Genomic DNA, 249,200 nt, shown 5'->3' with positions numbered 1-249,200 from the left:
ATCACCATATATTACATCATTAGTTTTTGATGTAATATATGGTGATTAACATAACAATAAAAAAATTAAAAAAAAACTAATGATGTAATGTATGGTGATTAACATAACAATAAAAAATTATTAAAAAAATAAAAGATTTTAGAAGGTTTTTTCTTCTGTTCTAGAACAATGTAAGTTATACTGAAACTATCTATACTTTAAAAGTCTGATAGTATTTTCTGTTAGACCCATCTGATGATAACTTTGAACAGTAACTCTTCAACAATGCCACTTTTTTATTAAGTCAGTTTTTGCAGATATTTTCCTAGAAAATTATCCATTTTAAGTAGCTTTGTCTAGATTTAAGTAGCCATTTATTTTACTTTCTTGTCTATTAATGTATTCATGTATTTAAGACTTTAACTTTCCCTCTGATTACTGCCTATGCTGAATCCTGTAGACAGTTTGTGCAATGTTTTTGTGATCATGTGTTATACCTTCTTCACTGCAACATGTAATCAATAGTCAAAATTTCTTAAGTAACATATTTTACCTTTTTTGTGTACCATCTTTGAAATCAGGCATGTTTTATACCCACGGCACATTTTAATTTGGACTAGCCCTATTTCAAGTGCTTTATAGCCACACTGGGTAGCACCTGGCATTTTGGATGGCATAGGTCAGAACTTATTTTTTGTGTACTTGGTACTTGGTATATCATGAGCTGAAAAGGTAAAAATGACATTAATATATTTCTGTGTTTTTCTTGTTAAATCTCCTATACTTTTTGTTCTATAAATGTTGATGCTCTGTAATATGGTGAAAAAATATTTGTAATTATTATATTTTCATTGTGGGCTATATTCTTTAGCATTAAAATAGGTCTGTCTTGGTCTCTTTTTGTGTCTTTTGCCTTGAATTTAATTTTGTGTGATACTATGTTTATGAGTGATGTTTTATCTTTGTTTTCGCTTATCTGATATATCTTTGCCTGTTTTTTAACTTTTCAAGCATCTGAATCACTAATGACAAGTGTCTCATACATAGCTGAGAACTGGATTTTTCTTTACCAATCTGAGAATTTTTTACTAGTTGAGTTTAGCCCATTAACATTTATATGACAGGTATATTTGAACTTAGTTCTGTCTTTTTATTTTAGGATTGGTTTTCCATTTTTATGACTTTTAAAAGTTATAAGGTCTCTTTGCTTTGGTTTTTATATTCTGGTATTTAGAAAGATTTAAGAGTTTTGTTCAGGTGTTTACCTTCATAACTATGCAGAACTGCCTCCACCTTCTATTTCTCTAGAATTATTAAGAAAAGTCATTGGAAACCTAGAAATAAGGCCAAAGATGGCTTCACAACTTTTGGATCTCATTCTAAAGTAGAGTCTAACAAGCATAACTAAGGGCCATCTGACTTTCCAGAGCAGTGATTCTCAAATTCAGTATCCAACTAGCAGCATCAGCACCAACATTACCTAAGTACTTGTTGGAAATGCAAGTTCTCAGGCCCTACCGCAGACCAGCAAAATCAGAAACCTTAGATGGGGCCCAGCTGAGTGTTTGAGCAACACCTGCAGATAATTCTGATGCATGGGCCGTGTTTTTCAGACAAGAGCAATTTTGCTCCATAGAGAATATTTGGAAATGTCTGGAGACATTTTTGGTTGTCACAATTTAAGGGAGAAGAGGATGTGCTCCTGGTATCTAGAGGTGTACCCTGCAATGTACAGGACAGCCCCCACCCCTTCCCCCAAAAACTCATCTGCAAACAAATGTCATTCAAGCCGAGTTTGAGGAACTCTCTTCTAGGGAAACATAACGTTGTTTGTTATGCTATTTACTATGGATAAGGACCCAGACACTAACTTGAAGAAAACTTGATAAGATGCAAAAGATTTTTATCTGGTAGAGATTCAACTTATTTCTGCGCAGAAGATAATCTAAATCTTAGGGTTGAATTGCCCAGCAGGATATTGCCTTAGTTCTCTATTATTGTGTGACACAATACCCTAAAACTTAGTAGCTTAAAACAACACTAAGCATTTATTATTATCATGGTTTCTGTGGATCAGGAATTCATTAAGTGGCTTTGATGTGTGGAGAAACAATTTTCAGACGATCTGTAACAATGTGGCTTGTTTGTTTGTTTTCCGGTGACAGGTCTTCTGACATTTGTTTAACTATCCTTTTCCCCCCTCTATTATGCCCACGGGTTTTTGTTTTGTCTTAACTGTTTTTAATTTTGAGCTTTTATCCAAAACTTGTGGGAAGTTCATCTAGGAAAGGAGCCAGGATAACGTCCAGGCCAGGTGAAATTTGTCATGACCCTGGGTTCTGCATGTAAATCCAATTAGCAAAGGCTAATAGGCAGAGATTGGCAATTGTGGATTTTTTTTTTTTTCCATCACAAAAGACTGTAGCACTCTGCTGTGGTAGAGACAGATGGTTTTCTTGCAAATATTCCCTGTGTGCTCTGCTTCTTCTGCGAACCAAACTGGGTCCAGAAAGCTCCTGCCACTGGCTGGTCCATGCATTCTTTCTGTTGTGAACAAAGGATTGAGGATATGCTCTTTGAATGTGCCTCTTTGTGTTGAGAGGGGACTTGTAGCTGTTTGTGTTTGTTTGTAATCTCTCTACTACAGCAATTTCTCTCCAGGTCCTCCTGCAAGTCTGCCCAATCTCTGATACCCTGGGGGCCCATCTTTCCTGTTGGGCATAGGATTTCAGATTCCTCCTAGTTGCTCTGCAAATGGAACTTCTTGTTTTTATTCTCCTTGTGGTTTTTTTTAAATGATTTCCAGTAAGAGTAGAAGTAATGATTTCTTTTCCCCTACTTTTTCCTTTTTTAACGATTTTATTTATCTGCCAGAGAGAGAGAGAGAGAGCAAGAGCGCACACACAAGCGGGGGATTTGGAGGGGCGGGGGAGCAGCAGAGGGAGAGGGAGAAGCAGGCTCCCCACTGAGCAGGGAGCCCAATGTGGGGCTCGATCCCAGGACGCTGGGATCATGACCTGAGCCATAGGCAGACGTTTAAATGTCTGAGCCACCCAGGTGCCCCTTCCCTACTTTTTTTTTTAACTACAAAACTTCAGAAAAGCTTAAGAAATAGTACAATGAATATCCAGACCCTTTACATAGATTTAACTATAGTTAACATCTTGCCATATTCCCTTCCTCTCTCTACACAAAAACTTTTTCTTCACTGAACCATTTTAAAGTAAATACAGATAGGATACTTCATCTCTAACTACGTTAGCAGGCATCTCCTAAAATGAAGATGTTCTCTTATACAACCATGAAGCCATTATCACACTGAAGTGAACAAACTTTCATTCCATAAGTTATTTAACTTATACAGTACTCCCCCTCAGTGGGGATTATGTTCCAAGACCCCCCAGGGGATGCCTGAAACCGCGGATAGTACTGAAACCTATAGATATTACATTTTTTTCCTCTATGATAAAGTATAATGTATAAATTAGGCACAGTAAGAGATTAACAATAGTTAATAACAAAATAGAACATAACAAAATACTGTAATGAAAGTTATGTGAATGTGGTCTCTCAAAGTATCTTATGGTGCTGTACTCACTCTTCGCCATCTTGTGATGATGCAATTACAAACTGCCTGCCTGTTGAGAAGTGAGGTAAGTGACGCCCACGTTGTGACGTTGCATTAGGCTACTATTGACCTTTGACCTTCTGACAATGGGTCAGAAAGAGAAGCACCTGCTTCCAACGGGTGTTGACTGCAGGTAACTGGAACTGTGGAAATCAGCTGCAGAGAAGGGGGATGCTGTTGTCCGTATTTAAATTTCCCCAATTGCTGCCCCCAAAGTGTTTGCTTCATTTATTTTTTGATCCAAAATCCCATCAAGGTTTACAGCGCGGTATGTGGCTGTGTTTCATTTGGTTAATGCGTCTCATTTGATCCAGAACTGCTCCCTCTTTTTTTTTTTTTAAATGACATTTTATTTTTGAAGTTTCAGGTCAGCTGCCTTCGAGAATGCTCCCAAGCAATGCTTTCCTTAGGCTATTTTGTACAAACCACAAGCCACTTCGTTTCTGAACAGATATGCATTCCAATGTGCGTGTTATTAACATTTTAAAAAGAAAATAAAGTCGATACTTTTGTTTGAGGTCTGAGTACGCTCTAGACTTCAACAGGCAAGTTTTGGATGCAAGTTGGAGGAAGCGATTTCCTGATGAGCCTTAAATCCCAAGTAGTTTCCTACCATGACCACCTTCAGTAGGTGTAAAATATATTCTGGTTATCGAATGGTGTACTTTTTATTTTAAAAGTTGTTTTCCTCTTTTCTGTCTCTATTAAACTAAATTCCTCCAAGAGCCAACCTCTTAAGCCTAGCTATGCGTTAACCTATATTTCTCTAAACTCATTTACATTTTACCCATTTGGTTTCTTAATCTTGCCTACCCATTTTCAGAGAGAGAATAGCCAATGTTAGGAAACAGACCAGAATTAACCCTACACACACATAGTGCCAGGAATAAGAAAAACCCCTTTAAATATTTTTCATTTATACTTCTCCATTTAAATAATTCTTTTGGGGTACAGAATTTAGTTAAATGTTGGGTTTAGAGCCTCCAAAGTACACAGCCATATAAACACATAGTCTGGGATCTTATGACAATTTTAGAAAAGAACACTGCTTAACTGCAAAGTAATATTGACTTACTTATAAGGTCTTTACAAAGTACTTTTACCTATACTATTTGACCTGATCTTTACAACAGCTCTGTGAGGTAGTTGAGGAAGGTGGTGAAATCTTTCCTTTTCAAATGAGGAAACTGAGGCTCAAGCAGATGTACATGACTTGCCCAGGGTTTCATGACTACAATTGGCAGAGATGGGCTTTAAATCTGATTGCAGATTGCAAGCCAGAGGCATGCTGCAGTATCTCACTTGACTGAATCTACCTCCTCAAAAATCAATGTGTTTGTTTTAGGAATGCTAAGGTTCCTACCGTCAACAACAGTTTGGGAGTCCTGCCTTCATTGTTAAACAGCAAGCCCTTTGGACCTTTGGAGAGACTCTGTTACCATGGACATTTGAGGACATTACTGCTTTGGGAGGATGCCACTAACATAAAGTGTTCAATACCAATTAGGGCCACCCTGTGGTTAGGCAGATCTAAAAAAAGCATCAATCCGGGCCACCTGGCTGGCTCAGTTGTTAGGCATCTGCCTTTGGCTCAGGTCGTCGTCCTGGGGTCCTAGGATCGAGCCCCGCATTGGGCTCCCTGCTCAGTGGGGAGCCTGCTTCTCCCTCTCCCACTCCCCTTGCTTGTGTTCCCTCTCTTGCTGTGTCTCTGTCAAATAAATAAATAAAATCTTTAAAAATAAAAAAATTAAAAAGCATCAATCCAATTTGTACTTCCTTCAAAGACGACTCAGTTGCAGCATCTAATGTATTCTCTCCTGGTACCTGATAATAGTCACTGTTAAGAGTCTGGTTTTGCTTTTGCCTTTCACCTAAAAGGTGTTAATGATCATTAAACCTACAAAAATGAGGTCTGGAGGCACCAAATGTCATAGTTTTTTTTGCTTCACCATGGGTTTGCCTAATTTACTTATATTACTGATAATGGGAAACTGACAGATCGGAAACATTTTTGTCACCATTGGTTGTAAGTAAATAATATAACCAACATTATAAAGCAGCTTCATTGTGGACACAGATTCCTCTTTAGCAAAGTCATAATAGTGTGTGTGTGTGTGTGTGTGTATGTGTGTGTGTATACACATATACACACAAATATGTTTTCTTTGTTGTTTGTATTTATTTGCTTTTTAGTTGAGGTACATTTAATATCTTTGTCACAGGAAGGCTGATAATATAAAACTCTTCTTATATATGAAAACTCAAAAATAACCCAAAGTGACAAGTGATATAATTGCTTTGAGAGGAAAAATAATCCAAATTTTCTTCCTGAATTTTCTTAAAATTAAAAAAAAAACACGCAAGAATCTTCTTGTACTTAAATTGCCATTTTCTGTTTTTTAATTTTGTCAACATGTATTTCATTGCATTTATGAATAGGAATAGATCGTATATATACACAAAGCCAACACTCGGGGATGGCTGCTTGCTTTTTGAGGTGCTTTGCAAATGGTGAGTTCTCTTATTACATAGATTATTCAAAGCTCCCTCAACTAATAACTTCATTTAATTTGCAATATTCCTGCAAATTGATTTCTCAATCTGTTTGGCAAATTAAGTCCGTCTTAGCAAATCTGGAACTGTACTTTAAGGAACCAGCTCTCCTGAGGATAGAGATCAAATGTTGCTTGTCTTTGTGCATCTAGCACAGCACCTGCCCAGAGCAGGTGGTCAAGTGTTTGCTAAGTAGAACTGTCCTCAATTTTATCTAATGGAAAAAGAGAAGAAAGGCATTTCTTTACTGAAGAATTTACTATTTGACTGCCCCAAACAGAAATAAATTCAGTTTTATATGGTATACACATTTAAACTCCCAGTGAAAATGAGTGCACTTCTGTGGGTACAATTTCTCACGGGCCATGTGGCAGCAGGTCAATCCCCTCGTCCACTGGCTCAATCCAATCTCTCTATTTGAACACCTTTAAGTTTGCTCTCCTCTAATCATATAAAAAACAGACCCATGTCCAGTTATTTAGGTCAAAGGGAAACATTGAAAATACTGATACTTTAAAAGCTGAAACAAAATGTTAATCCAAGGTGGTTTCTGATGATTTGATTTCTATGACTATTCTTTTAAGTATGGGTGGCAATTTCTTAGGAAGAGGACAAAAGTTCTCTCTTATAACCAAAACTTTTCATTTTTAACAAAGTTCTTAAAACTATTTTGAGTTTTTAAAGAATTGCTGATTGTTTTTCATTTCACTAAGTGGTTTACTTGTTGGTTTATTTTTCACCTAACTTTTATCCCCTGAAACTTTGATTTTGTAGTCACCATCCAAATTTCTTTTACTGGCAGTCTTAACACGAGTCCTAAGGAAGATGGCTAAACCTAGTCACTAAGACAAGTATATTTAATTTTCCCCCATGGCAATTATCAATACCAGGAGAGTTTCCACAGCTGTGTCATAGCTTCCTTATGATGCAGAATTGGTAAGACTTATGTGAATATAAATGTATGACTTGTTACACATCGTAATAGCAACTGTAGGGTAAGAACAATGTAAACATCTCCTTGTATTAGAAGAACCACCTCATTCCAGGATCTGAAGAGCTTTCTTGTCCCTCAAGAAAACAAGTCCTGGTCCCATCCAAAAAGCACACACACACACAAAAAGACCTCTAAATTGACTCCTCCCCACCCAAAGTTTACAAAATACCGAAATAATATTCTCACAAAAAAGTAGAGTTTAGAGAATGAGTATCAAGTACATGCAGACAAGCTCTCACTTCACTCATATATAAATGGCTCTAGGGAAAGATAGAGAGAAATCTACCAACTACATCACCCAGACTTGGTGACACCTGACTAGGGCCTGGGGAGGAGGAAATAAATAGTTCATAGGGTAAATCCTCTGTCCCACAGTCCAATCAGGGAGACCCCATGGTGTCACCAGGCAGTAAAAGTCCAAGATATCTTTTCAGATAAGTTCCTGAGTTGGAGTGTTCTTCAGAATTTCTCATCTTGCTCCTTCCAAATGCCAACATTATTGCCTCCAGTGTCCTCAGCCTGAAGTCAGCCATCCTGCAATATGAATCAGAATCTGTTGTATAGCTGGGTTGCATTTAACCAAGCAAGAATATTCTTAGAAAGCAGTTTACCAGTGACATTCGAGGGAACATCCCAAATGATCAGTACTTTGTGCACTCAAGATTTAGAGGGAAAGATCGTGTAGTCTACACAGCTTATGAAATCTTAAATCCTACAGAGTCCAACAGGGTTGCTTACATTAATTCCCTAAAAGGTGCTCCACAAGACCCTGGTCTATGAAAAGCTTCTTGTTGAGGTTTCCCTCTTAGAAATCCACAATGTAAATTTGTATAAGGGAAAATTTGTAAGGGAAAACGATATATATATATATATATATATATACATATATATATATACACACACAGAGAGAGAGAGAGAGGGAGAGAGAGAGAGAGATAGGTATATAGAGAAATATGTAGGGAGAGATATACGTAAACATATCAAACTTTATTTACTCCAGCATTTCCTAGCCCCTCTATGATATTTGTTAATTAGATTTAATTTAGTAGAAGATAAGGGAAAACAAAGAAGCATTATAAAGAAAATATACATATTCTCACTGCCAAGAGAGTAATCATGACCTGCCATTGTCCCTGCCATCCAGGGGCTCAATGATCATTGCAGAAATGATATGCATAGTCCCAAAAAATGTTCACACATTTGCATTTTAAAATGAGTATAAATCCTGGAACTCCACCAAAGGAAATACATAGATTATAAACGTAACTGTCTTTTCTGTCGGTCTATCATTTTTACTCATAGGATTCATAGACATCGCCTGATTCTAAATAATACATCTGTAGATCATTTCTCTGAATGCCATCCATTGCCTTGCCTGGCAGAAAAAAATTCTTAAATATGAAAACCCCTTTGTCTACATAATCAACTCTGATGTAATTTTGTCACATTTTTTCCTTTTTACTTTCTTCCCTCAACAAGGGTAAATAGTCTTCATTTGTTACTGATTTGGATGAGGACAATGTATACCATATGCATGATATATACAAACATATTGTCTTCCTTAATTAGCACACATGAAATTGAATACTAGTCAGTGAACCATCTCTATGATTTATGACATGAGAAAATTGAAAGGGTAAGATAATACTTGAATATAAATATTCAATTTTCAAAGAAGAAAATTAAATTTAAAAAATCCAGATTTTTGTCTCTATGTCCTTATTGAAGATCAGGAAATCCTACTCATGTAAGTGATTGTCCTACATCTAACAGGCAGTGAATTTCTCCTAAGCCAGGAGCAAGGTTTAAGTACCCTAAACAGTGCTGGGCAAATAGAAGTGAGCTCATAGCTAGTTTCATGGTTTATTAAGCAAAAGCAAGTACTCCTCTGAATTCAGAGGTGGTCCACAAGGTGAGCACCATCATGAAAGCTCTAGGTAGGCATCCTACGACTCTACCCATAGAAGCTCTTGTTTTTCATGAGATTTTAATTATAGCCACATTGCTCATGGAAACAGCCTCCATAGGCTTAGGTGATAATGGGGTGACTAGCACAATTTCAAAGAATCTTGCACAGTGATTTCTCACTTTTTGGGAGTGTCATAGACCCCGTTGAGTATCTGTTCAATGCTGTGGACCCTTTCTCCAGAAATGAGCATATGTCCATATGTAATTTCACATGAAGTATAATACACTTTCATGAACTCCTTGAGGCCCTTCTTTAGACCCCAGGTGAAGATCCCTTCCCTAGGATATCTTCTTCTGTCATAATATCAGGAACGTTTTCCTTTTTACCTTTATATACCCCCAGCTTGAACTTGCCAGGCCAGTAGAAGAAATGGAAGGGTAGGACTGAAACATTTGTCAAGACAATCAATAAAGAAATGTTAAAAACAAAGTTGGCATGGCAAATCTATAGTAAATTAGCGGGGTTGCCTAGGGCTGGGATGAGGTAGGGGACGTGAGCTGTGACCGCTAACGGGTACATTTGGGAGTGACGTGAATGTTCTTTTTTTTTTTAAGATTTATTTACTTATTTTAGAGAGAGAGAGCACAAGTGGGTGGGGGGAGGAATAGAGAGAGAGAGAGACAAGCAGACTCCACGCTGAGTGTGGAGCCTGAGGTGAGGCTCAATCCCACCACCATGAGATCATGACCCGAGCTCAAATCAAGAGCCGGATGCTCAACTGACTGAGCGGTCCAGGCATCCCCAGGGGATGATGTAAATGTTCTATAACTAGATTGTAGTGATGGTTGTGTATCTACTAAATGTGACTACTAAAAATGTGTGACTACTAAAAACCACTGAATTATATATATACTTTATTTTTTTATTTTAAAGATTTTATTTATTTGTTTGACAGAGAGAGACACAAGCGAGAGAGGGAACACGAGCAGGGGGAGTGGGAGAGGGAGAAGCAGGCTCTCCGCAGAGCAGGGAGCCCGAAGTGGGGCTCGATCCCAGGACCCTGGGATCATGACCGGAGCCGAAGGCAGATGCCCAAGGACTGAGCCACCCAGGTGCCCTATATATACGTTAAATGAGTATGTTTTATAATACATAAATTAGGTCTCAATACAGCTGTTTTCAAAAGTTGGTGTTATAAGAAAGGAAAAAGAAGTGGCTCAGCAGGAGCTTATAATAAACTGCATGAGACTGAAGATAATTTGTGGCCTCCTTATTAATTGTCTTCAATGAGGAAGGAACTAGAGGAATTTTGGTTAAAGGTCATTGGAGTTTTTCTCATCATGGGAAACCAAGGAGACTGTGTGTTTAGGTCTCCTAAAGAGTGGAATGTGGAGGACCACCTAAGAATAAAGAGCACTGGCTTGATCCAATAGGATCTCTGCCTAACCCAATAATTCTGTTTATGAGAACGACTCCATAGAGAGGTGATGGCTGCCCTCCATGGCACAGCTTGAAAGGTTAGGAATACGACACCAATTGCCCCAAATCTTTCTTCTCAATACACTATGGACTGTTGACTAATAAATTTATCTAAGTCTATCTTGAATCAATTTATGTTTTCAGCTTAGTCCAACAAATTCCATATGCTTGGATGATGTGAATGTAATTTTTATGTGGAGCCAAACCCTGGTTTATAGAACCTTGAGGCTCTCATGTCTCTGATTCTCACCACCCGCTTCTCCATGATGCTGTCAAAAGCCACTCTTCTCTCTCTGCAAGTCTTTTGCTTCCACTGCCCATCACTTTCTCTCCCTCACCCCGAGTTTGGGCCCTGATTCTAGCTTGGAAAACTAAACTGACTGGTATAGGGTACCGGCCTATCGGGTACACCCAGTAAGTCATGGATCCTTGGGACATCATTTTAGTACACAGAAATGGCAGCCTCACTAAGCTTTAGAACCCATCTGGTTCCATTTTATACATGACGAAACTGAGGTGCAAAGCGAAGAAATAATTTGCCTGGGATCACATAACTAGCCAACAGCAAGATGAAAAGTAGTATGTATTAATGCCCAACCATTCAGCTCTCACAACTATGAGGCTGTCTCCTGGATTCACTATAATGTTCATCTTGGCCCTTTGAGCCTCCTTCTTGTGCTTTTACTTGTAGTTTGACCCAGAACTGACCTCACCGTCCTGTCTGGTCTCACCCACATCTGCTTCATCCTGGTCAGGCTCGAACTCGGTGCCCTGGTCAACCACATCCACGCCAGCCTGCACCCTGGGCTTCTCGTTTTCCCACTTGGCAAAACCCTTGTCCTTTGCTGCTTTGTCATGGAACTTGGATTTCATTTTGGGGAAGGTGTGGGACCCTGAGTCCCCCCAGCCAGCCTCTGACCATACAGGTTCGGTCTGGGTAGCCTGGCTGGTGGTAGCCCGCTGCAGCCTCACGGAGATCTTGCGAGAAGAGCCTGTAACCAGCGTGATGGCTCTGCTGTCCAGGTCTCGGTGTCCAGCAGTGACGCCAGGGAACTCGAACACCTCATCCTGCACTGGAAGGGGGGAGACTGTTGTGATTATTTGACATCTTGATTGCTTTATAGCAAACCATCAAAGTTGGTGCAAACAACAGGAGTCCAACAGGCAAGGACCTAGAGGGACAGACCAGAGGCAAACCGAAACAGGCTGCAGGTGAGCTGCATAGAAGTGAAACTTGAAAACAGAGAGAAGCAAGTGGGAGTCAAGGGTGTAGCCACAGCAACTCACCCTGAAGTAGGTCTTGGTATCAATGACTCTGAGCAGGTTCAGATCCAGAACCCAAAAGAAGTCCGAGTGTGGGAAGGCAAGCAGAAAGAAATCGAGGTAGAAAAAAAGCAGAGGCTATTACCTGGGGGCAACGAGGGACTTCCAGGCAGCGACCCATGACTACTGCCCAAGGAGGGCGCCCGAGCAAATCTCCTACAGGCCAGAACCAGGAGGTCTTTGCACTGTTTGTGACAATTGGCTCCACAGTCTGAAAAATCCCAAAGTATCACAGACGATTAGTGGGAACCAAGTGCATCTGGTGCTGACTGGGCTTCCAGGGTAGCACCTGAGCTGTCAGCTGTGCCCTCCCCATCCCCTTTCCCGTGTTGACTCAGAGTCTGGCTCAGGCCTGCAGGGTGTGGCCAGGGGCTGGAAAAGGGCCAGTGGGACTTGCTAGCCCTCCTGGGGTTCCTCTCACATTTGTTCAACTACTTCTGCACAATTCATCGAGGTGCTGGGGAGCAAACAAGCAGGGGACAGACCTAGTAAGGAGTTGTCTTTGCCCCAAACTGAATGCAAATTCCATGGGACTGGGATTTTCTCCCAGGCCAAGACAGATTCTCCATCAGTGAGCCAGAATGAGGGAAAGAAACCCCAGCTTCTAGTATCTCCCAGGACCAACAGCTGCCTCTCTTCATTTACAGCGAGGTGTCCCTTCATTCAGTATTCACTCACATTTTTTTAATTCTTCTTCATTCCTCCAAATCTTTTCCAGAACAAGTGATTTTATGTCCTGCTTTCTTTCTTTGCATAGAAACAGAAAACAAGGTGGGCTTATGCCCAGTATCATGTTCCAGATTTGACTTTATGGCTTTGAAACAGCAGTAGACTCTGTGAAATCCCCCATTAGAATGCTTTAGTTAAGAAAGCAGACTATTAATTGCTGCTTGGGGTAGAAACTTTGGCTGCTTTGGAAAAGAGCAACACAATTATTTCCCATAGAGGGTCCTACATTTCTTTTAGAATTACTGAACAGATAGGATCATTTTATTTTTAAAGATTTTATTTATTTGAAAGAGAGAGAGAGTGAGAGAGAGGGAGAACAAGAGCAGGGGGAGGGGGAGGAACAGATTCCTCTACTGAGCAGGGAGCCCAAAGCGGGGCTTGATCCTGACCTGAGCCAAAGGCAGTTGCTTAACCAACTGAGCCACCCAGGAGCCCCAGATAGGATCATTTTAAAGAGCATATTTCTCTCTCACTATCAAACAGGACCTTTCTAATTCTTTCAGATACTTGCTTTTCCCCCAAATGGTCTTATTTCAAATGCTCTTGTAATGACATCATGGAAAGACCAACTTAAAATGAAACGTTCAGTCTATTTTAATTAAGTTTTTCATTGCATTGCCTTTAAGAGAAAATACTGTATACACACAGATGATCCAAGGGCTTAATAGATTTTCATCTCCATAAAAGTGTGTTTATATGTGTGTGTGCATGTGGGTGTGTGTGTGTCTTTTTAGAGGATAAGGGTCAGAAGTGAGAATAGAACTATGGCTAGGTGGTAAGATATGGCGGTGTTTTTGCTGCTTGAAAGTAAAAATCCAATTTACACTCAGACAACTAATACCAGGAACTAAAGGGAAGGTTTTTGAGACTAAAAGGTGGCTCCCATCTAGCTTCAGGGAACTCTGTTCATACAACACGAGGCCCAAGCCTGAAAGATAGCTAGAGAAAAAAAAAAAAAAAGACACCATAAGGGAATAGTATTAATCTGAAGGCATTCTGTGGTGAAGAAGTTTCCTTCTGTAGTTATATCTTTTAAGAGCATTGTCGGATTCTTAAAACCATCAATACAAATAGTCTGCATAAACTATCCAGCAATTTCTTAAATGAAACACCAATGATATATAATGATCATATATGCATAAGTAAACAACACAGCCCTAAGTGCCTATTAATATGCATGTGTGTTGCATTTATCAAGTACATACTTATTTGTTTATAAATTTCAGTGAAATGGAGAACTATATGAAAAATTCATTGAAAGGAACAAAAATAAGTTTTAAGGCTTCTCTTTTTTTATCATCATCTCTGATTTAGTGGAGAAAGGAAAAGCTACCTGTGAGAGCGGAAAAGGCATATATTACGGGAATGTATTACGGGAATGAGTGTGTGTGCTTATTCACATGAAGGACAAGGTTCTTTCATATGGTATTTTAGTTAGGCCTGCCCGGCTCCAGAGTTCCCACCCTAATTGTGTGCTGATGATTCACAAGACATCCTAGAGATGGGGCCACATGTACGTGGCTTGATAAGGATGGTTTGCTTGCTCTCACAACAAACTATAAAATTCCAGTTGGGCCTCTCCAAAACTCTAGGGTTTTTTTTCCCTAGACACATTACCTCTTCAGTTGCCAGTGGCCCAAAGAGCCGAGTTCTCCATGATGCCAAGAGTTTTTGTGGTTTCATCAGAGAAATTTGATTGCTGCCCATGTCATTTTAAAATTTTACCAAATAACATTTATTTACCTTTGCATTTGTATCCTTGCTTGATTATGCCCCAGAGCTGAAACAAAAGACAGAAGGATGTCAGAGAACCTGAATTAAAATCTGGGAAAAAAAAGAAACAAGGCCAGAGAGAAGGAAGTCCTGGGAAGCATGATGGTTGGTGGAGCACAAACAGGATGTAGCTGATCCTGACACCCTTCCTGTCAGATAGAAGTTCACTGCAGCTGGGGTGATAACAGCTTTGCTTCCCTTTCTTTCTGAAAGCCAAATGGGAGCCGGAATGGGAAACTGACGTTGGTACATTTATTGGATTTGGTATAATGCGCTCTCAGCTCAATTTACCAGGGAGACTGTCACTGTTTTTGGAAGCCCCTAGCTCCCTCTGCCTTCTTTTTCATCACTCCAGATGCTCTTGGCGCCCTCTACAGGAAATTAAGCAACCTACAGGGTGCATATCCCACTAAAGCATTTGCATGGCGCTAGGTCCTTTTCTGAGTAGCATTTGTGCCTTGAAAGAATATAGAAAAGGAAAAGATCTATTTGTTCATGTATTCATTCTCTGATTGCTCAGTGTTTGACCTGTGCTAGGGCTCAGGGAGATGCAGAAAACACTCCGATTCTGCCAACCACAGAGGAAGGAGGATGTAGGAAGTGACGAGTGTCTCAGGAGAGATGTGAGGGCCTACAGTTTAAGGAGGGGGTGTTTGCCCAGGTGGCTCAGAGGATCATCCTGCGGGTAGTGTGTTCACCCTCCTGACACACTGTGTTCTTCCCCATGCCTCACACGGGTCCCAGGGACACAGAAACATACAATACTGATGAATTCAGTGGGCTTAGCTCAAGCTGGCAAAACCCCCATTTTTAACCTTTTAGTGGTTAGATTAGGTGACTGATATCTTTGTAATAAAATGATTTTGAGAGAAACAGGGCCGGTGGCCTACTGGGGCTGATGGGGGTGTCATTTACATGTATGATAGGGGAACAATGCCCTGAGTGTGGCATTGTTCATGACCCTCCCTACAAGAAGAATAAAAAGTTGCCAATGTGAAGTGACTTGAGGCATCAGGAAGACTGATCCTTACCCTCTTTCTGACAAGGAAATTCCACCAGTGGAAAGTCATTCCTTTGAGTCTTAAAAGTTAGCGGGTCCTCCAGAGTACACTATTAAGATGTAAATGTGTCCTGGGAAGGAAGGATTATGAAGACAACTAACTGGCTGCAAGGCCTCAGTTACCTAGGATGACCGGAAGAGATGAGGGGCAGTCTATACAGAAAAGGGAAGTGGGGTTGGGGTAATCCCATCATGTCAGAGATACAGGGACCTTCAAGATAACTGAGTTTGCTTTTCTCCCATAAAAGGTGAGTGGAATGATCCAAAGAATTAAATAATCTGCAAGGTCCCACATCTGGGAAACTTTGCAGTGATAAGAAATTGTTTCCTCACAGAGCCCTTGGTGATAGTAATACCCATAGTAATGATAGCTAACATTTATTAACTTTGGTTGTGTGAGAGGCACAGTTTTAAGCTTTTTATGTGTATTCACTCATCCAATGCTATGTATATACAGACTGGGCTCTCGAGAGGTGAAGTCACTTGGCAAGGTCTTGTTGCTAGTGAGCAGGGAAAGAAGGATGTGTCACATGAGGGAAGGACCGGAAGCCACTGTTCCTGGGTGTTTTGTGTGTCAGCAAAAGCCACTGATATAGGACAAGAAAGGATAAGATTTAAGAAGAAGCATTCTAATATCCAGATATGGCACATTATTAGCAAAGCTGCAGGAACTGCTAGAAAAGATAGAGTGAAGCCTGAGTCCTATCAGGAGGGAAACTCAGGGGACTGCCTGCTAATGCTCCTTAATAACTAGGAGATGACACAAGGCAGGAAGGGGCTCTGGGTCAGTGCGCCAGCCACAGACAGGAGACAGTGACATCATGGAGATGGGTGTATAGGAATATTTCCCACAGTCCTTTGATTTGAGACCTCAGGTTGCTTTAGGATTTGGAGGGTCTGTGGTGTAAGGAGCACTGGACTGGGAGTGCTAATTAACTCCCTTTTACAGATAGAAAAACAGAGACTCAAAGATGATCAATAATTTGCTCAGGGACATAGATTTAATAAGGGCAGAACTGAGATTCAAAGTCAGGGTTCCAGACTCAAGTCCAGAGCTTCGTACCTTATCACAGATGCATCAAGAACCTAGCACCAGCAAACCTGCTCTGAGGAGTCAGGAAGGGAAGTGTGGAAGCTCCTGAGAAAGACCACCTTGTTGCTTCTACAGAACCCGTGCCTCCATAGAAGGGAGAGATACCCAGAAGGACTAGAGAGCACAGATAAGACCCTGAGATTTGATAAGAGCCCGCCAACTCTCACACCATACCAAGGCGCAGATGTCTCAACCTGACTTTCGGTGGAGCTACGCCATGGCCTAACAGATTCACTGGGCCCCACTCTGCAGAAAGAGTTGCACATGGCCCTATCCTACTTCAGCATTTTTCAGGTGTAGATACAACCAAGATTTCCCATCAGAGGAAAGAAATATGAAAAAGGAGACATATATGTTGTATGATAAAAGTGGTCAGGTGATGAAATCCCACTGGGGATGAAGCTGACAGAAGAAGAATCTCTCCTTCTCTGGGGTGGGCTGGCCTTGCCCCTTGACCACATCTGCTGCAGTGACCACCTGGGGCCATCTTTGAAGTAACTACTGCCTCTTATTCACCCATTCTCAGGGGGGTAGGCGCTTGAAGACAAACGCCTGTCCTTGGGCCCCTCAAAGCCAGTCCTTCAAGCATGGGATGGGAAAACTGTTATTTTTGCAGTACTATATGATAGCAGCTGTGAGTTCAAATGGGTCGCCAGGGGAACACGATGGCTGAATGAAGCTAACACAACTGAGTTCTGGCCTCTGGACAAAGAAGTAGTGGTCATGTGGGCTGCCGGGCCAGCCTCACCTAGAGGACCACATTTTCATCTTCTACAACCTGGGTAACAAATAGACTTTCAGGGCGCAGGAGTCTTTGTTCAGTATCAGGGCCAACGCTGCCCTTAGTTGCCAGAGAATTATCAAATGTGGGGAACTGAAGTGTAAAATCTTCAGTTTATGCAGTCGTGTAGGTAGAGCATGGGATTTAGAGTCAGAACACCTGCGTTTGAGCCTTGGCTCTGGTAATTATGGGCTGTAGGGTCCCGGGAAACTTATATCCTCTGAACCTCTCTGTCCTGATAGGCAAATGGGGAGAATAAAACATTCGCCTCATGAGCTAGTTATGAGGATTAATTACATTAACGTGTATGGAAGTACTTCATTACTGTCAAGGGCCAAATAAATGTTATTTATTATTATAACTATCTTCCCTCCGAAAAGATTTTTCCTTTTGAGTTATGAATCACTGAGCCATGCCATGATGGATTTCTAGTGACTGACATCACATGAAGCAAGAACTGGGAGGAACTGGCGAAGATAAATAATCCCCTTAATTGCACCTGCTATGAGTATTCGTGATGAATGCCAAGGCTCCTTGGGCCGAACTTTCCTTGGCAGGGATTAACAGACAAAACGCTCTCTTGAGTTAACAAGCCTCACTATCCTTCCCTGTCACCAGTCCTACATTCCTCGAAAGAACATAGTAAAACCTGCAGAGTTTGCTTTTGCTTTTTAACTTAGTTTTTAATTTCAGGGAGTCGTCATATTTTACTTCTGACCTAAAGCAGACAATGGACTCCGTTGGTGTACCGTTTTCCTACCTTCTCAGAATGAGGCACAAATTACACACAAGAGAAAACAAGAGAAAACAGACTTACAAATCCTGCACAGTGTTCGCAGAAGGTTGGCTTGAGATAGGTCATCTCCTGAAAATTATGGACAAATCCCGGTCCCATTTTACAGTGTAACTGGGACTTAGCTCGCAGGAAGTAAGCCATCATTTCATCTTTACTAATAAGGCCATCCCTGTGAAGAGAATCAGAAAAGGGAGGGATCTTTGAAGACCATGTTGCTAAGTTGCTGACACACTGTGATCACCCAACTCCCCAAACCTTTGTGGCCAAAGGCAGGTGGGGAGTGTTTACTTCTCTGTTCTTTCTGAAAGGAGAGGACCTTGAAGGACAGCATTTAGTGCCAAAGGCTCTTAGTAAGGAGAAGATACGTATGTGTATCCTGTGCTCGGTAGCACAGAAAGTATCGTTCATTACCAAATGGTAGTTTCTAGAAGGAAATCTCCTTTCTGGCGCATCCCTAGCAATAGGGTGTGCAAGAATTAGGCTGCTGGAGAAAGGCAAAAAACTGTAATAACTGGGCCCGCCATTCTCAAATTCATTCAGCCTGATGTCATCCATGCTGCTGCCATTGGTAATCTTTCATTCATGTCTTACTGGCTTATAGACCATTTCCTAGAGCGATTCTTCCAGATCTTCTTCACACAGAGTCTCTGGTTGCACCCACCAGCACATATCCAGACTTCTTGTTTATCAAGAAGCTCAAATCTACATGAAGTAGGTGATCTTCATACTGCCTTCTCTCCACATTGGCCTGTGCTGGAGACCACACCCTTCTGTGCCAATTCAGAATTCCTTTGTATCTCATCTGTCCTCTCTTGGGTCCTCCTGTCTCTGAGGAAGTCATGCTCCCATCCCCCACTCTGTAGTCTCCAGGACACAGCTCCTTCCAGGTTCTGCTCAGTCTCTTCACCCGTTCCTTCCTCTGTGTAAAGATATGCTCGCAACTTCCCCGCCTGGAAAATGTCTGTCTTCAACCTTGCTTCCATCCCTGGCACCTGTCTTTTCTCTCTTCCTTTTCTTACTCCCAAAGTTTTCAAAAAGAATAATCATTAGAGGGTTTTTCCCCCCATTTCCTTCAATTACTCTTCCCTCCATATAAACAGGCTTCTAACCCTACCGTTCTGTTGAAACTGTCACAATGATGTCTTCAGTGGCCTTTTCTCACTTTTTTTTAAAGATTTTATTTATTTGACAGAAAAGAGAAAGAGAGAGAGAGAGAGAGAGAGAGAGCACAAGCAGGGGGAGAGGCAGAGGGAGAGGGAGAAGCAGGCTCCCCGTTGAGCAGGGAGCCTGACATGGGGAATGATCCCAGGACCCTGAGATCATGACCTGGGCTGAAGGCAGACATTTAACCGCCTGAGCCACCCAGGCACCCCCTTTGCTCACTACTTGATGTTGTCGACCTCCTGGCTGCATGTGACATGCAGACAGGGTTTTTCCTTTTTGACACTCTCTCTTCCACGTACCCCTGTGATTCCACACAGCCCTGTTTCTCTCCTGCCTCCCATGCTCCTCCTTCTCTGGCTTTCCTGCAGGATCCTTGTCTTCCTTTCATCTGCATGTGGGAGGAAGGGTCCCCAAGCTGCAGTCCTCAGGCCCTAAGCTCATGTTGCTCTCAACTTTCCCAACAGAATTTGCTCTCATGCCTGGGACTTCAGCTTGCACGGCTGGGCTGAAGACCTAGCAATCAATATCTCCAAAACTGTTCTCCTGAATCTTGGTACCGTATCTACAGCTTGCTAGAATCTCCTCCTGGATGTTTTACTCGCCTCTCAAAATCAACATATCTCAGCTTCTTTGACAAAAATCATGTAAGCTATGAATATTTCAAACCTTCATTTTTAGAAAAAAATGTATTTATATATCTTTTCTGGAACAGTGTCAGGTCCATCTAAAGAACCAGCAGGAAAAAGAAACGAAGAATAGGAAGGGATTTTAAGTTCATGTCCTACCTACATGTCACGGACAGAAACAAACTAAGGGAAGTGGGTAGGTAGCAGGTAACTTAAATTTTATTTTGTAAAAGAAGTTTATGTTTCTAATAATTTATTTTAAAAGTATTCTTTGTTCTAGATATACAATGAAGATGAATTAAGGTTTTAAGATGTTATGATAAAATATCAAGGCTTTCCTTGGTGTATTGAATTACTTACAGATTTAATTTTTTAAAAATTCTCACACGAACAAAAATATTAAAGAATTCTAAGGTGATATAATTTGGACATTTCACCAATATAAAATCTAACACCTCGTTACAGATGATTTTTAAACTAGGAACTAATCTCACAGAATTAAAAATTAAGCAGTCAGATTACTAATGCCAGTATTTCTCCACAACATGTATATATTTTATCATTGTTTTCTAATGAGCTGGATCTTAGCAGAAATATATTTTTACTTCATGTATCAAAACAACCTTTGAACTAGCAAAGAGAGAAACACAAAGCGAGGACACTTCTTGGCTCTCTGTAGATATCACCTGCTTTTCTGAAGACTATCAGTAACTTAAAATAATTTTACTTACTTGGTGAGTTTTAGTCTTGCCCTTAAGTCCACTGATGCTGAGGACTGTACCAGCCTAGGTGTAACTATCTTTCTCCCCTACTCTTTTTGATGGAGGCTTGGGGGATTGATGAAATAGCTAAGCAGAGGCAATGTGGGGAATGGAGACTCACGCTCATTTGCAAATGGGCACTCCCACTCAACACTGATGTTGTAGTCTGCCCTGTGATTTCATCCAACCAGTCATGTTTGTGGACACCAAGAAAAAAGTCAGCAGAACATTAGACTTGTCTCATTAACACGCTGGGATTAAAGCTGTCAGGATGTACATTAAGGGTATCCCTGTTCTCCTCTGACACTAATTTTCTGCTTCAGGACAGTTGCATTAAAATATAACAAAATTAAAACTTACTGATCTTTGTCCAGCACACAGAAGGAATCCAAAAAGGGAAAATTGGCAGCTATACTTTCAAAGTCCTCTTGGGAGATGTACCCATCATGGTCATGGTCATAGTTTCTAAACACAGACTGCAAAGGAAAGACAAATATTTATGGAATAAATATTTATGAGTCAGGCTCTGAACTTATTGCGGAAGCAGTGATAACTAGCATATTATTCTATCAAGGAGCTTAGAATCCAGTGGGAGATAATCAAATCAAGAAGCCTTTATGGTATAAGAAGTGCAATGCTGAGGATAAAAACAGGGTGCCATGAGGGGAGGGGAGACAGGAGGGAGATTTTAAAAGGTTTCCTGGAGAAAGTGAGGTCTAAACTGAGACTTCAGTTTTAGTAAGAGTTAAGCTTGGTGAATTCACAAATGCCAATACCACGCCGATAGAAAATGAAGCTTTAAAATGTTAAATTATCCAAAAATTTCAAGTATACTTTTAATATAATTCCAGTCAGAATTCCAGTGAGAATTTGTTTTAAATGAACAAATGGATTCTAAAGTTCAAATAGAAGTGAACATGTTGAGAATAGCCTAAAATTGTTTAAGATGAGAGGTAATGAGGGAGAACGTGTCCTATCAGAAATCAAATAATCTACAAAGCTACATTAATCAAAACAACATGGTACCATAACTTACTACAGGTAGCACAGTCTGGAAATAGATCTATGTATATACAGGATTTAGACTCTCAAAAAGTATGTCTTCAAATCCATAGGGAAATTAAAAATTATCCAATAATTACTGTTGAGGTAATGGCTAATAATCTTACAAAATCAGTTGCCCCTAAACTAAATTCTAGATGCATTAAATATTTTAATGTAAAGCATAAAGATACAGAAATATGAAAGGTAAATAGATAAAAATATTTTTTATGTTTTGTGATCTTTGAGTAGGAAAGGCCTTTCTTACCATGACATCAAAGTCAGCAGCTATAAACGAAAACATTTTATTACATAAAATGCAAAATATCTGAATCAAAAAAGCTCAGCTAACAAATTTAAAGATAAATGACAGAGAAGATTGCTTGCAATATACATGAGAGCAAAGACATAAAAGGAAAACAGGAGATCACCAAAGTAAAAATACAAATGGCCAATATATTCATGGAAAATGCTCAATTCTGCTAATAATTATAGAAATGCAAAGAAAACTTTTTTTAACCTCTCAGATAAGAAAACATTAAGATAATTGGTAATTTCCTAGGGTATGAGAAAATAGGCACTCTCATATTACTTGATGAAGTCAATAGCCATAGTCTTTCTGGAGAACAGTCTGCTTACTCTCTGACCCAGCAGTTCCACTTAGTGGAATCTGTTCTAGGAAAATAGTTGAACAATGTGACCCAGGGGCATACGTGGGTGTGAGTGTGTTTATGGGGGGGGGAATAAAGTCATACAAGATAATTTACAAATTATCAGTGTTTATCCCTAGAGAGCAGAATTCCCACGACCTAAAAGTAAAACTTGGATTCTCTACATTTTATGAAAAGTGTGCATATTTACAGTGATTCTGACTCTCTTTATAATCAGAGAAAAATAAAAGGAGGCTTCCACTGCCCTCTGCTAAATCGGGTTTTCAAAAAGGTTTATTAAGTTCTCCCCAGAAACACATGTATGCAAGAATATAACAAGTCTTTCTCCCTTTTCTGGATGGTTTCTGTCTATTCTATTTTATTCGTATTGCCCTATATAGCAAACTGCTTCAGGAGTGTTTTGGGAGATGACCAAGGTATAAATGAACAAATTACTTAATTAAAAATATGACTGTTTAGCACCCATTGTAAGTTTATCTACAGATAACTGAATTGTGCAAAATCATAAAGCATTACCTTTTTTTGCAAGTCCCATTATCAGTATTTATCTACAATCAAAATTGCTTAAAATTGACCATTGTAGAGTGCCTACTATTTATAGCCTAAAATCCATATTTATGTTGAAAGTACAATCTTTTTGTAGAATAAAATTCAGCATGCAAATTTCATAATAAAACCCAGCCTTTCATTTGACTGAGCCCAAAGTAGGCAATTTATCCAAACTGGGCCAACCTTCCCCCCATGAAATTGGAATTGGAGAGAAAATAAGAGAGATGGCATAAGGGAGGAGAGAGGGAGAGAGAATCATCGTCTTTCGTTTCCTGGTGCCAGACCTTCCTGAGCTGCAATTCTTTCCTGCCTGGATCCCATCCCCCTTCCTTGGCTCCGAGTTGGGTCTGTGACCACAACATCAACACATGGTCTCCACTGGACCTTATGCTTCTCAATGCCGTCCTTCATCCTTTCTGACCTTTCCTTGCTGCCTCACATGCTCCACAGAACGTTTCTTCCAGTGCACTATAGTTCCCTGGATGATCCAAGATGTAGAACATTCTTTCGTTTTCTTTAACCATCCATCCCTGGCAAAATGTTCATTTTATCCCAAAGACACGATCCTATTGCATCATACCCATCCATTAAAACAGATGTTTAATCAGGGGTCATAGTTTTTAGTACCAGGTATGTTTCCATTTTCTGCACATTGGCACTTCTACTCTTCTTTCTTTTTATTATTTTTAAAGATTTTTATTTATTTATTTTGAGAGAGAGAGCACATGATCGGGGTAGGGGGAGAGGTAGAGGAAAAGGGAGAAGCAGACTCCCTGCTGAGCAGGGAGCCCAACTGCAGGGTGGGGTGGAGGGGCTCCATCCCAGGACCCCGGAATCATGACCTGAGCCAAAGGCAGACGCTTAACCAACTGAGCTACCCAGGGGCCCCTCTACTCTTCTTTCTATGTGGAACACTCTGATAGAGACTTTCCCATCATTAAGTGATGTTTCTGACCCAAATGGCATTGTGCTACTGTGTCCCAGACCCCAATATATACAGCAAGAGAAACTGTGCACCTACAGGATCTTTTCCTACCCTCACATAATCAATTTAGTGGGCATTTCATTGTGACCCATGTAGGTTCTCATGAGTAGATTCTAGTCCCCAAACAGTCCCTCAAGTTGCAGGGGCAGTAGTGGAGGCATCAAATGCTACCGAAAGAGTGGGAAGTAGCTGAGGGTATTTGGGCAAATGAGAACAGAATGACAAGAAGGGAAAAGAGGGCCTTTCCGGGATACTCTCCCCCAGAGGCCAATGCCAAGTAGAGCTAAGTGTCTGCTAAATTGCTCCTACCTGCTACAGGGCTGTTTTCATTGACTTCAGCTGATTCTTGGGCAATGACAGAATATTCTGGAAAGAGAAAGGGGCCTTCTAGTGCTCAATTTCCACTCTCTCAACCACTTACCTCAACTAATTTTCTTATGTGCTTGTTGATGACTGTGGGGTCTGGCTTCGGCACCACTCCTGAAGCCCAGTCCAGGGGCACCACGGGCTTGGTGGGCGTCGTAGGGGAGGTAGGCTGCTGACAGAGAAAAGACATTTTTCAACTTTATCTGAGACCCTGAGCAATTAGGGGACACTAAGAAAGACATATACATTCTACATATTAATAGTACTAGTAAAAACTTACATATATGTAGCACTTAAATGTTCTGAAAACAAACATCTTTTGCGAATGGAATCTAATCTGTGACTAAATACACCTGTGGACAGTGCATTTTGCTTAGCAGTAGCCTAGATTCCATTATTTTAAATGGAAAAAAGATAGTGCTCTCCCAGCCCACCCAAAAATTCTATCCAAGTTCCCCAAATATTACTAAAACATCCTTAAACCTATATAATACTCCATACAGATTTTTGTATAATATAAAATATATAAAACACCAGTTGTCTAGGTCTTTAATACTTGGTGTTGGTGAAAAATTAGATGTGTGCAGTAAATGGGACCATGAGAATCATCAAGTTTATGTCCTCAAGCTGCCATCTCTCTCATTATCCTTAATCCCGGGACACCTGGGTGGCTCGGTCGTTAAGCGTCTGCCTTCGGCTCAGGTCATGATCCCGGGGCCCTGGGATTGAGCCCCGTGGGAAGCCTGCTTCTCCCTCTCCCACTCCCCCTGCTTGTGTTCCCTCTCTCACTGTCTCTCTCTCTCCGTCAAATAAATAAATAAAATAAAATAAAAACCTTAATCCCTTCTCACTGTTTGGCTAGTTAGGTCTTTCTAGCCTCTTCAGTGAATTTGCTTTCTCTATATGTTTTTCCATGTTTTTGCAAGACATTTTCACTAAATAATGTGGAGAAGATGGTGATGATAACACATAACATATTCACACAACACAAGGGAAAAACACAATCCTATCAGGAGACCAGCCAAGAGTGCTGTGCACTTTATTCCTCTCCCTGGGACCCTCAAATAATGTAAATATCTTTGCTGGTGCATGCATGCAAACTTGTATTGGCAGGTTTTATTTGATGCTAAATTGGGGATAAACATGTTTGCAAGAGGAACGGAGGAGTAACTGTACTGGATTTAAGCCCCTCACAATGTTGTGAGGTGGGTGAGACAGCAGGACCAAAAACTACCTGCTGCCTGGATATGATCACCAAAACATAGACTCACTCACACACACATCATACACATCATGGCTCTTTCTATCAAGCTTTTCATTTTGTTCATCTGATGAAGGATAAACCCATGATTCCCAAACTATATAACAGGGTGCCCCATCCGTAATACAGCAGTGGACTCATAGGGGTACCCAAAGATATTTCAAACTTCCAAGGGAAATACAGCAGTACTCCATATTTGTCAGACACCATGTGAACTACCAGCTTGAAGTAGTTCACAGTTCCCCCATTAGGTCCCACTACATTTCTTTCAATGCTATCGTCTTTCCAAAGCAAAAAATCAATGTGGAACAAGAAAAAAGGTGGCAGTATTCAATCTGATTCCAAGACTTCAAAAATTGTTCCATGCCCAACAGGCACACACATCCATTAGTAAGTAATTGTGGTTATTTAAGAATGAAATTAAAATATTATTTTTATTTCGACATGTATTATCTCTTCAAGTGGGTTCTACATCGTTAGAACATTAATATATATTAAAAGTTGTTTGGACCTAACTATCCGAAAAATGGAATTGTGAGGTATTTCTTTTGACCTAGAAGTAGTCTGAAAAAACCAAGGCACAAAGTAAAACACAAAGAATTAGTGAGACACAAAGGGTATGCTGTGCAAAGGTTCACGGTGGGATCATGTGAGGTCCACCAGCACCAACTGTAAGCACACTGAGTTACAGGCTCTCAGTACTAGCATCCTTTTTTTTTTTTAAATAAAGATTTTATTTATTTATTTGAGAGATAGAGAGCACGAGAGGGAAGAGGGTCAGAGGGAGAAGCAGACCCCCCTGCTGAGCAGGGAGCCCGATGTGGGACTCGATCCCGGGACTCCGGGATCATGACCTGAGCCGAAGGCAGTCGCTTAACCAACTGAGCCACCCAGGCACCCTTGGTACTAGCATCCTGATGGTACTTGTTCTCTAGCATCAGCATATGTCAAACCAAAGCACAAAACAGGACGACAGATGGAAAGGGATTGGGGAACTGCATTTTCATAGATTCAGAGGATTTTAGCCGTTGGAAGAGGCTTTGAAAGCTTCTGCTTCTATAAAAGATAAAAAAGACTACGTTGGATGGAAATGTCTCCAACGATTGGCAAAAATTTATCCTGAAAATAAACTAAAACAAATCTAAAGAGCACCAATCAGGCAAGTGTGCTAACACGGTCATTCCTACCATGTTCCTGATACAAGGGGTGGCGGGAAAATGAAGGGCAGTGTCCCGAGGGAGAAAAAGCACAGGCATTAAAGACAGACAGGCCTGACCCACCTCTCAGTTCTCCCACATACTGGCTGTGTGCTCCGCGTGAGACGCCTGTCCTCACCAGACTCCATTTCCTTAAGAGTTAATGAGATAATGATGCCCCACCAGATGCCCAACAACCAACCGGTAGCAACTAAGGTGCCTGGTTACTGGAAGAGGGAGGTGCAGGGTGGTGGAAATGCCATGTGTACACGGAACAGCTTGCCACCCTGCAATCAGCTTCTTCACACCAAAGCTAAGGGGTGAGAGAAGAGCTCATGAATTCCATTTTTTCTAATAACTTCGCTTTTGTCTCCAGCTCTTAGGCATGGTAACTTTGCAGAGTCTAGCCCTCATTTGGCCTGTATCTTCCCATATGGGTCTGTTCTTCAGTGTCCCCAGGAGATGGGCCTCTGGGGACTGGTGGTCGTGAACATGCTGATGGAAACACCATACTCGAGATCATAAGAACAGATGCTACCGGGTCAACCGACTCAGACTCAAGTGCGTACTCTCCCAGCACCGCACAGTCATTCTGCCTCTTTCGGGCTGATGCTTCAGAATCAGAATAGAGGGTCACACTTACGGTCCACGTCTCTGGCAACATGCCACAGAATTCAACTGGTAAGGAGGTAAGGCACGAGGTCTTTATCAGAACCCTGATCTCAGGATATGATTCTAAGAAGCCAACATAGACAGTTTTTCCTTCAACATGCAAACCACATCCTCACCGTAAATTTCAAATTTGCCCAGGTATTTTTTGACTAGCACAAAACATATCTAAGATACAGTCCACTCCCTAAAACTAATGACCAGTGTACTTTCAGTAATGCAGTTTCCTCAATCTCAGCACAGAATGTTTCTTTCCTAAGAGTCAGCCGTTAATTGAGACATGATCCAATGTGATACTGAAATTCTGAGCTGAGTCGATCATTAGCAGGGAAATTTGTGAATTATGATCAGGGTCTTCAAAATTTATTAAGCTTAATTTTATGCTAAATGGGATTTTATACTGAAGAGTCTAAATGCTCTTTAACATTAAGATGAGTTCTTCATTTGTTGGGAGGATGCCCTATAGGTACACAAGTTCTCAGATGGGACACAACACATAGATGATAAACAATAAAACAGAGTAATTGGGAATAACGTTCTTCTTTATTAGCCTCTGATATGAAGAAATAATCCTCAAACTGTCAGGGCTCAGCCGTTCCATGGGCAAAATGGAATAATACAGATTTTTAAAATTCTTCAATCTTCAGATCACAAAGCACCACTGTAACAGGCACGATAAATGACAAACAATGGTGTTTGGCACTGATCCTTAGAGAGAAAACATCACCTACCGATTTAGAATTTCTAGGCTCCAGCACCAGTGACAGTTTGTAAATATCGTCTTCTGTGTGGTAGAGGTCCAGAGAAAGCTACAACAAATTAGAAGGGATAAAAGATGATGTTGGATCACATTTACTTATTTATTTACATGGCTGAAATATTTTTCAAACTCAATGTGTTAGCTCAATGTCTAATAATTTGAGAGAATGAAGAGAATTAAAAAGATAATATGTAGAGGTAGAACGTGAACTTTTTAAAAGAAACAGGGAAACCTAGTATGGCCATCAGCATCCTATGAGTTACATCAGATGTATTTACATCAATAAAAGGCAACACTCTCAACGAGGTAGGGATTTTGTTCAGGGGTGGTGTATATAGCAGAGGGAGAGGTTCTGGAGTCCGAAGGGCCTGAGTTCAAGAGCTGAGCCTGCCACTGCTTAGCCCTGTCACCCTGAGCCAGTTACATCTTCTCTGACACTCAGTTTCCACATTGGTAAAGTGGAAATTATCATAAAAGTCCCTACTGAATTGCATTTTGATTAGGATCAAATGGAATACTTCATGTGAAGTGCTATACAGGGGCCCTGGTACACACTGAAATATCAAGAAAGGTTATTTGGTCTTGCAGCTGTTACTACTGATATTATTATGTGTGTGGGGGGGGTCACTGAAGACAGAAATGATCAAGACGGAATCAGAGAGGAATTTGTGAACTAGGTCCTAGCTGGGAGGACTTGGGCAAAGAAAGAAGGAAAGATCAGGAAGGACACCAACTTAGACCAAGATTGAAGAGTATGGATAAAATCAGTAAAACCTAAAATGCATGGTCCCATTCACTTAAAATAGAAGTCATGAGACTACAAATAAGCCTGGATGAGTCCCACCCACACTCTTCAATGTTAAAATACCTGATGAATCACATCATTTCATCAGAAGTGAATGTAACCAGGTGCCCTGTCCTTTCTTTGACCACTTAGGCATAAAACATTTAACATACTTGGTCTAAAAATAACGACTTAATGTGTATGGGTGTGGAGTGAGGGAGAAGAGCAAGAAGGAGGAAGTGGGAGAAAACTTAGAGGCAAAGGACATCTTCCAAGGATTTATCTTTTTGTTCTCATTTAAGAAAAAGTTGGTATTAAAAGATGTCATTTTTGAATTAATCATTCATCCATTCAGCAAAGATTTATTGGTCATCTAATATGTGCTGAGGACCATTCTAGTCACTATTCTATCTACTAAATACATTTAAATTAAGGATTTCATACATTGGGTCATATATTGCTTTACCTAGCCTTTGCCACCTAGAGATTTTTTTCTAAACATAATAAAATTGACTATTATAAAATTGCCCCAGCATCATTTCAGATCTTGAAAATCCTGCTCACAAAGAATGGACACTGTATCCACCTTCCCCTAAACAGCAGTCACTCCTACCTCCAGGGGCTCCACCTTTATGCAGGAGAGGAACCATCCCTATATCACAAACCAATGCCTCTAAGGGCCAGCCCATTATATAAAAGAATGAAATGGGATGCATGAAAGAAATCTTTTGATAGAAACATTGGTATAACAATGTCTTCTTTGCAAAAAACATCTTTGCAGATGTAATTACCTTGGGGCCCTGCTCTCTGAGCTCAACAATAAAAAAAATTTGTGATAAGTGGAATCTGACATGGATCTCTGGGTTAGGGAAGCAATAGGGAGAGTTGTGGTCCCTGGTGAATGGGAGACAACCACTGCTCAGCCAAGGCAATTTGTCGTCAGCCTGACAAGTGCCATATCTTCTCTTTTGTCAAAAGAAGCCGGAAATCTGGAGTTTTATATGAAATATCTCCATTATTAAATACTGGCAACTAATTAAAAAACTTTATGATTCCATGTGGGCCAAATAAAACCCATCTGCCATGGACAGTTGCCTGCCATTTTGTAAATTCCACAATGGAAAACTCTACGGGCTTCTAAGCCTCAAGAAAGCAGGCAGCGCATCCGTCTTTTCTGCCTCTGTAATCCCAGCCACAGCCTGCTGCCTTGCACTGTGAATGCTACATAAACAGGAAGAAAATCAAGTAACAATTCCTTGTTATCAGGAGTTATTCTAGATTTTGATGAGCATGTTCCTGTCCTCCTCATTAGGCCTCTAGTGACTGGCACTGGCATCTGCTGGAGAAGGGATGACAAGCATGCTAGAACATCTGACCAGAAATCCCAATAACCACATACTATGTAGGGAAGATGCTCTTTCAAAAGACACAGAACATCCTTGAGTATTTTCATATATCACATGGACAGATATCGGGTGCTATGACGGAAATATCTTCTCCAAATGTTTGCTCTCTGTTAGCGCTGTTGTGAACCTGGGCAAGTCATTAACCTTCTTGGGTCTCAGTCTCCCAGTCTATAAAATGGGGCATAAATAATAGGTCCCTCCTTGAACTGCTGTGAAGATTAAATGAGCTAATGTGTAACCAGCGGGGTTTGTTTAGTGGGCCATAGAGATGGGCACTACAGGATTTGGCTCCCAAATACCACTGCATGCATCAATGAAAGCAAAGCTGCCCCTGAGTTACTCCTGCCAGCTCTTTGCTTTCCCAGCCACAATCTTACCTAGGTGCACTCTCTCATCTCCTCTGGGTTTTATGGCCCTGCGTAGAGTAACCTGTTGTACTTCCTATACACCTCTATTTTATAATTATAGGCAGCTTGTCAATGGAATTTCAGGAATGCTTGCTTGTGTCTCACATATCTTGAATCTGACTGTTTTTGAAAAATGTCCTGAGTCACTGTTTCAGTTTGCTGCATTTACATCCAAGCCTATCAGCAAAGATGCTTGTAGATTTACTCTGTACATTCAGACCACATTGCCTTGACTGGAGAATTGTAAAATAAAACACACTTGGTCATCAAACTAACGCCATTCACCATTTTTGCAATTCTTCCTCTTCTTTTTTTTTTTTTGAAACTGTAAAAATACAAGGGGCTTTCCAGTTATTTGCATATACTCAGAATGGTAAAAGTAACTGATAGATCTGAAAATACTATGAAAAGAATCAGATGATTTCATATACCATGAAGCAAGAAGCATCAGCTTTTAAAACTTCTGGTTCCAGGACTGGGATGGATCACAAGGGAAAATGCCTTCTCTAGATCTTCCCTGAAAAGGGGAACAATCCAAATCCCAACAGTTTAGTGCTGGGGTCCTCCTTCCTTCACGTGCCCAGTGCTATTCAGGGGGTAAGTTTACAATGATAAAAATGACATCAGAGTCCCTGACTCATAGATTTGGTTCTATAATTAACTCCTTCTTTAGATACCCATGAAGAGGGATAGAGAGATTATTTAATTTTTACAGATGCAAAATAAAATAAATGTCAGCAATGTTCCTATATTATGGAGTAAATGTCCATCATTGGGGGAGGAGGGAGTGCCCCCACCCCTCCACAGTGGGATTCAGAAGTTGCCCATTTGCAAGCCTTTTGATCTTTAGAAATCTGTTTCTGCCTTTGTAAAACACAAAGGGGCAGGGGTGAATTTACAGGCTCTGGCCTGCAGAGGCTAGCTCTGGGAGTGTCTGTGAGAACCAAGTAAAAGTACAGGGAAGTGCTGTGAAAAGGCAACCAATTACTATGGAAAGTTCAAACACTGCTACGCAGCTCAGGGCATGGAGCAGACATTCAGTAGTTGTGGATTCATTTAAGAGTTCTTATTTTCTATCTCCCAGGGCTCTCAATTGTGAATTGGCTTCCTCACCTGGGGCCATGTTTAGAAGCAAACAATCACTTTGGGCAAAAACCTGACCTAGAGTCTTGAGGCAAAAGAATGGTCCCTTCGTATGCCTTCACATGCATTTGGGCAGCTTCTGTCAATCAAATGGTTCTAATCCCAGCACATATGTGCTTCATGAAATGCCCTCTGGGCTCTAGTGAACACTTGATGGGAATCTCCTCTATCTGCGTTGAAGAGATTCATCTGCCTGCGGCCAGGAAGAATGAACGTATATTCCCATGCCCTGAACCTTCTGCTTGGTTGTGGGGAGGAAGGGGGGATGTTGGCTGTAAACAGAAACTGGCTTGCGGATTGATGCTCATATGTGGGGCTGTGCTATCCTGAGGAGCCACTGGGCTGGAACCACAGAATCAGACTGACACGAACTTCCTTATTCTCAAGGTTCCACCAGTCCTTATATTTAGAATCACAGAAGTTTAGAGCTGGAAGAGATCTCACAAATGATCACAAAACCCTTTATGAAAAGTCCAGAGTCAAGTCCAGTTAGCAAGGAGACAAAACTAAGTAACTGCATACACTGAACTAAAAGCTAGATCTCCCACCTAGGATTCGGGCCACTGCAGTACACTAGGTAACATTGCTCTTCCTAAATATGGTGTTTGGTGGCTTCTACATTCTCCTTTAATATGAGAGAGAGAGAGAGAGAGAGACTGAGTTGGCATCCTCTTTTTTTCTTTCCTTCCCAGCAAAAACAAAAACAAAAAAAATTCTTAATCTTTATTTCTAGAGTTCAAATTTTCCATTGGCACCCAAAAAATTTCATTCAAAATCCTTTGATACCTTCTAAATACCTGTCATTACGGTGCTTGCTGCATTCATGACTCAAAATCCATTCCCCTCCTCCATCCCTATCTTTTGTGTGGATGAGAAAATGCCTGAGCGTGGGCACCTGCTCTGTGACGCTCTCCTCCACGTGGTACGGGCAGCCTGGACACAGACGTGGGGAACTCAGGCCGCTCTGCAGACATCACCTGGGCCTGTGGGTTTGCAGTCTGATGGGGGCTGCAACTCATCACTTATTCATGGAAACAGATTTACATGGCAAATGATTAATAAATGCAGGTGCCTGGTTTATTGTGAGGGGTTTTTTTTTTTTCCCCCTAATAAAGAATGTGTGTTTACTGTTTGTCATACAAACTCAGCCCCAAGAGATTCATGTTTCTGGGTGTTGGCCACTTCTGCTTTATACTAAGGTGCAGCTTCCATTACTACATACAGTTCAGGGGTTCTGTTCTTTGGTAAACAATTATGTGCTCTAGGAATAGTTTGTGAAAAGGTCTAGGAACCAACACTCTTACTCCAGCGTAGCAGTCCTAGGGGATTCAGGCTCCTAGAGCTTCAGAAGTGTTATTGTTTTCATTTTTCCATGGCCATTAAAGGAAAATAGTCAACTGAATATTGCAGCCAAGTGTCAGATGCTTCAGTGTTATAAACCCAAACTGGGAAGTTGCTTCTTCATTTGTTAAACAAGGGTGAGAGAATTTGATTATGCCTCTTCCCCCTGACAAAGCAGCTGCCAGTGGGGAAGGTTTTCTTCTCCACACCTGTTGTGTCTAAAAGCACTAGGACCTGGAGACCAGCTACAAATGACAAAAAAATATGAATGCTAGATGAATGTCTTCTGTCTGACCCACTTTGTTCAGAAATACAGTGTTCAATTCATCTGCTGAGCTCCTAAATACGCCAGGTACCATGAGAGGTGCTGGGGCTATGGGATGTGTAAGGTAAACAGGAAAAAAAAATCTATTACAAAGTGATACCTCCTATGGTTAAGAAAGTATAAAGAGCAAAAGCCACACATGTGACAGATGTGTTACGGCTCTGGAGAGGAACAGAGAATGCTCCAGAAAGACAGAGGCTTTTGAATGTGAGCTAGTCACAGGGGTGGGTAGGGGAAGGGATTTTCCAAGAAAGGGCAAAGGCCAGGAAGCAGAAGGCAACGGTTCACAGTGGAAAGTCCAACGTTCCTCAAAGGCAAGTGTGATGTGGGATCAGGTGATGACAGAACAGGCTAGACAGACAATGAATCTGGAAGGGCCTCGAATGCCAGGCGGCTTTGGGGAGGTTGGCCGTGGGGGCAGAAAGATGACAGAGGAGGTCCTGACACTACCCCAGGTTCCAGCTACAGTTGCACAGGGAAGGCAAAGGGAAGCAGACGAGAGAAGGCCATGTAGAGGGAGGTGATGAACTAGACAGGTGTAATGAGGGAGAGGGAGGGGCTGAGAGCAGGAGGGCCTCTCTAAGAGCTCTGGATGCGGAGCTATAGGGGTGCTGATTAGGCTCCTCCAGACAATGGGAAATTTCTTGGCCCCAAGATTATAGTCTCAATTCATGCTGCTTATAGGGCTGGGCTCCCCTCCCCTCACCCACCCTTGCAGATCTCTCCCGGTCTACTGGCCCTGCACACAACCTGGTGAATGACTGTCCCGGATGTTCCTGCACCCCCTGTGCAGGGAGGCATGCAAGGGCCCTTACCACAAACCCCGGTCCCTTTAACTTACCGTGAGTAGGTTGATCAGATCCATGTTGGGTTCTAAGTGGTGGGAGGCATTCTGCAGGGACACCAGTTCGCTCAGGGTCACAGAGAGCTGGTGCATTTTTACAATGTTCACTTTGTTGTCCTCTGTCCAGTCTGGGAAAATGACATGGACCGCTATCAAGTCTTTCAAGTGCACACCGAGGATGGGGATCTTGAAGCCCTCACAGTCGGCAAAGGCCCTGCGGTAGCAGCAGTAATTACCATTGGAGGAGACCAGCTCTGTCATTTCATGCCAGTTCTGGGAACAGATGGAAAAGCAGAGGTTTCAGTTTTCCCTTCCACCCACCCCCAGGCCCTGCCATGTGGGGCTAGGACATTCCTCAGCACTGAGAGAAGTATCGATTGCACCACCACTGATGCAGGGAAATATTAACCTGGAAAAAGAAAATTAGAAAAATGTACTGGGCCTGGCTACGAGTGGGGCAGCCTGTTCTATTCTCCTGCAGAGCAGAAACCGCCTGCACCTCTTCCTGCCTCCTAGTGCTCTCGGGGTGTAAAATAGCTTCAAATAGCTATAAGTATTTTGCAATTCATGGAAATATTACAGTCCACAAATATAAGCATGTATCTATTAAAATATAGTATGAAATATATTAGTGTCCTAGTTTTTTTAATTTTTAAAATTTTTTTATTTTGCCTTTTTAAAAATGTTATTGTTATGTTAATCACCACACATTACATTAGTGTCTGAGGTAGTGTTCCATGATTCGTTGTTTGCATGTAACACCCAGTGCTCCACGCAGAACATGCCCTCTTTAATACCCATCACCAGGCTAACCCATCCCCCACCCCAACCCTGTTTCTCCATAGTCTCTCCTAACCCATCCCCCACCTCCCCAGAACCCTGTTTCTCCATAGTCTCTCCTAACCCATCCCCCCCCAACCCTTTTTCTCCATAGTCTCTCCTAACCCATCCCCCACCCCCAACCCTGTTTGTTTCTCCATAGTCTCTCCTAACCCATCCACCACCCCCCCAAACCCTGTTTGTTTCTCCCTAGTCTGTCATGGTTCGTCTCCCCCTCCGATTCCCCCCTTCATTTTTCCCTTCCTACTATCTTTTTTTTTTTTAACATAGTGCCCTAGTTGTTCTAAGACAGTTGCCTTCATGGTATTACTTGAAGGTTATTCTGGGATGGGATGGGGTAGGAAAAGCCACACTGAGGTGTGAGATAGCTATGGTCTGGGACTCTGCTACTAACTAGAAGCATGACCTTGAGCAAGCAACTTCATTTTGAAGAGCCTCAGTTTCCTTTTCTGTAAGAAAGAGTTTAAATAATTTTCAAAGATACACTGGTGGTTCCAAGCCTCTAAGAGCCTCTACTGAATTCTTACTCTTCACAACATGTAAAATGTGTTTTGCTCGTTACTTGAAATTCAGTACAAAGCTAAAGGAAAATAAGACACTTAGATAACAAGCCCTGTTACACTTAGAATGAGTGTTTTAGGTCGGGCAGCTGTGCATCTTGGCTTGTATCCTTCTGTTTATTTTTAGTTGCCTAACAGCAACCAGACCTCAATTTCGATCACGCTATACTTTCTCCATGCACCCCATATAACTCAGATGAGGCTGCCTCCATTCCCAGGTCCAAGGATGGGTTCTGATTTACCATCATCATAATTCTGTCCCTTTACTTTGTGATTGGTTCAGGAACACAGACCTAAGCCAATCAGTACATTACATTCCTCTAGCAACTATTATTGGCCCAGTGGTGAGCATGTGACTTGAGGTGGGTGAATCTGCCTAAAAAAGAGGTCTTTCATTCCATGAGGGCAGGGCTGAAGAGATTTTTTCCCTATCTCCAATTTTCATGAGCAAGAGAGCATCATTTATGGGACGCCTGGGTAGCTCAGTCCCTTAAGCGTCTGCCTTCAGCTCAGGTCATGATCCCAGGGTCCTGGGATCGAGCCCGGCATCGGGCTCCTTGCTCAGCTGGGAGCCTGCTTCTCCCTCTGCCTGCCGCTCCCCCTGCTTGTGTTCTTTCTCTCTCTCTCTCTCTGACAAATAAATAAATAAAATCTTAAAGAAAAAAACAAAAACAAAACAAGAGAGCATCATTTTCCTGCTACTGCAGATGGTCCAATCAGGAAGGAAGCCAGTTTAATGAAACAAACAAAAACCTGATCCTCCAAGGAAGACAGAGCTACTGAGCCAAGAGCTCTGATCAGACCATGCTTGGATCTGGCCCTGCCTCTGGACTTCCAGGTATGTGAGATGGCTCATTCCCTTGCTCTTTCAGCAATTTCCAGATTTTTTTCAACTGAGAGCTGAAAAGTGTCCTTACTGATGCAGCAAACTCCATGCTTATAAGGAACTCTTTTCATAAGGATGAAATGTTCTTTTCTACTCAATAAGGAAAACTGTTATTATTGTGGTCTGGAAACAGATATGGCAGAAAAAGCTCAGTTTGGGAAATGATTGTTGTTTTTTAAAAAAAATATATTTTTGTTCCTGAAAACTTAGCTATAAATCTGAGGGATTTCTGGACAAGGTCTACATCTCCCTCTTCCTTTGTCTGTTTCATTGTGCCAAACAGTGCTTTGAAGAGAGCAGGTGTTCAATGACTTCCTTTGAGGAGGGCAGGGTAGGAATGATTTGTCTTGCGCCCCCTGTGTGTGTCACAGTGCCTATCACATAGCAAGGACCAAATGCAGACTTGTAGAGTACTCACACCTGCAATACATTAATGGTATTCAAGTCCTTCCTATTGGGACACTTGCCACCACTTCCAATCTGGTTTTCCAGGCAGTGTGCCTACTCCCTTCCCACTGAATTCTCCATGTGTAACCAGGCATTGCCTGAGAAGAACATTTTCCCCCTCTGAGTGACATCTGTTAGAAGCATCCTATCCCTAAACAATTTACAGATGATTTTTTCACTTGGGACTAGGATCTAATCCATTGTACCTTTGTGACTTCTGAAGAAAGATGAGAATGGGTCTCCTTGAGGCGTGAGATGGAGCTATGACTAAGGCCTCCCACCACTGCCATTAGAGTGTTAAAATTTTTGAGCTGGAGGAGCTTCTGCAATACAAAAATGTTAACATCAATACTTTGCAACAATTTTTCAATTATTCTGGTCTTTCTGGGATTACAGGTGAATGCATGCACAATTTCAATAAAAAGAATCTAAGAAAAACATTATCAATTTAAAATGAAGCACAAATGCAATCCACCAGAAAAACATACTAATCATTTTACCAAAAAAATAGTTATAATAAATGCTTCTAAGGATTGCCGATTAAAAGCAATCTTCTTGCATGACAGCAGTATGAGTTGTTCACTAGATATTATGAATACTTTAATTGTCCTTTATATTGTGAGCCCCAAATTTCTTCAACAACTTTTCTCTAGCATGAAGGACCGTCTAGATTCCTTTAAGAACCCTGTCTAAGGGACGCCTTGGTGGCTCAGTCGGTTAAGCATCTGCCTTCGGTTCAGGTCATGAATCCACGGTCCTGGGATCAAGTCCTGCTTAGCGGGGAGCCTGCTTCTCCCTCTTTCTGCAGCTGCCCCCTACTTGTGTTTCCCTCCCACCTCTCTCTGACAAATAAATAAAATCCTAAAAAAAAAAAAAAAGAACCCCCATCTAACTCCCAGACATACATACCTTGGCAACATTGATAAACTTTGTAATGACTTCTGCCCTTTGCTGGGGGGTTGGTTTGCTAAGAACCATCAACTGGACCCACTTAGAGATTCCATTAAATAGAGCAATAGATCTCTCCAAGGTTGGGTTATTCTCCAGGCAGCCATGGATGACATAGCTTTGGTAATCAGTGAACTAGTAAAGGAAGATTCAGAGACTGAATTAAAATGGAGTCTTTGCAAAATCAGAAATTGTAATGTTGCATGGAAGATGTGAAATACTGTTTCATAACAACATAATGATTTCTTTCATTTCACATTTATAATGGCATCTTACACATTTGAATATACAGGTTCCTTTAATATACTGTTTTGCTGTGTTTCACTCCCCCATACACAGACACATACATCACAGTGTCAGGGGTGGGGTGGGAAGGGACAAGATTCGAAGTCACATTCCAGTGAGTCCCAAATTTGCTGGATCATAAGATCCACCTGGGGCATTTGTGTTTTAACCTATTGGTTTCTGGGAACACTCGAGACCTAAAGGGTCAATCTCTCCAGAGGAAGAATCTAAGAATCTCCATTTTTCAGTCACTACTGGTGATTCCAATGGTCAGGCAAGTTTGAGATACAGTGGCATACATTAAAGAAGAGGAAATGAATATAAATATAATGATTTCAAGTCAGAATAATTTTGTAAAGTTTTTTCAAGAAAAAAAAAAAGAAACAGTAGTTGAAGTAAGGTAGCTCCTTAGCAAAACAGACACCTTTTCAGGAAGTCAGCATGGATTTCATCAAATACATATGAGCTTTCCATCATATAAACAGTGCAGGGGGTTCCTTTTCATGGCCTGCTGGTGGAGAACCATGAAGGTCCACTCCAATAGAATTATTTATTGAAAAGAATCTGTCTTTCAGAATCCATACTTCTAACTTCATGTTCATCTTTGCAAGTAATAATATATTTAATTCCCTGGCATCTTGGAAAAGAAGGAGGAAGAATGACTGCCCCAGAGCTTGGTAAGACAAAGGCTGATTATGAGCCATTGCAGAAATATTATCCTAACAAGTGAATAGTGAGTAGGTGGCTAGGAAGAGACACAAGACCATAGTCAGGAGCAAGAGAAAGGGGGTGGAGAAGAAACGCTATCAAGACAGAGTAGGAAAGAAAAGTTTAATTCAGGATCTCTGTTCCTGGGAAAGAAACAACCTAATGTGAGATTCTCATCAAAGCCTACAATTCTTATTTTCAACCTACACCCATAATTAAGCATTTATACAAATCCCAACCTAAATAAAGATTTTGTCCCTCAAATGAAGGACCTAGCAAAACATGTTCACTTGGGAGAAGTCAGTGGAGCTCCATAAACCTTGAATGGTTAAATCTCCACTGAGTATTTAGAAAATCATGCTTTAATCCTATGAAAGGAGGCATTGAAAACAGCGACAGATATATAGCTCCTAAGCCATAAAATAAAGACAGGATAATATTTATCTTTGGTTAAAAGGGATTGTTCCTGTGAATTCAGGGCACTTTTCCAGTAGAGCACAATGACAAAGGCTGCCAATACTTCAGAGTATGAAAACGCAGCTTTTGGGAAAGTTGGCATGGTGGTTGTTATCCTTGGAAGAATATACGTCAGTTTCTTACTGAGATCCTTCTAAAAGATTTATGCTCCAGAAAAGTGAGGTGCTCAGCCAATTCAATGGGCTCCAGATGGTCAAACAGCAGACAGGCTTTTCCCTTCTTGGATACTTTTTTCCTCTGTGTGACTCTTCTCATCCAGTCATAGGAAGGACTATAAAAGAAACAGTGAGTCTGGTCAATGCGCTGAAAGGCCATTTCATTCAATGGAAGTTATTAACCTACTGACTCTGTAACTCTTGGCCTGCTTCCAGAAGCTTGTGCAAAATACACGCCCTGTCCTTCATATTTGAAGAGAAAACCACTGACCCATTGCCAATAGAACAGAAACTGTGAGTTGTTTTTCCAGACAGGGTGGGTTTGCACTGATCCATCAAGAATCTCTTACTTGCTCTTTCTTAGGACCAGTAAGGTTGGGATCATAAGGGAGAGGTCAGGGTTAGGTCTATAAATTTGGCAGATTATCAATATATAGGATGGTGATTTAAGGCACATGAAAGCCACCCGAAGTTCGTTCTCACACTTCAGCAACATATAATCTGAAAAGCTCGTGATATAGACAGAGATCTGACCTCACTGCCAGAGATTCTAATTTATTCGGAATGAACCTGAATAATCTCTATTTTTAACAACATCCCTGATGATTCCTGGATCATGCACTGTTCATCAAGATTCTCAAAGAAGTATTCTAGGAAAAAGGACTAGAGTATGAATGACCAGGACACAAGAGCTTATCTTTGCAAGATGGGATAACCATTCTTAGGGTCATGAAATAGTTTTCTCTGTGCAAAGTTAACTGGTAGATATAAAACGCTAGTCTCATTAGTACTGAGTTCCTAATAACTGAGCTCACCAACAAGGCCATTACTACTCTCTCCCCCAAACAGTGGGCTCATCATGTTTGAAAGAAACGTGTGCCACTCTTACATGCTGGATATGTCGATGAGGCTGATGTGCTTTTCATACCCTAGTTGACTAGCTACTTCCCGGAACTCTTCAGTCATACGGATCAAACCAAGGTCCAAATTAAATTCTGCAGGAAACTTGAGAATCCAGTACCTGAGAGGCATCAAGTATTTTTGATGAAGAGACGATTTCAAGCTATACCTTTATGGAAACTATTGTATCATTTTACAGATTACGTTTAACAATGAACCCAGGGCCATGCCCCAAATTAGCAATCTCCTATTCCCCACCGATGACACGGGGTCTCGCTCTTCCCTCCTTCAATCAAGGACCCAAGTCTACCACTCCCACTCTGAGCCTCCCTTTCTGACCCTAAGTCCTGAGCATCTGGACTCGCATCTAAGTGCTGAACCACAGCTGAAATCAAACCCTTCCCCCAACTTACGGCAACTAGATGGGAAAACTTATGGTGGGTAAATAGAAAGATAAAATGAATTTACTCTTTCCAAGAGCTAGTTTTATTCCCTAATCACATTTGCTACTGCTTGATCTCTAAAAGAAAGATAAATTCTACCCCCAGGAACAGAGGAAGGCCAATTTAAATAAAATCAGGAAAGGGGGGAATCTGAGTCAATTCTATTGCCAGACTAGGTCTACTGTCTGGGCAGAAAGAAACTGTCAACAATTCCAGAACCATACACTACAAGACAATTACATGTATATTTACCTCATGAAGTAGCAGATCTTTAACCGAAATTCATCACAGCTTTCTCCACTGGCATCTCGATACGTACACTAGTTAAAGAAAAAATCCATGCACCTGGTTTCCTTTGCCCACACCTGCAGCTGTTTGACCAATTTAGATGAAGTCCTAATAAGAAGGCCATCCTGGGGACATTTGGGTTATGTGGACGTTCAGCTGGGAAGAGAAGGGGCTCTGACGATGTCAGCACTAATTGTCACCTACACACTACCCCTCAATATTGAGATCTGGGGATGAGGATCTTGCTCACTTTCAGGGACCTCTGTTCAGGTTGAATGTCCCCTTAACCCTTTCTGCATCCCCTTCGGCCCTGAGGTTGTAGGGAGGACAGAGGGAAGAAGGAGGAAGTGGAGCAAGCTTGCAATGAGCAGACGGACGCCCACATGGCCCTCATAATCATTTGACAGACCCTCTGCCTTTCAGGCTCCTCCTACCCTGTAGCGCTTCCCAGTCATCTGCAAGGTCCCCTGGGGTTGAAGCAGGCCGAGACTGTCGGAACCAATATTAGTGATTACATGATAAACATTAGATCTCCAGGAAAAAATCAGCCTTATAAATCTGAGACTGTTTTTTCATTTTGGGCCATTTGGCTTTACAACCACCTTTCAGGACTGCTGTGTGTTCAAAAGTGGTAGACTGCTAAAAGCCCTTATTATAAAATGGAGTTTCTAACTATTTTTTTTGCTTTTATATCAGAAGGAAATCTGAAATTAAGATCAACCAACAAATTGCAATAAACTTGCTAGAATGTTCTTTGTGTCTTGTAAGCAAGGGAAGATATGAAAACTCAGGTGGTGTTTGTGCCTGAGCCAGATCCTATTATTTTGGCTGGCATTTCCATGTGTCTAAACTGTATCCTCTACAGCCATCATTTTGCCATCCTAAAAGGAATGAATTAGGTCTGGAATCAGTGTTGACTATTCTTTCGTTGTACTAACAACAGAAATGTTTAAGTCAAGTTAGAAACATTCAGCCTATAGCTTCTGTTTCATTTTATATCTAGTGGTTATTTTTAAGTCGAGCCAAAACATCCAGATGGATAGTCAACTGTTTGGTCCATCATCCAGATGTCTTGTCTAGACATCTATATATATCCACAAAACAGCTGGATAACTGACTAAAGACTATTTATTCATCTTAATTTACTGGCTTTTGTTAGATGCTCTATCTAAATACAGAACTTGATTTATGATTGTAAAAATTACACAGTAGTTGAAAAGATATATGCAGAGAAGTTTTTCTGCCAATTCAGTGGAAGATAAATACCATCGGTGCATCAGTAGAACTATTCTTGGCAAATAACTATTATTCAGCTCTCCATTGTCATCTGTTAAAAAATAAAATAAAAGGGGTGAGGAGACAACAGTACTACTCTTCTCTTTTTCTAATAACAGTAGAGAAACATTAGTGTCAAAAATTTCTCGTATACCCAATTATTGTTTTCCTCCTCCTTCCACTGGTACCTTCTTACAAGTTAAGTGGATGTGGGGTTTCACCCTCCCTCTGGTGCTGGACTGCCAGATTTAGCAAACAGAAATACAGGACACTTAGTTAATCTGAATTAAGGTGAACCACAAATAATTTTTTAGTATAAGTATGACCCATGCATTATTTAAGACATGCTTACACTAAAAACAAACTTTATCTGAAATTCAAATTTAACTGATCATCCTGTATTTTATCTGGCCACCCTACTCTGGTCTAACTCTTCCTGTAATGATCAATTTAAAAAACAATTAAAACAACTCCATTTGTTTTGTACAAAGGTCACACCATCTGTACAAAGAATAATCTGAAATGCTGAGGTGGATATGTAAACAACATAAAAAAGCATATAGCTGTAAAGTCTGTAACCTAGTAGGAGATACAAGACATATACGCAAATTAGAATGCAGCAGACTGTGCTATCCACAATTATGTGAGCCAAAAGACCGAGAAATGATCATACCATATGGGAAAGTCACAAAGGGCAGTGGGAGGAAGCAATCAGCATTCCTGACAGCAGAGATTAGGTACGGTATAATGAACATCTGAAACAGTATCTGAGATGAGCCCTGAAGCAGAACTTCAATGAAGGCACAGAGGTAGAAAGATGCAGGGGATGTTCCAGAAACATTAAGGGGACAGTATGACTGGCATATTAGCTGTGGGCATTAAAGGGAAGGAAATGCACAGGGCAGTGTTACTAGAGAGATAGATTGGGGTCAATCAAAAAGGACTTAAATGCCAAAGAAGGAGAGCGAATTCTGTTCAGCAGCAACACTCGCATCTGAATAGGGAGAAGTGAGAGTATCAAGGTATATCAAAGGGAGAAAAGCCTCATACCAAACATCTCAATGCAAGTGCTCAACAGTTCATCTAATGTTGCTGCTTTTCCAAGTCCACTTGACCCCATGGTTATTTAGCCGTTGTCAAAAAACTAGATACATTTTCAGCATCAGGTAGACCATCTCCATAATCACACAACTTGGTACTGTCTGTGCTGGTACTGGTCTCTGTCCTTAGTCATACTTCAAGACTCTAAGGAAACAAGAAATGAAAGTTATCAGACTAGAGTTCAGACCTCATTAAGGCATTACTTTTCCACCTAAAAAGATAAGGACTTCCATTGACTGTATCTTTCCCCAAGAAAAGTCTCAGACTGACAGAGATTACGTCAACCACCATGATGGTAAAATGCCTGCTAAAGTGCTCTTTAGCATGTAAGGCGCTCCAGAACCACAGAAATGTTCTGTGAGATACCATTCCATTTTGCAGCTGACATTTTTTTCATACAATATCTTACCTTTTCTTCATATTCTTAAGTGATAAGAGAGACATTCAAGAATATTACAAATGTTACTTGGTTTAATATTATCACAAGTATATAGAAGGAGGTAAATTTTGAAGTGCAAATATATTGATGAGCATCATCCTCAATGATCATATAAACATTCAACAACTGATTTAAAAAATCTTACTTGCCTGATTTCTCTAATAGTAGTAGTCAAAGTATTAACAAAAACCTATTGAACAGTCACATTACGTACCAGGCACCATACCAAATGCTTTATATATTATCATGTACCAGGCACCATACCAAATGCTTTATATATTATCCAACTTGACCTTCATAATAATACCATTATGACCAACACAATGATGCTTCATAACAATGCTTCCAAACGATAGTAATTAGTACTCCCAGTTTACAGATGAGGTCATGGATTTGCAGAGATGCAGCAACTAGTCTAAAACCACACAATTAGTAAGGTCTAGAATCAGGACTCCAATGTAAAATAAAGCTTTTAGTTTCCTTTGCCCCCTTTCATTGCTCTCTCAAGTATGGATATCATAAACCATCATAATTTTGTCCCCTAATCTAGTCAGAAAGAGGACACAGCCCCAGATCTGTCGCCTAGGTAGAAGAAATATGTGGGTATAACAGAGGTCCCATGTTACAGCACTGTTATGGGAAAAATGGGGATTGAAAACAACCTCTTAGAGTTCCTCATACTGAACGTACTGCTGTTGGAAACACCATCACTTTGTTTTACAGAGTCCTTGTAGCAGTGCCATATAGGGCCTAAAGAAGGTGAGAGGTCATCATGATGTAAGACAGTTATTTACTTTGGGCAGTTTAATAGGTAAATGTGGCCACTGGGCATGAATCTCTTAAGCTGTTTGAAATCAATGTCTGTTTTACTTTCAGAATGTATTTATTCAACTGGTAAGCCCTGAGGACCTGACAAATGCCAGGCACTGGGCTAAGCACTGAGGCTGCTAAGATGAACAAATCATTGTCCCACCCCTGCCTTCCGCATGCTCAAAGTCAACTTCAGAAAGCAAACACGTGAATGAATAGGAAAAAAAAGCTAATGTTCCTGTGTGCAATCAGACCCCCAAAGAGTGACAGTTGAGTGGGTCTGTGCACTAGGCATATAACTTTAAGGAAAATTTTTTACCATGTATTATTTCTGTGTAAAAACCATATTCTTGTGCTGAAGGTGCCATGCTCAAGGCATAAAAAGTTAGATTATTTCCCATGTGCAGTAAAAATAACAGAAACACTGCATCAGGGCTCTCCCACTTCTGCTACTCAAATGATTTGTGAAAGGGAAATATTAAAGATGTCTGGAACCAACTCTTTTTACATCTCTTCACCAAGTTACCTTATCAGTAAGGCCTTTCCTGACCACCCTATTTAAAACAACAAGACCGGGGCACCTGGGTGGCTCAGTTGTTAAGCGTCTGCCTTCGGCTCAGGTCATAATCCCAGGGTCCTGGGATCAAGCCCCGCATCGGGTCCGCTGCTCAGCGGGAAGCCTGCTTCTGCCTCTCCCACTCCCCCTGCTTGTGTTCCCTCTCTTGCTCTCTCTCTCTCTCTCTGTCAATTAAATAAATAAATAAAATCTTAAAAAAAAAATAAAACAACAAGACCTCTCTCCCCACACTCACCTCCTATTTGGCATGCGCTATCTCACCTCCTGGATTTATTTTTCCTCATAACAGTTTTCCCCATATAACATACTACATATTTTACTTGTTTATTTGTTTTGAAATCTCTCTAGCACTATAAACATAAGCTGTATGAATGCAGAGATTTTTGTGTTTTCTTCTCTGGTGTACTCCCCAGCTCCAAAGATTTTGTCCCTCACAGAGAAGATACTAAGAAAAGCAATTGATGAATTAGTGAATTGATGAAGAAATGAATAAAATATAAAACTGTAAAGAGTTTGCCTTTGAATAACTATATATTTGTATGCACGTGTACTATAAATTTTTTAGTTTGTTTTAGCAATTTAAATCAGCATTTAGTAAACATCCTAGGACAGAAGGTCCTGCCAGCTTTCTAGACTTGATAGGATCTTTCTGCATTCGTAAAAAGAACTTGGTATCTCTTCCCAGACATTTTGGCAGCACTTCTCTTATTTCCCTAATGTAAATAATCCATTAAAAGTCAAGATTGGACAATTGACAAGTCTGATTCCCCTCCACGTCTATACAGACACTTTTTATCTTGTTAACACTTGTTACTGAAGAGTAAATATATTACTTAGAACCAAACAGACTAGATTAACTAAACTAGATTCTCAGGTCAAAACCAAAATTATTCAGCTGACCTACCTGAGGAAGGTATTACCCTTCCATAAGGGGTTGGAAATAACCTGGTACCAAAGACCTGTCACCATGTTTGGAGTTATATTTGTGATCCACAATGAAGCGAGCACCTGAAAGCCAGGTGGGCCAGACTATCCAGTTACAATCTGTTTCTGCAGTCAGGAGATGGGTCTATGCCCCTCCTTAGCATTCTGTCACCTGCACGTGTACCTGAGGTCTCATTTTTATGTGTGGCTATTATTGTGTCTACAACTGCTTTTTCAACAGTAAAGCTTCTTTATTATAAAAGCAATATAGGGTAATGGGTATTAAGGAGGGCACGTGGTATAATGGGCACGGGGTGTTATAAGTAACTAATGAATCACTGAACACTACATCAAAAACTAATGATGTACTATATAGTAGCTAACTGAACATAATAAAAAAATTAAAAAATAATTTAAAAAACAATATATATTCTCCATTTAAAATAAGACAGTAAGGAAAAAGGAAGGGAAAAAAAGTTACCCATCATCTCATCATCCAAAGACAACTCTTATTAATATCATAGCATGTTTCTTTTAGTTTTGTTAGGCATATTTATCTTGTCAAGATTTTTACATAATCTATAATAGTTTAAAGAAATACTTACCCACTGGTTTCACACTGAAAGGTCTCCAGGTCTGAAAGAATTTTAAAGGCAGTTATCATCATTGGAAAAGGCGCTGGGGATGCAGTCTGCAGACCTGATTTCTCCAATTTGAATAAGTACTTTGGAGAACCTGATAAAGGAATGTAAAGAAATCCCCAGAGTTAAAATAATAGAAACCCAAAAGAATGCAGATGGTGCTAAAGCATTTCCAAAACCCTTGAGTTATAGGTGGTTTTGAGATTTTTGTCTAAATTTCACCTACAAAGTCAATTAAAAAAAGAAAAATATTCAAAATAGTTATTTGGTAACATATTTTTCAAATCAAGTAGGTTTTTTTTTAATTCAACCTATTAAAATCCTGCAAATGTGGCAAAATCAAAATTTATACACATAGTGTAAAATACTATTTTGGTCCAAATATACTTCTATTATTGGAGTACTCATTAAGAATTTCCAAACACTGACCTTGGAGTGTTAGTAAATCTCTAGAAGAGTTTGTTGTGGTGATCATCAAACTCTGACTCTAAATCACTCCTGACTGTCTCAACATGAATGTCAATGTTATTTTAGTCCAGGTTGTTTAGTCTCCCAATGATTTGGGACTTGCTTTAGTGTTGACAGGTACTCTCTGGCTGCAATGAAAATTATTGCTCCCCAGCATACACATTTTTCTCACAAGTTTGAAAAGGACACAATAAGCCAAAATTTCCCCAGGGCTTGAATTACTTCTAAGAGAGAAGTTCTCACTTCAAAAGGGCAATAGAGTTCTGCTGGGTGTGATTTCCAAAGGCTATGATGTATTCATGCAGCAAAAAGGCTTTCATTAACATGAAAGCCTCTATCTTCAAAAAATCCTCCTGAGGTTGCTTAGGACAATAAGAACTATACTCCCAATTTTAGAAATAGTAAAAAGGAGCCAACTCCATGCAGCTGTCCATTAAGAGACATAAATTAGCACCCCAGTCTCTTGACTCAGAATCTTGGATTGTATTTCCACATTAGATAAGCTAATGGGGAAAGTTATAGTTACCTCTGAGTAAAATGCCATTAATGCTTCTTACTTTACTAGATTATTGAAGGAGTTTCAGAGGTAACGTAAAATCTACCCACTGTATGTCCTTTAAAACACTAGGTGTCCGGAAAGGTATCTCCCTTTGCCCACACCATCTCTTGCAGTATTTAAGGGTTTCTAAGTTGAGGACTTAGGTGAAGTAGAGGACATATGATTGAAGTGAGAGGAAAGAGATGTTAAGTTAGAGAAGGAAAAGGAAACAGGAGAAAAAATATTGTGACATTAGAGCTTCTAGGAGTAGGGCAGGTGGCCTCATCAGCAATGGAATCTCATTCTCGAAAGTTCTCAAGCCAAAGTAAAGTAATGACTGTCAGAGATGTTGTAGGCTTAATTCCCAGATGGTGTCTAGGAAGCATGCCAGAATGACAGCAAAGGTTGCTCCTGGCTCCAGGACTGCACGATTTATAAGGTGAAATATTGTCTCTAGTAAGTATTCAATAAATAGTTTTGAAATGATGTTGGCCACATTAGAACTTCCAAAGGTGGTCTTGTCTATAGCATTCTCTCTATTGCAATAAAAAACTAACAAAAACCCTTAAAGACTCTTCCCTCCTAATGACAGATATTCTCTTTACGTATAAATGACCACAAATATGTCTTTGCTTTTATATGACCTTCATATGGAGATAAGGGGGTTTCTCTAAATGCCTAAATCCTTAGTGAAAATGAGTGCTAATGACCACAAACCTTTAAGCCTTAAGGATTAACATAGCATTTGTTGTTCTGGCCACCTTCAAGCTTAATCTCCCTTTCTGACCACAGACATGAGATTTGAAAGGTGCTGTGATTATATTCTATGAGACTCCATTGGAGAATCAAGACTATTAATAGTTCAGTAAGAGAAATGAAGCAAAACCCTGAAAAACAATGAAGTTATTTGACAAATACTGAGGATCTGTTAGATACCAGATACTAAGCAAGATTGTAGAAGACACTAGGAGCAAACAGAGAGAAGGATAAATTGGTGAGCAAGAAAGTCATAATTCTTATACTCTAGCAAAGAATTAAACAAGTAATTACAATAAAGTATCCCAGGAAGGGGAGGAGCACTACATTAATTCGGAGCCAAAGGAGTTTTAGCGAGGCAAACAGTGAATGAGAAAATGGCAATTATGAAAAGCTGAAAGACATCTAGAATGATTGAAGTATTGACAAGTGGCAAGACATGAGGCTAAGAAGTCTGTACGAGTAGCTCATGAACAGTATTATAAGCTATATGAAGGAGTATGGGTTTTATCTGAAAGGCAATGGGAAACCATGATTTCAAAAATGAATAAGAGGGTGGCATGATCCTATCTAGATTTTTTAAAGATCTCTCCAGCTGCAGTATGGAAAAGAGATTAGTAGAGACATATACAGATGATGCTGAAACCAGTTAGTAGTCAATTATGACCATCTAGGCAGGAGATGATTGTTATCTAAACCAGTGTGTGGCAATAGAAATGAAGGGGACTGGTTGGTTACAGACTACAGTTTGGAAGATAGATCCAACAAGATTTGCTGATCAAATGGCTTTGGAGACTGAGCAGAAAGGAGGACTCAGGGATAATTTCCAGGTTTCTAGCTAGATATTTGGTTGGGTTATGAAGCCACTCCCCTGAGATTGAGAAATTGAGGGGAAGAGGAAGGAAGTTCATGTTGGACAAATGATGAGTTCATTTTTAGATGTGTTTAGAGATGTCTGAGACATCCAAAGGGAAATGTTGACTTAGCTTCTGGATACCTATTACAGTCTTCTGAATTGACACCTGACCATATTTAACCTCTAAGAATCAGTGGAAAGGAAATTTAAGGAACAGGAGGAAAAGAATTTAATATATATAACAAGGTCCCTGAGAGGACAGAAGTCATGGACCCATGCATAGGTGGAGGGATTTACCTTGGATAAGGTAGCAGGCCACCTTTTTCAATTTAACAGCAGGAAAGGGGGGAAATGGGTAGAGGTATAGGTAGATTTGTCCTTTTGATAGCGGAGAGTCAAGGAAGTTTCTGTCTAATGACTCATTTACTCTAAAAAGAAGGAGACAAGGTCATCTGCTGGAAGATCTGAGGTTTATCAAGAGAAAAAAATATACAACAGATGTTATAAAGCACAGAAGAAAGAAACCAGAATTACTGGGCTATTTCCCATTATTTCCATTGAAAAGGCTGATGTTTTTCTTCTGGAGTTTGTTTTGAGAGAAATTAATTTTGTGTTCCCTGTTCCCTGGGTGACATCATTCACTTGTGCCACGTTTCTGAAATTATTTAACTTTTTTGGAACAACTTATACAGCAAGTTCCTTCTTTATGGGGCAGGCGATTCTGAGTTAATGCCGTTATGGTCCAGTCACATGTGGTTTCCATAACCCAGAGCTAAAGCATGATGGCATTTGCTAGGTAGTTTCCTCACAAGGGCATGCGTCCCTCCCATTTCACCTATATCTTTGCTTCAAATGGTGAAGAAGACAGACACTATTGGAGAAATCATTTGTCTCCCACCCTTTGTCTTGATCCCGGATACTGCATGTGGGCATCTACCGCCTCAGCCTCAGCCACCATCCCCATGTCCTGCACTTCCCTTGCCAGGATTTCTGTATCTCTGCCCCACCCCCCACGCACACTCACCAATGCCCTCATTACCCGTTACCTCTAAAAAAGCTCATAAATCACAAGATACATTACTGTTCCTTCTCAGTTCACTCCTCATATCTGGAATTCTTTGCTGATTTCTGTATGGGTCTTGTTTTAACTTTAATTTTCCTTCTCACTTCTTTCCACATCGCCTCTCAGTTATTTCAATTTCTCTTTCTACCTTATTTCCTCCAATCAGTTACTCTTCTTATCATACTCTCACAGTGTCATGGTTGTCACTGTCAAAGCTGATTCTATCACAAACCAACCGGGATAGTACATACTGAGGAAATGAGCCCAATGCTTACAGCAAAGTTACAACATTTTAAGTGGGCCATCATGGTGACCCAGAGAATCAAGTATCCTGCATTTATAGAGAGTGGAGAAATATTCCCAAAGGTTATATAACAATGACATACGGAGTTGCTGTGGAAAATATTTTCTCAACTCTAGAGTAATTTTTTTCATTCTTGCCTTGGATGGATTTATTCAATGTGATAATGAGGTTTTCCTGGGTTTTAAAATTTTGTTGTTGTTTGTTTTTCATCTGCATAGAGCTTTTCCTAAATCAATAGGGCATTAATAAACAACACTGTTGTGGATTTTAGAAAACAAAGTAATAATATCTTCTTCAAGTAGTACTTTTTGGTGGCATGTAATGTGATACACATAATGTTGGGAAAATTACCTGTATTATGTTTAAATCTTATAATACCCCGAAAGCGAAATATTATTCTCCCCATTTCATAGATGAGGAAATTAAGGCCTACGGAGGTTAAGTTACTTGTCCTATCATGTTACTGGTTTAGTGGCAAAGCCAGCTCTATGAAAATTTATATTTTTTCTACTATCCACACAAATCTTAGCTGTTGTTAAGGCTTGCCTATTAGATCAATTTCTGGGCATTGTCTAGAACAATTGTGTACTATGCCCTCTGCTTAGCTTTTAAGCATTTTATCACTGGCTCTATTGTCTGAAGATGAATAACCATTATTATTAGAGCAAGCTTGGCATTTTAGGGACTCACTGGTACCAAATACTGAACGGAAGTCAATAACCAGCTCAGAGCTCATTTCACAAGGCCCCCTTGTAGTTTGGGCTAACAATTAAGTAACAAGGTTAAGCTGCATTGTATTTATTTTTTCTTGGTTACTGATATATACTATTGGCAACCAAATGAACATATTTACAGCTATCTGACATGAGTTGAATGAGAAATGAGAATATTGAAGAAGCTCTAGTAATAAATATGAAATTCCAAAGTCCATCTGAGGAGGTATTTTCCTAGCATTTGGCTGAAGCTAAACACAGAAGAGAACCAATATATACACATATTAGACATTTGCAATCAGATGGTTTCCAGATGGACACATTCAACTCCATGGAAATGTTATGACCTACTATGGCAACTCTAGTGTTCAAATGGTAAATAATATCCCAAAATAAGATTCAGAACTAGAAAATATTTAGCTTAGAAGTTAAAATTTTAAGCCTTGGGAAAACAGTTTTTGTTTTCTTCAGCATTATATTCATCAGAATCTTGTCTGTGGCACTAATGCTTGGGAAGGACCTGGTTCCAAATCGCTTGAAATGAAGTCACGTCCCCTTGTTCATTTACTCCAGAGTGAGCTTGATGATGATGATGCTGTTGGTGGAGGAGAAGAAGGAAGAGGTCATTGTTTTGAATGCTGTCTTGCGCCATCATCGTGCTGAGTGCTTTACCCATTTAACTCTGGGAAGCCAGTATTCTCCCCAGAAATCTAGCAACAAATAAAACACAGCTTAAGCTTGTTACTTAATTGTTACCAAAAAAGTGCAAGGAAGCCACATGGGATGAGCTCTGAGACGGTTATTGACTTCTGTTCCATACTTGGTACCAGCACTGACATGGTCGTGCCTATATGTGCCCACCAGGAGCAAGAAGACATTTTCAGTAACTGGCATGAGTAAATAAAACTCTTAAGGATCCACCCACTGGAGCCAGAGAACAATCTCAGGGGTTAGAATCTACACAAAGGAGGCTCTAAGAAAATGAAGATACTATACAGAAAGCCTCTAAGAAACAAAAGAATATGAACAGAAGGCACAGCCTGCAGTATAATCTCTCTCTAACCTACCATCCTTCTGTGCTGGGGGTGGAAGCTGCTATCTTTGAAAACACCAGGAAAGCATTTTAAAACCTGAGTTCTAAGTTGTTTCATAGGAATGCAGCAAGAAACACTAACATAAGGAAGAACTGACTTCAAAAGTATCACCATGCTCACAGAAAGGCATTTGTTTAGTTGAGAAAAAAAAAGAAAGGCCAATGATGATTGAATATCTACTAAATATTAAGTGCTATGATATGGGCTGGAGATGTAAAGAGCTCATTTAAGGAGCCTACATCCCATTGCAGTTTACAGATTATAAACTAATTATTATAAAACAACAAGCCCATTAAGTCCAATGCCAGAGAAACATGCCCTGGGTGTTATGGGGGCACAAAAGTGGGATAAAATTTAACCAAAGAGAGCTGGGAAGGCTTCCTGAAAAGGAGACATCTGAGAATATTAAGTTTTATGGGTCACAAAACTAGAACAGAAAATACCAGCTAAATTCAGTGGTGTCGGACAGCAAAGCAGCCAGAAATATCTGAGCTTGATTCTAGAATTGGGCAAGAGATTGATATCATAAACTGTTATCAAGAAACTTATCCCCATGGGAAAAAAGAACACATGTAAGACAATACTTAGAACAAGAGCTGATGACAGTAAAATGATTGGGATGCACTGAGTTCTGAACTGTCATTGGATTTTTAAAAAAGTGTAAGTAAATGGATACACTATGAAAAGCATGGAAACTGTACAATGCTGCTTTATTAGTATTAACTTTATTATCCAATTTTACTATTGACGGTGATAAGATTTTTTAGATTTTATTTATTTAAATTCAATTAATTAACATATAGTGTATTACTAGTTTCAGAGGTAGAGTTCAGTGATTCATCAGTCTCATATACTACCCAGTGCTCACTACATCACATACCCTCCCCAATGTCCATGACCCAGTTACCCCCTCCCTCCACCCCCATCCCCTCCAGCAACGCTCAGTTTGTTTCCTATGATTGCGTCCCTCATGGTTTTCTCCCTCTCTGATTTCATCTTGTTTTATTTTTCCCTCCCTTCCCCTCTGATCCTGTTTTGTTTCTTAAATTCCATGTATCAGTAAGATCATATGATAATTGTTTCTCTGATTGACTTATTTCGCTTAACATAATACCCTTTAGTTTCATCCATGTCATTGTAAATGGCAAGATTTCATTTTTTGATGGCTGAGCAATATTCCATTATACACACACACACACACATACACACACACACACACACACACACACACACACACCACATCTTCTTTATCTATTCATCTGCTGATGGACACCTGGGCTCTTTCCATAGTTTGGCTATTGTGGACATTGCTGCTATAAACATTGGGGTGCAGGTGCCCCTTCAGATCACTACATTTGTATCTTTGGGGTAAATACCCGCTAGTGCAATTGCTGGGTCTTAGGGTAGCTCTATTTTCAACTTTTTGAGAAACCTGCATACCGTTTTCCAGAGTGGCTTCACCAGTTTGCATTCCCACCAACAGTGTAGGAGGGTTCCCGTGTCTCTGCATCCTCACCAATACCTGTCGTGTTCCTGACTTGCTAATTTTAGCCATTCTGACTGGTGTGAGGTGGTATCTCATTGTGGTTTTGATTTGGATTTCCCTGATGCCGAGTGATGTGGAGCATTTTTTCATGTGTCTGTTGGCCATTTGGATGTCTTCTTTGCAGAAATGTCTGTTCACGTCTTCTGCTCATTTCTTGATTCGATTATTTGTTCTTTGGGTGTTGAGTTTGATAAATTCTTTATAGATTTTGGATACTAGCCTTTTATCCAATTATCTTCTCCCATTCTGTCGGATATATCTTGTTTTGTTGAGACAGTGATAAGCTTTAAAAGCTAAATTTCTTACACTATTCTGGTGCTAACTTTTGTATACATAAATAGGCCCACTTGGGAATGTAATATTCATTTCTCCTTTTTAAGTGAAACTGTGTGTGTTATCATCTAAATGAAAACTTTTGCTTCTATTTAGAAACCAGTATGTTCATGGTACTCTTTTGTGGGATGGTAAAGTCTCAGTTTTAAAACACGTCTCTATCAGGGATTTGGGGCTAGACCTTTTCTTGAAAACAATTAAAAGTAAAGCACAGGGACCAAAAAAATGTTTTTGAAATTATTTCCGTACTGTCAATTAAATGTATATAGCCTGAAGGTTATAATTAGAAGACTCCACTTAATGACTTTGTCCATTCTCTCTGATTTCACATGTTTTTCCTACAGCAAATGTTTCTTCCTTTCTCTAAAAGGAAAACAAATCTCAAGAGGTAGTGATATCTCTCTTCTTATTTAAGGCATTAACTAAATTCACCTTACTCCTGAAAAGAAATCCCTATATATACCAACAAAAGAGAAAATATTAGTGACTAATAAATGTCAGTAGTGTCTTAGGTCCCTATTTAACTTCTCTAAGGCTTGCTTTCATCATCCCTAACATGAGAGAAACAATATTACTCTGTCTTCTTCATCAGAACAAAAAAAGCTCTCTTAAAAAAGTTTTAAGAGCACAAAACCCAATGGAAAAAAAAAAGGAAGTCCTAAAATTACAAAATGTTTCCAACTATATTTGTAAAGTGGTTATTTGGAATTTAGAGTATATTTCCCCACTAGAACATTATACATGGATTAATAGCATATTACATACAGAGGATAAGGAGGTTGGTGGGCATCTATCAAAATGCTGAAAAGAATTTTTGGAATTCTCATGGAGTTTAGAGGTTGATGGTACTAATTTTTAATATGCCGAATTACCCTTCGGAAATTGTGTAACTGCTAGAAACATGAATCAGATGGGTTTATTAGAGGATCTAGAGAGACACAGGAAGAGGAAAAAAAAAGGGAGAGGGTGGTTCCTTCTCACAAAGTAACTATGAAAGAGTTGGAGGAGGCAAATGACTGAAAATAAGGGTTTTGTTGATACAGCTATAAAAAAGGGAGAATTAATGAATTGGAGTTAAATTGTTAGCAGTTTAAGTAAACAAGAGGTATCTTTCCTGGCCAAAACCAGAAACAAACAAAAAACACCAGTTCCCCATTGGCCAACTCTTTTCTCTCTCCCATCCTTGACGGCCAAGTAGAATTTGCTGGATTGGTTCCATCCCCTCTTCAGACCGCCCAAATCAAGCTCTGTCCAGTTCTCCCCTCACTCCCCACTCCCACACTTCACTAAAACTACTCTGGCAGCGTCACCACATTTGTGCTAAGGCTTGGCAGCCTTGTGTTACCTCTTGGCCACACTCCCTCTGACATTCTTCCCTTGGATGGTTTTCCTGGCAACTTCTCTTCCCTGGTTTTCCTCCTGTGCCTCTGGTCACACCTTCTCAGTCACACACAGACTCCTCTCCTGCTGCTGGGGGTCCACAAGTATCTGTGCCTGGACTTTTCTTCTCACCTCAGATTCTCCATGGTTAACTCATCCACAACCATGGCTTCAACTACTACTTCCATGTCAGTAACTCCAAATCAAACTGAGGCCAGCTGCATGGTGTACCATAGAGAGCCAAGAGTGGGGGCTGCCACTTAATACTGGGTGCCTTTGGGAAAGTTTTATTTTACTTGAGGGTAGGTTTTCATACCTTACCATCATACATTGCTAATGGAGATATGAAATGATGTGTCCACTTTGGAAAACAATTTGGAAGTTCCTCAAAAACTTAAACATAGAGTTACCATATGATTCAGCAAATTCACCCCTAGGTAGATAGATCCCTGAAAGAACTGAAAACTTATGTCCACACAAAAGCTTGTACACAACTGTTCAGCAGTATTATTCATAATAGCCCAAAAGTTGAGACAACCCAAATGTCCATGAACTGATAAATAGATGGATAAAATAAAGTATATCTATATGATGGAATTTCATTCAGCCATAAAAAGTAATACAGCACTGATACATCCTGCAACATGGGTACACCTTGAAAAACCTGACGCTAAGTGAGAAAAGCCAGACCCCCCCCTGCAAAAAAAGCCATTTTGTATAATTCCATTTAGATGAAATGTCCAGAAGAGGCAAAGACTATACTCATGACCTAGACTCTACTCACAGAGATAAAAAGTAAATTAGTGGCTTCCAAGGACTGAGGGGAGGGAGGCAAAGGAGTAACTACAATGAGTTGAGGGTTTCTTTTTGGGGTGATGAAAATGTTCTGAGGTTTGAGAGTGGCAGTTGTGGTACAACCTTGTGAGTAAACTAAAAATCACTAAGCTATACACTTTAAAGGGACATATTCCAATAGCCTGTGAATTATTATTTCCACTAAAATTTTTTTTTAAAGATTTTATTTATTTATTTGAGAGAGAGAGAGAATGAGAGATAGAGAGCATGAGAGGGAAGAGGGTCAGAGGGAGAAGCAGACTCCCTGCTGAGCAGGGAGCCCGACGTGGGACTCGATCCCGGGACTCCAGGATCATGACCTGAGCCGAAGGCAGTCGCTTAAGCAACTGAGCCACCCAGGCATCCCTCCACTAAAATTTTTTGATTACTTAAAAAAATATGTCCTCTTCACCCTCCTAAACTTTTGTTCCTGTATCTCCTTCCTTGATGCATGGCTCCGTCTACCTCCCCGTATTCCATGCCAGAAATGAGACCTCCCAGTGCCATTCCTCCATATCCAAGTCTGATCATCTACCTCGCAAATGCTTCTCAGATGGGTCCACCCCTCTTCCTTTCCACTGCCACTCCTGGGTATTTGGAGATGGGGCCTTTGGGAGATAATGAAGTCATGAAGGTACTTTGTTGCTAAAGCTGCCCAGTCTTTGGCATGCTTGTTACAGCAGCCTGAACTGACCAGGACATCATGCTTTGTACATTTTTTTTTTTTTTTAGCATGCTTTCCTTCCCCTCAATATGTCTGTTTGGCAATCACATACTCACTTCTTAAATGCCTACTTGAATTCTTCTCCTCCCTCCCAGGTCCTCCAGGCAGATTTCTGGCACTCAGTGTACTGACTTATGTGAGGCTTTCAGGATTTATGTTACCGAATGGTTCTGTCTCCTCGGTAGTTTCTTAAGAACCAGTGTCTTTTGTCTTTCTAGCTCTTAACCGAGAAGTACGTCTGATATCTGCATGTGGTTATCTTGCTCTGCCATCTTATTCTTCCCACATGATCTGCAGACTTTAAATTTGTTTCTCTTCCACTTTTTTCCTCCAATCTTATTTTTGTCTTGATTTTTTTTATTTTATTGAATGAATTTACTCCTCTTATATGAACATGCCCCTGATGGAATTTCAAGACATGCTTCCAGATTTTTATTACAGATTTATGTTATAGGGAATAAAATTACACTGAATACTTCTTCCAGTCATTTTATCATTTGTTTAATAAACAGTTATTTCTGTGCCAGACAATGTGATTAACACCATGGCAGAGGTACAAGATTATATCAGGCACAGATTGTGATCTCAGAGGCCTTAGAATCTAAAGGGGGGGGAGCACAAAATAAACAGAAATGATGATACAGGGCATTATGAAAGAGTCACGAGAGAAGTGAAAACTTCTGACTCATAGAGTCGAGCTGTGACCTTAAAGCATGAGCAGGATTGCACTGAGTAGAGAAAAAGAGAAACCATATGCAAAGGAAAGGACACTGAAAAAGGCAGAGAGCTGTGGAGAAGCAGGAATACTAACAGAATGGGGAGCTCTGAAAACTGGAATTAAAGAATCTATATGATCATTCTTTCATTCAACAAACATTGAGAGGGGAGACAGGGCTACCATGTTGTAAGGAGCAGAACTAAAAACCACTGTGAAGGTCCATGTGATTTAATCCAACACAGCCCTTTGCTGTGGGTTTGTGCAGGCTTGACACATTTTAGTCACTTAATGAGTTCTGAGCACAGCTTGACTGATGGATAAGAGTCTGGACTCTAGAGCCAGACCACTGGGACCAAATTGGACTCTTGTGCTTTCTAGTATGTGGCCTTGGGCACTTTATGTAGTCTTACTGTGTCTCTGTACCTATATACCTCGATAGTGATAGGATCTATGTTGTAGGGTTGTTACAAGAATTAAATAAGTTAGACGAAATCAGAGAAGGAGACAAACCGTAAGAGACTCAATCTCAGGAAACAAACTGAGGGTTGCTAGAGTGGAGGGGGGGTGGGAGGGATGGGGTGGCTGGGTGATGGACATTGGGGAGGGTATGTGCTATGGTGAGTGCTGTGAATTGTGTAAGACTGATGAATCATAGACCTGTACCCCTGAAATAAATAATACATTATATGTTAATAAAAAGTTTTTAAAAATTAATTTTAAAAAAACAAAACTTTGTTTTATAAATAAAACATCTATAAAATCTACAAATAAAATACTTCAAAGAAAAAAAGAATTAAATGAGTTAACAAAGGTTAAGGGCTTATTAACTGGAACATAGTACATTCTTGGTAAGTGTTAGCTACTATTATTTATTTTCTTCCTGGTAAATTACCAAAAAGTGTCTTCTACCTATGGAATAAAATGATTTGTATTTATATCATGTCTCTCAAAGTTATAAGCCCCATAAATTGACCTTCACTTTGCAGAAGAAAGAAATAAGAGAGAAAGAAACAAAGAAACCAGGAGGAAAGGCAGCATAGGCTGGAAATTTGAGTTATGAAGTGAGAACTAATTTAAATCCCATTTCTACTAACTGTGCTTTAGGCCCCCATTTCCTTAAATAAAGATTCCATAATTAGCTTCTTACTATGTAGTATTCACTATTTTGGGAGGACAAAGTAGCTGCCTCTAGACATATAACTCAACCTATTCATACTCACCTATTTATATATATACATATAATTAATACATATATACATATACATAAAGTATATATACTTTATATATAATAATATGTTAAAGATTTTATTATTTTTTTTATTTGCCAGAGAGAGAGAGGAAACATAAGCAGGGGAGTGGGAGAGGGAGAAGCAGGCTCCCCGCTGAGCAAGGAGCCCGAAGCGGGACTCGATCCCAGGACCCTGGGATCATGACCTGAGCCAAAGGCAGACACTTAATGACTGAGCCACTCAGGCGTCCCTCAACTATTCATATTTTTATCGATCGGTTACAATCTATTTTTTAAAGAAACATCTATCAAGCATATAAGTACTTAAGGGGATACACAGACAATACATGTCCCCAAAGAAGTTAAAGAGGAGGAGATTTTAGTAGATTCATATAGCAATCCCAGTAGTATTTCATGTGTACCAAAGAGTCATGAATAGGATCCAAGTCTTGAAACTGCAATCATTTTTCTCCAGCATGGGAATAAATGCATATTAGGTTATTAATATCCATAAAAACAATTCCTGAGAGTAGAAATCACACAAAAACATTTCCACCAAAAGTTCTGCTGATGAATCTACTAGTCACAATAAGGATGTTGAAGAGTTGAAATAGTAAGTGAAACTGAGCTGGGCACTAAAATTAGAATGAGAACCTCATCAACTTCTGTGGTAATTTGTGGGGATTTCATAAGTCCCCATGTTCACATAGTTTTAAACCCTCACCAATCTTTATCTCACCACAATATCTCATTTTCAGTAACTTTTTTTCAACACCTCTAATTTCTAGTCCAGGAACCAGGGCATGTATTTATTTATTTATTTATTTATTTAGCTCTCTTAGCATGCTTCAACTATTAATCACATAAAACCTGAAAGGATTTACCAAGCATGGTGGTAAAAAGATACTTCCTCACTACTAAATACAATGCTGATTATTTTTTGCCTTCTTAAAAGAGAAAAATACAAATGAAAATGTTTAAACCTCTCATTAACTTATTATTCTGCAGTAATATTTGGTTTGGGCAATAAAGGGGAAAAAAGCTACCATAAAACATCAATGACTGGGGAAAGAAAATACTGGAATATCTCAAACGGTGTCTATACTGAAAAATGAAGGAACACTCAAGACCCAAACTGTGTTACCTTCAGGAATCTAAAGCAATGTAAATGGAGCCCAAGTTTTATAAAATTGTTTTTGGTTCTCAGCCATTCTAGTTATTTTTTTTCCCCAAAATTTAGTTTTGCTTTTGGGTAAGAGAGTCTTGACTTTGGTAACGTGCTGTCTACACGATGCCAAACATCTCTTTTATAAAAGCTAGCAAATTGTTTATGTCATCTAGATGTCTCCAAATCTCCACATCTTTGTTGTAATATGGAGCAATCTGAATCACCCCAATGAGTTTTTATTGAGAACTATGTTCACAGCAAGATGACTCAACAGATGCCATATGCTTGACATCAGCAAGATCTCGCGTAGGTGTTCTTGTGGGTCCTAATACAAAATCATACCTTCCATAAAATCCAAGAAATTGGCTCTGATGCCATAGAAATTAAATGTAAAAGTACAGTGGCTGCTTAAACATTATATCGTTCTCAAATGCCCTTTTGACGTTTTTATCTGAGAATGCCTATTTAAAGACATACAAATACTGAACCACAAGTCTTTTTCTTTTTTTTTTTTTAAGATTTTATTTATTTGACAGAGACAGTGAGAGAGCATAAGCAGGGAGGAGGGGCAGAGGGAGAGGGAGAAGCAGGCTCCCTGTCGAGCAAGGAGCCCGATGTGGGGCTCGATCCCAGGACCCTGGGATTATGACCTGAGCCGAAGGCAGACGGTTAACCGACTGAGCCATCCAGGTGCCCCTGAACCAGAAGTCTTTAAGTTCTTTTCTCCAAATTGAAGATGGTGCAAAATAAGGTCTTCCTCACTCAGCATCCACAGATTATAAAACAGTGACCTCTTGGACAGAGATCTGCCCCATAGATGTATTTCTTTTTCTTTTTTTTGTTAGGCCCACACAGGTTTGGCTCTCACGAAGTTTCAAAAATTTTGCATTATTTGCAACATGTACAAATCCAGACTTTCACTTTTTACAATTCCAGTTTTCTAGATTCTTTTAAAGATTTATTTATTTGAGAGAGAGAGCATGAGCGGGGGGGCGGGGGGAAGCAGGACCCTGGGATCATGACCTGAGCTGAATGCAAATGCATAACTGACTGAGCCACCCAGGCACCCCAGTTTTCTAGATTCTTATGGAAAAATCAGATCTGCCCCATGAGGTAACATCTGGCTGGAGCTGAGTAGCAACTGTCTTCTAATTCCTCAAAGTTCCCACTACCCTCTATTGTTTCCCCAACTGAGGCCAAGGGTCATTGCCATTTATCACCCCACTATGGGCCTTTTCTTTTTAGTAGATTTAAGAGGAAAGTGAAATATCACTTGTTCTAGGTAGGGAGATAATTTCCTGCAGACATTTGCATTTGGGAGCCCCTACCTCAGACACATCAGACTGCCTACTGACATCACAGATGCTAAGCAAAAGCTAAGGAGGACTCTTCGTTGGGCAGATCTTAAGAATGTTACTATTCGTGGATTAAACAAAGAAGAATCACAACTACTATGCCTTCTGGCATATTTTCATTTACAAAGTAGGTTCGAATTACAAGACAAACTTCACCTCGTGCCCAAACAAGAAAGCAAGTTTAAGGATTTCTAGAGCATTTGTCAAGCTTGCTTTGGCTAATAAATTATTATTTATTTCCATTTACAATATGTTTAAAATGTCTATATTACCTCCAAGTTTTGCAATTCCCCCAGATTTCTGTGCTTTCTTTTGCAGAAAAGCTCTCATAATCAACAAAATAGACGTCCACTAATGATTCCCAAAGAGCATGGGACTTAGTGCAAACGCCCTCTCAACACTTTACTTTGTAGATTCTGGAAAGATTAAGGGAAAACAGAATGTATACTGGGATATTTATATAAAAATATGTAACTACTCATGCTGAGAGGCAAAGACATTTTTAGATTCCTCACGTTATAGTGAGTATCCAGTTTCACTCTCTCCCACTTCCTCTCTATGTTGCTTTGGATACGTTGACTACAACTATTAACAGCTTACTCCTCCATGTCAGATTTGAGTAATCCACAGGTACTCATCACTGTGGGTTTTTCAGGATAACTTCCTGTGAATAATTCCCAGCACTTAGATCATGAGTCACTTGGGTAACTAGCAATTATACAAGTTGAGCTGGTATTCTTCCTTTGTTGTTATCGCTCTAAAAGGAGAAACCAGAAACCAGGGAAGGGTTATTTACTGGTCAGTGCAGCTGCAAGGACTGGTCTCTGAACACCTGATCTCATCAGCTTGCTCATTCAAGTCTTCTGATAGTACTTTTTTTTTTTTTTGTTTACTCGGAGAAACTCTGTCGTTCTAATAGAGAAAGATTGTGGTAGAGGAGAGACAGCGAACATTTCTACTTTTCAAGGGGACCTTTTATTCTCTAGGTAAAACTACCTCACTTTATAAAGGAGAGCCCTGGGGCCAAAAAGATTACATAATTTACCCAAGTTTAAACAGAGAGTTTGTGGAAGAAAGGGAAATATACCACCATGGTGAGCGTCCAGAGAATCCAGCCTCATTGTGGGGTCCCTGGGACATAAAAAGTACATGTGTCAGAAAGCTGATTTTGAACTAACTTAGACTTGGAAAATGTAGAAGCTATCTGCTGTCTGCTCAGAATTTCTGCTCAGCAGTCTAATTTTAAGGGAATTTAGCTCCTTGACTTTGCAAATATGATTCCTATCCCATCATCTCCCTTTGTAAAAATATTTTTTTTTTTTTGCATTCTGGGGTCTAATATGATAATGAAGGTTTTAGCAAGAGGCTAAAATCCCTGGTTGGTGGGTACTGGGCATATGAAAGCAGTTCTGGGTACTTTTGAGCAGGACAAAGATGTATTTGTTGGTGACGGTGAGCTTGAGAAGGTGAAACCTTGGAACTCAAAATGGTCCTGACACAAAGAGCTGGCTCTCTGGCTCTGACGCTTGCATCCTAAACCCTGTCCTATCATTTATTCCTGTCACAGGTAACTCCACGTATTTTGCTGGTTAACTTTGGTCACTCAAACTTTGACTTCTCGTTTTAAGTCAATTAACTTTGCTCACTCAGACTTTGACTTCTCGTTTTAAGTCTTCCAGAAAAGACCTGCACATGCTCCCTGCCCCCAGTCTAAACTACAACATCACCAGGCTTTGAGACTCTGCCCTCTCTCTCCTAGGTCTGGGACCAAATAGTCCATAAATTACAGTTCCTATTATCCTCACCCACAACTTCTACCCACGTCAGGCAGTGGCAGCATTTTCAAGAGGGATAAGGCTGGATTTTTAAGGAGCAAATGGCTCCCACGTTCTCAGCAGTTTTTCTCTGGCTTGGGTAGCTCTAATCTTAATTGGAGAGAGACCTCTCTACTTTACAAAATGGGATTATTGTGTTCTGGAGGATACCTGCCTCTTATTAAATGCTTGAAAGAAATTCAAGGAGGCCCTGGATTCAGAGGGACAACCTTGCCAGTGAAATGAAGGAGAATCTACAAAAGAAGTCCACACCCAGCCTGAGAACACATCATCCTTCTGCATGACCTTCATACTTTGCTCGGTCAGTGGGGACTCATGAAGCCTGGGGCAGAAAGAGAGAGCCAGGCAGAGTGCTGCCAGCTGGTCCTTTCCCTGTTCTCCCAGGCTCCCATACACCACTGCCCCCTGCCCCAAGGTGGTTCTTCCACAGGCAGGGAAGTTGCTCACTGCGGAGTCCCCCTTCCCAATACCCACTCCTTCAAAGCACAGCTACTTTAGGGGACACGGCAGTTTTTAGAGTAGGCTGATATTAGTCTGCTCCAGTTGCTATACTAAGGTATCACAGACTGGGTGGCATAAATAACAGAAATTTCTCAGAGTTCTAGAAGCTAGGAAGCCCAAGATCAAGGTGCTGGCCAATTTCGTTCCTGGTGAGACTCTTCCTGGCTCACACTCTTCTTGCTGTGTTCTCACATGGTGGAGAGAGAGAGAGAGCGAGCTCTGGTGTCTTCTTCTCTTCTTATATGGGTTCCAGCCCTACTTGATGAGGGTCTTACCTTTATGACCTCATGTAAGCTTAATTACCTCTGTACAGGCCCTATGTCTCAATTCAGTTACATGGAGAGTTGGAGCTACGACTTAGGAATTTGGGGAGGGACACAATTCAGTGCACAGCAAGACTCTTAACCAAGAATCAGAGATTTGTAAGGCCCCGGCACCATATGCAGAATGGTGTGTGTTTGTGCCCATGAGCTTCTTTCTTTTTTTTTTTTTAAGATTTATTTAAATTTAAGATTTATTTGACAGAGAGAGAGAGAACACAAGCAGGGGGAGGAGAGGGAGAAGCAGGTTCCCCGCTGAGCAGGGAGCCCGATGCAGGGCTCGATCCTGCCCTGACCTGAGATCATGACCTGAACCGGAGGCAGATGCTTAACTGACCGAGCCAACCAGGTGCCCCCCAACGACCTTCTTTCTGGGGAGAGGGTCCATAGCCTTCCTCACAGTCTCAAAGGGGTCTGTGATCAATAAAAGTTTAGGAACCACTATTTAAACCTACAAAGACTGATTGCCTCAGAAGATTTCAGAAGACGACAAAGGAAAGTCAGTATTCCTTGAGGTTCTACCATCTAATGTCATTTTTTATATATTAAAACAAATCGACTTGCCCAATGCAAAAGGAGAGGAAAAAACAACATCATTCCCTGATTCCTACCAACAGCTTTTTAGGGTCACAAAAATTTGAGATACTGAAATGTTTCCCCCTCCCAAGAGTCTATGTGCAACCTTAGACTGAACATCCAATTTAAAAACAACTGAAGAACAATGTAAGCTTGCTTGCTTTCCTTCTTCCTTTTTTCTTTCTTTCCTTCCCCCCCCCCCCGCCCCGAGACATCTATGAAGCTGTCAGGGTCTAGAGATGCTAACCCCACTCCTCCCAGTGAAGTTGCTTTCTTCGCCACTTCATTCAGAACCTTGGCCAGACACCATCAGGTGAGGTGGGGTGGACCCTGTGCTGTGTGGCCCACCAGCTTGGATGGCACTTCCCACAGGGCAGAGCAGCCAAGAGGAAGGCTCCAAGGGTACAGAGACAATGATATAAGTCCAGCCACTTCATAAAAACATGCACTGTGTCATAAAAACACTGTCAAATGGTGTCCTTTCAAATAGGGCTTATAACAAAGAAGCCCAATGACATTTTGTTGACCCACAAACCACAAGAGTTCAGACATTAGTGCAATGCAGTTCTCAGACTAAGTAACTGATAATACATGTAATCTCTGCACCATCTCGAATGGGACTTTGTGCCTATCTAAAGTCTTTCTTCAAAAGACATTACAGAGCAATGATCTAACTTCACCCTACAAAACAATTCTGAAAAAAAGAGTTAATAGTATTATTTCTATATTATAAATAAATAGGAACACAAAGAAATTAAGTAAATTTTCAATTAGCTACTCAATCAACTTATCAATCAACAAGCATATTAAAAATTAACTTTACTCTTTTTGGGGGAGGTGAGGGGCAGAGGGAGAGGGAGAGACAGAATCTTAAATAGGCTCAACGCCCAGCATGAAGCCCAACGTTGGGCTCAATCTCACAACCCTGAGATCATGACGTGAGCTGAAATCAAGAGTCAGATGCTTAAACAACTGAGCCACCCAGGCGCCCCTTTTCTCTTTTCTAAATGATGTTTAACTATTATCTTTGAATCTACTTAAGAGTATGATTCATACAGCAAAAGGATCTGATTCTTATCTCATCAGGAAAAAGTGTCTGTTTAAGGCTCAGTATCCAAATAGTCCTTTATTGACTAAACAAATACTGAACACAATACCGCTACCTTCCAGACATTATGACAGGACCTGGGCACTCAGCAGTGAACCAAAGAGACCAGATCCCTGCCCAACGGAGTGAACAGTTTAGTGAGGGAAACCAACATCAGACAAGTAGACAAGCTGATATACAATTACAAGTCGTTATAAGAGCAATGAATGAAAACCCACACAGGATGCTAAGGTAGAGAATGACAAGAGGGATTATTTTAGGTGAGTAGCAGGGAAAGATCTCTTTGAAGTGTTGGAACTTGGAGATTAATGAGAGATGTGAGAGAATGAAAGGCCTGAAGAACTGTCAGGATTACAATCTCATTTACTGAGTTAGGGAAGATTGACAGGGCAGAGGGAAAGGTACACTGGGAGAAATCTATAGTTGTACCTAAGATGTGCTAAGGTTGAGTTGCCTGTGAACGCCCAGGTGCAGGTCTCAAGATGCAGTTAATTCATCCAAACGTGGAAAGATCAGAGATGGAATTTAATTTTGAGAATTATCCCTATGTAAATAGCATCTAAAGCTACAGAAACGAAATCGCTTGGAAAGAAAGCATAAAGAGAAAGGACAAGAGAGCCCACACTTTACGCCTTGGGCATTCCAACATCCAGCGGTCAGAGAAAGGAGGTGAAGCAGCAGAGTGTTATGAGGAGTAGCCAGAGAGGCAGAAGGAAAATGTAAAGCATGTTGTGCCATGAGGCCAAGAGAAGAACATGCTCATGGAAGCTGAAACTGTGTGTTGAATGCTACTAAGAGGGGTCAAACAAGAGAAGGATGGGAAGCTATCTGCTTTTTAAATTTTTGCTACAAGGAGGTCACTGGTAACCTTGACAAGAGCAGCTTTAATGGAGCTGTAGGCAGAAGCCAGGTTGGTGTGAGCTGACGAGTAAGTGGGAGATAAAGAAACAAAGACAGCATGTGTAGAATATGAGTTTAATGACTGTCTAGAATGGAAGAGAAATTGGCAGAGGATGTGGGGATCAAGGGATATTTTTATAAGATGAGAGCTGCTGAAACATTCCTGTACCCTGATGGCGATGATCTTATAGAGAGGAAGAAGTTAAAGAATCAGAAGGAGGAAGGAGTAACCAAGGGGATGAACACTTGATGTAACATGGATGAAGAAAGGAGAACATGGTTGCAAACCCAGATAGAGTATACATAATTAGTGAGGGGAAGATGAAGGAGAAGAATCTAAATCAGAGACATAATTATCAGGTTGGCAGCCGGAGTTTATCTAATCCAACTGCTTCTGATACTCTCAGTTCTCCTTCCTGAGATTTTGAAGAGGAAAGAAGCAAGCAGAGAAATGAGCTCCCCAAGTCCCAGAGGGAGAAGTCCCAGGATGAACTGTCCTATGACTTGGGATCTAATGATCCCTTTCCCTGCCTGTTCAACAGAATGGCGCTAATTCCCTTGAATATTTTTCTAGTCATCAAGTATCTGTATTCTTGCCTGCCAACATGTGATGCTCTTAGATACCAAAGAGTGCTGTCGACTTGTGTTGTAAACCACTCAGTTCGGCTTCCTGTGGACCTTAGTCTGAAAGACTTGTCATTTTACATCTTGTTTTTGCCCAGGTGCCCAAATACTAATGAATAGTATTTCATTAAGGGTACTGGGTCATCACCAGTTACTACTGTTCAACAGCAACCATGAGATGAAATGGCTCGTGTAAATCATCTAGTGTTTTCAAGGCACACGAGAGTAAGATTTGTAACTGACACATACTGATCAGGATTTCTCAACCTCAGTACTATAGATACTTCGACTGGATAATTCTTCATTGTGGGGGTCTGTTCCATGTCCTGCAGGATGTTTGGCAGCATCCTTGGCCTCTATCCACTAGGTGCCGGTAGTACTCCACCCCCAACCCCAGTAGGAACAGCCCAAACGGTCTCCAGACTTTGCCAAATGTCCCCGGAGGGTAAAATTACTCCCCCCTCCCCCCTCCCCACGGTAAAAACCACTGAAACAGGCTGATGTCCTAATATCAAAATGGAAACTGAAAAAGCCAATTAAACACCTAAATTTCTTTCTAGTATCAGAATGTCTCCTTTTTGTGTAAGCAAACACGGGGCTATTTGAACTTTTCAGTCTTCAAATGAATCCTAGATGTCTTCATCGGCAATAAGCATTTGAAAAAATGCACCCTCTAGACATCATCTCAGCTTGATTTTTAATTATTGAGCCAATCGGTGGGTTTTAACATGTCAGAATATGACTTAATTTACAACATTTCAAAGCTTTCTATGTCTAAGCTTGTTTATCACTCTACTAACTGACATATTTTGGCCCTTGTTTTATTCATGTGCTAATCATTTTCAGTTTTATTTTATTTTTGCTGTTCTCATAAGCTGCATTTAATCTTTCTGGAGAATATCAGAGGATTTATGAACATAGGCATTTTTTTTCAATATGTGAATAAAGGGTTCTCTTTTGTGAGAATAGTTTACCTTCTCTCCTCTTGCCCACGTGCTGGCTCCTCTTGAGTAATCTCAGGATGACTCTGTATAGAATGCATTGCCTCTCCTACAGTTTTTCCTTATAAACGATCCACTCTGTTATCCTGTTCTTCAGAGTTGTTACAGGCAGGGAGTGATGCTCAGTGTGAAACTACCAGAGGTGATTTGTTCTCATACCTGCTCAGTTGCTTACTGGCAGAGAGCTTATGCTTCTGGGAGTCAGTTTCTTCACATTCAAATTCAATTAACCTTTATTGAGAAGCATCAGTTTTGCCAAGTCAATACTTGACATTGCCTCAAAAGCTGTTTTGTGGTAGGGTATGGTTGCTCCATATGGCAACAACTTTTGAGGATCAAGAAATTCTCAAACAGCTTCTCATTTTCATAAATAACCCAGTAAGAATCAGCTATGAATTGTGTTAATCCCTCTTGAATCACAGCCTTTCCTTTTGGCAAAATAAATGTATAAATTTAATCTCTCTTGTGTAAAATACAAATTTTGCATAAACAAATATTGAACTCCAGTTAAAAATATGTATGAAGAAGTATTTAGAAATGAAGTGCACTGCTGTCTGCAACTTATTTTGGGGGAAAAAAAGATGAACCAACGGATGGATAGAAGAATGGATACGTGAATAGATGTGAAAAAGCAAACATGGTAAATTGTTAATGATAAAATTGAATGGGTGGTATATGGATATTCACTATACAATTCTTTCAAGTTTTTTTGTTTGTTTGAACATTTTCATCATAAAGTGTGAAAAAATTCCTTCCATTATTTTAAATTCACATCTTTAAAACCTTCAGTGTTTGGGGATTTGATGAATAAGTCATGTTCATTAGCCTTTATGATTTTATAACTATTATCAGATGTAAACTAAAGAGGTCTCAGTCATCAGTCTGTCCAAGCGGCTCCTCTATCCCCTTGAACATTTTAGATGTTACTCTGGATGTTTCCTAACTTTTTTTATTTTGTTTTGTTTCCTAACTTTTGTTAATGGCTTTCTTAAGATGGGACAATCTAAATTACTCCAAATGTTCCAAGTCTGAAAGTTTTATTTGAGGGTAATAGGAAGATATTTTTTGGATTTGTTTCCAAACATCTCTGGCTAATGAAAAAACAGGCTAAACTGCTTTTCAAAAAATCCCTGTACTATATCAGTTATTGGCATATTTATATTCTGCTTATGCAGGTTAGAACCTCCAAATTTTCCTTAACTTCCTTCTCCCCTTCACCCCCATATCTAATTGATCTCCAGAATTACCAATTTACTTCTTAAGGATTCTGAAAATTCTTCCCTTTTCTCCATCACTATTGACTTGGTTCAAACCCATCTCTGGAATCTTCCATTCGTTTGGTATTTTTTCCTATTAAACTTATTCCCCTTACTGCTTCCAGAGTTTTCTTTCCAGATTACAAATATATTATATCACTTCTTTACTTGACAAGCTATAAAGCAGTTATGAATTATTAATTATTTTAGATGTATTAATGACATCATGGGTTTTTCAAAAGAGAACTTATCTTTTAGAAATACATACCAAAATATTTACAAGTGGAATGATTAAAAGTCTGAGACTTGTGTCAAAACTAATATGGGAACAAGAGATCATTTGTGGGGATAGAAACGAGACAAGTTCGTCCACTAAAAATTGTTAGAGTCAGGTAATGAATACATGGGGGCTCATTATATCATTCTGTCTACTTTTGTATATGTTGGAAATTTTCTATAATAAAAAGATTTTTTAAAAACTTTCAATGGTCCTCAAAAACATCTAAATGCTTCAGAAGGGCACACACTACCCTTAGCCATCAGAACCGCCTTATCTTTGAGCCTTTTCTCCAGGTCCTCCTTTCACATGTACCCTCTGATTAAGCTCTACCAAGCTACCTATTCTTCATGGAAAGAAGACTTTCAAAATACGGTTTTTTCTCCTCGAACCATGATTATTTATCCTTTATACCCAGTTCAAATGTCACCAGTCCTAGGGAACCTTCTTTGACTCACCCAGATACACAGTCCTCTCCTTTTCTCCAAAAACTTTCTTCTATAAAATTCTACACAAGCCTCTTTTATCGACCAAATATTTGTGTGTCATGATTGTCATAACAATTTTTTAAAATATTTGTATGCTTAACTAGATGGTAATATCCTGTAGGGTAAAGTCTGTGCCATTATTCATGTTAGTGTAATAAGCAACACAACACATATGTTTAAAAATACTTGCCGAATGAATTGTATGAAAATATATTTTGGGCCTTTTTTTCCTCTTACTTTTGTTACATAAATGTAAATTCTGCCTTCCAACATAAGAAGTTTCATAAACTAGACCATGCTTACTGAAGTTTTGATAACTTTTGGTTGAGTAAAATTTCCAAATCTAAGGATTAAAACTCAAAACAGTTTTTCAAACATATTAGCATCTCTAATACCAGAGGATATTCCACATAGTTGCAGTTTTATGCACACACATTTCTCAGTCATCCTTATAGCCAAAAAGATAAAACCTCAATTCTTACACAATAAAACCACCATGACTGGCTTAAGTCAACCAAAGTTCCTGCAGCTTCCAAGAGAGGGTGAAGGAACTATTTCTTCTAAAACCCAGAGAATTAAAATAGCATATGTTCTACTGGTCCTGCTTCAAGGTCTGCTTCACCCTTTTATCTATTTGTAATCATGGCCCCAAGAAACAATTTATTAAGTGAGTATGATTGCCTCTTTTGATGCCAATATTATGTTACTTCTTATAAAAACCAAATAAAATTTAAAGCAAACTGTCATTGCCGGTTAATCAGCCAGATCCTTCAGTCATGATCTTTTTTATACCTGTCATCATCTGAGATAGTGTCACGATTTTCCAGCAGAGCTGGAAAGAGAACACTGCCCAAGATGCAGAGCGCCAGAGTTGAGAGAACCCCTCAACAATAGGAACAGGATGAGTGCATTCTGGGTAGAGGCTAAGAGGAGACTATAGGATGCACTCATGAATCCATAGAGTCTTAGAAGTTTCTTTGTCCCCTAGCAGCATCCCTCTAATGGAAATGGCTATGTATTGAGCATGACGTAATGTCAGTTGCAGGCAAAACCAGCAGAATCCAGACTCTACAGAATGGCTGCCCCTTCCATAGTGAGCAGTAGTTTTTAACATAAATATAGTGAGAGACAAGTGAAGTTGAATAGAAAAGGTACATACCTTTTTTTTTTAAAGATTTTATTTATTTATTCATAAGAGACAGAGAAAGAGAAAGGCAGAGGGAGAAGCGGGCTCCCCATGCGAGACTCAGATCCCAGGACTCTGGGATCATGACCTGAGCCGAAGGCAGATGCTTAACCATCTCAGCCACCCAGGCGCCCAAAAAGGTACATACTTTGTTTACAGGCAGACTAGGACCAGAATCCTGGCTTCACTACTCGCTGGCTTGTGACCTTAGGGAAGATACTCAACCTCTCTGAAATTTAGTTTTCTCTTCTATAAGAGTGTCAATGATAATGTCTACCTCTGGGAGTTGTGAAAAGAAACATCCATTTCTTTCCTCTCCCAGCAGCAGATTCTGTTTAAATGCCAACTACAGAAGGAAAAGAGAGAGAGATTCATCTTAGAACCTGAGTGAGTGGGGAGAGAAAGAGACAACAGAGAAATCCAGAGCACCGCCATTCAGACTGAGCACTGTCCTTGCCATAAACAAATAATCTGCAAAACATCCTGTCAACTCATATGATTTTGAATGGCAGGCATTCCATGCATACATGAAATACTTTCTACTTTTAAAAAGCAGAACCGAAAGTAAAGCAGAATCCCAAGTTTAGTCAAATTGAAGCCAGGGTATGATTTTTCCAGAGCCAAGTATGGAAATTATACTCAGTTCTTCTATTTTAAAAAGGTTTTAAATTCTTGTGTAGTTTTTGAGCTTTAGAATTCTATATTAACTTGAGATTTGAGAACATTCCTCCTTGATAGTCATAGGCAAGTTGACAGAGTGTGGCTGGAGAAGGCCATTTTTCTTCCCAGCTCCTTGATTCTAGGTCCAGAGAGTTCTGTCAAACCAGTGTGTCAATTCCTAAAAAGGAACCCCGAGGTGGTACCTTCTTAAAGTGAACTTATAAAAGAGTATCCAAGGAAAACTGGTTCAGCTCATTTTGAACTGTTAAATGAAAAGAAAACTACTTTTTCAAAACAGAACAGATGACTAACTAACCAGCCTTTTTCCCCCCTTTCTTTCTTTCTTTTTTTTTTTTTTAATCTGGAGTCTGATTCCTTGGCAGATTGATGGTCCCTTTGCCTGAATTCTTCTCCAACCCCTTAACTTCCTTTTGGCCAGTTCATCAGTCGCTAAGGTCTCAACCACAGTACAAAGACCTCATCTGTGATTTTTGAAACAATGAACAGCAGCAAGGTAGTGACTAAAATGAAGTTCTGGAATTAGTGACGAACTTTTTTCCATGTCATTTTCCCCATCACTAGATCTCTGTCAAGGATTGTACCTGGAACGCATTCACTTATAACACAACACGAAAACACAACACAATGACATAATGATCTAGGCAAGCGTCTTGGAGTATTTTGTGGGGTGGGGATGGGTCCTCTTAAAGTAGCACTAAGTTAAGTGTAAAGATAGGACAGCAGTTGGAATAGATAAGCCTTCAAAAAATTAAATGATCACATGGAAACTTACAAGATATTGGGGTATCTGCAGGTACATAAATCATTCATATATTGAGCTGAATTCTCCACTTACAATAGGGATATCAAGGTTTATATTATTTCCTATTCTACAAAATGGAATCCAGGACATTAAGCCTTTTTTTTTTTTAAGATTTTTATTTATTTTAGAGAGAGAGACAGCGGAGGGAGAGAGAATCTCAAGCGGACTCTGCACTGAGCACGGAGCCTCATGTGGAGCTTGATCCCATGACCCTGAGATCATGACCTGAGCTGAAACCAAGAGTCAGACACTTAACCAACTGAGCCACCCAGACATCCCCAGGACACTAAGCCTTGTTCATTTTCTTTCTTTCCTTCTTTTTAAAAAATTTTCTTTCCCCTTTTGTCTTCTTGAGAGATGCAGTAAGTTCTGATTATTACAGTAGTTACTAAGAAAAATACTCTTTGAGTCAATTCATGAATAAATGTTTTTCAGGATTTTTTAAATTCAAAGAAGGCTACCTTTCACACTCATACTCAAAAAGGACTTTAGAAAGAAACACTGTAATAGCTATTATTGTCAAAGAGAGGTTCCCTTGTTTCCCCCCACCTCTAAGTCACAGCCATCAAAATGTACAGCTACACTGTAAAACCATCAGGCATCGGACGCTGTCATTTTTATGACCTTGCCAACACACAGATAATGCTGTTATACAATGAACTGGGTGACCATAACAGAAAACTGACTAGTAGTGAAGATTCTTGATTATTCTAGCAACCTAGGAATCTTGCAGGTAACTTTGCGGAGGGAAATGGTCACAGTGGACACCGTTCCTAGTAGTCAAAGTATACTATTTCCCATGGGAGGCAGGGTACTGAAACCAGGCGGAACTTCCAAGATAGCTGACGGTTTTGTGGGATAATGGGAGTGCATGCTGAACAAGAGACTGCATTTTTTATATCTAAAACAAAAAACAAAAAACCCAGATCCCTTATAAGAGTTGACTATTACATCATGCCATGGTTAGCAGGACTCCAACCTAGCCACACTGGGTGTGCCGGGGAGGAGAATGACCACTAAGATCATTTAGAAATACTGCACAAGTACCCTCACTGACATGCACGAGACGGCACATCCTGAATCAGTCTCCCATTTACCTTTTGCGCAACAGAAATAATACAAATTACAGCACTCTTGATCACAGACGACAGTTCTATCGATACTATTATTCAGAGTCAGAGGACGGAGGACTTCACTGAGCTCTGCCAGCGACTGGTCCCATGTCACTCACTTTCCCTCATTCTGTTTCCTCACTGTAAACAGTGGTGAAGATGTCCTCCGTCTTTCACAGGATTGTGGCAAAGTGCAAGAAAGTGCCTTACCCCGGAAAATTCCTCTATAAATGCAGGAATTTGTCTTACTGATACTACAAATGGGCTCAAGATCAAACACAGCAAACCTACACAGATACCACTGTGATCATATGCAACCACAAAAACAAACCAAAATACTTTCAAATCCATCAAACAAAGGAAATGGGACTTGCAAGTAGCAGAACAACTCTAGGGATTGTAAATGAGCGATCAATACAAAGGGGAAGTGGGACCCAAGGGAGTGAACTCTTTGGGAACAGGTTTTTCGGAACACACAATCTGGAAAAAACAAAGAAACAAAGCCAACCGACACGGCATCACAAATTTTGTTTCCTCATCCTAAGAGCTCCTAAGAAAATAACCAAACACTTTATTTTGCTTTAAACCAGCTCTGGAGTATAACGTACGGACTCTGCGGTGATTTTGAATCTGTCTCCTGTGTCTCTGTAATAACCCACTGGACAGCACCGACTGCCATGGAAATAAGCCATTCCCAGCAAGAACTGGAGGTAATTTCCAGTGGTTCTGGTTTAGCAGACTGTTTTTGCTGACTTCTCTGGCGTTGGGCTTAGCTTTAGAAGCATCAGTAGGTGACAAGTAGATTAAAAATTCCCCTTTCTTGCTATAAGTAGCTTGATCTTCAGAATGTGTAATCTTGCCATTAACAGCCTTGAAAACACATTGATAACTTTCTCAAAGACATCCATGACTGGTCTCCACTCTTAATTTTCCTTCTGATTAAGCACAGGACCCTTCTGCTATATATGTATCACTCAGTGCTCTTTCTCATTGTCAGCCCTAATTTTGACATTTAACCACATGGAAGAACAAATAAAATTTTTAGAAGGGTTCAAGAACTACCTTTGTTTCTTTCTTTTCTTTCTTTTCTTTCGTTCTTTCTTTCGTTCTTTCTAAGATTTTATTCACTTACTTGACAGAGAGAGAAAGCACAAGCAGGGGGAACGGCAGGCAGAGGGGGAAGCACACACCCTGCTGAGCAGGGAGCCCGATATGGGGCTCCATCCCAGGACCCTGGGACCGTGACCTGAGCTGAAGGCAGACGCTTAACCGACTAAGCCACCCAGGCGCCCCAAGAGCTACGTTTCTTTAAGGGCTTGGTCTCTGGCTGTTGACCCAGAGAAGCTTCAGGCTCATGGCCCACAGTAAGACAGGCAGTCTTTAGATCTGCGACAGGTGCAGGGAGAAGTGTGTACCTGGGCAAAGGCTGGAGCAGACAGCATCCCAGTCAGCGGAGAAAAGCACACCTCTCCTCCCTCACCTCATTCCCTCCCCTCCCCCCACCTATGACCTCCCCTCAGGCTCAGAACAGCTGGAGCAAACAGATGGAAGAACTACATTATTTCTATTCATGAATAACAACCACCTACTCAGACAACCAACCTTCCAGGTTGAACAACAATGAACAGGTCTGGTAATAGTGTTATCACCACGAAGCCAGCTATTTGGGGGTGGGGCAGGGATGGAGTGGCTGTCCTCCAAAGGAAAGGAGTGACAGGAAAAGCTGAGGAAAAGGCCAGAAAGGGCAGGGACAGTGGAGTGCTCCAGGCTAACGATAAAGTTCAAACTTGCTGTTCCTCCCAATGGGAGAGCCATCCCTGAACTACTTTCAATGAGAAAAACACGCTGCAGGTCAGTGATCCTGTACAGCTTGGGCCTGGACTGTCACAAGGGGAAACCTCACCCTTCCTGCCCGGGAGCGTTCGCAAGAGCCTTCACACACGGTGTGTGTCTGTGTGGCACTGAAATATTCTCATTTGCATTCCGTTAAGCATTTCATTAAGTTTTGCTTTTAAGTTTAAACTTGTGGGAATAGTGTACGTGTTCCACTTTTCTTTCTTTTTTAATTCCACTTTTCTTTTTTTAATGTGTGCGGTTTCTGGAGTCAGATCCAGGAGCCACTTCTGTCTGTGCCATGTACCGCCCAGCAGCTAAGGGGGAGGGGGGGGCCCCTGAGCTTCAGTTTCTCCATCTATAGAACTGGTATAATGATATATACATAGACGTATTGTGAAGATTATATGAAAATGAATACACTTGCTTAGCACAACATTTGGCAGAGTACGTGCATAGTAAATATAAGTTATAATTATTAGGGTTAATGTTATAATCATAATATAATAATAGTAGCGGAAGGCTTGGGCCCTCTTTTCTGGCTCGGCAACAAACTAGCACTTTGACCCAGATAGATGTTACAATTTTCTCAACTTTGAAATGAATGTGCTAGATGGCACATTCTAGAATTCCTGTCCAGATCTAAGTCTTTGACTCTGTAGACATACTATCAACATGTAAAATAATTATTCATTATGCTGTTAATATTCAAGATATCATCAGGTTTTTCCAAAATAATCTGTGGGCCTTGAAAAAATCAGCACCTGAGTAATTCAAAGGATAACTTGACTGCCAATGAGACCCCTTCCCCCATTTTATTGTGGGTGTCTCTCTTATTCTGGAGACATAATTTCACCTGATAGTTCTTTTCCACTATGCCTGCAGTAAAAGTGAAACTAAACCATGAGCAAACTCCTTAAAAAGTGGCCCAGTGGGCAGCCCTGCTGGCAAACAGGGAAGTCACTGAGCCACGTGGCCACGGGCTAAATCAAAGCCCTCACACAAATGGCATAAAAAGGAATGGAAGAGTTAGAAATATTTTTCTCTCGTTGAACATTCCAAGTCTTGTAGCTTCTTCTACATTTTAAGGAAAAGAAGAGGAGAAACTTCCCAGTGCCAGACTAGCCACTTTTCCAGATGGGCGTCTGAAAGTGCATCCACCCCAGACCTTTGACTGATGGGGTACTCGAGACCAACTGCACCGAGGGGAACTGCAGCAGGCCCAGTGCACTCCAGGTCATTTTCAGTCCATCCTCCACCTTCCAGGAGTGGAGGGGGTGCAGGGAGAGCAGAGCTCCCTCCAGGCGGGGAGCAGAAACTGCAAGACAACTGGACAATCTGAGCGTATCTGACCATCCATCAGTCACCCCGGGAAACAAACACACTTTGGAATACTCTGTGCTTGTCTCAAGCAAAATAACTGTTTGGTAAGAATTCAAATCAAAACAACCTGCCCACCCCCCTTCCTAACGTCCAGGCAATCCAGAAAAAGGAACTTGTTTGGTTATCTCCCTCGGGGCTCTGATTCAGAGGCCTGTCACTTCCAGAGGTTTACCTCATTGATGCCGGGTTCTGTCCTCTCCCTTTCCCCTTCTCCTTGCTTAAACATTCTGGCTGGTGACTACCACAGAAGGACAAAAGTCCCTGAACAACAGCCCCATTCCAGCATGGGGCCTGCTGTCCTGCTCTCCTGAGAGCAAGCTCCAGTAAGCTGAATAAACCTGAGGGAGAACAGGTCTATTACCTGGCTGGAAGCCAGCTATCAAGCCCCCAGAACTGATAATCAGCCACAGGCAACACTTTTATAATCCAGGTCATCAACAAGGAAGAAAGACACTGAGCATCATCAAAACACTAACTTTCCCTTTCTAAAGTAAGGAAGACCAGGGGTGACTAAAAAATTTAGCTTTAAAGTAACAAGGTTGAATTAGCTTGTTCAAGAAAAGAGCTATAAAACATATCTCCACTGAGTTGGAAAGCATGCCTGAAATCTAAAAAGTGCTTCCTCATCTAAATCTAAATATTATTTTGTTAGTTTCCTATATTGCAGATTGTTATACTTCGTTAAATGAGATCGTTTCCAAAGCTGACTGGTCAAGTCAGACATACACATTTCTCAAAACACTATTTTTTTTCAAATTTCAATGGTAAAATCGATTAAAATCAAACCCAGTCAATCAGGTCACTTTAATAAGCTCTCTACTTCATAACCTGAATCTTGGCTTTGAATCTAAACACCACAGACCATAAAAATCCCAGACACCAGGAAATCAACTCGCTACTTCGTAGGTAGGAATCAAGCAATATGCCTCATTCACCCTTAAAGTTAGAATACGACGTTGCTGCAAATGACAGATTCTTAAAAAAAAAAAAAATTAGTAATACAAATGACTATTAACAACAGATAACATAAAATACCTCCTTGAATGCCAAATGGAAATCAAAATCAAAATTAAAAATTGCCAGTGCCTTGCAAAACACACACACACACACACTCTCTCTCTCTCTCTCTCTCTCTCTCTCTCTCTCTCTCAAAAGTTCTCCAGTTACTTACTGGGGCGGTTCTGCTGTCCTGCTCACATCAGCGCCCTGCCTGTCCGGCTGCCAAGTGCCGGAGCATGCCTCGAGCAGCTGTTTCCTTCAAGCTGGGCTCTGTGTCTTACCCAGTCACATGCGCCTCCTGATAAATACGGCTGCCTGCTGCCGTGCCAGGAGGTCAGAACCTGAAGATCATTATTCTCCTAATTCGCAAGCTGGCTCAGCCGTTTCATTTGCACGCAGAGCAGTACACTCCACAATTTTTCTTTTAGTGGCAAACCCCAAACAGCTGATAAGTCACCCTGAAGGGCAGGTCACGGCAAGTGGAAAGTTGATACGTGTGGGGGAGGGGGAAGGGGCGTGGGGGGGGAGGGGCTGGCCGCCCCTATGCTCCCTCAACTCCCTTCGGTTTTCACTGGGGCTCTTGACCAGCAAGAAGAAGGAAGCACAGCCCTGCGCTGCAGGTGCAAACCGTGCTGCGTGCCGGAGCCCCCGGAGGACATCAGAGCGCTGCTCCGTCTCAGTTTCGTCTTAGCATCCAGGCTCCGGGCTGTGGGAAGAGCTGTAAGACTGGGCTGCCCGTTCTGAGGAAGGCAGACTAACCAGCTCGGAATGTTTAGGTTTAATTTCAAAGGCCAGGGCTGCTGTGCCAAGCGGTGCTGAGGGGCTAATGGGTGAGGGGTTAAGGAAGAATATCAGATGCGGCTTCGTCTAGAGAGCCAATGGAAATGAGTTTCAGGTAACTTAAGACCCAGCGTCCGCACACTGTAGTTATCTGTTGGATCGTGTCAACATTTGGGGGGCACAGCAGAGCCGTTGAGATTATCAGCTAGGGAATCAGAGTGGAAACAGAAATGATCACAAGATTTACAAGCCACTTTACAGATGTGCTGCCTGCCCCCTTTGGTGCTAGGAAGTGGAACCAACCTGCTGTTTCCTGTGCTGCTCACAAAGGTGGCAGACCATCTGGGTGCCTTGTTGAATTCATACTTCTCACCTTAGCTGATTTTCCCCCCTCTCCAAGGAAAGCCTGTGGTCGCTTTGACTTTGGATAGCACCCGACTTCTTGGTAGAGTAAGAGTAACGCTAAAAGCAGAGCCCAAGCAGGGTAGAATGCAGATAGGACAGGCAGGCAGCTCATCTGGCAAACTGAATATCCAAAAAAGATTTTAAGAGGTTAAAATGCCCCAGGGGATTTCTGCACCATAATGAGCCTGTTAAACTGTCAACCTTGATTTTTAATAAGTGAGATTTTACTCAACAGAGAAGCTTGTGTGGGCAACCTTTCATATCTGGGTTTTGTCTCATAATTATTTACAGAATTAATCAAACCAGAAGTTTCCCTCCATACAAAGGATAGAGTTTTTCCAGAATGACCAAAACAAACAAACAAACAAAAAAACCCCTCATTCTTGCCATTCTTTCAGGGGACTAATTTGTTACCAACATGTGAGTGACCGAAGTGTAAATAGAAAAATTTTTTGCAAGTTTCAAAACATATCCCTTTTGTTCAGAGTTAGTAATACAAAGGAACTACAGATATTAAAATACAATGTGCTAAAATATGTCAACTTCATAACCCTTTTTCCTCATGTGACAATCATTAATCAAACAGAAAAGGAGGCCTACTGAAGATTCGAAATGTTATTTTGATTTATGTATACTTTGCACTTAGAGTAATGGAAACTTTTGTGATCTTATGGCATCCATCAATCACTTTATTTGCAACTGGTTGTGTTAATTATTCTGATGATCCATTGCATACCATATAGTTAATGAGGCAGAGGCTTCTGGAAACCCTTCAATGACCAATTAAAAAAACAGCCTCAGGAAAGGTAAGCATAGAAATTCTCTCATTCTGTTGGGAGAGAAGAAGGGATGGATCCAAACCATAAGTGAACTGTCAACACAGACCAAGATCCTGGACACTTCTGACAGTGTCCAGGGCTGTCACTGAGGTTCCACAAAGGCACTCTTCTAGCCTCAGAAAGAAATGGGGAAATCCCCCCTTTCTGCCCCAGACACCTATAGGTACCAATTTTCGCCTTCAACTCCGAAAGAAATACCCTCCTCCGCCGAAGGCCATCCACCCCCGGGGCTTTCTGTCTCACCTTGGGACTCCCACCTCTTCAGGATTCTTTGCCAACAATCACGCCTTCTCTCTCTGTCTACTCATCCTCCTCATTATCTAAATATGCTCACATGATTTTTATGTTCTAAAAACAAGCCTTTTTGATCCTTTGCTCCATTAATTACTGCCCTAACCTACTCATTCCCTTCACAGGTGAGCTTCTGGAGAAACACTTCTTGCGTCCATCATCTTCACATCCTATTCACATTGAGGCCTGCTTCCATTCTGGCTCTTCCCCCGACTTCACTGAACCTACTTTCCCCAAGTCACCAAAGACCAATGCTATTGGACACGTTTTTGCTTTTATCTTACTTGACCTCTAGGCTGCACTTGACCTAACTAACCATGCACTCCTTAATGTGTTCTCTTTTGGCTTCTGTAAAAATTCATTCCCACCTCCTTCAGCCTCCTGTGTGGACTCTTCTAATACCTGCTGTCCTCACATGTAAAAATCCTCTCTGTTCTTCCTGTTTTCTAACAGCTCTCATATATCTTAATTTATTACTGAATGACTACAGTAGTTTCCTGATTAGATGTCTTGCCTCCAAAAGTCTGTCTCTGACCTCTTTATTTTATTTTATTTTATATTTTATTTTATTTATTTAATTTAATTTAATTTATTTTATTTTATTTTATTTTATTTTATTTTATTTTATTTTTACACTTTTGTACTGAAGGCCTCTCAAAAACCATGGTAGAATCTTAGGCATCTTTGTATTCCCAGAACCTAGGACAGGGCTTAAATCCTTCTTTTGTACATTCTGTTACTGTTGCATTTCTTACTCTGTGTTATAATTAGGTCTTAATGTGTCTATGTCCCATCCAAACTTTGACGACCTTAAAGAAAGTCTGTGACTTATTCATTTTATATCCTGCAGTGCCTAATACAATGTCTGACCTGTAGGAGACACGCAGCGGAAACAATGCTGAATGAGTAAATGAATGATTAAAGAGAAAGATCTTCTGTTTATTCGTCACAGAAAAGATACAAGAAAAGTTTACAGAAACTGATTTTATATTAGGCCACCAAAAAAATCTTAAGTAATGTCCCCCTCAAAGAAATTATTTTCACCACATTCTATGACCATATTGTAATATAACTATAAAATAATTGCAAAATGTAAGTCAAAAAAGAGCCAAGCTCTTGGAAAATTTTTACGACTCTTCTTTAAGAAAATCATTGATTGGAAAGAAATCAAAAAGGCAATCACAGGATGCTTAGAAAGGCTCAGTAATGAGAATACCACATATCCAATACCATAGGTAGAGCCAAAAGAGTTAATTAGAAGCAAACTGACCTAAGAAGTTGAAAAACAACAGATCGATAATCATGGGAAAATGTCAGTTATTAAGAAATTGTTTCCAAAAAAGTTTTTAGTCCAAATTACTTACACAATCAAGTTCTCCCTGAGTTTCAAGCCACAGATAATTCCCAGGCTGTATAAAATGTTCAAATGGACAAAAGTAACAGAAACCTAACATAATACCTCAGACATAAAAACAAACAAACAAACAAACTGATAAAGCATAATAATGGAAACCACAAACTAACCTCACAAATAAACACAGTTTACCCAAGAGACGTAAAAAACTCTGAATATTAAGGAATGCATTAGTATGATGACATGATGGAAAAAAGCCTTTGAATTAGCACAAGAGGTACTCTTGAAAAGTCTTCTGATAAAATTCAATATCAATTTTTTAAATTAATAAAATGGAGTTAGGAGAATTTTTCTTGTCATGATAAAGCTTATCCCAAACCAAACACAAGTGTCATACCTAATGGTGCAGTAGTAGAGATATTAACATTAAAATGAGAAACAGAGAAAGGGTGCCCATCGTCAGTACCACCACACAGTGCTGTTCTGGACATTCGAGCCCTTGCAACCAGACAAGCAAATGAAAACCAAACAAACAAAAAGTAAAGAAGAATTATGAGAAAGCAAGAGACAAAATTATCCAACTTGCATATGTTATAATCATTTACTTAGTAGAATTAACTTTTAAAAGATGTTTTAAATAATTAGAAATGTCAGTGAACAATCACAAAATAAAATTAATTGGGTTTCCCACATAACAGCCTAAAACTGTTAGAAAAATCATGGAAAAAAAATCGCATTCAGAATGGCAACAGTAATAACAAAATTTCTAGGAAAGACAAGAAAAGTGAAGAAAATATAAAGAAATTTATAAAACTCTACTGAGAAAATAGGAAATATTTCAATAAATGGAGCATTCTATGATTTTCCAGGACTGGAAGACTCAACATTGTCAGGATGTCCATTCTCCTCTGTTTAATTTATAAATATAATTAAATTTTGATTAAAGTGCCAGAGATTTTTAAAAACAGGTCCAAAAAAAAAAAAAAAAAGAAATTCTGAAGTTGATGTGAAAAAAAGAAACTGAGAATGGTAAAGAAAATTTTAGAAAACAACAAAGTGGGTGGGGGGTATGAGGTATTAAATAGGATGAAAACATTAAGAATTAAAAGTTTGATTCTGGTGCCAAAAGAGGCAGACCAATGGAGCAGAACAGAAAGCCAGAAATATAAAAACAAGTACTATATTAAAATGTTTATTTGTTAAATATGATATTTAAACTCAGTGGGAAAGGAATGGATTATTTAATGACTGGTTGAATAGTTAAGTATGAGGAAAAATAAAATAAAATATCACCAATTATTAAAATAAAAATCAGGGGCACCTGGGTGGCTCAGTCATTAAGCGTCTGCCTTTGGCTCAAGTCATGATCCCAGGGTCCTGGGATCGAGCCCCACATCGGGCTCCCTACTCCGTGGGAAGCCTGCTTCTCCCTCTCCCACTCCCCCCTGCTTGTGTTCCCTCTCTCACTGCATCTCTCTCTTCAAATAAATAAAATCTTTAAAAAAGAAAAATCAATTATTACCTCACAAAAATAAAATCAATTACCTCATACCATACACAAAATAAATGCCTAGCGGACAAAAGAGCTGAATGGTGAAAATAAGACCATACATGAACTTGAAGAAAATCATGTGATTGTTTTTATAATCTTAAAATTATTTTAATCATGATTAAATGATTTTATCATGAAAATTATTTTAATTATGATCACAAAAGCAGAAACCATTTAAGAATGTTTTAAATATTTTAAATAAGTAAAAAGTAAAGTTTATGTATGTCAAAAATAACCCCACCATAAACAAAATTAAACCACAAATGACAGAATGAGATTAAAAAATGAAACCTGTAAAGTAAAAGGTTAATAGCATTAACATATAAATAGTCTTTATCATTAACAACTAGGCAAAGAATATAATAAAGACTTTACAAGTAAAGAAATATAAATGACCATTTACACACATATAAAAAAATCCATCTTCTTAAAAATGAGTACAAATTAAACAATGATAGGATACCATGTATTACCTCTAAACTTGACAAAGATAAAAACTGATAATCCCCAATGTTGTTGGCAGGAGGTTTTGGAAAATGGCACCTTTATACTCTGCTGCCAAGAGTATAAATTGGTACCATGTGTAAGAAAGATAATTCTGTGATATGTAGCAAAAGCTTTTTAAAATATGTAGACCCTTTAATTCTTCAGTTCCTCTCCTAGAAATATATCCCAAGGAAATAATATGGATTTTCATATGTGCAGGAATGTTTCTCACAGCACTGTGTATACTAGTGAAAAATTAGAAACAGTCTATGTACCAAAAGTAGTTGAATAAACTATTATATATTCATAAGACTTAGTACTATGCAATCACCATAATGTTGTTGAAGTATATTAACATGGAAAAATATTCAGCATATATTAAGCGGAAAACACAAGTTATAAAACAGTTTATTTAGTATGATCTCATTTTTCTAGGAAGACATGTGAACATATGTAAAAGTCAGAAACATTATATAGTTGACACTTGAAACACACAGGGTTAGGGGCCCTGACCCCCACACAACTAAAAATCCTTGTGTAACTTTTGACTCCCTAACCCTTAATGACTAAGAGCCTTCTGTTGACTGAGCCTTTTCCATAACACAAACAGACGATCAACACGTATTTTGTATGTTATATGTATTATATGCTGTAGTCTTATAATAAAGTAAGTTAGTGAAAAGAAATATTAAGAAAATACATTTACAGTACTGTATTTATAAAAAAAAAAACCCACTTGTAAGTGGACCTGTGCAGTTCAAACCCATGTTGTTCAAAGGTCAACTGTGCCTCAAATTTTTAATAGCAGTTATTTTTGGGAGTTGGGGTCAGTGTTTCCCCCCTCTTTATGCTTATCACTTTTTTCCTACTGTTGCCATGTCATAAATGTGTATCAGTTGTTCATTTGTAAATGAGATCTTTTTTATATAAAGAGACCTACCAGCATACTTAAGTGCTCTAATCATCTACACAAAGAGGAGAGAGCCGTAAGAAATGTGATCAAGAATAAAGGACCCTGAGCAGCAAAGTCTCACCATCCATTAATAAGGTCAGACACTTCTTCCTAAGTCTCAGTTCTCTACCCTTCTGTTCCTGGACCCAATATTGGATAACAAGTCACTGAAAGTGGTGGCACGACCAGGTTCAGAGGATGCCGGAAGAGGAAAGAAGTATGGTCTTGCTTGAGCTCCTTGGGTTCAGAGATGCCCTGATGGGCCTTTATGCCTACCCCAGATATTCCCTTAAGTAGAATTTCCCAGATGGTTTCCATCCTATGCACACATGGTCAGAGAGCAGGAACCTAATCTGCCAACTGCCCCCTGGTGAAGCTGCCCATCTATCATTCAACCTTGTGCCAAATTCCTCCTCCAAATTGGTGACACACCACCTGCTGGTCAATTTGAGGTACTAACGCCATACTGCATCCCCACTCCCACCTCCCTTTCCTTTCAGTGGACCTTTCACACATTACTTTCTTATTTCTACTGGGTCATCCCTTTCTCAGATACATACACTTCTTTCTTTTTCCTTCCGACATTTGTCTAAGTATCACGAGGGATTTTCTCTCCCGTTCTTGTTCTTCCCCTATTCTTCCCCTTGAGCCAAAATAACCCCCTAGACACAGTTATCGTTAAGAGTTGTGCTAGCCACATGCCTGTAACAGAGAAAAAATTGTGAAAAAATCAGAGAGCGGAGTTTTTAATCTCTAAAGCCCTTGAACAAAGCAAACCATTGTCAACAAATGGAAAAATATAGCGTCTGTGTTCAAAGTACATTGCATTTAAGGATTCACCAAAGCGCGTGACAAAACTCTCTGCTCTCAAAGTTTACAATCTTTCTTGGAGAAAATGCAACATGCAGAAAGCCATATATAAGGAATTATAATTATCATGTATCATAACAATTAGCATCCATTAATATTGTAACATACCTATATAGTAATATATAACAAGCTAACATCTGTGCAAAATACTCATTTAATGCTCACAACAATGCCCTCAGGAGATGCTATTATTTTACTCTGATGATGACCTTTAATGAGATTAACTAGCCTGCCCACAGCTAGTAAGCAGCAGAGAAAGAGAAAGAGAGAAATACAGACGCAAACAGACCCAGGTCTCTCTGCTCCAAACCTTCCACATTTACTGTTTCCACCCAGCCAAATGGGTTAGTATGCATAGAAATTTTCATAGACTTGCTTGTCTTTCTCTAATTAAACCTGCTCACACTCATGCATAACAGCCAAGTCAACCGTGGTGCACTTTAGGGTCTAATTATTGGCATTACAACAGCAGTTGTAACTTACTGATTTACAAGTGAACCTTTTGACACAAGCCACTCATAAACTGGAGATGGGCTGTATAAAAATAAAATGGAGACTGAATCAGGAGGACAGCCTCTATCAGAGGAAGCCTCTGCAGAAGCTGCTCCCACACCCTGTCTGGGAGCCCTGCCCCCTTTCTTCAGCATCTCTGGAGAAATCCCCAAATTTCTGGGCAAATCAGTCCAGTTTAAAAATGGACTTCCTCTTTTGGTCTCTTTCTTATTCTTATATTTTATCTCTTTTCTTTTTTCCTTTTTGTCAAATTGCATTTGTTTTTTAAAAACACATTACATAATAGTGTCATTGCATTTACTTAATCTAATTCATTTAAATTTACCTTTACGGCAGATTTTTTTCCTCCATCTAATCAGCTTCTTAGACTAGGCCAGGTTTCTAGCCGAACCTGGATTCAGTAAACATGAGAAGGAAAAGTTAGCAACCATGACACAAATCACCTCACTTAGCATAATTACTTACATAATAAATTTTTCCAGTAGTTTTATTTCTAAACCCTGATTTGACAGCAACTTTCATTAATCTTTGAAGATCTTACCCCTATAAGCCACAGACCAGTGGTCAAATTAATCTGAATCTAAATCTTCCAACATACCACTGCTGCTTTCAGAATTTAGTTCTTTTTTTCGTTTATTAGATTTATTTATTTATTTGAGAGAGAGTGCACACGTTGGGGGAGAGGCAAAGGGAGGAGGGGAGAGAGAGACTCTCAAGCACACTCCGGGCTGATCACAGAGCCTGATGCAGACTAGATCCCAAGACCCTGAGACCATGACCTGAGCCGAAATCAAGAGCTGGCTGCTCAACCCAGTGAGCCACCCAGGTGCCCCCTCAGAATTGTTTTAGTTCTTGAAAAAGTTGCTTAGAGGAAAAAAAAAAAAAAAACAACTTCCTAAGGCTGCCTCTGTGCATTTTTCTGAGAATCATTTAGTATGCAGAAAATAATAGAAGGGGAATTTCAGATTTATAATTTCCTTTCTATTCAAGTTTCAGCATCACTGCTGTTTCAAAGGAGAAAATACAAAGCTGATTCAGGGAAAATGAGGCAAAGAAAATATTAAAATTTTTTTTCTCGAAATGTGTGATAGCTAAATGCATGAGATGGGCACAGTTTGATCTTTGCAGGAATCATAGGAAAAGTGCCGTTAGAAGCTCCAAATCCTCTTTTTCTCAGATGAGAATGTGAGCCCCTCCTGCCTTACTCTCCCCGTCCTCCCACTGCGGCTCCGCTCTCTGAGTCTTCTAAACTGTCCTGGGCTCATCCCATAGCCCACTAGTCTTTGCTGGAAGATGATGCTCAGTGTACACTTTCTGAATGAAGGAGGGAATTTTTACACCACGGTTGTAATTATCAAATAGACATCTTATTTTGATACTAAATCCATCCGCTAAAATTGTGCATGCAGAAAAATGGATTTTCTGCCTTCTGAAAGTTCAAGTTATGCTACTTCACTTTTACAATAAAAGAGTTGCATTAGCACCAGTTTTTGCTAACCAACAGAAATCCAAAGAAAGGTGAAAAGCGAAAACAGTGTTCAGCATTTGGCAGTGAGCCCTCATAGAGGCAGGGCGCACCCCAGAGCCACGAGTGTGGCACCCCCGGCGGAGAGTGTGGCGCCACCAAGTTCCTTTCCGGGGAACTACACTCAGCATCTCAGTATCAAGCCACCATTGCTTTGAACAGGTGTGAGCATCTGTGCTTTTCGTCGATTTATTTTGTGCACCCATTAGTAAGATGTGATATCAGAAAAGCCCAAGAGGTTATTTTTGGAGTGTGAGCACGCTCAAAAAAATTTCCATATAAATTAATAATAATTTATTAATATAAATAAATTAATTGCTTCATTGCTTTATGCTATTTTGACTTACAAAACGTTTCATTTCATAGGAATGCTCTACTTTTGAATAGCTGGGGAAACCTGTAATTCTAAACATCAGTGTTCTACATAATCACTTCAGCTCTTCACTTTGGCTATCACAATATCCAAAAACAGCTAGCTGACTGCAAGTCCTGTCTTCCAGTCCTTTGTGCCAAACTACTTGCTCACATTTTAATCCAACCAAAACCACCTCTAGGTTATAAATCTGTGAGGATTGAGAGTCTAACCTCATTTCCATATCCTTTCCTCAAGTATCATTACCTTTATCACACACTTCATCAAACATTGCCATGATTTATTTACACTGTGTTTGCTCAAACTTTTGGCTGCAGTCTTGGGATTACTTAGAACATTTGTGTCTAGAAAGCCTTTGGATGAGAGATTCTTCATCATGACTGCCTGGGAGAACACAAAGGTAACCACAGACAGAGCAGGAACCCATTGAGTAATGAGGATCTAGTATTACTACAACCAGATTTTCTGATTTGTGGATCAGAGCGGGTAAACTAAGAAAGCACTTTTAGAAGCACATAAAAATGTGGTAGGAAAATTTCCAGTTTTCCTTCATGTTTTAATTAAACAAGAAGTTTCTGTTCTCAGGGCTTGTTTTGTATTGCCATTCCTTTTAGTGAAAAGCAGTGGATCAATGTATGCTGTGTTCAAACTCTCAAATTGGGCAGGTGGAGGGGAGGGGCCAGAACTGAGAGTGGGTGTCGTTTCTTTAATATAACCATAGGAAGTAAGAACTCTGCAAAGCTTCTTGGCTGGTGGAGATAAACACATGGTGGTGAGAAATCAATGCAGGGGAATGCGGGCTAAAACAACTGAAAAATACCAGCCTACATGATGAGGCTTTGATAGGTATTTGAATGCCTATAAATTCTTTTTAAATTTATATCTAATGGTCAGAATAACTACATTATCACATGGAAGAATAGTCTTGTTTTCTTTTGCAAAATAGGGAAAGCAGGACTCCGTTTCTTTTTTACTTTATAAAATATTTAAGTTTAAAAAGCAATAATGTTCACTGTAGCAAATCAAATGATACAGAGATAGACATAAAGAAAAATTTAGTAACCTCTCTGTCCTATCCACACCCATCTTGCCAAGATAACATACACCTATGAAAAATGTATCTCATACATACATACATGTACAGAGTTTTATTTTTTCCATTAAAAAATCTGTATTTGACTTTTCCCCTTAAAGTGTTATGATCATGTATATTGGCTCCAAGGTCAATAATACAGATTTAACTTACACTTTTTAATAGTTGTATACTTCACCACAGTGTAGTTATATCATACTTTATTCACCCTATTAATGAACATTCCACATGCTCCGAGTTTTGTGCTAGTATAAACAGTATTGCACTAAACATCCTTGCCCATATACCTTTAGTTTCTGGTGTTTTTAATTCCATAGTATAGATATCCAAAACTGGGATTATTGGGTTTGCAGAATTATTCATTTTACTATACATTCTCAGTTATTTTCCCAAAACTAACTTAAAATCAATGCAAACATCCATGGCCTTAAGAAGACTGAAAAATGTCAACAAGATTTTAATATGAGATGCATTAAAAATTCCTTTCAGAATTATGTCCCATCAGGTATATTAACTAAGTCAATTATATTGAAGATATTGGCAAGTAATAATAGTTTTTAAAACCAAATGTTTTAATCAAATCGACTCAAAATGTGTCAAAGTCAAAAGCTGGAGCCTATTTCCCTCCAGCTAGTCTTTAGTATCTTCACACACCAAAAATTCCATAAACTCTAAAGGTCATTCCAGTTGTAGAATCAATGCTGATTAATTTTTAAAAATTACAAGTGAATGTGAACTGATATGTTATGAAGAACAAAAATGTTAATGTTGGACTAAAAATGATCCACTGTACTTTCAAAGAATGCAGTGGTGTTAGTGCAAAAAAGGGTCAGTCAAAAACTCACTTGTTTCAGTTTTATTCCCTGGACTGTGGCCTTAGTAACTGAAGAGCCCGCTCTTCCCCATGCCATCCCCATGAGACAGGAATGGGGCCCACAGTTCAAACACAAGGATAGGAGTACCCACTGTCTACAGCTCCACTCTTCCTGGTGGGGGCTGGTTTTCTAAAACCATCTCTTCAAAATTATATGGTTTTGCCGCGTCATTTGGTTTGGGACTTTGGAGTGAGAAGTTGGACAACACTTTTCTATATTTTTCACAGCATATATATTCCAACTGATATGGCTAGAGCAACCAACACACTCTTAACACACAAGTGACCAAGCATAAGGTTCCCTGCTTTAAGAAAAAATAAGTTACAGTCAACATAAATTCAGGGAAATTTGTTCACATTACCAAAGCATTCTTTGTTTTAGAAAGCCACTCATTGCAGGATTACAAGAGATGTGTTCACCCCTGGTGCACTGAAAATGGCATTCAACCAACCAAAATTCAATTCATATTATTCAAGAGCACATTTATTAAGTAAAATAAACATGAGTCCGATTTTGGACCCAACTTACTGGCCCAAATGGTCTGTGTCCTTTCCTTCGGAACAAAAAAGCGGGTAAGCAATTCCTTGCGGCCTGTGATGGACAGGCTATTTCACAAGCCCCCCCCCTCCCCCGGGGCTTAAAGTAACCTGCTAAAAATAGCCCCTCAGGGCTCACATTAGCGTCCTTAGCTGAAGGGCCAGGTGAAAATACAAATTGCTTGAAATACGTCCTGCCTTCTAATTCCACAGGACTACCATTAGCTGAAAATCCCCACTAATCCTCCTGACGATTCCAACATTAATAACCTGTTTCTCTTTTAACCAGTTTTCCAAACTAGTAGGAGAGGCAGCATGTTGAGTGTTGAGATGTTGGGGATGGCTGGGGCATTGGGGAGTCAGGATTCTCATTCTCTCATCACTCACCAGCTGAGTAAGCTTAACCCTTCAAGTAGAAAAGTCTTCAATTGTAAAACGGAAATGATGATACCCAACTCAAAAGGTGGCCGTATGGGCTGGGGATAATGGGCTGTATTTCAGGATTCTATCCTATAAAAATATTCAACAAGGGCACAAAAATAAATGTTAAGACAAGCTCAGTGAGACATGTGTAATCACAACAAAAAAGGGGAAAATAACCTAAAAAGAAAGGGAGATTGGTCAAAATCATCACGGGGCAGTAATTCAATGCCATATATATCATGCAGCCATGAAGAGGATTAAATGGGAAGACAGCTTTGCCGTAAGAAGTGGAAAAAGCAAGCTGCAAAAATCACTGATTTTTGTTTTGTATCAATGATTTTGTATCAATGATAATTGTTTTAAGCCAAAAAAACTATGTTTTTAGCTCCATTTTTATCACAATCATGTATGCTTTTGAAAGCACAGAAGATATCTATAATGATAGCAATCAATAAACATATATCCACTCTGAAGAAAACAAGAGGGTCGCAAGAGTTGCGAGTCTTTCCTTTTCTACACTGTTCATTTTTGATATTGAGTACATTTATTTATAATAAACCTGTGCTGTTTTTATAATTAAAAATTGAAGACAATGAAGAATACAGTGAGAACTAATTACCATAAAGCACTGGCACAAGGCCTAGTGGGCTTTGATGAATGGTGATTATCTCAGTTAATTCTTCTTACAGAACTTCTTACGTAAAACGAGGTTACAGAAAGCAAGCGGACCTTGGTAACATGCAACCAGTTATGCTCGAGTGTGACCCTGATCTGTTTTATTTTTTAAGTGACTGTTTATGATCTTGATGGTGGTGACAGCTTCCTGGGTATCTACGTAAGTCAGGACATCAAACTGTATACTTGCAATATGCACCTTTTGTTATACGTCAATTATACCTTGACAAAATTGTTTAAAAGAGAAAAAAAGTGGAGCTAAAATTTTCAGCAGTAATAAGATGACAGATGTGAGAATGAGCTCGGAATGAAAGGTTTCTAAGGTCTTTGTGTTATTCAGAAGAAGTCAATACGAAGACATTAGGATCAGACTTGGTTATATCAAATAATGTCTTTTATGTGCAAACACTTACGAGAAAAAAATAGAGGACAAAAATTCCAAAACACTAGAGGGGAGAAACTAGAATAAGGAAAACTTGAAAAATCCAAAAGAAGCAGGAGAGGAGACAAAAAGAACCTTAAAGAGAAAATAATGCTATTGACTCTTCATAGCATTATAGACTGTCTGAATTCACCATTAAAATGCAAAGACTATTATTAAATAAGAAGCAAAAGGATGGACCCATTTTTAATCAGTTCAGCTCCACAGGTGTAGGGCGTGTGTGTGTGTGTGTGTGTGTGTGTGTAAGCGCGCGTGTGTGTGTGTACAGAAAAGAGGATCAGATATCTTCCCTCAACTCAACCTTCTGTTTTTTTTTTTTTTTTTAAAGATTTTATTTATTTATTTGACAGAGAGAGACACAGCGAGAGAGGGAACACAAGCAGGGGGAGTGGGAGAGGGAGAAGCAGGCTTCCCGCGGAGCAGGGAGCCCGACGCAGGACTCGATCCCAGGACCCCGGGATCATGACCTGAGCCGAAGGCAGACGCTTAACAACTGAGCCACCCAGCCGCCCTCAACTCAACCTTCTTTAACTGCTTTTCTGAAGCCTTGGAGTTAATGGAAGGAAAGTTCTTTATACCAAAAATAACAAAGGGAATGGACTTAGTCAGAAGGGGAGAGGGTGAGGGAAGCATAGGGAGGCAAAGACAACTGGCAAATAGCGGTTTGCCTGCCAGGACCTCAGCAGGGGGTAAATGCAAGGTGCAGGGAGCTGTCTAGCGGACGCCACATGAGGCCACCTTTCCCACCTACAGTGAGGCCCTCCAGCCAATGTGGGGCTTGCCTCTGGTCCCTCGAACTTCTCTTCTCGGGAGGAGGCCTGAAGGTAAAGAGCCCTCCCCTGCCTGGAGGAGCCAGCACTCTTCTGAGAAATGTGAACCCAACACAGCCACGCCAGATGGGACAATTCATCCATGCTTTCATGGAATCTGCAAAACTGGGTGGATGGTTCTAATCAATCGTATCTGGAAAACAGATGGAAAATTCTTCCCAGAAATTAATTCTTTAGTCTTACTCCAAAAGTAGGCCACGTGGCTCCTCTGGCTGTGTGTGCTTGGCAGCACTCTCCTGGCCTCTACTGAGGGGACACGTGTTGGGGCTGCTGTGCAGGCGGTTGTGGGGGAGACCCTCAGTGACTAGGAACGGTCAGTCCTACCGTCCTCTGCCCAAGGAGGGCAGGCACCTCCACACGTCCTTCCCTGCCCAGTTACCTAGGAACCTGCCCACTGGGGTGCTAACATAGAAATCGAATCAGACAAAGAGTCAAAAGACAGACCATAAAAGACTCTTTATGATAGAGAACAAACTAAGAGTTGATGGGGGGGAGGTGGGCAGGGGGATGGGTTAAATGGGTGATGGGGTGTTATGGAGGGCACTTGTTGTGTTGAGCACTGGGTGTTATATGTAAGTGATGAAAACAGAACACAACAAAACCCAAAAGACAGGATTTCTCCCACCAGCTCTGTCTTATTCTAGTTGAGCGATAGTAAGTCAGTCAGTCCACCCCATTACCCTTAGGAGTCCCCCTAATTATCAATAAAGTGGGAATGATGGTATCCGTCTCGCAGGTGTTTCTGGAAAGCTAATGAAACGAAGTACTTTGAAACCCATAATATATTGTGGAAATGCAAAGTGTACTCATTTCTTACATTGGTAAGACAGCTTTAAGGCTTCACAGTACCTTTGCCTACATAAGATCATTGCCTCCAGAGGTGCTAAGGAGTCTCAGCTGACATTTGTGACATGCCTAACATGCCCATTCTTAGTGACAACCTCATCTGCCCTCCTCCCTTTGGAACATCTTTGGTATTTTGGGCAAAGTTCACTGGTCCAGGGATGGGCATGAGATCCAAAGTGGAGTAGTCTTAATCCTTCTCTTGCTTTGGCCACATTTGAGCATTTCAGGGATGAACATCTGACTTGATTCAAGCAGATGATTCCCTAACCTATGATGAGTCACTGCCCCACACTTTTCAGACATGGAGCCAGAACATCCATTTTCCTGCGGCCAAATCTTAAAACACAAAACCTAGAACCTATTAACAGTCACATTTTCTGCTTTGCCTATACCATTCTAGGAGCTGAGTGGGAATAGAAGGCTGGTGTCAACCTTCAATTAATTCTCTAGTTTTAGGTATAAAATGCCTTCCCTCATCTGGGCCCTATCCAAAGACCAGGCTCCCCAGTCTACACACCCCATATTTTAACTTCTTGAGAGAACAAACTGCCAGAATCCTGCTATGGTGAGACAGGAGCAGTCTTCCAACTGTGTGAAGTTGGGGAGGGGATCTGGAAAGCTAACTGCTTTTTTTTTTTTTAAGATTTTATTTATTTATTTGTCAGAGAGAGAGACAGCGTGCACACACAAGCCGGGGGAGCTGCAGAGGGAGAGGGAGAAGCAGGCTTCCTGCTGAGCAGGGAGCCCGACATGGGGTTCGGGGCTCGATCCCAGAACCCCAGGATCATGAACGAAATGCAGATGCTTAACTCACTGAGCCACCCAGGCAACCCAAGCTAACTGCTTTTTAAGAAGATTGTGAACCGGTCCTCCTCAAATTGGCTTCATCTTCACCTACAGTTTCAACGGTAGCTGGTGTCACTAATTCCTGGGCCTTGGAACGGTTCTCGGGTGCAAATTGGATTAATTTTCTCATTTCTATTGTTGAATTAGTAGTCAACTGTCTCTTTCCCAGCTTTCCAAATATTGTCACTGTGTATTTGTGACTTTAAAAACACACACACATATACCAAACCCTGTGATCTCATTTGAATGGGATCTCAGAAAGCAGAAGAGGAGTTAAATGTTTGTTACACCCTTCTTTCACTATACAATACAAACATCACTCTTCAAAATACTCAACCCTCTGTGGTGGTCCCTGTGGGCCAGGCCTCCCCCAGGCTCTCTATCGTGGCCACCTTTCCCAGTCTTGTGCTCCAGATTTCAAAATTATCCCTCTTCCCATATGACTTTCCTAAGTTATAGGATTATATACATAACCGAACTTAGAAAAGCACAGATAACCCAACTTTATGTCGAGGTATCAGGGATCAACTTGCTCCTATTTGGAACAGTTACGGTTTTTGAAAGGTGACTTGTGTTTCTTTGTATCTGTGTAATTTCAAAACTCATGTATGTTCACCACAAGCAATCTGAAAAGTATAGAAAAGCACAAAGAAGAAAAAAAAGATCAACTCTAATCACACCATTCTTAAAATTTTATTTATTTTTATTTTTTATTGTTATGTTAATCACCATACATCATTAGTTTTTGATGTAGTGTTCCATGATTCATTGTTTGTGCATAACACCCAGTGCTCCACGCTGAACGTGCCCTCTTTAATATCCATCACCAGGCTAACCCATCCCACCACCACCCTCCCCTCTAGAAAACTCAGTTTGTTTTTTGGAGTCCATCGTCTCTCATAGTTTGTCTCCCCCTCCGACTTACCCCCTTCATTCTTCCCCTCCTGCTATCTTCTTCTTTTTTTTTTCTTAACATATATTGCATTATTTGTTTCAGAAGTACCGATCTGTGATTAAACAGTCTTGCACAATTCACAGCGCTCACCATAGCACATAACCTCCCCAATGTCTGTCACCCAGCTACCCCATCCCTCCCACCCCCCACCACTCCAGCAACCCTCAGTTTGTTTCCTCAGGTTAAGAATTCCTCAAATCAGCAAGGTCATATGATACATGTCTTTCTCTGATTGACTTATTTCACTCAGCATAACACCCTCCAGTTCCATCCATGTCATTGCAAATGGCAAGATCTCATTCCTTTTTATGGCTGCATAATATTCCATTGTGTATACATACCACCTCTTCTTTATCCATTCATCTGTCGATGGACATCTTGGTTCTTTCTACACTTTGGCTATTGTGGACATTGCTGCTATAAACATCGGGGTGCACGTACCCCTTCCGATCCCTACATTTGTATCTTTGGGGTAAATACCCAGTAGTGCAATTGCTGGATCGTATGGTAGCTCTATTTTCAACTGTTTGAGGAACCTCCATACTGTTTTCCAGAGTGGTTGCACCAGCTTGCATTCCCAACAACAGTGTAGGAGGGTTCCCCTTTCTCCGCAACCCTGCCAACATCTGTCGTTCCCTGACTTGTTAATTTTAGCCATTCTGACGGGTGTGAGGTGGTATCTCATTGAGGTTTTGATTTGGATTTCCCTGATGCCGAGCGATGTTGAGCACTTTTTCATGTGTCTGTTGGCCATTTGAATGTCTTCTTTGGAAAAAAGTCTGTTCATGTCTTCTGCCCATTTCTTGACTGGATTATTTATTCTTTGGGTGTTGAGTTTGATAAGTTCTTTATAGATTTTGGATACTAGCCCTTTATCTGACATGTCATTTGCAAATATTTTCTCCCATTCTGTCGGTTGTCTTTTGGTTTTGTGGACTGTTTCTTTTGCTGTGCAAAAGCTTTTGATCTTGATGAAATCCCAATAGTTCATTTTTGCCCTTGCTTCCCTTGCCTTTGGCGATGTTTCTAGGAAGATATTGCTGCGGCTGAGGTGGAAGAGGTTGCTGCCTGTGTTCTCCTCAAGGATTTTGATGGACTCCTGTCTCACGTTTAGGTCTTTCAACCATTTGGAGTCTATTTTTGTGTGTGGTGTAAGGAAATGGTCCAGTTTCATTCTTCTGCATGTGGCTGTCCAATTTTCCCAACACCATTTGTTGAAGAGACTGTCTTTATTCCATTGGACATTCTTTCCTGCTTTGTCAAAGATTCGTTGACCATAGAGTTGAGGGTCCATTTCTGGTCCCGATTCTGTTCCATTGATCTATGTGTCTGTTCTTGTGCCAGTACCATACTGTCTTGATGATGACAGCTTTGTAATAGAGCTGGAAGTCCGGAATTGTGATTCCACCAGCTTTGCTTTTCTTTTTCAATATTCCTCTGGCTATTCGGGGTCTCTTCTGGTTCCATACAAATTTTAGGATTATTTGTTCCATTTCTTTGAAAAAAGTGGATGGTATTTTGATGGGGATTGCATTGAATGTGTAGATTGCTCTAGGTAGCATTGACATCTTCACAATGTTTGTTCTTCCAATCCATGAGCATGGAACATTTTTCCATTTCTTTGTGTCTTCTTCAATTTCTTTCATGAGTATTTTATAGTTTTCTGAGAACAGATCCTTTGCCTCTTTGGTTAAATTTATTCCTTGGTATCTTATGGTTTTGGGTGCAATTGTAAATGGGATTGACTCCTTGATTTGTCTCTCTTCTGTCTTGTTGTTGGTGTACAGGAATGCCACTGATTTCTGTGCATTGATTTTATAGCCTGCTACTTGACTGAATTCCTGTATGAGTTCTAGCAGTTTTGGGGTGGAGTCTTTTGGGTTTTCCACATACTGTATCATATCATCTGCAAAGAGTGAGAGTTTGACTTCTTCTTTGCCGATTTGTATGCCTTTGATTTCTTTTTGTTGTCTGATTGCTGTGGCTAGGACTTCTAATACTATGTTGAATAGCAGTGGTGAGAGTGGACATCCCTGCCGCGTTCCTGACCTTAGGGGAAAAGCTCTCAGCTTTTCCCCATTGAGAATGATATTCTCTGTGGGTTTTTCATAGATGGCTTTTATGATATTGAGGTATGGACCCTCTATCCCTATACTCTGAAGAGTTTTGATCAAGAAAGGATGCTGTACTTTGTCAAATGCTTTTTCTGCATCTATTGAGAGGATCATCTGACTCTTGTTCTTTCTTTTGTTAATGTACTGTATCACATTGATTGATTTGCAGATGTTGAACCAACCTTGCAGCCCAGGGATAAATCCCACTTGGTCATGGTGAATAATCCTTTTAATGGACTGTTGGATCCTATTGGCTAGTATTTTGGTGAGAATTTTTGCATCCATGTTCATCAAGGATATTGGTCTGTAATTCTCCTTTTTGATGGGGTCTTTGTCTGGTTTGGGGATCAAGGTAATGGTGGCCTCATAAAATGAGTTTGGAAGTTTCCTTCCATTTCTATTTTTTTGGAACAGTTTCAGGAGAATAGGTATTAATTCTTCTTTAAATGTTTGGTAGAATTCCCCTGGGAAGCCATCTGGCCCTGGGCTTTTGTTTGTTGGGAGATTTTTGATGACTGCTTCAATTTCCTTAGTGGTTATAGGTCTGTTCAGGTTTTCTATTTCTTCCTGGTTCAATTTTGGTAGTTGATACATCTCTAGGAATGCATCCATTTCTTCCAGGTTATCTAATTTGCTGGCATAGAGTTGCTCCTAATATGTTCTTATAATTGTTTGTATTTCTTTGGTGTTGGTTGTGATCTCTCCTCTTTCATTCAAGATTTTGTTGATTTGGGTCATTTCTCTTTTCTTTTTGATAAGTCTGGCTGGCGGTTTACCAATCTTGTTAATTCTTTCAAAGAACCAGCTCCTAGTTTCGTTGATCTGTTCTACTGTTCTTTTGGTTTCTATTTCATTGATTTCTGCTCTGATCTTTATTATTTATCTTCTAGCTCCTTTAGGTGTAGGGTTAGGTTGTGTATTTGAGACCTTTCTTGTTTCTTGAGGAAGGCTTGTATTGCTATATACTTTCCTCTCGGGACTGCCTTTGCTGTATCCCAAAGATTTTGAACAGTTGTGTTTTCATTTTCATTGGTTTCCATGAATTTTTTTAATTCTTCTTTAATTTCCCGGTTGACCCATTCATTCTTTAGTAGGATGCTCTTTAGCCTCCATGTATTTGAGTTCTTTCCGACTTTCCTCTTGTGATTGAGTTCTAGTTTCAAAGCACTGTGGTCTGAAAATATGCAGGGAATAATCCCAATCTTTTGGTACCAGTTGAGACCTGATTTGTGACCTAGGATGTGATCAATTCTGGAGAATGTTCCATGGGCACTAGAGAAGAATGTGTATTCCGTTGCTTTGGGATGGAATGTTCTGAATATGTCTGTGAAGTCCATTTGGTCCAGTGTTTCATTTAAAGTCTTTATTTCCTTGTTGATCTTTTGCTTAGATGATCTGTCCATTTCAGTCAGGGGGGTGTTAAAGTCCCCCACTATTATTGTATTGTTTTCAATGTGTTTCTTTGCTTTGTTATTAATTGCCTTATAAAAGTGGCTGCTCCCATGTTAGGGGCATAGATATTTACAATTGTTAGATCTTCTTGTTGGATAGACCCTTTAAGTAAGATATAGTGTCCTCCTTCATCTCTTATTACAGTCTTTGTTTTAAAATCTAGTTTGTCTGATATAAGGATTGCCACCCCAGCTTTCTTTTGGTGTCCATTAGCATGGTAAATGGTTTTCCACCCCCTCACTTTCAATCTGGGGGTGTCTTTGGGTCTAAAATGAGTCTCTTGCAGACAGCATATTGATGGGTCTTGTTTTTTAATCTAATCTGATAGCCTGTGTCTTTTGATTGGGGCATTTAGCCCAATTACATTCAGGGTAACTATTGAAAGATAGGAATTTAGTGCCATTGTATTGCCTGTAAGGTGACTGTGACTGTATATGGTCTGTGTTCCTTTCTGATCTATGCTGCTTTTAGGCTCTCTCTTTGCTTAGAGGACCCCTTTCAATATTTCTTGTAGGGCTGGTTTTGTGTTTGCAAATTCCTTTAGTTTTTGTTTGTCCTGGAAGCTTTTTATCTCTCCTTCTATTTTCAATGACAGCCTTGCTGGATATAGTATTCTTGGCTGCATATTTTTTCTCGTTTAGTGCTCTAAAGATATCATGCCAGTCCTTTCTGGCCTGCCAGGTCTCTGTGGATAGGTCTGCTGCCAATCTAATGTTTCTACCATTGTAGGTTACATATCTCTTCTCCCGAGCTGCTTTCAGGATTCTCTCTTTGTCTCTGAGACTCGTAAGTTTTACTATTCGATGTCGGGGTGTTGACCTATTTTTATTGATTTTGAGAGGGGTTCTCTGTGCCTCCTGGATTTTAATGCCTGTTTCCTTCCCCACATTAGGGAAGTTCTCTGCTATTATTTGCTCCAATATACCTTCTGCCCCTGTCTCTCTTTCTTCTTCTTCTGGGATCCCAATTATTCTAATGTTGTTTCGTCTTATCGTATCGCTTATCTCTCGAATTCTGCCCTCGTGATCCTGTAGTTATCTCTCTTTTTCTCAGCCTCTTTATTTTCCATCATTTGGTCTTCTATATCGCTGATTCTCTCTTCTGCCTCATTTATCCTAGCAGTTAGTGCCCCCATTTTTGATTGCACCTCATGGATAGCCTTTTTGATTTCGACTTGGTTAGATTTTAGTTCTTTTATTTCTCCAGAAAGGGTTTCTCTAATAACTTCCACGCTTTTTTCAAGCCCAGCTAGTATCTTTAAAGTCATGATTCTGAACTCTAGGTCCGACATCGTACTAATGTCAGTATTGAGTAGGTCCCTGGCAGATGGTACTACCTCTTGTTCTTTCTGCTGAGGTGATTTCTTTCGTCTTGTCATTTTGTCCAGAGGAGAACAGATAAATGAGAGAACAAAATGCTAACAGGTTAACAACGTCCCCAGCAAATATACTCTATACAAATCAGAAAAGACCTGAAACCAGGGGAAAAGAAAGGGAAAGAAAGAAAAAAGAAAGAGAAAAAAAAGGAAAAGAAAAAGATAAAAACAAACAAAAACAGAACAAAACAAAACAAAAAAAAACCAGAATATGATCAAATATGATCAGGCTAGTGCATAGATTAGTGCCACACACTAGATTCTGGGTGTATTTTGGTCTGTTAGAAGAAAGTGCCTCCTAAAATTTTAAAGGAAGAAAGACTTATATATGTACAAAATAAGGGTTGATACAATGAAAGGATGGAAGATGACTGTAAAGATGAAACTTATAAAAGGTTTTATAAACGGAATTGATAAGAAGTTGTTTGGAAGAAGAAAGAAGAAGATTTAAAAAAAATAAAAAAGAAAAGAAAAAAAATGGGAAAGACTGATCAGGCAGGAGACTAGAACAAAGCCATACACTAGTGATTTAGGGTATATTTTGATCTGTTAGAAGAAACTGTATATCAAAATTTTAAAGAGAGAACAACTTATATATATATATATGCCAAAAATAAGGGTAACTACTCTGAAGGGATAAAATATGACTCTAAAAATGAAAAATAAAAAATGTTTTTTTAAAAAAGGGATTGATAAGATGTTGGTTGAAAAAGGGAAAAAGAAAAATTCAAAAAAAAAAACCCAACAAAAACAGTTTAAAAAATTAACTTTGAAAAATTAATGAATCATGGTAAAAAAGCCATGAATTCTATGTGCAGTATTCCCCTAGTGCTGGAGTTCTCCCGTTCTCCTTGATCGGTAAACTTGGTCTTGGCTTGCTGGCTGTTCTTGCTGATCTTCTGGGAGAGGGGCCTGTTGCCGTGGTTCCCAAATGTCTTTGCCGGAGGCGGAATTGCCCCGCCCTTGTGAGTCCGGGCTAAGCAAGCTGCTCCGGTTTGCTCTCAGGAGCTTTTGTTCCCTGCAAGCTCTCGGTACAGCTTTGGAGGACCAGGGTGAAAATGGCGGCCTCCCAATCTCCACCCGGAGGAGCCAAGAATTCGGGGCCCCGCTCCTCAGTGTGCCCCCAGAGAAAAGCAGTCACTCCCGTGTCCCCGGTCTCCGGCCGCACTCCGTGCTCACCTGGCCTGTGACTGAGTGTTTCTATCTCTGGCACCCGACCCCGTGTGGAGTCTCCAGACCCAGCAGATCCCTGCGGTGCGCTCCCGCGCCGCTCCTCCCAGGGAAGGAAGGGGAGGCTCCCCGGATCTGCCGCTTGTTGGGTCCCTGCTGGAGGAGCAGTGACCCGACTGGGCCGCGGATCACAGTTTATGGCAACCCCGAGCTGACAGCCCGCGCCTCGGCTCCGTCTCTGCAGCCGGCTTCCCCGCTCCGATCCCTGGGAGCTCTGCCGCACTCAGGCACCCCCAGTCTTTCTGTGACCCCGAGGGTCCTGAGTCCACACTGTCCCGCGAGGGTTCCACCCCCCGCTTAGCCACTATTGTGACATCCCTCAGCAGAGCCGACTTCTAAAAGGTCCGATTTTGTGCTCCGCGGCTCTAGCACTTGCCAGAAGCGGCCGATGGCGGCCCCCTCCCCCGCCCTCTATCCTCCCGAATATCGCCTCGGATTCACTTCTTCGCACGTCCTACCTTCCAGAAAGTGGTTGCTTTTCTGTTCAGAGAGTTGCTGCTATTCTTTTCTTCGATCTCCTGTTGAGTTTGTAGGTGTTCAGAATGGTTTGATCCCTATCCAGCTGAATTCCTGAGCCCAGACGAAATCCAGGTCTCCTACTCCTCCGCCATCTTGCTCCGCCCCCCAGACTTTATTTTCTCTTTATATGTATGATAACCTGCAGATAGATGGTCCCAGTGATCCTCCTATGGCTTATACCTCAAGGAATTTATAATTAAGTTGATGAGAGAAGAAACTCCTGGAAAATGAACCATCCAGGCATCTCACAACTGAATTAAGACTGATCGTGGCTTCATCAAACAGGGCAGACGTGTGCTGGGTCTGGAAGCCTATAGGATTCGGATTGAGAGAAAGAAGGGAGAGTGGCAGAATCCTAGTCACCTAGATCAGCACAGGAAAATCCACAGAGAGAACGATATGTTCAGGCACATTTAGGAGACACGTTGTTGGCTAGGGTCTGGCAGAGAGAAGTAAAAAAATAAAATAAAATGCTCTATTACACCTGATGGCCAGGTGTGCAAGATATAGCTTCACAAGCATGAGCCTCTTCTGAAAACTGCCCCCATCCTCTGGATTTGTCCTGTGATTCCTCTCTCAAGGTCATAAATGACTAGACAAGGAATGGACACCTGAGGCAAGTTTAGGCCAGTCTGATAATCAGATTCTTTCTCAAGGGAATTTGGAATGGAAAGCAAGAGATGTATCCATTTCAATCAGTGCTTGAATAAAAAGAACCTTCAAACTGAGGAGCTGATGGACATCCTCCATGCTGTGCTTGGTGAGGTAGAGGCAGGAAGAGCAGCTGGGGCTGGGGGAGGTGAGCAGAGCCTCTGAGGAATGGAGGTAGAAACCATCATGTTCCAGAATTCATGGCCTCAGAATCTGATCACCAAGTTTCTGGAGGGTGGCCCCTGCCGTTCTCCACTTCATTTCTTGTGATTCCATGACACACACGTTTTCTTATAACCAATGTAGCTACGCTGAATATATTTCCATTCCCTGAACCTTGGCTAAGATCCCAGGCCATCTGCAGCCTTGTGTCAAGAGTTTAGCTAATGGACACCAGCCCCTCACGCAAGGGCCTGCCCCGGATAACAACCTGCAGAGTGACAGGTTAACGTAAGTTCCTGATAGGACCTCCCTAAAGACCCTTATGAAAAACAGTCTCCCCAGCCTCCCAAGGCCTTCCCTCGTGCTACCCTGGTAAGACCAGGTAAGACCTGGTGGGACTTAAAAAAGCCACACTTTTTGGTTTGAATCGACCAATCTGGCCTTAACCCAGGAACCCCAAAGCATGCCACCCACAGCCTCTAACAAAGGCATGTGCTCAGTTCCTGTGCCTGCACCCCACCTTGACCTCCTTGTGTAGCCCCTCAAGGTATGCAGTGTGCTTCCTCCAGGACCCGTGAGTAGTAAATCTCTCTTTCAGTTTCTGTTGCGGTCTTCTGTTTTGCTCACCGTCCAGCAACTCTACAGGGCTCTACTTAACAAACGTTAACTTCACAAAGTATAACACCCTCCAAGACAGATTATTCTCTCAGGAGTGTGGAGAGGTGAGTGTGAGGGAAGGGGAGAGCCTGAGGGAAGGAAATCAGCTGGACGGCTACTGATACGGTCCTGGATTTAGGTAAAAAGGGCCAAGAAGGGAAGCAGTAGTGACAGAAAGGGAGGAACAGAATGTAAGACACATTTAACAGGAAGGATGACCTACTGGGCTACCCGGAAGTGAAGAACAAGATGGCGGAAAGATGGCTCCAACCCAGATGGGATGATGTCACCATCAAAGGAAAGAACACAGGGAGGCTGCATAACTAAGGGAAGAAGGGCAGGATTTTCGGTTTGGACGTGCTAAGTTTGAAGTGATGATAGAACATCGAGTAGAAACATACGGACAGACACCTGGTCCTAGAATGCAGGCTACAATCCCCTCAGAGCTAGAGAAGCAAGTGTAGAGTTCTTTACATGTGGAAGCCATGAACGAGCTCTCTAAGGGAGAAAGGATTTAGAGAGAAATGGAAGACAAGGACCTCTAGTAAATGGCTGCGAGTGAGGGCAAAGGAAAAAAGAAAACACTCATCAAGATTGAAAGAAAACAAGAACAAGGGGGCATCTCGGATTTCAATAGAGGACAATTTTAGGAGAGTAAATGATACAGGGATCGAGAGGAATAAAAGTGGAGAGAGGTTATTTCCTGCATCATTTAGAAAGTTTCTGACATTATGCTTTCAGTGGAGTCGAGGACAGAGCAGCTGATTTTGTGTGTTTAAAATCTTGAAAGAGAAATGAGAAAACAAAGGTGTTATGTGCCAGAAGACACGCTGAGAATTTCACCGGTGGAATTCGCGAATTCAAATGGGTAACTCATATGGGCAGCGGATTGAGCTAGTCTGGGTCGTAGTTTCCACAGCAAAGAAAAAATGTGAAGGTTTTAAAGAAAACGTCCTAGAAGCCAAAGAAATTAAGAGAGAGGATCCTGAAGAAGGATGGGTTCATCAGTCAAGAAGGGTAGGGGTCATTTCGGATACAGAAAACACAGATGTGCGTGCTCCAGACGTGGCCTGCCTCTTTGAGCAGCATGCAGCACAGCACCCACCCTTGATCTCTGTTGGCGGACCTCCCTGACCAGAGAGACAGCCCCAGTTCCCAGCCAGACGGAAGGCATTCCAGAAGAGAGAAGTCACAGGAATACTTTATTCTCCTGGCCTAGGCTCCTGGTCTTGAGCTACATACATAATCTCCACCCCACCTATATGTTCTTGAATTCTGTTGCTGATTTGTGAAACCAACCAGTGGCCCTTGACCTTGCCCGAAGGGCAGTTAATGCCTCACTTTGCCACCTGCTCTTCATTTACTAGTGATGAGAAAAAGCCATGGTCCTATCTGTAGGATCCAAGAGTTCATGGCACTCATGAAGATAGAAGAAACGGAGCCAGAAAGTGTTCTCCACATGCAGAGATCAGCTGCACGTGCCCCGCTCCCCTCCCCTCTCCCTCCCTGGAGGCTGCAGGAAAAAAACCCAGATCCAAAGCAGAGTCCCTGGTGCTCTGTGTTCCTTTCTCCTTTGGAGAACTGAGCAACTGTGCATGAATCTGTCTCATGGGCCCACACAGTCTCCTTCACTGCAAACTTTCTCTCCACCTTCCTCTCGGCCAAATGTTACTTAGGAAAACCTCACCCTACTTGGGAACAAAAAAAAGATCCTAATTATGGCTACACACTAAGAGCAGTGCTAGGCGTACTTCATCCTTAAGGAAAAGGCAAATCCAAGGTTCAGACATCCAGATGAAAAGCCATCTCCACTGACAGGTCAGAGGTAAGGAAGCCTCCTTAGAAAAGAATTCCACCTGTTTCCTCATTTTGAGGTGAATCTGCTTTCCTATCGACATTAAGGGACAAAATAAGTACGACATATATTTTATACTTGTTCCCATGCCTGGTGTGACTAGCTTCCCTACCAGTGCTTGTTGCTTCGGATATAAGGTGATGTATGCCTTGATTCAGCATATTCTTTTTTTGTTTTAATTATTCATAGATTATTAATATATTAATGTAATTACTAACATTATTAATGTATGATATACTAATGTAGAAGTGATACATTAATAACTATTCATTATAAATGCATTGTGATAATTTAAGATTTATAAAAATTATAAATATGTAACATATAATATATAAATATATAATATAAATTTATACATATACACATATAAAAGATTATTTATATTAATCATAATTTAATAAAGAATAATAATGTGATATATTGTGAATATAAAGTAAATACACTGTAATAATTTCGTTGTAAGTACACAGTATTTTATTTTACTTAATTTTATTTATTTATTTTTTTAGATTTTGTTTATTTGTCAGAGAGAGAGAGAGAGAGCACAAGCAGGAGGAGTTGCAGGCACAGGGAGAAGCAGGCTCCCCGCCGAGCAGGGGCTTGGTCCCAGGACCCCGAGATCATGACCTGAGTCCAAGGCAGATGCTTACCCGACTGAGCCCCCGGGTGTCCCAGTACACAGTATTTTAGGTGCACATACCCTGTCACTATTTATTACTTTGTTTCTCTCTCTTTTTTCTTATGACTTTGTTTCTATGGGGAAAATGGAAAGTGAATTCAGAGGGCCAAGAAAATTCTTACAAACAGGCTTTTGGAGCATTTACCAATTTGTAAATCATGCGGTGGATGGTCATTATTTACATCTTAAATGTCTTTAACTTTTATTTTGATTTTTGAGGTTTCTGACTGCTTTAAATCTAGCTTTTAGAAACAGACCCTCATGGAATAAGAAGTGAACCCAGACTACGACAGGTCCAGGGGGCTAAGACTCATTGCCAGGACTTCGGGGCCCTTGTCTCCAGCTCTCTGCCACTGGGGGGTGGCCACAAGAACCCACAGTCTTTTAGTTGGACCCACTTCCACCGGTTCTATTTTTGCACCCCCATCTTTAGCGCACAGAGCTATCTTTATCACTCCAGCTGACTGGCATGAGAGTCTCCAGGGCATAGGAGTCATACAAGATTATTAAAGCATACTTCCTACTCTTCACAGAAGACAATGCAGAATGCCGAAAAGACATCAGCAAGCGATCACAATGCTAGAAGGAGTCTGCATGTGCGTGCGTGCGTGTGTGCATGTGTGTGTGAATTACTAAAGATTCCTTTCTTTGTACTAAGTTGTATGCATTACTAGAAACACAATGTTCATAATGCTCTCTGAAAGTTAGTTTTATACTGTGTAATGAAATCATCCCTATGCCTAAATTCACTTGAAAACATCATTAGGAAATAAAGTTTCTTACCATCATGTAACCCAGATTTCAAAAATGGGGAGTTTTTCAAAACCTCCATTACCCTTTTCTGTATTGAAGCATCCATTAGTTACACGGTCTAAATGAACAACTGCATGGCTCTAATGGGCAGAAATTCAAAAGCTGCCAATCTTTTGCTTGCTTTTCAGTCATTCAGTTTTAGTTGCAACCTGTGAGAGTGGCCACAGCTGAATAAATCACAAATATCACTGAGTCCTGAACAGATAGTAGGACCCCGCAAGCCAAACTTCACATGCTATTTATGTGACTATAATTCTTCTGTTCAGATCTGCACTGTTAATACAACAACCACCAGGACCCTGACCAGGACCCTGAATCCGATCAGCACATAAAAATGAGCCTTGTCCTAGTGGAGATGTATGTTAAGAGTAAAATATACACTGGATGTCCAAGACTTGCCCCCCCGCCCCGCCAAAATGTAGACTATCTCACTAATAATCTTTTATATTGATTACTTGTCAAAAATGATGATGTTTTGATATATTGGGTTAAATAACTACATTTTAAAGACTAATTCTATTTGGGTGTGCCTGGGTGGCTCCGTCGGTTAAGCGGACAACTCTTGATTTCGGCTCAGTCATGATTTCAGGGTCCTGGGATTGAGTGGTTCAGTGGGGCGTCTGCTTGAGAGTCTCTCTCTCCCTGCTCATGTTTCTCTCTCTCATTCTAAGAAATAAACTCTTCAAAAAATTAATTCTGTTTCTTTTTATTTTTGAAAAACTCCCCATTTTTGAAATCTGGGTTACATGATGGTAAGAAACCTTATTTTCTAATGATGTTTTCAAGTGAATTTAGGCATAGGAATGATTTCATTACACAGTCTAAAACTAACTTTCAGAAAGCGTTGTGAACATTGTGTTTCTAGTAATGCACACAACTTAGTACAAAGAAAGAAATCTTTAGTAATTCACACATACACACAACTAGAAAATACAAAAAGACATTTGTGGCTCAGGTTATATTTCTACTGGACAGCACTGGTCTAGAGGCCTCCACAGCAAACAGCATGACCTGTAAGTGGTCTTTAAGATTGGAAGCAAGAGCTGCTGTGGAATTGTGCTCCAAATCAGGCTAATCAGAGGAGAATCTGACTTGGAGTAAAGGTTAAAACACGTCCTGCATGTTTAGTTTCTCCACCCAAAGAATTTTAAGAGTACCCAAACTGACAGTGAAGTTATGCTTATGGACACAAGCCACTAGGGAAGAGAAATGTTACTACAGCGTACGGAATACCTGCCTTACTTCGCTCTTTCCTAACTGATGACGCAGCCTTCATGTGAGCTCTCTGGTTGCTAAAGGGGCTCATTCCACTACAGAGTGAAACATGAATTCACTTGCTTTGAGATTTTGTTGTTTGTTCCCCCAACCATTGCCGCTAAAATGAAGACCAGGGATCATTTCATGGAAGACAGAACTATGAATTCGATATTTTTACATTTAATAGAAAATAAAACTTTTAGAATTTTATGTATGGGCAACCAACCAATGGCTAGTTTATTATTAGAGGAGACACACACACACACACACACACACACACACACACGGAAAAGTTCATGCTGACCCCAAGTGTTGATATACATAAAAAGTTTAGTACCAAACCCTTGATGTGGGATTACCAGATTCCTGAATCAAAAACATACTGGGGGTCACTGCTCCCTTTGGCATTGCCCAGTCTGATCTGCTGACCAGCTTGTCTGCCCATAATTGTTTTCTGCCATTCATTTCCTCCAATTGTCAATTATTACTAAAACAATTATGAAAAAAAAAAGTGTGTGTCTTTGTTTCCTGTTGCTGATGAATATAGTGAAGTCACAGACCAGGCTAGTGCATCATGATCTTTTCCATTACAATGAATTATGCTGTCACAAACAGGATACAGCTCTTTACTGGGCAAAGAGGCTGTAAATGGGGCTGAGTTAGCTCAGACATTATTGTCAGCCATGACAGCAAGAAATCAACACTGGGACTTGGCTCTCCACTTTTTTTTAAACACACTGGCTTTTGTTCCTGATTATAAGAGTAGTACATACTTATCTTGGAGAAAATGCTTATCCCAGAGACAAAGTAGAAAATAAAAATCCCCATTACCTCACCAAGGAGAGATTCCTATTGTTAATATTTTGATATGTAAATTTTTAATTAACTCTTCTTCATATAAACATATATAATTGTTAAGCAAATGAGTTCACACCGTGTATATAATTTTTTGCCTTCTTTTTCACTTAACATTTACTAAAAATGTTAAATATTTTAATTAATGGCTATATAAAATTCCACATTGTGGAACATTACTTGACAATTTCCTCATTTTGTATATTTGTCTAAAATTTGTCCATTACAAATAGACACACATTCTTTCACATATATTTTGGTCTCAATCTATGAATATTTTCCTTAAGATATATTCCTAAAAGATACATTACTCACTTCTGACTAAAAACTATACTGTGTATCTCGAAGTAAACCTTTAGAATAAAAGGCCTAGGAAACTCTCTTAACAGTAAAAGCAGATATGTGCATTAAAAGCTTAATAACCAAACTTGATAGTATGTGCCCTCCTAACAAGATAAAGAAGTGATGTATTTTTCATGTTTACAAAGTTTAAGATAAATCTGAAACTGGTCTATTCATTTTTTTTAACTTTTTTTTAAAGATTTTATTTATTTATTTGAGAGAGAGAGAATGAGAGACAGAGGGCACGAGAGGGAAGAGGGTCCGAGGGAGAAGCAGACTCCCTGCTGAGCAGGGAGCCCGATGTGGGACTCGATCCCGGGACTCCAGGATCATGACCTGAGCCCTGAAACTGGTCTATTCAAAATGCCCTTCAGGCCAACCAACTGTAAGGGGGTATATAACTCCACAAAGTCCTTTTCCAGAATCTCCTAGCACAACTAGCCTCCAAACCATTTAGGAGCCCACAGATGATTCTGCAGTGATTCTGTGAACTCTTGGTTTCCTAAAGAGCTTGCTCCTAGCAGCTGCCTGCTCTGTCCCTGCCTGGCCTGGGCGTCGTTACCTGGGACGGCCACTAGAGGGAAGCTGGGGACAGAGAAAAGAGTTTAACATTCATGGGCCAGTTTCCGGCATCATCTTTAATTCACCAGATAAGCAAGGAAAAGTAAAACACGAGGCACTGAAGGGAAAACCAATTTCGGAAATAAATAACCATGCAAGTAAAGAAATACGAAATTCTCCGAGTATACACTCTTCCCTTTTCCTCAGGGAGATTAACCAAAAGGTGCAGAATTCTGAGAGCTACCCATTAGAAAAAATTAAATACCAGGAATCCAGTTAAAAATCACAGACCTGTACCTCTGAAACAAATAGTACATTATATGTTAAAAAAAAAAAAAGAAGAAGAAGAAGATAGTAGGAAGCGAAAAGTGAAGGGGGGGAATCGGAGGGGGAGACGAACCATGAGAGACTATGGACTCTGAGAAACAAACTGAGGGTTCTAGAGGGGAGGGGGGTGGGGGGAGGGGTTAACCCGGTGATGGGTATTAAAGAGGGCAACGTACTGCACGGAGCACTGGGTGTTATACGCAACCAATGAATCATGGAACACTACATCAAAAACTAATGATGTAATGTATGGTGATTAACATAACGTAATAAAATAAAATTTTAAAAAATCAGGTGACAGCATGAACAACTCGTGCCTTTAGATCTTCACAGATGGAGAAGGGGAATTCAGAGCAGATGCCCTCGGGCTTCGGCCTCCTACACACCTGCGTTCCCCTCTCTGTCTCTCGCTAGCTAGCACACCTGCGTTCCCCTCTCTGTCTCTCGCTAGCTAGCACACCTGCGTTCCGCTCTCTGTCTCTCGCTAGCTAGCACACCTGCGTTCCGCTCTCTGTCTCTCGCTAGCTAGCACACCTGCGTTCCCCTCTCTGTCTCTCGCTAGCTAGGTAGTCGTGGACAGATGACTTAACCTCTCTGAGCCTCCGTTTCCTCTTTTACAAAATGTGGCTAGCGAGGCAGCCTGCCTATGGGTGGTTGTGAGCATCAAACAAGAGACTGGACACAAAAGGCTTGGCACATAGGAAATGCCCAATCAGTTCTGGCCCGTTGGGATCTCTTCTGCTTCTCTCCTCCCCCCTTAACTGTTTCCCATTTCCAGCTGGTCGCTTCCGATTTCTACCCACTGCCCATCACGGCATCAAAGTTAAGATGACTAAAACCACAGTCCTCATCTCCCTCACTCACTCCCTGACCTGCTGCTACCGCTCTGATTGGCTCTTTCTCAGAACAGACCATGAAACATAACATCCTAACTCTTCCTCTCCTCCTATAACCAAAGCCAATTAGTTTACAAAACAGGTCGATTTGTTCTCTAATGTGTCTCCATCTGCTTCCCTTCTCTCTGTTGTCACCAGAATCCAGGCCTTGGCAACCTGCTCTCTTTGCCCCACTGGGTCCTGTCTTAACTGGGCCAATTTTATTGATGTCATTTCCCTTTCCAAAGCCCCTCAGTGGCTTCCCAGTGGCTTCAAATTAGATTCTAAACTCCACTGTCTGGCTTTACTGTCCCACCACAGTCTGACCCCAACCTCCTCCAGATGCTTCTCTCCGGCCCCATATGCTCACCGCCCCGGCCCCCGTCAAGCTGTTGACACACAGCTCCCTGCTATGGTTGCCAGATTTAGGAAATTAAAACAGGGGACACCCAGTTACATGTGAATTTCGGATAAACAACAGATAATATTTCTGAATACGTATGTCCCATGCAGTTGACCTCAGACGCACCTGTGCAATGGGCCCAAGTTACACTAAAAACAGTTCATTGTCTATCTGAAATTCACATTTAACTGGGAATCCTGTTTTCCATCTGATAGTCCTATTGCTGGGGCACACCAAGAATATTGCTATCTCAGAGGAATGTGCAGAGGCCCCCATACACAGCTCCCATCCTGTTCTGGACACTCTTATCGCTTGCTATACCCATCAGCTCTTCAGCCCTGTGAGTCAGCTCACCCTCGTAACTCCACAAAGCCTGCTTGGATCAGGACTTCCTTAACCGGTACCCACTATCTACACCGTTCATTTAGTTAATAATGAATTTGGTGTCGGATGCTTTGTGTCTTACATAATTCCCTTTCTTGGAGTAAATGCTGAGTTAGCAAAGGTAAAGATTGCCGTATAAGTAGGAAAACTAAAAATGCTTTAGTGGTGTCGTGCCACTGTTAACCTGTAATACAGGGAAGTGCGGGGAGGAGGCATCGGAGAAGGAAAACCTCTAGAGGCCGCTTCTCAGAGACACACTAAAACCAATACGCGACTTCCTCCCCACACCCCCACAGCCAGGTGGGTGCAGCTGCCTGACTTTGGCATGCTCCTCCCCACACTCCACTTCAACATATCCTACAAGTTATGGACCACATGTGGTGACTTTTCCATTTCTCACCGCTTCACACTATCTCTAGAGTAATCTGATTTCACTTGGATTTAAATGTGAGGGCCAGAGGTGGCTCTATCATATAACCTATAAACACAGAGCAATGACAAGAGTCATGCTGGAAATCAAGCAATACGTTTCTACTTAATTAATAAAAAAGCTAAAATTAGCTAACTCTAACATCAAATAGCCTCAGGAGCTTGAAAGTACATCAAGAAACTGGTGAAACGATTGAACAGTCCCCCCCCAATCTATTTTAAATAACTGGGATTTCATGAATATATTTATAAGCATCTGTGGGGCCTCCAGAAACCAATGACCAGCCATAAGATTTCTAAAAGTGAAAAAAAAAAAAACATTCTTAGAACAAAAGGCATGATGCCTAATTTTCTCTATTATTTAAACCTTCGACAGTATTTAAACCATTTTTACTCTAGTAAATATGTCAGATGAGAAAGTTGTTTTGAAACTGTAAGGGCAGGGAACTCAACATTCCCGAAATCAAGATCACGGTCCGCACTGTCTCTATCACTAAACCCACGTGGGGGACAATTAGTGAGGTGACCTTGGGTTTCACTTTGGGGAAATAATAAAACAGATTCAGAATTAACTTGGCAGCACGGGGGTGTCTTGGAAATGCGTGCCAAGAGTTTGTTTCTTCAGATCCATCATATTTATCCAGATTAACTTTATTTCCCTCTTTCTTTGTACGGTTGAAGTTCAACGAAGAAAACTTGTTCTCCCTACTCGAAAACACTACACTTTACTACAGTTTCCAAGGATGAATTCTAATTTTCTAATCAGAAAAAAAATAACCCTTAAATTCTCCTAGGAAAGAGAGCAGCCAACGAGCTCCACGTGGAGACAGAACCATGGCTTGGCGTCCTCATGCCATTGGAAATCTGGCTGGCTCAGGCTCTCTGGCTCCCGACTTTGCTATCTCCTTGCGACAGATTCTCAACATACCAATCTCAAACTGGGATAAGCCGGAATAAAGGCAACACGTTTCTTTCTGCTCTTTCTTTTCAACAGACCACTAGAAACATACTCCTTTGTTGTCACTGCGACAACATTAATCAAATTCCTCCAGGACAGTAATGTGGGTATTCTCAGTGGTGGATGCAAATACGGTGCATCACTTAAACAAACGTACTTGTTTGATGGCAAGGAATGTTAAAAGACTTTGGAATGTTCCTAGGAGCTTTCCAAGTTTTTGTGGGCAGCATCAACTGTTCTTGGATTTAACCCATTCCCTTTTGACCTTTCCACTTCCAAACCCGGGGGCAATTTTCAGGCCACTCAGAAAATGTACGTGACACAGATGTTTTGAAATCATAACTTAAATGTGAATAAATATCGTGAACACTTTCTATCACTGGAGCTCGTCAGTGCTGTTTTTGGTGTTTCTGGAAGGTTCTCCTTTGTCTGAAAATGAATGTCCAGGAAAAGAAGCTTTGTTTTTTGTTTTGTTTTGTTTTTAAGATTTTATTTATTTATTTGAGAGAGAGAGAGAATGAGAGATAGAGAGCACGAGAGGGAAGAGGGTCAGAGGGAGAAGCAGACTCCCTGCTGAGCAGGGAGCCCGATGCGGGACTCAATCCTGGGACTCCAGGATCATGACCTGAGCCGAAGGCAGTCGCTTAACCAACTGAGCCACCCAGGCACCCGGAAAAGAAGCTTTGTATTAAAAACAACAAACAACAACAACTTTCTCTTCACTTACTTTTCTACGAAATTTAACTTTCAGTTAAAGCAACTTTTCTAAAGGTGACTATTTTTTCTTGAGAGCCAATTTAAATGTATTCTAAACCAGCAGTGATCGAAGAAATGGTACATGGATTATTAATTAGCAATTTGAAAGGACTGGACAGACAAACTCAAGAAATTATATTTCAAAAATGATCTTCAGTAAAATCATTTATACTATTTAATCCCTGGCAATGATGAAACAGAAGAAAACTTAATGGAGATAAAGCGATCTTAAGGAAACAACTACTATTTCAAGAACAGTATTTATCATCGTTACAAACTGAAGATGTCCTGACGGAGACAGGTTTCTACATTTCTTTAGAAATAAAAGCTTACGAGCTTTTCATGAGGCCCTGCCCTCACAGCATGCATACTGTCTCTGGCTAATGCCCACTGCTCACCATATGCATGTAGACACAACAATGGACAGTCTTAAAAATGACACTTACCTTAACTCACAGATGTAGAATCATTTCCAACTCATCCCTCTGTTGAACTGTCTTCTTTCCGCTTTGCCAACCCCTCATAAGTTTCTCTTCCATGCGTGAAAACACCTAGAGATTTCTGTTCTGTCTCCTAAAACGCTGTCATCACCTCCATAGCCCCAACGCTAGTCAAAAGTGGGGAGAGAAAAAAAAAATCTCAAATTTGCAAGCTGTTTACTCCTCCCGACGACAGTGAAGTTGCTAAGCTTTGAGCTCAATGAATTAAAGGTTGTTTGGCTAAATGGCAGGCACACTTCCTCCTATTCTTTCTGAACTTAGTTTTCCTGCCTCCAGTGGAGCTTTTTCCTTTCCTGGGCTATAAATAGGCTGGTCCTAAGAGCACTGAGGAAAGAAGAAGGCAGGAAATGTATGTGATTTCAAAAAGCGGTCTGAGGTGTGTGCGTGCGTGCGTGTGTGCGTGTGTGTGTGTGCGTGTGTGTGTGTGTGTGTGTGTGTGTTTCTTTCAAGTGAATACCAATAAACAAGCTAAGGGAAATTCAGCTTTGGTCGTGGTACCATAGTCAAAGTTTAACTTCCTATCCTCTTGGTTGTGCTAAATTGACATTTCCCACAAGCAAAGCTTGGGGTTGGAGATGTACCATTTTCTATATAAAATACCATCCACAAACCTGCATCACCTCCTTCATTTCCCAAGGGGATGACCCGTAAAGTGAATTTCCTGGGGGAAATGAGGGAGGGGGCAGATCATGGGGATCACGACACTGATTTCTTTTCATTTGAAAGGAACTGAAGTACTTTTGGAGGCAAGGTTCAACAACAGGAAAATATCAACAGGTGGACAAGAAAAGCAGATACTTTGGCTTAAAAGAAATGATGAAGCTAAGTTTATAGACCAGTCAGCCATCGGCATTAAACTAAAGACTGTCCACAGTTTCGCTACTCAAATTTGTTTAACTTCTCTCATAATTATAGACAACATAAAATAAAAATTAGATCTCATTTTTCACATATCAGATGGACAGAGCCAAATATTGATACTGTCTGATACCATTCGAGTGCGGAGGAGTAAGAATTCCCGTAACAGTCGATGAAAGTACCAACCGGCATCAAAGGTGTGGAGGGCAATTCTCAACTTCTTTCCAAATGTGGTGTTCACATACTCTAACAAAATACTTAAACCTGGTTGGTTTGGCAAAGTGGGAGTACAGATCTGGAATGTGGGGACAGTTTGGTTTGTGATAGACACATTTAGTGCTCTTTTGTTTTTTATAGTGTGCATCCCATGCTTTAAAAACTTACTAATTTTCAGGATGTCTGGGTGGCTCAGTTGGTTGGGCATCTGTCTTTGGCTCAGGTCATGATCCCAGGGTCCTGGGATCGAGCCCTGCATCGGGCTCCCTGCTCAGCGGGGAGCCTGCTTCTCCCTCTCCTTCTGCCCCTCCCTCTGCTTGTTCCCTCTCTCTCTCTCTGACAAATAAATAAATAAAATCTTTAAAAATGTACTAATTAAAAAAAAACTGTTATTATTTAAGGTCCTTCCTATGATTTTATTAGTTATCTATTGATTATCTATCATTTTCTGTCGGTCATCCCACATTTACCATCTGTTAACAAGCTGCTCTTTACATGGGGGGAACACTTTGAGAAAGCAACACAGGGGAAGCCAGAGAATCTCTTGATAGGAGGGGCTACTCAGCGTGCTGTTTGCTGTCTGTGGACCAGTAGCCTCAGTAGCTATTGGATCAGAATCTCAGGGGGCGACGGGGGGCAAGGAGGGGCAGCAATCTGTGTGAACTCCAGGTGACTCCAATCCTCACTACAGTATGAGGAGCTGTGGTCTATAAAATTATTTTATTAACATCCCACCCCCTGAAAAGGATTTGGTGACTATAGTGAATAACACTGTAATGTGGATTTGCGAGCTGCTAAAAGAGTGGAACTTATAAGTCCTTATCACAAGAAGAAAATGTAACTATGTTTGGTGGCAGATGTGAACTCGACTTACTGTGGTGATCGTTTCATAATATATACAAATAGCGAGTCATGATGTTGTACATCTGAACCTACTACAATGTTATATGTCAATTATATCCTGATTAAAAAAAAATAAAACTGAATAGGATTTAAGACAATTGATTTTGTTTTATGGAAGAATAAGGAAAACTTCTAAATGCTTTTTATGCTGGTGACTCCTATTTGGAAGACCAGAAGACTATTTACATACAATGTTAGGTAGACACACTAATTTCCCTGTTACCATGGAGAAGCCACCTGAAGCAAAGCAAAAGCAATGGCAAGAACTAGCTGATGGTATTTAAGGGAGAGACAAAAGCTCTCTCTTATTTGGGGTAGTCATAATAAAAGTGCATAAAGTCAAAGCCACCTTTACTAATATGTATATTTGAAAATGATAAATGGCCTGAAGTAAGATGAAACCAAAGAAAACAGGAAGAAATTAAGTCTCTGGAGGAAAACAAAATGTCCCATTTCCCTATTTTTGGTTTAGTGATTTGATTACTGTTTTCGGATCCAGCTGTCCCTTGCTGTCCATTTGTAGCCTTCATGCTAAGACCTGTATATTAGAAAGAATAGGTTAAACAATGAGCTCAGCCAGAGCTGGTGGGGGAAAAGCAAGAGTATGTACATTCCCAGGCACAGATGGGGAGGAAAAGATTTCTTTAAAAAAGAGAGAGAGAGAAAGGAGTGAATGACCCTGTTGTAACAGCAGAAAGGAAGAAGGAAGTCCAAGATGGTCAGGATATAACAGCTGTAATGTACTGAAATGATTAAAGGGACACAAGTTGACATTGGCCAGAAAATGTCCAGCCACAGGGTAGGATGTTTCTGGGAGCAAACCATGCTCCCATGTGCAAAGCATGAACTCCGCAAAGAAACTCCAAGTCCATTTACCAGGCTTACATTGTTCACTGGAAACGTCCCTTCTCTTTTTGTGGGGAAGTGTTTTCCTTCTCACAAAGAACAGCTTCACAGAGCTCCCTATATAGGCCATCTCTAAAAATGAAGCATTAAAACCTGTATGGGAACAGAAAGGTTCTGTGTTCTTAATCTAAAATTAATGATAGACTCTCTCAAAAGGCATTAGGGGAAAAAGTCAAAAGACCTCGTGGGGAAAGGTAATGTGGGACTTTCTTCCACTATTTTGGTTTTGCAAGTGGAGGAAAAGACACTTTTTTACTGTAGTCACCTACAAATTTCACTGTATATAATAGAGAGGAAACCCAAGCAAAACTTGTCAAAGAAAATGCAAAAAAAATCTGCATATTTTTGTTTAAGTGGAATACACTGTACCTGAAGGCCTTATAGATATTTTTAATAAAAGCCTATCTTTGTTCACAATGTGCAGAAGTGCTAGGTGATTACATGTTGTGAGGAACCATGCTCCTTTGACTTGAATTGTATCATACTAATGAAAATAAACCAGAACTCCTGGAATGACTAACTGAAAGAATGCAGGCAAAGGATGGACCTCTAAATTGTAGTAGGAACTCTGAAAAGATGAAGGTTAGGAAGGAGACCTACATTACAAAAATAAAATATAAAAGCTAACAACTCTTTGAAGGAACGAGAACACTTAGTGGGATGGTAATAAAATTTTTCCATTAATTTCATTAAAATTGAGTTGTGTTCATCAGTAGTTTATTTTTACTTAGTCTAATTGTCAGTAAACAATAATGTTAAAGTTACCTTGCAAAATTCCAAGAATCCCAGCACAAATGAAATAGTTCAGAATATCTCCCAGGAGAGGCCCAGCCTTGGTAAAGTTCAATGGGAAAATCTAAACCAGACTGCCTGACTTCACTGGCTTTGGCTTTGGCCTCTCTTGGTATTCTGTCACTGCCAAGCACCTAAAATAAAACAGCACTAGTTTCCATGTAATGAAGGAAAAAAAAAAAAAGGATCCTGAGACTCTCCAATAATAAATGCCTAGAGCAGTATCAATTTTGTCAAGACTAAAATCTGATGTCATCATAACTAAAGAAATAATAATTGGTGTTGTGGTAAAATTTTTCTATTGATTTTGAAACAGGGACACTTTCTTTTTGCTCTTTCTGCCAGCTGTGTGTCCCTTTGGAAAAAGCCTTTGAACTCAACCATAAGCTGGTCTGTGAACTCATCACTGCTGGAGGCAGGGAGAAGCAAAGCCATTGCTGGGAAGAAATATGCAGAAAAGAAAGCAGATCACTGTAGAGACAGGGCATGACACACTTCTGAAGGCAGAAAGAGATTATGGGCTCCAAGAGCATTGGTGCCCAAATATTACTTTATTTTTGTGCAACATTTGGAAGGAAGAAAGGAAAGAGGGGAAAGAACGTGGCAGCGAAATTGGTTTGCTGAGCAAAAATTAAAATTTATTGCTGTGAAAGTCACTCTGGTCTAGTAAAGGCCAAGTGGTAGGTTGGTTGCTAATTTAATGGTGCATACAGTTTCCTTGCTTAAAAAAGTACGTTTGTTTGAATTCACAATAGAGTCAATATACTCCATAATCCCCTGAACCATATAATTATGTAACTGATGAAAACAATTCAAAATGGGTTTATATTGATATTGTCAAGGTGAACATGATCACAAGTTTTAGAATTCTATCACAAATTATGGTGTGCAAAATCTCCCCAAGTAGATGCAGCAAGTTAAAATAAGTGAGTCTTCTGGTCATATTCAATATGACCAAGAGATTCTCTCTTCCTTGCTGGCTTTGAAGAAGCAAGCTGCCATGTTGTGAGCTGCCTCTGGAGACCACTACATGGCAAGAACCTGGAGGTAGCCTCCTTCCAACAGCCAGCAAAAAACTGAGGCCCTCAATCTGAAAGCATGCAAGGAACGGACGTTGCCAACAATCACATGAGCTTGGAAGCAGCTCCTTCCCCAGTTGAGCCTCAGATAAAACCAAAGCTCTAGCCAATACCTTGATTGAAGCTTTATAAGACTCTGAAAAAGTAGACCCAGCTAAGCCATATCTGGCCAGACAAGCTATAGAAGAGTCTCCTACCAAGAGATTTTACAGCCATATGTAAGGTAATCATATACACATAACCGTGTATAGCCCATTACCTTTGCTGCATTCTATTGGTTAGAAGCAAATTACAGGTCCTGCCCATACTCTGGGGGAGGGGATCAAAGGGCATGACTACCAAGAGCAGGGGATCATGGCATCTGCCCTAGAGTCTCTCTGCCTCGGTGGATAAAAGACTCAGAAAGAAGAAACAAATACATGTAATATCTGGTAGATTACTGAATAGTTAGGACGACAATACTACCCAAAGACAGAATAGACAAAACTACTTCTTAATTGTTCCTCCTTCAAAGCAGAGGGAAGCGTACTGCCTTGAGAGAGAAGCAGGATGTCTCTTTACCATCATGTACTCTTGAGCAACTGTGTTACCTGAGTGTCCTCAGGCTCCATCTCTGAGGTCCTTTCAGTTCTAAGTTTCTGTGACTTTCGACCTGACCTTCCGAGCCTCTGAAGACGTTTCAGAACACCACAAATTCCTGGTTGTAGTCATACCAAGCATTTGGTGACCTCTGGGTTACTGTCGACATCTTAATAAAACAATACAGGGGAGAAAGAGAATATATAATATATTAGTCCCTTAGAAAAGTTAAAGGCCAAATCTATCGGGATGTTACTATCTGATCCAACTTTTGATTTTCCATTTGAATGTTTATATTTCTACAGCATGATGTCATTCTAAAAAATATATGGAGATAGAACCATTATGAAATTCACTTTGCATAGGCAAATTTTGAGCGAAAAACTATGTTCTCTTTGGGGAACAAATTACACTTCACATTACATCCAAGTAATATTGAATGCATCAAGAAATTACTCTGGCACTGTAAATTCACAGACTCGGGGTTAGAAATCCTTTTCAGACCACCGCCCATCTAATGGGCAAAATTCCTCCAGAGCATGAAAAACAAATTATCTTATTCATTTCTCAGTAAAAAGCTGCCATGGCACATTTTTGTGATATCATAAATATAAATGATTCTATTAGAAATAAAATTATGAATTTAATCTAAATGAAGCAACTCCAATTTGCTTTGCTCACTAGATAAATGAACTTTTCTTTTTCTTCAGGCAAAAAATTAAATTCTAAAGTATGTGGAACTTTAAACATACATTCACAGTTATTCTTGTGTGGACAGACTACACAATGAAATATATCAAATGCTGTCTAATACTTCATTACGGACCCAGATTAAAAGCTGTAAGTCAGGTTGAAACCAGGAATGCCTCATTTCCATTTAAAGGCTGAAGAGGGATAAAAAGTTCAAGAAAGCAATGACTTTTTAGAGTTATATGAGATCAGAGGATCTGAGAGTCTGGATTTCAAAACACTAAACACTACAGCCACGTATTTGGAGCTTGCATCACATTATAGCTCCTGATTATATGGCTTGCTCAAATACCAAGTATTAATGCACAATTAATTCTGAAAGAAACCACATGCTACAGATTATATTTTATTTGGACAAGTCTAGCAAAATGCTTTTTTTACTGTATTTTTTTCAACCACGTTAAGTCCCTACTAAGTACAAAGCCCTGAGCTTGAACCATGGAAGAAAAAATAAAATTACACATTTGACCTTTGCCCTAAAAGCAGCATACCTTCTAAAGTAGAATTTCTCAAATCGTGGTTCAAGGACAGCCTGTATCAGAGGAACACAGAGTTTATTGCACATGCAGATTGCTGGGCCTCAGCCTCAGAGGATTTCTAATTCAGTTAAGTCTGGGGTAAGCCTTGGAATATGCATTTATAATAAGCCTGTGATTGTTACTTTGCACTGAAGTTTGAGAACCAGTGATCTAGGGGTCAAAACATACATTTTCTTAAAAAAAAAAAAAAAGATTTATTTATTTGAGAGAGAGAGCACCAGTGGTGGGGAGGGGCAGAGGGAGAAGGAGAAGCACAGTCCCCGCGGAGCAGGGAGCCTGAGGGGAAGCAGGACTTGATCCCAGGACCCTGGGATCATGAGCCTGAGGGGAAGCAGGACTTGATCCCAGGACCCTGGGATCATGACCTGAGCTGAAGGCAGATGCTCAACCCACTGAGCCACCCAGGTGCCCCTCAAAACATATGTTTTTAACTAGTACAAGAGAGGGACCCAAGGGGAACAGGTTATGCAAGTACTGAGTAAATTCTGATTATAGCTTTAGCCGACATCAAGGTTCCATACTGGAACACATGTTAACATATAAACGTCCTTTAAAGTCAGTTCCAATTTATGTGTAACGTAGCATTATAGCATCAGTTTGTGGCTCTTAGGAAAGATCTGGATGGAGGGAACTTTTTCCCCCCTGGGTATTAAAAAAATTGGTTTTGGTATTTTTTTTTTATTATGGTAAAAATACTTAACGTAAAACTTACCATCTTCACAATTTTTTTAAGTGGGCAGTGCAGTAGTGTTAACTACATTCCCACTGTTGTGAATCAGATCTCCAGAACTTCTTCTTACGAAACTGAAACTCTACACCACTAAAGTAGCAACTCTCCCTTTTCACCCTCCCCCAAACCCTTGGTAACCACCATTCTACTTTCTTGTTCTATGATGGGAAGACCATTTTTAAAACCCAATCCGAAAACAAAGTACCAGTTCTGAGTAAGGAGAGTCCAAACATCAAAACCAGGGAGTAGATTTAAGAAATGAAATCTTAAAGCAGAAGGAAGGAGCAAAGCAAAGACAGATTGATGTGGAAGCAGAGACATTTTCCAGAACTGAGTTGATCCAGTTTGGCCATCTGGCTATGGGTGTTGGGTGCCATGGAGACATGCTCTTTGAAGCCAGAATGTGAACTGTAAGTCACTGTCAACTCTCAGATACTCCCCCTACATTTGGTGAACAAATGACTATGACTAAAGTAGATGGGAGGGAGGTCAGAGGATGAATACTGGCAATTATAAAGAATATTTTCTACTTTCAAAATTTGCTGCAGACTTGGGAGATGGGCAGCTCTGTGACAGAATCCATTGTGGTGGTTTGCTAGGATTGCGGTGGTTGAGGTAGTCCTTGGGGCACTGTGGGTCTCTCTGATCCGGCTACAGTTGTCATAAGTATTGTGTCAAAAGGCACCATTCCAAATGTAGAGCCATCCAAAGTTCTGGAGGGCCATGGTTCATGCTTTGAATAGGCCATGATGATCTAACAAAGTTTGTATCTAACACAGAGATGGCCTAAGGGAAGTTGAGGACTTAGCAGAAGGTATCCCCCAAGGCATTGATCTGGGGGACTAGACACCTCTTTTACAGTGTATGCTGGGTAGTTGTGACTCTCATCCAAGTCCTGCTATAGGGAAGGAGGCACAGAAAAAGCAGTAAGAACCTATGCTTTAGAGTCAGACACACCTTGCTTCAAATTTGACTGTCTCTTAACATCTGGATGACCTTTAAACCATTTAAACCTCATATAGATGAGGAAATATCCATTTCCTTGCCTATACCTCAAATCGGAACAATACCTTTTAGAATTAAGGGTAATCATGTAACGTACTAGCACAATACCTGGCCCCAGAGCAATCAATAAATGGTTGTAATACTTATTGCTACTTAACAACAGGGACAAATTGTGTCCTTGCTTTTGTCATCAGAATAACATGCAAAGCAGTCCCTGTCACGCCCTGTGATTCAAATGTGCAGGACAGGAAATTTTTCTTATCTCTTTTGGCTGTCTGGCCCATAATGTGTGTGGAATTCAAATAAGAAAGAAAGAGGGGGGAGGGAGAGGGAGAGGGAGAGATGGAGGGAGGGAGGGAGAATGGGAGGAAGGGAGGGAGGGAGGGAGGCTCATTTTTGCTTTGTCTTAAATGATGCAGACTCCAACCATCAGATTTTTCAGCAAGGGGAGTCTGGTCCTTAGAGGTGACATAGTCATACCTTAAACATGGTTTTTAAAGTATTAGAATATTGCATTAAATCTGTTTTATTATCTTTTGTGCCCTTGCAAATGAAAAAAAATCCAGGTGTGGCTTGATATAGTGAGTCCAATGATGAAATGCCTGGGGGTACCCCCTGGACCGAGGCAAGCCCCCACAAACATTTCCTATTTTGGAGCCAGTGTTGTAGCTGGACTGGCCCATGTGGTTCTTATTATGATTGCAAGGCACACCTTAGCAACGACCATTAAGGAACTCTGGGAAAAAAACAAACAAACAAGGTTTATTACCCACAAGTTCTAGAGGGTATATGTCATACCTGGGGCCACAGGGCAAGTTTGTGGATAGAGAGAGAGCATGCAAAGACCTGGGGTTCTGCTTTTATTGGGGTTGAGGGTTCTAAAAATAAAAAAGGAAACTTCATGGGCGTGGTGGCCTGACTCTTTATCCATTGTATTGCTAGCAGCATGTTTAGTGGAGATGGCTGTCTTTGAAGTATGTGCTTCTGCAATCAGAAGCTAATGTCAGACATGTATATTACATCAAAACTGTCAGATGTCGACAATACAAAGGGCCTGAGGATGCCTGGAAACCAACACCGGAACATCATCATGGCTTTTTCTGTGGCTAAAATCTTTACTTAAAACTGTCAGACTGGATTCTCCTTGAGACTAGAAATGTAGCGCCCTGGGCTCATAGCTTCATAGTGACTAGAGAGGAAAGGGACTCCTTCTCCCTCCTCCCATAAGAAAAGTCCTGTGGCAGGACTTTGATGGGCTTGGGCAACATGTCCACTTCTTGTAAAAATCACTGTAACCACAAAGGACTGGCCCAGGCCGAGTTTCATGCCCATCCCCAGAGTCCGAGAGGCTGACGCTGGAGAGGAGGTGGGGAGGGGTCTTGACAGACAGAAAAATGGATCCAGAGCATGCCTCCCATTCCCACTAAGTACCAAAGGTATTGGCCCCAAGGGATGGGGGAAATTCTAGATGGAGTTAAGCCAAAATAAAGATGAAGAATTTGCAGTTCTCAGAATTCAGGCCTGGTGCCTGGTATCTAAGCAAAGATAACTCTTTTCCTTCTTGTGTTGGTTAACAAGACATGGAGAGTGGGAAAACTCAGAAGTGAAGTTCTGGGCCTGGAAAAATCTCTGGGAATTAGCTGATGGCATGAACAGGGAGCTATCACCAAGGATAGAATCATGAACTGCATTAGCTATACAGAAATTAGCTCAGGAATTCCATTTCTGGTCTACTGAAATGTTAATTCTGAGTCTGGAGACAATGCTACTGCGGACTGGATAGAAAGCACCTATACCCAGAGTTCATATCATTTAGGGCCAAATATTAGTATTCCCAAAAATGGAGTCCACATGTAGATATCTACATTCTCTATAAAAAATACTTGATTTTGGACTTAACTGAAATATGATAACCTTTAAAGAATACAAATATTTTGGATCATCTGATCACTACCTTTAAGCTAAGTATTACAGTGTGTTATCAAAGAATTTGCATAAATAAACAAGTAAAGGACACATTTGTCATAGAGAATAAATCAGTGGGGAGCTATATGAACCAGAATTCATAACAGTTAGAAGAGAGAAAGGTGATTAAAGAAATAAATGCTCATTTTGGCCAGATTTCAAAGAATATACACCACAGCAGACAGTATAACTCATCCAAGTGACAGACAATTTAATCTTAGAAAATGTCATTAGTCAAATTAATACTATTAATTTTAAATATATTCATTTTACTGTTTTGCTGGCTTGTAATTGGAAAATTTGCTTTGACTTTGTACTTGTAAAGGAACCATAAGCACAGGGAGTCTATGTTTTATACTTGAATGTGTAAGTAACATGATAAAAAGGAATTATTCAACACTGGGAAGGCACAAGAAGGAATTTGCAGGCTGTACATTTGAGTTGAATTCATGTTCACCCAGAACCTCAGAATGAGACCTTATTTAGAAGTAGGATCTTTGTGGATACACTTTTTGGGGATCACAAGATGAAATCATCCTGGACTTAAGACTGGACCTAAATCCAATGATTTAGTGGTGTCCTTTTACGGAGAGGTGAGGACACAAAGAGACAAAGTCCCTATGAAGATGAAGGCAGAGATTGGTGTGATGTGGCAACAACTCAATGAACATCAAGGAATATCTGGAAAAGGTAGGAAGAGGTAAGGAAGTATTCTCCTGTAGAAACTTCAGAGGGAGCGCGGCCTGGCCAGCACCTTGATTTCAGACTTCTAGCCCCCAGAACTGAGAGAATAAATTGTTGCATTCAGGTACCTCAGGTTTGTGGTAATTTGTTATAGCTGGCCCAGCCCTTTACCAGTTCCTACCAAGGGCACCAAGAACGGCTTCCAGGCTACCAAACAAGAGATGCCCTCAGCCCTCTGGACATCAGGCTGGGTGCTGCTCATGCCAGACCCCATATACAATGTGACATGCCTGGCCCAATACATGCATATCTCTGTGCCCACCTGGAGGTGCCAGCAAAAAATGCTGGCTCTAACCAGCTGCCCTGGCTTGCACTCAGCCCCTGGAGCTCCATGGGCTCAACAAGGAAACTAACTCTCCGGGCAGCCATTCTCAGAGGCCTTCCTGGGACGAGGAAAGAAGCACTGATGATTCCATGTCTGGTCCTAGGGGACTCTCCAGTGTCCAGGCTGAATGCCCTTCCCTTCAGTTCTTGGCTTTACTCCTGGGCAGGCAATAAAACATGCCACACAGTATGGTCAGAAATCCTGCTGCTTGAAAGAATCCATTTCTAGATATGAGAAAAACAACTGTTTGAAATTCCCCCCAAATCCTAACATGTAGGTGCCTAGTGAGGTTTTTAAAATAGTTGCAAATTCTTTGACATTCCTTCCATCAAATGGCAGAGCTCATGTTCCCTTCCCTTGAACCTGGGTGGGCTTTTAGGATTCCCTTCATGAAACAAAATGTGGCAGAAATGATAACGTATGACTTCCCAGGTGAAATTAGAAAAAGAAAAGACTTTCTGCAGCTTCTTTGGGGACATTTGCTCTGGGAACCATCAGCTACTATATAATAAATCTAGATACTCTGAGATCATCATGAGGAAGAACCCATGGAGACAGAGAGAAGGAGAGACACAGAGACAGAGACAGAGAGAGACCTAAAGAGCCCAGCTGTTCCTGCCCCCAACTATTTGAATCTCTCCAGCCCAAGTGCTTTCAAGATGATACCAGCCACAGCCACCACTGATGACAGTGTCATAAGAGACCCCAATCCAGAATGCTCAGCCAAGCTGCTTCCTACTTCTTGACCCACTAAAGCCATAGGAGGTAATAAGTGCTTATTATATATTTTTTTATTTTCTTTCCTTTTTTTTTTTTTCTTAGAGAGAGAGAGAGAGAGCGTGCATGCACATGAGAGGGGCAGAGGGTGTGAGGAAGAGAGAGAATCCCAAGCAGGCTCCATGCTTAGCACAGAGCTGGACACAGGGCTCGATCCCACAACCCGCTCAACTGACTGAGCCACCCAGGGACCCATGGCGCTTGTTATTTTAAGCCACTAAGTTTTGGGGTGACTTATTACACAGCATCCAATAATCAGACTAGAGCCTGAGAATAACAAACTGCTTAAGAAAACCCCAGAGATTCCTGGAATAACCAAACTTCTCCAAAGAAAGGAGCGGAGGTGGGTCAAAGATCCCGGAGCAGGGCGAGCCAGTGTCGGGGTGCTGGTAAGGCGGCCGCTCTGCCCCCACCGCGCTGACCCGAGCCAGGCGGCTCCTGCCTGGAGCCCCCAGGTCCTCATGCAGCACCACTGCACCAGGAATGGGGGTGAGGATAACAATTTGTTCACGGCCGCCAGAGCAAGGGCAGTGTCTCTGAGACCTGGAGCAGAAAATGTGAAAAATGTCTTTCACCGCTGGGGGGAGTGGTGGCGAGTGGTTAGTGGAGGAGAGTTGGAGCTGGCTGAGTGATCGGGGTCTGGGTTAGGGCTCCAGAATAAGAGTGAGGCGGTGCCATTTCCAGTTATTATCTTTCTGTACCCTGCTCTGTGCTGCTGACCTTGGTTTTCCAGCTGGATCCCGTTGAAGGTCTGTAGGGGGCGCTGGAGGAAACCTGGAAGAAGTGATGACTTGCTGCTTCCGGTCCTTACTCCTGTGATGTCACCTCAGCAAAGCTTCTCACCCCGCCAGAGGCACCACCTTCCACAGCAACAAGTGAATCCACTTTTCAATTATGTCCCACTTATATAAGCAGCTCCTTGTACCCCTTCAGAGACACCAGCGCCCCCCACCCCCTACCCCGCCAGTACCACCTCCTCAGAGATTATTTCAGCTCTATAGGCAATTCTTTTTTATCGTTTAAATTTTTGTTTTAATTCCAGTTACTTAACACGGTGTAATATTACTTCAGTGTGGACAATATAGTGATTCAACACTTGCATACAACACCTGCGGTTCCTCACAGCAAGTGCCCTCCTGAATCCCCGTCACCTCTTTCACCCACCCCACCCACCTCCCCTCTGGTGACCATAAGTGTGTTCTCTAGAGTTAAGAGTCTGTTTCTTGATTTGTCTCTCTCTCTTTTCTCTTTTCCTTGATTGTTTTTTTTTAATTCCACATATAAGTGAAATCATATGGTATCTGTCTTTCTTTGACTTATTTTAAGTTATATTACAAAGCTGTAGTGATCAAAACAGCATGGTATGGGCTCAAACATAGATGAATAGATCAATAGAACAGAATAGAAACCCCAGAAATAACCCACAACTATATGGTCAATTCATCTTTGACAAAGCAGGAAAGAATATCCAACGGGAAAAAGCTGGTGCTGGGAAATGGCTGACAAATGGTTCTGGGAAAAACTGGACAGTCACATATAAAAGAATGAAACCGGACCACTTTCTTACACCAAACCCAAAAATAAATTCAAAGTGGATTAAAGACCTAAATGTGAGCCTTGAAACCATAAAAATCCTAGAAGAAAACAAAGGCAGTAATGTCTTTGACATCAGTCACGGCAAGTTTTTTGTAGATATGACTCCTGAGGCAAGGGACACAAAGGCAAAAATAAACTATTGGAACTACACCAAAATAAAAATCTTCCGCACAACAAAGGAAACAATAAAAAAAAAAAAAAACTAAAGGGCAGCCTACAGAATAAGAGAAGATGTTTGTAAATGTCATATCTGATAAAGGGTTAGTATCCAAAATATATAAAGAACTTAATAAAACTCGACACCCAAAAAACAAATAATACAATTAAAAAATGGGCAGAAGACATGAACAGACATGTCTCCAAAGACGACACAGGAAAAGATGCTTATCATCACTCATCATCAGGGAAATACAAATCAAAACCACAACGAGATATCACTTCACACTTGTCAGAATGGCTAAAATTAAAAACACAATAAACAACAGGTGTTGGCAAGAATGTAGAAAAAAAGGAACTCTTGTGGACTATTGGTGGGACTGCAAACTGATATAGCCCCTGTGGAAAACAGTATGGAGGTTTTTCAAAAAGTTAAAAATAGAACTACCCTACAATCCAGCAATTGCACTACTGGGTATTTACCCAAAGAATCGTAAAACACTAATTCAAAAGGTATACATGCCCCCCTATGTTTATAGCAGCATTCTTTCCAATAGCCAAAATATGGAAGCAGACAATTCTTTCTATTGAAACTCTCCTGTTCCTATACCTGGTGTGGTTTCTGCCTCCTCAGTGGATCCCGACTGATACAGACGTGTTCCTTTCAAAAATAATCTGTAGTAGTAACTTAACTGAGATTTAGCTACCAGGGAGAACAAGCTCAAATACCAAATGTAAGGACCAGAGGCAGGATTTGAAGTAGAAATCACAAAAATCAGAAGGTTGAAGCTGGGCAGAGATAGAACAAAATAACAGCAGGGGCAGGAACAAGGTAGAAGGGTTAGGGCAATTGCTGTGACGATGGTTCATGATCAGCGCACTCCACCCCCAAAGGATTCTGCTGCTGGGATGCGTAATTTAGCATCCAGGGGCGGGAGGTAGAGCTGGCTTAAAAATCCCAGGCAGGGGCACCTGGGTGGCTCAGTCGTTAAGCATCTGCCTGCGGGATCAGCTCACGATCCCAGGGTCCTGGGAACGAGCCCCACATCGGGCTCCCTGCTCCACGGGAAGCCTGCTTCTCCCTCTCCCACTCCCCCTGCTTGTGTTCCCTCTCTCGCTGTGTCTCTCTCTGTCAAATAAATAAATAAAATCTTAAAAAAAAAAAAAACAACCCAGGCAAAGTGGACATAAGTTGTCTAGATTTGGGGTTGGTGACTCCCAAGGGCAGCTTGCAAAATGATTCCTATTGTGTTGTTGATGTAGTTGTCCACGGTCATAGCATCAGATAGACACGGAAAACAGGCCCTTTTGCCTCACGGCTTTTTCTGGCCTATCATGTCTACTCCAAGGACCAAAACTGCCTTGAGACCAAAGTTGTGAGAGTACTTGCTCAATGTGTATTCAAAATTACTATCTGAACCTTGTCAAAGTACTAATCCCAGAGGCTTCTCAGCTCCAGACTGATCCAGACCATGGATTCTCCACATCTCCATGTGAATGCTCCCAGGCATCTCAAACTCACCACGTTCCAGATGAGATTCAATCTCTTTTTCATTCAGTTTTCCCCATGGGAGGTAGGTATGAAGCACTAGCTTCCTTGGATGCAGCCACCAAAACCAGAAATCTAACATCCTTCTGGAATCTTTCCTTCTTCCTTTTCTCTTACTGGCTTCAGACCATTTGGATAATTTGTTTGGCATATCAGTGAAAAAGATGAACTCTTGTTGCCTAGTTGGGGAAATAAAGAAAATCAGTAAAAGGTAAATGTGAGCAAGGCTTTTTATTCAAACATCTCTTACAGGGGGGAGTCACGAGCAACTGGTGCAATGGGGGCAGTGCTGGTGATAAAGAATACAGGGAGGGAATTCTGAAGATCTCTAGCCCGGATCTGCAGGAGGCGTATGAGAACAAAGTGCTCTATGAACTGTTTGACTCTTGCCTGATTCTGAAATGTAGAAGTCCACTGGCAGGAAACCCTGTGGAGACTAGAGACTAACCCATCCTGCCATTGTCAGCCCCACGAGGGGCTGAGCAACTGGAGCAAAAGGAAGTTGTTTTATTGTTTTGTTTTGTTTTTGTCTTAAAGAGATAGCCTTCTTAAAAATTTGTATTAATGTCTTGGGTAAAGATGTAGGGGTATGCAAACTTGAAAAAGACAGCAACCATATTGGAGGATGGAATCAGAATCTCAAAAGATCCTGACAGGCTAAGGTAAAGGGACAAATGACAGAGCTGAAATTAATTGTAGCAAAGGTAAAATTCTGCACTGAGGTCCGAAACTACCACTTGCCCAAGTTCAGAATGGAACTTAACAGGAACTCATACTCTTCAAACTTGTTATTGATGTTATGTCAATCTGGATAAGCTAATTGCTATAATTACAATTCCCAAGCCTCCGTGTTCTTAAAATAGTCCATGGGGAGAAAGAGCCAAAGGGATGTCCATGGTGGCTCAGTCAATTGATCGCTTCTAGCACGTCTTCAGACATTTCCATTAATGCATGCCCACCAAGGGCACCCGTTAGATATTGTCTCGTTTACCTCACTTATCTCTTTATTATCTCATTTTACCTAAGTTAAATTCATATTGGGAAAAATGGTTTAATAAGATTTCTGCAAAAAAGTAGTATGTGAAAGAAAGATAACAGCAAAATAAAAAGAAAATGACAGGGCAAAACTTATTTGGAGTACAAACTCTTCATCAGCTGCATTATGGTTAACTAATCCCTCCAAATCTAAAATTATCAACAAGGCCGTTTGAAATAGGGATTTGCAACCCGTGCCATTAATGGTAAAATTCTCCCTTAACTGGCTAGCATACTATGTCTTGAGATATCGAGTAATAATACAATGTTCATGATTAGCAAGACATTTAAAAACTAAAAACTAGCAAGACATTAAAAACTAGGAAGACAAACTTTAATTTTTTAGAGGCTTTGAAAGCAATGTGGAACCCCTATTTATGCACATTTGTATATCATTGTGTGTTTGAACACACGATAATTGAATATTTGAAATCATTACAGCTTTTCACAGAATTGCAAAATGTAAAAGATGAAAGATAAATAAAGTAATGTGGAACAAACCCAGCTCTTGACAAAACTCATGAAACTTACAGATAATCGCTTAGAAGCCTCTTTTGAGATTTTTCACTTTATAACAAAGGAACAAAAGCCACAAACCCTCAGGGTCTCTGGTTCTTCGTCCTGCCATTGGAAAACAAAAATGTTTGAAATAATTGTAAAACAAAAGACCAACAAACTAAAAGGCATTCTTTTGTCAGCAAATGTTTTGGAAAGTCACAGAGAAAACATTGCTGAAGATCCGAAGAAACAGATATTAGAACAGATTCCTCAGTACTGGCCATACATTTGGGTGAAGGTACAAATGTCTGTTAACATGTCTCAGCTTATGGTATTTGTTAGCTTCTATCTCGACGGTTACATTCCTGAAGAACTGTTTTTTTCCTGAGGCATTTTAAAGAAAAATCCTGCCAAAGACTATCCCAATGATAAATAATTTCATAAATAAAAACAGTATTTTCTGGGAAAACTGTGGAAGTGTAACCACTGAATTCAGAGGAATGAAAGGTAGTCCTAGAGAGGAAATAGAAGGAGGCTTTGCGAAACCTTGACGGGGATGCTCCGTGGTGTTCATCCGATGCTTCATTCTGCACGGAGGCAGTGGGGCCAAGAAACTGATGTGGCAAGTGCCCATGATGCCACCTGATGTCACTGTTAGTTTTCATGAAAACCTTCAAAAGCAGAACTTTACAAGATCGTAATGAGATAGCGAGTCTGTTGAAACTGCATCATTACTCACTTTTCTCCTTCTGCTCAATACTGCTTCCTTCCGTTCCCTTCTACAGGCACCGTTCCCAAGAACACTCCCTAATTCAGCTTCTGTCTGCTGAACTCCATCTCAGAGTCGGCTTCCTGGGAAACTCAACGTGCAACATGGGCAGGTCTGAGAAGACAGACACTCACACGGGATTCTGAATCTGTCACCCACAGGCCAGCCCACAGTGAGGATCCGGAGCCTCAGAAGGAGGAAGGCTGCTGTTACATGATGGGACAAAGAAGAATGCAATGGCGTCCTGGTGATCCACTGGGATGCCTCTTGAGATTTCCTTGCTCATCTTGATGATAAATGGACAGATCAGGAGCTCAGAGGCCTCAGGCAATGAGGATCTGAATTATGCCAACAGGTAAGCAAGCCATCTACTCAGCAAAGGTGGTAGCTGAGAATGAAGCAATCTAGAATGGGTGCTAGATAACGGATAACGATTGTGGCACCAACTGCTTGGGTTCCAACTGCTTGTATCTGGGGCTGCAATTTACCCTGCTAACCTTCTTATCTATTTCTTCTAGGAAAAGAGGTCCAACAGGATCCTGGAGGAAGTCTTTCCAGAACTGATGGGGAGAACTGGATCAGAGGAGTGCAAATGGTAGATTACAGGAACAGCTCTGATGTGCCACTCTGACTCCTTTAAGACCGAAGGGAAGAACTTATTCCTCCACCTACTGAGGGTGTTATTGGCCGACAGTCCCCAGAAATTACCGCAGGTTGGAAAGTTCTGTCTTACACAAAGACATGCCTCCTTCCCCAGAGCAGCCCGGATCCAATAACTGGTCAGTGTATGGTATAAAGGGTCACACCCCTTATCTTATCTCAGGACAACAATGAAAGCTCATCACAGCTTCAGGGTTCCCCAAAGTTGGCCTAGTCTTTTTTGAGACTGCATTAATTTCTTCTTCTGTCCAATACTGACTGCCTCCTTCTCTTCCCTTCTACAGCATTGATCCTAAGAGCACTCCTTATAGAATTCCTGCACACTGATCTCCATCCCAGAGTCTGCTTCCCGGGAAACCCATCCTTCAACAAGAACATTATTGGGACACCTGGTGAAATTTGAATATGAACTCTTGGTTAGATTATAGGACTGGATCAATGTTAAATTTCCTGATTTTTGACTACATGTTGTGTTTATATAAGATAATGTCCTTGTTCTTAGGGAACACATTGAAGCCAGTAGGAGTAAAGGCACAAGATATCTACAACTTAATTTAAAAATGATTTAGAAAGAATTGTACACGAAGAGGTGGAAGGTCAGAGAGAGAAAGGTAAAAGAAAATAGTGTAAAATGTAAACATTGGTGAATCTGGGTAGAAGGTATAAGGCAGTTATTCATATTCTTCTTGTAACTTTTCTATAAGTTTGTTTTATATCAAAATGAAAAGTTACAAAAATAGGATGATCAGACCTTATCCCATTCCTAGAAATTCTGACTTGCTTGGTAGGGTACTGGCATCAGGGGGTTGTTGTTTTTTTTGTTTGTTTGTTTTTTTAAACTCCCCAGGGTCTAGAGCCATTACTAGCATGGGAAGGGTCAACGTTAAACAAGTAATTTCAATCAAGTGGGATGAGTATTAATGAGGGAGGAAGTACAGAGTACCAAGAGAGAACATACAAAGAAGGACTAACCTAGTTCACTGGGTCAAGGAAGATATCCTTGGAAAAGTGACATGTGACACCTGAGGGAGAACTTAGACAAAGAAATATTGATAAGAAGAACAGGCTATGGGAAAGTCCCAAAGGAAGAAAGAGGGAGTTACCATCATGGAATTAAAAGAAGTTGAGGGTGGGGACAAACGAAGTGAGGTCAGCAGGGGACACATGGAAATTTAGCTTCAAGACAATGGCAGGCCAATGAATGGTTTTATTTATTTTATTTTTTTAAAAGATTTATTATTTGAGAGAGAGAGAGAACACAAGCAGGGGAAGCGGCAGGCAGAGGGAGAGGGAGAAGCAGGCTTCCCGCGGAGCAGGGAGCCCGATGCAGGGCTCGATCCCAGGACCCTGGGATTACGACCTGAGCGGAAGGTAGACGTTTAATGACTGCGCCACCCAGGTGCCCCTCACTGAATGGTTTTAAGCAGGGGACTGACTTGATCAGGTTTATATTTTTGAAACCTCTCTCGGGCTCCTAGGTGGAGAATGACTGCAGAGTGGCAAGAATGGGAGCAGGCAGACCGTGAGGACGGACTGGCAGCAGGAAGATGGCTTAGGCCAGAGTAGTGCGTGTGAGACAGATGAAATGTGGACGGGGTCCAGGGAGGTGTATGCTGCAGAGTCAATAAGACCCGCTATCGACTGGCTGTGGGAGATGGGGTGCGGGGAGGGAAGGGTGACTTTCAGATTATGGGTCAGACAACTGGAGGAGGCAGGGGACATCTAAGCTCCGTGGAAGCAGGGGCCTTGTCTGCATTGGGTACTGTCATACTCCCAACGCTCAGCCCTCCTCTGCAGGTGTTCCATAAATAGTTGTTGAATAAATAAATAAATAATCTTGGAAGTGAAGATAATGAGTACCTTTGCGTCCTCTTTTGAAAGCAGACTCTGGGAACTGTATAACCTTTCATCAGATTCTGAAGGTAACCGTGGAAATATAACTCCTGTGTTCTTATTTTGAGACCACCGTTCTCCCTAGTATTTAGAAGTCTAAAGTCCCCCATGAGACCTTGTATAATCAGTATCTCATCACGGTGGACTTAATTTGATTTTAAAATGACACAGTGACTAAATATTGACCTTAACTAATGGGGGGAAATTGCCTGCCTTTGTGATCATCCATAGTTCTTTATCCTGTTTTGACCACAATACACATAATTGTTTTTCCCTTTTTTTTTCACTTTTGGAAGGCGAGCACAACATGTCATAGGCATTTCATATTAAGATGTTCTGGTAAAAGTTAATTCTAAAAGCACAGTGTTTTTAAGTAGACAAGCAGGACTAGATGATGAGTAGAAGAGAGAGAGAGAAAGAGAAATAGAGAGAGAGAGAGAGAAAGAAAAAAAAAAAGAATAGAGGGCACTCCAAGGATTTTTACTGCCATCCAGTGGTGGTACTCTCAAATACAGTACTAAACCCACGGTTAATCTGTTTTCCACAGTAAAGTCCCAAATGCCATTCATTCAAGCGTAGTGATTAACCTGCAGTGCTAACTTGCCATGAGAATTGTATTATGTTTTCTTGAGTTTCAAGTATTAACTTCAATTGGTCCTCGTGTGGTCTTAAAGGAGACCGTAGGCTTCCTTAACAACCAGTTTATTTTGAGAGTATGCTCAATGTGGGGAGAATCTGGTTCATGAAAGCCCTTGTCTTGACACACCAAGCCCCTGCTCTGTTCTCCCCTAGTCTACCCCATATACACACCCTTATGGAGAATGGTCATCATTGATTCACTACTGAATCAGTCCCTGATTCCAGCAGGGAGACATTTCCAAGTCATTTTTTATCCATGCTCTTTTAACTGTGAGCTTCTGGATTGATTGACTGTTTAGGGCCCGTGGAAACAAAAGAAGGAATTGGCCAAACCCCAACTCATTGATTTTAACCAAGCAAGAACCTTTGCCAACCCACTGAGTAAAAAAAAAGAGAGAGAATACTGTTAGCATAAGATTTAGAATAAAAGAAAAAATTGGTCCTAACACATCATGTAAATTTTATATGAAGCACACTTTTTGGCCTTGACATACACTGCCCAGGTTACATGAAGCTCATAAAAGTGTTACTATTTCCTACTTTTAAAATGTACATAGAGCGTTCTCTGTGCGCTAAAGATGTGGCCTGTTAACCAGAGTTTGACCTGGTAAATCCAAGCCCGCCCACCCGCTTGTCCAATAATCTCGTCATAATTTCTGGCAGTGATGTTATTCCTTGACAGTGAAAATAAACACCACCCAGAGTTCTGTTTCCTTGCCCCTGCAGGTTTATGGTCCATCGTAGAGGGGCTGACGGGCAGGGGATTGCGAGATCACAGGGTTTTGCTTGTGCCCACTGGCTTGAGCAACTGGCTTCCAGGGACTGGCCTGGACCAAAAACAAAACAAAAACAAAAACAAACAAACAAAAAAACCACTTCTGGAGAATGCTGTACAAGCTCAACTTATATAATTCATAAGGGTGTGAAGACCAAAGCACACAGTTGGCATCCAGTGAAATGTCAATATATATATTGTATTCACTGGCAGACAAGACACCAATTTTACAAGGAAATTTGGGAGGGAAATGTGGAGGAAAAAACTGAAATTGTTTTCATCTCACTTTTTTTAAAGATATTTTTAAGTAATTCTGTAGATACAGTACACTACATATAGGAGTCCAGATGAAAACCATTGGTTATGGTTATGCAATAATATTCTACTACACCTGAATAAAAAACCGAAGTCATATGTTTAAGAAGAAATATATCAGTGACTTTTGGTACTGAGTAGGCTACAAAATAAAATAAATTTACTGGTAAATGAAATCCCACATCCCAAATGGAATACTATAATAAATAGCAATATAATCTTCCAACGAATACTGAAAACCAAAAGTAAATCACAACATGAAATCATGCCAAACAAGTTTCACGGGAACGAATGCAAATCAACCAGTAAAACAAAATACGAAAGAACAATTTCCTATAGAGTGGCCAAAGGAGTCAGTAAAAACTTGGTACAAAACAGAGCAAGAAAACAGATGTGAAGAAATACACACTTTACACTCATATAGACGGTAAAGTAACTATTTCACTGAATTCAGCGTACAGTCAACAGCAGAAAGAAAATGCATCGATTCTAATACAAACAAGTTGACCCTAAGATTATAGCAATGCTTCCACTGGTTCACAAATCGATAACATCCACTTCGCTCTGATGTTTCATGACACTATGTTCTGCCACTGTCTTCCTGTTTTCTTCTCCTTTCCCCCTTCTCCACATTGTGGGGCCTTGCATCTTTAATACGAGTACACTGGGGGCTGGGAGAGGAGGGGTATATGCTGCCAGAGCAGAAAACGTAACTCTGTGCTTCCTAGATTCGAGGGGACTGCATTTGGCTGTTCTATGCCCTTGAACTAAATATTTCCTAGACAAACCTCCTGAAAATACAATATACCTGTGGTTTTGATTTTGTACTAATGATATGCACTTGAAGTTGTATACTGTTTAAGAGAAGTCAAGTTATGATTTCCGGTAATTGGCTAACGTAATTGCTTATCTAGAGGGCGGAAAGGGTAATAAAAGATTTTATCTCAATCAATCAATGAACTTTTTTTTTTTTTTTAATAATCCGGAGTGACCTGGGTTTCTTGGATGATGCATTGGATATTCATCCCCAGCAGAGGCCAGGTCAGGCATGTTTCAGCTTAGAGGCTTACACTTGAGTTGCATGAGGTTTCTGTAAGCAGCGAAACTAAAAGGAAATTTCTCTTTAGCTGCAAATAATTCAATAAAATTCCGTATTTATTTTCATATTAAGCCCACTAGCAAAATAGGAATAGGAAGATTCTTCACCAGATAACAGCATACCTAGAAAGAGTTAAGCAACATAAGTGTCATATTTAAGAGGGCAATAGTGAAAAGATTTCCCTTAAAATCAGGATGGCTGCTATCACTATTCGACAATTCAGTACTATTCTGGAACTCTCAATTAGTTCAGAAGACAAGAAAATTTAAAATATAAGGACTGGGAAGGAAGAAACAAAACCGTTGTTATTCATAGAAGATTCGATAAAATCCCCAAATCATCTAAGAATCAACTGCTCGAATTAAGAAGAGAGTTCTAGCAAGGTTATGATCAATATATATAAGTCAACTGTATTTCTAGATGTCAGAAACAAGCTATTAAACATAAACTTTTAAAATGTATAACATTTCCAGAAAAATAACAACAAAAAAATAAGACACTTAAGAATGAATCTACTAAAATGTTTATAAAGCCTGTGTGAAGGGAATTATGCAATTTTACTGATAGACATTAAAACAAATCTAAATAAATGTCGTGGACCAGAGGACTCAGTACTGTGAAGCTGTTATTTCTCCCCAAACTGATCTATAGGATCAATGTCATTCTAATCAAAATCCTAACAGGGTGGTTTGTTGTTTTGTTTTTTTTTTAACTTGAAAAATGATTTTAAAATGTATATATAAAAGCAAAGAGTTTAAGAGAATGAAAAGAAAGCCACAGACTGGGAGCAGAACTTTGACAACACATACCCAAAATATACAAAGAATTCTTTAAAACCAACAATAAGAACACAACCAGTCCAATTAAAAATGGACAAAAGATCTAAAGGGGAATATATAAGAAGATACACAGATGACAAATAAGCATGCGAAAATGTTCAATATCATATGTCACCAGAGAATTGCAAATTAAAACAACAAAATGCAACTATCCACCTATTAGAATGCGGAAAATCCAAACACTGACAACAGCTTACCGTGGCAAGGGTGTGGAGCAACAGGAACTCTCATTCATTGCTGGTGGGAATACAAAATAGTGCAGCCGCTTTGGAAGACAATTGGGCAGTTTCTTACAAAACTCAGCATATTCTTACTATATGATCCAGCAATTGCACTTCTTAAGAGGGATCAAGTAATTGTTCACCCCAGTGAGCTGAACACTCCTATCGACCCAAAAACCTTTACATGAATGTTTCTAGAAATTTTATTCATAACTATCAAAACCTGGAAGCAACCAAGACGTCCTTCACTAAGGGAATGGATAAACAAACTATGGTATATCTCTAAAATGGAATATTACTCAGCACTAAAAAGAAATGAGCTGCCAAGCCATGAAACTTAAATGCAGGCTACTAAGTGAAAGAAGCCAATCTGAAAAGTCTACACGCTATCTGATTCCAACGATATGACATTCTGGAAAAGGCAAACTATGGAGACAGTAAAAAGATCAGAAGTTGTCAAGGGTCTGGGGGGGGGAGGGAAGGAGAGAGGGCTGAATATGTGGAGCACTGTGGGGAGTTAGGGCAGTGAAACTATTCTGTATGATACTGTAATAGGGGATGCATGTCATCATATATTTGTCAAAACTCAAAGAATACATAACACAAAGGGTGTGCTCTAATGCTATCTGTAGACTTGACCTAATAATAATGTATCAATAGTGGCTAATCAGTTATAACAAATGTATTACACTGATGCTAGGCATTAATGGGGGGAAAGGGCAGAAATCAGGGAACTCTCCATCCTTTCCCTCAATTTTTCAATAAATGTAAAGCAGCTCAAATAAAAAGGGTTTTAATAAAAAAAAAAAGGTGAATATATTCCCCAAAAAGAAATGTGGAAGAAATTACCTGACATCAGAAATGAAGGATTAAAAAGGCAAATAATAATGATAGCAGTATGATACTGATGCAGAGAGAGATCAAAAGTGATGGAAATTGAACAGAGTCAGAAATAGACCCATGCCTGAGTGGAAACTTGATCTATGACAGAGCTGTCCCTGTAGATCAGCGGGGGAAAGGATGACTATTAAATAAAATAATCAGTTCCACCCATAGGGCTATACCCTGAAATAATGCTTCCCAGTATTGTTCAAATGATGGCAAAAAGCCTATTTCACAGGCTATTCATTTGGCATACTGGAGTAAAAAGGAGGGGATTTGAGGCTTCTGGGTAGAGCTTGATGGAAAAAAATTAACCAAAATTTCTTTATATTACACAATCATTTTAAGAAAAATAAAATATGGGAACACGTGGGTGGCTCAGTTGGTTAAGCAACTGACTCTGGATTTCAACTCAAGTCATGATCTCAGGGTCCTGGGATCAAGCCCCATATCAGCTCCACGCTCAGCACGGCGTTGGCTTGAAGATTCTCTCCTATCCCTCCCCCCATTCGTGCACTCATGCTCTGTCTCTCAAATAAATAAATAAATAAATCTTTTTTTAAAAAAAGAAAAAGAAAATATGTAGTAGGTATAATAGTAAATATTGAAGAATTTTCCTAACACTTCCTAATAAAATATTTTTTAAAGTTTTACTGAGAAACTTGAGCTTGTAGCTGCAAACATCAGTGAAACATTTGCACAAATACATGTTAAAACTTTAAATCTAAAAATCATTCAGAAATTTAAAGCATTTAAAATTATATTCAAAGCAGCTCTTCCTTTTTCACACTAGCAAATGTAATTTGAAATACCTTGTCGTAATGCCAGTTAGAATCTAATTGATCCTTTTCACATGAAGTCTATTCAGGTGTTGAGGCTCTAACTTGCAGAAAGCCCATATATAGTTAGACCACTTGCCACCTGTTCTTATGCATCTAGGGTACATAGAAACACCCAGCTTTCCAGAGATTTTTCCAGACATTGTCTATGCTCCCAAATGGCTTTGTTAAACCGTTCTAAAGGTGAATCATTTATGTAATCATAGTTAACAGGATTAAGAAATGAGGCTGAGGGATGCCTGGGTGGCTCAGTTGGTTAAGCGTCTGCCTTCGGCTCAGGTCATGATCCCAGGGTTCCGGGATCGAGTCCCGCTTCTCCCTCTCTCTGCTGCTCCCCCTGCTTGTGCTCTCTCTCTCTGTCTCTCCGACAAATAAATAAATAAAATCTTTAAAAGAAAAAGAAATAAGGCTGAGAAAGAGAAGACATTTTGACAAAATGGAAATCAAAGAATTAGACAATTTTTGTAAAGATTTATTTATTAGAGAGAGAGAGAGCATGTGTGTGCACGAGCAGCGGGAGGGGCAGAGGGAAAAGGAGAGAATCCTTAAGCAGACTCCCTGCTAAGAGCAGAGCCTCACAGGGCTCTGATCCCAGAACCCTGAGATCATGACCTGAGCCGAAATCAAGAGTCAGACACCTTACAGACTAAGCTGCCTAGGTGTCCCAAAAAATTAGACAATTTTTGACATAGTAGGGACCTCAGAGTTCACTTTACTGATGACAAAACAAAGTTACAAGAGAAAAAGACTGGCCATGGAAGGGCCAGGAATTAGGACCCAGGTAGGTGTTCTAAGACACCAAGTCTAGTGCTCTTTCTGTAAGACTAGACGCAGGTTCTGTGACAAACAGGAAGGGGCAGGTGCAGTGGCTAAAGTGCTGCTTTCTTTTCTGTTTTCTAGTAAAATTTAAGACCCATAAAATTCCATTTATTTCATCTTCTCCCTAGGGCTTCTATCCCAGTTCGTCTCCCACCCACCACAGATCCCAGCCAGGCAGGGTTAACTAGTATCTCCTTGTTCCCATAACACTGAGTTCTAGCCTCCTCTGGATTACTTACCTGATTGGAGTATGGTTAGCTGAGCTCCCGCCTGTCTTCTGAGCCAGGTGTGGCGTCGAACACTCTAAGCTATTCTTCTCCATATTCCCAGGGTCAAGCACAATGCCTGGTACAAAATAAGCATTTAGCAAATATTCACTGAATGAACAAAATAACAGCAACTCCCTTTGGCCATTAAAAATCTTAGCACAGGCTAATTAGTGCCTATCCAGTTTTCTTACATGGGAGAGTTCTGAACAAACCATTTCCCTTTTCCAAATGCTTTCCCCTCTGCTTCCTGCGAATCCCTGGGAGCAAGGTGCGCTTTGATTAGCACACCACACCCCCCAGGATTCCACCTGTTAGGAAATTCTCCATTTTCTAGAAGAGGAGCTGAAATGGGCAGTTCTCAACGCCCACCTCTTCACTATTTCTGTAGGAGGGTCTCATTATCCTTCTTGCTTCTGCTCTTTGGGCTTCCCAGTGGTGAGAGGAGAGAACTGTTTCTCTTCCAGGAGCAGGATGTTCCACCTGGGGCTGAGGAGCAACATGACATCCTGTTTTTGTATGTGCCCGAGGAGGCTCTGGGAATTTTAGAGCTCAGAATAACTTTTAAAGCCACAAGGGAAGGAACCAGGGAGGATGACCCCTATGCAGAGGAAGAGAGAAGTTTGCTTACAAACAGAAGGACTATTCGTCATTCAATATTTGCATCTGGGAATGGACTGAAAAGTTGAGATGCCTAAGGGTTAAAAGAGAACATTTCAACAATCTTAGGAGATAGAAAAACTTTCTTACTCTGGCCAATAATCCTCAGAGGACCAGGCCTCCCTTTGACTCTCTGAAGGCATCACCTACTCTCTCCCAGGCGCTCCATCCATTGCAGCCACACTGCCCCTTCCTGGTCCAAAAGTTCCCCACATGCTCCCATCTCAGGGGTCTTGGTACTTCCTCTACAACAGAGGAACTCCTGCCCCAGACATCTGCAGGCCTTTCATACCCTCACTTTGTTGAGGCCTTTGCTCGAATACAGTCCCAAGAGACGCCTTCGCTGATGTCACACGTCAGCCTCCCTCCATCGTCCTCGAATATCTTCAGAGTTTTTATTCAAGTAACACTAGAGTTGCTATTATTGTCCCCCCCCCACTAGGATGGAATGTCCATGAGGATAGGAATGTTGTTTATAGATCACTGCTGGATCCTGGCACCTCGGACGCTGCCCAGCGCCCAGCAGTACTCATCTTCATTGAGTGAGTGAGGGAATGAAAGGGATGGGGTTCAGCACCAGAGCCTGACATTCTGCTTCTGCCTCTGTGACCTGGGTCTCACTGATGCTAACCAGGAGCCTGATAAAGGGTTTGCCCTGAGAGACTCTACTGGAGAATATCCTCTATACTCATTTTTATTTTCTGTTGTAAACTGAGAAGTGTGTGTTTTCTTCCTAAGCAATGGGAAGTTCAGGCATAGTGTGTGGAAGTATGGGCTGGAAACTCAGGTGAAGCTCTGGGTATTACTCCTTGTGGGACCCTGAACAAGGTCCTTAACCTCCCAACCTCTGTAACACGAAGGACAATTCTCGTGAGCATTGGAGGACAGGCTTGCCACAAAAGTCATCAGTGAATAGTAGCTTTCATGCTTGAAAAAGAAGACCAGGAAGAGATGGCACAGAAAGGGGTGGTTAATGCAGGGGTGGCTGAAAGCACCCTGCTGGGGGCAGGGCCAGGCACATCCCAGTCCCAGTGCTGCGGGGCGCTGGCCAGGGTAGGTGAACAGCCTCTTGTGCGAAAAGTTCTCACCTGTAAAATGAGGGCAGAACTCCAAGTTCTCACCTGTAAAATGAGGGCAGAACTCCAGGGCCTCTTACAAACATATATGTGAACCTAGCATTTCCCATAAACGTGCCAGGAGAGCAAAGGGATGAAAACTAAAAGAAAAGCAGAAAAGCTTACAATGGAGGAGGTGAATCAGCTTTCAGAGTGGATTCAACGAGAGTGGTGAAAACAGGACAGCCTCCCAGGGGAACGCACTGCTGTGTGGGTTGGCCTGGAGAAAGCTATCCGGTGTGGTTGAGTGGACGAAGTCCAGGAGGACAATGCAGGCCAGGTAACGAGGGTGATTCCAATGGGAGAGCCAAGAGGAGAACTGAGCTGAGGCTGCATCCCTGCATGCCCATCAGGGCAGAAATGTAGGGTAGAAAGCTCCAGAGCCAAGTCACCCTGGGCAGAGTACCTAAAGGAAGCCAGCTCTACTGTCACCTGTAGTTGAGAGGGGGCAACGGAGGAATCTAGCAGGTGTCTTTGGGCCCTGCCTGGTCCTTCCCAGGTCTCAGCTCTATCTTCCCTAGCTCCTAAGGACACTAGTGATGAGCTAGATTTGGCTGTTGGGATTGTGCATCCAAGGTGAGTACATACCAACTCAAGAAAAGGTCTTCTCTTTTTTAAAAGCTAGATGAACCCATAACGAGAGATTGAATTAGTTATCAAAAACCTCCCCCCCCAGAGAAAATCCCATGACCAATTTCTGAATTTTATCAAACATTTAAGGAAGAATTAAAATCGATTCTTCACAAACTCTTTTAAAAATAAAAGAGAAGGAAATACTTCCCAACTTTCTCTCTGAAGCCAGGAGTATTCTGATAGCAAGAGCAGGCAAAGATACCAAAAGAAAACTACAGATCAGTATTTCTCATGAACATAGACACAAAAATCCCCCCCCAAAATACTAGCAAATTGAATTTAGCAACATATGAGAAAGGATGACATACCATGACCAAAAGGAATTTGTCTTGGGAATACAAGATTGGTTTAAAATCTGAGAATCAATTAGTGTAATACTCCACATTAACAGAAGACAAAACCACACAATCATCTCAACAGACACAGAAGAAGCATTTCACAATTTAACAGCCAACTTTATAATAAAAACCGTAACAAACTAGGACTAGAAGGGAACTTCTGCAACCCAATCTATGACATCTATGAAAGACATCTATGAAAACCTTCAGTTAAATCAGACTTAACATTGAAAAAATCAATCAATCAATCAGACTTAATGGTGAAAGACTGAATCCTCTTCCTCTAAGAATCAGGAATAGCACAAAGATGTGTGTCTCAGCATTTCTATTTAACATTGTAAAGGAGGTCCTACCCAGGGAAATTAAGGAAGAAGATGGGACACAAGGTATCCAGATTGGAAAGGAAGAAGTAAAACTGTTTTTGTGGATGGCATAATCTTGCATATACAAAATCCTGGGGTGCCTGGGTGGCTTAGTCGGTGAGGTGGCCAAACTTGGTTTTGGCTCAGGTCATGAGCTCAGGGTGCCGGGATTGAGCCCCACGTCATGCTCCCCGCTCAGTGGGGAGTCTGCTTGAGAATTCTCTGTCCTTCTCCCTCTGTCCTTACCCCCCACTCTCTTTCTTAAATAAAATACATCTTTAAAGAAATTAAAAAATGAAAAGAAATGCAGCTGCATTGCTTTAAAAGAAAAGAAAACCCTAAGGAATTTACTAAAAATTATTAGAACTTATGAGTTCAGCAAGATTGTAGGATATAAGATCAATATACAAAACACAATTGTATTTCTACACACTAGCAATAAGTAAACTGAAATTGCAATTAAGAAAACACTTCCATTTATAATAGCATCAAAAAGAAGAAAATACTTATAAGTTTAACAAAATAATGTAACATTCATATTCTGAAAACTATACTACATTGTTAAAAGAAATTGAAGGCCTAAATAGATGGAAAGACATCCCGTGTTCATGGGCTTAGTAATGCTAAGATGACATTGCTCTTGGAGCCCTGGGTGGCTCAGTGGGTTAAGCACCTGCCTTCGGCTTAGGTCATTGATCCCGGGGTCCTGGGATCCTGGGATCCAGCCCCACATCGGGCTCCCTGCTCAGCGGGGAGTCTGCTTGTCCCTCTCCCTCTGCCGCTCCCCCTTGCTCATTCGTCAAATAAATAAAATCTTTTTTAAAAAAGAAAGATGACACTGCTCCCTAAGCTGATCTACATGTTCAATGCAATCCCTATCAAAATCCATGTGTATCTCAAGATCCTGGTCAGGGTGGGAGAGTAAGTCCCCAGTTAAACTTGAGATTTAAACTTGTGGGTCCGTGTGGCCAAGTTTTCCAAGAAAAGAGCCAAGAAAACTTTAAACATGAAAGACTTTCTTAAAGGGGAATGATTTGAAAAATTGTTAAGCCTGTCCTGGAAGGTGTAGCTTTGTTATATGACAAATGCATCTTCCCTCATAGGAATCCCATCCACCTGTTTGAGACTATAAAGCCTTCTCTGCTCTATAGAATGGTACTGTGAGCCTGGTGCCTTCTAGGCATGGCATCTGTTTCTCCTATTCAGATTCTGGATGCCCCCAGTTAAGTGAAACTCAAGTATCACAAGGAGAGCCCTGTAACAAAAGCAGGCTGGTTTTAGATTTCACAAGATCTGGGTCAAAATTCATACATAGGCAATCTTGGCCAACCCAACTTCACTGATCCTGTTTCCTTCCTTTCATAAGAAAGGATGATTCCGTGGTACACTGGTAAAAGTGTAATCAGCAGCTGTTTGCCAATTTCTGTGGTGTAAATACTCTCACCATGGCTAATTTCCAGCCACCAATGTGGTTGGGACTAGACATGCACAGTTAGCTCTCATGAGCTGGTGACAGCCACCTCCAGCAACACGTCTCAATACTCAGGTTAAGGGTTGTTGGTTAAATGTGCAACATACAAAAAATAATTAGTTGTGGTCTAGTAGACCTTCAGTAAATAGCCATATCTACTGGATTACATGCTCAGAAAGTCAGTATTTCTTTGGGGCCCCTCCAGTGGAGGGCACTGAGGGGGGTTGGCCTTCCTGATAAAAAGTATCATGATTCCTGGAGCCCAGTGAGCACCTGTTGCCTAGTGAACAGGTGGTTATTTAGGGCAGCAATCTCCAACTTTATCATGTATCAGGATTTTCTGGAGGGCTTATTAAAACACAGATTGCTGTATGGCACCCACAGAGTTTCTGGTCCAGTGAGTCTGAGGTAGAGCTGAGAATTTGCATTTCTGACAAGTTTCCAGGTGATGCTGATGTTCCTGGTTGGTGACCACACTTGGAGAAACCCGGAGTTACGATAAAGAAGGCCAGAGGGGCTAAGGAGGAGTTCTCTCTCTCTCTCTCGGCATCTATCTCTGGCACTTTTTCAGAGTTCAGGGCTCCGTGGTCTTCTTAATGCCATTCTCTGCTGCTATAGCAAAACTGGTTATATTTCACAAAAGTGAAGCATGTGGGCTATCTCTGAAGATGAGACAAGATAAGTCAAATGATTTCATTTGTTGCTTTAAACACTGACTGCAGATTTGCTTGGAGGGCACTTGTAGCAATAAAGACATTATTTTCTTTACCACAAACAGCTTTCTGCCTAATAATGCACTAGGGACCACAGGTTGGGAGAAAGGATTGGGAGAGAATGGGTCCTGGTGAAGGGCCAGTGAAAGGCCAGATCCCCAGGCTGTGCTGACCAATACAGTAGTCACTAGCCACATGTGGCTATTTAAATTTAAAGAAAAGTAAAATTAGGAACTTGGGTCCTTAGTTAAACTAGCTACACTTCAAGTGTTCAATATCTGCTTGTGGCTACTGGCTATCACATTGGACCACTCAGATACAGAACCTTTCCATCATCACGGAAAGTTCTGTTGGACAGTGATGATCTACAGCACCGATGAAGAGAAGCATAGAAGGCTTTGGTGATGAGGGAAGGAGTGATACTCTGCAGGAAGTGAGTTTCTGCCCCATCCATACCAGGCTGGGGAGACTTTAAGAGAGTATTATCTCCAAATTTTGATCCAATGTCCATAGATGCAAGGAGTCCCCAGGTTCCTGTCTCAGCCCCCAGCCCCTGCTTCCAGCCAAGTCATTTTGAAGCTAGAGGTTGAAAATCATGAATGGCAGTTGGGCAGAAGGATTTGGCTGCTCTTTTTTTTTTTTTTTTTAAGATTTTGTTTATTTATTTGATAGAGACAGAGAGAGAGAGGGCGCAGAAGTAGGCAGAGCAGCAGGCAGAGGGAGAAGGAGAAGCAGGCTCTCCACTTTGAGCAGAGAGCTCAATCCCAGGGCTCGATCCCAGGACCCTGGGATCATGACCTGAGCTGAAGGTAGACACTTAACCCACTGAGCCACCCATGAGCCCTGGATTTGGCTGCTCTTATGGTCAACTCCTTATTTACCCTATAGCTTCTTAGTCTTCAAGCTAAATGTCATGGTCCTTGCTAGGAAAAGCAGGTTGGGTGCTCCCAGGCTGAGGCTACTACTCTGTCCAGGAACAGCCTGCCCATCAGCTGAGCATGGTCGGATGGTGGTGGCTCCTGGCCTCTTCCCACTGAGTCACCACGGCTGAGGTGTACTCTGATGTCACGACCTCCTTTCTAGGTCCCTGTCTGTGCCTCAGGATCCTGTTCAAGGTTGGAGAATGAAATCTTAGGTACACTCCAGACTATGTGGGTCAGTGTGGCCATTCTTCTCCAAAAATGAAAACATGTTTCATGTTTTCAAGAAAACCTTGAACATTAAAGTCTTAACCTGTGAGTCTTGAATGACACTTAACTACCTGGTGTAGGTGAGGTCATTTTGTTCACATACCAATCTTCTCTCCCGTCTACGTTCTAATACTTCTTACTCCGATTTTGTCTCCAAAATCCCCTGCCTTATTTTTCCCCAGAAGGTTTAGATGACTCCCGAATTTACATGTACATTTCCTAGTCGGTCCCTCCAATATCTTTTGTTTCTGATGCTCCGTTGCCGCAACTTCCTCCAGAAAATTATTTCAACAAACGGGCAAAAGTCGAGTCTCCAGACTGTGGGGATATGAGGAGTTTAAATCAAAGTGTATCCAAGGGAAGCCTCAGGTTTGGAGGCAAGCAGCTGAGAAGGGAATCAAGAAGAAGGGAGTCCAGACTAATTCTTCATCGTGGCCAAAGGAGCATGTACAAGAGTCAAGGTTTCAAAGTGTGGTTAGTGGCACAGAGCAACGAATAATCATTCCTCAGCTGCACACGATGAATTCTGGCTTATAAATATGATCTTATTTTGATCCCTTCTACACTCCTATGAGGTAGTAAGGGCAGGTGTCACTGTCCCTATCTTACAGATAAGGAACATTGCACAGAGAGTAAGAATTCACTAAGAATTCCTCTACACCCAGAACACTAAACTAGAATTGCTGGGGATAGGGTCGTCACTTTTTCAAGCTCCCCAAATCATATGCAGCCAAACAAACCAAACTGCTTGTTCAGAAAAGTGTGTCTGAAAATTTAATATGCACAGAAACCATCTGCAAGGTCTTGGTACAAAAGCCTGAGATTCTGCATTTCTCAATCTCTCTCAGGAAATACAACTGGTCTAAGGACCACACTCTGCGTGTGTCTGACTCCAGAAGATTTTCTCCAGAAAAATCCAGATACTTATACAGATTTCAGGGAATTTTTTTAAATAAGATTTTATTTATTTGTCAGAGACAGAGAGAAAGAGAGAGCACAAGCGGGAGGAGCTGCAGGCAGAGGGAGAAGCAGGCTTCCTGCTGAGCAAGGAGCCCGACCCGGGACTCGATCCCAAGACCCTTGGAACATGACCTGAGTCGAAGGCAGATGCTTAACCAACCGAGCCGCCCAGGTGTCCCAAATTTCAGTGAATTCTCATGTATGTGTGTGTGTTGGGAGCGTGGGGCGTCAAGACAGATTATCAGTGTCCTATTGAATATTCTGTGTCTCATCACGAGATAGCTCTAGTTATACTCAGAGTCACGATAAAAAGAAAAATCCTCTTCATAAATGATTTGGAAGATAATTTCTTCCTCCAGTGGTGGCCATCCCATACTCTCAAAGAGAGGGAAAAGTTGGTTAGAGGAATCTCATATTCCTGTGATGATTATGTTTTATCCAAAATGAAGGAACTCTTTCCCCTGAGGTGTCTTTTGTCTTCTCGGACTGTGGTTTATTCCTGCACTTTGCAGATGATGTCTTCCCCTTAGAGTTTTCTCCTAATTATGATTCCCCATCCCTGTGACACCGATCAATGACAGCCAATGTTCTCTTCTTACCAAAGATTTGATCAGTCACAGATGTGCCAGTACATTAAGTCATTCCTATTTGAAAGGTGAAGAGTGTGTTAGAATCATAATATTTTAATGCTGGTATTAGAACAATTCCTAAATCCATGGTTCTGGCTTGTCTGCACAAGGAGGAATGTAGAACACTGACATGCATGTTGTTTTCTTGCACTGTTGACCCAAATGAAATGTTCATGAACCTCATTTTTAAGCATATTGGATTTGTCATTTCTGCCAATATGATGACATTAAGATCCCCCAGGAAAATTCAAGTACATTTTAGAGTAAGAAAGTCCTTTGTGTGTAAAAATATTAAAGCTAAATTATGGTATTCTTTCGAACATAAAAGCATTTTTTTAGAGGACTGTGGATGAAATTGTATAAAACACCTCTGATATGTTTAAGGGCTTGGTTTGCTAGGTTTGTATTTAGTGCTCATTTTGACTAACAGGGCAGATTTCAAGAACATAACTTCAAATTACATAAGTTTCCATCAGATAGCCAGGTCTAGTGTTTCTGGAACAGAGTTTGATTTTTATGACAAAAGAAGAGAATGTTATTGTTGGCCTTTTAAGGTAAGCAGACTCATTCTATGGCTGGACTCTGACTCAGGCAGCTGGAAAATACATGTATTAGCATAAAAGATTATATAACCAGTGTAATGATCAGAATGCGCTGCATTATGCGCCTGTGTCTTCATGGCCAATGAATTAGAACCACTGGCACAGAATCCTAAACCTGTGGTTTTGAGGACAATAGGTATTGAAAGTAAAATTGCAGTAACTACTGGAAGGAGCTAAAAAGAACTGTACATTATTACAAAAAACAAAATGTTTTTGGGGAGATGTGTACAAAACTAGGTAAAAATAATGGGTAGACAGACATGGAAAGCATTGTGGAAATGCATTGAAAACAATCACGTCAGCTGGTCAGCAACATCCAAGTGCATATCCACCTCGTTGAGAGTCTTGGGGCTTTCAAACATCGTGATGATTGCAACTATGCTAACATTTGGAATATAATTCAAGACCTGCGCCAACAAGTCATTTTATTTAAAATGCTTGTGCTGAGTTTTGGGGATTTCAATGTAAGTTTCTCCTATATATAAACGCTGGTTGAAAATGTTGAGAGATCCATTTTATGATGTTTGAGTATTGTTTTAGATTTCTGTCGCTGCTTCAACCAATTATTGCAAGTTTAATGGCTTGCAATAACACACACTTCTCATCTCACTGTTCAACAGTTAGAAGCGGGTCCATGTTACTGGCTGGAAATCAAGGTGTCAAGAGAGTTGTGCTTTCTGGAGGCTCTAGGGGAGAATGGTACCTTCCCTCTTCCAGCTTCTAGAAGCTAGCCACATTCCATGGCTCATACCCTCTTGCCTCTTCTTCTGCCTTTAAGGTCAGCACAGCAGGGACATCTTTCTCACCTGCATCTCACACCTCCTCCCAGACTCTCCTTTTCTATCTCCCTCTTCCACACTTGTGATTACACTGGGCCTACCTGGATAACCTCCCTATTAAGGCAGCTGATTAGCAACCTTAATTTCCATTTGTCACATACAGCAACATATTCACAGGCTCTAGGGAAGACGACATGGACATCTTTGATATCCCATTATTCTTCCTTCTACAGGTATTAGAAACCAAAGTCCTGTATTTCGGGAAAACGTTACACGAGATTATCTGCTGGGTATCCTTATACATAGTTTCATTGCTTTTCTTTAAACTCAGATGCTTTTATGAAGTAAAAAAATGGATCCTGAAACTCACTTTAACAATTGCGTAACTACAGTTGGCTATTAAGCAGGGACTAGAACCTCGAAAGCAGTTTTCCCTGTTCCTGTGATATCCATCTGTGATCTGTACCTGCACCGTTTGCCAGGGCTGCATTAACGAAAGACCACAGACTGGGTGGCTTAAACACAAATTGATTTTCTTATAATTCAGAAGGCTAGCAGTTTGAGACCAAGGTACTGCAGGGCTGATTTCTTCCGAGGCCTCTTCGCTTGGCTTGGAGATGGCTGTCTTCTCCCTGGGTCTTCATATGCTCTTTCGTCTGTGTGTCTGTCTTCATCTCCTCTTCTTATAAGTATACCAGTCATATCAGGTTAGGGCCCACCCCAAAGACCTCATTTAACCTTAAGTACTCTTTAAAAACCCTGTCTCCAAATACAGTTACATTCTGAGGTCCTGAGGGGTTAGGACATCAACATATGAATTTGGGGAGGGGGGACACAATTCAGTCTCTAACAATATCTAACAGATTTAATAATTAACCTGTAAAAGACTTTACATTACTAGAGAACCACTTGTAAAAATAAATGAGGGAGGGGATACAACTTATACACAGATACTCACTGACAGTTACTCTCCGGTAGAATTTTTTTTTTCTAAAAAAATGGTGATTTATTTTGCTTTAACATACAATGGTAAATACGGTGGGATCATCAAGTTTTCCAAAAATTTTGCTGGGCTTACTTTACACAATTACAATACTAACGTAAGCTCATTAGTTCTTCCATTTCAATGCAGGAAAGGATCCAATTGATGCCTACTAGCAGCTTGGCTAAGAATGGACATTAAAATCAGACAATACACCGTAAATATAAAGTACTTTCCTCCAAATGTGTATAAAAGTTTTGAAACAAAAATCACGGCCTGCTCCACAGGACAGACAGTGTGGATTTTAAAAATGCTCCAGACCAGGAATAACATAACCCTGTGTAACAATACTTATAATACAGTTTAACAATATTTTATCAAAGACTTGTGCACTTGAGAATGAAAAAAAAAAATCTGAAGAAAAACAGTAGCCAAGGAACTGCACAACCAAAAAATGAAAATTATATAAAATATTTCCACCACTATTTAAATGCCGAATTTAATCAAGCAATAGTAGAAACAAAACAAAACAAAAACATCATAATACAACCTTCTGTTTAAAATAACAGCACTGTTCCGCCTCTTTTCCACTGAATTTTACATATGAACAGACTATATATACTGGTTTTTCAGAGAAACGTCCATTTGGTCTGTCACACCAGTCAGGCTCACACTGGATCCTCTCACCCTCTTCCCGAGGACGCACAACTCCGCGATGTTTCCGTATTTCTGACATTCCGGGTTCGGTGCAATGTCTCAAGTATAATACATCTCTCTCTTCCCCTTTACACAGTGCAGAGTATACGGGCTTCGGTTATGTAGATTCTCTTTTACTCCAGGTCACTGTCTTTTTCTAAATTCAAGGCGGTATTCAACGGAGTGCAGTAGTTGGGCTTGTCAGAAGGTACATAGCCGGGCAGACATAGGCACTTGTAGGAGCCTTCAGTGTTGATGCACTTGGCATTCTTGCAGAGAGACATACGGGTGTTCAACTCATCACATTCGTTTACATCTGCAAGAAGCCAAACCATGCAGGTAAACAAGCTCTCCTATGACTCTGAGAGGAAATGTAACCTACAGCTTACCCCAGGCATCAAGGCATCCGGCCTGGACACAGTCGGGCGGTTCTCTGCTTTCCCCCCAGTAAACTGGATAGTCTTTCTCACTACTGTCTGTTGCAATCACACGCAAGATAAATACAACTTTCTAGGTCCCAGAGGTTCTAGAATTTTCTTCCCTGTTATTTAAAGCAACATGAACATTTGGCTGGCTTGACATTTTATAGTCAAAACTCAAGAAAGCTGGGAGAACTTTCCTACTTCTAAGTTCCCTTCTGCAGGTACAGAAAAACCGTTCAGATTTGTCGACAGGAATACACCGAAGAAAGAGCCAAACAAGTGAGTGGACAGCCCTCGAGGCAGCCTCTGGAAAGGCTCGAGTTACCTTCGTAGGTTTCTTTCCACAGAAAAGAAACGTACTCCCAACACCTGTAATAACCCAGGTTTACCTCTTTTCCAGACCCACCCACCAGACTGAAGTGGGGAAGGGGGGCTGCTGCCGGAGGGAGTAGAAGAGACACAGAAATAGGAAAAAAAAACCGTAATTCAAGGGCCAGGCTCTAGAAGGTGGCACGGGTCATACGAGGAAGAACAAATGCATGCTTATCAGTCTTTTAAAAATAGAAGGGATGGTCATGCGAGAGACAGAGAGGGAGAGGGAGGTTTAGGAGGAACGTTCTCCAGAATGATTACCACCAGAGTTATGTTTTTTTCAGACATTTACACTCCCTATGCCAGTGTCAGGTACTGGGGGAAAACATTACTTGCTACAGAGTCAAAAGCTGAATTTAGAAGAGTCAAACTGATTACCTGGAACATTCTGTCCTTTCTTCCCGACGTATCACTATATGAGCTCTTAAATGAGCTATTCGTGTTATTTTTTAAAATTGTGGTAAAATATACAAAACATAAAATCGGCCATTTTAGCCACTTTTAAAGGGATAGCATAACGAAGATGCACACTGTTGTGCAACCATCACCACCGTCCCTCTCCAGAACTTCTCTCCTCTTCCCAAACCGATACTGTAGATCTATCTTAAATGTCCTCGACTATATGAGATCTGGCCACAGGGGATGTGAGGCAAGAATAATCTGCCATGGGACACACATCATCCTTACCAACACAGGTCATCTTGGCCATGTCCAAGTGATACCCGTCGAAGCAGTCACAGGTGTAACCTTCCTGCACCCTCACGCAACGGCCATTCTCACACCCATTGAGGATGCCACATTCTTCAGCCTGCAACTCCTCAAAGCTATTTAAAAAACCTGGAAAGGGGAAGAGAGGAGCTAGGTTAGAAATTTGCAGCCTCTGCGGCGCCTGGGTGGCTCAGTCAGTTGGGTGGCCAGCTCTTGATTTTGGCTCATGTCACGATCTGAGGGTCGTGGAATCAAGCTCCATGTCGGGCTCCGTGCTCAGCAGGGTGTCTGCTTGAAGACTCTCTCCCTCTGCCTCTCCCCTCTGCTTGCACTCTCTCTCAAATAAAATAAATAAATCTTAAAAAAAAAAAAGACATTTGCAGGCTCTTACACCATCTTTTAAAACTATATATTAAGGTTATGGTTCATCATATATACATATTTCAGACACCTATTTCAGACGCCTTAAAGTTAGCAGTAAAATTTCAGGCTGAATATATCTGTACACTACATTAAGCACATGATATTAAAAACTTTGTATATATTGTGCATGAGCAGCCCCACATCTTGAATTCCGATATTCTATATTAAAATCACAAAAAATGCTAACGTATGGTTTTGGTCTTGTCCTTACTGAATAGAAGTGTTTATCTAAAATCCCAAATTTCCTGAGTTCTCAGTAGGGCAAGTGGCAGCACAACTTTCAGGACGGAACCCCTGGAAGTCACTATCACAGTGCGGCAGACATCTGCTGGGAAGATCCATGGGAATTTCAGGCGGTGGTTTTCCCTTGGAGTTCCCCAAAAAGCAGTGAAAAGCCAGGCTGGTCTTGCCCTGTAAAATCTGTTTGTTTGCTCTAGCTTTGGAATATAAGCCTTACAAAAGGGCTCTCGGGAGATCAAAGGATAAAGACAGTGAAAGGGACTTGAAACATCCTGATAAATGAGAAAAGTACATCATACTTGTGCTTAGAAAGCCAGAAATATTTTTCTTAGGGAAACAAAGAAGTCCTTGTTTTGCTCTTTTTATAGCTTAGATATCTTTAAACTGATTTAGAGCTAGGGTTTATGAATGTAAAAAGAGATCAAACAGACATCAAGTGTGTTTAGCTCTCTTTCTAGAGAGAAAAGTTGCAAATATAAATCCACGGTGACACAGACACGCTGTTGATGTGGGCTCAACCCCATCCCCCACTTCTGAACCTCATCACGTATCAGCTTTAAAAAAAAAAAAAATTCAAAATATGGCCATAACTCTCTCTCTGGCCTCTGAAGTAATTCTCCAGTGGAACTGCAGGGGGCAGCAAAATATCACTGCTTAGGCAGGGCTGCAAGGTGTAAGTCAAAGTGATTTTAAAAAATTAACACATCCATGACAGGCCCTTTTAAAAATTTTGAAAGGGGAAAAAGAGAAAATGAAAGGCCATCCAGACTATGTCACTAGGGCCCCCAATCCAGTCTGAGAAATACTTAAGAGAACGAAGTCTTAATCTACGAAAATATTTTCAAATTCCAGGTACTATGGCAAAATTATTTTGACTTTATAACTACTAAAAATTTCTATTATTACAGAAATTTAAACATGGAATTAAATTTTGAAAACTCCTACACACACACCTCAAGTAGGCGCCCGAAAATACTTCTCCAGGAGTCAGCAAAGTACAGCCCCCACTGCAAATGTGGCTGGCTCCCTACTTCTGTAAATAAAGTTTTATTGAAACACACCTATACCCATGCACTGACATGCTGTCTGCGGCCGCTTTCGTGATATCCTAGCAGGGCTGAGTAGGCCTGCAGAGCCTTTTGCAGACCTGCAAAGTCTAAAAACTTTACTCCCTAGGCCTGTATAAGAAAAACCTGATTTCTGCTCTAGGAGTTTCTACTTTTATAAAATAGTGCCTTAACTAAAGGCACCCCCAGCTCTCAGTTCAATTTTCTTAAATAAGCAGAAGTCAGGAGATAAGAAACCTCAGCCCTCCCTCTGTGTTACTATCTACCCAATATGATCATTTCTTTAGGGCCAGAAAGTCCTTGCTCCTGGTCTGGGAAGTAGGAACCATTTCTTGTAACCTGTAGTTAAGTTTAAAGGCCATTGACGTAGTCAAAGCTCAAGGTCTAAGATTTGCTTCTCAGCTTCCTATGTTCCTAAAAAGGAAACTGATGTGACACCAACATGTTTATTTCTTAACATTTGTAATGAATTAAAAAAAGAGTTTTACAGCAACGTCAGTGTTAAAAAAAAAAAAAAGGTACACAAGCCAGAACATTTCAGCAGGAAAATTCCTGGAATCTGGACTCTATCTAAGGTGATAGGGGCTGTACATAGGAGCCGCACGATTGTGCCACAGTTGAGTATAGACTTAACCTGTTATTTTGGATTTATGGGGCAGGCAAGCTGGGCTTTCTTTCAACCTTAATATCTCTCCTCCCTTTTCATTTTTTTAAAGGTAAATGTCCATTGACCTGTAACATATTCATAGGTAAGTGTAGAAATTGTAAGTGCACAGTCTTATACCTGTCAGTGTATTTAGACACATTTCATGAAGTAGTGCACGGTTGTATGCTGTGGATTAAAAGCAATAATCAAAGGTATTAGAAGTTAGGAGAGTGGTTATCCTTGGGGCGGGGGGAGGGGAGAGGCCCTGGCTGGGAAAGGGCTTCAGGGGGTCTTCTGGATGCTGCTAAAGTTCTACGCTTGGGTAAGGGTTACACAGGTGTGTGTTAATCAACTTGGCTAGACTGATACAACGCTGTTTTCACGTAGATTTTGAAGCGCTCTTAATTCTGCTGAATGATCCATTTATGCATCCATCAAAAAACCAAAGGTAGGCAAGGAAAAGAACGGGAAGGGAAGGGAACGAAGGAAACACCCTTTGACTCAGAGTTGAAGTTGCTCCAAATGTAGCCACAAAGCTTGGGTTGCTCCTCAGGAACCAGGTCACGGCTAGTGTGCTTTGTTCACAGGTAACAGGGCCCAAAGAAAGAAGAGGTTTTATTGTAGTTTGTAATTGAGCGGTGTCTCCAAAGTCCTAACTCTAACTCCCTGGTCTGCAGGGATTCCCTGCCTTGAAAATCTGGTGTGGCTTTGCCCACTGCAAGGAGGGCGCCTCTGGTAGATGCAGACGAGGCAGCCCAGAATCCGCATTTCCCTATTCCCATTCTAGAAGTGAGGCAACCTATTCTTTACCAAGACTGCATTTGGAATTTGAGAAGCTGTGGCTTCCCCCAGAGAAACCTTTAGCTTGTATGGCTTCCTTATCCAAGACACTCCCGTTAACCATCAGACATTTTTTTTTCCTAAATGGGATCAGGGTTCACATAGGCACACTCCACTTTCCACAGAAAAAACTCTGCCTGCAAGTCCCGCAGAAGCCGGCATGCATCATTCCTTACTTAGTAAGGTCTGCCACGAGTGGATTCTAACAATTTCTGACCAGAAGCGCAATTTTTTTGACCTCCCACTCTAAAATATCTGTAAAGATCAACTTGGCACAGTTAACATGTCATTTGCTTGTGTGAAAAACGATGGCAATTATAACCAGGCTTTCAAGAAAACCCTGCCCCTTATATTAGACCACAATGTAATGAGTAAAAAATGATTTTGTTATGGATATTAGAAGATCTTTTTTTTTTTTACTTTAAAGAAAGTAAACATAACAGCATCCCCACCAGCATGCCAATAATTTGATCCAATATCTCCCAAACTCAAGCATGCATAAGCCTTACGCAGAGGGCTGGTGAAACTATTGGGTCTCACCTCAGGTTGCCATTCAGCAGGTCTAGAGTGGGGCCCAAAAGCTTACATTTCTGACAAATTCCCAGGGGCTACCTTCTGAGAATCACTGAGTAATCTTTAACCATAATTTAGCTTCAACATAACTGAAAAGTTTTGCTTACGGTCCTGAATAAAGTAGGGATCAGCTTCCGGAGCATACTGTTCGCTGAAGTCGACCAAGGCATCCCGTCCATATGGGCGCCGGCGTCCCGTGACGGGGATGTTACACAGCTGGGCATAGTCATCTGAGAAGGAAATGACAAGGAGTGTGAGACGTCATGGCTGTTTGCTGGCACCCGGACACACCCCCTCCCAGCTCAGAGCACCAGGCACTGGCCAGGGCCCTGTCCACCACACGCCCTGTCTCCCACATGTGTGCACGACTGATGCGAGACTCGTCTCCAGACTCTTTACGGGAGCTGCATTCACCCCCACACAGTGAAATGCTGGATAGCATAACTAAGATTCTACACTTGGTCTACGAGACCAAACACAGCAGCTGAACATTTGGCAGAACGTGTTCCAGGAGAGTAAGGAACAGCAAAATGAGGCAGCGTTCAGAGGGCTGTAGGCGTTCTGGAAGAATGACTTTATCTGCAACCACCAGGTGTTATCGCCATAAAGGAAGAGTCACATTCTTACAGACAGGTACATTTTTCACTCAGAAGAGACAGAAAAGACGTACCTCGGGTGATCCCGAAATGACACAACCGAGCAACGATGCCAGTATTAGAACTATTCTAATTCTACCCTCTAGGCCTGGTCGGGGTGAACACGGTATTTCAGTGACGATGAGGATGATTGTAAGAGTGTAGTAACAGTAGGAGCAATAGGAGTACTAACAGTCGTAGGATGCTTCCTCTCTGCCAGGTACCGTTCTAAGCACTTACTACACATTAAGGCACTAAAACACTCGCACCACCCTATGAAGAGACACCATTATCACCTCCATTTTATGGATGAGGAAGCGGAAGCAGTGGTTAAGTGACAGCTGGTGTGTGGCGTTGGCAAATTTGAACTCAGGAATGAAGGTCCAGTGCGCACACTGAACATTCTGCCTCTCCTACCTGTCTCAGCTCCTTTGAAATTCTCGCCTTTACCTCTTCTGCACCACAGATGCTTCTGCAGTTACCACTTTCTAGAGGCCATATTCCTAGTCTAAGCTGGGTCAGCCCCACAGCCACCTTCTTCTAAACTCTCCTGTTGTCTCCTCACAGGACCCAGCCAGCGCTTGGGATCTTGGTTTTCCCGATGTTCTGGGGTTACTGAGCTTTCAAGGCATTTCGTAGTCCTAGGCTCTTGCTTGAGTTTCGGAGCAGAGTTATGGGGCAAGGTCTAGAGAAGAAAGCTTTAGACGGGGTAGCTTTGTGTTCTGATACATGTTGCATGGAAATATACTGCCCAAGGATTTATCTAGCAGATGGCGAAAATCCTGGGGCTCCCCAGACTTCAGGAGCTCTGCCAGAACTGGGGATTCCAGTCTGGAGGCCCCAGGACTGGATGGACAGTCACACAAGGCCAACAGCCACACTTGCCTGGACCGCAGATTGGGGGGAATTTTCCTCTCTTCTGTTTCCTCCTGTGACGTATGAAACTAAAGAAACGCACTAGGGCAATAGTGTGAGCTCTGAACTCTCAGGCTTGCTCTCACCCCCCACCCCCACTTAAAGGAGGCAAAGGTGCGTGTGTGCACGTGCACGAACGCACATGCATGCACAAAGACTCACACAATTGTCTCCTGGAGTTGCACAGAGGAAGCGTAAGGCCAGAAAAGAACCTGGACAGGTAGGATTATGGTTGCCCCTTCCTCAAATTCTCCTGGTGTGGGAGCATTCCAGGAAGAGCATACGGACCCCAGATACCCCAACACTTCTGCACGACACATTTCAGAAGAAATACTAATTTCATTAGGAAAATAGCTGAACCTGGAAAAAGATCCTCGACTCCTCCCCACCCCCAAATTCATACACAACTGAAAGCAGAGAGAATAGAAATGGTTGTCAGTCCTGCTTCAAGTTTGAAAAAGAATTAAGGATTTCCCTGTGAGAGCAAGATTGCTGAAATGTTTACAAGTTTCAAGAGCTGAGCTCATTTCCTCTCCTGACTTTATTCTATATGTTCATTGTACATCCGAAAGGGAGCTTGTTCGGTATTTTATATCCAAGCAACGGCTGTGATCCAGATATTAAAAATAAAGTCATGCTCTTATTTTGAAAGACTAAATCCAGAGGGGGCTGAGCATGGTCCTATCTGACGTCTGCCTGGCGGGAGGCCTTGCTGAGACAGTTGAGGGTCCCGAGCTGTCCAATGACATAGGGCCGTCCGGGGCAGCCTGGCCCGTAGGCCTGGGTCTTCCCCTAGACCAGCGCTCCTCCACCGTGAAATGAGCTGGTGCCTCCCCTCCAAGCTCTCATCATCTAACACTGCAAAAGGAGGGGCCCAAATAGGAGACTGAAGAGGAGGAAAAGCTTTCTGGAACAAACGGCACCTGACCTGAACTTAAGAAGACAAGTAGGGTTTACTTTGCCACAAAATGTATTTGGGATTTATTTTAAAGAGCTTGCCCGAAGGCAGCAAGAAAGCAAGCTGGAAGCTGTGTTTGGGGACTACCAAGCGGTTCCTAAGGCAGCCTTCTAACTGGACCCAGGCTGGTAAAGGGGAGCAGAGGAAAGGATGGAGGGGGGGCGGTGGGACCCACCAAATCCTCTTTCCCTGCCCTTTCTTCCTCAGCTATGCATTTTTGGGATTCTAGAACTTACTGTCCTTTGCTGCTTTACTTTCTCTTGCACATTAAACAGTCCAAATTTCAAAACAGTCTTGGTCAGTTATCAGAACAGGATTTCTGCATTAAATGTACACTCTTTCGTATTTGAGATGTGCTATATTCCCATCATCACCAGGACGTGCATTTTGGGTTATTTTCTGGGAGCATGGACGGGCCTACCCTAATCCATCCACGCTGCCCCTCCCAAAGTGCACATCTACTCTCATTCTTGGCCAGGGTCAAGGGTGAAGTGAGCGTCAGGGAAGGGGAGGAACACGGGCTCTGCCGGAGGCAGAAGCTGGGGCTCAAGTCCTGGTTGGTCCACTTACTTTCCAGTTTAGCAATGTGGGGCAGGCCTCAGTTTCCGTATCTGTCACATGGGGGTAACAATTCTCATTTGTCTACCTCTGTGTTACTGATGTATGAAAATGGGATAGCGTTATAGAACTGTTCATAAATTTTGAATCACCAAGAAAATGAAGGTTCCAATTTATCTGAGGTTAAAATCACTAAGTCCCTACTGAACATGTGCAAATAAAGAAGGATTTTCAAAGACAGTAAAAGAATAATTTTCAGTGTCAGCAAAAGGTAAAAGAAGTGTGTAGCGAATTAAGAGCAATAAAGCACACTCTAGATGTTTTTAAATATTCTTTCAAGATGACTTGGAATTTTTAAATACATGGAGGGAAACTCTCGCTCAGTTAACACAGGAAGATGTCTTCATGGACCTCATGTCAAACAACAAGGGACCAAATCATTTACTGCCTTGACACACTGAATTACTCGGTCAGGCAGTGAGAGCACCAAATCAACAGCACTCAAAGAAGAAGGGAGACTGACATCCAACAACTCTTAGTATATGCCTTACTTTAAACCTTTCGAGAGGTCTCGAGTAGACGGGCCTCTCATCCCCTTCCAGGGGAGCAAGTGGAGTATCACAGAATTTTCTGAGTCTTCAGCAAGGCATCCTCTTCAGGAACTGGGCACGGGCACATTTCTAGCACCTGCTGTGTGCCCCAAGGCACAGCCAGAGCCCATTCTAGCTAGGAGGTGCATGGCCTTGGTTATCCATAGGGCTGGGACCTGGCTACACTCCAGCTTGGGGACACAGTGAGGTGTCCCCCTTGTGAACTGTGGTGGGCGGAGGGGACAGAACCCAGGAAAAGCAGATCCCTGAACTATTTCCATGACTTCCCATGAGAGCACATGGGACTCTCTCAGCTCTCCATTTCTCCTAGCTCAACGTGTGGGGATGAACACATACTGTCCCTTCTCTAAAACACCCTTCACTTAAACACATCAACAACGATTAAATGCCTCGTTGCCTGGGCATCGATGCAAAGGAACAGTGTTGCTTAGCAAAGCTTATACTTTATGAGGCAAATACCATTTCTGAGCCACCATACAATGTGTTCATCCAGGATCTAGCCCAATACGAATGTGAAATGAACAGAAACTGGAAATATTCACACCTCAAAGCCTCCCCCCCTCAATGCATTCTCCACCTCCCCAAGGACAAATGCTAAGCTCTTGATCAAAGCTATGAAAGACACACATGGGATGGTGTGGGACACCGTCACGATGTGGTCTAAACAAGATCCAGGCCATTGATCACACTCTTTTCCCTGGCATGGCAGATTCCTATGACAGATGGTGCTGCTTTGATTTTAATTTTAAATTGAAAAAAAAAAAAAGGAGTTTAAAAATTACCCCCTGGAGCCAATGGGTCTGGGGCCTCTGCTGTCAGCAGCAATGGGAAGCACATTACTATATCCTGGCAGGAAATCTCCCTTCCTGATGACAGACCCATCTGCAGGGCTGGTCTGGACAGTCACATGTCACAGTGTGACTCTGACATGTGAGGAGACGGGGAGGTGAAGTTTTAGTCCTGAGACAGATTAAAGTCAGCTGCTTTGAGAAATGAAGAAGAGGCTGCATTTCATTGTCCACACAATCACAGCTAAAAACTCGGGGCTCTGAAGTTTGAAGGGCAATATTTTCAAATAGAGAAGAACCAAAGACCGATTCTTCAGCATGAAGTAAAACGGGACACATTTTGCTCAAATTGCTAGACTGGGTGTTTTTCTTAGAGCCTTCCATACATATCGCTGATCGACGGTGGTGTTTGGAAAACACAAATGCACAAGCAGGAAATGAACGGAGAGGACAGGGAGGATGAAATGAGTATTTCCGCCGGCGCGTGCTGAGCCAGCAAAATCAACAGGCGTTTGTGACTGCGGTTGGCAAAAGCTCTGAGATCAGAAACACAGTCACCACGGAGAGAAAATGCCATCCGGCAGCGATGATAAAGGACCGTGTGCGAGCCTTCTACTGGCCACGCCACACCCTGGGTGGGGTGGGTCTCTCTCTACTTACGCTCTGCTCAGGAAAAAAGCTTTTTCCCGCAGAGCCCGGGGAAGAGGCTGTAACCCTGCTTCCCAGATATTAAAACTTGCTGAGCTGTGAGAGAAAACAGGGTATACTAAAAAGAAAAAGGACCCGGAGTCAAAGGTCTTGGGTCCTAGTGCTGCTCTGCCACTTTTTTAGTTCCTTGGACTGGACCCATTTTTTTTGAGCTTCATCTGCTCAACAGGATTAGGGTACCTGCCTTTGCGCTATTAAAGGCAAGCCATTGTTTCATTCCGTGACTGACTTATTCTCACTCATTCCACCAGACACAGAGAATAATTATGGGCAGGGTGGGATCTGGAAGAGAGGAAGGTCATAATGACGCTGTGAACACAGGTGCATACACGGTGACATGTGCAACAGTTGACTAGGACCACAGAGAAGGTCAGGACGACAGCCATCCAGGAAGAGCTGGGGGAAGGCTCACCTTGGAGGTGAGCCTCTATAGGACGGAGGCCAAGTCGGTGAAGAGGAGAAGGAAGGTAACTCAGAGTCACAGGCATACAGAATGGGTAAGAAAGCTTTAGTGAAACAAAAAAAGTACCATGTAAATGCTGGCTACTCTAGATCCCTTTTTCAGGAACAGTAGACAAAAAAGAAAGTGAGCTCACATGGACGATTAAGTTCCCACGCGTCAGGTGCTGTGGGCTTTTGCGTACATTTTTCATTTAAATCTCAGAACACCCTATGAAGCCATCACAATTAACTCCTTTTGTTTCTGATATCGTATAACTTGTCCTAGTTTAGTTGAGAGAGTCAAACCGAAAGTGGTCTATCTGCAAAACCAGGTTCTCTTCCGCAGCTGCCCTTTGGAAACCCTGCAAAGAAAATTATTCAATACACTCCCTAGACCGTAAGCCCCAGGTAAGTACGTAGTTCAGCAATAAGCATTTGTGACTAAATTCCAGGGAGAGTAATAACCATGAATGCTGATGAGCTCAGCCCCACCAGGATCAGCTCCATCATTAGCAGGATTTATGTTTATTGAATTTGCTCGATTTATTAGGTGAAAGAGATCAAATTGCTTAATGTTCAATTAAATTGTACTTGTCGAGGACAGGGAGGTAATGAAGTCTAAAGTCTTGGCAGGGTTTATTACGGGGCTCCCGTAAATGTTAATGCTCTAAGGAAACTCATGGGCCACAGACCAACCGAGCTCCCCCACCCCAGCCGTCACCTAACGCTGCCCTTCCAAGTTCAGTCACTCCCTGCGTTTCCAACAGATTGCTGTTTATTTAGCCAGACTCTCCTGGAGAGACAGATTTGTTGGGTATGAATGCCAAAAAGCGGAGGCTCCCTCTGCTTTCTAAAACCTGGATCCAAAACGTATACACTTGTATTGGTATTAAATCATGCCACACACGAAAACCCTAAAATAATGATTGATCACTTATGAATTTCTTAAGGATAGCATGAAGAGTCTTCCCCATTTCTAAACATCCAGGGCTTTGGAAATACAGCACTCAAGTCTTACATTCAGGCAATCACAGAGGAAATGGGAATGAGGTAACCTCTAATGTTTGATAATAGAAGACGGAACAGTAGAATAAACAGGCAAACAAGAGGGAAGTTCAACATGTTAGTTTTCTCAACTGATCTGCTGCGTATTTTCTAAATGTAAGACACCAACACCATTGTTTCTTCTTTCCTGCTCTTTAAATATCACTCTGAAGTGACAATCCAAGAAGTCAACAAAGAGCAAAAATCACTAAGTATCATGTATCAGGCATACACTGGTTTCTCTCTTTTTGCATTAACCAAGTAAGAATTACTTTAAAATAGGAGCTAAGTGTGCGCATAAGAATAAGGGGGAGGTTGTACAACACGGTGGATGTACTAAATGCCACTGAACTGTTCACTTGAAAATGCATAATTTTACGGGGTGCCTGGGCGGCTCAGTCGGCTAAGCGTCCAACTCCTCGTAGCAGCTCAGGTCTTGATCTCAGGGTCGTGAGTTCGAGCCCCATTTTGGGCTCTACATTGGGTGTGGAGTCTACTTAAAATAAAAAGGAAACTGCAAATGCTTAATTTTATGTTATATGAATTTCACCTCAAAAGAAAGTCAAGATAAAAATAATACAGGAGAACATTTTTTTATATATTGTCTGGAGTTCATCTAACCTTTCTATTTTTAACTGGTAAAATGAGGAAACTAGTTGATCTCTGAGGCCCTTTCTAGTTTACGTGTTCTATGATCCTGAATAGAAAATTTTTACTATTAGGCTGCAGAATCTAGGGAAGACAATTTGTCATGGAAATTTGTGGTCGTGATAGGAGGTAATCACCACTAGATGCCGCTATTGCGTTCAGCCGAACTCACCTGGATGTTTTCAGAATGATGGACAATCCTGGAATTTAACACACTGTAAGCAGTCAGTGTAACCTGTAAGGTTAGTCTCTCATTCACTTCTCTGCTGAGGAAACGGAGGTCCAGAAAAATTTAATGATATTCCAAAGACCAAGTGAGGATAAATTCTTAAAATATAGTATTTTCTTTTACTAAAAACAAATTAAAATATAAGGGTAAAGGTAATTGGGTTTCAAAGTATATTATTTTAACCTTGCTCATTTAAGTTTTGAAGCAAAGAAAGTTATATTAATATTTGTTCAAAACTAGCTTGAGGGACACCTGGGTGGATTCGGTTAAGCGTCTGCCTTTGGCTCAGGTCATCATCCCAGGGTCCTGGGATCGAGCCCCGCATCGGGCTCCCTGCTCAGCGGGGAGCCTGCTTCTCCCTCTCCCTCTGCTGCGCCCCCTGCTTGCGCTGTCCTGCTCTCTGCCTCTCTCTCTGTCAAATAAATAAATAAAATCTTTAAAAAAACTAGCTTAATATTCTGAAGTAGAGATCTCAAGGTTATGAGATAAAGATATACTGCTAAATCTGTTACTATTTGAAGAGCAAGTTCTAGGTAATTTATATAATATTAAAATAACACTAAACATGGTATTATTCCATTCACTTATTACAAAGCAAAACTGAGCTTTTTCAGATCCCTGACTCAGTTTTATGATTTTTCTATATATTGCTATTTATCTTAATCTGAAATAACTCTTTTCCCTTCTCCTCTGGATCTATTCAGAATCAGATATAGTCTTAGTAGCTCTTTCTCCTGGCAGTGATTTCTTCAGCTACACTTTGTAGGTGCTCACAGATGACCATGTGAATGGTATCTTCTAGGGTTGAGCAGTGCACAACCAGCACAACTGTTCACAACAGCTCTGCTTGCCACTGAGACTTGAGTCTTAGAAGGAAACATAAAGAAGGCATGCTCTGTCCTAAGCTCCCAAGCGAGCTAATCTTTTGAAATCCACTTCTTTCTTAAGATACTGGCTATTGATATGAAGCAAAAACATTGCCCTCCTTAGTTTCTACTCCTTGCAGATCTGTGTCAGCACAAAGACAAGAACGTGATCGCTTTCTAAGCACTTTCTAGATGCTTTTCTCCCAAACATCACAGGCACAATCAGTGTGTTGCATGAAGGGAGACCAGATAAGCTTCCCCTGGCCTCCCCTCTGCCAGGCTTGCCCATTCCAGCCATGAGGTCAGCATTTAAAGGCACAGGTGGCCAGCAGCTTTGTTCTAACCACAGCTGTCTCCTAAGTTTAATTAAGAAAAGATCAGAATAAGGACAATATTATTTGAATGCAAAAACCTCAAATGTAAGATGCGGCTTTCAATAATTACGTGCCATGGTTTTGTCACAGCCCCATTCATCACAGTTCATTTACCTCAGAGGACAATTCAACTCCTCTTATCACTGAAGAGGAAAAAAAAAAATCACAGCAGCAAAGTGTATTTAAAATATGTGAAAGTAAAATTTCCACAAAGAGCAAATCACCTAATAAAAAATAACCCTGAAAAAGATGTTTACAGAAACTCAGCACCTATTTGTTATCTCTGATTTCAAGGGAGAAAGTTTAAACTGTTAAACATTGTATTTTGGAGATAAATTACAAGCTTGTTCATTCAAAGTAAAAGTGTTGCTTTTTGTCATCAGGTCGCTCATTTTACATGTATGTCTTAATTGTTCTACTTTGGCTCCAAATGAGAAAGATTCTAACAGGACATCAGTGAGATCATAATCACAATCAAATTTACTCTCTGTTCGGAATATTTTATATAAGCATGGGGCCAAATATCTTCTTAGCCCTTCAAGGCAGCACAGATTTTAAGAAAATAAGCACTGAATACAACGGACACCCCGAAGTCCAAGCTGTACACAAACTAAAGTTTCAGAAGTGCTCGGGACCCCAACTGGCAATCCCGTCGTCAAATTCTGCTCACATTTAACCGTTCTCTCATTGTTCTGGAGCCCTTGAGACAAGAGTTTCTACCTGTTCTCAGAAGAGTTAACACTCCAGTTTGCAGTTTAGCAAGGTCCCTGTAGCTGCCCTTCCAGACACTCGCTGGCTCCCCAGCCCAGGGAAATGGGATTGGGAACCGTATCTGGTTCCAGGACATGCCTCCAGAGTGCTGTCTCCAGCAGTAGAGCAGGAAATGGAGTCCGTTCTCCCCTCTACTAGGGTTGGGTTTTCACTGTTGTTTTTTCCTTTTTAACTGTCCTTACTCTGAAAGCACACCAGGTTTCCTCTTTTCGTAAAGATGTTTTTAATCAGTGACTGCAAAATATGATCCTAACCCCCTTGTGGCTGACTGGTCCGGTGCTTTCCCTTTGTCTGATGCACCTGCCAAAGGCAAGTGCACTTTTTAGCTTCATTTCTAGTATTCTTCCTCTGACGTGCTGACCCTCCTTTTTGTAGTAGGCTTCCCTGTCACTCATCCCTGCTGACTTCTTCCCTCTCTCAAGTCCTGTATCTCCTGCGTGGCCTGGGGAAGGAGGCCCTGACTGGCCGTCTGCCCAGCTGGGGGGTCCTGGCTAAGTATCCCACCTCCTCCCTGCCCTTCTCCAGCATGTACCTGGGGAAGGGAAAGAACTGAAAACTAAGGTCCCTCCTTAAGTGTGATTTCAGTGGGCAGCGCAGAAGGCCCACAAAATGCAAATATTTAATATTTAAAAATATTTAAATATTTTTCTCAATCCCACTTGTGATAGCCGATTTCATGTGCCAACTTGGCTAGGCCATGAGGTGCCCTGATGTAGTTGGTCAAACATTGTTTTGGGTATTTCCGTGAGGGTGTTTTTGGATGAGATTAACATTTAAATTGGTGGATCTGAGTAGAGCAAATTGCCCTCTGTCATGTGGACAGGTCTCACTCAGTCCTGAATAACCGAGTCACCGAATTGCTGAAAAGAACAGAGAATGACCTTCTTCTGAGTGAGCGAAAATTCTCCAGCCCACAGCCCACAGCCCACTGCCTTGGACTCTTCCAGCCTGAAGGCCTTTGACCTGGAACCTGGGCTCCCCTCAAGCGTCCCACAGCCTACCCTGCAGATTTTGAATTTACCAGCTTCTATAATTACGAGAACAAATTCCTTATAATGAATGAATGAATGAATGAATGAATGAATGAATCCCTATCTCTTTTATTGGGTGTGTTTTTCTGGAGAACCCTAACACCCCAGCCTACGTTACAGGCACAAGGGAAGTTTATCATCAGTCTTAGCCACCAGTGTGGTAGGGAATCTCCCCAGAGGGTGAGCACATCCCTTTAGGAGCAGTTATCTGATTCTTATGGGGAGTTGTGTGTAGATGGAGGAAAACTTTTATTAATTTTATCGGCCCTATTATTCCCTTGAGAGTCCCTGTACTGGAGGATATTGATTATAAAAACAATACATGAAAAATACTTGTGGTCCCATGCTCACATGGAAATAATAAAATGTGCTCAGCATATCATGCATGGATGCTCAGACTCACACGTGAGTATACACATCCCACGCGCTGGTCTTAATTCTCTAATAATGGACAATCACAGTCGTGAATATTTCCACCCAGTAACCTCAGCTGGCCTGAGGTGGAAATTCCTCTAGTGATGATGTACATTAAGTCTAGAGTAGTTATACTTTTCTGTTAAGGTTTTAGAATGAGGTTTTTGTTATTTTGTATGTTTATAATGTTTAGGAGAACCCTGTAACAGAGAATCAGACAGAAAAAACCTTGTGATTTTTATTTGAAATAAAGCTGACTTTAGATTAGGATTTGTGTTGAATGAGAATTAAGAGAATTTGATTAGGTTGGTAAACAGAATTTAAATTTATTAGAAAATTCAATTTGTCATTTTAAGTTTGATTTATTAGATTTATAAGAGCTGCTCAAGCACTTAAGAAGAAAATGCTTATTAGGATTGTGGGCTGCCCTTTCAGGTATATAAAGTGCTGGAGAGAAAATCAAATAGATAAAATTTATAAATGGAGACCAAAGTGTTAAGAGATTTAATTAACACAATTCCGATATAGAAGTCACTCTCAAGTAAAGTTTTATTTCTTCCTTGATATATTTAAAGATCCATCACAAAATAAAACTTGATCTTATTTTATTATAAAAATACTGGACTTAGGGCAAAATGTGTAAGTTGAACTTAAATTCCCAGGAAAATCTAGGTTTTAACATTTATACACTTAACTATTTGCAAACATACTATTTTGCTTCTTTTATTAAAAAAATTGATAAATTGAATATGCTGAATGTTCATTTAAAAGCCAGTATGCTGAATGTTCTTTTAAAAGCCGGCACTAAATGGTCCTTTCCAGCCATAAAGCCTCCCTTAGCTTACATACTCGTAGCTTTGGAGCCTGGAGGGGCATGGAAGGAGCAGTTTTTCTTGGGGTCCACAGAGTTGTTTGACAGCTGTTAGTCCCCAAACACTCTTCCAATTCTTCATTGTCTTTAATTCTTGCCTCCTTTCAAAGAAGACTTCTAGCACCGAATAACAAGGTAGTGGTGGGGAATAATCATTAGCTCAACTCATTTCCTGGAACGGGATTTGATTTGCTAACACCTACAAAGCAGTTACTATAATCCAAGCATCTCCCATACATTTATCACACTTAACCCTCAAAGGACCTATTGTTGCTACTGCCATTTGACAAGGAAACTAACATAATGATTACATCACAAAGCTGTATGTACATAATTCGCTACTATATTTTATGTTGCAACAGTCCTTTTATAGTAAGAAAAGCATTTTTGCTCCTTTCTGGGAGGAGTAAGAGGAAGTAAATAAATCTTTTCCATAAGAAACATAAATTGCTTACTTGCCATGCCATAAGGTACCCAATTCAATCTAGTTCCACGGATACCAAGAATTACGTCCCCAAGAACCAGACCACTTACCACGCTGTGTATCTACGGCATACATTATGTGTGCAGGCATGGTAGCCAGAATTTAGGAGGCCTTATATATCTTTCCAGTGCCATTTTAATGCTCCACTATAATTTATTAACAGCTACACTTCCTTTAATCATAATATTCAGGATCTCTGATAAAAAATGATACATGCTTTCATACTCTCAGAGAGTATTAATTACCATATCCCCTCACAAGAGTTCGCAACTTTGGATAAAGGAAACTAAAGTAACTTGTCCAGTAGAATCGACAGAAGCAGTGCCAGAAACAAAACGAGATCCCTGGGCTGCCTAAGCCGAAGGCAGTGACCACTCACTGTGCCTCACATGGAGGATGTTCCAAAGTTATTATTAACATTCTTTGGAAACATGTTTCTTGGAAAAGGCTTTAAACCATGACTGCTGAAAGGACTTTTGCAACCACTGCCCAGTTACAATATTTTTTCAAGTTCAGTCCATGACTCAAATCCCTGTCTTCCTTCACACCTCCAAGGGTATTATGAAACTTCTTACATGGAGATATTTGGGCATATGTAAGAGCTGTGCATGGATACGGAAGAAATCACTAGCTCAATTGTTCAGAAACAGATTCCAAAGTCTTTCCCTTTTGCAAAACCATATGAAAAAATTGGGGGTAGGTTAGCTCTTAGGAAGTATTAAAAAATGTGGTGTTGCAGCAAATGGAGAATTTATTAATGAGGCTATCACATGCACATTAACATGAGACATCATTTAGGAAAAAGCTGTCTAATTTAGTAACATAATTGTATATTATGTTAGTTTTACAGAACTAAAATTTACACATCATATAAATGCAAACTTTACATCTGCTGCAAAATTTGTTGGTTAGTGCTGAGCAGGTGTGCAGTAAATAATGAAACAAAGGAAGGAATATGTAAGTAATTTAACTAAAAGTGAACTGAGGTAAGCTATAAATAATTCAAGATTGCTTTTCCCAACCATAGTTCTTACTCCTAATTACAACTTGCATATAATAGTTTACAAATTCCCTAATGACAGAGTAGATTTCAAATTTTTCTTATGCTGTAAAGATTACATTTTTCCCCCTGGCACTCAAGTACAAGCATGATCTGTATCCCCAGAAATAGAATTTCTGCCCCAAAAGAATCTAGAATCTTTCAAGTGTTCTCTCCGCAAAACTGGACAATTCCTCTGCATGTTGATCAATATTAGTGCCTTACAAAAATTGTTTTAACATTTGCCCATTTCTTTTGTGGCACTAGTATCTTTAGAGGTTTTTTATTTTTATTTTTTTAACTACTCTCACCTTGCTACACCTGACTTTCATTAAGAGTACTTCAGGGGGTCTAACACATGTAGTGCAGTACATCATACCACCAATAGGCGGCACTCTCCCAACACACAAAGTGTCCCATCAAATTGCTTCAAAGTTTTAGATCAAGACTTTTAAGTCTTTATGTTCAATTTACTTACAATATGTCTAATTATTTTAATAATTCACAGAAGTCTATTTCAAAAAGATAGCCACAGACACTGGGAACCCTGGGTATTTTGTTGATTGCTATTATTTTTTTTTTAAGATTTATTCATTTGAGAGTGAGAGAGCACGTGCGTGTGCACATGCAAACACAGGACCGTGAGCAGGGGGAGGAACTGAGGAAGAGAATTCTCAAACAGACCCCCCGCTGAGCATGGGGGGGGCCCTCCTCCCTCCTTCCCCCCCCCCCCCAGGGCTCGATCCCAGGACCCTGAGATCATGACCTGAGCTAAAATCAAGAGTCAGACGCATAACCAACTGAGCCACTGAGGCACCACAACCCTGGGTATTTTAAATTCCAGTATTCAGGTGTGTCTAATTTTCTTTCACATGCAGGTTAATGGGTTTTTTTTCCATGTGATAACGGCATCCCATAGATCTTGCAATTCATAGGTACATTTTCCAGAAAATTGAACTTTACGCTTTTAAGAGTAGCAATAAAAATATTAAAAATTCATTTAAGATAAATGCAAGGCGTCACCAACTTTTGTTTACCAAGAATTACTGCCTTGCTTTAGTCCCTTAATTCATAAAATATATATTGTTGTTATTCCCACCAGTGCACAGATGATGAGATACCACCTCTCACCTGGCTAACCCTTATCCCCTAGCTCTAAAGCTGGAGTTTCTCCCAGTCTTGTTTATGATATGGACAAAACGGTTTGTTTTCCCTGACTTGGTTTTTCCAAACAGCTTTTTTTTCTCCCAGAGTCTGGAATGATATACCATGATAAAGAGCTCAAACTTGCGGGTCCTCCCAAAGCAGTTCAGGCCCCCCTCTCCTCAAACATTTTAAAAGCAGGCAGCATTCAAAGGTGTAAGGGGGGGAAGGAGAAGAGACAGGAGTGGGAATAAGGGAAGAGCGGCCCCCAGAGGTTGAGGATGCGAAGGCTGTCCGTGCAGGATGCCTTCCACAAACTGCACTGTCCCACCTGCAGGGTTCCCCTCAACCATTGGGAACCTCTGTCATGCCTGGTGTCTGGCCTCCATGACTCTAGCAGAGGATGAAGATGGGAACCTAAGCAGTCCCAGGAAATGTACTGAATTATATGACTATGCAACTCTCCTCGTGTACAGCTGCCCGGACACAATCCGTCCCCCTCCACTCCTTTCCCTGGGCATGTGGTACCAATCCTCAAGATGCCATCTAACTTCAGAGAACACTACTGAACAAGCCGCTCTTACCCCCTCCAACTACCAGTATCCTCGGACGTAGCTGCTGCCTTAGCAAGAATTAGTGCCCATGACCTATTGGACCAGAAGTGTGAAAGCCTGCTCCAGAGCCAAAGCTTTACTTTACACTGCACTTTAATGCTCAAGGCTGATGACAAGCGCTGCGATTTATTCCTCAAATTCCTCCAGCACTGTTTCCATCAGTAACTAATTGTTCCCCAAAGCAGCGCTGAGCTCCTAGGGAAACTGGACGGTTCAGTGCCTGAGAGGCTGGGATTACTCCAGTGCTTATACTAACAAACAGACAATGTGGTCCTTTTCAACTCTCAAGATATGCATAGAACAGCATATTTAAAAGATTCAATGACAGAAATGAGGAAATGCATTTGAAAAACCACACATTCTTTGTTTCCTCTTTGAAAGATGAGTAACAGCTTTAAAGTTGGTTTTTAACAAAATCAAGGTGGATGCTCCTAGATGTCTTTAGAACATCTTGAGAGCATGGTCTGAGGACCAGCAGCATCCGCATCATCTTGAGACCGGCTAGGGACACCGAGTCCTGCCCAGCCCTTTGCACCTAGAAACCAGAATCCGTTTTTTGATAAAATCTCCAGGTACAGGTAATTGGCATGCCCACTGATATTTATGAAGCAGCTGTCTCGGAAAAGCAAGTCTTCTTCGAGAACAATTACTTCTGCATTTGTCTATCCTTAATTCATGTTCAGATGCTATTAGGTAACTGTATATTTTTTAAGATCCTCCGACTTCAGTTACATTTGAAAATGCATTTGACCCGAGTCATTTAGCAGTAAGTAGCACCAGCTGCTAATATCTTCCGCATGTGTCAAAGACTACTCTAGGTGTTCATGTATTCACTTAGTCAATTCTTAAAACAGCCCTGAGGCAGGGGAAATTATGTTCACATGAGGAAACCGAGGCATGGAGTGACAAACAAGGCTGCATAGATAAGAAGTTGCCCAAGCAGGAGTCAAACGCAGGTGACCTGCTTCCAGAGCCCCTGTGCTGACCTCTGTGCTCAGGCCCCCCTTAGTGACTCTATGTCAGCAGAAACGCTCAGTGGGAGCTAGCTTGGCGTGGGTACAACCAGAACGTCAGGTGCTAATCCAGGCAATGAAGGCTGGTCCGAGGACCACTGGGAAACCCGTTTAACTTTGCTGTGGACCTTCTCTGTGGGTCCAGAGTGTAGTTCTAGGCCCATAATCTTAGGGGTATAACAGAAATACTCCTTCTGGGCTGCTTAACTTACTCCTATCCTCCGACTAAACCATTTAGAACAACGGTTTTCAATATGTGTTCTTTCGAACCCTGGGGTCCTTCACAGATACCTCAAGAGCCTAAGCAGCTGTTCTCCCAGCCAGTTCCTCCAGCATCTTTGAGGTTAATGAATTTATATACTGGAGGTTAAAATAACAATTCAGTGGACAAAAGATTACCAATGTTTAAAAAATAAAAGATTGAAAACCACTGACTTTGAGGATTTGGTGGACTATATGCTAGAGATTCTTTCTGGAGTGTGCCAAGTACTGTACTGTGCATATATAAACTAAAACAGTGTGGCAATGCTAATTATTATAATTATATAATGCTATTATGATTAGCAATGCTAATTATTTTTTTAAATTTGGCAATGGGGACCATTCTTTTCCTGATACCCCATACCCTCCTAAAAATATTATACAGTATGTATTTGTTCACACGTATCTGTTCAAATTCACATTTTAAAATGTGTTAAGTCTCAGTTAAGAATAACTGATGCAATATTCTAAAATTAATTTCTAACAGCAACATACTTGACTATTCTTCCAAAAGCTATGTCAATTAAATTTGATTTTCAAAGGCACTGGCTCATCAGATTTTATGCAGTAAATACTTAATATCATAGGATCAGGACAGAATATGTGCAGAATCTCCACAAAGGAGTTTCCGTAAAGACATATATATACACATACACACCATAACTCAAATGTTGGGGTTGTGAACAGAATATGCACAAAGCTCCTACAAATTAATAAGAAAAAGACACCAAGTCCAACAAAAAAAAATGGGCAAAGGATATGATAAACAATTCACTGACAAAGAAACGCATATCACCGATAAACACGGAAAAGATGCTCTAATTCCCCAGAAATAAGGGAGACACATGTAAGATACTCTTCTCAGCCATCTGATAAAAACACTTTTCAAGACTGCAAATATCCAGTGGTAGACGGGTCTGATCAAAGAGTCATTTCAAATGCTGCCCAGGTGAGTGCAAATTTGCACAATATGTTCAGAGTAATATAGTAAGTGTACATACTTCCCGACCCAGCATTTTCACTTGTAGGAATTTTCTCCTGCAGATATATCTAAAATACAAGCATGAAGTTTCCCTGCAGCCGGGTTTATAATAGGAAAATCGAGATTGAGGCAAGGGGTGGGAGGGACAAACAACCCAAATGTCCAGGGCTGGAGGTGACTTCAAAGAAAACCTGACACATCCATAAAGCAGTCAGTACAGCCATTTCAAAGGTACCATCCTTCATCAAGTCTAAGATACCATAGATTGTAACAAGCATTCTGATATAACAGACATTAAAATGTGAAAATGTTCGATGCTGTCAATTGTAAGACACCCCCAATTTCAGAGATGCTGAAGAGTAAAACACAAAAAACAAAGTGTGTCTTACGGATGATACGGAATTCAGTTCTATTTTTTTATTTTTTAAAGATTTTGTTTATTTATTTGAGAGAGAGAGAATGAGAGACAGAGAGCACGAGAGGGAAGAGGGTCAGAGGGAGAAGCAGACTCCCCGCTGAGCAGGGAGCCCCGATGCGGGACTCGATCATCATGACCTGAGCCGAAGGCAGTCGCTTAACCAACTGAGCCACCCAGGCGCCCTGGAATTCAGTTTTAAATATGCTCTTAAACATACGGGGGCCTGAGTGGCTCAGCTGGTTAAGCATCCAACTCGTGGTTTTGGCTCAGGTCATGATCTCAGGGTCCTGGTCTCATGGGTGGTGACAGCTCTAGCCCCACCTCTTCGAGCCCTGCTCAGCGGGCAGTCTGCTTGAAGATTCTCTCCCTCTGCCCCTCCCCCTGCTCGCTCTCTTTCTCTCTCTCAAATAAATCTTTAAAAAATACAAATATAAATAGAGCTATATAACAATAATTAACGTGTAGGAAAAAGGTCTGGATGATTAAAAAAAAAAACAAACCAACCCAGCTGTTAAGACTGAATATCAAGGAGGAGAGGAGTTCAGTTGTGATGTGGTAGGTGTGGAGGGACAGAATATCTTGGATTAATTCTTCAGAAGGGGTATAATGTTATTTTTGAAAAAATTTAAACAACAAAACCACTGGCTAAGTAAAATGATCTGAGGTATCAGAGCACTGTGAGCTGTCTCAAGCCCCCGTGTGCTCACTTCCTAGGGATTTCACTCTCCTCCAGTGTGGCATCTGCCTCCGGGAACAGATGCCACAGTAATGCTAACAATTATACCCCTCCCTGTGTTCCTGCTCTACCTGCATCCTCCCCGTCCTCAACAACCCAACAAGACAGACACAAACGCCTCCGTTTTACAAATGAGCTATGCTGGGTGAGGTTATTTTTCTCAATGGGCAGTTCGGGATTCCCGACCCAGCCTGCCTGGCTCCAGAACCCATTCTCTTTCAAGTCCCGGGCTACTATCATCACCATCTATTTCTTTATGTATTTGCTCTTTGTCCTTTGCAAGTCTTTTTCTTTTATGGCATTTCAAATCATTTTCTTTTTTATGCTACATTGGTTTTAAGTTACTGACAATTTGAAAAGCTACAAAATAACTTGAAAGTTGCATTCTAATGAACTGAAAATTAAGGCATTTCCTCTTTTTGAGAAATTCTTCCCGTCTTGACCACTCTGAGAATTTTTTCATTATAAACTCCTTCACTTTATACACCACACCGTATCTTTCTAGCTTTAACAAACCAATTTCATAGCCAAAGACCAAATGATATACCCTTGAACACTTTCTTTTTTTTTTAAGATTTTATTTATTTATTCATAAGAGACAGAGAGAGAGAGGCAGAGGGAGAAGCAGGCTCTCTGCTGAGCAGGGAGCCTGATGCTGAACTCGATCCCAGGACTCTGGGATCATGACCTGAGCCGAAGGCAGACACTTAACCATCTGAGCCACCCAGGCACCCTACCCTTGAACACGTTCAAGGACTTTCCTTTAAAGAGCAGTAAGTGGCTGTAGAGGTAAGAAGAGAAGCAGTAAGCAGTGAGCTCAAAGGCTTGCAGTCACTGAACAGCCCAGAGTCAGCACCTCCCGGGTCCTCCTCGAACACAAGGAAAGGAGATAAACCCGGAGCCTAGCTGCTGCATTTTCCACTTGACCAAAGGTTTATCCTCAGATCTAACCCTTGAAATGAAAGGACATTTGTTCAAAGACACTTTCACTTACTTCCTACTCTCTTCCTTTATTGTTCTAACCCCTTTTGGATCCATCTCACCAAGAGGCTGACATAAAAACCGGGACTTTGACCTACAAAGATTTTCTCCAGTCTCTAATACTTTTTGCTCTAAGTAGACACTGTTGGAAATGAGAAAGACTGTAGGAAAAAAGGAAGTAACGTGAAATATGAATTCCAAAGATCTATGCCACCAGTCGCTAAGTCGCATGATGTTTCTTTGGGTCATCTGTCATTCCTAGGTAAAACAGAATGAGGGTTTCAAAAATTCACGACAGGGTCGGGACTGGAGCACACATACCACACAACACCTCTGATCCAAGTAAGGAATCGGGAGTAAAGATGAAGTTATAGAAGTGAAAGGACTGTCTGGCTCCAAGGGAGGGGAGATGGACTCCAGTGGAAGCAACCAGATCAGGGCTCACCTGAATCCTTCATGGGGCAGAGGGCACACTGCATACCCCAGGCCTCTCCATACAAACAGCAACACTCCGTGTAAGTCGTCTGCTTGCCCACGAGGGGCCGGCTACACACATACTCCTCACTCAGATGTTCCCAGCACAGATCTTGGTAGACATCAGTTTCTTCTATTTGTTCTGAAAGGGGAAACATGGTTCCATGACAATCATGCTGTTATTCTTATTTCATAGACAGTGTGCTGGAAGCCAGTGAGTCTCAAAGTTTCCATCTCTGCTTCTAAGAGTGACTTCCAAGTACAAGTCTGAAGCCAGCCTGGTCTTTCCATGGATCAAACTTCTGTCATCTCCCACCCATCAGCTGAATTTCAACCTGCCCATCATGTTCCAATTAAATCCCTCCCTCTGCAGCTTCCCATCATTATAGAAAGCACCACACTGTCTTCCTTTTATACTCCGTAATCCTAAAGCACTTCCGATTTTCCAATCTTTCCCTTTTTACATTCACTCTTCTGTCAAATCCTACCATTTCTTTCTACATAACACTTTGCAGATTCATGCTTTCTCACCCAGTTCATCCGCCAAAGCCCTGAACTAGTGACACTTCCTATGCGAGTACTCAACTCCAAACTTCCTGCCTTTCAACTGACATCATCCAAGGTAGTTCCTGACAGTGATGATAGATAGATCAATTATGCCAATTTTAAGTAGCACATCATCTCATTGGGGATGAACAGGGATTCCAATAAATGGACACCAGGGGTGTCCACCGCCTTGCTGGATTCCACTGTCTCTTCCGCCCAGCCTCATCTGTGTTCTCCAGCCCAGTCAAACAAACCGGATTACCCTTCTCTGAACTCACACCTTCCTCAGTTGCCTTTGAGGGTGAAATGGGGCCAACCCTCAAGTGGAGAACAGCTCTGCTATCCGCTCAGCCAACCCATACTCTGTTATCCGTTAAATAAGTACGTGCAGGGTATTGACTCTCCTATATGCCGATGATATGCACTTAATTATTTCTCTTACAATTATTCTGTTTTATTATTTTTAGCATTTCATTTTAATGACTCCAAAATACCTGAGGAGTCTGCTTTTCTCTTTCCCAGTAGTTCACATTTCAGTCAAAAGGAAAACCTTGCCATTTATTTGGACACAGACTTGCATCTCACATGCAAACGTACCATGTGATTCAGTTGGTCGTATACATCTTTTCTCTGAAGCATCCAGAACCATTGGATGGGTACAGAAGCAGTTATAAGAGCCTTCTGTATTAACGCACTGGCCATCAATACAACTATTAGGGTCCTGACATTCATCCATATCTTAAGAGAAAAAAATTATTAAAGAGAATCAGCAATCAGTTGTACTTCATACACTTCCCAAACTTTACACACTGCTAAATTTTGTCCAGATTCCAGGGGCTGCCACATGTTAATTAACTATACATCATCATCCAAGAGAGAACAGCTCTGACTTTAAAAATATTAAATTGTATTGATCGGAAAAATAATGGTGCCCTGCTGCTGCTGACAGTAAAGAAAGAAAGAAAACATTTAGGAACAGGATGTGCTTCAAAATTTAAGATAAAATGCCTCTTTATGATCGTTTTAAAATTATTTCCTTTTGCTATGGTTTTCTGCCTAGTGTATATATATGGTTTTCTGCTTAAGCCTTAAAGTCTGGGTCAGTATTTAAAAATGACTTTCACTTGCATGGTATGAGTGATGAAACAGGAGGCTCTCCAGACTAAAAGAACACTTCAGTTAAACCAGTGACCTGAATTATAATTCCACATTGAATATTACCTCTTTGCTTGAAATGTGTTCAAATAGGAGAATGGAGGTTTTTTATTTTCTTAAATCTTGCTCAAGAAAAAAATCCATAAAACATTTAAAGATCTTTTCGACACGTGACTTAGATGCAAGGGAATTGTTTTTACTACACAGCATTACTTATTTTTTTCCACCTGTATATTTTCACAGCACAGTGTAGCCTCTTAATACCTACCAAAGCACTGCAGTTTGACGGGATCATAGTATGTCCCCTGCTTACAGTAGCATTCGTAACCAGGCTGAGTGTTCAGACAGAAGCCATTTTTGCAGATTTCTTGCCCGAAGAGCAGGCATTCGTCCGCATCTATGGGGGCGGAAATGGAGAAAGAGAACAGTTAGCTTTGGTCTTTCAGGTAAAAAGAAGAGTCTAACCAATATGGGGCTTCAAGTTAGATATTATAATATTCACAGTCCAAAGAATCTTCAGATACAACAACAGAGAAAATTCTTCAAGTTAGGCCTAACTCATAGATACAGGAAGAGAGTCTGTGATATCTTGGGAACAATGTCCAAAACATTACTGGATAAGGTCTTTTTGTAAATATGGTTTCTGCGTTGCTACCTCCCATTTGATGAAATACTCTATGGGTTTTACAATGCAACCAACAATATCTTCATAAAAATGTACCTTTTAAGAAAAGTGCCTTTCTATAAGTGTGTATTTTGGCCCATTAACTAGTTGAGATAAAGAACACTCCCAAGAAGAGTTTGATGGAACCCGATGAGGCTTCTTTCTTGGTGATAATGACCAGCTAATAAAAGCAAAAGTTGCTAAGGGTGTTGGCAGACCCATTCCTCCACAGAATTTATAGTGTTCACCATCTGCAGACCTCAGTTTACTTAGTGGTAAGTTGGGGACAATAGCAACATCTGCCTGATAGGACTGAAACAATTAAATGAGAAAATCCATGTAGAAGACTCCATAGACTCTCAAAAACTGTTATCCCTTGCTTTCATTGCTATTAATATTATCATCAGTTCTAACATTTTAGAGCAAATGTCATGTCATTAAAAAAAACTGTAGGCTCCATAGATGAATCACTCAAAGTTACACAGCTGGAAAATGGCAAAGTCAGGTCCATAATATATAGCTGTTTGGATCTGCAACTAATATTCCAACCGTTTACAGCACTGCTAAGACAGGGTGAGGAGGAACTTATTTTTATATGAGAGAGGGTAACTTTATGGTAAAATCAGGGCTCTGTTCCATAATATAAAGTGAGATTTAACTATATCCCTGCAAAAACAAAGTAGGATATTTGTGAACTTGAAAACCGTTAAACACATATTGCAAACCAAGTCTTCTTTTTATTTATATTGGACTAAATCATAAATATATTTTAAAAATACATATGGAATTTCCTATCCAGCTACTATCATTAGAACACTAGTTCTCAACAACGGATGGATAATAAAAATGTTTAGTCTGTAGTCCAGCCACTTAGCAGTTTTTCAATATTAAGCTGTAAAGGGGAAAAAAAAAAAACCCCACATTGTATTTAAGAGGTCATAATATCTCTATCAAGCAAATGTCAAAAGTGAGTGGTTAACAAGGAAATATTCATACATGTGGTTTAAATTCTGCCAAAAAGGCTGTGCATTTATTCCAGAAATATAGACTGATAGAATTAAATATATAAAACACATCTACTTTAATTTTCTCCTTTTCTTTTTCTTATGAGGAATCCGTAGCCATTGGTAAAAGTATCTTAGCCATAGCAGGATGAGTTCTAAAAAGGGCAAGAAGCTTAGTTTTGTTCATGACTACACAGACTAACATAATGAGAGTCAAAATTATACGGTCTTATATTATTTCTAACGTACATCTGGAATAAAAGAATAAATTTATAAAAAGTACCTCCTAGGTACAGAATTTTGTGTTAAGTATTTTTAGTATGTTATCTCATTTAATTTTCACGATAAACCTCAGAGACATTATTTCTATCTCAGACAGGAAGCAACGGAAACTCAGGAGGTTAACATGACATCCCAAGGCCAAACAGTCCTACGTGCTCTAAATCCCAAGATAGAGCTCTGCCCAGAGTCGGTAGTGGCCATCCAAGAAAAGAATTAAGGGCTTTCTAATCAGTTTCCACGATGAGAAGAACTCTAATTCTGTTGAACCCGAGCTGTGCTTTCACTTGAATGATGATACGCACATGTGCTACAAATTCATTTCAGTTTGATTCTGACCTTTATAGTTCTCACCACCCATCTCATAAGAGGATTCTCCAGTGGGGACGAAACCTTTCCCTCTAGGACACATTTCGGTGAATTCAGCTGAATTCAGGAGAGACAGAAAAAAAAAAAAGGAGTTAAAAGAAGAAAAAAAAGAACATCCTCCATTAATTTGTGTTTAAAATTCAGTTTTTCTTTCTCAGACTCAGTAACTTTAAGGCAAATCTTGTCATCTAATTTGGGCAAATAAATTCAGTACAATCTCCAAAATTACAGAGTAGGTGCAAATAAACTAATGACTTTATAAGTTTACTTGTAATTTTAAAAAACTCTCCAAGTTCATGCACTTCTCATTTACCTACATTTTAACTGATGTGATGACTTACTTCTCCATGACTGTGGTTTCTAGCATTTTAAAGGTTTAGTAACATTCCATTCAAGCAAGATCTTAGCCTAAATATGCAAGCTCTATTTACAGATAAATGCGGTGTCAGTTTTAGCAGAAGAGCCTGGTTTTTTAAAAACGGAACAAAACTGAATCACCTTTCTGCCAAAATATCACATGGAACCTCAGGGTAACAGTGTATTCTGTGATGGACTGAAGTTAAGTTCAAGGTGTCATTTGGAGGTGGGATGACAGGGAGGGTTCCAGCCCTGGATGAAACCTACTGTAAGGTAATCTCATCTCGATTCCGCGACGGCAGGTCCCAGGCAACGCCATCGTTACAAGGCTTAAATGCAGAGACCAAAACGAGAACATTCCAAGGCCCTGGACACCCCAGGACCAGATCCAAGTATGAACACGCCACTCAGCGGGTCCTTACCAGTCCCCACGACAGGGCAAGGGAAGATCTCACAGTTGTCTCCCCACCCGGCCCCAGAGGTGCAGCAGCATTCCTGTTTGGTGACGTTGGGGGCCAGCACATTATCACAGAGACTGGCGTCGTTGAGATTATAGTAGCATTCTTTCTTTTCTTCCTTGGGTTGATCTTCATCTAAGTCTAAACAGAGTGGAGAAAGTAAAAAGAGGACCTGCAGCACCCATCAGATGTGTATCACAACAGAGCACAGGGCACACCAGTAAAAAGGGAGGCGGGCTGTGCCAGCAACATTTCACTTACACAAAGCAGCCTTTCACTTTCAGCGGTGGATTCTTCCACTGCAAGATAAAAATGCGCTGGACTCCTGAATTTTGATGGATTTCTAACACACCCCAAGAGTGTAAATCTGTCAAAATCATTTCCTTTTACGTTAACCAATTACTTTATTCTTGTACATTTGGCCGTGACAAGAGTTTCCATATCTGCTTTCTTGCCAAACATAGAGCTGTTCTATATGAGCTATAACACCTACTTAAATCAATGAAAACTTTCCCCAACATTTGACCAGAGATGTGGGGGCCATACAAAATATTTAACTCTTAGGTAGTTATTTGAATCAACCATGCCCCAGTCTTTTCTGAATAGAACAAGGCAGCATAAGATAACCAGAAAAACACTGCAATAACCCAAAGTCTGTAAAATAACCTTTCGTTACTGAAAGTCTACTTCAATTGCTACAAAATAGGGCTTTGACTGAAATAATGAGTACCAGCTAAGCCTCAGGGTAGAATTTCAAGGCTGGGTTCTAGTCTGGCTCATGTGTGTTCTAGAGGAATATATTTTCCAACAGACTCAGTTTAACCCTCTGTGAGAAAAGACAAAGTGATAATGACAGAATACAAACAATGAGAACAAAATCCACCCACTTTCAGATAATACTACAAAAATGATTTAATCCCATCAGATTTGTAGTCTATGCAGAAGAGTGTGCTTTTGAAAAACGACCGATATTTTGAAACTAGGCTTGTAAAATAGTCTAACCTCTTCCCTACCACATGTTGTAGAGTTCAAATTACTGCCTGTGATTCAGTTAGAACTTATTAATAGTTTTTATTTTATGCTGTATCAAATAAAAAGCTGACTACCGACATCGCAATTACTTAGATTAATTCCAATGAAATATTTTCATTGGAATACTGCTGTTTCCAGATTCTTAGACACAAAGAAACTACAGGGACAAAGGGAAAACATTTGCCAGTCAGGATAACACTTTAACGTCAACACCTACCTTTGTTTTGCAGTTGGTAGATAAACTGTATTATTAGGAAAGTTTAATGAGATATTTTCACAATAGTTTCCTATGTATTTATTTTGGCAGGGTCAGGTTGACTGTGAAAACTAGATTAATATGCCATATAGCAAGTCTTCCTAAAACAGAAGTCCACAGAAATGTATCAGAAAAGCTACTACACTTTCTTTCCTCCTATGGCAAAGAAAACAAGCAAAACGACAAACAAAATGGATGTATACATTACTCTCGAAACATAGAACAGCAACGAGAACATAAAAGATTCCTTTCACACTTGATTCTGGCTCCTTCGTAGATCATTCTGTCTTTGGCATAATTCAGTCTGGACTCTCAGTTAGCATTAATAGCTGATGACAAATTCCAACCTAGAATAAGTGTCCAGGAAAAAGCAGAAATGCTGATTTCTACAGCAGTTTATGAAGCGGTTTTAAATCATTTCCTTGTGTGTGAAATCAGATAAAACCTGCCACAGCCCTCGACTCAATTAGCTTTTCAAGCGTGCAGAAGACAGAAATGTGCCTTGCCCACATGGATGGAGCAGATGACCCCACTTCATTCCCCTTGGGAGGGGCTCCCATCTCTTATACACAGATTTCTCTGGGAAACGTAAGGGCCTTTTAAGTTATTAAAATCTGTCATGAGCCCTGTAGAACATTTTATAAAATTTCCCGCAACACTTGTGAATAAATTGACAGCCTACTAATATTTCTGCTCATTTTATTCAGTTGACCTAAAAATGCAGCTATTAAAGGATGCATTTAGAAATACAAATCAAAGCAGCATTGCAATTAGGCTGTCAATCAAGTTTGCGCTCCCTGTTCTGCGGGGAACCTGCTTCTCCCTCCCCCTGCTTATGCTCTCTGTGTCAAATAAATAAAATCTCTTATTTTTTTTAAAGATTTTACTTATTTTTATTTAAGAGAGAAAGTGAGAGCGAGTTAGCACGAGCGGGGTGAGGGGCAGAGGGAGAAGCAGACTCCGTGCTGAGCAGGGAGCCCGATGCGGGGCTCGATCCCAGGACCCTGGGATCATGACCTGAGCCGAAGGCAGCCGCTTAACCGACTGAGCCACCCAGGCGCCCCATAAATAAAATCTTTAAAAAAAAAAATCAAGTTTACAGTCTGTGCTAAAAGAGGGCTGAATAATTGTTTTCTTCTTCTGTTCAAAGTTAGAGGTATGTCATGGTGTTCGTTACAAAACGAAATACTATAGAGCAGGGCGTCACGAAGATCGCTATATTCATAGGTAATCCGACACCACAGGCTTCTGTAGTACTCAAAAACTTTATATGTACATATATAAATATAAATATACATGGTCTGTTTTTTTACAATGTTTGTTTTACTCATAGCACAGAAACTAAGAAAAAAATTATCTTTGTTTTCCTTTTGCTTTGGAAGGAAACCCAGAAGTTATTGCATAAGGGAAACAACCAATAATTTCATTGTATTATTCAGGTTTTACATGGGTTGTTACAAGTTTTATTTTTTCTCCAAGCAGACTGAAAGTTCAATGTTTACACAGCTGAAATTGGGGGTTAGTCAGGCCCTCATCTGTGTTTGGAAAGAGATGCAAATTCTTTTCAAAAAACTGGTCCACAAAGGTTGTTCTGTGAAAATTTCCCTATCTTTTTTTTTTGTTGAAAGATTTTTATTTATTTATTTGACAGAGAGAGACACAGTGAGAGAGGGAACACAAGCAGGGGGAGCGGGAGAGGGAGAAGCAGGCTTCCTGCTGAGCAGGCACCTGGACGCAGGGCTCGATCCCAGGACCCCAGGATCACAACCCGAGCCAAAGGCGACGCTCAACCGACTGAGCCACCCAGGTGCCCCTATCCCTATCTTTCTAATCTTTAAATAATTAACTTCCTAGAGCATTTTTCCACGGGGGGAAAACTGAGCAGTAAACACAATGCAATGTGATTTCTTTAGAGAATCTCTGTATGAGTTTAGGTCACTGCTGCCACGGGAGGAATGGTTCTATCACAAAATAATTTTAAGAGATCTAATCAATGGACATACAAGTGTCAAGCATTAAAAGGAATGAATTTTATTTTTCTTAAAGATTTTATCAATAAGATTAGCCACATCACATACCTCAAGCCACAGACTTCTAAGAAATAAACTACCTCTCCTCCGGTATTTTCAGATGTCATTTTTCAATTTTACTAAGAGGTTGGCGTTTATACAACCATCTGTGTGTAAACAGCAATTTGTGTAGTTTAATCCTGGGGTATGCATGGTGACAAGAAGGGAGTTTTTGGACCTTTTACATGTGTTTCTGAAGCAATTTGTATGGAGATCCTTTCTTGTGATCCACAGAGTAACTCCGTGAAGCAGACTGTATAGGTTATCAAACATCCTCAACTTCCAGAAGAGACAATTTAGGTTGGGTACATTGTGTCATGCCTACTGCTTTCCCCAACTATGGGGCTCAGCCTCTTAGCATCTGAACTAGAATGAGTTTGTTTTGCTTTGCTTTTTTTCATTTCTTTCTCCTCCTTGAGACAAATGAGGAGGGGGCAGCAGATAATCCCTGCTAGGGTAGGGTGTAGCTATATAGGGCCATCACGTTCCCTTGCTCTGAAGAGAAAGTTGTGGGTTGAGTCATATGTGCCACTTATGAAGAGCACCTACTGGAAACATCTTCTCTCTTGGTTCATCAGAAAGAAGAGGATGTGGTGTTTATTTACAGGATTGTTTCCTTCTTTGGTCTAATCTTAGGTTTGCTGTTAGGCTGAGGAAATCTGGAACATTTTGCTAATTAAAGTGGACATGAGCATTTTAAATGGGCTTTTTAAATTTTTTTTTTTTTTACTTTCAATTTTCATTTGCAATGTATTCCGAAGGCCTTTATGAGCTAATCCTCTTCATACCATTCTGGGACAGTCAGGATTTTGACAATGACCAACGAGTAACATCACAAATACTCGGATACAATGCCCCAAATAAAACACCTGCCATAGTCCTGAAAAAGACATCAATTTATAAAACTCTAACTATGGTACTGTTCAGTCAATTACTTTCAACACAATCATTCATGAAGCTTTAGTCCCTTTTAAATATTTTAAAATCACTATAGGCACTAATGTTTTATACCAACTCATGTTTTTATGAGAAAACAATTTCTAGTGTAATATTCCGAGGAGGAATAGAAGAGGATTTGGAAATTCATGATCTCTCCTTTTTCCCTCTGGTTTTCTCCAGCAAAGACTTCCAAGATGAGAAGTGTGTGCGTGTGTTAAGTGGGATTCAGGAGAGAGCCGCTGCTGAGCTCCAGAAAACAAGCACTGACAACAGGAAGGGGTGGGACAGGAAGGGACACAAGCAAAAAAGGAATAGTGGAAACAGGGGCTATGACTTCAGTGGTAAAGGTGTGGAAGTCAAAACGGAGATGAGCAAGCGAAGCACAAGAGAAAAAAACACATGGGAGAGAATTCCTCCACCCAGCTCCTGTCCTTAAGGAAGTCAGGCAGATGGGGAGTCAGGCCCTGACCGAAGCCGCACTGCGTACGGCCGGGGGGGGGCAAGGCGACCACGGGAGGCTGCCTGGAGGATGTGACATCTGAGCCAATGTCTTCAAAAATAAATTCTGAAAAACTGGACAGGAAATAAGGTGTGACAGGGGAGAGGAAGAATACAAAGTACAACGGTCCTGAAGTCTGTGTGGGTAGAGCAGGGTGAGGGGAGGGGGGGTTCTGCAGAGGGAGTCAGGGAAGGTGACTCGGCGAGCCTGAGGATGGGGCAGGGATGCCTGGTCATGGCAACAAGTGAAAGCGGAGTTCCTGACTCAGGTGTTGGGTGGAGGACAACGCCACTGTCTGCCACTGGCCTGAGGGTCACCTCAGGGCCTCAGCTTAGAAGACAGGCAATATGGGCAGAAGACATGAACAGACATTTTTCCAAAGAAGACATCCAAATGGCCAACAGACACATGAAAAAGTGTTCAACACCACTCCGCATCAGGGAAATCCAAAGCAAAACCTCAGTGAGATACCACCTCACACCCGTCAGAATGGCTAAAATTAACAAGTCAGGAAATGACAGGTGTTGGCGGGGATGCGGAGAAAGGGGAACCCTCCTACACTGTTGGTGGGAATGCAAGCTGGTGCAACCACTCTGGAAAACAGTATGGAGGTTCCTCAAAGAGTTGAAAATAGAGCTACCATACGATCCAGCAATCGCACTACTGGGTATTTACCCCAAAGATACAAATGTAGGGATCCAAAGGGGTACGTGCACCCCAATGTTTATAGCAGCAGTGTCCACAATAGCCAAACTGGAAAGAGCCTAGATGTCCATCGACAGATGAATGGATAAAGAAGATGTGATATATATATATGTGTGTGTGTGTGTATGTATATATGTATATGTATACATACACACATATACACAATGGAATATTATGCAGCCATCAAAAGGAATGAGATCTTGCCATTTGCAATGACGTAGATGGAACTGGAGGGTATTAGGCTGAGCAAAATAAGTCAATCAGAGAAAGACATGTGTCATATGATCTCACTGATATGAGGAATTCTTAATCTCAGGAAACAAACTGAGGGTTGCTGGAGTGGTGGGGGATGGGAGGGATGGGGTGTGGGTGACAGACATTGGGGAGGGTATGTGCTATGGTGAGCGCTGTGAACTGTGCAAGACTGTTGAATCACAGACCTGTGCCTCTGAAACAAATAATACATTTATATGTTAAAAAAAAAAAAGATAGTAGGAAGGGAAAAATGAAGGGGGGAAATCAGAGGGGGAGACGAACCATGAGAGAGGATGGACTCTGAAAAACAAACTGAGGGTTCTAGAGGGGAGGGGGGTGGGGGGATGGGTTAGCCTGGTGATGGGTATCAAAGAGGGCACGTTCTACGTGGAGCACTGGGTGTTATACACAAACAATGAATCATGGAACACTACATCAAAAACTAATGATGTAATGTATGGTGATTAACATAACATAATAAAAAAAAAAAGAAGAAGAAGAAGACAGGCAATAAATACCGGCCAGGGTGAAGGAAGGTTGTCTTCCTTTCTTTTTTCTGGTGAAGGAAGAGAAGAGAATGGGAGAAGCGAGCCTGAGATAGGAACAGGCTGGGGCGAATGGGGAAAAGAGAAAGCTTAGGACTCAGGGAGAGAGTACTGGAAACTCAGAAAGTCGGGGCAAGAGCCCGGTGACACAGGAACCTCCTGAAAGCAGAATGAAGCCCCGCAGGAAAGAAAAATGGGCGCGAGGCGCTGAGGTGGCTGAGTGAGTAGGTGGTGGGTGTGGAGGTAGAGCAGTAAAAGCCCCACATGGTCACAGGGCGCCTGGGTGGCTCCGTTGGTTAAGCGTCTGCCTTCGGCTCAGGTCATGGTCCCAGGGTCCTGGGATGGAGCCCCGCAATGGGCTCCCTGCTCGGCGGGGAGCCTGCTTCTCCCTCTGCTCCTCCCCCCTACTGATGCTCACACTCTCAAATAAATAAATAAATCAAATCGTAAAAAAAAAGCCGGTCACAACACTGACACGCAGGTATCGTGAGGGCTTGTGAAGACGACTGGGGCAGTAAAGCCACATCTCACATGACAGGTAAAATATCTGGAAATGTTTAAAAGGAAATGTACAAACCCTTGGTCTTCAGGCCATATTTAGGGCAAACGCTAGGATCCCCCATGATTTCTAGTGCAACGGTGTGGGTGTCTCTCTGGTAGCCTCAAGGACACAAAATGGCTCATGTACAGGCGGAGTCTGTCACTTGGATCAACTGCTATCGGTTCATTCAAAAGTGGACATCTCTTTACTAAAAACTCAGATATTATTTTGGATACGAGATAAAGTAAATTTCATCAAAGTAAAAGCACAGTTTGGTAAATTCTTCTATTCTCTCTGAATGTAGGAAGAAATCTGACCCAACTCCCCCCACCCAACAAATGAGCCTATTTTCCTTAGACTTACCTACATTTTATGGTATAGATCCATTACAAATACACAAGAAGACCTCAGGAGTTTTATGGCATTTTACAATGTTTGCATTTTAAATACTGTGTTCTCAGTGTCTTTAATTTTTTTCCTACCGAAGCTCTTTTTTTCTAATCAGAAATTATTTTTAAAAAACTCTTTTGGGCGCCTGGGTGGCTCAGATGGTTAAGCGTCTGCCTTCAGCTCAGGTCACGACCCCAGGGTCCTGGGATCGAGTCCCGCATCGGGCTCCCTGCTCAGCGGGGAGCCTGCTTCTCCCTCTGCCTCTCTCTCTCTGTCTCTTATGAATAAATAAAATCTTTAAAAATAAATTTAAAAACCTCTTTCAATGTTAATTTATTTTACAGGTTAACTAAACACATTAAAAAAAAAAACCTACTCCACCAAATATAACAGTTGAATGATATTATCTGTGATTTCCTGCCTTTAAAAAAAAATATGTACATACATAAAACCTATAGTGGACGTACCTCTCTAGGAAGAGAACAAGAATGTTGTCTGAGTTCAATTGTCAGAACCATGAGGATGATTTGCATGTACCCCTTGACAGCACAGAAACTCTTTTTCTTCTGTTCCACTTGTTATTTAACCAAGCATAGAGAGGAACCATCCCCCCTACACAGAAGTAGAAAGAGATAATTCCTCATTCAAGTATGCCCCCCCATCTCTCTGATAAAATGAATAATTATTTTGATACTACAGAACTAGCTGGGAATGAGATGGTGAGATGAAGAGGGGACACGCTCTCAAATGTCAACCGGCAATTTGATTCAAGAGTTCCTGAGCATCTGCCACAGGTCAGGTACCGTGCGTGCTAAGCAGTGAGCAAGGTTACAGGGGATGCAAAAGAGGAGTAAGACAGAGTATCAGGGTCCTGTTGCCCTGCTGCCCTGCTCATGGATTTGAACTTCATGCTGTAGGCAGCAGTAAGCCTTTGAAGCTTGTTGTGATGAGCACCGAGGGTTGTCATGGGTGATGAATCACTAAATTCTATACCTGAAATTAGTGTTGCCTTATATGTTAACTAACTGGAATTTAAATAACAACTTGGGAGAAAAAAAAAATAAAACCAGACTCATGTTTTGCAAACATCAACTGTGGCAACCGCCAGGAGCAGGAATTGATGGGAGAGACTGGAGGGAAGTCAGGAGGGTACTGCCACAGTCCGGGTAAGAGATGCTGAGGGACTGGCCTGGAGCAGTGCGGAGCGGGGAGAGCTTTGAAGGACACTGTGGAGGCAGAATTGGCAGGATGTTATGAGGGCTTGGATGAATGGTGAGAAAAATTAAGGTATGATGATATCAGGATTTCCAGTACTGATGTTTGGCACTTGATGAGTGAACACAGGTTGGAGATGGAATGGTAATGAATTTGGTTTTGGATAATTTCGGACAGATCCACTTACAAGACACCCTGGGAGAAAGGTCCAATAATAGGCAGAGCGAAAGAGGAGTGCAGCCCCAAGGACAGAGGAGGAGGCAGAAGATATTTACTTGGCAGCGCGTAACACGTAAGTAATAGTTGACTCAGAGAAGAGGATTAAATATCCCCGAGAAGAATGGAGAGTTAAGAGAGGCCTGAACATGCAACTCCCCAGGACCTTATTATTTAAGGAACGGGCAACAGAAAAACAGTTTGGGAACGAGAAAGAGAAAGACCAGAGCAAGAGGAAGGAGGATATGTCCTGAAATCAATCAAAGGGAAAAGAAGGGGGACGGAAGTTGGGAAACCACTGTCGGTTATTTCAGGAGGAGTCAGCAGTGAGGCTAATGGCTTTAGCATGTAGGAGCTCACGGCTGACCCACGGGAAAGGCACTTCACGCAGACGAACGAGCATGAGGGCCCCGGATCAAACGGGAGACAGTCCTGTGGAGGTAGGTGGAGCATGGATGTCCCCAGAAAGAATCTGGAGGTCAGCGTGGTGGATGGTGCCACTGTAGGGGATTTTCGTTTTTCATCTATTTTTGTATTTGCCAATTTTCTGAGAAGAATGCACATTATTTTAATAACGAAAACAAAACAAAGAAATGAAGAGAAAAGGAAGCCAATTTTTAGAAGAATTTGGTGTCATGGGGTCCTCAGCCTTGAAAAGTGGAATGGTGAAGTGGAAAAGATCTCAGGGTTGGGTTCCTGCACAGCAGTAGCCATAGGGCCCTAAGGAGAACATTTAGAACTTCTCCCTGGGCCTTGGCTTCCTTACACATAAATACAGGAGCTGGGCTGGAAAACCATGAAGGTGATTCCTTGTTGGAGAAGCCTAGGCCTGAGCTTGTGATGTGAGAACAAGCTCACAAATACATTAGTGGAAAATGGTATTTAAGGAAACCCTGAAATAAACTGTGTAAAGAACAATTAATTTACAATGCCAATTATCACGCCAACTTATGTTTTATAATTTCTGATCTCACTTGCTTTTCTTAAAGTGAGGAACACCTGCCTCAATTATAACATACATCTCTTTGTGTTCTTTTCCTTACACCTTCTGGTTTAAAAATAACACTCAGTTCCTACCCCAGAGTCTCCTCTGTGCATCAGTCAAGACGGAGAGCAATGCTTTGTGGGTAAGGCCTGGGCTACCGTTGACAAAACTACATATTTACTGCTTCCTTTAGAGTATTCAAGGACATAAAGTTTTCACTGAGCAATTTTCACAGGCACTGAGCAAATAAAAGCATCAGGCTATATTTCATATGCATACCCTCTTACATGGGATGAGTGGCTTGGACACTTTTTAGTTATTTCTGTTGCAGGTGCTTTTAGGCAACAGACAACAATGTAAATTAGCGGCCAAAGGCCCAGGCAGTGAAAACCATTCCGCCAGACCTAAAAAAAATTAGGTGGGAGCCAAGAAGGAGTTTAGAAACAAAAATCCTAGGACATGAAAATTCAAAAGTACCTGAAAGGAGACCTGGCACGATATCCTGCTGGAAGTGGGTGCCCTATCCCACGTGTTCTGGGATACCTCCCGGGAAACACCCACAAATTCGTGACAGTGACCTGCTGTCTCTAGTTATTGGACAAATCTGCATACTGATCTGAAATCTGCCTTCCTGACACCCACCCCTTAGCTCCAGTTCTGTCCTCAGTATGATTCCACTGTAGATTATTCTGCTACTGCTCATTGCTGGAATACCCTCTGTCCTGGGGAAACTTTATAACCGAGTAACAATCTTACAGCCTATAATGCAAATTCATCTTTCCTTTCTCTATTACTTTTCAGGAAGGATGAGAGCTGAGCTGTTGGTCTATCATATAGACACTGCTATTAATCTGAACCCTTGTTAAAAACTTTCACTTAAATTTGGTACACCAAGTACAGCAGATCCTTTGATTGGAGCAGGAGACCAACTCTTTTAAGTGGCCTCCATTTAACCAACCTGTTGCGGTAACCAATGTTCTCTCGCCCTCTGGAAAGCACTCTGGCCAATGTCCACAGCAGGCAGAATGCTCATAGCCAGTCGGCTGCTTTCTGGTAGGAGCACACACTTCTGCTCTCCCATGTTGAGCAGTATGCTGACCAAGACTCGGCTGTGTTTATTCTCAAACATTCTCTGCCAGTGTATTAATTGTTGTAATTACATAACTAAACAGTATACAAATCAATAAAATATGCATTAAGGAGAGTTGTTTATGGAACAGGTTCAAGGTATGGAAAGACTAAAGCTGATTCAGTAAACAACGCTATCAAATTAGGTGCAGATAAGACAACTGTAAAAAAAACCTCGAGAAAAACTATAAAAATCTAGAGGGATTTTACCCTCATTTACTTCGCAAAGGCCTTTAAATTCTCACTACCTTTAAAGTGGGTGGTGTCGATCATGCATAATATAGTTTATGCAGGACAAGCCATGCAGGTCTTTAAGAGCGGACTTCTACTCGAAGAAAGACTTTGGCCTTCCTTCGAGGATCGGCAAATGAATGTACCTTTGTGTGCTTTAAGTTAAAATTTAAATACTTAAAAACTGTATTATCTTTTTTAGGATTTCCAGCTTCAATCACCTTTTTTAACAGCAGATCAATTACTGACCCTGATGAAGTCAGAAAGAGAAATCTCCTCCTGCAGTTTTTATAGCTGGCTTGTCTCTCAGGACCCTGACAGAGAATTGCTCACATGAAGATGTCATCATAGACAATCTTAAGACTGCATATCATCAGTTAAAGTTTGCCAAGAACTATGCAAATTGAGGTAGAGTAGTCAGAGCTGCCAGGAACTGTATACATTAGTCAGATTATACTGACAGGGACCGATAAAAACAACTGGGTATGTATGGTATTTAGCAAAAGCCAGAGAACTATGGGGGGAAATGTGTAAGAAACCATAAATGGAAAGATCAGATACAAAATTAAGAGGAATTCCATCGGCAGACAAGATTTATGAAGCTGAGTATTCAAAATGAAGTTCTTTAAAAAACGCAGGACAGTACGTAGTGAACTCTGACTGGGAGAACTTTCCAGAAAGAGTCAGTCAGTCACTGAGAGAGCAAAGACACTAAGGGAGGAAAAAAGCAAAGCAAGTGTCAGGGACTTTGTTACAGAAAAACTTAAAAATAGGATATGAGGAACAAGGCTTATACAAAATGAATCACTGTAAAGTTTTAAGAAGCAGTTTATAATGAACTACTCCAGTTCCCCCAAAATGGTTCAGATGGTCTCATGATCCTATTAAGGTATCATTAATCTCTAAAAAAAGAAATGAACAGGCTCTAGGATCTCAGACATGTACCTCATTCGAATCTATGTGAAGTGAATGAACCATTCTTTGATGTTGCTAAAACATTCTAGCAAAAAAATATCTACCTAGGGGAAAGAATACTTAAAAGGTCCATCATTTCAGAACAGATTCTAAAAAGATGAGAAATAGGTATCACTTAAGTGTTTGGATTATAGCTTACTTCCTACAGTACTCTGCCGTTAACAAATGGCTTTTACATACAGGATTTTTTTAAAAATCCATAAAATTCTGTGAGGTAAATATAACCTTTCTATAAGTGAGAAAATCAAAACTCATAAAAGGTGAATGATATGCCCAAGCTTACACAGCTGGAAAACAGCAGACCACCGTGGTCATTCCAATTTAAAGCATTACAAGAAGTTTAGAAGACAAAGGAAAAAGCTAAAATTTCCATTAATTCCAATAATTGTCTTCTTAAATGTCTTCTCTTCTTCCTTCCCACCACAGACTGTAATCATTCAAAGAGCCTGCTTTGTCATTCAACATCGTACCACACACATTTACCTTGGCTACCTAACCTTCATACGAATCATTTAATGACTGTACAATAGCATGACATGTGAATGACTTAGTCAAAATAATACTGTGGGTAAGGTGCTACTCTACGGAACCAAAGACAAATAAGAGAAAGTTACTTAACCAGTCCTTTTATGGGCCAGGCAGGTTTCTGATTGTGTGTTTGTTTTTGCTATTATAGGAACAACTGAAATGAAAAGTCTTTTCTCTTTGGCTCATGGGTCACAGTGGTGGTCACTGGAATGAAGAGCAACCCCTCCCTCCAATAACACTTCACCTCATCCCCTTCATAGACAACGTTTTTGAATTACTTTTTGTGTCATTCTGTACCCCGCTTCTTTCTATTTTTAATAATTAAGAAGAATATGTGTAGGTGAAAATATTTTTACATTTTATTCCTTATTACTTGCAAAGATGGTTATTCCACACAGAACAAGTGTACCCTGTGGAGAAGTAGTGAGAGCTCTCTTGGAAGCATGGATATAATCACCGAGATTGAGCAAGAACGTCAAATGGCCAATGTTTCATTTTATTTGGCTCTCGAATGATCATTTGGTCTTTTGCTTTCCTTAAAATACAACCAAGCTAGAGCTACATGGCACAAGCTAAAAGAGTGATCTGGAAGTTGATTAATTTATCTGGAAAACCATCAGCTCTCCATTTCAATTTGTGCCATGACGACACAGACTAAATCAAATTTTAAATGAATGCAAACACAGCCACTCTCCAGGCCAGTTTCTGAAAAAACACCTTAACTCTTCCAAGTGGAAGTCTTTGTAGATCCTGAGAGGCCTATATGTTGCTTTTAATTTAGAGAAGTGTCAAGATACATTTCTCCAAGGGCCAAGAAAGAAAGATTATGCAACCTAATGAGATGAGGCCACGTTAAACCCTGAGCTGATGGCTCTCTGAGTAGTACGCAAGTCCCAGTGAATGTTCTCATCATTTTGGATCCTTTACCCTACACATGGTGTCTCTGGGTTGGAAAGCATGACAGAGGCCATCTAGCTCAAATAGTCATCACTGACCACATCCTAATTCACTGATAAGGCAGACTTGGAAAGAGCATGGAAGCTTCCAGAGACAGCAGTGTGCCAGGACACTTGGTTATTCCTTACCTCACTCCCAGAGTGTGTGGCTCAAACCTGTGTAGGTACAAGTCCCCAAGAAGAGCCATGGTGACTTACCTCCCGGGGCCCGGGAGCGGCACTGCCCGGTCATGGGGCTGTACTCCTGGTTTTCATCAGCACACACACAGAGGAAGGACCCTTCCACATTTTCACAGAAGGCTTCACCACACACCCCACTGAGCAGCTCGCATTCGTTCACATCTGGAAAAGGGAGCACAGAGCAAGTCAGATGCGTGCCTCCCTCCCAACAGCTCTTTATTTCACCAGCTGTACCAGGGCTAAGTGGTGTCTGCTTGTCACAAATGGTCCCGAGTGAGCAATCAAACCCTTCCACTATTTTCTGGGGAAGGGGCTCCTCAGGGATGGGCTGCACAATTTGGTTCGTGTAAAAAGGACCATGAAAACAGAGCAAAGTTTCCATGTTCCAATTGCACTTTACAGAGGGTCCTGGGATTGTACTGCCAGTAGCGTATGTACACCCTGGCCATTTAATTCTCTCTGCCTTGACTTCTTGACATAATGAGGTCTTAAAGAACGTGACAGTCCACTCTCACTTTTAAATTCAAGGAAAATTAGCAAACCTGGCGCTTCAGAAACAACCACCTTTCTCACATTCATTACAAAATTGTTTTCAATCTATACATATATCTGAAAATACAATTCTCTAGTAGCCAAAATGTCCATACTTTAACAACCAGAAATCAGGTTGCGTATCCCTTTGGGAAATGAAGGAACGACCCCTGTAAATACTCACCAGGTTAATCATTCACACCAAACAAACCGTTCCAGTAACTTATCGTGGGCTGTGCCTTTAAAAATTCTGCGGGTGTACCACAGTGTCCTTTCTATTTTGCTAAGTGTTTTTTGTCTGCACTTTATGCTTAATTAAAACACAGCCCAGGAATCTACTAATGAGTCCATTTTATTCAATATTATGCAAGCACATAGCCCTAAAAGGGGCTAATTCTAACGTCTGACCTTGCCCAATACTACATTGTAACGTGTCTCGTCCAAAGAAATTTTAGTAAGGAATGCCCAGTTCAACAAAGTACTTGACTTGACATCTGAAATGCTCATGTATTTTATGCCTTAAACATGTACAAACATCAGCTCTCATGAGCGTACTTTGAGATGGTTTATACAAAGTTAAATATTTGAGCAATTATCCAAATCATTCAGGGAAAAAAGAAATCTTATTTTCACCTACTATACCCAGTTAATTGGACAAAAAGTTTATGTATCTTGACTTAATTGGATAATTACCTCAGTTTTCCATTTCACTTTGTATATAAACAAATATAAACCTAATGAGCTGGGTTTTGCTTATGAAAAGGCATTATAACATGACAGAAAGCAGAGAGAGTTGGCATATTTAATCAACCCAGTCATAATTTAGACCAGAAAAATTGACTTTAGAAATTTGCCAGTTCACATTTATCAATTTGGTAAATGTCAAATGGAACTTTCTACTTTCTAACTTGTATTATTTACATGACTCTTGGTATCTCTCCCATGAGAATGAATTTACTCAAGCCAAAAGTACTTTCTGGTTTACTCCTGCAGGCCAGGCACTGGGGAAACAATGATGACGCAGGCAGGCCCAACTCCTGCCTTCACAGAGCTTACAGTCAAGCCAGACAAATCAGCCAGATGATCTCACAGGCCGTGATAAGTGCTAAGATTGAAAAGTGCAAGGCAAGCATGGAGCAGTGGACCTTCCGGGCAGGGGCAAGTTAGGGAAATGATATTGGAGCCAAGTTCCATCTGAAGGATGAGGAGGTGATAAGGAGCAGAGTTGGCAGGGGGCTGGCGGGGGGTGGGGGCGGGCAGGCACAGGAAGGGTCCAAGTAGAGGAAACAGAATGGCCAAAGTTTGGTCTCAGGACTGATTCAACTCTTAAATTCTACAGAACACCCAGCAGGAAGTGTATATAGTAGGTGCTCAGTTAACATTTTTGAAAGAGTGAATAAACAGATGAAATGACACCTGTTGAGTTCGGTAAAATCCCTCCTCTAAGGGTGGTGTTTCGTGGGCTGAGACAGAATGTCAAGTTGGGTTCAGTGTGCTCATCTGACTGGTTAGAAGTGAACTTCAATTGGGGGCTCAGGAGCTGATATGGAGTTAATGGTGGGACATTGCTATCTTAACAGGTAACAGTTAAAATCTGCTGTGAACCTACAATAGGTCAACTATGAGTCCCAGCCAGGGCAAAGAGACCAGGGCTCTTGAGGCCTCGGAGAGGGCAGCTGCAGGCCATCTACACAAATGACAGCCCGAAAGTTTGTCAGTACTGTAACTGAATCCGCCAAAGGTATTCTGGAAGCAGGAGGAGGGTTCAGCACCGAGCTGGAGAGAGAAAGATGGAGCAGGGACAGTGTCTGGGAGGAGAGGGACAGTACCCTCAGGAGCAATGGGCTGCATCCCTACTCAGGCAAGGGGAAGCTGGGAAGATGTTTCCAGCAGAAGGAGCAAACAACAGCCTAATCGCTGCACAGCTGTGAACCACCACAAGCAGTTTTATGTCACTGGAGGCGAAGAAGGAGGTGCTGAGGCTGAGGAGTGGCAGCCAGGTCACAAGACCTGTTCAGTCAAAATATTTAGACAAGTTTTCTTGCCTGCATTTTAGTGCAAAGGAGACTAAAGCAGGAGTTGGAACCAGCAACTATGACAGTGTTAGAGTAAAAGTGGTGACTATTCACGGGGGCGATTTCATCACTAAACCTCCAAGTCGATTTTACGTTCCCCGTTTAATCTGGACGGGAAATGAATTAATGCTTTGAATTGCAAATGTTCAAACTCAGAAGTTACAGACTCCTCCTGAGACAGTGCCTGCTATGAAATGAACGGAGTAAGAGTAAAGAAAAAGCCTCGTTACCTGTGATGTTCTGAATTTAATAACCTTTCTTCTTTCCCAGTTCATGGCTCCCAGTGCAAATGTTTCATAATGAATTTGATTTAAAGAAATCACAGCTGATCAGAAAATGGAATATGAAATGGGTTGTCTATAGGAGCATGTGCTGGACCCTGTTCTGGGACATCTGGTGATATTCAAGATGCCTCCTAGCTCTGTCAATCCCAGAAAGACTGAAGAAATAGAGTTGCACTGTCCAAAGCATCATTTTACGGGTGTCATTCCTGGAAAATGAAACTCCTGCCAACACTTTTCCTTAACTGCACTGCCTAAGGAGGTACATCTTGAAGACAGACAAGCCACACCACACACCAGACTGTTTCCTGTGCAGGAGGGACTCTACAGAAGGGCTCCGTAACCACAGCTCAGAGTTTAAACAGATGTTCTTTTTTAATATACATGAAATTCAAAGTTCTTCTTCTCTATTTCTTAATGTCCCGAACAATTTCAGAAGCCATCTTTCTGCACATCCCCAAATCGTGTGACAAAATCGCATGAGGATGAAATTCTATCCAAATTACCTTGCTTACAATCTCTGCTGTCCTTGATAACTCTGATGGCATTTCAACAGGGGGGACATGAAACATACTGTGGAAAGAAATCTAAACACTCACCCACACACCCTTGCCCATCCTGTGGGGCCTGGAAGCCCTGATAACAGAGGCAGCGGAAGGAGCCAGCCGTATTGTCACAAAACCCGTGACTGTCACAAACAGTGTTGTTTACACATTCATCAACATCTGCAAAAAAGACATTTAACATCAGACACAAAACACAGACTGACACACACCAGATATTAATGGATAGACAGAGGCGCTCGACACACCTCGATTAGCATGAGATGATCATGTTTACACAGAATGAACTTCTAAAACATTTTACACATCAATAAAATGTTTTCATGAAAATGTCTTCATAGACAAACACTGGGCTCTGCGAGAAAACATTTACTTTCCTCAGGAAATGTTTTCGAACAGAAAGAGCTGCTATAATCGCCATGGTCAGTGTTTTCTGCCTGCTTCCAACCCTTTATTTCCAAGGAGAGTATATTCTCCTACCGGGGAAACCCGTGGAAGTATTGTCACCTTCCTGGGTTGCGGTCAATGCCCACAGTTCTTTCTGCAGAAGTGGCTCACTCAACCCTACAGATAACCTTGGGCAAATCTCAACAGCATTCCCAGGGAGGGAGGAGAGGGAGACAGAGGATCTGATGAGTTCAGCAACATAGCCAGGAAACCTGACTTATTCACAAGAGAAGACTTCCTGTCACCAAGTTAAAGCCACTCAAGGTCCTAAATGTCAATGCTGCTCCCACTGGTTAGCCAGTGGCCCACTGGCAAATTCATTGTGTTCTCTATAAACTTGATGATAGTGTTCCTATGCCTTTTTTCCCCAATAAAAATGTTCTCATAAAAGTGATGTCTTGATTAGGAAGTTATAAACAGACTTTTAGATACACTTCTTTATCCTTACGGTAACTAACTGACTTCGCCTTTTTCCTTCCCCTTCCCCTTTTCCTGGTTTACTTCCACACCGCACACTCCCATCTGTCAGGTTCTGTCCTCTCTGCCTCTGGATTACACGCTCCCCAAATTCAGGCTTTTGGAGAAACAAGAAAATGCAATTACTGCATCCAAACACATGGGAAGATAACAAATGATTTAAAAAAAATGGTAAGCTGGGCGCCTGGGTGGCTCAGCCGGTTAAGCGTCTGCCTTCGGCTCAGGTCATGGTCCCAGGGTCCTGGGATCGAGCCCCGCATCGGGCTCCCTGCTCGGCGGGGAGCCCGCTTCTCCCTCTCCCTCGGCTCCCCCTCCCACTCGTGCTCTCTCTCTCTCGCTCTCTCTCTAATAAACAAACAAAATCTTTAAAAAAAATTTTTTTAAATGGTAAGTAGCCCTTGACAGAATTTAGTTTGGAGGAGTTAATAAAACTGAACTTTCCTCTTCCTCGATTTTTTAAAAGTTTTATTTATTTAAGTAATCCCTACACCCAACGTGGGGCTCAAACTCACAGCCCCAAGGATCAAGAGTCACACGCTCTTGAGCCAGCCAGGTGGCCCTGCTCTTTCTAAAGTTCTTAATGTCGAGTCAGGAAACTTTCCAGAAGAAAAAGAAGAAGATGAACGCAATATGATTTGGTAGCCATCTCACTTCCCTTCCTAATTTTTCAACATAATCGAGAGTAAGTTCAGAGACTATCTCACCTCTGAATTGTAAACTCTGAGTGACTACCCACTTTTCTTACTTTTCTCCACTCAAACAAGACTGTCCCTTCTCCTTTCAAGGCCAGGCTCTTTCCCTACCACTCTCTCCTCCCTCGAGTCCTACCTGTTCATCCTTCTCTAGCATCCTCAGCTACTCTTCCCTCCGCTGACTTCAAACATGTTAAAATCTCTTGGAAAAGCATTCACTTCACTATGATGTCACCTACTGTGCTTTTTCATTCATTCTACTGTTGCGAAATGTCTCAGAAAAACTATCTACGTGCACTGCCTTTGTTCCTCATGTACCTCATCAGCAAAAAAAAAAAAAAAAAAAAAATACTAGTAACCATACTATACTAGTAACATTGGTATATTCCTAAAATTACTGTGAGGACTCAACAAAGTACATGGATAAAGTGCTTAGAACATTACCTGGCATGTGACGTAGGAAGCATACAATACGGGCCAACCATTAGTATTACTATTATTCCTCCCCCTGTTCCTTCTTGACCTACAAACTCACTTTCTCACTCTTTATTCCATGAAGCTCCTCTGAGAAAGGCCACCAACGGCTGACCTGTCCGTAAATTTGATGATCATTTTCCAGTCAGCCACCATCCATCATCCTTGACCCCCAAGGCTGGCCAGCTCCCTCCTTGAACTCTCTCTTTCCATATCCCAGGACAGAGTATTATTCTTGTTCGACTTTTAAACACGTTGGCCAGCCCTCATCCTTCCGCAGCCTGAAGATGGGGTCTGCCAGGGCTCGGGCCTCGCCCTGGGACCTGCTGCTTCCTCAGTGCTACCCCATCCCACCCTTTCCAGACAAGCTGGACTTCAATTACCACGGTCCTCAGAATGAATCCCAAAGCTTCATCTTCAGCCGGGATCCTTCTTATTCTTATTCGTTTCCATTTCATCTTCTGCTCTAATCTCGAACTTATCAAGCCTGAAACCAAATCCACTGTATTCTTCCTAAACCACACTTCCTGAGCTTACTGACAAATCTCTGGTATTTTTGTCCTTTTTTTGCCTCTTACCTCAACTTGAACCAAAAACTCAATGACATTGTTTCACATCTAAAAAACTGACTCTCCCCTGCAACATCGAACACAAAGATGACGTGCAGTAAATCTGTTCTGATGGTTTCCAATGTCAGCACAACGCTACAATTTACTTACTGATCACAACCGTGAGAGCCGTAACTACAGAGTATCATCAAATCACTTAAGGCAGGCCACTACTAATTTTAGACTTCCGGAAATGGGTATTTGTCTAAGAGATTATTCACTGAGCCACAAGATTTAAGGGCTGGAAAGAAACTCAGAAATGCTTCAAATTACCAACTATATACTGATGATACCCCAGTCTTTCTCGAAGGTTGCCCTCTGGCCTTTAAAACCATTTATCTGATATTATGGGACATGTTCATGATAAATGAACTTAACTATGATCCCCCTCCTCACCTCACCTCCGTCTCTCCTTTTTCTCTCATCAGAGACTCCAACCAGTCACCCTAGCTAGAAATCTTGGGGGCATGCTCCCCTCTCTCTCTGCCCTGTCCCTCCTCTATCATTCCCTCTTATCTGTCTTCCCCAAACTCCTCACACTCCTTATCTCCAGTCTTGCATCCCTTCCTCTAATCCATTCTCCACCAACAGCAAACCTGTCAGTGACACTCCCTCGTTCAGAATATTCAGTATCTCTTCTTGGCTGGAGGACACCAACCACTCTCTTTGGCAGAGCACAGAGCACCCGTCCTCCTCAGGCTCCTGGCTAAACTTCCAGCCAGAGTTCTTAGCCAACATTTCCTTCCCAATTTATGTCCCAGCCGTCTCAGGATACCAGAGTTTCTCGAAAACCCTATGGTCTTTGATTTCTCACTGACTTGGAACCCTCCACTCCCTCCCTGCACTAGAAAGTCTCCCCATTTATCTGCTTTGCTCAGAAACTCCTCCTGGCCCATCAGCAGTCAGTCCAAGGGACACCTCCCAAGTGTCAGACTTCAGGGTCCATCCTCTCTCCTCCCAGGGCATTTTGTGCCATTGCTGTACCCCACCGGTCCACTGTTTGGGGTGGAGAACCTCCAACTGAATCTTGCCGGCAATTAGCTCCCTACTAAAATGAGAAAGAAAACAAAGAAGGAGGAAGGAAAACCAGTGCCGAAAATCTGGCGGCTTTTAGTCCAGATTCTTACAGTAACATCTCTTGCTTTCCTTTTCGTTAATTCTGTGAAGCCACAGCAGACTATGACTTCGTGTTAATGACCACCAGCTCAGGCACTGAGAAGCTGACCTTAAGGTGAACAAGTCCTGAGACGGTTATGAATTACTGGGCGTTGTGCAGTCTCAGACTTAATGTACCAGTGATTAACACAGAAAGTTTAGATGAGCAATATTTTGGATTTGAACGAATAGGAAAACATAACATGGAATGCCTGCTGGAGACTAGCTCTTCAACAACTCATATTTTATGAAAATGATACACTGTAACTCTCAGCAGTTTCATGTTTTCAACAATGAGGTAAGGTAATAGCTGAACAAAAGGACAACATTCCTTTTACTTCTCTAATGACCTGTATAAAACAACATTATTTCATTAGAACGGTCTTTGATGATGTGAGTGCTGAGATATTTTTCCATTGTTAGTCCTGTCTATAAAGTTCTAAGACCTGCTATAATTAAGATCAACTCTATCAAAATAAAGCTAAATGCAAGAACATTTATTATTATGTGAGAATAAAAGCCCTACCAAGATGCAAGCTTCATTAAATGGACAAGTGAATGCCATCTTGTTTTATTGAAGCTGATTTTTGAATATGAAACGGCATTCTGAATGATGCTAATATGACAGGTTTTCTCTTTGCTTAATTAAGGGGTCATTCTATTAAATTTCTAAAACCAATTTTGCTTAGGCATCTGGAAGGGCCATGCATGATATTATCACCAGTCATAGTATCTCCTAGATGAGTGACGAAAAAATGACTTTCCAGAAATCTTTCCGTTGGCAACCCAGATGAATTAGTTATGCTCCTTAAGGTTGCTGATTTCTCATGCAAGTTCTTGCTATTAACATTTGATAGAGCAAGGCAGATATAAATATTATGGATATAGATATGAATTCAAGGAAGAATTACACAGACCAAGGATAGTGGATCACTGATATGAATTCTCTAATAACAAGGTTAATATAACCATCAGAAAGAGAAATAGAGCATCATTCTGGATAACTGGAACTACCTACCAGTGGCTCATTTTTAAAGTAGCAAGCTGTCAATGACTACACAGGCCCACATTTTGAAGGTCTTAACTTTTGACCCATCTGGTAGATCTATTTCCTTGCCCAACTGCTTTTTACCTGGTACATTTTCTCCACAGACCAAAGCTTTTCAAAACCTACCAATTATTATCAGGGATTTTACATATAAGAGCAGAACTCCAATCACATTTCTCAAATTCTCAAATAAAGGCATAAGCCAGATACTTGGTGTCACCTTCTCCCTTAGGTAAAGTGAACTATGAAATAAGGTGAAAGTATGGAAAAGAGGCATGATCTTCTAAAAGGGATTGGGGTTCTGGGATAAGGCTTATTTACTCACCAGAAAATTACAACTATGTTCAAAGACCTCAAGAATGAAATTCCTAATAAAACCCCAATGATTCTATTAGGTTTTCTGTACTATATACCACAAAGTATGGGCATGGGGAGAAAGGAGTATTTGTATGTACTTTGTCAATGAAATGATTTGGTTTTCTTCCTCTCGGCTACACCCCTCAGCTTCTTGTTCTGAACTAAGAAAAAAGCGCTTCTTTTTCTTTCTTAACATGTCCTATCTTTGTGTGGTTGATTTTCTTTTTCCTTATTCTGAGTAGGACAAACCACCTGTTGGAAGCAAAAGCTCTCTAATGAGCCTCGTGCTGCTGCCAGAACCCTCTAGAAAGGTGGATGACAGAAACTGAGTCCCATTTTTGGTAGTGGATCACTCACATGAAAATCTCCACAGCTGCATGGTTGAGCATGTCATCAAAACATTTTTATACGGATGATAGGGTTCATCTCAACTTAAAGGGACTTTGAAGACTATCCAGTTCAACCCCTTCATTTTAAGAACCAGAAAGCTGAGGCCGAGAGAAGCAAAGCAACTTGCCTCAAGGTTACCCAATCAGAGCTGGCAAAGGAACAGAGCCCGTGAAGGAGAAACCTTCTGAATCTAAGTTTGTGGCTCTACCCTTCCCAACCTCTTGCCTCCCACCACAGTAATGGTTATAAAAGGCCAGTGCAAGAGGATGAGAAACACATGTCTGTGTGTCCAACGAGCATACTGGTGTGTTTTCCTTACAAAGATGTAAGTCAGGACACTCACTTTTCAACTTATCTCCTACTGACTTACAGTTTAATCAAGTACCCACCTCTTACGCTTACACAAGGCCTGAACATCAAGTAGTATCAGACTTGAAACCTAAATACCCAAGGTACTGTATGTCCTGAAGAGACTACATTTCTGGGAGACCCTTGCAAGAAAGGCCCATCAAGCACCAAGGGTGGGGTTGCAGTCACGGAAAATCCCAGGGCCATGTCTAGCAGGGGTGCTCTCTGAATTTCTTCATAAAAAGGAATGACCCACTATTTCAGCCCAGGGCTTCCTGACCGACTGCAATTGGTTAAATATTTGGTGCCAGAATCTTTGGAAAATAAAGCCAAAAAAGTGTGTGTGGGGGGTGGAGAGGCTTACACTGGAAGCGATGTAGGGTTCCTGCTTCAGGGGAAATGCAGCCCTCATACTTCTTATTGAAAGGAACGGAAGCTGACCAAGAGACAGTAAATCCCAGCCAAGAAGTGGGATTGAACAATGTTAAACCAGCTGCATAGCTGCCCAAAGGAATTTTAAAATGGCATGGCGGCTGGCCCAAAACAGATTAAGGTCTCTCTCACAGCACAGGAGAGAAGCCAGCATTAAACGGAAGAGGAGTACGAGGCCTAAAGAAAAAAAATAAAATTTAGCCAATAGGAAATTAAAAACTGGATTTGGAGATGGTCCAGACGATACAATAGGATATGGAAAGAGCCCTTAAAAGAAAAAGGTCCACTGAGGCCTGGCAACATCAACAAGGCTGAAGAATATGGGCCTTGTGTGTTATGGAAAATAGCTTTGTTCTGAGAAATGGGGATGAGCCAGAAAACAGCAAAACTATGTTCTCGTGTGGAGTTTGACTGCCATGCCGATACATGACAAAGAAGAGGGGGGAACCTGGGGACACAGGTAGTCACAAGTATGTTCTGAAAGCTAGTAGCCTAAAATAAGCAGCAAGAAATGACAGAGGTAGCAAATTATACTTCAAATCCAACTTTCTGGACATAAATTCTAGAAAACAAGACTAGCCAATGAGAGATCATTTTCTTCTTAGTTTTGAAACCCACTACTTCAAAAAAGATTTACTTAAATGATTCTTTAAAAATTACCCAGAGCTTGCTCCCATTTGATTTCTGGAAACAGCTAGAAGTTCCAGAGAAAGTAAACCAAAATTTTGCCCTGATTTTAATCAATCATTTTGTGAACAACATATATTCACCATCCATAGTTAAAGACATCCTAATGAAAACCACTCTAAAAACACAAACATCACATCCCAGTCCAAAAGCATGGGACTCATTCTTGATTACCTCCCCACAATCCAATCATCGTACTCCTCTGATTTTCTCTCTTGGTTCTATCTCCATGCATGCTCTCCCCTCCTGTCAGCCTTATCGAGGGCTTCAGCATCTCTAACCTGAATTCTCACAGTGGCATCCTAATGGGTTCTGTGCTTTCAGCCACTCCAAATCCATCCTCCATAATGAGAGAATGATTAACCTACTGAAACAGTCCAATCAAACAATGCTCTGCTTAGACCTCTTCGGGTTTTCTCCATGGATAATAGTAGAAGGCCACTGACACCTATCTTCTGGAGCTCATCCACAGTTGGCTTCTCAAGATCTGTGCTTTTCTAACTGACCCCGCTGCCCCTGCATCTTCTACTTCCCTCTCTCTTTCTCTATTGGGTCATTCTATCAGGATCAAAAATTTCCAGCTATCATCTTAAAAGTAACCAAGAGCCTCCTTGCACATAAGCCCTTTAGCTACAACCGTATTTTTCAGTCTAAATTCTAACAGCTAAAGTTCTGGACCTTTCTACACACGTTGTATCCACACCATCAGTTTTCATATGTTCTTGGGTAGCTCTCATATATACTAATCCACTGGAATGGCTGTTGCTAAGGTCACCATTTTGTAAAATTCAAAGGACTCTTCTTGACTGGCATCTTCACAGATTGCTCAGTGGTATTTAATATAGTTGACCACTCTTCTTTTTAAGTACCCTCTACCTTTGGATTTTATGTTCTTATATGCTCCTGGGTTTCCTCTTAATCCCGTAGCCACACCCACACAATCTTTAACTTTACTCCTAAACCCTTGATGTTTCCTGGGAGGCTTTCCATATTCTGCCCCTGACTCTCCAGCCCATGAGTCACTGTGCCACCTTCCCTCTAAGCACCAAACACAGGTCTTTTTCATTTTCACTTTCCTGAATGCATCTACTACTTCCCTGCCTCAGAGCCTCTGCCGTCACTACACCTCCACCTGGGAATGCTCTACCCTGCCTGCCATCCCCAGCCCACTCTTCCAGCAGCTAACTCACTCTTTAGAGCTCAGCTATTTGTATATTTACTGCTTGCCCTGTGCACATGCAGATCCTCGAAGGCAGAGACCATACCTGTTTTGCTCATCACCACGTGCCCACAGTTTGGAACCAAGTCTGGCGTATAACAGGTGTGCAATGGCAACACTCAGCATATTACTTGTTTAATACAAAAGCCAGCAAAGCTTCCACAATCCAGCCTTGGCCTACCTCTCTAGCTATATCTTATGTATCACTTTTTCCCCTTTTACGTATTCAACTGAAACTAATTTATTTAGTGTTCCTGAATTTTTCCAATATTTCATGTCTGCAAATCTTTGCTTATGGCATCTATTCCAAGCCTCCAAGCCTGTCAAGGCTCAGCTGGAGCCTCCTGGAAGCTTTTCTGACCCAACCTTGTGTTGAAAAATGTGTCTAATCACACAGCATCTTTCTCCCCTCACTAGACACTTATGAAGACCCTAAAAAGATGGTGCATCATATTATACCACCAAAACCCAAGGCTGAGCACTCACAGCCATAGCCTGGGACAAAGAGCCACTGAAGCAGTGGCGCTGGGCTGGAAGAACAGCTGGGGACACAGCCGTGTTCCACCTGATCAAAAGCAACAGTACATTAAAGCTGCACTGGAGTTTAAGAAGCTGAATTTATAATGCAGAAACTTGTATCTGAAACTTTCAAAGGCAAACTTGAAAAGCTCTTCTAAGATGAAGATAAAAGAACAAACTGAATGGCAAGATACATTTTTGTATCCCAGAGTATGAAAGAGTTAAATACAAAAACAACACCACAAAGATAAAATACGCTAAGAAATAAAAGTATACAATTGATCACAACAGAATACAGAAAATGGCAAAGTAAAAAGCTAGGGCAGAAATAACAGCATCATAAAATTAAAAGGCAAATTAAAGAATGGGGTAAATATCTATAAAATATTGATAAATCATTATTATCCCTAATACATATAAATTGGTCAGAAAAACACAAACTCCGCCTCATACAGGCAAAACAGTATTTCACAGAAGACATAAATATAAAAGAAGTTAAGCTAACTGGTAGTAAAGGCACATTAAAAGGAGATATTATTTTCTCCTTATCAAATCAACAGAAAAATAACAACATTAGCTTCTTGAGAGTGTCAAGAGCTAGGTCTCACGGGGTGGTAAGGGAAGCAGAAACCAGCAGAACATTTCTGGAAAGCAAGGTGGTCCCAGGTGTTGTTAAGACCTGTAAGGTTGCCAGTGTCCTTTGATTTTTTTTTTTTTAAGATTTTATTTATTTATTTGACAGAGAGAGAGAGAGAGACAGCAAAAGAGGGAACACAAGCAGGGGGATGGGAGAGGGAGAGGCAGGCTTCCCGCGGAGCAGGGAGCCCGATGCGGGGCTCGATCCCAGGACCCCGCGATCATGACCTGAACTGAAGGCAGACACTTAACGAATGAGCCACCCAGGCACCCCCAGTGTCCTTGGATCTTGTATTAAGTATCCTCCAATCTAGTCTAGGAACGTGATCACTGATGAAGATAAACGTGTATATACAAGTGTATTCATAGTGCACTAAATGGCAACGACTACAAAGGAAACAGTCTTTATCTCCATAGTTCAGAAGATACTTTTACAAATATATGGTACAATAATGCTATGGAATTACGTAGTCATCAAAAATTTATTTTTAAAGATCAACAAAATACAAAAAATATAATGTAAAATGAAAGAGTTAAGACAAAAAGTATAAGATCTTATTTTAACAAATAAGTGAAAACTCTAAAAAAAGAAAGAGGCCAAACACTAACTGGCTGGTAGATAAATGATTTTATACTTGTGAGCATTTTCTAAATTTTCTACAATGAGCACATGCTACTCTTAAAATCAGAAAAATTATATATCTGCAAACAATTATTTGAAGATACTGAAAGGAGAAAATTCTTTGACTTGAGTGTATACGCAAGGATAGATGGCACTGTAACCAGAAAAAGCAAATGAGTAAAATAAAACCATATAAACAAAAGTAGAATAATCATACATATTCTAAGAAGAATTTAAGAACTGAAAACATTTAAAAGTCTTTCAATTCAACTGACAAAAAAAGCAGAGAATGTCTTTTTAAAAAATGTCTTTATTTTAAAATAAAGTATTTTGCTTGAAATGATAAAAATTACAGGAGGGGCACCTGGGTGGCTCAGTCAGTTAAGTCAGAAGTCAGACACTTCTCAGGGTCCTGGGATCGAGCCCCTCATCAGGGCCCCCCCTCAGCAGGAGTCTGCTTGTCCCTCTCCCTCTGCACCTCCCCCTGCTTGCACTGGCTCTCTCTCAAATAAATAAAATCTTTAAAAAAAATTACATGAGAAAAATTCTATTGTTAATAATAGTACACACATATTTTAAGTTAAAAAACCAAAGCAGTTCTCAATAATTGCAATTACAATTGAAAGCAAGGAAACAAAGTGAAATAAGTTAGTCAGAGAAAGACAAGTATCATATGATCTCACTGATATGAGGAATTTGAGAAACAAGACAGAGGATCATAGGGGAAGGGAGGGAAAAATGAAACAAGACAAACCAGAGAGGGAGACAAACCATAAGAGACTCTTAATCCCAGGAAACAAACTGAGGGTTGCTGGAGTGGTGGGGGGTGGGAGGGATGGGGTGGCTGGGTGATGGACACTGGGGAGGGTATGTGCCATGGTGAGCCTGTGAATTGTGTAAGACTGTTGAATCACAGACCTGTAACCCTGAAACAAATAATATATTATATGTTAATTTAAAGATAATAAGAAAGCAAGCAAACAAAAAATTTTAATACTTTTTAATCTAGCGAAGGTTTTTGCATACAAAGCTGTATTTGTTTAGTTTTAAAAACTCTGTGGAGACCCTGCCCAAAAATACAATCTTCTGAACATTAATTCAGAGATTCTGCTGAATGAAAAGTAAAAACACTTTAGACCTAATCCCTTCCTCTAATACAAATGGTAAATTCCCAGTTATGAATGTTTTCTACTGAAGAATGACTTTTCTATAGTATACAGTTAAGTACTGTATATAATTTTACTTTTTACTATGTGAAAATAAACCTTGGGCCAGTATGTTTCAGACCCTAAACTTATTTTATTTTCCTTTTGTACACTGTTTCATTAAAAATCATAGGGAAACATTCTTCAAAAAATATGTATAAAGAACAGTAGGAAGGGATTGATATAATAATAAATACTCTAAAAGGCAGCCAAAAAAAAAAAGGAAAGGAAAAGAAATGAGACAAATGGAAAATACAGTATAGATTTGAACCCCCTAATAGCAGTAATTATGGTAAATGTATATGAACTAAATTCTCCAATTAAAAGATGAAGATAAAAAACTACTATATTCTGCTTACAAGAAAAAGGCCCTTTCAAAACTAAGAACATGGAGAAGTGGGAAAAGACAAACCATGCAAAATCTAATTGAAAGAGGCATATGCAATTATACTGATAAAAAACAAAGTAGATTTAAAGACTAGATGCATTGATAGAGACAAACTGGGACATTTCAAAGGAATAAAAGGATCGATACACCAGGCAAGACACAGAAACTTCAGCATTTAATTCCATGGTCAACAACATATAAAACAAAACCCAGGAAACTAAAATTAGAAACAGATAAATTTCCATAATAATGGGAGATTGTAAAACACCCCTTCAGTAAATTATGTAATAAGCAGACAAAAACAGAGTAGGAATATACATGATTTAAAGAACTTACAAACCGGGCCCTAATTAACATATATAGATCCAACTGCAAAATACATGTTGTCTTCAAGTACACAAGGAATATTTACCAAAATTGCCCATATTTTGCACCACAACAAATTCCAAGGACTGAAATCATTGAAATTATGTTCTCTGGCTATTGAGCTATAGATAACAAAAATAAAAATTCTCCAAATGTCTGGATATTAAGCAAAACACCTCTAAATAATTCACTGGTTGAAGAAAAAAATGACAATGCATTATACTTTTATCTGAATAGCAAAAAACATATCAAAACTTGTGGCTGCAGATAAAGCCATTCTTAGAAAGAAATATATAGCCATAAATACATATTAGAAAAGAACATATATATTATAGAAAAGAAGGTTGAAAACCCAATGATCTAAGGATCTACATCAAGAAGGTATAAAGACAAATGAAGCCCGAAGAATATAAAAGCAGAAATTAACATAATAGAAAACAAAGAGAAAAATCAACAAAAGTTGTTTCTTTGCAAAGAATAACACCTGTGAAAGCCTGATTAAGAACAAAACAAAGAAAGCACAAATTACTAAATAAAAAATGAAAGGCATCACTAACACATTCTATAGACACTAAGGAGAGATAAGAAAAAGTATTATCAACAACTTGGTGCCAATGAATTGGAAATTTACCTAAAATTTTACCTAACATGGATAAGTTCCTTGAAAAACAGTGTTACCAAAACTGTCATGAAAAGTCCAAGAACTGAGACCATTACTTTATCCTTTAAAGAAATCTTAACTGCAATTTTAAAACTTTCATAACACCCTCCCGCACACACACACACACACAAAACAACATCAAAAACTTCCAGGCCCAAATGACTTTACTTGTGAATTCTTCAAGGAATCCAAGAAAGAACTAACATTAATCTTTTTTTTTTTTTACGTTTTTATTTATTTATACGAGAGATAGAGTGAACAAGAGAGAGAGAGCCCACAAGCAGGGGCAGAGGGAGAGGGAGAAGCAGGCTCCCCGCTGAGCAGAGAGCCTGACGTGGGACTCAATCCAGGACCCTGGGACCACGATCCAAGCCGAAGGCAGACGTCCAACTGAATGAGCCACCCCAGCACCCCTAACACAAATCTTACATATACTTTTCCAAAAAAAACCCAGAGGGGGCACTTTCAAATTCAGTTTATGAAACCAGAACAACCTTGAGTCTACAACTTCACAGAAGGTTAATCTCTCTCATGAACACAGATGCACATATTCTCAACAAAATGTTAGCAATTGGACTCCAGGGATATACTGTATAGGAAGGATACTATAGCATGACTGTTAGGTTTATCCTAAGAATGCAAAGGAGGGACATTCTGGGTGGCTCGGTCAGTTAAGTGTCTGCCTTCGGCTCAGGTCATGATCCCAGGGTTCTGGGATCGAGTCCCACATTGGGCTCCTTGCTCAGCAGGGAGTCTGCTTCTCCTTCTGCCTGTCGTTCCCCTGCTTGTATGCTCTCTCTCTCTCTCAAATAAATAAAGTCTTAAAAAAAAAAAAAGAATGCAAAGGTTTTCACTAAAAAAACAAATCAATATGGTTTAAATGTGTATGTGATGGTAGGCAGTGGAGCTACGACCTTTGACCATGATTTAGAATGGCATGTGAAACCTAGCACAACAAGATAGATGTCACCTGGGGTCACTGTGGACCTGAATTCTCAACCCTGAATTACTTATGCTTGAACTGCTACACAGAGAGAAATAAACTTTTATCTTGTTTAAAACAAACGCAGGAAAAAAAAAAAAAACCAGTCCATGTAATTTACCACATGAACAGAATAAAGGAGAAAATACAATTTAAAAAATAATACCATTATTTCAATAGATGCAGGAAAAGCATCTGTAATAATTAAAAACAATTCATAATAGAGTCTCATCAATCCACAAACAGAAGGGAATTCCCTTATCTGAAGAGTACATACTAAAAATGTCTATGGCAAACATCAAAGTTTAAGAAATATTCAATGCTTTTTCTGCTGAGATCAGGAATGAGACAAGTAAGCTAGCTACCACCATTTCTACTGGAGAACAGGTCCTAGATAGTGTAATAAGAAAAGGTATAATTATTGAAAGAAAATAAACCTAGCACTACATTATTTGTAGACAACATAACTGTTATGTTCAAGATCTAAAAGAATCTGCAGATGAACTAACAGAAATAACAAGTAAATTTAGCAAGCTCATAGGTACAAGGTCAATGCACAAAAATCAAATTGTTATAAGGGCAGAATACATTTTATTTTTTTTTAACAATTAGTATTTGCCCATTTTTATTTTTTTATTATGTTCAGTTAGCCACTGTATAGTACATAATTAGTTTTTGATGCAGTGTTCAATGATTCCATTAGTTAAGTATACCTTTTAAATACCCTTCACAACAATATAAAAATACTGAACACTTACTTAGGAATGACTCTAAAAAATTCTGTCCAAGACTACACAAAAAACTATAACAAAACACCAAAACAAATGAAAGAAAACCTAAATAGAGGGATGTGTCATATATATATGTATTGGAAGACTCAATACTGTAAAATATTAAATCTCCCCAAATTGATCTACTGACTGAATGCAATTCCAATCAAAATCCCAGGATAATTTTTTTCTGATATAAATTGATAAGTTGATTATAAAACTTATATAGAAATGCAAAGGGCCATGAATAACGCTGACAATCTCAATTAAGAACAAAGCTGCACAATTTAGAATTTACAGCACATACATTAATGTTTATATAAAGTTACTATAGTTAAGACAACATGCTATTAATGCAAGGAAAAACAACCCATGGATGGAATGAAGAAGAGAAAGACTCATATATTTACACATGGTTCATGACAAAGTTACCAGTGCAAATCGGTGGAAAAAGCGTATTCTTCCCAAAAAAGGGCGATGATCCAATTGGAATCCATTTAGGAAAAAAGTAAATCTTGACCTCTATTTCACACCATACACGCAAAACAATTTCAGCGCTACTACAGATTCCAAATGTAAAATATAAAACAATAACGCTTTTAGAAGACAATATAAAAGTATACATAGGGGCGCGTAGGTGGCTCAGTCGGTTAAGCATCTGCCTTCGGCTCAGGTCATGATCCCAGGGTCCTGGGATTGAGCCCCATGGTGGGCTACAGTCTGTTTCTCTGACTCTGCCTCTCTCCCTGGCCTTTGCTCTCTCTCTTAAATAAATAAATAAAATCTTTAAAAAATAAAAAGTGTATCATAATGACTTTAGGGTTTGCAAAGACCACAGACACAGAAAGTACAGATCTCAAATGAAATAATTAAAACATTGGCCTTCATTAAAATTAAGAACTTGGCTTCATTTCAACTTACCGTTAAGATAGCTGTATTGAGCACCTCATTTTGAAGAGATCTGTTATGCAGAATTAGATAACTAAAATGATACCCAAAAAGCTAATAAGGGTATGAAAAGTTGTTGAACATCAACAACCCTCACAAAGGAAATGCAAATTGACAGACACCATGACAGGGAGATCCCTTACTAAGGCAAGGCAAACCTTGAAAAGAAATGACAATACCAATGGTTAGCAAGGACGTGGAACTGAAAGGCTCAGAAGTAGCTCTTGGCTGTGTAAACTGGGACTCTGAAAACCGGCTGTATATATGAAACCGAGACATTCATGTATTTTAGGACCTAGAGATTACACTTCTGAGTAATATTCAACAAGAAATTAGTGATTATTTCCACTAAAAGTATGTTCAAGAATATTCATGAAAGCTTTATTCTCAAGAGTCCCAGACTTTAAGTAACCCAAATGCCCATCAACAGTAGCATGGATACATAATCGTAGTATATTTATACAGTGAAATGCCATACAGCAATGAAGATGAAGCGCTGCTAGAGGACGTAGCTGAAGCCTGCAAACATAATGTTATACGAAAGAAGTCAGGCACGTATCAGTGCCTCCTGTATGATTCCATCAATAAGATGTTCAAAAAGATAAAACAAAGCCATAACAAAGACAAAATAGTGCTCTGTGTGGGTAATGGAGAGGGGGGTGGGTTAAAAATTAGGAAGAAGCTTGAGGGAGGGTTCAGGGGCTCATTACCAAGTGTGCTCACTCTGTAAAAATTCGTCAAACTGTACCCTTATGATTCATGCACTTTTCTCTCATGTATTTTAAGCAATTACAGAGTTTACTTAAAAAGAAAAGCCAATCCACACTGCTCTATTTCCTGGTTAAAGACCATCTTAACCATTTCAAAAAGTTCATTTTCTTTCTCCCTCTTTCTCATTGGTAAGAGGTATATATTAGACTAAAATATTAAGGGACTCTGAATAGTAATCCTGATCACCACTCCCTGTCTGTCCATAATAAGCCAATCAAATACTGTGAAATTTAATCTCTTCCAAGTACAAAATAAAGTCAAGCTATTTTTTTTTAATAGGAACACAAGTGGAAATAAGAGAGCATATGTGACACAATAGCCTTCCTTAAAAATGTAACTACATTTTTATGTGACCCACTGCAAGTCAAGGGAATTAATTATGTGATTCTCTGTCCCAAATATGCTACAATATTTTTGTCTTGTAGAGGTGAGAATTATTATGGAGTGAATTTTTAAAATAATTTACTTAAGATTATAACAGCATTGCTCTGTATTCAGAACAGACTAGAATTCTAATATTCTAGGATATCTAACTTAGGAATTATGACTATTTAAACATGGGAGACACATTTAATGTTCGAAGGAGAGGTCATTTTTGATTGTTAAGCATTAATGATGAGACACTAGATCTGAACCAGAGCCCTTGTCAGCTCTGCTCCGTCCCAAGAGCCCACCTGACCCCCTACAAGTGGGTCCCAGTTACCATCTCTTTCCCCACTCCACATGGTCCTTGCATAAGTTTAAAGATAAACACAGCTAGTAAAACATCCTTTTACATGAGGGTAAAATGTAAAATTAGTAAGTTTTTAAATTTTGTGATTTTGTTTGAACACCCAAGAGTCCTAAGAATTTTTCAAGTATTTAAATTATGTCCTTGACTCTCACTTGCATTAAGTTTTTGACTACAATGCAGTGGGACGAAGGTACAGATTATCTCTTCATTATCCAAAATGAGGTCAAGAATGAAAATCCTCAAGAACAAAATCATTTTAGATTCACTGGTTTTAAAAAATCCAAGAAGAGTATTTCAGCTTTTACATTTCAAATTGTATTAAGAAGTTGATGCAGTGAAAGACCAAGAAAATGGGGGCAATGCTCTGTGTCTCTGGTTTCCTCATGGAGGGAGCTCACAAGGCTCTGCTTCCGCCGCTGGAGAGGGCATGTGTCAGGAGACAGGTTCAAGAGCCTGCAGTGTGCCCCGGGCGCCTATCTGCCCTCTCAGAGAACCAGGGCACAGGGTGGGGCGGAGGTGCTGCGTGGGGATGCCATTGTGTGTGCCAGATGTTTGTGCAATTACAATAAAAAATCCCAATATTATCGGTTAAAATCCAAAACTAAGTATCTGTGACACTTACGGGAAAAATTTTGAACCAAGTTGAAAAGCAGGGTATTTTCAATGTGACATAAAACACTTTTTCTTTGGACAAAAGCTAAGCCTGTATACACAAAGCATTTATGCTTCTTTTGAGAAAAAGAGGATCACAGAGTATTTCTGAATTCAAAATGCCATTTGTCCCCATTATGGACTGACAGAATTTTATATAAAAACTGGAAAAGTTCAATTAGAAGGATTTAAATCTGCTACAGAAAAGAAACATTCCTAAAAATGTGAAGGGAAGAAATGAGAAGCTTTAAAACAAAAACAAAAACAAAAACAAAAACCAAAAAAACACTTCTCTGCTCCTGAAGGTAAAGAATCATCCTAATTTACTGTTATATAATGGACTATCACAAAAAGCAAAGAATTTGAATAAATTCTCTATGGGGAAGAAATTCCATTCCATTCAGAAAAATTTCCTTAGATACTTACAGAAAAGAGGCTGGGCTTCAATTGCATATTTCTAACACAATTACTTGCAAAAGATAATGTGTGAAATATATTTAGTGTTTTTTTTTACACACTATAAAATTTTTGAAATGCACTATTTTCTCTGAATATATTTATTTATAACCACTGGATTATCTTTGCATTAATTTAATAACTGTACATTTTTACAACCAAGATTTTCCAAAAAATAAACATCTTCTTCTAACTTTAGAGTCACACCGTACATTTTCTCTTTCCATATAGTCTTTCTTAACACCAAGAGGTACTGCCGGTGAGGGCTGGGAGAAAGCCCTAAGCACAGGCCAAACACATCAAACTCCAGATTCATCTTTTTGACACTTAGGCCCCAAAAGCAACATAGGACCGGCCAAAAAAAATTCCCATTTTTTTCACTATTCTAATTTTTCTCTTTCTATATTCAAATAGGAGGCCAAGAAAGTTCAGTTATGAAGCCACAGAAAATAGTGTATCTCTAGAAATAACAACTTCAATGTTTAAATGCAAATAAGCATCAGCATTAGCCATCCGTTTGGTTTATTGGCAATTGATTCACAAAACATTTGAAAACTTGAAACCTTTTAAAACTTGAAACATTTTAAAACTTAGGAGGTGAATAGAACTACAACTCTTAGGGAAAACAAAGGGTGAAGAATTAAAGCACATTAGGTATAAATGGGTTACTATCCTATATTTTATATGACTTATATAATTTATATTAAATAAATTTGGGGTTTAAAAGTAGATAGAATATAATGTAGTACTTCATTTATATCCAGACCTGGTCTTAGAACAGACAATTTAGTTCACAAAGACTTATGTAATCTGACTGTATGTTGTGCATTTTGTAAGCACTGATCACATAAAAACAAATAGGTGTTAAATGCTCCCTCCTTTTAGATGTCCACATATTAAGGAAACAAATGGCAACATAACTAAGGTATCAATGTAAAAAGTGCTAACACACTAAAGAGAACTCACATTCATGGAGCACAACTTATGGGGACAGGCTCCATTCTAAGTTGGTACTTGTCAACACACATCAATATATTTAACTCTTACAATGACTCCATGAGTGCATTATGCTTGTGGGGAACTGAGGTACACGAGCTTTAAGTAACTTCCTCAAGTTTACACAGCTTGGAGGTAGAGTAAGAGTTCAAGCCCACACACTCGGAATCCAGCCTAAATTCTTAACCACTTCTGTACCCAATACAGAATTACACAGGGTGTGCTTTAGAGAATTAAGTCTTCAAAAAATAGAAAAGGCTTCACCAAAGTACACAAAATACACTCAGTTTGGAGTCATCTTATTGTATCTGTTTCCTGGTATGCCAGGATGAGTTACAGACCCCCTCTTTACATTTTCATTCACTCACTTTTTATTGTGCCCTAACTAATTATTCTCAATGCCATACAGCTGTGAACAAGACCGATTGCAAGGCCTCATTAGCCTTAGTGTCCAGGAATGGGGTCTGACGATAAACAACAAGAGAAAGGAGAATAAGGTGGTTAAAAAAGAGGAAAGGGGGGAACAGGAAATATTAGAGGGTGAATGTGAGAAAGGGTGGCTAGAAAGTGTTCCCTGAGAAAGAGACATTTGAACAAAGACCTCTAACAGAGGAGAGGTGACCATCTCTACACTTCTTAGTATAATGAATTTCCTTGTTTTAAGTTGTTCACTGCCGCCAAAAGCATTCCAATTAATACTCACCCTACCCGTAGGTTTGTCATGAAGATTAAATGAGAAAACTGGTACAATGCACTTAGCATAGTGCCTGGCTCACAAGAAGAATTCAACAAATGCTAGCTATTATTATTATTATTGCTCTCATTTTAATAAGGTCATGACATCATATACTATAGGAAGAATCTCCAGTCCACTCATGTTGGGAGTCCAAGACCACCACGGAATAGTCCATCAGCTGGATGCCTAACAAATAACCAATTCTGGAATTGATGTATTAGATATTACAACTGAAGCCTAACGCGTAAAAATACTACTCACAACAATCTTCCATGGCCTATTAAGTACTCTGCTTGTGGAGGACATCAAAAGATTCACCAAAATAGATGCAGGAAGCCTGATGCCCTGGCGGAGCGCTGGGTGGCAGTAGATGGTGGAGGGGGCAGCTCACTCTCTGCAGACTTCACTTTCTGGCAGTTCCATGTCTATTTTTTGGCTTCAAGGAAAGTGTTTACTTCTCTGTCTATGAACAGATGATTTTCCATAGCTCTGGGGTTTTAAAAGGTCAGCAGTGATAAAAGGCTTAGGAAGAGCTCTTGAATTTCTCTGCTACTATTAAGAATTTCTTTATAAAAATGTTGATATACGGAAGACAATCAAGCAATGCATGGAAAATATGTATTCCAGATCCAAAAGCAGCTTATTCCAGCAAAATTTCCTCAGCTCTCTCCCTAATGATTTAAACATCCATTTTCACTCACTTCTGCAGAAGTACATTCACGGAAGGAGTGAGCGTGAAGAACAGTAGCCTTTATAGCAGGAAGCCATTTCCCTTCTTTACCTGGAATGTTGTAGGATCCTTTTCCTTTTTACATGTTGGGGGGGGGGGAAGGATCTTATTGTTAACCTAAGTTCTCTTTCTTTAGAAAAGAAACACTCAGATTGTATTCTCTTACTAGATTTTTCAATTTCTGACTCTAAAGCTTAAAAAAACAAACAAAAAAACAAAAACAAAATAAACACAAAAACTAAAAATAAAAGCAAAAAACCTAAAGCTCTTTGGGCCAAGCAGCCAGATGTAATATATTACATCCTACTTGACTAAATCATTTTAAAAAATATTTTCTCCTTGGTGATAGATATAAAGTTGTATCTCCATGCCACAAAGCCACCAACTGCCTTGGCTCACTGTCAGCAACGGTTTTATACCTTCTTTCTATACTTCTCAGTAGAAAATGTACCTATTATTCTGAAAACAAAACCGTGCTTGCTTCGGATTAGTTTTTATTTCTTCGATTTGGCAAAAGTTGCTTTTACCCGTATTTTCTGGTTCCAATGAACACAAAATTAGCCTCAGAGTTTAAACCTAACTTCTTTAGGCTTTTTAAAAAATTTTTTAGTAATGTCTACACCCAATGTGGGGCTCAAACTCACAACACTGAAATCAAGAGTCACAGGCTCTTCTGAGCCAGCCAGGAGCCCCTCTTTTAGTCTTTCTGATATCACTGTTCTCAGTAAAGTTCAGGAGGTTAGCCATCCTGACCACTTGCCTCTGATTACATTCTCCCTTTCCAATGAGTGAGTTAGCAAGAAGCAGTTTTTAGAAGATACCCTAAAAAGTTATAGGATTAGAATCTCTAGAGCTATTTAACAACAGGGCTGGATTCTTTGAATACGCTGGGATTCAGTGTTCAGGCTACATGTTATAAGAAGTCTTCTTCCAATCTTTTTAGTTGTCAAATTCTGAATCAGCATTAGAATTGTCTTGAAAGTGGGAGCTGAAGCTTCTGATCACAGAGCCTGTCTGAGGTATTATTTTTAAAAAGTAAGAAATAACATCCAGAGGAGGAAAGTACAGGAGAACACAGAATTAAAATTAAGGGTTTTGATTTTTCCTTTATGAAAAACAGGTAATTCTAGAAATGCCTGACTTTTAAAAACAAAGGTTATATTCAAGAGCAGTTTCAAGTTCACGGGAAAATTTCACTGAAAGTTCCCATATTCCCCTCCTGTCTCCCCAACCCCCCAATCCTCTTGCCCAGGCTCCCCCACTATCAACATCCCTGAACATTTGTTATGACTGATGAACATACACTGACCCGTTATTATCAACCCAAGTCCATAGTTTACATTAGGGTTTGCTCTCACTCTGATTTGTACTCCCCTGTCGAAAGAGAATTCATGTGGGCAAGAGGCTAGCAGCCCTCAGCAGACAATCTCATGCCCTCCGGTCTATTTACTGACAAGCTATTACCCCTCAGCCAGGGGATGACCAGTGTAAAAAAGGGTACCTGATAAGGCTTCACTTAGTTACCCAGACACAAAATTTCTCTGATTTCTCTCAGTATAAGGCAGAACGGCCAACTCAGCCCCCCCCACCCCGAGTTAGTAAGGTACCAGCTTTCCATTCCTTGCTCCAGCCCTCAGATCTCCCTCACCCTGCTCTACTTCCTTTTCCCACAGGGTTTCTGTCTCTCTAGCCTGTTACATAGTTTATAAGAAAGCGGGAATTGTTGTTATTCACCGACATAGCCCCTGTCCTGAGAAGAGTGGGGGGCACCTAGCATACACTTACTATCTGTCAAATGAATGAATGAGCATGCTTTCTAAAAGACAAGGCTTCAGGGAGGGATTCTGGCCATGGTTTGGAGGCCTAATTAGCCATGACTAACTAGGTTCTATAAGCCACCGGTGCTGTGTTGCTCCTTCAGGTTCCTGCTAGATCAGCGCGGCCATTCTGAGGTGTGAACAGGCTGGAAAGCAGTGAGGTCTAGACATGTCCGATGTCCCCAGCTGCACTTGTTGTATAAACTCTCACTCAACCTGGACGCCCCACTGAAAGAGCACCACGGCCCCTGGCCAGAGCAGCGTACAAAGACCCACGCATGGCATGATGCCAAATAAGAGGCTGGTTTGGTGTGTGTGTGGGGGGGGGGCATCAGGGGACAGACGTGTGACACTTAGGAATATGACGGCCACAAGTTTCCCTACTCTTCCACTCACACACATTCTGCTGTCGAGGATGAACCCAAACCCTGGGTCAGTTTACACATGGGATGATAAATATTTTTCATGAGGTAAAGCTCTGCAACAACCACCACCACCACAACAAAAAACTAGAAGAGCAAAAGAACGGTGATTTTTTAAACACATGAATAAGATAAATTGGGACATAAAACTGAACTTAGTGAAAGAGGTAAAAAGTTTCCTTTGCTTTTCTACACAAGATAAACACTCTAGCTAAAGGACACAGAGGTGGAGGCAGGAGGAGACGAACCACAGTTCTAGGAAGAAAGGGAAGCAGAAAAGAGGAAGTCCATCAGGAGAGTCCAGTTTCCCCGCACTTTTCCAACACCCATGTGTGAGATGGGTGAAAAATGACCTGACCCGCATAATTTATCATGTTGCAACCTGGGCTTATTTATTTTGGGGGGGGGGAGGGGGAGATAGAGAGAGAAAGAGAATCTTAAGCAGGCTCTCCACACCCAGTGCGGAGCCCAATATATGGGGCTCGATCTCAAATCCCTGAGATCATGACCTGAGCCAAAATCAAGAGTTGGATGCTTAACTGGTTGAGCCACGCAGGCACCCAAATAACCTGTATTGACTTATATCCCTAAAGCATAACTATGTTATATTGTTTAAAGGCAAAAAGATAATTTTCTGTATGTACTATTTACTTATTTATCCCAGATTCCCCTCCTGGAAGGTAGGTTCCAAATGGACAGGAACTGTGTTTTGCCTGGCACAAGACAGGCACTCTGTAAATGAAGAGATGAATCAATAGCTCACTCGCCACATACTTCCCACCCACTCTACTCCAGCTGAATTTCAAAGAACACTGTTGTTCTCCATGTCCTGTAGGAGAATCAAGGTGTTCCTCCTTCCTCTACCAGGTACATGTTCCCAGAACACCACATACAGAAGGGGAAGGAAGGATTCAGTGGTGCTGTTTTTATTTCTATACAATCTGCCATGCTACCTGATACCTGAGATAGTTTATGCTGATGGAGTATGTCTCTCCACTGTGGTTCAGTAACTGGGAGCAGATACCAACAAAGCCACTGGAAATCAGGGACAGGCCCTCCTTCCCTCAGCTGGGCGGGATGCAGTTAGCCCAGCTTAGAGCAGGCTATCCCAGCCCTGCATCCCCAAGTCTCCAGCTGCCTAAACCCAAAGCTCAGAAATAAGCTGGTGGGAGGGCATGAAGAGAGCCAGTCACTTCTCAGTGTTAAGTACTATGCACATCAGTTCCACAGCTAAACCCTGATCACATGGGCTGGCTTCATCCTACACCACAGCCAGGGGTAGAATCAGGACATTCTGCTACTGCCACAAGTCTCAGGCTAAGTCCAACAAAGGAAAATTTGGACCAGTTTAATGCAGTGGAGTAAGCCCATAAAAAACGAAAGCTTTGCAAAGCTTCTTCTAGAAAGAGACTAACATGCCTAATAATTAGGGAGATTTCTAGTTATACTGCCATATATCAGCACAATATTCTAAATTACCTATTTTATTACTTATAAAACTGTCCAGTTTCTAGAGTAAAAAAATACGGACCAACTGTCAAAGAAAGTATACTAAATCGTGTAGTAATTTACAAAGTACTGGAAGTTTTCTAAAAACACATTCTAAAATCCAAGTCTTTGCCAAGTAGATGCCTAACAAAATTAGAACTGCAAGTAAATTAGAATGATTATATCAGTATTTAAAAAGTATTTTTAGATTAGTAAAAAAAAAAGAAATCAGTATTTAAAAAACACGGAATTAAAAGAAAATCGCTAAGTACAAAAGACAAAATGGATGCGAAAGTATTTATATGGGTATATTCTTCTGGAACAATAACTTTCGCTAGTGAGCACGTGAGGTGACCTGCAGTTTTTTCTGAACATCATTTCTGCATGGCACCACCATCGGTAGTTATAATATGGACCATTTTTCAGGGAAGGAAGCCCTTCTAATCCATGTTTCAGACCCAAACGAAGAATCAAGCCTGCATCTTTCTGGAATGCAGGGAAATGTGCCTTCTGCCCATCAGTGTCATCAGTGACTCAGATGGGCTAGCACCCTGACCCTCTGCCAGGGAATGCTGCTGTCTCTGCAGAACAACGGATGTATTCACGTAGGGTCTTTCTTAAGAACTCTAGGCTCAAGGTCTAAAATATAAGATCCAGGTAAAACTCGAATCACTGTACCACGGAACCCTTGCAAACCTCTCATGACCACCTTCAAAGATGTTTTTCCCCGTTTCCCAACTTCCGATGGCTTCCAAACCCCTCAAAATCCGCTTGCTCAAACTGCACCCCACACTCTCTCTCTTTCACTTGAAGCCAAATCTGGCATCAATGTTTTGTCTACTCAGCAAGAGAGCAATTTCAACAATCGCCTGCTTTTTATAAGATCAGTTTATTCTTCCCAATATAATAATGACTTTCAGATGAACCTGGTCGCCGTTCCTTGGCTTGCTTCCGCCGTGGTACGAGCAAGGACAGGAGGCACTTCCTGCTGCGCTCTCTTTTAGAACAAAGAATTTGGGTTCTGTCATAGGCCCGGGACAGAACCTTTGCAATTTACTTCTTTCCAACTTAGCTGGTTTTTGATAACCTAGGTGCTCCAAGAGATGGACTGAAATGATTATGGGAAACTTCTCAGTTTCCTTTTAAAAAGGTTCAGGTGAATTATTCCTCAACTTATCAAACTATAATAAATCATTAAGAACATAAATCTTACGAACATAAACAGTGCTGTATCCCTGCAAACACACAGAGGTTGCGAAGAGAAAGCCAACGCTCTTACCTTAATGTCTCACAACACAATTATCTTTCAAGGAGATAATAATTACAAATGGGCAAGAACATACACCAACCTACAGCTAAGGAGGTTAGGGAAATAATGAAAATCTCTGCTGACAGTGGTACAGAGAAGAATCCCACAAGCCATGTTCACAGTGATGAAGATGATCTGTATGACCCTGAACCAAAACTGGCCGAGTCTTGAGTTACATCAGGGAGGTTGCTGACAGGTTTCCCCACGTGCACCTGGAATCATCGTGTCCTGCATGTTTCCATTAATTAATTCAGTACCAGTAGTGGAATCACCCGTGAGTATTTTCATCATCATAACCTTAGGTTATCCTATGTGTAAATCCCAGCAATTCCCGAGCTGTGAGGAGTCACCTTGATGGATACATGCTTGGAGGCCTTAAATCATGAGTATCTCATAGTGTCTTCCAGCCTCTGCCTGCTTCAACAGAAAGCCATCTCCTCTCTGCTTTATCATGAGATAATTACAGGCCTCCTGACGGTTTATCTTACCTTCACACGTACGGCCATCTGCAGAAATTGAGAAACCCTGTTCACAGACACAGTGAAAAGAACCATCTGTGTTGAGACACTCTCCATGAGGACCACAGCGTCCGGGCTGTTCACATTCATTAATATCTGCAATTGAAAAGAGTTCCAAATATGCGAAAAAAATTTTTTTCCTTTGGTTTCATATGATAGCAGACATACAGTAAGCGAATCTATTACAAAAGCGTCAGATATTTATTCTATGGCCCAAATGTATTATTTGTACATATATCAGACCACCAGTTGGACTGTTTTAAGAGAAAAACTACTCTGGTTCAATCATACGAATAAGCCAATGTTCAACCATTTTCAATTTACGAAGAAAAAAGCATTTTCATTTTCAGATGTTCACCCTGAATGTTTTTTGTTTTTTTTTAAGACCTACTGGAGGCTTGAGGAGCACTAACAAACAACTCCTCCGAGAAACAGTCTTCATCTGTGCGCGTGCTGTGTTCTTGTCCTCTCCCGCGGCCATGCGCACAATCCCGACGGAGCCCCACAGCATCATGTCACCTCCACGCCAACGCACCCCCACGCTGTGAACTCCTTAAGGGCAGAACTGGACATGTCTTACTGATAGTCTCTGGTCCCTGAAGTGGCCCTTCACAAATGTCTGAATATATAAATGAAATAGCCTCTAATCTGTAATTGGTTGAAAATGGAGAGAAGACACAAAATACAAGAAAAAGAAGGCCTTTGAGATGAGGGAAATTTTAATCGTTTGCACAGCTTTGTGATGATGCAATTCATGAATGAGGGTCAAGGGCTTAGTATAGTGCCTAACATACAAAAAAAGGGTCAGAAAGTGGTAGCTACGAGTATTAATGCTCATGAACAAATAATGCTGTACACGTGTGTTGACCATCTTAGCACAAGTCTTGTGCGGACCTGCTTGTTCTCAATGAAGCGTGATTACACTCCCCGTGGCCAGGGTCATGACGCACTCCTAAACACTTTCAATGCATGAAGTGAAATGTTCTATCAAATTAGTGCTAATTATCGTGGATACAAGTGCTTACAGTGACAACATAAGGAATCCTAGAGAATGGTCACTTATTCACACCAGTACTGATACATGCAACTACCTGTCTGCACTCTGTTTTAATCAATGTTTTACTCAGTTGTATCCCTTATCACATTGATGGCTCCTTGAAGAGAACTACATATTTGAATGGAGTCCCCAACTCCTAGTACAGCACATTCATGGTGTATTAGGGATGTTTACCCACCACAAAATCTCAGTTATGCTCATTCTCTCCTAACTAAACCATGACTGGTTAAGGTACTCTTAGTTAACTAGGGCCATGAAAATTATCACAGGTTCTTGGCACCCTACAGGAAGGAGCCCTACTAAGGCCATTTTCTTCTTCCCTTTCTGAAGTCTCCTTTACCTCTCAGTAAAGAGGTCCTTGATACATCTTCTTAGAAGTCCATTTGTAATTCAATTAAAACCATTTACTGAATGCTTCCTATGAGAAGGCTGAACAGGCTGGGGCCCTCACCATTATGAAGCTCACCATTATAATAGGGGAGGGAGGAGCCAACATGGATAGTTGTAAAGCTTAATGGGCACATGAAAAACATGGATTATGAGCCCTTCCCAGTGACCTCTAGAACATGCTTACCCATCAACCCTACATTTCTCCTCCATAAAGTCATCCCTTTCTCTGCACCCAGGATCTCCTGGTGCTCTTCTTTTTGCTCTACTCACCTCACGTGACAGATATTCTGGCAACACCACTGATTTATTCATCTGTCTATATCAATCCTTAACTCTTTACCATTCCATCTGCCATATATTCGCACTATTTGGCCTATTCACTGCTGAATCAAAATAAGAAACCAAGCAGGAATTACTCATATTTGTTAACAATCCTCCCATTCTTGTTATTGTCACTACTTCAAAAGCATTTCGAGGAAGAGCAATGAATCATTTTCTACTTGACTATTTCTCAATGTGACTTCACCCTGTGAAATCCTTCATTTTTTTTTTAAAGATTTTATTTATTTAATTGACAGAGAGAGAGAGACAGCGAGAGAGGGAACACAAGCAGGGGGAGGGTCAGAGGGAGAAGCAGGCTTCCCGCCGAGCAGGGAGCCCGATGCTGGGCTTGATCCCAGGACCCTGAGATCATGACCTGAGCTAAAGGCAGTCACTTACCCAACTGAGCCACCCAGGCGCCCCAGAAAACCTTCACTTCTTTTATAAAATCTCTGATACCTTTTATGATTTGTCCCTACCCACTGGTAATACCTTAGACTGGTCATCTTTTTTGAACTCTGACCTTCTCTTGGCTTTTAGTTTCTTTCTTTCCAACCTGCTGCCTTGAGTTACCTCTATCTGGGCAACAAGGTTCAATAAAGTTCTACTGGCCTGGGGGGCAAGTCCAAGGTCCATATCCACCTTGTGGAGCCGAACAGGTTATCCAAACCTCCTCCTTATTTCATCCTATGTCTCAATGTGGCCCTTTAAGAGCTGCCAACTTGCAACTTTGCATAGGGAATAATGTGCATGAAGTACTTGCTTCAAGAGAAGTCACTGATTAACAAATAATTGTCTAAAAAGTTTGATGACAGGAACTGAAGATGAATTCCCAGACTTTTTTCCAGGAAACCACTAAGAAAGAACAACATGAATATCTGGAACTAGAGAAACATATGCATTCAATTTGGGTTGTACTTATTGAGGCATTTTTAAACTATGCTGCTAGTAACTCAACCGAAAGCCAGACTATATTTAAGTTGGGTTTCTTTCATGGGTCCGAGATTCCACAGAAATTCACAATTTCATATGTGTAAGTCAAAACACAAAACTGAAGTGTGTTCCGAATCTCAAATGTACGCTGTCACATTCCTACAGAGACTATTAACATGGAATTTCCATGCTGTCTGTATATCGGCATTAATTTTGCTGGGGGAAGACTCTTACACTTTCAATTGAAAATGCTTTACGGAATATGGAACTATCTTCAGATTATTAGGTAAAGTTTAAAGCTTATGTCTATCACACACTGTCATTCATGTGTGTCCCATGGTTATCAGCACTGGCATCAATCACATTTTCAGCATTAAAACAAACTCTAAAATCTATGCCTATGTACAGAATGTGACCTGGCCATGAGATTAGACAGAAGTAGGCTAGTAACTTCAGGTGGACTGAAAGATCAGAAGGCTGCCTCTAGTGACATAGCCAAAAGAGAGGATTTAAAACAAGATGAGTGTACACTGTCATTATAAACAGCCTCTAATCAGGGAAAGGTGGGTGATGGAACAGATTCGTAGATAATAATCTAAACGGTACTAAAAGCTGCTTCAGGAATATTTTTCATTTGTTTGGATTTTTAAGCAGACATATTAATTTAAGGATTTACAGTCAATAAAACATGTTTGGAGAAGTGACATATTAGAGTTGATATCAAATCACAAACAAATTTAATGTACTGAGAGAAGACAGTAGTATAATTAATAAATCAGATGGCTAAATTACTTCCTTATGATTTAACTCTTAAAAGTTTATGAAATCCGCAATATGCTTGCTCTCTCTCTCATTCTCTCTCTCAGATAAATAAATAAAATCTTTAAAAAAAAAAAAAACTGTGGAGGAGAAGAATGAGAAAAGAAAGTATTGCTTTTAAACCCAAATGTCTATAATAAAAAACAGGATACTGGGGTTTTTTTAGGGGGCAACTCTTGGCATTTTATATAAATCAAGATTCATTTGAAGACGTAAAGTTTCTAATATTAGCATGGTAATTTTATAATTCAAATATTTCTTCTCTGTTGCATTAAATCCAAGCACATTTATTTTCTGCATTGAAAATACTGAAAAATTTAAATTCACCTTACTGCATCACAATGGTAAATGAATATAGGACAGCAAATGAGGTACATCGCAGTATAGTTAAATCTTGGATCAGTAAGTAAATTAATTTTAAAAGATCTCGAGGCAAAGGCCCGCGTCTTTGGTATCACAGTGACATAGAGCTGGGTGTGGACAATGCTACGGATATAGCGTATAGTGTGATTCTAGTGCTACATCTTAGACAGTACACACCATCCTCCCTTTCAAGTACTATACATCAGGGACATGAGAGAGAAGACACAATTGATGACAATCCAGAATTAAAAAATTATTCATGTCCAGGAGCAGTGGATAAAGAAGAACTTCAACAACCTTTACTTATATGTACTTTGGGATACACTTCACAGTTCATGAATGGAGGGGAAAACAACTAGGAAAAAAAATTATCCAAGTAGCAGAAATAAGTAAGTATAAAGATAAATATAAGTGAGAGTCTTTGGTGGAAGAAACAGGCATGGATTTCTTAAGGTTAATAAAAAGGAAAACTGAGAGGGCAGCCAGGTAGAGCTAAAAATGTAGAGATGAAGGATCTAAACAATCTTGATTTTTAGGCCCGGCATCACCAATAACTCAGTGTGCTATACTGGGCGAAAAACACTGAATCTCACAGGCTTCTTTCTTTTCGCTATAAATGTTGTAATTATTGGTAGGGCAACACAGGAAAGAATGGTGGGAAAAGATCTTGGGTTCAAATCTCAAGGGAGGAGCATGCTAATTAGTTTCTCTGAGCCTCAGTTACTCATGTACAAAATGGATATAAGAAAAGCTGCCTCTTAAATTCTCCACAAATCCATGGGCCACCCATAGCAACTGGCACATAGTAGGTGTTCAATTAAAGCTCTTGTGGCTGGTGCTGTATTCTTATCAGTCCCTTGCGTCCTCTATACCTTTGTTTGGGAGATGAAATGTGATAGCACTTTGAAGAAATAATAAAATCCTGTCCTCTATACCTCCATAATTTTGACCAAATTATTAATGTTTTTTTTTTTTTTTTTTTTTTTTAGGAAGATGAAAAAGCTGAATACTGGATAAAAACAGGGATCAAGGAAAGGATGGATAAATACCAGCTATGAGATAGAATGAAATATACCCACAAAGGACATAAAAAAAGCCAGGAGATAATTTTTAATCTAGCACCAAGACTGACCCATGGAAGGAACAGCAATTTCAGGTAATCTCAGTTACCACCAAAGCTTGCAAAGCTAGGGCACAATTCCAAAATGCTTGAGTTTCAGTTAACATGGAGTACAAAGTAAGAACTTCCCATACTTGATGCAGACCCAAGAGATTTTTAAAACTTAAATTGGCATAGCTCATTTATATATAAATGGGTAAAGCCACAGACTACCATCAGGAAGCACCACAGAACTGAACAACTATGTAAATTAGGACTAAAAAGCAGAGAAGTACCTTGACATCCTTTGTTGTCGTTTAGCTGGAATCCATCTGGACAAGTACAATCATATGACCCTTCAGTGTTAATGCAGTCTCCTCCTTGGCAAACACTGTTGTCCTCCAAGCATTCGTTGATATCTGTAAGTCAATTTTAAAAATTTAAAAGATGGAATAAACTATATTTTAAAAAATTAAGCCTAACTCTTACACACAAATCACATAAATGAACATTATTTTACATCTTTCACAAGAATATGATTTTTAATGGAAGACAGCTTTTTAACTTTTGATTTTTAAAAATGAAACATTCTGAAAAGATTTTGGCTTTGAACAATAAACTAAAGTTTTAACATCAAATGAAATTTGGAAAAGAAAACGTCAAAGTCTTGTACTAAACAATTTACTTGGCTATGTTCTTGGTAACAAGAGGGAATAAAAATATTCTTTAAATATGTATTAAGAGGGACACCTGGATGGATCTGCCTTCGGCTTGGGTCACGATCCTGGGGTCCTGGGATTCAGCCCAGAGTTGGGCTCCCTGCTCAGCGAGGAGTCTGCTTGTCCCTCTCTCTCTGCCCCTCCCCCTGCTTGTACTCTCTCTCTCTCTCTCTCTCTCTCTCTCTCTCTTAAATAAATAAATAAATAAAATCTTCAATAAATAAATAAATAAATAAATAAATCAGTATTAAGAATATCCTGAGCATCTAGGGGCGCCTGGGTGGCTAAGTCAGGTAAGCATCCCACTCGATTTCAGCTCAGGTCATGATCTCAGGGTCCCGAGAGTGAGCCCCAACACAGACTCTGCATTGGGTATGTAGTCTGCTTAAGATTCTTTCTCTCCCTCTGCCCCTCCCCCCCATCTCCCTCTCTAAAACATAAGTAATAAATATAGAAAGTGAGTGGGGGCAGTTGGATGGCTCAGTCAGTTAAGTGTCTGACTCTTGATTTTGGCTCAGGTCATAATCTCAGGGTCGTGAGACCAAGTCCTGTGTGGGGCTCACACTAGGCATGGAACCTGATTACAATTCTCTCTCTTCCTCTCCCTCTGCCCTTCTCCCACCGCTCTCCCTCTCAAAAAAGAAAAAAAAGAAGAATATCTTGAGCACCTATTTATGCAAGATCCTGTACTCTGCATTATAAGAAAATTTTTAAAGTATGTGGCATGATTTCCTCTCCCAAACAGAAATGATTTAAATTATATTAATAAAAATAAGCACAAAATATTACATTGCTTTGTAAGTCCAAGCAAATTCAACCTAAGAGTTGCCAAAATATATAATTACTTGTCAAAAGAATAGTACCAACTTCATGTGTCACATGGATTTAGAGAACAGATATCATAAAGGCTTCATGTAACAGAGGGGATTTACTTGAAGCCTGGAGAGCAGAGGAGAAAGTGGAGGCGGGGAAGAAGGGGGATTTTGGCAGGAAAGGGAATCAGTGAGATCAAAAGCTCCATTGAAGTCACTTACTCAGCAGCTATCACCAACAGGTTTGAGGTTGACTGGATTTTTTTAACGCATATATTTATAGCATATGTGCAACTAAACATGGTTTACGTAAGCAGTAATGAGTTCTGACTGTGAGCATGTGAGACAATTAATGACCCCCCTCACTGCGTGAATGCTGGGCTGATCTTTCCCAAGGACTCTTTATTACCACATTTACTTCCAGTCAGAGCTCATTACTCCTAACATAGTCCATGACTCCCTCTTCTGTTGTCTGTGCAGGACTTCAATTATGAGCACTGAGGCAAGCTAAGGAACAAAACCTTCTTTGTTCTCTCAGACCTGGGCATATGATGGCATTTCTTGCCAATAATTATGATTGCTGTGAAAACGCATGAGAAGGTCCAGGAAGAAGTGAACATGGAGACAGCTGCAGTCTCAATCTCCTCCCTGTCTCATTCAAAATGTTGGCACGCCAAATTAAATTTTCCTCACAGAACCCAATCCACTTATTAACTGGCTTCTGTCCCGTTCATGAGGCACATAAAAGAGAAACAAGCAAGCACCTTACAATTTTACTCCACCGAAAGAAACACAAGTCAGGCTGTCCCGCGAGATTAAAATGTTTCTGAATACTGATCCTAGAACATAAAACACAGCTGACGTGCCGCTGTCACAACTAAAGTGGGTTATCCCTTCTTCAGTGTGTTTTTCCAACTTCACTCAAGTAAAATTTACATACAATACATGCATTTAATTTTAAGAGTCTAGTTCAGTGAGTCTGAACAAATGTAGATCCATTCTTGTGATCACCATCACAATCAAAGTAGACATTTCTTTGTCCATTTACATCTGTTGGGATCACTGTTGGATTCTTATATCATCGCAAATGCAATCATTTTCTAAAGAACCGTGAGATATCTCTATAAGAATGTTATTCTATAGTTACAAACATAAGGCTTGGTGATATTTCCCTTTGACTCCTTTTCCAGTCTGCCCTGAAATTTCCATTCCTAATTAACCTCATGCCACGAAAGAGACACTAAAGAAAAGTTATTCACAAGACAGAGAAGAGCATGCAGGAGTGTCTCCCATGAAGTGTGAAACCTTTAGGTTTCATTTCCACGCCAAAGAATGTTTTATTCACCAGCTAACTGACCCTTGGTATATCAAGATTTCTAAAAGTGGAAACAAAGTTAACTGAGGCTAGGCTTTTAGATATAAATTCTGTGAAAATAATTCATAAACCCCAACTCTCTGATTTGTTTTCAATAATGATTGTGCCAAATGGGGATAAGCGCATCTACTGTGTATGAATCTCTGCCATAAAACATGTATTAAGTGAATATATTAGACCAACCATTAAAAAAAAAGATGTAGGCATTTCCATCACCCTAAAGGTTTCCTTGTGCCCCTTTTCCGTTTGGCTTCTGATCAGCACAGTGTTTTTGAGACTGATCTAAGTTATCATGTGTACCAACAGTTCTCTCCTCCTTATTGCTGAGTAGTATTCTACCATAAGAATGTGCCGCAATTTGTTGACCCATTCACCTTTGATGAGTGCCTGGATTGTTTACAGTTTGGCTATTATGAATAAAGTTTTAACAAACATTCATGTGTTAGTCTTTGTGTAATCACAGGCTTTCATTTTCCTTGAGTAAATTCCTAGGGGTGGAGTGGCTGAGTCACAAAGTAGGTTTAAGTTGTGATTAAACGGTCCCCTAAAGTGGCTGCACCATTTTACGTTCCCACAGGCTGGCATGAGAGCTCCAACTCTCCATATTTATTCTAACAGCTCCACAGCTATTCTCATGGGTGTTAACGTAGGCAGTGGGTTTTTAGATTTACCTTTCCTTGTTCTGTAGGAAACTAAGATAACCAAGGAAAGGCATATTGGGTCATTAGCATCATGTGAAAAATCTCAATTCAAAAAAGATGAAGGAGAGCCCTGAGAACATGACTTTTCATCCACAAGAGGAACACACTGCATTACCTAGATGTCTGCCTTAGCATAATGGAAGTGCATCAGCTTTGTTCATACTACTTTAAAATCATTTGATTCATTCATTTTTCAAAATCTAAGAGAACCTATGTGAGGAAAAGAAACACTTATTCTAAGTGTTTATAAATGATTGTATAGATTTGAAAACTGCATTATATTAGAGCCTGATTTAGTCTAAATTTCTTTTGAAAGACCTCTATCTTCAAAAGCAAAAAAAAAAGAAGAAAAAGAAGAGAAGAGAAAGAAAAGAAAAAGCAGGCTGAACATTAAGAGAGGGCCCAACACATGGGACGGTCCTGCACCACTGCCTAAGGTGGTGTGAAAGACAGAGCCCTTCTAAGATTTGGGCAACAGGCTTTAAGGAAATGATGTCAATCTTGATCACACCTTCACTAGAGAATGCACTGGTCAAAGTCACCAGAGATCCACACCCTGTTTAATCCCATGGTCAATTCCGGCCCTCATCTTGCTTAGCAGCAATGTTTGACAACAGTTCATGACTCCCTCCTCTCTGAAATGTTTTCTTCTCTTGGATTTTGATTTTCATCCTTCCTCTCTTGCCACTTGGTCTCGATCCCCTTTGCTTGTTCCTATCCTCCTCCTCACTTATAAGTGAGGGGCCAGGACTCCATTTTTGACCCCTTTTCTCCTCTAACTACACTTACTCCCTTGGTGATGTCTTCTAATTTCACAGCTTAAACACTATCTATATGTTAATGACTCGCAGCCCAGGACCCACTAGTGAATTCCACACACATAGGTCCATCTGCCTTTCAGATCAGCCCCCTCCCCCCTTCCACACTTCCCACTACCCCCTTTTATTTCTCTCCATAGCATTTATTGCCACTTACCGAACTATATATTTTACTTATTTATCATGCATATCTCCCTCACTAGAATGTTAGCTCCACAAAGGAAAGAATTTTTGTCTCTTTGGTTTATTACTATATATCCTATACCTAACAATACCTGGTACATCCCTGGCATGCAAATATTTGTGTAATGAATGCATACATGAAAAGAATGAATGATTTTGACTTGGAAAGAAATGTCACAAGGAAACAAATACAAGCACTTCTTTTCTCACCTTTTTTGATTTGGTCCACAAAGAAACGACCAAGAGAGAGGGGCCACAGAAAGGCAGAGTAAATCATAAATCTTCTTTTTCAGACTTTGCAAGGGACTAGCATGGAGCAATCATAGTGATGGGCTGGGGAAGGGGCTAAGGTGCACATGGAAATAGAGACTGTATCTAGAAAGGGAACAAGTCAGAGGCAGGGCCTTTAAAGGCTGAGATGCCAAGACCTCTAATAACCAGAACAATGGAGGCCACCCTTCACAGGCTGAATGGCTACTGAGCATGTTGGTGCAAGTAACACAGAGAAATTAGCACAATACTTGGGATTCTGACTCTGATTCTGACTTCCAGAAAGACTGTAGGATAACACTTCAAGAAAACAAGGCCTTTGGCAGAATTATTAGAGGAAAGTTACACATGTAAATATAAAAGCCAACAAGAAAGATGGTTCTTCCTCCCACAGCTGTGAGAGGCATGTGAACAGCAACAGCTCAGTTAATTACAGCTAAATACCACTGGGGAGGGTGGGAAACACTACTAGCTGGGAATTAGCAGGCTGAAATGCTACTATAGTTTCAAAGACAGCACTGAATTAGTTGAATGGACTCCAATTCTATTTATAACCTAGAACACTAGGGAAATTAGCCCTGACTTTAAGAGACAAAGGACCAATTAAATACTCCAAAAGAAGCCTTCTTATTGAATATCTATGTTAACAATGATGAGCAAATTGGCTAAAAAGTTTTTGTTTAGCTTTTCATGCGGTTGATGTTGATAGAATAAAAAATCCTGGACTTCTGATGAGATGGGCAACACATTGAAACAGTCAAAATACAGCAACGTGCCCTCTACTGAGGACCAATCAATAGCCTTGGTTGCCCTCTGGGTCGGTCAGGGGTTAGGACAGAAGAGATGCTGGTGGTCAGTTTAGGTTTTCAGGGCCTTAGCATGTGCCCCATCATCCAATTTATTCTGGAAGTAGTCCTTCCATGGCTGGTCCCCAGAGGCACGTCTGCCTCTCCCACCTTAGAAAGCCACTATGTTGAATCATTAACAGTTATCCCTATGTTACAGAGTTCCCAATACACAATTTTTCAATCAAATTTCATTATTTAGAGCATCACTTGTTTGCCTGTTTTTCAATAGGCATGCTGATTACAACTTTTCAATGGAGTCATTAGCCCTTTGAAGACTATTATTACCTTAGGATCAAATCCTAGATGATTTACTTATTTAGCAATAACATACATTTTAAGGCCTCTGAAACTGCCCCAACTGCCCTCTGGAAAGTTTGTCTCTGGTTGTTCCAAGTTCTCTGGTCAGTAAAGTAGGATGCTATGAAGTATAATGGATCTTTCCCAACCAAGAGGGACTGACAAGGGAGAAAGTTATCATGGCCATTTTTCACTGTGTATCACATTTGTGCCACAAAACCACTCCCTAAAAAGCTCATGTGTTGCTCTCCAAGGTGGGGTTTAACCCCTCACTCACAGACTCTAACTCTCCATGTGAGGCATAGCCCTGCCACACTCCTATTTCTGGTCTCACAACTGACAGGTTCTACATGTGGGACATCAGAGGATGAACTGGGAAAAAACGGTGAGGTGGGTAGACAATAAGCACAGAGAGTTCACATGTGACAGGCTGGTGAAAGACCAGCCGACCACCCCAGAGGCTCCGAGGCACAGCAGGTAGTGGGGTGGTTACAATTATACCATGCTCTACACCTGGGGTATCTTTTAGAAATACTTATGCAAAAAACTCAAAATTGAATTAAAGTTTAGCTCTTAAAAACTTCCCAGCTATCTGGAAAATTCACTTGTGTTTACTTATTTGCATGCTGGTCCTGCATAAATAAGGTGTCACTGTTCAGAACTATATACCCAGGAAAAACCATCTAAAGCTGAGGAAAGTGAAACTGACTCTTTACTCATTTGGCGGCGTCATTCTTCTAAACCACGGCTCTGAGCAGTGCAAGGAAAACCTGGATTCTACTGGCTTCTTTTCATTATTTGTGTGACCATGGGGAAAATGATTTTGCAGGAACCTAATGTCCTGACTGTGAGGTCAAAAGGTTGGACTCAAGTACAAAAGCCAGGATGATGTCCAGATTTTTCTGGGATTCTGCAATCAGGAGCAATTCTCACCTTCACAGTGGTCCCCAAGGGCGGATGCTCTGTAACCTCGGTCACAAACACAGAGGAAAGAGCCCTCTGTGTTCCTGCACTGTCCATTACTGCAGAGGTGATGGTGCTGACATTCATCAATATCTACGGGCAAGAGAGTAAAAAAAAAACTGTATAAGTGGTACTTTAAAAATATTTTTAATCATGCATGTAAAGAAGTCTATAAATTATCTAGGTTACAATTAATTTAGGCTCTTTGTTATGTGAATTAATCTGATCTCTAGTAAAAGGTCATGAATCCCCCAGGAGGGAAAATCCAGATGAACTTAAAATCTTAACCAGTAAGCTAAGAATCTGTGCATATTAATCCCAATGTTCACCAATGAGTGGCAAATACTTTGCTGTCATCTGTAAACCTCAATTTAGCTTCTTGAATCTCTTTTATATGTTCAAATAGAACACTGAGCTTGAAAGCACTTAGGCCTGTAACAGCCTGAAGAAGAGGTGAGCAAACTACAGTTACACAACTGTAATCAAAATTTTATTGGAAAATAGCACCAAAAACTCATGTACTATCTGGCCCTTTACAAGAGAAGTTTGTAAAAGCATCATGGCATAGACATTTTCATTTCTTTTTCATAGATACACCCTTCAGCCCCTTAGCAATTAGGCTTCCATTTTTTTTCTTCCCCTCTCAATGATTTTCTGGCCAAATCTAATGGCCTTTCCCTCCTTTCAGCCAATTTGATATTTGCATTGCCACCAAATCTCTCTCCTCTTAACCCACGTATCCTCAGCTTAGAGATGATTTGTTTTGTAACCCAACCCTAAGCTCAGGCTCAAGCACACACACGTGTCATATCTGCACATCAGAAGGCACATGACATACTGCATGTATTCAATTATTTTACTTTTACCATTAGATTTTAAGTTTCCTGAGGGCAGGACTATGCCTACCACATCCTTTATGACTTAGATGATCTAATGTTTTACAGTGAGTAAGCATTAATTCATGTTGTTTGTTGACAGGCTTTGTTCTTCACATCTGAGTACACTTACCTACTTCTGGCAATGGAATTCTAGAAGAGTCAACACAAACCTAAGTTTCCATAGGGACCCCACACAACTCTGCTCTCCCTTGCTCTGTTATAGCATCATGTTGATTATCATGGCATTTGGCACCTAAAATTGGTTTGCCCCTATTGATAATTTGGTAGGCGGTTTTGCTTGTATCTTATTTTAGGTAGTGATATCACAGGCTCTTCAAAAGAAAGGATTATGAATATGATAGCCTTATTATATTATCTGCAGACTGACCTCTTCCCTTATTATACATTCATTTGTAGTCCTCCATGCGCAGTGGGCATTTGATAAATGCTTAGCTAATTAAGGTCAGGAGTCACAGAATAAAGTAAAAAACTTTGAGACGGACTTGTAGAATCTAGAACGAATTACTTAATTTATCTGTGTGTATGAGCATGCTTGTGTGTGCTCTCAATTCCTAAATTAGGAATTGTAATGTCTTTCCTTGTTCAAGAAAGGGGAAACTGGGGAAGGTCGTGATGATACTGGTTGATCTCTTTGTGGTACCATCATTTATAATAGCATCTCAGAAGACATTTGCACTCATTAAATAGTCAAAGTTTACATACAGCCATGGACATGATTTGTTTCCTTATGGGTCCTGTAGACTGTATATTCTGTTCTTAAATAAATGGCATTTAAATGACCTTTCTTTTCAAGAACTCTAGACTCTTGTGCTTGTCACCAGTGATACCATCATATCAAGTGCAGGAAGCATATACTTATTGAGAAGTGAAGTAATTCTGTGAAAGATTCGACAAAGTATGTTTTTTAAGTCTGAGGTCAACCTCAGCGAGATCCAAAATACTATCACCTGTAGAAACAGGACATAGTTCACAAACTTGATCTGTGACATAAGGGGGATGCTGTTTCTTTCATTCTTGGGCTGAGATAATAACCTTCCAATTGCTGAAATCTGAGTAGGTAAGACTTTCGAATGAATTAAATAGAACCGATTTTCTGCAGCAAGGAATTACACAGAGAGCAATGCTTTTTCTTCCTAAGATGAATGCTCAGCCACTGATCACAAATACCTTCTTTTTCAAATTTAACACTTTTCCATCCTGTGTTACTGATTTTTCTGACTTAAGCTGAGGTCCCTTGCTTTTTGGCACTCTCCTGCAACCATCCAGTTAGCTTCTGAAAGATGCTCCCTTTACTGAGTACTGTTTTTCAGGCCAGAGACCTTAAACAAAAACCACAATAGTTCCCATAGCCACGCTCCTACCTTCACACTGGTCTTTTGCCGCTGATAGCTGGTACCCCTGCCCACAGGTACACCTGAAGGAGCCCTCCGTGTTTTTACACTGCCCATTCATGCACAGATTCCCTTGCTGACACTCATCAATATCTGTAAATAGAAAGAGTGACAATTATTTTAAATTAGGCCTGTATCTAGAACAATACCGTTACCTAAACTTTGAGCCTATAAATCAAGCTATGAAATCAGGTCCTAAAGATCAATGTCTAACTATTGTTTTCTTCTGAAAATATCTTATTATTTAAAATGCATCTGAAAGGTTTTGCCAGGAGAGCTCCATTTGGGGCACAGTCCTTCCCCTCAAGTATGACCAATAACTACCCATTTCCAGAGCAAAGCCGTATTTCTTAGCCTCTCATGTGGCATTAATCTTTTGAATTATATCCTGATGTAAGCAAGGTGTCACATTATCCCATGTTTCCTGAAATAGCTCACATAAACTGTTAATGTAATTGCAGCTCATGAATTCATTTTTTAATTAGTTTTTTTAGAGAAATTAATTTGGTTTACTAGAAACTTTTGTTTCACTTATTTGTAAATGAAACGGATCACCACCACAGCAAGTCCTGCCTGCCTACTATTGACTGCCAGTAGAGAAATTAAATCAGCGAGCTGAATGTCACTTTCAGAACGATGTTGTACCTTTCCAAATGCTCTAAGTCTATTAGCTTTAGGAGTGGTCAACAGTAAAGAACAGCCTATGCCACATTTTCTTTCAGCACATTCTAGTAAGTAGTTGAGACGTCAGTTCAGGAACTTAAGACCAACAAGAGCGTGTGGAGCTCGTTGGATCTCACGCAATGTCTGACAACATTTTTAGTGCCTTGGACTCTTTTTGACTTTCTCAAAGAAGATGACAAATTAAGCATTCCCATGCAAAGATGTCTGCAGCAAGAATATACCCCCCATTCCAAGTACTGTCAGGGTATGCCAGACATCTTACATAAGTTACTCATTTACGTCGGGAATACTGTCAGAAGTAATTCATTGTAAGAAATGACACACACACTTGGAACAACTTGAGGCAACCCCGTTATCTTGAATAAGGTGATCTTGGGGTCTTTAAAATGACCATGAGGACAGAGGCAGTGTAATTCTACAGATTAAAAAAAAAAAAGCCTTTTTCTTTTCTGATGAAGGACAAAATTCCTATGACTAAAGAATGCTTTCTAATAAAACAGGCATGCAGGACAAACGTCTTCTCTCTTTTGTGCCAAGAGATAAATAGAAAACAGCGTTTTCCCTCAAAAGGATTTAAGGGACTTTCACACATATCACTGTGACAAATCCAGCTCAGAGTTAAAATAGAGACGATCTCCAGGTATTTATAAATTTAGGACGTATAATGCTAAAATGTACAAAGAGATACAAGAAAGAAATAAAGAAACAAGTACTGAATTAATACACGAGACAGCATATTTACAACATGAAAAAAGGTTGTCAGTACATTTAGTGAGGTGAAAACCCCAAGTCAGTATTTAGCACTAAGGTGAAATTTGGCAGCTGCTGGAATATTGGAAAAGGAACAGATTTAAGATCTGGGAAGAATTTGACATCAGTGAGCTGAGGTGTTTTGGGAAAGATTATGAAATAATTACAGAAAAAGGGTGTTATATAAATTATTATCGTAAAAAGGGTGGGCTTTGATTGGGGAGTAAGGACAAGAATCAGTGTATATGTAGGTCTCTAGAGCGATGGATGGGGATCTTGCCTGACCGCATCCCACCCTGCAATGTGGAGACCAGGAAAACCAGGAGGGGGGGGACAAGGTTCATTGGCAAGCGGCGGTAACAGCCCTTTCCCACTGCCAACCTTTGACATGTGCAGTTTTCTCTGCCTCCTAAGGTTTTCTCCCTTCCGTATTCAAAATTTTAGGACCAAGGTCGAATAGCAGGCCCTCGGAAAGCTTTCCCAGCAGCACGCAAGCAGGATTAGCCACACACTTCTTGGCTTTAACAGAACTTTGTACACGCCTATGATCTGGTGAATAGCAACATCAACTGCATCAACTACGTGTCAGCCTCTGCCCCTGCGCTATCTCATTCTCCACACATTGCCTCTGCTTCTGTATTTTTTCACACAATCCTCACATCTACCTGAGTAGGTACCATTACCGTTGCCTTTCTGCAGATGAGCAAGTAAGGCTTAGCGAGGGAAGAAAACTTACCCAAGCTCACACTTCTGAGTGTCCAAACTAGGTTCTGATACACTGCCCTCCTCCTTTGTAAACTAAACTCCAGACTTCATTTGGGTTTCACCAGTTTTTTTGATTCATGCACTCACTCTGTTCCAGAACCCAGTCCAGGGTACGACACGGTATTTAGGGGTCCTGTCTCCCCCATCTTTCCTTATTCTTCACAACTTTAACAGTCTTGAGAGTATGGGCCAGACTCCTGTAGAATGTCGCCAATCTGGATTTGTCTGATATTTTCCTCATGATTAGAGGTTGGGGTTATGGGTTTTTTGGAAGGAATAAATACAAAGGTGAAACGCTCTGGCCCACACATAAGGTCAGGGGTATATGACATTCCCGTGACATCGCTGATACTGTTAACCTTCATCACTTGGTACTTTATTATCCACAATTACCTGTAGTAGGTCTCTGTCTTTTCCAACCAATAAAAGTCCTTTGAGAGATTAAAACCACTCCGTAGCATCTGCATTTGAACACAGTGCCTGGAATACGTGGGTTCCATGATACACCCAAAAGAAAGGGAAGGATGAAGAGAAGCTTCCACAGCCGAGCATCACATAGAGGTGACATTAGTGTTCCTAGGGCTGCCATCAAATGATGGTGTGAATTTGGGGATGCTGGGAAGCCTTCTTAGAAGAGGAGTAGGCTCAGCTGGGATGGCTGAGTAAGAAAGAGTGAAAAAGTGGTTTTAAGTCATTCACCTAACATGTGCTTACTCAGAGCATTATCCCTCTAAAGAGTCCAATCCCCCAATTTTAGAGATGGTATGAGACCTGGAAATCTGAGTTTATTTATCCACGGTTGCACGGTGAACCACTAGAAGAGCTTGGTAGGAAGGCTGTAGACGTGGGCTGGCAGGAAAAGGACCCAGGGGGAAGGGAGATGCGCCCACGTGACCTGCTCCCCTGGGAGTGGCCAGTGTTCCACTGTACATAAGGAGTTGGGCCCCCAGTGCGGAGGTCGGTGAATCTGCTACTGCCAGGAGATGCTACAGTTCTCACAAGACAGTAAGATTCTGTTTACTACTTGCCTACCATGGTGAGAAATTAACCTCTACCACCCTACCTCCTTCACTTTGAGATACTTCAGAAAGAAGAAAAATTCACTTATTTCCTCTCTTCCTCCCCTGCAAAGAGCATGCTTTTAGGTATAAAGAACTAGGAGCAGAAAGGAAGCCATCCACAGATTTGACCAGAGAAAAAATTTAAACTTAAAAAAAAGAATTATGCCAAGAAAATTAGAGAAACCTTGGACAAATTACAACAATAATACCCCCAAAAATATATTTGTAATGCACAGACACATGTATATAGGTTTACACATGTATTATAAATTGTTCATATAGATGCATTAAAAAACCTGATAAATGGGAACAGATATAACATAAATTTACACAAAAAAATACAAATGTTTAACAAACACCATGAAATAAATGTTGTAATAATTAGAAGTGCCCAGAGAATTAACAGATATAAGCATAAATAATAAATAATCTTTTAGAATTAAAAGAAACACATTTTAAAAATTAGAAGTTAGTGTTCAGTCAAAATAATAAAAGACATTGGGACGCCTGGGTGGCTGGCTCAGTCGTTAAGCGTCTGCCTTTGGCTCAGGTCATGATCCCAGGGTCCTGGGATCGAGCCCCACATCGGGCTCCCTGCTCGGCGGGAAGCCTGCTTCTCCCTCTCCCACTCCCCCCGCTTGTGTTCCCTCTCTCGCTGTGTCTCTCTCTGTCAAATAAATAAATAAAATCTTTAAAAAAATTAATAGTAAAAGACATTAAAAACATTTTACCCAATTATTCCACTTTTAAAAATAAGGAAATAATCCTAAAATTCAGACCAAGTTTTATTAAAAAAAAAAAAGCTTGTTAGATTTGTTTTTTTAACATAATGATGAGAAGTTTTAAAAAAAATGTGATTGTTGAACACATGAACAGCAAGAAAATGCTGAAGTAGTAATACACTGCCTATTAAACAGCTTTCAAAAATAATTGAAAAGTTTTTAATGATGTGTAAAATGCTCACGATATACTATTAAATGACAAAAAGCAAGATACAAAATTGCCCATATATTATCTTGTGATAGAAAATATCCATGAGATAGGACTATTGATGAATGAGATTGAGAAATTGTTATTTTTGTTTTGCTTATTTTCTGTGTTTGCTAGGTTTTCTAAAATGAATGTTTTTTTAAAAAGATTTTTTTTTTTATTTACTTGAGAGAGAAAGGGAGGGAGTGAGAGAGAGCATCGGGGGGGCAACAGAGAAGCAGGCTCCTGCTAAGCAGGGAGCCCAATGTGAGGCTTAATCCCAGGACGCTGAGATCATGACTTGAACCAAAGACAGAGGCCTAATGGACTGAGCCACCCACGGTACCCCTAGGATGAATGTTTTTTAATTGAGATATAATTCACCACCACATAATTCATCTGGAGTGTACAATTTAATGGTGTTCAGTATAGTCACAGAGTTGTGGAACTATGTGTATTGTTTTTATAATGAGAAGAAATGAAATAAATAGGTCTGTGGTTTAGAGATGCTCTCTAAAAATATGCTGTTTTCCTTTATGTAAATAGATATGGTCTGTATGTAACCACAATGGGGAGTGACTTTCAAAGGCACCAACAAAAATGTGCTCCGAGTAGCTCAGTCAGAATAAATGACAGGTAGCATGCTTCTCTCTCTCTCTTTATTTTTTAGTTCCCTTTTCTAAGCTAATTACTCTAACATATTCTTAAATGCAGTTCAAATAAAAAAGAGAAATCTGATCACAGCATTTACCTTTGCAGTGCTTGTGGTCTGGCGTCGGGGTATAACCCTTGTGGCATGAACACATGTAGGAGCCTTCAAGGTTGGAGCAAGTTCCGTTTGTGCAGACCTGTGGTTCCAGGCATTCATCCACATCTTGAAGAATGTTGCAGAAGGGGGAAAAAACCCACAAAGACAAAGAGAGAAAAAAAGAAAACATGAATAAAGTTGAATTTGGCTAAAAATAGAAAGAGCACATCCTCAAACAGGGACAGATTCTTTAAGATAAGCTTTCAAATTAGCCCAAAGGAGGAACAGGAGCTCTGGTGTGAGCTGCATGTATGATAGTTCTATGTCTTGATTTACTTTATGCAAAGTAACTCAAAAAAGGAACCAAGAATGCTCTATGAATCAATTCCATGGAAAGCTCGTTGTAGAGGGGAGGGCAGAAAAGATGGCAGGGTGGGAGTTAGCATCCCCTGCACAATGAAGTAGTCCAAAGAATCAAAGACGTACTGAGGTCTAGATATGGAACTGATGAGTTCAGCAGGAAGGGAGCGTTCGCGAAAGCCAAAGACAGGAGTCGGGACCTGAAGAAACCACAAGAGGTCTTAGCAGAAAGATTAAAAAAAAAAATGACAAAATGTTCAAAGATGGCACTGAATCGGTATTATAAAAACCAATCTAGGGGACAAACAAGCCTAGTGGGCAGTTTGAAGGTAGGGGACGGGCTGCAGAGATAGATAAAATAATAGCTCGTCTTCACCAAGCCCTTACTGCATGGAAGCAGGAAAGGCTGTGCATGTACATGAGCTTATTTAATCCTAATACGAGGCATAGAAGCCAACCATTTTATAGACAAAGGAACCAGGATTCAAAGAAGTTCCAACAGATTGCCCAAGTCCACATGGTTTGAGAAACTGGTGGCTCATAGGTGCATCCAGTCAGCTTAATTCCAAAGCCCATCCTTTTGACCGGTTTCTATGAACACAAGTGTAGTGATAGAAACCGCTGAAGAAGACAATTAGGAATGTTTGTTTTTATTATTTGCTAACACAGCATTTATATAGAAAATCATCAATGTGTTTACTGATTTCATTCAGCTTTCATTATGTTCTTACTAGAATGTTGTTAATTCAGGGGCACCTGGGTGGCTGAGTTGGTCAAGCGTCCGACTCTTGATTGATTTCGGCTCAGGTCATGGTCTCAGGGTTGTGAGATTGAGCCCCCCGTTGAGCTCCAGTAGGGAGCCTGCTTGAGATTTCTTCCTCTTCCTCTGCCCCTCCCCTGCTCACTCTCTCCCTCTCTCTCTCTCTAAAATAAATACATCTTTTTGAAAAAAGATGTTAATTCACAAAGAAAAACTTGAGTTCTGCGTCCCACCTAAATGCTTTTGTTAAGTCCATCGTATGTTGTAGTTGAGAAGACTGTGTAGCATGAACAACCAACACCGTAAGAGGAAAGATTGAAACCACTAAGTGCTGAAACTACACACAGCATCATGATGTAGGCTTAATTTTACAGCAGTCTGTAACTCAATCCAGGCATCTTAATCATAAGGCAGACCAACAATACGGAGGAAAATGCTCTTGACTACATCCATTTCATTTTGCAATGCTCGCCATGAAAGCAATAAAGCTTGCCACCCTCCTAATATTAATAGGCTGAGAGTCACGAACACATGAACATCAGAGACCTAGTTCTAACTGAGCATTCCAGAGTTCGAACTGCATTCATTTGCTTGACATTTCCTTAAACCTGTATTCTAGTTTTCTCTCTCTCCTTTTTTTTTTAGATTTTATTTATTCATCTGAGGCAGATACAGAGAAAGAGAGAATGAGCAGGGGAAGAGGCAAAGGGAGAGGGAGAAGCAGGCTTCCTGCTGAGCTGGGAGCCCGACATGGGGCTCAATCCCAGGACCTAAGGTCATGACCTGAGCCGAAGGCAGACGGTCAACCATCTGGGCTACCTAGGCACCCCTGTATTCTAGTTTTCTTAAAATGATATCTAGAAATAGAGTATTACCAAAATGAGGCTATGGTGTGTGAGCACGCATGCACACACTGGCACACATTTCACATGCAAACTGAAAACAGCCAACTAACTGGCATTGTCTGAGCGTTCTACCTCGCTTTCACAAAATCAATTACAGTGAACTGGACTCTACTCCATGATAACAAAAAGAGCACTTCCAGACTGACTCATTGTCCAACCTTTCTTTGGTTGTGGGAGTCCACTTTTATAAACACCGAATGCAAATAACTTGAAAGAAGAAGCTAAACATTGGAGCCAAAGTAAATAATGGGACAGAATGAGCCTAGACACTAGGCATGTAAATTCCAGACAGCAACATTAAAATGTCACGTCTGGTATCTGGATTGGTTTCAAAAAATGTTAAAAAGTTGAAAAATGTATGGATTGTTCTAATTATGTATGCACCAGGAAATGTGATTTATAGGGCTACAGAATATGACAACAAAATCAATTTCTAAGACCATATTTGCTCTAGTTAAAGCAAATTAACAGTACAGATGATCATTCATGAAATACTTTTAAAACACTTGATACTAGGGTGCCTGAGCGGCTCAGTCGGTTAAGTGTCTAACTCTTGATTCTGGCTCAGGTCATAATCGCAGGGTCGTGAGACCAAGCCCCCCACTGGGCTCGGCACTCAGCGCGGAGTCTGCTTGTCCCTCTCCCTCTGCTCCTCCCTTCAGTTGCAAACCACACTCTCTCACTCTCAAAAACATAAATAAAATCTTTAAAAAAATACTTGATACTTACACTTGAATTAACAGTACCACAGTGCCTATTTGGGAGCTGCTAAGAGAGTTGATCTTAAAAGTCCTCATCATAAGAAAAAAATTTTTTTTAATTCTGTAACTATGG

The 249,200-nt window shown here is 40.7% G+C and overlaps 2 protein-coding genes across 34 annotated transcripts in view; both read right to left on the bottom strand.

Annotated features, from left to right (window-relative positions):
• Positions 1–7,347: 7,347 nt before the first annotated feature.
• RASGRP3 (RAS guanyl releasing protein 3) lies at positions 7,348–115,937 on the bottom strand. 22 transcript variants are annotated; one of them, XM_073897259.1, is made up of 20 exons: positions 115,622–115,935; positions 87,428–87,493; positions 52,319–52,393; positions 50,016–51,311; positions 47,065–47,194; positions 43,659–43,853; positions 42,558–42,660; positions 41,298–41,360; positions 40,592–40,723; positions 39,671–39,818; positions 38,039–38,212; positions 37,336–37,452; positions 34,394–34,669; positions 28,118–28,195; positions 24,316–24,432; positions 21,009–21,124; positions 18,119–18,266; positions 14,338–14,374; positions 11,951–12,076; positions 9,661–11,615 (listed from the first exon to the last, which is right to left on the bottom strand). In XM_073897259.1, exons 6-20 carry the CDS (start codon positions 43,726–43,728, stop codon positions 11,224–11,226), a joined length of 2,097 nt encoding a protein of 698 aa, XP_073753360.1. In that variant the 5' UTR covers positions 43,729–43,853; positions 47,065–47,194; positions 50,016–51,311; positions 52,319–52,393; positions 87,428–87,493; positions 115,622–115,935; the 3' UTR covers positions 9,661–11,223. The 22 variants fall into 22 exon arrangements, with proteins under 22 accessions (XP_073753374.1, XP_073753360.1, XP_073753364.1 ...); XM_073897263.1 differs by having other exon boundaries at positions 50,016–50,146; XM_073897273.1 differs by lacking the exon at positions 87,428–87,493 and adding an exon at positions 7,348–7,688 and having other exon boundaries at positions 11,251–11,615; positions 50,016–52,393; positions 115,622–115,933.
• Positions 115,938–153,610: 37,673 nt separating this feature from the next.
• LTBP1 (latent transforming growth factor beta binding protein 1) overlaps positions 153,611–249,200 on the bottom strand; it is a 387,020-nt gene continuing 291,430 nt past the window's right edge. For 5 of the 12 annotated variants that reach the window (XM_073897249.1, XM_025868027.2, XM_025868030.2 and 2 more), the window contains 15 exons: positions 246,345–246,467; positions 241,335–241,457; positions 239,045–239,167; positions 232,385–232,507; positions 227,077–227,202; positions 201,085–201,210; positions 197,617–197,760; positions 183,918–184,094; positions 183,109–183,195; positions 181,091–181,219; positions 180,265–180,405; positions 179,093–179,263; positions 159,222–159,344; positions 155,305–155,454; positions 153,611–154,139 (listed from right to left, as the gene is read on the bottom strand). In XM_073897249.1, coding sequence (XP_073753350.1) covers positions 153,958–154,139; positions 155,305–155,454; positions 159,222–159,344; positions 179,093–179,263; positions 180,265–180,405; positions 181,091–181,219; positions 183,109–183,195; positions 183,918–184,094; positions 197,617–197,760; positions 201,085–201,210; positions 227,077–227,202; positions 232,385–232,507; positions 239,045–239,167; positions 241,335–241,457; positions 246,345–246,467 — 2,048 coding nt within the window. In that variant the 3' untranslated portion in view covers positions 153,611–153,957. The remainder of the gene's footprint in view (positions 154,140–155,304; positions 155,455–159,221; positions 159,345–179,092; positions 179,264–180,264; positions 180,406–181,090; positions 181,220–183,108; positions 183,196–183,917; positions 184,095–197,616; positions 197,761–201,084; positions 201,211–227,076; positions 227,203–232,384; positions 232,508–239,044; positions 239,168–241,334; positions 241,458–246,344; positions 246,468–249,200) is intronic. The other 7 variants (XM_073897250.1, XM_025868028.2, XM_025868029.2 and 4 more) reach the window with 3 other exon arrangements.

This window comes from Callorhinus ursinus, unplaced genomic scaffold (assembly GCF_003265705.2).
Source record: "Callorhinus ursinus isolate GAN/ISIS: 27379988/994484 unplaced genomic scaffold, GSC_fseal_2.0 scaffold10, whole genome shotgun sequence".
Lineage (NCBI taxonomy): Eukaryota > Metazoa > Chordata > Mammalia > Carnivora > Otariidae > Callorhinus > Callorhinus ursinus.
This window is presented reverse-complemented; position numbering and strand designations above follow the sequence as displayed.

What these genes read in the sequence shown, in the direction of transcription:
- RASGRP3 (XM_073897258.1), bottom strand. Translation starts at nt 43,728, where the DNA reads ATGGGGTCAAGTGGACTTGGAAAAGCAGCAACATTAGATGAACTGTTG. An exon ending in AATCTTTTAGAAGGATCTCA is followed by an intron (nt 38,213 to 39,670) that starts GTAAGAAACTGA and finishes TTCCTTTACTAG; the next exon opens with TTCACTGATTACCAAAGCTA. An exon ending in TGTGTGCTGGACAAAGATCA is followed by an intron (nt 18,267 to 21,008) that starts GTAAGTTTTAAT and finishes TTCTCTTCACAG; the next exon opens with GGATGGCCTTATTAGTAAAG.